The 288,358-nt window shown below is 43.8% G+C and overlaps 1 protein-coding gene across 27 annotated transcripts; it reads right to left on the reverse strand.

Annotated features, from left to right (window-relative positions):
* Positions 1-4,687: 4,687 nt before the first annotated feature.
* Positions 4,688-175,460, reverse strand: LOC138431382 (zinc finger protein 665-like). 27 transcript variants are annotated; one of them, XR_011253658.2, is made up of 12 exons: positions 175,311-175,460; positions 172,699-172,757; positions 166,116-166,198; positions 162,245-162,371; positions 131,142-131,188; positions 89,164-89,223; positions 85,933-86,008; positions 79,305-79,454; positions 72,497-72,560; positions 45,773-45,841; positions 45,040-45,154; positions 39,083-39,579 (listed from the first exon to the last, which is right to left on the reverse strand). XR_011253658.2 is itself a non-coding variant. In XM_069573493.2 (5 exons), the coding sequence occupies exons 3-5, from the start codon at positions 166,128-166,130 to the stop codon at positions 153,647-153,649; spliced, it is 1,551 nt and encodes a 516-aa protein (XP_069429594.2). In that variant the 5' UTR covers positions 166,131-166,198; positions 172,699-172,757; positions 175,311-175,460; the 3' UTR covers positions 153,010-153,646. The 27 variants fall into 27 exon arrangements, 1 of the variants encoding a protein (XP_069429594.2); XR_011253649.2 differs by lacking the exons at positions 39,083-39,579; positions 131,142-131,188 and adding an exon at positions 47,372-48,150 and having other exon boundaries at positions 44,845-45,154; positions 85,935-86,008; XR_011253651.2 differs by lacking the exons at positions 79,305-79,454; positions 85,933-86,008; positions 89,164-89,223 and adding an exon at positions 47,372-48,150.
* Between the last annotated feature and the right edge of the window lie 112,898 nt (positions 175,461-288,358).

Consider the following 288,358-nt stretch of genomic DNA (forward strand, 5'->3'; position numbering starts at 1 on the left):
GGGCACGACTGAGCGACTTCACTTTTCACTTTCATGCACTGGAGAAGGAAATGGCAACCCACTCCAGTGTTCTTGCCTGGAGAATCCCATGGAGGGCAGAGCCTGGTGGGCTGCCGTCTATGGGGTCACGCAGAGTCAGACACGACTAAAGAGACTTAGCAGCAGCAGCAGCAACATATATATACACATATACACACAATATATACAGTGCTGGCTGTATAATATATACAATATTGAATATATTATATATATTATATATATAATATCGACTATATAGTATATAGAAAACAATATACCTTTGTAAGTTATTTTTTAATCTACTAGTCTGTACCTCTTAATGCTCTAAATTCTTATATTTTTTGAGAAGCTCCGCTTTACCTGTTCTGAACATAATCGCCTATTCACGCTGTGTGAATATACTGAGAAAGCACAAATGCTCTGAACGATAAATAACGTGGTTTTATATAATATGTGGTAATGTGAGCAGTGGCTTCATTCAGCCATTATGGCAGAAATACTTTGAATCTCTATAGTTTATGTTCAATTGGTAAAGAATCTGCCTGCAATGCAGACACACACGGGTTCGATCCCTGGTCGGGAAGATCCCCTGGAGAAGGAAACGGCAACCCACTCCAGGATTCTTGCCTGGAGAGCCTCATGGACAGAGGAACCTGGTGGGCTACAGCCTGTGGGGTTGCAGAGAGTCAGAACACGACTCAGTGACTAACACCTCCCTTTATATATATATATATATATATATATATATATATATATATATATATATATATATATAAAATATATATATTTTTTAATCTAAATTTACAGGCATATACCCCAGAATGGAATTACAGGGTCATATGGTAGCTATATTTTCAGTTTTTTAAGGAACCTGCATTGCTCTCGTTGAGTCGCCAAGTCATGTCCGACCCTCTTTGACCCCTGTGGACTGCAGCACGCCAGGCCTCCCTGTCCTTCACCTGTTCCTGGAGTCTGCTCAAACTCGTGTCCGTTGAGGAACTGCCAAAACTGTTCTCCATAGTGGCAGCGCCAGTTTCTATCCCCATCAACAGTTTAGGAGGGTCCCTTTTCCCCCCACACTGTTTGGCATTTGTGTGTGGGCTGGTTGATGGTGGGTATGAGGTGGGACCTCAGGGTAGTTTTGCTCTGAATTTCTCTAATAATGAGTGACGTTGAGCATCTCTTCACGTGCCTGTTGGCCATCTGTACGTCTTGTTTGGAGAGTGTATATTTATTGGTTCTGCTCATTTTAAAAAATTATTTTTTTGAAGGATAATTTCAATAAAACATCTGAAAATTTGAACATTTCATTTGAAAAGACCCTGATTCTGGGAAAGACTGAAGGTGGGAGGAGGGGACGACAGAGGATGAGATGGTTGGAGGGCATCACTGACTCAATGGATATGAGTTTGGGTGAACTCCAGGAGTTGGTGATGGACAGGGAGGCCTGGCGTGCTGTGATTCATGGGGTTGCAAAGAGTCACACAAACTGAACTGAAGAATAATTGCTTTATAGAATTTTGCTGTTTTCTGTCAAACCTCAACATGAATTAGCCATAGGTATACACATGTCCCCTCCCTTTTGAACCTCCCTCCCACCTCCCTCCCCATCCCAGCCCTCTAGGTTGACACAGAGCCCCTGTTTGGGTTTCCTGAGCCAAACAACAAATTCCCCTTGGCTCTCTATTTAACATATGGTGATGGAAGTTTCCATGTTACCCTCTCCATACACCTCGGCCTCTCCTCTCCTCTCTCCATGCCCATAAATCTGTTCTCTATGTCTGTTTCTCCATTTGCTGCCCTGCAAAAAAATTCTTTGGTGCTATCTTTCTAGATTCTGTATGTATGTGCTCAGTTCAGTTCCGTTCAGTTGCTCAGTCCTTTGCGACCTCATGAATTGCAGCATGCCAGGCCTCCCTGTCCATCACCAACTCCCGGAGTTCACTCAGACTCACATCCATCACGTCAGGGATGCCATCCAGCCATCCCATCCTCTGTCGTCCCCTTCTCCTCCTGCCCCCAATCCCTCCCAGCATCAGAGTAGAATACGGTATTTTTCTTTCTCTTTCTGACTCACTTCACTCCATATTATAGGCTCGAGGTTCATTCACCTCATTAGAACGGACCCAAATGTGTTCCTTTTTTATGGCTGAGTAATATTCCATTGCGTATATGGGACCACAAGTTCTTTATCCGTTCATCTGTTGATGGACATCATCCTAAAATTGGGTTCTTTCTTTTAATGTAGAGTTGTAGGAACTGGGTACATACATTGGATATTAACCCCTTACTGGTTACAACATCAGTAAATACACAACCTTGATGTAGGTCGTCTTTTCATTCAGTGGACGGTTTCCTGTGCTGTGCAAAAGCTTTTAAAACACAAATTTGAAAAGATATCTAAACTCTAACGTGGCACTAGTGGTGAAGAACCCGCCTGCCAATGCAGGAGATGTGGGTGGTTCCATCCCTGTGTCGGGAAGATCCCCTGTGAAGGAAATGGCAACCCATTCCAGTATCCTTGCCTGGAGAATCCCATGGACAGAGGAGCCTGGCGGGCTACAGTCCATGGGGTCACAGAGAGTCAGATGTTACTGAGCAACTAAGCACAAAATACTATAAATGAACACTCTCTGGCACCAGCGTGGAAAATTCCACTGACAGAATTTTCCTACGGCAAAAAGATTATAAACTGCTTCTGCAATTGTAATAAAATTTTGGAGTAAGTTTTGACCAGAATTAATGGTCATGTGAAAATGTACAATCAATTCATTATGTTACAATTTAGCTTAAAAAAAAAAAACCCAAATAAAATGCCAAGTTTCACCCAAGGTTTTAGGTTTCATGCTCAAAGTAAAGGTCTTTGTATAGTATTTGTGATACTCTTTCGAGCCACAGGTATAAATCACAGGCTTGTCAAGAAGGAGCCGAATGTATGATTAAGGTAGGAAGAAAAAAATGCCATTAAAAGTTCAAGACCGTCTCAAATGAGATTCCTGACAGAGGATTTTCTAGAAGTCAGTTAAATTTTATTGGCTCTATTATCATCTTTATAGGAGCTGGGAAACCTCTCGAGAAGTGAATTTAAAGTTGATTCTTTTGCTTGTAATAAAAAATAAAGAACATCCTATTTCACCTAAGGGGATGTCTTCAAAATGACTTTTAAAGTAAGAATCATAAAAGTAAGGAAAAAGAAAACCCAGGGAGGTTGTCCACATCATTTTTCTTTTTCAGAAGGAATTCTATCATTAATGCTCTTTAATAAACTTGGGACCTGTCCGTTGCCCTGGAGAGATGGGTAGGTTTGTTACCTAATGAGGAAATGTTAGTCTCTCCGTCGTGTCCGACTCTTTGCGACCCCAGGGACTGTAAACACCCTGTGTGTGGGATTCTCCAGGCAAGAATACTGGAGTGGGTTGCCATTACCTTCTCCAGGGGACCTTCCCGGCCCAGGCATCAAACCTGGGTTTCACTGCAGGCAGATTCTTTATCATCAGAGCCACCAGGGGAGCCCAATGTCTCTGGGGAGAAAACGCCCGCATTCAAATCTACAGAGAGTGAGCGGCAACTCTGCCTTCTGATTTGTGGAAACACCCTTCTCCACTGTTCCTGCCTGCACACGCTGCTGCTGCAAACCCCATAACCTCTTTCTGCCTGTAGGGAGCTCACGGGTGGCCATTCACACAGGCCTGATCGGAGCCCAAAGCCCCGTGATTCATGGCCTCCGCCGTGTCAGGGCTGACGTGGAAATGCGGATGGTGACTTGTCATTTTCAGCTTCAGAGCTGGAGCTGTCTGGCTAGATGGATTTCTGACTGTTCGTGGCCTCGTCTCTGGCTGACAGGGAAGGCTGTGTTTTGTGGGGTTCCCCACTCCCCGTCTCTCCTTGTACCCCAAGAAATGGATGAGTGTGTTTGTCTCTTAAATGCTTTAGAACAATGGGCTGCTTCAAGTCTCCTTGCATGCATTTTCCCTGAATATGATATTTTTCCCCCTCCCCTCTGCGAGTTTATGGTGACATTTTCTTTTTAACAGTTAGGCAATAGGTAGTCGTTTCTCTGAATTCACTGATACATATAGACATATATAGATGAGAGAATAAAAACTTATTTGGGGTTATCAATCAGTAGCGGATATGACTTGATGGCTTTTTTTCCCTCTTCTAGGGATCTGTGACGGAGAAGGCAATGGCACCCCACTCCAGTACTCTTGCTTGGAATATCCCATGGACGGAGGAGCCTGGTAGGCTGCAGTCCATGGGGTCGCACAGAGTCGGACATGACTGAAGCGACTTAGCAGCAGCAGCAGGGATTTGTGGAATTTGCATTCCTGGCTCAGATGTTGAAGGCTGAAGACAGATGCCAAAGGTCCTTGAACTTGCCCGGGGTCTACACCATTAGCTGTCGTGGGGTGAGAGTGGGTTGGTTCACCACGGACTCTGCACAGAACACGTTCTGTCCAAGTGTGTCTCCCTCTTTGTCCTTTTCATTCACTGCACAGGGCTGACCTTGAGCTTACACAGTCTCATTTCTGGTTTTCCTCTCCTTTATTCTTGTGTGTATGAACACAGCGGATCCAGAGACCTTGGGTATTTGCCTATTCAAGTATGGAAACTCGCTAAGTAGTGCATACGCAAGAAATGCATCTTGTTTGGATAAAAGAAAAACATATATATACCATTCTCCATATTTATTTTACTAAAAAATGATATATTTCATACATACTGTACTATATAATACAGAGTAAACAACTGGGTTAGGTAGGTAGATAATAAATAATACATGTTATTTATTACTTTATTTTAAATTGTCATATACACATGTGAGGCAAAAAATAAGACAACGTAGGGACTTCCCTGGTGCCCTGGTGGTTAAGACTTCAGCTTCCAATGCAGAGGGTGCAGGTTCGATGTCTGGGTCAGGGAGGTAAGATTCCCCCATGCTCTGTGGCCAAAAAGAAAAAAACCCCAGAAACAATATTGAGCAATATTGTAACAAGTTCAATGAAGATTTTGATTAACAGAAAAAAACAGTTAAAAAAAATGAGTGTGTTAAGAGCACAAGGGGCGTCAATGAATGAGAAATACACACAGGAGTAGTTTCAAAACGAGTTATGTTAGGAATATTCTTAACCTCATACTATGTCTTGGAGCAGGAAATGGTACCCACTCCAGCATTCTTGCCTGGAGCATCCCATGGACAGAGGAGCCTGGTGGGCTTCAGTCCATGGGGTCGCAAGAGTTGGACACGACTTAGTGACTAAACCACCAATACTGGGTCTATTTATTGATCCATCTGTATATATATAGAGAAAGACAGGATGCTTTTGTCTCTTCCCCTAATGTAATGTTATCAGGAAGTGAGGCGGTGATGAGGGTGTAGCCTCCACGAAGGGGACTGCTTTCCTCCAAGTGAGGACCAGCCTGAAGACACTATCTACAAACCAGCAAGATGTTCACAGTGAATCTGTCTTTGCCAGGATCTTGGACATCCAACCTCCAGAACTGTGAGACAGTAACACCTGTTTTTTATGTGTGTTTACTCGCTCGGTCTTGGACTGCAAGGAGATCTAACCAGTTCATCCTAAAGGAAGTCAGTCCTGAATATTCAGTGGAAGGACTGATGCTGAAGCTGAAACTCCAATCCTTTAGCCACCTGATACGAAGAGCTGACTCACTGGAAAGACCCTGATGCTAGGAAAGATTGAGGGCAGGAGGAGAAGGGGATGACAGAGGATGGGATGGTTGGATGGCATCACCGACTCAGCAGACATGAGTCTGAGTAAACTCTGGGAGTTGGTGATGGACAGGGAGGCCTGGTGTGCTGCAAAGACAGACGCATTAATCTACACTTGCCTCAATGACAAAAATAATGTAATTTTGACTTGTTTTCATGATACAGGATTATTATGAAGGATACAAAGTGTACAGTTATTTGGAAGGCCTGATTTTTTCAAACTGTGGTAATCCCGTGTTTCCATTTTCCAACACCACTATTAAACTAACATCATAACTTCATCTTGGTTCTTGACCTCATTTTTTTTTAATTGGAGGATAATAGCTTTATGATGCTGTGTTGGTTTCTGCTGCATAACACTGTAAATCGGCTACACGTATACATATGTCCCCTCCCTTGTGAGCCTCCCACCTGCCACCCACCCCTCTAGGTCATCACAGAGTTCCCTGTGCTATACAGCAGCTTCCCACTGAGTATCTATTTTACACACGGTAGAGTATATATGTTAGGGCTGCTCTGTCAATTCACCCCCCTCCCTCCTTCCCCCATAGTGCCCATTCTAAATTGCTCAGAAACTTTAGGGAAGTCATCTCTCCCCCCTCAGATCCTGTTTTAATTCTTCATTTCAAAGAGTTGCAGAGGAATTAAAAATAATGGAAGTGAGACTTTAACCTCGCCGCAAAAGAGCTGAGGCAGCAGGTGAAAAGAGCTTGATTTTCATTCTCTAGGTAAGAAGCAAAAAGAAAAAAAAAAAAAAGTTCAGGTTTTGGGGAAGGGGAAGGACATGGTTACAATCCATCTTTCTTAGTGAATGCAGGCTCCCTAAGCAGACATCGGCAAATGAAAAAGGAACTGCCAGCCCAAAGCGTCAGAATATCAAAAGACCACATTTACACAGAGTGAACTGAAGACATCTGTTGAGATCCTCTAAACCGAAAAGCAAGGATTCAATTTTTCATTTGCAACCTGACATGGGAATTTCAAACTCATCAGAGAAGCAGTAGAAACGATTAAAAAAAAAAAAAAAAGATAAAGACGCAGATGATGCTTCTGCAGAGTCTGACTTATGCAGCTACTGCTATTATCTTGAAGACAAAAACTGACCTTGAAAATGACAACCCATCCCATGGCGAATTTTACTAAGCCTGGTAGAGAAGTTCGACTTACCTGGGTAAGACATGATACAGTTCGTTTTCTCTTTTACTCAGTTAACAGATACTGAATAAGACTCTCCAATGTGCCAGAGGCCATGAGAAATAGCAAAATTCATACACTGGGTCCCCCAAGAGAATAAAAATTCAGTGGAAACACAAAATATTCAGTAAAGGATAAGCCAGATGTGGCGAACTGTGGTGTTGGAGAAGACTCTTGAGAGTCACCTGGACGGTAAGGAGATCCAACCAGTCCATCCTAAAGGAAATGAGTCCTGGGTATTCACTGGAAGGACTGATGTTGAAGCTGAAACTCCAATACTGTGGCCACCTGATGCAAAGCGATGCTAGGAAAGAGTGAAGGCAGGAGGAGAAGGGAACGACAGAGGATGACATGGCTGGACGGCATCACTGACGCGATGGACATGAGTTTGAGCAAACTCTGGGAGTTGGTGATGGACAGGGAGGCCTGCATGCTGCAGTCCATGGGGTCACAAAGAGTCGGACACGACAGAGTGACTGAATTGAACTGGAGAAAATCACGAACAGTAATAGCCAGGGAAATGCAACAATCCGAGGGAAGAAATGGATGCAGCTTTGGTGAGGAAATTGTTCTCTGGCTGAAGACGCAAGGAAAGCAGTGTGCGAGACAGGCTTGCCACCGTCAGCCCAAAGGATTTCAACCCTGAGGGTAAACGTGATGGAGCTGTCAGAAGAAGGGGGACTTAGGGAGGAGGGGCTGGAATTGGGGACTGCGCTGGTTCCTCTATTCTGCGACCTGCAGGAATGGAGAGGCTGCAGGCGCAAGCTGGTCGGAAACCACCTGAGAGACTTCGGGAAATGCGAATCTTGGGGAAGCTGGGGAATTAGGGAAGAACCTGCCTCTAGGTGTTAGTTACAGCTAGGGAGACAGTGGGGGTTCAGAGCAGGAAGACAATGAGAACATCAAGGCTTCGAAAGAGGTCTGTTGTATCGCCTGAGCTGGCTGCTAAGTCTGTGGGGGAGAATGTGGACTCGGGTAAGGCTGAAAGCATGGATCAGTCACCAACCTGATGCGGGTCCTGTTCTCATGTCTCTGCCTGTCTTCGCTGCTTCCCTCTGTCTCTCCGTCATCTGCTTCTCCATTGCCTCCTCCTTCTCCCTGGGGAGAAAAACAACCGAAGCTTTGTGTCTGGAGCTTGGTGCATCCGAGCTCTTCTCAGAAGACCAGACGATCGGGCGGGTGATAGTGCGAGGGGTTGTGAAGGGTCAGACGCAACTGAGCACGCACCGAATGGGGAGACCACAGAGTCAACTGATTTTTAGGAAATTAGAGGGGCTTCGGAGAGAGGCCACTGCACGTGATAAATGAGAAACGAACTGATATAGAGACGGGACTTAGAGCATAGAGTAGACACAACCGTCAGGACGTGGGTGTAACCCAAGTGTCCGTGGGAGAAGAACGGAGAAGGAAGATGTGATACACATATGCCGTGGATTATTACTCATCCATGAAAAAGGATGAAATAACGCCACGTGCAGCAACGTGGATGGATACAGAGAAGTCATACCGAGTGAAGCGAGTCAGACAAAGACAAACATTATATGCAACCAGTTTTACGTGGAATGTAAAATATGATACAAATGGTCTATTTCAGGTCTGCAGCGCCCAGCCTTCTTTACGGTCCAGCTCTCACATCCATACAGCTGACTTCATGTTCCCCCCAATACAGCTGACTTTGTGTTCTCCCCATTTGGTCAGAAATAGACCCATAGACATAGAAGACGATTTTACAGTTACCGAGAATCACAAACTTATGGGTTACTTCCAAGGTAACTTCCAAGGTTACAAAGTTATGATTGGCATTTCCTTGGAGGAGGAAATGGCAGCCCACTGCACAGTTCGCTTGCCTGGGAAATCCCACGGACAGAGGAGCTTGGCGGGGCTATAGTCCATGGGGTTGCAAAGAGTCAGACATGACTTAGCAACTGAGCACTGAGCAAGTAAATAACCACCACAGATGCTTACCAAAGGGGTAAGGGGAAGAACAAGGGATTCGGGAATAACACACATGCACACACACACACACACACACACACACTACTATATATAAAAAAAGCAAGAAGGATCTACTGTTAGAACACAGAAATTATATCAATATCTTATAATAACCTATACTGGGAAAGAATCTGAGAAAATGTATACATGTATAATTGAATCAGTTTGCTGTAAATGGAAATTTACAAAAACTTGTAAATCAACTGTACTTCAATTTTTCAAAATGCATGAGAATGGACGTCTTGACCTAGAGACAGGGTGGAGGGACCGGAGTTCCAGAACAAGTCAACTGAACACGCTCTGAGCGCGCACGCACAAGATGACCAAATGCGGAGAACACAAAGTCAGCTGTATGGATGTGAGCGTTGGACCACAAAGAAGGCTGGGCACCGAAGAACTGACGCCTCCCAACTGTGGTCCTGCAGAAGACTCTTGGAGTCCCTCTGAACTGCAAGGAGATCCCACCAGTCAATCCTAAAGGAAATCAACCCTGAATATCTACCAGAGGGACTGACACTGAAGCCGCAATACTGTCGCCACCTGATGGGAAGAGCTGACTCTTTGGAAAAGACCCTGATGCTGGGAAAGATTCAAGGCAGGAGGAGAAGGGGATGACAGAGGATGAGATGGTTGGATGGCATCACCGACTCAATGGACATGAGTTTGAGCAAGCTCCGGGAGATGGTGATGGACAGGGAAGCCTGGTTTGCTGCAGTCCATGGGGTCACAGAGAGTTGGACACGACTGAGCGACTGAACTGAACTGAATAATAAAGAAAGAAACAATGCCATTTACAGCAACATGGGTGAATGTAGGGATTATCATAGTTCAGTTCAGTTCAGTCTCTCAGTCGTGTCCGACTCTCTGCGACCCCATGAATCGCAGCACGCCAGGCCTCCCTGTCCATCACCAACTCCCAGAGTTCACTCAAACTCATGTCCATCGAGTCGGTGATGCCATCCAGCCATCTCATCCTCTGTCATCCCCTTCTCCTCCTGCCCCCAATCCCTCCCAGCATCAGAGTCTTTTCCAATGAGTCAACTCTTCGCATGAGGTGGCCAAAGTACTAGAGTTTCAGCTTCAGCATCATTCGCTCCAAAGAAATCCCAGGACTGATCCTGGTTGGATCTCCTTGCAGTCCAAGGGACTCTCAAGAGTCTTCTCCAACACCACAGTTCAAATGCATCAATTCTTCGGTGCTCAGCCTTCTTCACAGTCCAACTCTCACATCCATACATGACCACTGGAAAAACCATAGCCTTGACTAGACGGACCTTTGTTGGCAAAGTAATGTCTCTGCTTTTCAATATGCTATCTAGGTTGGTCATAATTTACCAGGGGAAAATGTCCTGGAGAGGCATAAATCAGGAGTTTCAGATGAACACACACATGGCTATATATAAAACAGACAACCAACAAGGGCCTACTGTACACAGCACAGGGAACTCTGCTCAACATTCTGTAATAACCTGAGAGAAGAGTCTTAACGAGGATGAATATATGCATATGTACAATGGAATCACTTTGCCCCAGGCCTGAAAGTAACACAAGTCAACTTGCCGTAAGTCAACTGTACTCCAATAAGGAGTATGAGATGATAAATGACATTACGATAGTCCAATCAGGCAACATTTCAAATGAAATTGTCCGTAGAATTGTTTTTAATCCCTATGCAGACACGTACTGCTGTCAACTTAAAACAAAAAGGAACAAAGCACAGCCTAAAGGGTGAGAATCATGTTTCACTTGGCAGTCTTTCTGCGGACTTAAGCGCAGGAAGCACCATCTCAGGCTGCTGGCATGGACTGCTCCAAAGAGGCCAGGGAGGAGCCAGGAAATATGCGAGTTTTTGCAACAAAGACCAGGTCATTGGAACATCAAAAAATTACTGTTAATTAAGGGGGGGGGGCAGTGGGAAACTCAAGTTAAAGATGTCTGGGAAGATGCAAGAGTCTGGGCTCACTGAAATTATTCCCTACATGTGCACCTCAGCTCTCTGGGGCCAGCACCCTAATTTTCTCCATCATGAATCCCCTCAGGGTACCAGTTAGCTGCTGGCCTGTCAGCTGCGCCATCCTTTGTTTACTGATAAGGCAGAGGACATTCTGTCTCTACATAAATGCTAAGCTCTTTACTTCCTTTTTAATTGAGAAGACACACACACACTTTCCCTGGCAAACAGATGAGGAAAAAGTGGAACCAGTGGCAAATTTTACTTCCTTGGGCTCCAAAACCACTGGGGATGGTAAATGTAGCCACAAAATTAAAAGACGCACGCTCCTTGGAAGAAAAGGTATGACAAATGTTGACAACGTATTGAAAAGGAGAGACATCACTTCGCTGACAAAGGTCCACACAGTCAAAGCTACGGTTTTTCCAGTAATTGCGTACTGGTGAGAGCTCGACCATAAAGAAGGCTGAGTGCCAAAGAATTGATGCTTTTGAACTGTGGTGTTGGAGAAGACTCTTGAGACTCCCTTGGACTGCAAGGAGATCCAACCAGTCCATCCTAAAGGGGATCAGTCCTGAATATTCTTTGGAAAAACTGATGCTGAAGCTGCAATGCTTTGGCCACCTGATTCGAAGAACTGACTCACTGGAAAAGACGCTGATGCTGGGAAAGATTAAACAATTAGAACACACACACACATGTGTATATATTTCAACTTTCTTTCTGCTGCTGCTGCTGCTAAGTCACTTCAGTCATGTGCAACTCTGTGTGACCCCACAGACGGCAGCCCACCAGGCTCCCCCGTCCCCGGGATTCTCCAGGCAAGAACACTGGAGTGGGTTGCCATTGCCTTCTCCAACGCATGAAAGTGAAAAGGGAAAGTGAAGTCGCTCAGCCGTGTCCGACCCTCAGCGACCCCATGGACTGCAACCCACCAGGCTCCTCCATCCATGGGATTTTCCAGGCAAGAGTACTGGAGTGGGGTGCCATTGCCTTCTCCAAACTTCCTCTCTAGACTATCTTTTAGAGAATTTTTGAAGCTTCAGAGAACACTAAACACAGCTACGCCTACAGCTAAATTGCTGAAAGTAACGGGGCTAATTTTTCTAAAGTGCAATGTGACATCTTAATTGCTTTTCTTGGTCCGAGATTACTCACGTCTGCCATCGCCACACTCAACCTTCTTTGATGGAATAAAATCCCACTGCCTGAAATCCTCCATTTTCTTAAGGCAGCCGGTTCCCTTGACATGTCTTTTTAATGAACGGTTATGATCAGAGCCCATGTAATTCAGTCACTGTTTTCAAAGAAGAAAGTTTAATCTAATAACTTCTTATTAAATTTTCAGTTCTCGCCGAAGCACGTTTGAAGGATATTCAAGGTAAACCATCTTGTGTCAGAATTCGATTGCTGGGTACCTTCATCCGTTGTTAATGAAAATTTATTTCAGGCTAATAACACATCCTGCTGTCTATTGTATTGTGGAGGAGGTTTGCACACGAGCTTTTTGGATATGCTAAGTTTATAACCGATAGTTTATCCTTGCCTAATTTCCAATGACAAGTAGGTGCAGCCCTAAAGAAGAAAATTTCATTTAAAATCACTTGGTTGTCTGATTACACATATACAAAAAAAAAAAAAAGAACCAACCAGGTGATGGTTTAGACTTGGAGCTAAACTAGAAATGGGTCAAGTCTACCAAAGCTGGACTTTACACTGCCAGCATTTAACTCGCCATGTCTTAACCTGTCTTGCTTTTTCTGTACCAAGTAAACAGATTTACAAAATTATCAAGTGTCACAGCAGTCTATCCGTGGCAGTGGTTGGGAAATAAAACTCTTTTGGGGACATAGCTAATCATAAGAGAGATGATGGGGATGGTACAATATTGATGATGTATGTTGGGCTTAAAGTACCCACCGGTTCAATATTGTAAAAAAATCCAATTTGCAGCCTGATGAAATATACTTGTGAACAAAGACAAATGGTGTGTCACTCGCCTTGAATCTCCGATGGGCATTTCAACCCATCCATTTTTTAAAAGATTTTTTTTTTTTGGGTGGGGGTGGACCATTTTCAAAGTCTTTCTTGAATTTGTTACAATATTGCTTCTGTCTAGGTTCTAGTTTCTGGACTGTGAGCCATGTGGGATCTTAGCCCTCTGACCGGGGAACAAACTTGCAGCCCCAGCATTGGAAGGTGAAGTCTTCCTCATTGGAGCAGCAGGGAAGTCCCATTCCATCCATTCTTGTCTGCACCGTCTTGCATTGACATTCCTAATATCCTACGGCTTTGTGTTTTTTTAATGCCCCCCCTGTCCCAATGCTCACAAAGATGGCTTCCTATTTTCATCTTTCTGTGCTAATGTCTATAAGTCTCGGGAGGGTAGGGGGACTGAACGAAGACTACACGGTTGTAAGCTAGCGGAACAGTCGTTGCAAGAGCAAAAGCCGGACTTACATGAGCCATATTGCTATTTTGGGAGAAACCCGTTATGCCGCTGGACACACTGCAGATTGTTGATTCCTTGCACAAACTGGCAGAGTAGGAATATGCAGTCATTTGCCTCCATCTGGGAGAGGGGCAAAGACACTTCCCTACGGCCTAGTTAGTGTGTGTGTGTGCATGAGTCCTCAGTTGTGTCCGACTCTTTGCAACCCCATGGACTGCAGGCCACCAGGCTCCTCCATCCATGGGATTTCCCAGGCAAGAATACGGGAGTGGGTCGCCATTTCCTCCTCCAGGGGATCTTCTTTAGGCTTGGGTAGCAGTTCACCTTATTTCTAAACAATATTTGCCTGTGACACCATAAACTACAGCTTCTGACACATTCTTCGGGCAGAATCTTGAATCTGCGGGCACTGAAAAATGGAATTCTGTCACGGGTGCTGATCTGCTTTGGGCCTCAGTGAGTTATTTCCCCTTGGAGGCTTTAAAACGTTGTCCTAAGATGTGATCTCAGAAAGAGGAGAGCTTGCCGGTAAGAAGTTTTATGAAATTCATAGATGCATACCAGCACCCAGCAAATACTGACCTTAAAGGTGGTGTAACCTCACTCTATCATTTTAGAAGTACGGAAAGAACAGGCTGCAAGGAATGGTTGGTGGTTCTTAATATCTGGGGATCACGGAGCCTCTGAGCGTCGGAGTAAAACTATGAACCTGTCCCTGAACTGCTGCATTTGTGCACCAAACAATGTACACTCTCTTCGGGGCTCAGGGCGGGGTCGGGGGGACTTGTTAGAGAATTTTATCACTGACTCGGGAACCCTGAGGTTGGATGATTCGTCAAGGGTCACTCAGGCAGGTCTCATGAGATATCCTTGGAAGAAGAGTCTTTGGTTGGAACTGAAGCTACGTGATCTCAGGAATATGCTTCCCGGGTTCGGCAGTGAAGAATTCACCGCAGATGCAGGAGACGTGGGTTCCATCCTTGCGTCGGGAAGATGCCCTGGAGGAGGGCATGGCAACCCACTCCAGTGTTCCTGCCTGGAGAATCCCATGGACAGAGGAGCCTGGCGGGCTACAGTCCAGGGGGTCTCAAAGAGTTGGACATGACTGAGCGTGTACACATGTGTATATATATATACATATATAATATACACACATATATATACACATATAGCTCAGGGATAGACAGCCATAATGTACGGCTTCATTACTATTGGTCCCCATAGCGTGGATGGAACCTTCAAACTCTGTCCCAGATATTGACACACTTACCTCAAACACGCTCATTTCCAAATGACTGTTTAAAATTTATAATTGGTTTGGGATTTTATATAAAATTTATAAGCAAATTGGGATTTTCAGAAAGTCCTAACCGCTTGCTTTGGGTGCTTATTTTTGCTTTCTTCTTTATTTTCTGTAGGCGATTACATTCCTAGAGTGTGTCATTAAGAATAAAAAAATAAATTCTATTTTAACGAAGAAGAGGTCACCACCTCCTGGGGAGAGCAGGATATAATATCTAAATTAAAGGCCTTTCCCCAAAGACCCTGAGGGACATTCTATTCCTCAAATCTGAATGTGCTTTAATATTTTTAATATTGATATTAATATTAAATGTCAATGTTAACAATCAATAAGAGTTAATAATAATCAATAATAAATAAACATTAATATTCATGTAATATATACTATAAATAACATTAATGTTTATAATTATAAGATATTAATAAATATAAATATGTCATAAATATTATATAAACATTAATAATCAATAATACACACACTACTTTAAAATAACCAATACTTAAAATCAATATTTTATAAGTTTGATAATAATTAATATTAATATCCTAATATTGATATTAATATTAAATATCAATGTTAACAATCAATATTTAATAATAATCAATAACAAATAAACATTAATATTTATGCAATATATACTATGTAGCATTAATGTTTATAATTATATAGATATTAATAAATATATTTCATAAATATTATTATATAAACATTAATAATCAATAATATAAATACTATTTTAAATAACCAATAATTAAAATCAATATTTTATAACAATTTGATGGTAATAATATCAGATATTACATTGACTGATGTTCTCATGTTATTCAAAGAGGTGAAAATGAAAACTCTGCTAGTCAATATCAATCTGTCTCACGCCAAGGGCTTTTCCGGTGTCTCAGACGGTAAAGAATCTGCCTGCAAATGCAAGAGATGTGTGTTGGATCCCTGGGTCAGGAAGATCCCCTGGAGGAGGGAGGGCAACCTACTCCAGTATTCTTGCTTGGAGAATCCCATGGATAGAGGAACCTGGTGGGCTACAGTCCATGGGGTCACAAAGAGTCAAACATGACTTAGCGACTTAAAAGCAACAGCAACAACATCATGTCAAAACCTGTATACATCTTTCTGAGAATGGGACATTTCATATTACTTCAACCAAAGGTACCCATAATTGTCACTATTCAAAAGGGACGTCAACCAAGGAATTGCCCTGAGACTCTCAGGGACAATCTATTATTATTATTCTGCATCATTTCTGCCAAGGTCTAGAGTCTACCCTTTAGAAACAAATGCACAATATGGGACAAAAGTCACTGGCTGCCTGTGACCTCACCTCTCACTCTGGACAGGTCTTCAAGTCTCTCATTCTTACAGATTACTTGCATGGTATATAAATATACCACTTATATTCAGTCGGTTCAGTCGCTCAGTCGTGTCTGACTCTTTGCGACCCCATGGACTGCAGCACGCCAGGCCTCCCTGTCCATCACCAACTCCCAGAGCCTGCTCAAACTCATGTCCATCAAGTCGGTGATAACATTTACATTAGTAAATATTTGTATCTATAGATATAAAATCCTTATATTTTAAAAATGAAATTGAATATTTGACCAATGAAATGAGTCACTCCACTTTTGCCAAGAACTTACTACATCTTCAGTAGTAGCAGTAATGTTAACCGTTCAGTGGTGTCTGACTCTTTGTGACCCCATGGACTGCGGCCAGCCAGGCTCCTCTGTCCATAGAATCCTCCAGGCAAGAATACTGGAGTGGGTTGCCAGTCCCATCTCCAGGGGACCTTCTCAACCCAGGGATTGAATCAGGGTCTCCTGCATTGCAGGCAGACTCCTTACCACTTGAGCTACAGGGAAGAACTTAATACTTCCTGAGAGTAAGTAAAAAAAAAAAAAAAAAAACAAACCACCACCAACAACAACAACTCAAAATGGCTCAAAGACTTAAATAAAGACCTGACATCATAAAACTCTTAGAAGAGAATATACATAAAAAAGTGCTGACATAAACAGTTCCAATGTTTTCTTAGGTCATCTCCTACGGGAATAGAAATAAAAGCAAAAATAAACCAACGGAACTTAATCATACTTTGAAGCTTTTGCCCAGCAAAGGAAACCATAAATAAAAGCAAGACAGCCTACGGACTGGGAGAAGATATTTGCAAAGGATGTAACTGACAGGGACTTAATTTCCAAAATATACAGGCAGTTCATACAACTCAACAACAATAAAACCCAATCCACAAATGGGGCAGAATACTTAAATAGACATTTCTCCAAAGAACACGTGCAGATGGCCAAGAGGCACCTGAAAAGATGCTCAGCATCACTCATTTATCAGAGAAATGCAAATCAAAACCACAGTGAGGTACCAGCTCACACCAGTCAGAACGGCCATCATGAAAAAGTCTGCAAACACTCAACGCGGGAGAGGGCGTGGGGAGAAGGAAACCGTACCACAATATGGGTGGGGATGAAAATTGACGCAGCCGCTGCGGAGGCTCCTTAAAAAACTAAAAATAAAACCACTGATACCGTCGTATGATCCAGAAGTCCCATTCCTGGGCACATAACTGGAGAAAACCATCATTTGAAAAGATACGTGTACCGCAGTGTTTATAGCAGCACTGTTCACAACAGCCAAGACATGGAAGCGACCTGAGTGTCCATCAACAGAGGAATGGATGAAGATGTGGGCCGATAGACGACGGACTCTTAGGCGGCTGCAAAAAAGCAAAATAATGCCACCTGCAGCAACATGGGTGGACCCAGAGATGATCATACTTAAGCGACCCACATTGAGAAAGACAAATATCCCCTGACATGACGTACACACAAACTCCAAAAACGATACAGACTTACAGAGATAAAAGTGATGCAAATGAGCTTATTTATAAAACAGACTCAGAGTTCGGAAACAAACTCTGGTTACCGTAGGGGCAAAGCAAGCAGGGATAAGTTAGGAGTCTGGGACTAGCAGATACGCAAGACTGTAGACAGAACAGATAAATACCAAGGACCTACTGTACAGCATATGGAAGTATATTCAATAGCCTCTGATAAACCATCATGGCAAAGAGTATCAAAAATAATATACACGTATAACTGAATCCCTTTGCTACACACCAGAGACTAACATAACATCGTAAATCAACTATGAAGTGAAGTGAAGTGAAGTCGCTCAGTGGTGTCCGACTTTCTGCGACCCCATGGACTGTAGCCCACCAGGCTCTCCATCCATGGGATTCTCCACTCCACTGGAGTGGGGTGCCATTGCCTTCTCCAGGGGACCTTCCCAGCCCAGGGATTGAACCCGGGTCTCCCGCATTGCAGGCAGACACTTTAACCTCTGAGCCACCAGGGAAGACCTCAATTTTAAAAGAGTATGTGGTTATTTCTAATGAATATGATATAATATTTGAAAAACTCGAATGTTCCAAGCACTATCTTAATACTCACGATTTCTTTAAAATTAAATAGAACATAACAGAGTCTTCATTTTAACGAAATCTGTTTTTAACTTTTAGCAGAATGGGTAATTCCTGATGTATAATGATTTAAAAAATGTAGAATTGGGTGTCAAAGCAATTTCACTGACATTGTGCAAATCACACTGTAGAAAAAAATTAAGCCCATTGAAGCTTAAACCAATAAAAACTTCACTTTCTTATGATCGTCACAAAAATAAAGGCCTTGGAAAGAACTGAGGAGACTTTTATAGCTGTGCAAACACAGAAATCTAATAATCAGATTGCAGCTTGACTAAAGACTTAAAGTTTGTATTAGGAATTATGAAACGACCCTAGTCATCATATTAGGAATTGTATGCTATACTCACAAAGGTTTTCAATATGTCCTTAATGATCATCAATCATTATCAACAAGTATACGGTGGTTTAAAAAAAAAATTATGTTGATATATGCCACAAACCAATACAATGGTGTAAAGCAATTATCCTATTAAAATTACGGCTGAAGAATTCAGTTCAACAATTTTTGGAAGAAAGAAGTCACACAATATGCCCAATTCTTCCAAATCCCAATTTTTTAAAACCTCTGAAGGAAACTGTGTAAGTTCAAAACCTGGCTTTATTCTACATTGCCCCCTGCTAACATTATGCGGCAGCGTGGATGGGAGGGGAGTTTTGGGGGAGAATGGATACTCGTGTATGTATTGCTGAGTCCCTTCACTGTCCACCTGTCACAGCACTGTTGATCAGCTATACCACAATACAAAATGTTTTTGGTGTTAAAAAAGATCAAAAAAATTTTTTTTAAAAAGGACAAAAAAATCCTGGCTTTATTCAACTCACTCATTTTCAAGTATGTTAAGTCACAGACCACAAGGGGGAATAGAAGACATTAATATTTAACAATCTACTGAAATTTCTATGAAATCCACTTTTTAGCATGTCTTATATGGGAAAACAAGACACGCACGGGAGAATAATTTAATCTCACAGGTTTTCACTTCCACTGGGAAAGAAAGACACAGAAATAACAGTTTCTTTTTAAATGCAAATGTTGCATTTCAAGTTTAATAAGATCACGGCTCGTTGGATGGTGTTGGCTTTAAATTCCTTCAGCATATACACAAATTGTTTGCAGATCTAGGAAAATACTCTGGTCATTGCGAAAAATAGATTCTCTGTTTGGAAATATGTAATTCGGGTAAACAGATGAACAAATCAGGACAAATGGAACCCAACGTTTAAGGGCTGTAATTTTGAAACTAAGCCTGGAATCTCAAATGGCAAGGATAGTGACTGACCTTAACTTACTGACCTTGAGTAAACTCTGCCCACTGGTTTTGTTTTAAGAACGTTCTCCAAAGCTCTGTCAGGGTCTGTCTTAAAATTCTTATGCCTGTAAGTATTTTCTGCATTATTATCTGTCAGTTAAACAAGGATGACTCCTCAAGCCTTGATCTGGTCCTTTCTTGGTTTAAAAGTCGTGGGCACCTTATTCTTTGTTCCTCAAGGCCTGTTTGCTGATCAACCTGCAATTCTTTAAAGCCTTCTTAAGAAACTGAATGCAACCGATCCTTCAAAAGTTCCCGCAAATGTCTGCAAAATTTCCAGAAAGTGCTACACCTGCCCGTTGTCCACGCTCAACATACACACGACGGAATATTACCGAGCCCTAAAAAGGGGAACGAAACTGAGTCAGCTGCGGTGACGACGTGCATGGACCTAGAGCCTGTCGTACAAAGTCAGAAAGAGAAAAACGAGTATCGCGTATTCTCTCTAGGAGGAATCTACAAAAAGATGGTACAGATGATCTTCTTTGCAGGGCAGAAAGAGAGATGCAGACAGAGAGAACGGAAATGCGGCAACAGCGGGGGAAAGGGGGCGGTGGGGTGAACTGAGAGAGTAGACCTGCCATATACACAGCACCAGGCGCAAAACGGCCAGCCAGCGGGAAGCTGCTCTGTAGCACAGGGCGCTCCGCTCGGGGCTCTGTGATGACCCAGAGGGGTGGGTGGGGCTGGGAGGGAGGCTCAAGACGGAGGAGATATGTGTGTACTTAAAGCTGAGAGTCCCTGGGACTGCAAGGAGATCCAACCAGTCCATTCTGAAGGAGAGCAGCCCAGGGTGTTCTTTGGAAGGAATGATGCTAAGGCTGAAACTCCAGTACTTTGGCCACGTCATGCGAAGAGCTGACTCACTGGAAAAGACTCTGATGCTGGGAGGGATTGGGGGCAGGAGGAGAAGGGGACAACAGAGGATGAGAAGGCTGGATGGCATCACTGACTCGATGGACGTGAGTCTAAGTGAACTCTGGGAGTTGGTGATGGACAGGGAGGCCTGGCGTGCTGCGATTCATGGGGTCGCAAAGAGTCGGACACGACTGAGTGACTGAACTGAACTGAACTGAACTGAAAGCTGATTCACTTTATTGTACAGCAGAAACGAAACATTGTAAAGCAATTTTACTCCAATTAAAAAAATTATAAAATTGATTCCTTTTACGTGCCAACATGTAGCAGGATTTTTAACATGTTATTTGAAAAAAAAAAAAACAAAACAAAACCCAAAATGCTAACCTATTGTGTTTAGCCATGGCCATCAGGATCATATATCTGCTTCTTGTAAATGCAACGTGTTCAGGATTTTATATTTGCTCTGATAGGCTAGATGAGTCTTTGCTGAGCTTGTTTGGGAAACTTGCCATTCTTAACACCATGGTTTTGGAGAAACAGGTACTTTTATTTTCTCCCAAAGTCCTCTTTGCAGGCAGGACGCAAACACACTTAAAAACTTTGAAGCCTCTATGGTTTGTAATTGGTGGGGCAATGAAAAAGAGCCAAATTGTGGGCTGTTTTAGGGTATACATGACACCATCCCAGCTATTCCCTGTCTTAGATAATATTTCTCCATTAAACTATGCAGTGTTTTTTTTTTAAAGACTTAAAATTTTTCTTAAATTTATTTATTTTTAATTGAAGGATGATTGCTTTACAATGTTGTGCTGCTTTCTGCCGTATGACAATGTCAGTCAGGCACAGGTATACACGTGTCCCCTCCCTCTTGAACCTTCCCCACCCCGCCCCCCCAACCCCATCCCATCCCTCTAGGTTGCCCCAGAGCATAGGTATCAGTTCCCTGAGTCATACAGCAAATTCCACCTGCCATCTGTTTCACATATGGTAATCTATATGTTTCAAAGCTACTCTTGCAGTGAAGAGATGGGAATACCAGGCCACCTGACCTGCCTCTTGAGAAATCTGTATGCAGGTCAGGAAGCAACAGTTAGAACTGGACATGGAACAACAGACTGGTTCCAAATCAGGAAAGGAGTACGTCAAGGCTGGATATTGTCACCCTGCTTATTTAACCTCTATGCAGAGTACATCATGAGAAACACTGGACTGGAAGAAGCACAAGCTGGAATCAAGATTGCCGGGAGAAATATCAATAACCTCAGATATGCAGAGGAGAGTAAAAAAAGTTGGCTTAAAGCTCAACATTCAGAAAACGGAGATCATGGCATCTGGTCCCGTCACTTCATGGGAAATAGATGGGCAAACAGTGGAAACAGTGTCAGATTTTATTTTCTTGGGCTCCAACATCACTGCAGATGGTGACTGCAGCCATGAAATTAAAAGACGCTTACTCCTTGGAAGAAAGGCTATGACCAACCTAGATAGCATATTCAAAAGCAGAGACATTACTTCGCCAACAAAGGTCCGTCTGGTCAAGGCTATGGTTTCTCCAGTGGTCATGTATGGTGTGAGAGTTGGACTATAAAGAAAGCTGAACGCTGAAGAATAGATGCTTTTGAACTGTGGTGTTGGAGAAGACTCTTGAGAGTCCCTTGGACTGCAAGGAGATCCACACAGTCCCTCCTAAAGGAGATCAGTCCTGGGTGTTCTTTGGAAGGACTGATGCTGAAGCTGAAGCTCCAATACTTTGGCCACCTCATGTGAAGAACCGACTCATTTGAAAAGACCCTGATGTTGGGAAAGATTGAGGGCGGGAGGAGAAGGGGATGACAGACGATGAGATGGTCCTATAGCATCACTGAATCAATGGACATGACTTTGAGCAAGCTCCAGGAGGTGGTGATGGACAGGGAAGCCTGGCGTGCTTGGACAGAACTGAACTGAGCTGGACTGATTTTTACACTCTTTACTGAATTTGTTACAATATCGCTTCTGTTTTGTGTTTTGGCTTTTTAGCTGCAAGGCATGTGAGATCTTACTTCCCTGACCAGTGATCAGTTCCACACCCTTCTTTGGAAGCCCAAAGGGTGTATTAATTCAAGCTTCAGTTCAACCTACAAAGAAAACATTTAAAAAACTATTTGATCACCAGCAACAGTCATTTTCCTTTCAAAACTGATGAACATTCTGGGAGAGGTTGATTATAATAGGCTTAAAATTTTATAACAGTCTTTGATGATAACCCCAGGCACAGTTTTTGAAAAGAAATTGTTGTTTTACGAATTAGTCCTTTGGTTGTTCAGAAATCCAACAAGGCCATTTGGGTACGTGCAAAATTAGAGAATGATGACTCTTCCATAAATAATTACATGCTGAGAAGCTCTGACTACATTAAAGATGGTGACTTATTTGTAAATTAATGAATTTTTAAATGACATGTTCTTTTTTCAAGAGGTGTCATTATCTAATTCTCATTAATTTTCCACACAAATAGCTTGTTTCTTACACCAAAATGATTTGCGTGGTTTTTCTTGTGCATTTCTATAATATCTCAGATCCTTGAAAACCTAACCAAAATACATAAGCGAGTGATGCTTGGGTTTAAGAAACCCATGATTCTTTGCTTCCCATTATTATTATTATTTTTTAACCATTTATTTTGTATTTGAGTATAGCCTATTAACACTGTTGTGATAATTTCAGGCAGACAGCAAAGGGACTCAGCCACAGACACACATGTATCCATTCCCCCCCAAACTCCCCTCCCATCCAGGCTGCCACGTGACACTGAGCAGAGGTCCCTGTGCTGTCCAGCAGGTCCTTGCTGGTTCTCCATGTTAAATATCGTCAGAGTGGACAGGTCCATCCCAAACTCCCTAACTATCCCTTCCCCCATCTCTCCCCACTAGTGACCATAGGTTATTACAGAGGATTGAGCAGAGTTCCCTGTGCTGGACAGCAGGTCCTTGCTGGTTCTCCATGTTAAACACAGCAGTGTGTCCATGCCCATCCCAAACTCCCCAACTATCCCTCCCCTCATCGCTCCCTGCTGGTGACCATAAGGTTATTACAGAGGATTGAGCAGAGTTCCCTGTGCTGGACAGCAGGTCCTTGCTGGTTGTCCATGTGAAATACAGCAGTGTGTCCATGTCCATCCCAAACTCCCCGACTATCCCTCCCCTCATCCCTCCCTGCTGGTGACCATAAGGTTATTACAGACTATTGAGCAGAGTTCCCTGTGCTGGACAGCAGGTCCTTGCTGGTTCTCCATGTTAAACACAGCAGTGTGTCCATGTCCATCCCAGACTCCCTGACTATCCCTTCCCCATCCTTCCCCCTGGGAACCATAAGGTTATTACAGAGGATTGAGCAGAGTTCCCTGTGCTGGACAGCAGGTCCTTGCTGGTTCTCCATGTGAAACACAGCAGTGTGTCCGTGTCCATCCCAGCCTCCCTGACCATCCCTTCCCCGTGGCAAGCGTAAGTTCATCCTCTGTGTCTGGGAGTTCCTTTCTGTCTCGTCAGTAACTTCTTTTCTGTCACTTCTTTTTAGGTTCACATATAAGGGATGTCCTGTGATATTTCTCCTTCTTTGACTAACTGACTTCACTTAGTATAATAATCTCTGGTCAAATCCATGTTGCTCGACTTCCCAGGTGGTTCAGATGGTAAAGAACCCTCCTGCAGTGCAGGAGAGATGGGTTCAGTCCGTGGGTGGGAACTTCCCCTGGAGAAGAGAATGGCAACCCACTCCCATACCCTTGCCTGGAAAATCCCCAGGACAGAGGAGCCTGGCGGGCTTCGAGCCATAGGCTTGCGCAGAGTCGGACACGACTGAAGCGACTTAGTGCTACGTTTGTGGGAGCTGGGTCGTCTCTGCTTTTGCAGCACCTCGCGTTCTAGGTTTGACACCTTGCATTCTTCCTCATTTCCTTAATTTCAACAGAAGAGTGGCTAACGGCAGGGCAAGGTGCACACAGCGGGCTTTGTGTAGACCCAGTCTCTGTGTGTCTCTGATGCCTGAAGGATGGTCCTGATTACTGAGGGTAAAGAAGTGATTTAAAAAAAGAAAGAAGAACCCAATCAAAGAAGCTGCGATAGATCTAAGTAGACATGTGTCCAGACGACACACCAGCGGCCACAAAGCACAAGAAAAGATGCTCAAAATCCCCGATGATCAGCGAAATGAAATCAAAATGACAATGAGGTATCAATTCGCACCGGTCACAGTGGTCACCGTTAAAAAGTCTACACACAGTAAATGGTGGAGAGGCCGTGGAAAGGAGGAAACACTCCCACACTGTTGGTGGGACTGCAAATTTTTGCAGCCACTATGGAGAACAGTATGGAGGTTCCTAAATATCCTGTGCAACAGAAGGTAGGTACCATATGATCCAGAAATCCCATTCCTAAGCACGTATCTGCAGAAAACTGTCATTTAAAAAGATAACATGCACTCCAATGTTCACAGTAGCACTATTTACAAGAGCGAAGACAAGGAAGCAACCTAAATGTCCATCAAAGGAACGATGGACAAAGATGACGTGGCAAAGACACCGTGGAATCGTACTCAGTCACGAAAAATGTAATCACGCCCTCTGCAGCAACAGAGATGGACCTAGAGACTACCCTAACAGTGAAGCAGCAAAGAGACGTATCATATATCACTTATCTAAGGAATCTAAAAGAAAAAACCGATACAAATGAACTTATTCATAAAACAGAAAGTGAGTCACAGAGAAAAGAAACTTATCATAACCAAAGCAGGCACTGGGAAGGGATACGTTAAGAACCTGGGAATCAAGAGACACACACTACTATATATAAAATACAAAATCAACAAGAACCTGCTCGATAGAACAGTGAAGTCTACCCGATACTCTGTGATAAGCTATATGAGAAAAGAATATATTAAAAAAATAGTGTACAAATGTCTATGTATGATTCACGCCAGTCTATGTCCGACGCAGGATACAGCATGCTTGGGGCTGGTGAACGGTGATGACCCAGAGAGATGTTATGGGGAGGGAGGTGGGAGGGGGGTTCATGTTTGGGAACGCATGTACACCCGTGGTGGATCCATGTCAATGTATGGCAAAACCAATACGGTATCGTAAAGTAAAATAAAGTAAAAAAAAAAGTCTATTATGATTCAGTTTGTTTGTACAGCTGAAACTAACACAACATTCCAAATCAGTGCTATTCTAATAACACTTAAATATTAAATAAGAAAGGTATTTACAACGTGATACCTGTGAACAGCCACGCACCCCACTTTGGTTTTGCTCCATCACGCTGAACACATCCCTTTGAGCCTTAGTTTACTCCCCAAAGCTGAGTTAGCAACACAGGTTTCAAAAAGTAGATACATTCCAAAGGAAGAGCGTTATAAAAGTAAGAAAAGCCACAAGAAGCATTGCACAACTTATGGGTCAAGTCACGGGTGATGAATGAACGCTGTTAGGACCTTCCACTCAGGCCATATAATCGCCCAAAGTCTCTGTACAGCTTTATCACAGCCTCCCAAGTGTGCGCCTGTGATTTTCCTGAAAATGTTAGCAATCAGACAGGCTTGCATGCCTGGAAAGGCACGCAGTCACACCTTTGCAAGGACTTATGTCTGATCACGATCAAGGTAAAACTGTGCGACCCTCTGCCTCTGTTAAAGCTCAGTGATACCCCATCCTAAACCAAGGGCCGTGATCTCCTCTGGACGATCTTTCTCAGATGAGAGAAACAGGTGTAAGGAGAGTCTGTTCAATGAGTCTGAGGCGTGATTTCATGAGTAGATGAATGGAAGATACTCAGCACGGGGTCCAAAGCACCAGAGGCACCCAGTGACTGGTAAAGATTTTAACTGGAGGGCACTTGCTTTACAGTGGTGTGTTGGTTGGTTTCTGCTGTACAAGAACACGGGAAAATTGCTCAGTCGTGTCCGACTCTCTGCGACCCCATGGACTGTAGCCTGCCCGGCTCCTCTGTCCGTGGAGGTTCTCCAGGCGAGAATACTGGAGTGGACTGGCTATTCCCTTCTTCAGGGGATCTTCCCAAACCCAGGGATCGAACCCAGGTCTGCCACACTGCAGGCAGATTCTTTACCGCCCGAGCCAGCAGGGAAGCCCCAGAATCCTGGACTGGGTAGCCTGTCCCTTCTCCAGGGGTTCTTCCCGACCCAGGAACCGAACGAGGGTCTCCTGCACTGCAGGCGGATTCTTTATCAACTGAGCCTCTGGGGATCAGTCAGAATTATACGAGAGGCTCCCTCTGAGGCCTGCCTCCAGGCCACCCAGGTCATCACAGGGGACTGAGCTGAGCTTCCTGTATACAAACAGCAGCTTTCCAAAAGCTATCTATTCTATACGTGCATATGTGTGAGAACCACCGTCTCCAATCGTCTCCCTCTCCTTCCCCTGCACAAGTCTGTCCTCTGCGTCTGTCTCTGGGTCTGTGTCCCTGCAAGGAGGTTCATCGGGACCATCTTTCTAGATTCCTCACACGAGTTAATATATGATACTTGTTTTCCTCTTTCCGACGTCTTCACTCTGTACAGCAGACTCATGCAGAGTTGTGGGTGGACCTAACTTCATTTCTTTTTTATGACTGAGTAACTATATTTTTAAGGGATATAAGTGCCACGAATTCAAGCCATTAGGTCTTGTCTCTCTATGACTTGCTATTTATAGTGAATGAAATAAATCTCAAGTGCCTTGTAGACGGTATATGCCTCTGGAAGAGAAATAGAAGCAAGGCTTGGTGGCTGCCCTCAACAGCTAAAATTCGAATGTGAAATAATCAGACTAGATTTAATCAGCAAATATTCATTTTCTAGTTAGGTCCAACAGGCTTATAATTGAATGAACAGTAAAGGTTATTATGGGAATTGCCATATTCCATCTATTGCATGTCATTCTAATGAACAGTAAAGGTTATTATGGGAATTGCCATACTCCATCTATTGCATGTCATTCTATGTATTGCATGTCACGTTGTGTGTGTATTACACACACACACACACACACACACACACACAACTGTAGAATCAAAGGATGGTCTCCGTACTATTTTACCCTGACTTGCAAAATCAGTGAAAATTCTCCGTTTGTAAGAATGGTCATGTTTCGTATTTTTTTACCTTTCTCACCTTACACTTTGTTGAAGCATATAGAAATGATTTCCTTTGTGCTGTAATTTATCTGTCTGTAAGCTGTCCAATTAAAAGCAGAACTGCTTTAAATTTTTATCCTCAGATGCCTCTGTTGTACCTTTCGACTGGCTGTGATTGAAACACAGAGCAGGTGTTAAGTTTTTCATTTGGGATTTATGATACTTCAATTGGAAAAGCAGCAGGCACCCCACTGCACAAACTGTCATCGTTTACAATGGCCGAGATCTGGAAGCAAATATTGCAAATATATTCTCATGTCAAAGCCATCACAGGAATCTTGGGGAAACGTGAAAGGCGATTTCTCTCTGCACGCGTGTGGTGAATGTCGGGGACCACAATTAATGCCGGTACAAATATTTTCAGCGTCCCTGCTGTGAGGCTCCGGGTTCTATTTTGAGCCATCTGATGGACAAGCCCGTAATTGCATTGGACACGGGCTTTCAATCAACGCGCCGGCAAGCTGTGCATCAATGATTCGCAGAGACCGCGATAATTAATCATCGACTTTCCTAGAAGATAATGTTCCCAACAGCCTGCAGGAGACACCTAACTATACCTCCACCTCTTCCGGGGGAGGGTTAGTTGCTCCCAGGGCAAAAACCTGTAACTGCATCCTGCTGAACGTTACAAGTGTGCCCTGTCAAAGTCTTCCCCTCAAGGTAACTTTTCTTTGGGCCTTGGAGGAGAGTCTGATTAATTATTGTCATCACCTTCCTTGTAGACTCCATCCTCACCGTGCAGGGAGCATCCATCCTCACCATGCAGGGAGAATCCATCCTCACCATGCAGGGAGCATCCATCCTCACCATGCAGGGAGCATCCATCCTCACCATGCACGGAGAATCCATCTGAGGAATCATAGTCACACTTAAAAAAAAAAAAAATCACATTCCATTTGCCCAGGATTGTTTTTAGCATCCACCTTATCACAAATTCTTCAGAGTAGATGAAAGATATTGGTTAAGGCTTCCCTGATAGCTCAGTTGGCAAAAAAAGCTGCCTGCAATGCAGGAGACCCTGGTTTGATCCCTGGCCTGGGAAGATCCCCTGGAGAAGGGAAAGGCTAACCACTCCTGTATTCCTGGGCTTCCCTGGTGGCTCAGCTGGTAAAGAATCTGCCTGCAATGTGGGAGATCTGGTTCGATCCCTGGCTTGGGAAGATCCCCTGGAGAAGGGAAAGGCTACCCACTTCAGTATTCCTGGGCTTCCCTGGTGGCTCAGCTGGTAAAGAATCCACCTGTAATGTGGGAGACCTGGGTTAGAAAGATCCCCTGGAGAAGGGAAAGGCCACCCAGGGCGGTACTCTGGCCTGGAGAATCCCATGGACAAAGAGTCGGACACGACTGAGCGACTTTCACTGAGGTGGCAGTGATGTTTGGCAAAGATGTAGCAGTGATATCTGTTTTGGATTCTGGGTATTGTGGGGAGGGGAGAGCTGGGTCAGGGTAAGGTCAGAAGGTGAATGAAAACCAGGACAAGAACTGACACCAGAATGAACAGGATTTCCCAGTAAAACAAGACTATCCATGGAGACAGAGGGGAAAGCAGGACGCGAATTTCACCAGGAAACACACACTCGTGGAAAAAAAAATACAAACCGTAAGGTGGAGAAGGGCATTTGTAGACGGATGTCAAGCACGTGATGTGGGTTAAATAGATTCTTCTTTGTGAGCATTCACCTGTGAGTGTATCCAACTGGCTCTCACTGAGGAGAGGGCTTTTGAGTTGATGTGGGTGAACCGCTCTCTCTGCCTGCGGGCTCTGATGTCGCCTGTGGCTGTCGGCTTCAGGGAAGGATGGTGCTCCTTGCTCAGGTGTTTGCCAGCTGTCAGGGTGCGTGGTGAGCGTTGTGTGCTTGCCAACCATTGGGGGAAGTCATTCAGGGCACCCTGTACGCTTGACGTCCACAGAGTGCTTGCTTGGGGCGCCTTCAGAGGGCTGTACCTCCGGGGAGAAGTCAAGCAGACTGGGGTGGAAATGTAATCGTTAAATACACCTCAAAAGGAAGGCAGACAGCCCAGTGAAGGCTTAGTTGCTTGGTCGTGTCCAACTCTCTGGGACCCCATGGGCTGTATAGCCCACCAGGCTCCTCTGTCCATGGGATTCCCCAGGCAAGAACACTGGAGTGGGTAGTCTTTCCCTTTTCCTGGGGATCTTCCCCACCCAGGGATCAAAATCTGCATTGCAGGCAGATTCTTTACCATCTGAGCCACCAGGGAAGCCTGCAAATATTTCTATATTGAAATTCTAACTCATAGTACCTGTGGATGTGACCTTTGGAATGAGGACTTATTTAAACTCAGAGGTCATTGAGTTTAAACAAACAACCTTTGTGCATCAGGCTGGGTCCTGACCTCATAGGACTCGGGTCCTCATAAGAAGAGGTGATCAGGATACAGACACACGGAGGGAGGACCATGTGAGGACTCAGGGAGGGGACGTCCGTCCACACGCCCAGGAGAGAGTCCAGCCCTGCCCACACCTGGGTCTCAGACGTCAGCCTCCAGGAGACACATAAATCTCTACTGTTCAAGACCCCAGCCCTAGGAAACTAAGATACCTGCTGATTTCCTCTATAGGGTGACCCCTCCACTGTGAAGGGGAAAGATGACTCCCACAGACACACAACCTCATACATACATATGAACCCACCCACACACACTGTTCTGGACTGTGGTGTCTTGCTCTTTAATAAGCCTCATTCACCGTTAGGGGAAAACTGCCTTTTTGCTAGCAAAGAAATAAAGAGAGAAATATTTTTCCCCTGGAAATTCTTGCTTTAAAAAAAAAAAAAAAGAACTGTGTTTCTGGGGTTGAACATAGAAAAAGATAGAGACATTATTTTAGAATGTAGTATCACTGAAGGGAAAAAGTGAGGTGAAGGTGTTAGCCGCTGAGTCCTGTCTGACTCTGCAAACCCCTGGACTGTGTAGCCTTCCAGGCTCCTCTGTCCAGGGGATTCTCCAGGCAGGAATACTGGAGTGGGTTGCCATTTCCTTTCAGGGTGGGGAGGGGGGCGGTCCTTCCAGACCCAGGAATGGAACCCGAGTCTCTTCTGCATTGTAGGCGGATTCTTTACAGTCGCAGTCACCAAGGAAGGCCACATTTTCAGGGTTAAATGTTATAATCCCCGGAGAGAGAGAGAGAGACACTTTGTTTCAGAAGGCAGGATCAATAAAGTGCCATAAATAGGAAGAAACCCCCTATCCATTTCAGCCTGCGGTTTCCACATCCTTTGACAGAATTTCAGCATCCTTTCAGGATTCGGTAACAAGGGTGTGATTCACAAAGCACGGGCAGGAACAGCCTCTTGCTAATTCTCTGGACACAATGACTCAATGAGTCAAATACAAATCAGCAGATGGAAGAGCTTATCTTGAAAACTGTTTTATTTTAGCCACAACCTTCCTGCAGGGGTCACTCCTGCTCCCCAGAATCGTCCGCAAGTTTCAGGAACACAATGTGAAATAGAACATGCCCTGCATTTAAGTTCAAAACAAATTCTTCTCTACTTAAATATTCCACGAACACGATGATTTTACATCACTGAATCCACCTTCTGCACGCTTAATCTGTTCACATTTTTCACTTCAATTATCTAGAATTTATTTGCTTGGGGAGGAGAGATTTTCTTAAATCTCTGTGAGTGTTACAGACTGAGGGTTGCCATTTCTTTCTCCAAAGGTTCCAGGGATGGAACCCAGGTCTCTTACACTGCAGACAGATTCTTTACTGTCTGAGCCATCAGGCAAGCCCCTAATAGCTGACGGTATAGCATAAACCTAACTTTTAGGTCCAGTGATAGAGTAGTCTGTTATCTGCCTTATTACAGTGATCTTGAATTGGATCCCAAATACCTTTGAGGTCCATACGCCTTTATGCGTCTTAGAGGTAAACTCAACCACGTAGAACACAACAAGATTCAAGGCCCAGCAGGGTTAATTTTTCCATGTCTGCCATCCAAACAAAAATTTCCAGCCAGGAGAAGCAGTCGGAAAGCACAACCGATCAAGCAAAGAGTGAAATAAAGACATCAACAGTGTTCTTGCCTGGAGAATCCCAGGGACGGGGGAGCCTGGTGGGCTTCTGTCTGTGGGGTCGCACAGAGTCAGACACGACTGAAGCCACTTAAAAGACATCAACACGGACCCACAAATGACCCCCAGATAGAACAATACACACAGAGTGACTTTAAGGAGTTACTATAACTGCATTTAATAATGCCCACAAAGTTAGGGACATGTAAGTCATAAAAAGATCCAAATTAAACATCCGGACATGAGAACTATACTGTGTGGAACGACAAATTCGTTGAATGGAGTTACCAGTTGCTTAGACTCGACAGGACAAACGACCCGTGAACATGATCCCTAAGTCCTGTCTGACTCTTTGCAACCCCATGGACTGTAGCCCGCCAGGCTCCTCTGTCCATGGGATTCTCCAGGCAAGAATACTGGTGTGGGTTGCCATTTCCTCCTCCAGGGGCCTCTTCCCAACCTAGGGATCAAACCCACGTCTCCTGTATCTCCTGCATTGCAGACAGATTCTTTACCACTGACCCAGCTGGGAAGCCCGTGAGCTAAAGACATGACAGAGAAACTACAAATTAAAACCCAAACAAAAGAGGTTTTTAAAAATGCATAGAATTTCTTGGAGAAAATGTTTAGCACCTGAACATGCATGTAACTGAATTTTCTGTTAAAGGAGATCACACACACACACAAAGAAATAAACAAATAAAGAGAAATCACTTTCTATACTGGATGTAAGTTTACAGCAGTAAGTTCCAAGAAGCTCAGTCAATGCTTAGCACGAAAGTTATGGATTACGCTATGATGTATCAAAATTATAAGATGAAGCTAAAGCAGTATTTGGGGAAAATTTCATAGCAATCCATAATGGAGTTGCTGAAAAGTAATGATGAAGAGAAAGCCTGAGAGTATGAACAGATGAAAGTTACCTTAACTACCATAAGGGAAAGGGAAAGATTAATTCAGGTTTCTTGTGAGAAGCTTTGCAAGGAGGAAGACAGTGACGTATCATCTTTAAGGTACTAAAGGGAGGAAAGTCAATAAAGATTCTAAAAGATACACGCACCCCAATCTTCAGAGCAGCATTATTTACAACAGCTAGATCACGGAAGCAGGCTAAGTGTCCATCGACACATGAATGGATAAAGAAGTGGAGGCCCATAGGTACAGTGGAATATTACTCGGCCATGAAAAAGAATGAACCCATGCCATCTGCAGCCACATGGATGGATGTAGAGATGATGGTACTGAGGAAGTCAGAGAGGCACAAAGTGATATCACGTGACCTCACTTATATGTGGAGTCTAAAATGCGAAACAGCAAACTCATAAAACAGGAAAAGACTCACACACATAGAAACCGATAGTTACCAGAGGGGTAACGTGCAGAGGGATAAATCAGGAGTTTGGATTAGCAGATACAAACGCCAATATATAAAATAAATAGCCAACGTGGTCCAACTCTATAGCGCAGAGAACAAAATATTTTTCAGTAACCTTTAAGGGAAAAGACTCTGAAAAAAGAATATGTATACACATTTGCATGAATAACTGAATGGCTTTGCTTTACCCCTAAAACTAACGCAGCATCGTAAATCAACTGCTGCTGCTGCTAAGTCGCTTCAGTCGTGTCCGACTCTGTGCGACCCCATAGACGGCAGCCCACCAGGCTCCCCCGTCCCTGGGATTCTCCAGGCAATGACACTGGAGTGGGTTGCCATTTCCTTCTCCAATGCATGAAAGTGAAAAGTGAAAGGGAAATCGCTCAGTCGTGTCTGACTCTTAGCGACCCCATGGACTGCAGCCTACCAGGCTCCTCCGTCCGTGGGATTCTCCCGGCCAGAGTGCTGGAGTGGGGTGCCACTGCCTTCTCCAGTAAATTAACTATACATCAATAAAAATTAAAAAAAATAAAAGCTCAAAATATCATACAACAAAAATGTATTTAAAGATTAAACATAATCTTGGAATTGTCAAACATAAAACTGCAGAAAGAATTCATCAGGATGGACTACACTGCAGTTAATGTTAAGAGTACCTTTCAAGGGAAAGAAAATAATATCAGGTGTGACGTTGGATATATGGATTTATACAATGGAATGAAGGAAATCAGTAGTTGGAACTATACTGAAAACACGTGAGATTTCTTTATTTACATCTCTTTTAAAGATAATAGACTGCTTAAGCAAATATTACAAAAATGTGACAGTTTACATACATGGTAAATATTTCTCTTATTATTTCTCCTATAATTGATTCTTTAAGCAAATAAGATCTAGTAAATGGAATTTAACATAAAATGCAAAAATCAGTGGGACAGTAGCAAAAATTCAAGAGGAGAGAAGGCTAGGACACTGTGGAAATATTCTTAATCTGTGTGTGAAATACATTGTCACTTAAACGTAGCCTGTCATAAGTGAATCATATTTATTATGAATTCGAAAGCAACCAGAAAAAAGACAGAATAAAGTATTACAACTAACGAACTTGCAAAGGAAATGAAATGGAATCATAAACAAAATTAATGCAAAAGAAGACAAAAAACCAATGAGACAAAAATTAAGAGACAAACAGTTTATCTTTCAAACCTTGTTGTATCAATAATAGCAGTGAGAGCTTTATTAGCTCAGTCGTGTCTGACTCTTTGTGACCCCCGTGGACTTTAAGCCCGCCAGGCCCCTCTGTCCACGGGATTCTCCAGGCAAGAGTACTGGAGTGGGGTGCCATTGCCTTCTCCATATACCATGCTACCTCAATTAAATGAAATTTGATGCGGTTCTATAGTTCAGCTGGTAAAGAATCCACCTGCAATGTGGGAGACCTGGGTTCGATCCCTGGGTTGGGAAGATCCCCCGGAGAAGGGAAAGGCTACCCACTCCAGTTTTCTGGTCTGGAGAATTCCATGGGCTATATAGTCCACGGGGTTGCAAGGGCTGAGCACGACTGAGCGAGTTTTCATTTTGACTATACCCAACACACAGTGTTTCATAGCAAAGACTACTACCAAAGGGAAAGAGTTACTTCTTGACAGTAAAAATGTCCGTTCACTAGGAGGATATAAAATACTCAACGCTTATGCACCTACTGCGTGCGTGCGTGCGTGCGTGCGTGCTCCGTCGCTTCAATCATGCCAGATTCTTTGCAATCCCACAGCCTATAGCCCACCAGGCTCCTGTGTCCATGGGGTTTTCCAGGCAAGAATACTGGAGGGGGTTGCCATACCCTCCTCCAGGGGATCTTCCCGACCCAATGCAAACAAAGTCTCTTACATTTCCTGCATTAGCACGTGGGTTCTTGACCACTACCTGGGAAGCCTGTTACCAGAGTAACAGGCTCCTTGAAAAAGGAATAGACAAATTTGAGGTTTGTCAATTGGAGAGGTGTATGGAGAGAGTAACATGGAAACTTATATCACCATATGTAAGAGAGAGCCAACGGGAATTTGCTGTGTGACTCAGGAAGCTCAAACTGGCGCTCTGTGTCAACCTAGAGGGCTGGGATGGGGAGGGAAATGGGAGGGAGTGTCAAAAGGGAGAGGGCATTATGTATACCTATGGCTGATTCATGCTGAGGTTTGACAGAAAACGGCAAAATTCTATAAAGCAATTATGCTTCAGTTAAAAAATAAATTAAAAAATTAAAACCTGATAGATAATGCACGGAAAACCAGAGAAATTCACAATTTAAGTTTAATTAATATAATCATGTTAACACGTAAGTAGTCCCGCATAATTGATAGAAAAAGGAAACAGAAGCATTAGTAAAAATACAAGAGATTTGTTCAAGACGGTCAAACAACTTGTCCTAATTATTGCAATAGTAGCCAAACTGTAAATCAGCTATACAATTAAAAAAAAAGTCAACATTCTTAAAAAAAAAAAACCAGAGAAAATTACAAAACCACTGCTTTCAAATTGTACCCACTGCATGGAATCTTAAAATGCTAACTTGAAATTTTATTACCATTAAAAAAAAAAAAACCCAGCCAAATAGGCATCATTTTTAAGAGAATACATTTAGCATGTTAGATTATATTCCACATGATAGTACTTTCCTTAGTAAATTTAAAATGATCCTGCTCATACCTAGACCTTTTTTTATTTTGATTTTGAAGTTCACACAGTAAGAAACAGAATTATAGTTGATTTACTATTTTATTTTTAAAGAGAGATTTCTAAAACCCATTCAAAGAGTAAAGGGAAATATTAGTTCCTTTTAAAATCAGTTTATACTGGCTTCTCTCTCCCTGTTTCCCTAATTTTTAAATTAATATTTATTGGAGTATAGCCGTTTTCTAGTGGTGTGCTGGTTTCAACTATACAGTGAAATGAATCAGTCATACATTCTATTTGAGGCTGTCAGTCACTCAATCATGACCGACTCTTTGCGACCCCATGGACTGCAGCACGCCAGGCTTCCCTGTCCATCACCAACTACCGGAGTTTGCTCAAACTCACGTCCGTTGAGTCGCTGAGGCTACACCTAATTTTGTAGTTAGAATACTTACCTTTTTAAAACTTACACTGAGTTAAATAGTAAACAATTCTGAAGCTGTATTTCCTTTTATGTTATAACTATCACCTGGTACCACCAGACAAAAATCTAGTGAAATGCATACAGAGTTAATGATTGCCAAATTTTTGCAGCCTAGAATTCCCATCCTTAAGCAATCCGACAACTGTTTATTTTCCTTCTTCAGAGGTAACATCCTGAGGAATTTTGTGTAAAATTTCAAGCATGACAAAAATGCTATCGGGAGCATTGAAAATGATCAGACTTCAAAAGACCCTGAAAAGCAGCTTTGCTCCAGTTTAAAGGGACCGAGTTTGACCGTAGGGCACAGAGAATTGTGTATTAACAGAGCAGAGAAATTCGATACAAATACTGACATGGAAACACAGCGAGACAGAGGAAAAAGAAAAGACTGGAGCAGCTGCATAAAGGATGGCCAAATATTTCTATATATAACACACATATATGTTGTTAGTTTGCCGACAAAGGTCCGGACAGTCAAAGCTGTGCTTTTTCCAGGAGTCATGTATGGATGTGAGAGTTGGACTATAAAGAAAGCTGAGCACTGAAGAACTGATGCTTTTGAACCGTGGTGTTGGAGAAGACTCTTGAGAGTCCCTTGGACTGCAAGGAGATCCAACCAGTCCATTCTAAAGGGAATCAGTCCTGAATATTCACTGGAGGGACTGATGCTAAAGCTGAAACTGCAATACTTTGGCCACCTGATGCAAAGAGCTGACTCATTTGAAAAGACCCTGATGCTGGGCAAGATTGAGGGCAGGAAGAGAAGGGGACGACAGAGGATGGGATGGCTGGATGGCATTGCTGACGCTAATGGACACGAGTTTGAGCAAGCTTCGGGAGTCAGTGATGGACAGGGAGGCCTGGTGTGCTGCAGTCCACGTGGTCGCAAAGAATCAGACATGACTGAGTGACTTAACAAGAACAGCGTCACTAGTCAATACGCTGAGATGTGGACACTTCTCATATACAGAGCCCTTAAAAGGAAAGGCTCAGAGATGATCCTCAAAGAGAAGGTTATCGGCCTGTGGGTCTAGCATCAGTCTCACACTCTGGGGATTCGGTAGCCAATACAACCTGCACATCTTAGAGCCTGACGTCCTCTGGACTGTGAGAAGTAAAGGTGTCGGGAGAAATTAATGGTGGCATCTGGGCTTGAGAGCAGAAAGAATACATCTTCCCTGCTGGTACCTGGCTTGAAGACTTTAAACTGAGAATGAAATAATGCCAAGTGCTGCCACCTGGGTGGACCTAGACGTGATCACCCTGAGTGAGCCTGGTGGACTAAGGTCCATGGGGTTGCAAAGACTTGGACATGACTGAGTGAGCAACCACACACAAACTATTATACATATGATGGATAAACAAGAAGGTCCTACTATACAGCACATGGAAGTATATTCAGTGCTCTTGGATAAACCACAGTGGAGAATCATATAAGCAATAATGGATATCTGTATCTGTCTATAACTGAATTGCTTTCCTCTATAGCAGTAACTAACAGCATTGAAAAGCAACTTGCTGCTGCTGCTAAGTCTCTTCAGTAGTGTCCGATTCTGTGCGACCCCATAGACGGCAGCCCACCAGGCTCCCCTGTCCCTGGGATTCTCCAGGCAAGAACACTGGAGTGGGTTGCCATGTCCTTCTCCAATGCATGAGAGTGAAAATGGAAAGTGAAGTCCCTCAGTCGTGTCCAACTCCTAGCGACCCCATGGACTACAGCCCACCAGGCTCCTCCATCCATGGGATTTTCCAGGCAAGAGCACTGGAGTGGGGTGCCATTGCCTTCTCTGGAAAAGCAACTTATATATCAATAATTTTTTAAAGACATGTAAAAGGAATTAAAGGCAGAACACACTTTTATTTCTAGACGATATTAACTCAATCATTCTCAAGGCATGCCACAACAGCAAAACCATGGCTTTGCTATCCGAGACCATCACATGTTTTCCTAAAACACATGGCAAATTATTTTTGTCAGCTCAATGCAGACAAGAGTGTAGGTGTGAGCATTCTCTTAACCTGGGTGGCTTAAGGTGGATCCATTGCGGGTGCTGAACAAGTAGACACAAGCCCAAGGAAGAACTCTAGCTCCTACAGCTAGAAAAGTACGTCTACATACTTTTCCCGTTTGTTTTTCCTTTCAGAACAGGAGTGTGTGTGAAAGGTTTACAAGACAATAAACATTTCAAAAAGCATGTATTTATTTGCACACATTTCCCAACTGCTGGGTATTGGAAAGAAATTGTGGTGCTGGAGAAGACTCTTGGACAGCAAGGAGACCAAACCAATCAATCCTAAAAACAGCCAGCCCTGAATATTCATTGGAAGGGCCGATGCTGAAACGCCAGTACTCTGGTCACCTGACGCAAAGAGCCGACTCATGGGAAAAGACCCTGAAGCTGGGAAAGGCTGAAGGCAGGAGGAGAAGGGGATGAGAGAGGAGGAGATGGTTCGATGGTATCACTGACTCGCTGGACATGAGTTTAAGCAAGCTCCGGGAGACAGTGAAGGACAGGGAAGCCTGGTGTGCTGCAGTCCATGGGGTTGCAAAGAGTCGGAGATGACTTAGCAACGGAACAACAGGAGCAACAAGATGGTTCAACACTCCCTTTTTAATTATTTGTTTTTTTTTTTTAACACTTCAGATTGACGTGGCTTCTATTAAGCTTTGCTGGAGCCCCCATCACTTTGCCTGTCAAGACGTCAGCCACCTGTTAGAAGTGATTTAGATGACGGTGGCCGGCTGACCTGAAGTCAGGCAATTAATCAGAAACATTCTTACTAACACAGGCAAGTAATTGAAACATCCCTGAAAAGCTGTAATCAATCTCCTCCTTTCTCAGAAAAGATCTGGGTATTGAATAAGTAAGTCACCACCTCCAAAAGCGGAAAACCTTTGGGTGAGGCTTATCTGCATATTTTACTTTGTGTTATCAGGCTTTTATTCCCAGCTCTCAAAGTTCCCTCCCATTCACCCTTTCCTCTCTCCCAAAGACAGGTAGAAATAAAAAAAACAAGCATCGAAATGGGAAGAGACAGTTTTATTCTTTTTAGAACAAACTAACCTAGCATTAATTTCTGAGGATCCATAGTTTGCAATGCAATTTTCCCCGAGGAAGAGGTAGAAATCCTAGGCTGCATTTAAAATAAAGCAAAAGAAGACTCAAACAGACATTTCTATAAAGACGACAGATGGCCGAGAGGCATCTGAAAAGAGGCTTATCAAAAAGATGCTTATCATCCCAACTATTGCTCAGTTGCTAAGTTGTGTCCGACTCTGTGTGACCCCATAGACGGCAGCCCGCCAGGCTCCTCTGTCCCTGGGATTCTCCAGGCAAGAATACTGGACGGGGTTGCCATTTCCTTCTCCAATGGACGCACGCATGTTAAGTTGCTTCAGTCATGTCCGACTCTGCGACTGCACAGACAGCAGCCCACCAGGCTCCTCCATCCACGGAATTCTCCAGTCAAGAAGACTGGAGCGGGCTGCCGTTTTCTTCTCCTTGAGACCCCATGGGTCTAACTGTAAGAGGAATGCAAATGAAAACCACAATGAGGGATGTCAGAGTTGGACCATAAAGAAGGCTGCTGCAGCTGCTAAGTCGCTTCAGTCGTGTCTGACTCTGTGCGACCCCATAGACGGCAGCCCAGCAGGCTCCCCTGTCCCTGGGATTCTCCAGGCAAGAACACTGGAGTGGGTTGCCATTTCCTTCTCCAGTGCATGGAAGGGAAAAGTGAAAGTGAAGTCGCTCAGTCGTGTCTGACTCAGGGGCCCCATGGACGGCAGCCCCCACCAAGCTCCTCCATCCAGGGGATTTTCCAGGCAAGAGTACTGGAGTGGGGTGCCATTGCCTAGTGCCCAAGAATGGATACTTTCCAGCTGTGGTGTTGGAGAAGACTCTTGAGAGTCCCTTGACTGCAAGGAGATCAAACCTGTCAAACCTAAAGGAAATTAGCCCTGAATATTCATCGGAAGGACGGATGCTGAAGCTGAAGCTCCAATACTCTGGCCACTGAAGAACTGACTCATTGGAAAAGACCCATGATCCTAGGAAAGACTGAAGGCGGGAGGAGAAGGGGACGACAGAGGATGAGATGGCTGGATGGCATCACCGACTCGATGGACATGAGTTTGAGTAAACTCTGGGAGTCGGTGATGGACAGGGAAGCCTGGAGCTGCCGTCCATGGGGTTGCAAAGTGTCAGACACGACTGAGCGAGTGAGCCACACACAGACTTCTATATATAAAATAGTCCACAAGGACCTACTGTATAGTACCGGGAACTCTGCTCAGTATTATTTAACAACCTAAACAGGAAAGCAATTGAAGAAGAGATACAGGTTTAAGTATAAGTGAAACATTGTGCTGTACACCAGAAACGCAACATTGTAAATCAATTTAATCTAGTGTCAAATAAGAACTACAAAAGGACAGGAATTATTATTTATGCACAGGAAAAAGGAAAATCAATGGATTAGTTCTTCAGTAAAAGTGGCAACAGAGATGGTACATTTGGAGGGTTCAAGTCTGAAACCACAGGACCGATTTCATAAGTAGGCAGTGCAAGGCACAGTCCAAGAAGAAGATGGACAAGTTTGGAATCAAAGAAGCCTGATTTCCATACGGTATCAGGTCTCTGAGTCATTTCTCTCCTTCACCTTGTTTCTTTACAGCTCAAACAGTAATGATCTCTGAGAGGATTCCCTGTAGGGCTTCCCTGGTAGATGAGTCGGTAAAGAATCTGCCTGCAGCGCAGGAGACCTGGGTTCGATCCCTGGGTCAGGAAGATCCCCAGGAGAAGGCAATGGGTACCCACTTCATTGTTCTTCTCTGGGAAATCCCATGGCCAGAGGAGCCTGGTGGGCTACAGTCCATGGGGGTAGCAAGAGTCGGACGCAACTTAGCGACAAGACCATCAAACTACTACCTATAGGCTAGAAAATACCCACAATAATTGCACAGTAATTATTTGGCATGGATGTACAGTCACTTAATGTGGGCTTTCTTAATGATCAAAAGATTAAAATAAATTTACTCACTTTTTTTTTTTTCTGGATAATCAGATTACATGCTTCTATACTGTTCAGATTCTAACACACTTCCCTAGAGGAGGTGGCGGGGTTTTTTGCCTTTTGATTTTAAAAAAAGAAAAAGCCATGTTTCAAAGTCAGGAAAGGGTGAAAAAAAGGAAAGGTTAAAACAATGTTTAAGTTCCCTCATGACGTCGTCCGATAATTATACTCGCGGTCCCTGAAAGATGGAAAGGGCACGTCATCCAGGGGGAGAGTTTGTTTCCTCAAGTCTGGGAAGTAATCACTTTTATTTTCAGGGTGACGGACTGTCCGTGACAAACCTGCTAACTCCAGAGCACACTCTGCTGTGGTTCACGTGGGCATTTTCTCCCTAACCAGTGTCAGGGAGTGGACAGTGGGGAACACTTGACTATCTTCTTTTTTTTCTTCTGCTGAGTTTTGTTGTTTCCACCTTCTGGAGATGTTTCTCATGGTCATTTCAACATAGATCTCAAAGCTGCTGAATACATTTTCGGACAGCAGGGTTTAAATGCCATTATATCCTGTTGGGAAGATTCCCCTGGAGGAGGTAATGGCAACCCACTCCAGTATTCTTGCCTGGAGAATCCCACGGATGGAGAAGCCTGGTGGGCTACACTCCGTGGAGTCGCGAAGGGTCGGACACGACTGAGCGACTGAACAAGTTAGGAAACTGTGACGCCCCAAAGCTGACCATCCACAGAGTGTCCGGAAACCTTCAACTGCACTCCTGGGTTCAATGGCACCACCAGGAAAGCACCGTGAGGACAGCATTTTAATTTTAAAATCTCGAGTCCAGCAAGATTATAGATGTCATGGGACCCTTTCTTTGTAAAAGGCAGTGAAAATGTAAAATGCATATCCACTTAAGAATGCCTATCTGCGCAACACAACTTCTTTGAGATAAAGAAGACCCTAAATGGGATTTCCAAAGATGTTTGAACTCGAGATGGGCAATGGGTTGGTAAGCAGGTCACTGAATATATCCAGGTCGTTCAATATTTTGTGACATTGTTTTGGGCATGTGCCGAGACATGAGGGATATTAATCATGAACCCAGGATTGAACCTGTGCCCCTCTGTAGTAGAAGCTCAGACTCTTAACCACTGGACCATCAGGAAAGCCCCAGATTACGTGTTCTTTGTCCTTATCCTGGCTTTTGTTTGGGACAGTGGGCTGGGGATGGTAACTGACTGGTGTACCGTGCTGTGACTGAATGAAATCACTACGTAGTTACAACCACACGTAGCACACCATTCAGGAGCCAGTGAATGAGAAGCTTGAATGAGCCAGCTCTGACGAGGGACCAAGTTCTGTATCCATGGGTACCGAGATAAACACGACAGAAAAGGTTGCCGGGGGGAATCCGGGAAGAAGCTCATCCCCGGAGGACAAGCGTCACAGAGGAAAGGCTTAGGTCCCCACAGTTACGCATGGTTTGTAAGCTTGTGGTGTTTGCGTGTGTGAGTGAGTGTGTGTGTGTGTGTGTGAGTGTGTGTGTTCAGACGGTTACTGCCGCCATCTGTGGATACCTACAAAGCATTGAAGACGACCATTCAAGAACCAGAGATGGCTTTCCTAAAAACGATTTTCTGGGAGACACACTACAAATATTTTCCGTGCAAATGCAACGTTTTGTTGAGTGTCCTGACAGCTGAAATGATGAATGATTGGACTTTCGGAATTGAGAAATTTCCCTGGTCAACCAAAGAAATGGAGAGTTGGCCCTACCTTATGCCCACAGCGTGGACACAACACGTGTTTATGTGAGTTGAATATTAAATGGTCACTTTGCTATATCTTATCATTTTCCCTCATCTGTGTATCTGTGGGGAGCCTGGTTTCAGAAAATTAGAAAAAGATTCCTAGTCGCTGCTCAATGTATTGACACGGCTCTAAGAGAGTGCCCCAAACTAGATGTCTGGAAATTTTTTTTTTTTAAAGGCTTTTTCTTACAAAACCTTTTCCTATCTTTTTGAAAGCACATTCTGTTAACATGACATTTAGCTTGGGTGTTGGAGAATATTTTCTGATGTTGGTAGTTTCAAAATAATAAGCACCTCAGGCTGATCAATTGAGAGCTAGCAAAGAGAGTCGCTCAGAGTTGTAGATTCAAAGTTTTTAAAATATTATAAAGTAGTTAGCCTCCAATTAAAATAAATAAAATAAATTTTTTTTAAAAAAGGGACGACGTAGAGGTTTCCCTGGTGGTCTAGCGGTTGAGGATGCGCCTGCCAGTGGAGGGGACATGAAGTGAATCCACGGTACATGAAGACCCCACCTGCTACAGCTCCTGAGTCTGTGTGCTCCAGCTTCTGAAGCCTGCTGGCCCAGAGCACGTGCTCCGCAATGGAAGCCCCCACAGTGAGACGCCTGAGCACCACAGCCGAAAACAAATAAATCTTAAAAAAAGAAGGATGGCTTCCTTAACAGTCTAACTAGCAATTAGGAACCCCACTGATCAATATAGACTTTGGAAAGTCAGTGCCTCGATGGGACTATCTCCATAAATTTTCTGCAAACGAATGAAACAGTGCAATCTTTCAAACTCCTGTGCTGACTAACCTGAACCAAGAATCTATTATAAAGACAAAGTTAAGTTGGGAAGGGAAAAGCAAATTTCGTACTTTAATACACACATTTATATGTTTATCAGCTCAGCCTTGTCTGACTCTTAGCAACCCCGTGGACTGCAGCACGCCAGGCTTCCCTGTCCATCACCAGCTCTAGGAGCTTGCTCAAACTCATGTCCATTGAGGCGGTGACGCCATCCAACCATCTCCTCCTCTGTCATCCCCTTCTCCCGCCTTCAGTCTTTCCCAGCATCTGGGTCTTTCCCAGTGAGTCCGTCATTTGCACCAGGCGGCCAGAGTGTTGTGGCTTTACCTTCAGAAGCAGTCCTTCCAGTGAACATTCAGGACTGACTTTCTTTAGGATGGACTGATTGGAGCTCCCTGCAGTCCAAGGGACTCTCCAGAGTCTCCTCCAACACCACAGTGCAAAAGCATCAATTCTGCAGCGCTCAGCTTTCTTTATGGTCCAACTCTCACATCCATACGTGACTACTGGAAAAACTATAGCCTTGATTATATACAGAATTCCTTATATATATATATATGTGTGTGTATATATATATAATTCCACCTATGAAAGTGGTACTGATGAACCTATTTTCAGGACAGGAACAGAGAGAGAGATGTAGAGAGCAGACTTGTGGACACAACAGGGGAAAGAGAGGATGGGATGAGCTGAGAAAGTAGAACTGATATATACAGATATATATACACACACGTGTGTGTGTTAGTCGCTCAGTCGTGTCCAATTCTTTGCAGCCCCATGGACTGTAGCCCATCAGGCTCCTCTGTCCACAGAATTCTCCAGGCCAGAATACTGGAGTGGGTTGTCATTCCCTTCTCCAGGGGATCTTCCCAACCCAGGGATCGCACCCAGGTCTCCCCCACTGCAGGCAGATTCTTTACCATCTGAGCCACCGGGGAAGCCGATACACATGACCACGTGTAACACAGACAGCTAGTGGGAAGCTGCGGTATAGAACAGAGAGCTCAGCTTGGGGCTCTGTGATGACCTAGAGGGGTGGGGCGAGGTGTGACTCAGGAGGGAGGGGATATGTGTGTTCTGTGTGTATATATGTACATATGCACGCAACACCCACATATATAGTTATGACAGATTCATGATGTTGCACACCGGAAACTAAGGCAACATTGTAAAGCAATTATCCTCCAATTAAATTTATTTTTAAAGTAAAACAAAGAATCAACATGAACAGATACTAAAAATCCAGCTTCTCCTTATCCTGAGCAATCGTCACCAGGGAAGAGGGATGCCTGCTGAGTGGGAAGACTTGAGCCTCTGCTAGAGTTGAGCTCAAAGCCTTTTATCCCCCCCCGCCGCAAGTTGGTCTCCTTGCCTTGCTGAATCTCTCCTCCTGGCAGCGCACAGAATGTATTGATTATATTCCATGTGCAGAAGCCTCCTGTGTCCACACCAAATACGCTCTTCAAACTATGCGCTTCCTCTTCATTCTTCCCAAAAAAGATGAATAAATAACATTTCTTATTGTTGTTATTTAAGAGGTATCTAACAGCGGTACGTTCACCTAGGAAAACTTTTTGTTTCAAACATAAGTAAAACATTTGGAGTTTACTTTGATGCAATGCCAATATACTTATGTTTGAAAACTTATGTTTTCAAAGTTATGTCCAGAACTTTGAAAACATAATTTGCTGCAGCTGAAAAAAAAAATGTGATCTCTATTTTTGAGACGCATGATTGCTTTTTTCCCTCTGATATCTCAACTAATACTCAGTATTATCAGTGGCCCTCTGTTTTCACAATTTAATGATAATGTAGGTGGAAAGGGCCCTGATGCTGGGAAAGATTGAGGGCAGGAGGAGAAGCGGGCAGCAGAGGATGAGATGGTTGGATGGCATCACTGCCTCAATGGACATGAGCTTGAGTAAGCTCTGGGAGATGGTGATGGACAGGGAAGCCTGGCGTGCTGCAGCCCATGGGGTCACAAAGGGTCAGGCACGACGGAGTGAGTGAACAATGACAAATATCAGTTAAGGGTCTTGGGAATGGGAGAAGCTACTGCACTTATAAATGGTAACCGTTCCCCTCAATGATCTTAGATAACTTACCTGAGTGCTGGACTTTTTGGAACACTTTCAGAGGGAAGAGAAAGGGTTTAGATGCCTTCTGCTTTGCACCTGTTAAGATAAGCAACATTAAATTCTGCAGACTACAGACTTTTCATGCAATATCCCAGAGCCTTTAATAAGGCAGCCTCGTCTAGCTGCTTTGGGGATCGTGAGAAATGGCATTGCTTTAAACTGTTTAAGTGAAACTGAAAAAACGCCTGTTAAGTGTCTAAAATCGCCAATTACAAGTCTGAAGGCATATCTTACTGTATACTCGTTTCTACTTGTGATCAAACAGACATCAGAAATAGAGCAAAATAAATTAGTAACTCGGAGCAGAAAATGAGGTTTGATTTATGACATGAAATCTGGGCCCCGTCTGCGACGCTGAGTGTTTCTTTCGATTGAAATTGATTCTCTTTCCGCAAAGAGTGTAATTTGAAACACCTTTCAACCAATTATCCTGAAATGAAATTATTTAAAATGTCCACTGGACAAGGTGCATTTTAAAATCTGTACCTGGTGCATTTGTTAATGAAGACCATAACAATTTTGGAAAGTATCTATAGAATGGATGTGACATTACTTTGCCAACAAAGGTCCGTCTAGTCAAGGCTATGGTTTTTCCAGTGGTCATGTATGGATGTGAGAGTTGGACTATAAACAAAGTTGAGCGCCGAAGAATTGATGCTTCTGAACTGTGGTGTTGGAAAAGACTCTTGAGAGTCCCTTGGACTGCAAGGAGATCCAACCAGTCCATTCTAAAGGAGATCACTCCTGAATATTCATTGGAAGGACTGATGTTGAAGCTGAAGCTCCAATACTTTGGCCACCCTGATGCAAAGAGCTGACTCACTGGAAAAGACCCTGATGCTGGGAAAGAGTGAAGGCAGGAGGAGAAGGGGATGACAGAGGATGAGATGGATGGATGGCATCACTGACTCGGTGGATACAATTTTGAGCAAGTTTCAGGAGATGGTGAAGGACAGGAAAGCCTGGTGTGCTGTGTTCCATGGGATTGCAGAGTTAGACACAAATTAGTGACTAAACAACAATACCTCATCATATAAGAAGGCAAAGAAACACAAACAGGAGCAGCAGTGGCAATCAGGTACCAGAAAACAGGATGAGGAAAACGCATTCCACTCACTGGGATGATATAAACGAGAACAGTTCGGCTTCAGTCTTGGAGCAAGTATTTGGAAGAAAAGATTTCATTGCAATCCCTGTGGACAGAACCTCCCAGTGTAAATCTCTGAGGGTATCTGCTTGGATCAGACTATTTTCCCCCTCATATAATCTGCCAATGTTTGTGTTTTTGTCAGTGACCTGCCCTCCCACTGGAGTAGCGAGTTCACATCAATTCGACAACAGTAGTTGTGGTCCCATAAATAAATAAATGCACACAGATGAGTCAGGCAGAAAACTCCACACACCCCATTAACTTGGACGAGCTGAGAACTGCATAACACTCGTAGGATTTAACCTTCATAGGGCACCTGCAAACTTCACAGGGGGAGAAAGGGACCTGCCATTCGGTAGTACTTTGGCTGACAGGACTGCAGAGATTCCTTTAAGCTATTTTGATGCAATACTTACCATTATTGAGTTAACCATGTAAAGCAGCGGTCCCCAAACGCTAGGATCTAATGCCTGGTGATCTGAGGTGGAACTGATGTGATAATAATAGCAGTATAGCACATGATCAATGTAGTACACAGGTCCTCCTGAAACCATAACTCCTGAAACCCACCCTGATCCAGAAACGTCATCTCCCACGAAACCAGTCCCTACTGACAGAAAGGATGAGGACTGCTGATGTAAAGCAACCCATGGTCCAAAGCATTTTCCATCTAGAGGAATACAAGGATTATAGGCAAGCTTGGTTCATTTCAGTCACTCAGTCATGTCTGACTCTTTGCGACCCCAAGGACTGCAGCACGCCAGGCTTCCCTGTCCATCACCATCTCCTGGAAATGACTCAGACTCATGTCCATCCAGTCGGTGATGCCACCCAACCATCTTATTCTCTGTCATCCCCTTCTCCTCCTGCCATCAATCTTTCCCAGCATCAGGGTCTTTCCCAGTGAGTCAGCTCCTCACATCAGGTGGCCAAAAGATTGGGGCTTCAGCTTCAGCATCAGTCCTTCCAATGAATATTCAGGACTGATCTCCTTTAGGACGGACTGGTTTGGTCTCCTTGCAGTCCGAGGGGCTCTCTAGAGTCTTCTCCAACGCCGCAGTTCAAAAGCATCAATTCTTCGGGGCTCAGCCTTCTTTAGGGTCCAACTCTCACATCCAGAATGTGGATTCCTGACAAAACATGGTCCAGCGGAGAAGGAATGGTGAGCCACTTCAGCATTCTTGCCTTGAGAACCCTGTGAACCATATGAAAAAGCAAAAAGCTATGATACTGAATGCTATGAAGCTGAATACTGAATACTGAAGCTATGATACTCCCCAGGTCGGTAGAGGCCCAAAATGCTCCTGGAGATCAGTGGAGAAGTAACTCCAGAGAGAGTTGAGAGGCAAGAGATGGGGAGGCAAACGTGGTAACTATATTTAAATACTGATGACTCTGTCCTAGCAGGAATGCATTTGTTCTTAATCTCAAGAAGAAGACCAAGAATAAATATGGGACATCCCAGGAGGCTCAGTGGTACAGAATCCACCTGCCAGTGCTGGAGACATGGGTTCAGTCCCGGGTCTGGGAAGATCCAACATGCCTTGCAGCAAGAAATCCTGTGTGCCACAACTACTAAGCCTGTGCTCTAGACCCAACTAGAGACTTGCCCCCACTCTCTGAAGCTAGAGCAGAGTCCATGTGGAGCAAGGAAGACCCAGCCCAGCCAAAAATTAAAAAAAAAACAAAACACAATACATAAAGAATAACTGTTCCACCCCCATGTCCTAATGGGAAAGTCAACACGTTGTACTTTCTAATATCACCTTTCAGTAAACATGTAGAAATGGTTTAAAATATACACATGAAGCTATGGATCGAGAAAGACCTCTGGTCAGCGTGGGCATTTCTCGGGAGACGTGAGGACAAATTCTAATAGGAGACAGGAAGCAGCTTAAGATGGATATCAGAGGAGAAACCAAGTGAAGGGTGCTACAGGAGCTTCTAAGCAGATAAGTTGCTAGGTACTGGGCAGGAAGCAGCCTTTAATTTTGGGGGCTCCAAAATCACTGCAGATGGTGATTTCAGCCATGAAATTAGAAGACGCTTATTCCTTGGAAGGAAAGTTATGACCAATCTCAGTTCAGTTCAATTCAGTTCAGTTCAGTTCAGTTGCTCAGTCGTGTCTGACTCTTTGTGACCCCATGAATCGCAGCACGCCGGGCCTCCCTGTCCATCACCATCTCCCAGGAGTTCACGCAAACTCACGTCCATTGAGTCGGTGATGCCACCCAGCCATCTCATCCTCTGTCGTCCCCTTCTTCTCCTGCCCCCAATCCCTCCCAGCATCAGAGTCTTTTCCAATGAGTCAACTCTTCACATGAGGTGGCCAAAGTTCTGGAGTTTCAGCTTTAGCATCATTCCTTCCAAAGAACAACCTAGACAGCATATTAAAAAGCAGAGATATTGCTTTGTCAACAAAGGTCTGTCTAGTCAAGGCTATGGTTTTTCCAGTAGTCATGTATGGATGGGAGAGTTGGACTACGAAGAAAGCTGAGTGCCAAAGAATTGACGCTTTTGAACTGTGGTGTTGGAGAAGACTCTTGAGAGTACCTTGGACAGCAAGGAGATCCTTCACAGGCATGCTGCTGCTGCTGCTGCTAAGTCGCATCAGTCGTGTCTGACTCTGTGCGACCCCAGAGATGGCCGCCCACCAGGCCCCGGCATCCCTGGGATTCTCCAGGCAAGAACACTGGAGTGGGGTGCCATTTCCTTCTCCAATGCACGAAAGTGAAAAGTGAAAGTGAAGTCACTGAGTCGTGTCCAACTCTCAGCAACCCCGTGGACTGCAGCCTACCAGGCTCCTCCGTCCATGGGATTTTCCAGGCAAGAGTACTGGAGTGGGGTGCCATTGCCTTCTCCGTTCACAGGCATAGGTCTGATCAATTACCTTTTCTGGGAAAGATTGAGGGCAGGTGGAGAAGGGGACAACAGAGGATGAGATGGTTGGATGGCATCACCAACTCAGTGGTCATCAGTTTGAGCAAGCTCTGGGAGTTGCTGATGGACAGGGAAGCCTGGTGTGCTGCAGTCCATGGGGTCGCAGAGAGTCGGACACGACTGAGTGACTGAACTGACCTGAACTGATGGATAAATGGATGTAGATGATTCATATAGAGACAGAGATATAGATATATGATGGAGATGCAGATGGTCCAGAAATAGATATACAGATGCAGATGGAGATGGAGATGGTACACACAGAGGCATACAGACATATGATGGAGAATGCAGATGTAGGTGGTATAGGCATAGCCACAGATATATGGGTGTAGATGATACATGTAGAGACAGAGATTAGATACATGATGGAGGTGGAGATGCTATAGAGACAGGTATGAATATACGGATTGAGAGGTGGACGACACAGAGATACAGATCTGAGACGCAGATGTAGATGTGGATGGGATACGCAGATACATACTCACGGATGGAGGAGATGTAAGTGCAGAGGATGACAGAGCCGCAAACGGAGACCCAGGTGGATATGCATACTTAGACTTACACACGGTGCCTGCAAGCTCAGTCGCTCAGTCCTGGCTGACTCTTTGTAACCCTATGACCTGCAGCCCACCAGACTCCTCAGTCCGTGGGATTCTCCAGGCAAGAATACTGGAATGGGTTGCCATGCCCTCCTCCAGGGGAATCTTCCTGGCCCAGGGATTGAACCCATGTCTCTTACGTCTCTTGCACTGGCAGGTGAATACTTTACTGCTAACGCCACCTGGTAGACTCGCATGCCTAATTCTATAAATCCAAGTCTCTATCTATGTCTGTTTCTAATCAGTGTCTATACTTCTCTAGGTCAGACTGGAAGTGAAAGTTAAAGTGGCTCAGTTGTGTCCAACTCTTTGTGACCCCGTGGACTGCAGCACACCAGGCCTCCCTGTCCATCACCATCTCCTAGAGCTTGCTCAAACCCATGTCCATCAAGTCGGTGATGCCATCAAACCATCTCATCCTCGCCATCCCCTTCTCCTCCCGCCTTCAATCTTTCCCAGCATCAGGGTCTTTTCCAATGAGTCAGCTCTTCGCATCAGGTGGCCAAAGGATTAGAGCTTCAGTTTCAGCATCAGTCCTTCCAGTGAATATTCAGGCCTGATTTCCTTTAGGACACACAGGCAGGATCTCCTTGCAGTCCAAGGGACTCTCAAGAGTCTTCTCCAGCACCACAGTTTGAATGCATCAATTAACATGACATAATTCCTTCATACTAAACACCAATCGTTAAGTTTCAGGTTAAAATGAAGAATGGGTGCTTGAACGATTTTGAGGAATGACCTAGAGGTCTCTTAGAATGTACAATAAGCCCTACCCTTAATTAAGAGAATCAATTCAAGTTTTGATCAACTTTAGATTAAATCTGCTTGCTCATTTAACTCTATTTGTGGGAAGAAACAGATCAATGAGGAATAATTACACAGTGATTACTTTTATTAAAATACATCTAATGTATCCTTATAAAATCATATCTCAGCTTTCTGTTCTACCTGTAGAGTTTAAATCAGACCCCTTGAACAGAATTTGGATGGAGATAAAAATTTTGAGAAAATGGATACTATCCTTAATTTTCTATAGAAATACTTTTATACCAACAAGCTTTCAGAAGCAGTTAGCAAAACGTTTGCATTACAGAAAAAAAAAAAATGAAACCCAACACACCCACATAGTCATGGTAAGACCAGCAGTCCTTGAGTGTGGAATAACATTTCACTGTGAGATAGCATCAATTTTTAATAGCATTTTCCCCTAATCTAGATGGAAGTACAATGCATTTTTCATGCAGAGATGCTGCAAATAAATATCAGTCATGGTCTGTGACAGGACAAAATGCTAGCAAGCAGTCGGCAGAAAAGGGTGTGAAATGGACACCTTCTGTGCATTTTGCTGCATCTGTGGTTTATGGCACCCATGCCATCTTATGTCCCAAATTATGTATAGGGGAAGACACAGCAGGTGAATTTAGTAAGCGTGCCGACTATCGCTGGCTAAGTGACATTAGGCATGTATCGTGGTTCCATGAGCATCTTTCTTCATGCATAAAAGAGAAATAAGGTAAGCTGGATAAACACGTGCATCACAGAGCTCAGTGGCAAGGCTCATATCTGGTCAAAGAAGATGGAGGTGGAGGAGATAGGTCCTCTCTGAGAAATGGCTCATTACAGACATTCCAAAATTTTATGTCCTGTGTGTGCGTGCCACATAGCTTCAGTTGTGTCTGAATCTTTTCGAACCCTGTGGACTACAGCCCACCAGGCTCCTCTGTGCATGGGATTCTCCAGTGGGTCGCCATGCCCTCCTCCAGGGGAGCTTCCCCACCGAGGCGGCGAACTCACATCTCTCACGTCTCTTGCCCTGGAAGGTGGATTCTTTTCCACTGGTACCACCCGGTCACGAGGACTCTCAATCCTTCCCTAAGGTCTATTACACAGAGGATTGAGAGGACACTCAGGTAACGGATGGGACGAGCCAAGGAGGTGATTGAGTGTATTTGTCTTGGGAAGTTTTCAGTAGATAAAGGTGGGGGTCAAGACTGCCCAAGGCTCTGGCCTGCTAAGTGCTTGAACCACCTTGGTGTCAGGGCATGAGGCTGAATCCTTCAATATATCTTGACATTCACCTCAGCAGGGACAGACAGATGACTCAGTTCAGTTCAGTTGCTCAGTCGTGTCCGACTCTGCGACCCCAAGAACTGCAGCATGCCAGGCCTCCCTGTTCATCACCAACTCCTGGAGTCCACCCAAACCCATGTCCATCGAGTTGGTGATGCCATCCAACCATCTCATCCTCTGTCGTCCCCTTCTCCGCCTGCCTTCAATCTTTCCCAGCATCAGGGTCTTTTCAAATAATCAGCTCTTCGCATCAGGTGGCCAAAGTATTGAAATTTCAGGTTCAGCATCAGTCCTTCCAATAAACACCCAGGACTGATCTCCTTTAGAATGGACTGGTTGGATCTCCTTGCAGTCCAAGGGACTCTCAAGAGTCTTCTCCAACACCACAGTTCAAAAGCATCAATTTTTCAGCACTCAGCTTTCTTCATAGTCCAACTCTCACATCCATACGTGACCACTGGAAAAACCATAGCCTTGACTAGTGGGACCTTTGTTGGCAAAGTAATGTCTCTACTTTTGAATATGCTAGGTTGGTCATAATTTTCCTTCCAAAGAGTAAGCGTCTTTAAATTTCATGGCTGCAATCACCACCTGCAGTGATTTTGGAGCCCCCAAAAATAAAGTCAGGCACTGTTTCCACTGTTTCCCCATCTATTGCCCATGAAGTGATGGGACCAGATGCCATGATCTTCGTTTTCTGAATGTTGAGCTTTAAGCCAACTTTTTCACTCTCCTCTTTCACTTTCATCAAGAGGCTTTTGAGTTCCTCTTCACTTTCTGCCATAAGGGTGGTGTCATCTGCAGACCTGAGGTTATTGATATTTTTCCCAGCAATCTTGATTCCAGTTTGTGCTTCTTCCAGCCCAGCGTTTCTCATGATGTACTCTGCATAGAAGTTAAATAAGCAGGGTGAAAATATACAGCCTTGATGTACTCCTTTTCCTATTTGGAACCAGTCTGTTGTTCCATGTCAGGTTCTAACTGTTGCTTCCTGACCTGCATAGAGGTTTCTCAAGAGGCAGGTCAGGTGGTCTGGTATTCCCATCTCTTTCAGAATTTTCCACAGTTTATTGTGATTCACACAGTCAAAGGCTTTGGCATAGTCAATAAAGCAGAAATAGATGTGTTTTCTGGAACTCTCTTGCTTTTTGGATGATCCAGCAGATGTTGGCAATTTGATCTCTGGTTCCTCTGCCGTTTCTAAAACCAGCTTGAACATCTGGAAGTTCACGGTTCATGTATTGCTGAAGCCTGGCTTGCAGAATTTTAAGCATTACTTTACTAGCGTGTGAGATGAGTGCAATTGTGCTGTAGTTTGAGTATTCTAGACAAACAGATAGATGTGTACACACCCAGACAAATAGGTGTGTACATAGGTGACAGATAGATTAAAGTAAATACATAGACAAATAGACGCTAGATAGATGGCTGGATATGTAGCCACACAGAGCTAATGATACAAAGACAGATGACGGATGGAAAGACAAGAGAGATGTAGACACAGACAGATTGACACTAGGTATTAGACACACTTTGGGCGCCTGATGTGAAGAGCCAACTCACTGGAAAAGACCCTGATGCTGGGAAAGATTGAGGGCGGGAGGAGAAGGGGACGGCAGAGGATGCGATGGTTGGATGGCATCACCGACTCAATGGACATGGGTTTAAGCAAGCTCTGGGAGATAGTATAGGACAGGCAAGTGTGGTGAGCTGCAGTCCACGGTGGTCGCAAAGAGTCGGACAGGACTAATCAACTGAACAGAGAGCTATAAAGACAGACAGCTACAAAGATGCACAGAGAGATAAACGGTAGACAGATGGATAGATGCTGGACAGAAATGAAGCGATGACTGTGAGCTCGCCAGATAGCTCGCTGGATACTACTGATAGACAGAGAGAGCTCGATGATAGACAGAGGATAGATACATGATGGACGGATGATTAGACAGATAAGAGAGAAAGAAGGGAAAACCCAAAATCTACTGAGAAAATTTAGTGTACAGAGTACTATATTTTCCAGCGCTATTGATATACAATTTTTAGACAGTCACCCGCCTTCTTGAAGTATAAAGCTTGTGAGTTTCACTGACTGTATTATTTGGGTGTCATCGCTGCTGAGATCAAAACATAAAAGCCTATAAACATCCTCCCAAGTTTCTCTAGCCCCCTGGCAGCCTGGCCGTTTCTTCCTCTCAGCCCTGGGGCCAGCATGCATCCATGCGCTGTGTTTTTCTAGAATTTCATGTAAATGACTCTTGACGTTTTGATTCTTTCCCTTGGCGTAGAGTTTATTGAAATTCATGTCTAATGTTGCATTTATTAATGCTTTGTTCTTCTTGACTGATGAATACTATTCATGGTATGACTGGATAAAGAATATAAGCTGATCTGTTCTTGATGAATATTTGGTGAATATTTGGTGAATATACTTGATGGATATTTGGTGCTTCCAATTTTTCTTTTCTGTTTTAAATAAAGACACAATGAATTCCTATCCAAGTCTTCATGTGGACACATGGTTTAATGTCTCTCAAAATTGTGAGTGGAACTGCAGGATCATGCAATAAGAATACGTCTAAATTTGACACGGTCCCACTGTTTTCGACACGGGCAAAACATATCATGAAGTGAAGTGAAAGTCGCTCAGTTGTGTCTGACTCTTTGCAACCCCATGGACTATACAATCCCTGGAAATGAAGGCGGGAGGGGAAGGGAACGACAGAGGATGAGATGGTTGGATGGCATCACCGACTCGATGGACATGGGTTTGGGTGGACTCTGGGAGTTGGTGATGGACAGGGAGGCCTGGCGTGCTGCAGTCCATGGGGTCACAAAGAGTCGGACACAACTGAGCAACTGAACGGAACTATAAGAATTCAATGTGAGGTTTTATATCACTACTCCCCCCCAAAAAAAAAACACCTTAAAAACTCTCTTCCTTTTGAAGGTAAATTACACTCTGTTTATCATGCTGATTGAACAAATGAAATCGAATTGAGTCTTCTTTAGTCAAAAGGCAAATTATTTTGTGCTATCCAGTCAAGCATCTTTTTTCTTGGAAAAGCAAAGTCAATATAAACCGTTAAAAGAATCAGGGGTTGTTCTGTTTGACTGTGTAATTGCAGCTACAGTTCATAGAATTCTCAATTTAAAGCATCCTCAGTGGTTAAGAGCTGAAGAATATACACAAAACACCAGCTACCAAGGACAGAAACTTTCACGTTTCTGCATGAAAGTAGGGCAGGAGAGAAATAACACTTTAGAAAGTAATTACCCAATAAAATACCTTTAAATGCATAACGCCTTTATTTTTTAATCTTCTTTGTAATTAATTTATGTGAACCTTCCATTTAAAATTAGTTTTTTGCTGTGTATCTGATGAATGGATGCTTAGTTACACAGTATGTTCACATGACCCATTTCCTTGCCAAATAATTGGCTTTAAAGTCAGAAGTCAGCATACCATGGCAAGGGTACGTCCCACTAAAGAAAATAACCTTGTGGAATGAGTTTGCTGACATGTATGCTGAAGAGTCTGAAGTGTATTTCATTATACTTTTGTCTTTAATCCATCGTTGAAGACGTTGCAAAGAATCCCCAGATATATTTACAAGCCTTGCTAACTGCTACCACAATAGAGATATGACTTATTTGGAGGGGATAAATCAATCATGGCACAGCAAATATTACAAACAGAGCTGATATTTTAAGAAGGATATTGATTTATGGATGTGAAGATGTCATGTGATATATACGGACAACCAGTAGGTAACGAATGGCTTGCTTTGTGGTTCAGATGGTGAACAATCTGCCTGCAATGCAGGAGACTCGGGTCACATCCCTGCGTCAGGAAGGTCCCCTAGAGAAGGAAATGGCAACCCACTCCAGTATTCTTGCCTGGAGAATCCCATGGACAGAGGATACAATGCATGGGGTTGCAAAGAGTCAGAGGCGACTGAGTGTCTAACGCAGCAAATATTACCCCTTACATGATTAACATACAGTGGTTACCGTGAGTGTAGAATGGGTATTTTAACTAGTAATATGTTTATTGTACGTATGCTTTAAGTAGTAACATTTTTTTCCTGTATTCCTATGCTTCTTGTCCTATATTCCAAAATTTTAACTGGTTAAAAAAAAAAAAAAAAAAGGTTTCTCCCTAAAATGGCTCCTTCTTGCCAGCCCAACCTCCCTGATGGGAGTCACAAACCTCTACTTTTTAAAAATGTAGTCTCTTTTGTACTTTTGACAAATCCTTGATCTTTTCAAATAGCTAAAGATCTCTTCATTGATTTTTTTTCACCCCTGAATGGAATGAATCTTCTTATTTTAAGTTAAACAGAGGTAGGATTTTGACAGGGATTTTTCCCCCTGGAAAAAGTCTGGTTTGCTTCATCATGTCCATCTTATTAATAAAAGAAACATACTCGCCTGTAATCTCCATCACCGTTATTTGACAACACCCCTGTGAGAATCATTATACATCTTCACAAACATTTTTGATGCTCTTTACCTGGATTACATATATATCCCATATACAAAAGTTGAAAGAAATATGCATTATTACTGTTGTTCAGTTGCTAAGTCGTGTCTGACTTTGTAGGCCTAAGGACGGCTGCACGCCAGGCTTCCCTGTCCGTCACCATCTCCTGGAGCTTGCCCACACTCGCGTCCATCGAGTCGGTGATGCCATCCAACCATCTCGTCCTCTGTCGCCCCCTTCTCCTTTTGCCCCCAACCTAATAGTGAAATATGCAATATTATTAACATCTAAGGGATTCTTAGTGACATTAGCTTTGGTGTTTTATTCCGCTTCTACTGATGTAGATTCGAATTTGCCTGTCTGTGGGGATAGTTTAATGAAGTATCTTTCAATACTACTTAGCACCTAGCCTGTGTACTAAGAGGAGACCTTGAGTTGGGGGTTCTGGGTAGAGCTAAGTTATGCCAGACAGGTGGACTACAGGGAAATTGAAAGCTGAACTTCAGGTGAAGTTTTGGTACCCCAGGGGGTGAACGTGACATATATGAGAACAGATGCTGATGAATAATTTTCTAGGCATATGAATTATTGGGACGAGGTACAGCCATTTGTGGAGAAGGCAGTGGCACCCCACGCCAGTACTCTTGCCTGGAAAACCCCATGGATGGAGGAGCCTGGTAGGCTGCAGTCCATGGGGTCACGAAGAGTCAGACATGACTGAGCGACTTCCCTTTCACTTTTCACTTTCATGCATTGGAGAAGGAAATGGCAACCCACTCCAGTGTTCTTTCCTGGAGAATCCCAGGGATGGTGGAGCCTGGTGGGCTGCCGTCTACGGGGTGGCACAGAGTCAGAGACGACTGAAGCGACTTAGCAGTATGCAATATTATTAACATCTAAGGTATTCTTAGTGACATTAGCTTTGGTATTTTATTCCGCTTCTGCTGACGTAGATGAGAATTTGCCTGTCTGTAGGGATAGTTTAATGAAGTATCTTTCAATACTACTTCAGTCCTGAGAAACTTATCTGTGTATTAGGAGACCTTGAGGTGGGGGTTCTGGGGCTAACTTATGCCAGACAGGTGGACTACAGGGAAATTGAAAGCTGGACTTCAGGTGAAATTTTGGTACCCCAGGGGGCGAACGTGCCATATATGAGAACAGATGCTGATGAACAGTTTTCTAGGTATATGAATTATTGGGACGAGGTGCAGCCATTTGTGGTTTATGCTTTTCTGTGGGGACGGTTGATGATTATGTCTCCTGTGTGGTTCACTTGGAGTTCTGAAATATCTCCATCCGTACCCAACTAGTGCAGCTGATATGAAGAACGGCACGTAGGTTCATTAAAAAACGCAACCTAGAACTATCATGTGATGCTGGAAGAATCCCACTCCTGGGCATATATGCAGAAAAGGTGGAAACTCTAATCAGCAAAGAGACACACACTTCAATTTTCATAGCGTAGCAGTGCTGTTGACAACAGCCAACACCCGGAAACCACCCAAGTATCCGTCCACAGATGAAGGGAGAAAGATGTGGTATAGAGTGGAATAGTACTCGGCCGTAAAAAGGAATGCAATAACCCCAACAGCAGCACATGGGTGACCTTGGAGGCCATCACACTATGGGAAGTAAGTGAAGACAAGTATCATATGCTACCACTTATGAAACGGAAAGTCGCTCAGTCGTGTCGACTCTTTGTGACCCACCCCCTCCTTCCCCACCCAAGGACTATACAGTCCATGGAATTCTCCAGGCCAGAATACAGGAGTGGGTAGCCTTTCCCTTCTCCAGGGGATCTTCCCAACTCAGGGATCGAACCCAGGTCTCCCGCATTGCAGGTGGATTCTTTTACCAGCTGAGCCACAAGGGAAGCCCTAGAATACTGGAGTGGGTAGCCTATCCCTTCTCCAGAGGATCTTCCTGACCCAGGAATCAAACGGGGTCTCCTGAATTGCAGGCGGCTTCTTTACCAGCTCAACAATGAGGGAAGGCCCAGATATCACTCATGCGTGGAGTCAAAAACAACAAGTGAGTAAATATAACAGAAACGCCGTGGACTCATAGATATGAAGAACAAGCTAGTGGTTCCTCCCAGTGGAGAAAGGGAAGGGGTAGGGGATAAACCTGCTGCTATTTCAACTACTCAGTCTTGCCCGACTCTTTGCAACCCCGAGAACTATGGCCAATCAGGCCCCTCTGTCCATGGGGTTCTCCAGGCAAGAATACTGGGCTGGGTTGCCATTTCCTTCTGCAGAGGATCTTCTCCACCCAGGATCCAACCTGCATCAGGAGGCGGATTCTTCACCCGTGAGCCACCAGAGAAGCGCACGCCAACTGTACATCCATCGGGAAAACAGCGAAACCAGACAGTGAGCCCCTGGAAGGCAAAACTTCCAAAGTCAACTCGCCAGGAAGAAGGGGCCTTCTGTTTGGCAGGGCTCCCCCTCCTACTTTCCGAGGATGTTAAAGCAGTTGGTTATACAGCTGAAATCAGGGCTTCCCTGGTGATCCAGGGCTAACGCATTCGCCTGCCAATGCAGGGGACTCGGGTCCGATCCCTGGTCTGGGAAGACCCCCACGTGCTGTGGAGCAAACTACGTCTGCACACAGTGAGTACTGAGCGTGTGCTCCACAACTAGAGAAACCATCTCCGTGAGAAGCGTTTGCCCTGCACCTTGGGAGTAGCCCCCACCTCATGAAATCAGAGAAAGCCTAGAGGCAGCTATATAGACCAAACACAGGCCCCTCCGCAAAGACAAACTCATTATGTAACTAGGTGTTTCCTTTGTCTGCTCGCAAGACCTGTGCGTGGCTTATGGTTTGTGCCGTCTGGGTTTTTGGTGAACAAGAGGCCAGATTCAGTTCATTTCAGTCACTCAGTTGTGTCTGACTCTTCGTGACCCCATGGACCACAGCATTCCAGGCCTCCCTGTCCATCACCAACTCCCAGAGTCCACCCAAACTCACGTCCATCGAGTTGGTGATGCCATCCAACCATCTCATCCTCTGGCGTCCCCTTCTCCTCCAGCCCTCAGTCTTTCCCAGCATCAGGGTCTTTTCAAGTGAGTCAGCTCTTCGCATCAGGTGGCCAAAGGATTGGAGTTTCGGCTTCAACATCAGTCCTTCCAATGAACACCCAGGACTGATCTCCTTTAGGATGGACTGGTTTGATCTCCTTGCAGTCCAAGGGACTCTCAAGAGTCTTCCCCAACACCACAGTTTGAAAGCATCAATTCTTAAGCACTCACCTTTCTTCACAGTCCAACTCTCACATCCATACATGAGTACTGGAAAAACCATAGCCTTGATGAAATAGACCAGATTAGGCTATAGTTACAATGATGCCCACTGATATTCTTTACCTTGTCCCAGAAACTACCAAAATTAATTCTAATGACTGTGAGCTACCCCACTGTAACTGACTGAGCTGAGTTTAAAAATTCACCTGTGGGGGGCCTCTTTGGTGTTCCAGTGGGTAAGACATCACCTTATAAGATTCCACATGCCTTGAGGCAAAAAAGAAAAACCAACAAAAAACCCAGAACATAAAACAGAAGCAAAAATGTAATAAAGTCAATAAAGATTTTAGAATTGACTCACATCAAAGAAAATTTTTTCATTAAAAAAAATAATTCAACTGTGAGTCACGGAAAATACAAAATTTGAGCTTTCTATTTTTTCCAATATCACTTCAGGTGAGAATCATACATTTCAGGTTGTTGCAGAAAAAAAAGAAATGATACCCGTAAGGGGTAATTGATCAGACCTATGCCTGTGAAGGAAATTCCATTGGATTTTTTTTTTTTCTTTTGCTACCCATTGAAATAGGCTATCACGTTTATTGCAAACCCTTTGTGAAAAAGCAAGATCTTTATATTCAAGGCTAAGTAGCACAAGAAAAGCTTTTTAAAAATGTTTTTGAATTCCTCTTGCTCAGGATGGATCAAATTCCTCCTTTTCTCCAACAGGGCAGCTCTGAAGACAGTAGGGATGAAGGCAATGAACAGTTGTTACATGTCTGGGCGGGAAAGCAAAGAGGTTTTCAACAGACTCGCTTCTGTTTTATTTCTCAGATGTTTTCCTCTGCCTTGCTGTGTGACCCAGGAAGCTCATCCCAGGGCTCTGTGACAGCGTAGAGGGGTGGGGTGGGGAGGGAGGTGGGAGGGAGGCTCGGGAGGGACGGGACACATGTATACCTGTGGCTGATTCATGCTGATGTATGGCAGAAACCAACACAATATTCTAAAGCAGTAATCCTTCCATGAAAAATAAAATGTACTGAAGACCTGTTAAGTAGAAAGCCTTGGAGCCAGCAAGAGACTAGAGGCAAAAAGCCAGACATCAAGACCACAGTGAGGTACCACTTCACACCAGTCAGAATGGCCGCGATCCAAAAGTCTGCAAGCAATAAATGCTGGAGAGGGTGTAGAGAAAAGGGAACCCTCTTACACTGTTGGTGGGAATGCAAACTAGTACAGCCACTATGGAGAACAGTGTGGAGATTCCTTTAAAAATTGCAAATAGAACTGCCTTATGACTCAGCAATCCCACTGCTGGGCATACACACCGAGGAAACCAGAATTGAAAGAGACACATGTACCCCAATGTTCATCGCAGCACTGTTTATAATAGCCAGGACATGGAAACAACCTAGATGTCCATCAGCAGATGAATGGATAAGAAAGCTGTGGCACATATACACAATGGAGTATTACTCAGCCGTTAAAAAGAATACATTTGAATCAGTTCTAATGAGGCGGATGAAACTGGAGCCGATTATACAGAGTGAAGTAAGCCAGAAAGAAAAACACCAATACGGTATACTGACACATATATATGGAATTTAGAAAGATGGTAATCATAACCCTGTATGCAAGAAAGCAAAAGAGACCCAGTTGTATAGAACAGTCTTTTGGACTCTGTGGGAGAGGGGGAGGGTGGGATGATTTGGGAGAATGGCATTGAAACATGTATACTATCATGTAAGAAGCGAATCACCAGTCTATGTCCAATGCAGGATACAGGATGCTTGGGGCTGGTGCACTGAGATGACCCAGAGAGATGATATGGGGTGGGAGGTTCATGTTTGGGAACTCATGTACACCCGTGGTGGATTCATGTCAATGTATGGCAAAACCAATACAGTATTGTAAAGTAAAATAGAATTAAAATTTTAAAAAAGTAAAAAATAAAAATTAATAAATAAAGAGGGGGAAACAGAGAGAAAGAGAGAGATCCTGATAATAGCAGATAAATGACATGATGTGACGATTTCCATCACAGTCAATACTGACTGGAAAAAAAAAAAAAAAAAAAAGACCTCTGAAAATGTCCCCAGCACAGCCAGTTTGAAACTTGGATGGCGAGGTTTTGCAGACCTTGGAGAAAACCTACACACGTGAATTGTTAATTGCACAACTCGGACCCCACACGAATACAAATGGGAAAGAGCGTCCCTTTTTATCCTGCCAGGTTGCTAAGAACTGGAATGTTCTCATTCTTCCTTTCTCTTCCTCCATTATCTGGTGATAGGTAGAGACATCTAAAATTTATTATGCTGTTGAACTGTGGTGCTGGAGAAGACTCCTGAGAGTCCCTTGGACTGCAAGGAGATCCAACTAGTCCATTCTAAAGGAAATCAGTCCTGGGTGTTCATTGGAAGGACTGATGTTGAAGCTGAAACTCCAATCCTTTGGCCACCCGATATGAAGAGCTGACTCACTTGAAAAGACCCTAATGTTGGGAAAGATTGAAGGCAGGAGGCGAAGGGGATGACAGAGGATGAGATGGCTGGATGGCACCACCGACTCGATGGACATGAGTCTGAGCAAGCTTCTGGAGTTGGTGATGGACAGGGCGGCCTGGTGTGCTGCAGTCCACGGGGTTGCAAAGAGTCGGACACGACTGCGCAGCTAAACTGAAAATGTATCATGCTGCTGAAACTAAAGGTGAGCTCTTCAGTTTGGAAACCTGCTTTGGCTGTGATTTGCGCAGCTTGCAAGAATATGGTGAGACTCTGGAAAAAGTCTGAGCGCGCGCGCGCGCACACACACACACACACACACACACACACTGATTCACTAAGTATTGCATTCAGAGAGTGAGAACACCCATTTGCCTCAGAGGAAAAAAAAAGACTGATAACCTTATCATTTTAGTGCTGGTTTAGTGGCGGTTTAGCCGCTAAGCTGACTGCGACCGCATGGGCTGGAACAGGATCACTCTAGCTGATTGTTTTCTGCCTCTGGCCATATTAATCAGGATGTCCAGCCTCCCTGGATAAGGTCTCTGGGCTGCTTGCGTGCATGTCTGCTAAGTCACTTCAGTCGTGTCCAACTCTTTGCCGCCCCATGGACTGTAGCCCACAAGATTCCTCTATCCATGGGATTCTCCAGGCAAGAATACTGGAGGGGGTTGCCATTTCCTTTTCTACAGGATCTTTCCGACCCAGGGATCAAACCCGGGTCTCCAGCATTGCAGGGAAGCCTCAAACTTAACAGGGTTATTATGAAATCTTGGAGGCAGACACATACCAAATTTCAACTTTTTTTTTGAAGACTTTTTTTTTTTTTTTTTAATGTGGACTGTTTCCAAAAAAAAAAAAAAAAAAAAAAAGAAGACTACTGAATTTGCTACAATACTGCTTCTGTTTGATGTTTGGGTTTTGGGGCCCGAAGGACACGGTAGCTTAGCTCGCCAGTCAAGGATGGAACCCTTACTCCCTGCATCAGAAGGCGAATTCTTGGCCACTGTTGGCCAGGGAAGTGCTTCAGATTTCAACTTTTACAGTTAAGGTTTAATTGAACACTGATGCCCTGTCTGTCTGAGGTTTTCCTGTACCTACAGGATGGTGCTGGGTAAGTCAGACGGATACCAGTCTTTCTTCTGAAGGAGGTATGGGTGTAATCCCGATAACAAGCTTGTGAACGGACTAAACCCACTTCCTGTTCATGCGGGACCATCCAGGTTTGTTGGCTGGATATGGTGATTGGTAAGTATTCACTGGAGAAGGTGTAAATCCTGACCCCCAATGTGCCCTGTGTTATAATACTATGAGTCAACAGTCCATTATAGCCTAGGACAGACTTAAAAGACACTTTCACCATTTCTTAATTCATTTAATCTGCTCTCAAAGTCAGTTGCATTGCTCTGTCTTTATATTCAGAAGAGCGGGGAAATCGTCCATGATCTCTGTTGTTGAGTCGTGTCCGACTCTTTGAGACCCCGTGGACTGCAGCACACCAGGCGTCCCTGTCCATCACCAACTCCCAGAGCTTTTTCTAACTCATGTCCATCGAGTCGGTGATGCCATCCAACCATCTCATCCTCAAACTCATGTCCATCGAGTCGGTGATGCCATCCAACCACCTCATCCTCAAACTCATGTCCATCACGTTGGTGATGCCATCCAACCATCTCATCCTCAAACTCATGTCCATCGAGTCAGTGATGCCATCCAACCATCTCATCCTCAAACTCACGTCCATCATGTTGGTGATGCCATCCAACCATCTCATCCTCAAACTCACGTCCATCATGTTGGTGATGCCATCCAACCATCTCATTCTCAAACTCACGTCCATCGAGTCAGTGATGCCATCCAACCATCTCATCCTCAAACTCACGTCCATCGAGTCGGTGATGCCATCCAACCATCTCATCCTCAAACTCACGTCCATCGAGTCGGTGATGCCATCCAACCATCTCATCCTCAAACTCACGTCCATCGAGTCGGTGATGCCATCCAACCATCTCATCCTCTTCCTTCCCCTTTTCCTCCTGCCCTCCGTCTTTCCCAGCGTCAGGCTAGAAACACTCTCATTTTGTATCCTTTTTTTTTTTTTAACCCACATAAGGCAGTCTGAACGCTGACTTTTCTACATTCCTGCACCCATATATAGCGCTGGGACATTTCCTTTAATTTTTTTCTGTCTCCTCTGCGGTCTTATCTGTATGCTGTGAGAACTGGGTCGGGTAATCTTATGTTCATTTTAGAAGTCACAGCTCAGACGAACATAAAATTACCTGACCCGGTGAACTCTATGCTCTGCTATTTGGAAGCGTGCTTAGGCAGCAAGAAATTTCTGGGAGCTTTTGATGTTCAGTGAACTATCGGTAATTATTTTCCTAATGCAGTTAAGTTGATCCAATTGGCCTGATTAACTTAAAGAGTTCTCTATAATATGGAAATTCATTAACGGCTGACCCTTGGTGTCATACAGTACGATTACTGCTGATGAACTGGGAGCTCTGACCTACACGTACTAAGGTCCAAGGCCCAGCCTGGCTTGCCTTTCTGCTCTCATCTGGCCTGCCATTATTATTCTCCAGTGGAGAGAGATGAACAGGATGTTTAGTCAACAAATCCTTTAGAGAAGGCAGAGCCCATAATCCCTTAAACAAGGGAAATAGGAGCTAGCTAAGTGTGGCCTGACCCATGCCAAGCAGCTGTCATTCACAGAAGCGAAACTAGAAATGTTGTTGCTGAGATTCTAATGTAAGGAGGCTTCCAAAGCTTCTTTCGATGGCAACAGCTATGGCAACTGAGTAATTGCTGCTGTTGTTTACCTGTTCAGTCACCTTGGACTGTTTGCGACCCCATGGACTGTAGCCTCGCCAGGCTCCTCTGTCCAAGAGATTTCCCAGGCAAGAATACTGGAATGGGTTAACATTCCCTTCTGCAGGGGATCTTCCCAACCCAGGGATCGCACATGGGGCTCCCACACTGAAGGCGGATTCTTTACCATCTGATCCACCAGGGAAGCTGTAACAAGGTCTCCAAAGCTTCTTTCAATGGCAACAGCGCTGTGGCAACTAAGTAACTGATGTTGCTGTTTAGTTGCTCAAACAATTCAGACACTTTGTGACCCCCATGGACTGTAGTCCGCCAGGTTCCTCTATTCATGGGATTCTCCAGGCAGGAATACTGGAGTGGGTTGCCATTTCCTTCTCCAGGGGATCTTCCTGACCCAGGGATTGAACCTGCGCCAATAGCATCCCCTGCTCTGGTGGCCAGGTTCTTTACCATATCTGAGCCATCATAGTTCCAAATGGACATCCTTCTTAGCTGAGCCTGCAAGAACTGAGATGCAGCCTGTGAGCATAGCTGCCCCAGATTCCCAGGAAAGCTTTTAAGCTTTTAAATCTACAAAATGCTAACTGCCACCCTCAGAGACTTCTTGAACTGATCTGAGATGCACCCCTGGAAAGGGAATACTTGAAAAGTGCCTTGGACAGAGGAGCCTGGGGCGGGGGGTGGTGGTGGTGGGGGCTACAGTCCATGGGGTTGCAGAGAGTCGGACACCAGTTAGTGACTAAATAGCAAGAGCACTAGGGGAAGTCTTATACACAGAAATGTCCAGGAAGGTGCCTCTCTTCCCCAGCTAAGAAGGGTGCATTCACCGTCACCCAGGAAGTCTTCTGCAGGGACAATGTCTAATGTATGTAAGATGCAGGAGCCTTCATCTAAGGGAAATGATGCACGTTAACACTCTCGGCGACAGAAGTAGCTTTGCTGATACTCAAGGAATCGGTGCAAAATATCACCCTCAACATCTCTGTTGCCTTTTTACTGGAAAAGATCCCGATGCTGGGAAAGATTGAGGGCGGGAGGAGAAGGGGGCGACAGAGGATGAGATGGTTGGATGGCATTACTGACTCAATGGTCCTGAGTTTGAGCAAAGTCTGGGAGATGGTGAAGGACAGGGAAGCCTGGCGTGCTGCAGTCCATGGGGTTGCAAAGAGTTGGACACAAATGAGCAACAGAAAAAGAACAACGTTAAATTTGTAGCCTATGTTTGATAATGGTGATCCCAAATACCGAGGGGACGCAGTGATTATGCTGTCAGAGAAGGCTTGGCAACCTTCAGTTCTGCAGGGCAGCCAGCAAGGGGAGATGCTGATTTGGGTGCTGAGAAGTGACCTAGGTTGTTTTGCTCTCAGGGATATAGGTTTATCCTTAAAATCTCCCCTCTCCCTGGGACCAGGCTTCCCTGATAGCTCAGTTGGTAAAGAATCCCCCTGCACTACAGGAGACCCTGGTTCGATCCCTGGGTCAGGAAGATCCACTGGAGAAGGGAATAGGCTACCCACTCCAGGATTCTTGGGCTTCACTGGTGCCTAAGCTGGTAAAGAATCCGCCTGCAATGTGGGAGACTTGGGTTCCAACCCTGGGCTGGGAAGACCCCCTGGGGAAGGGAAAGGCTACCCACTCCAGTAGGCTACCCACTCCAGTATTCTGGCCTAGAGAATTCCATGGACTGTATATAGTCCACGGGGTCTCCAAGAGTCAGACAAGACTGAGCAGCTTTCACAATGTAAGCCCTGAGACCAACCTGCAAGGACTTCACTTCAAAGGCTTTGCTCTGTTTTGACTACACCTGTGGCTACAGACACCAGGAGAGACTCTGCCAAGACATTATTCCTGATAGTGTTCCTACCAGGGGTGCGGAAACCACATTTTGTTAACTGTTTTTTGTCCAAACCATACGAATGTGTATTACCATAGGTATTTGATCTCTGTGCCATGCGTCATAAACAGATATCTGACGATGCCCCTGGATATCAGAAAAGGCACATCCTGCAACTGGAGGCTGAAAGGAGAGACAGCGGGTGAAGTTTTGATGGGAAATGCTCCCTTCTGTGCAAGGAAGAGAAGAAAAGCAAAAAGCAGACAAACAAAAAACTCATGATCTGAAAAGAAAAAGGAAGCTGAATGTTCACCGCAGCACTATTTAAACTACCCAGGACATGGAAGCAACTTAGATGCCCATCAATAGAAGAATGGATAAAGAAAATGTGGTACATACATGCAATGGAATATTACTCAGCCATAAAAAAAAAAAGAAACAGAAACACAGATTTCAAGAAAAAGCTTATGGTCACAAGGGGCGAAGGATGGAGGAAGGGAGAGTCAGGGAGCCTGGGATGGACATGGACACAATGCTGTATTTAACATGGAGAACCAGCTGCTGGACAGCACAGGGAACTCTGCTCAATACTCTGTAATAACCCAATGGTCACCAGGGGGAAGGGTGGGGGAAGGGATAGTCAGGGAGTCTAGGATGGACATGGACACACTGCTGTATTTAACATGGAGAACCAACAAGGACCTGCTGGACAGCACAGGGAACTCTGCTCAATACTCTGTAATAACCCAATGGTCACCAGGGGGAAGGGTGGGGGAAGGGATAGTCAGGGAGTCTGGGATGGAAATGGACACACTGCTGTATTTAACATGGAGAACCAACAAGGACCTGCTGGACAGCACAGGGAACTCTGCTCAATGTCAGGTGGCAGCCTGGATGGGAGGGGAGTTTGGGGGAGAATGGATATGTGTATATGTGTGGCTAAGTTCCTTCACTGTTCACCTGAAAGTACCACCATATTTTTAATTGGCTATACTCTAATACAAAATAAAACTTAAAAGACATAAAAACAAACAAAAACAAAGTCCACATCAGGCTGGAATTTGAATCCAGATGAAAAAAGATGCATTTATCCCCTTGGAGTCAAAAGACCCTTCGGAGAGATGAACAGAACTTTTAGTTACTGTCCATTAAAACCTGGAACACCACCAAGAAATGCTAATGGAAGAGAAGCTGAGTTTCACCTCCTACCAGACGTCAATTCATACTGCAAATAAAATCAGGTCAATGCAGGTACAAAATAACACTCCCAACAATGGTGCATTACTTTAATTTTCAGATATAGTGATTACAGATAGAGCTGTACATATTACCTGTATTTTTCTTGCACATAGAGTATTACACACATTAAGTGTTATCACCCACTCACGTCCTAAGTCTTTTGCAACGCCATGGACTGTAGTCCGCCAGGCTCCTCTGTCCATGGTGATTATCCAGGCAAAAATACTGGAGTGGGTTGCCATTCCCTTCTTCAAGGGATCTTCCCCACCCAGGCATCAAACCTGGGTCTCCTGCATTGCAGGAAGATTCTATGCTGGCTGAAACTCCTGGAAGGCGCTATTACTATTATTATTACAGGCACTAGTATTACAAGCATTGGGTGTGGTATACCGCATCCTCACTACACACTAAATGGATATCAAAGGAAACAACTTTTCGTCTCTGCTAAGAGTTCTCCTTCTATCTTCAAGGCTGGATCTATGATAAATTACATCTAAGGCGGCCTCCGTCTGTTATCTCCCCGTTGATAACAAACATTTGATGCCTCAGCTGTCCTCTAGGTGCTCATGATTATGGAAGAGTAAGTGAGGGTTGAGACATGGTCACAGGTGAGATGAAACGTTGGGGACGTGACATTCAGCGCCACGTGACAGACTTTCTCGGTGGTCCAGTGGCTGAGAATCCGCCTGCCAATGCCGGGGACATGGGTTCCATCCCTGGTCCGGGAAGATCCCGCCTGCCTTAGGGCAACTGAGCCCGAGCGTTACAGCTACTGACTCCATGTGTGGCAACGACCGAAGCCCCATTTTCCTCAATGAGGAAAATCACCACAGGAGAAGTGCACGTCTTGCAACGCAGAGTGGCCCCAACTGGTTGCAACTAGAGAAAATCCCTTACACAGCAACAAAGACCCAGGGCAGATAAAAATGTAAAAAAAAAAAAAAAAAAAAGCCACATGACGCTGAATGTGGGATTCTTGAATGGGGTGGGGTGGGGGGAAGCATTCCTTCATTCACGCGGAGGTGAGTTCCATTCACAGTGATGGAATTGGACACACTGGAATTTAGTCACAAGGTACTCATGTCATTGCTTAAGCTGACCCTCCAATACCTTGGCCAGCTGATGGGAAGAGTCAACTCATTGGAAAAGACCCCGAAACACTGAAGGCAAGAGGAGAAGGGGGCGACAGAAGGTGAGATGGTTGGATGGCATCACGAACTCAATGCACATGAGTTTGAGCTCACCTGCTGTGCTGCAGCCCACGGGATCCCAAAGAGTCGGACACGACTGAGCGACGGAACTACAACCTCAGCAGAGACTCAGGTAGCTTCTAGGTTTATATAGAGTTTTACTTTTCTAAAACCAACTCTCCCCGCCTTTTTGCTTCTGCTCCCAAACAGCTAATCTTCTAGTATCAAACTTAAAACTCCCTCACATATTGAAACAGATTTAGAATATGCTTGTATTTTTCTCCGCGGTGGAAATAAAATTGCCAGAGGGAAATCTTCACTGACAGTCTCATTCCAGTGCTATTTTCCCCCTGGTTTTTCATTTATATTACATTCTAATTTCTAACCTGCTTCAAAGTGTGTGGTTCAAGAAAATTCAAAAGCAAATGCGATTCTCTCTGTAATAAGCATTATGGGATTTGGTTTCCCATAAAGAAGCTAGTATTATGTAAAGGTGGCTTAAGAGGAGTTGAATAATATATATATATATATTTTAACATCACTGAAGGAAGCTGTTTAAAGCCCCACTAGGATTTCAGTTCAGGATTAAGTAAGAGCTGAAACAGTCACACATTCTATTGTTCTGAAATTCGGTTCACTCAAATATGAACCGGAAAGTCCAATTTCCAGAAGTAATGTCCCAAATTAACTATCCATCTGTGCGGGGAGTAAATATGATTACTTCTGCTGTCCATATTTCTACTCCTCACTGATTATTATTTATATACGTCAATAAAAGAGGAAAGAAATGAAGATGACTTTCTAAAACTATCTCATTTTCCCTAATAAGACAGTTTTAAATGCCAGCTGGACTTTTGAAGTATTACAGTCATTTAAACATTACCCGACAGGTTATGGATTTCAACTAGTCTCTTACTTGGATTTACTGGTGGCTCAGTGGTAAACAACCCACCTGGCAATGCAGTAGACGTGGGTTTGATCCCTGGGCCAGGGAAGACCCCCTGGAGGAGGAGACGGCAACCTACTCCTATATTCTTGCCTGGAGAATCCCATGGACAGGGAAGGCTGGCGAGCTACAGTCCATGGGGTTGCAAAGAGTCAGACGCCACTGAACGATGATACCATTACCCATGCTCTTTTGTATTACACTTAAATTCAGCCTGTGATATTCCACCCCCCCCCCCCATGTTTACTAGGCTTTTGTATCCAATCCACATTCGTATAATGAATTGGGATTTGTTTCTCGTTTCTGTTTCCTTAGCCTCTCAATACCACAGTAAGCTCTGTTGGCTTTATCCCTTTCATGAAAAGCCTGCCAACATGATGAGTTAGAAACTCCATTTTGCAAATGGGATCTAATCAAACTTAAAAGCTTTTGCACAGCAAAAAAAAAGAGACTATAAACAGAGCGAAAAGACAATCTATGGGACGGAAGAAAAATTTGCAAACAATGCAAATGACAGGAGCTTAATCTCCCAAAAAACACAAGACAGCTCATACAGCTCAATAACACACAAAACAACTCACTCAAAAAAATGGGCAGAGACCTGAACATACATTTCTCCACAGAAGAATTATAGATGACCAAAGGACACACGAAAAGGTGCTCACCATCGCTGATTATCTCAGAGAAACGCAAATCAAAACTACAATGAGCTATCACCTCACACGGATCAGAACGACCATTATTTACAGTTTACAGACAATAAATGCTGGCAAGGGGAAGGAGAGAAGGGAACCCTCCTACAGTGTTAGTGGGAATGCAAAGTGCTGCCTCCACTAGGGAAAACAGTATGGAGGTTCCTTAAAAAAAAAAAAAATAGAGCTACCATATGATTCAGAAATCCCACTCCTGGGCACGTATCTGCAGAAATGCATAATTCAGAAGGATATACGCACCCTAATGTTCATAGCAGCACTTTTTACGATAGTGAGACGTGGATACAGCTGAGTCACAGTCTCCTGTACATATTTACCGCAACTTCTTTATCCATTCCTATGTGGGTGGACACTTAGGTGGCTCCCTGCTGCTACTGCTGAGTCGCTTCAGTCGTGTCCGACTCTGTGCGACCCCATAGACGCCAGCCCACTAGGCTCCTCCGTCCCTGGGATTCTCCAGGCAAGAACACTGGAGTGGGTTGCCATTTCCTTCTCCAGTGCATGAAAGTGGAAAGTGAAAAGGGAAATTGAAGTCGCTCAGTCATGTCCGACCCTCAGCAACCCCATGCACTGCAGCCCACCAGGCTCCTCCATCCATGGGATTTTCCAGGCAAGAGTACTGGAGTGGGTTGCCATTTCCTTCTCCAATGCATGAAAGTGGAAAGTGAAAGTGAAGTCGCTCAGTCGTGTCTGACTCTTTGCGACCCCATGGACTGCAGCCCATCAGGCTCCTCCATCCATGCGATTTTCCAGGCAAGAGTACTGGAGTGGGGTGCCATTGCCTTCTACATTGCTCCCACGTGCTGGCTATTGTGAATGGTGCTATGAGTATGTCCTTTCAAGTTATGGTTTTCTCTGGAAATATGCCCAGACTCTAGCACATTTTTTTTTTCCCCCAAAGAACCTCTAGTTTCCAGAAATAATTCATACATTAAAGACTTACAGGTATGCTTCCATCTGTTTCTTTCTCAGGACTCAGGAAGTCTTGCTAACGACCATCAGCCCACCTGGAAGGGAAACAGAGTTTGGCTCAATTGTAGTCTTCCTCCAAAATACTTCCGCTGCGCTGGTTGGGATCCCGTTTTGAATATTTGCCGCAAAGACGCTTTATTATTCAAACACTCGAGGTTTCAAAACATCACATGCTTGTAGGTGCTATTTATAATCCACTGAGATACGTTCTAAGCTTACAGAAGATGAACTTTTCACGTTGAAACATGTTTACGACAGGAAAGAAAGAAGGAAGATGGTGGAAGTCCAGCAACCATAATCCAGCGTACATAGGTTTAAAGTTGAGACTTTCCACTCAAATGTTTACTTTAAAAAAAAAAAGGTAAGAGGAAGTATGCATTATTCTCATAGCATATTTGTCCTCCTCTCAGCCTAGACAACCCTTTTCATGAAACTGTCTTGTATCACTCACGTGAAGACAGGGTTATTATTCATTGACTCATGAATAATACATAGGATTTTTGTACGCAATTTTTTACATTCTGATGAATGTATCATTCTGCATTGCCTCATTTGCACACAACACTGGCTCATACATAACTAGTTTGTTCGATGAATCCATTCTCCATGTTTCACCATTTCTTCATGTAGTGTTAATTCTGTCCCTGTTCCTAGGTAAGTAACGTGAAGGTTCTGTTTTCCTTTCCTATTCCTCTCTGTCTCACGGCCCCCACTGGACTGATCCAATTTTGATCAGCCCTCTTATCCTCCATGGGTTTGTAATTTGATGTTTGTTTCCTATTCTTCAGTGGTTAATCCTCACATTTTAATACATGCATACAAAATATATGTAACTACTTGACATATCTAACTTTCTCCTCAAAGACTGAAGAATCTGAAAGTATTTTAAACCTTATCGTCACCTGCCGTCTTCCATGCATTGTTTTCTAGGATTGTAAATCCAACATTTTCGCACATTATAAACGAAAGTAAACAATTATTTGGACCACTGTAGATATAAGATCATGGCTCAAAAGGGCTCCATACACAATCACATATTTTGCTCCTAGGTTTAACTGTCATGGACTTCCCTGGCGGCCCAGACGGTAAAGAGTTTGCCTGCAATGAGGGAGACCCAGGTTTCCTCCTTGGGTCGGGAAGATGCCCTGGAGGAGGGAATGGAAACCCACTCCGCTACTCTTGCCTGGAATTCTGTGGACAAAAGAGTAGCTGTCATGTTCTACAAACATACAGGCATATTTCTGCATTGTGTGTTGTAAAGATTTATGCCACATTTTCATGTTTTGCGAATAATTCCCCCCCCTTTTTTTTATAAATTGAAATTTTGTGGCATCCTGCAGTGCCAAGATATTCACTATCTTTTAGCAATAAAGTATTTTTAAATTATGGTATGTAATTTGTTAGCTATAACACTCCTGCACACTTAATAGATTGTACTATATTAGAAACACAACTTTTGTATACGCTAGGAAATTAAACTTGCGTGACTCGCTTTACTGTGGTATTCTAGACTCAAGCCCGCAATATGTGGGCATGCCTATATTCTCTGGAAATTTTATTTACCAGAGTCCCAGGGAACTCCAGTAGCTTGAGTGTGTACATGCCTGAAAATATTTTATGGGCTCTTCCATCCTGAGTGACACTGTAATTTGCTAATCAATTACTTTTTGGTGTTTATTTCCATGCAACTCTTTGAAGCTACCTGTGGTACGGGCTTCCCCGGTGGTCTAGTGGTTAAGAATCCACCTGCAAATCCAGGGGATGAGTTCGATCCCTGGTCTAGGAAGATCCCACACACCACGGGGCAGCTCAGCCTGGTCGCCACAACTACTGGGCCTATGGGCTCTAGAGCACATGCTCTGCCACAAGAGAAACCACAGCAACAAGAAGCCCCCGTGCCACGAAAGAGTAGCCCCCACTCGCGACAGCTAGAGACAGCCTGAGGATGGCAGCAAAGATTCAGCTCAGCCAAACATACGTTAAGTGGAAAAAGATATCTGCGGTATCTTGTAACCTACCACTGAATGAAATAATGTGTTTTTTTATTTCTTTATATGTAATTTTTTAAAATAACAACATTTCAGCTCACAATAGTTTTACTCTTTTATTGCATTTTATGCTTCTGTGTTGGCATTTGGAATTTCCTTTTCCTGTTTTTCAGGCAAGTAATGGTTTAGAATATTTTCAATCCAGTTTCTATGTGTCTGCAGTTCAACAGGGCAGGGTTCCCCAACCTCTGGGCCACAGACTGGTATGTCCTCTCAGAATAAGCTTAGAAATAAAGTGCACAGTAAATGCAATGTGCTTGAATCATCCTAAAACCATCCTCCTTCCCCGGTCCATGTAAAGATGTCTTCCACAAAACTGGTCCCTGGTGCCAAAGATGCTGGGGACCACCGACGCTATCTGGGTTCTCCCTCATCCTTCTCAAAGGATGCGATACAGCTTTCACTAAACTGAGGCAATGATTTCTGTTTTCACTTTCGACTTTATGAACGTGTATCCATGCCTGGATGCAAAGCTTCTGTTCATGTATCAAGCACTTTATCAGAAACAGGTTTATCAAGTCAGCAGAATCTAGGTCATTTCACTCAAGGAAGTTACACTATCAGTTCAGTTCAGTTCAGTCGCTCAGTCGTGTCCGACTCTATGCGACCCCATGAATCGCAGCACGCCAGGCCTCCCTGTCCATCACCAGCTCCCAGAGTTCACTCGGACTCACGTCCATCGAGTCCGTGATGCCATCCAGCCATCTCATCCTCGGTCGTCCCCTTCTCCTCCTGCCCTCAATCCCTCCCAGCAGCCGAGTCTTTTCCAAGGAGTCAACTCTTCTCATGAGGTGGCCAAAGTACTGGAGTTTCAGCTTTAGCATCATTCCCTCCAGAGAACACCCAGGGCTGATCTCCTTCAGGATGGACTGGTATATGCATCAACGAATCTGTGGTTTTGATTTGATGCAATCATTGCTAGGAGGCTGCAGGAATGCTTTCTAGAGAGGAGAAGAGTGTTTACCTAACACTGGCCACCTACCAAGTGCTTACTGCGTAAGTCTGTGAGTGGGTGCACTCAGTCAAGTCTGACTCTTTGCAGCCCCATGGACTGTAGCCCCACCTGGCTCCTCTGTCCATGGGGTTCTGCAGGCAAGAATACTGGAGTGGGTTGCCATGCCCTCCTCCAGGGGATCTTCCCGAACCAGGGATCGAACCCACGTCTCTTGCATCTCCTGCACTGGCAGCTGTGTTTTTCACCACGGAGCCACCTGAATTTCAAAACGAGTGGTATCTGAGCAGGAGAGAAAGACAGCTGGGAAGAGAAGCAGGCTCAGGTAGGTTTATGGAGAAGGGTGAGTATACAAGGGTGTTTGGCCCAGTGGGTGAGGGGTAGTTAACTGCGGTTTCTCATTTCTTTAGCAGTTGGGAGGCAGGGTGGGTCCCCACATTGACAACCTTTTCCTGAAGCCTGGGATAGGCAGGGTAATGACCATTATACTCACTGAAATGATCCTCTGAGTATTGCAAATCATATCCTTATAACACTCATAATGATGCTGTGATTTATCTGTATTTTTCACGTATTCTGGGGAAGGACAAGCCCCCACACCACAACCAGAGAGATGTCCCTGCTTGCTGCAAGCAGAGAAAGCCCGTGTGCAGTAACAAAGACTCAGCACTGCCAAACATAAATAAACAAGTAAGTAAAATAAAATACACAGCAGAGAAAAGTGACTTGTACCACGACTGGTTCATACAAGTCCCGGGAGAGGTGAATGTCTTTGGAGTTATGATGTGTGTCTAAAGGAGGGCTTAGGAGATCCAACCAGTCCATCCTAAAGGAAATCAACCCTGAATATTCATTGGAAGGACCGAGGCTGAGGCTGAAGCCCCAATCCTTAGGCCACCTGATGTGAAAAGCTGACTCATTGGAAAAGAGCCTGATGCTGGGAAAGATTGAAGGCAGGAGGAGAAGGGGACGACAGAGGATGAGATGGTTGGATGGCATCACTGACTCGATGGACATGAGTTTGAGCACGCTCCGGGAGATTGTGAAGGACAGGGAGGCCTGGCGTGCAGCAGCCCACGGGGTTGCAAGGAGTCAGACACGACTGAGCGACTGAACGATAGCAACGAAGCAGGGCTTTCTCATGACATTTCGTCACAGACGGGGATCATCTGGCGTGCATGCCCGTCTGAGCTCAAACTTCATCCACATGGAACTGCTGGGTCTTTCCCACAGGAGCAAGCAGTTCTGGTTCCTCTTTGGTCCCTGTTGTGTTTGCATAACAGAGGAATAACACCTCTCTGAGAGTCCCTGCCTCAGTCAGCTGTACGAGTGGAGAGGCCAGCGGCGTGGGGTATCCGAGTGAGATTAAGGTTTCCAATCAGAGTCTCACCTAGGTGCTGGAATGGAGGTATTCAGTAGATGTGATCAAGCCCATGAAGAGATGAATGAATAAGGAAGATGGAGTCCATATATACGGGACGTCCCGTACACAACTAGTGGTAACGAATGTGCCTGCCGATGCAGGAGACGTAAGACACACGGCTTCGATTCCTGGATTGGGAAGATTCCCTGGAGGATGAAATGGCAACCCACTCTGGTATTCTTGCCTGGAGAATCCCATGGACAGAGGAGCCTGGTGGGCTACAGTCCATGGGGTTGCAAGGAGCTGGACATGACTGCTGTGACTTAGCACACACAGTCCATATATACAAATGAATATTACTCAGCCAAGAAAGAAGGAAACTTTCCCATTTGCAGCCACATGGATGGGCTTGGAGGGCATTATACTAAGTGAAATAAGTCAGTCAGTCAGTTCAGTCTCTCAGTCATGTCCGACTCTTTGTCACCTCATGGACTGCAGCACGCCAGGCCTCCCTGTCCATCACCAACTCCCAGAACTTGCTCAAACTCATGTCCATTGAGTCGGTGATGCCATCCAACCATCTCATCCTCTGTCGCCCCCTTCTCCTCCTGCCTTCCATCTTTTCCAGCATCAGGGTCTTTTCCGATGAGTCACCTTTTTGCATCAGGTGGTCAAAGGATCGAAGCTTTGGCTTCAGCTTCAGTCCTTCCAATGAATATTCAGAACTGATTTCCTTTAGGATGGACTGGTTGGATCTCCCTGCAGTCCAAGGGACTCTCAAGAAATAAGTCAGAGAAAGACAAATACTGGATAACATCACTGAATGAAATAACGCCATTTGAAGCCACACGGATGGACCTGGAGATGGTCATAGTAAGTGAAGTAAGTCAGACGGACAAAGACAAATACCATTTGACATCACTTATGTGCGGCATCTTAAAAAATGGTTCACATGAACTCATTTACAAAAGAAACAGAGGCACAGATATAAAAAACAAACTTGTGGCTGAGCGCCGAAGAATTGACGCTTCTGAACTGTGGTGTTGGAGAAGACTCTTGAGAGTTCCTTGGACTGCAAGGAGATCCAACCAGTCCTTTCTGAAGGAGATCAGCTCTGGGATGTCTTTGGAGGGAATGATGCTGAAGCTGAAACTCCAGTACTTTGGCCACTTCATGAGAAGAGTTGACTCATTGGAAAAGACTCATGCTGGGAGGGACTGGGGGCAGGAGGAGAAGGGGATGACAGAGGATGAGATGGCTGGATGGCATCACTGACTCAATGGGCGTGAGTCTGAGTGAACTCCGGGAGTTGGTGATGGACAGGGAGGCCTGGCGTGCTGCGATTCATGGGGTTGCAAAGAGTCGGACATGACTGAGCTGAACTGATGGTGACCAGGGGCTAAGGAGGGAGAGGGACAGATCTGGAGATGCGGATTGACATATACACACCACTATATATACAACTGATGAGTAATATGTCCTTAGAGTAAAGCACAGGGAACTCTACGCAATACTCTGTAACGATCTATAAGGGAACAGAATCTAAAACAGAGTTGATATACGTGTAACTCGGTCACTTTGGTACAGAGGAAACTAACACAACATTGTAAATCAACTAAACGCCAATAACAATGTAAAAATAAAAGTAAATAACACAAATGAATGAACCAAACCAGAAGCGGACTCACTGACGCAGAGAACGACCTTAGGGTTAGCAAACAGGAAAGGGAGGGAGGGATAAGTCAGGAGTTCGGGATTAACATACACACACTCAAGCTGAAAGTCGGTTAGTTGTGTCTGACTCTTTGCAACTCCATGGACTACAGTCCATGGGATTCTCCAGGCCAGAATACTGGAGTCGGGTAGCCTTTCCCTTCTCCAGGGGATCTTCCCAACCCAGGGATCGAACCCAGGTCTCCCACATTGCAGGCGGATTCTTTACCAGTTGAGCCACCGGGGAAGCCCAAGAATACTGGGGTGGGCAGCCTGTCCCTTCTCTTCCTGAACCAGGGGATCTTCCTGACCCAGGAATTGAACTGGGGTCTCCTGCACTGCAGGCGGATTCTTTACCAGCTAAGCTATCAGGGAAGTGTACACATACCACTCTGTTCAAGACAGATAAACAACAAGGATGTACTATGGAGCACAGGGAACTAGAGTCAGTATCCAGTGAGAAATATTCAATATCCTGCTTTTTTTCCATAGTGGAAAAGAATATGGGAAAGTCTATCTATCGCTCAATCACTTTGCCAAACATCTGAAATGAAGACAGCATTGTACATCAAGTATCAGTCCAGTTCAGTTCAGTCCAGTCGCTCAGTCGTGTCCGACTCTTTGCCACCCCATGAATCGCAGCATGCTAGGCCTCCCTGTCCATCACAAGCTCACGTAAACTATGGGGAAAAAAAAAGGCTACCATCTTTGTTGCATCATATTGGTGACGCTGCCGTGACGCTCCGTGGTTCTGAGAGTCCGGTCCTCCAGGCCTAAAATGATTGTTTACCATTTTCCAGGTAGCGCAGTTACGTTTCTCCTCTCTGAAGGGCATTTGCTTGGTTCCCATTGCCTACAAACGAGAACGCGAGCGTCACTTACCCTGGCCACCAGCCTGAGCTATGCTGTCTATTTGCACATCCTTCCATGGAGGTTCCCGAAAAGCCTATTTACACCTTCCCAAGGAGCAGGCTGTTCAGCCTATGTGGGCCTCTCAGTCTGGATTTTCCAACCCTCTGTCATCATTTTTCATCATGTTTTCCTTTTCATTTTTAAACTTCTACTTCTTTTTTATTATGAAAAAGATGATTAACGCATGTAGAAGAGACTTGGAAAATACAGAACAAGGCTACATATACTTCCAATGTATACTGCAATTATTTTTAAGTAGGTAAATTAAGGCTTTTAATTAGAATTTTAATAGCAAACTCTTTAAAAGTAACCGTGAATATAAAGAGAAGTAGAAGAATACAGTAGACCCGGATAAGCAGTATGAAGCCATTCAACATAAAGAAGGTTTACACAATTTTCACACAACAATGGGATACAAATTCTATTCAAGTTCCCACACAACAAACCTGGAGCCACTGGAACATATCCAGGGACATAAAACCCGGGGCAAAAATTTCATGGCCTCAAGGTGTTGAAATCATACAGAATCCATGTTGTTATCACTGTAGAAATGTGTTATGAATGGATATCAAAAGATGCTGGATGATAACCCACACATTTTCAAGTGCAATGGGACATTTACCGTAAGAGATCTTTGACATAGCCATCAAAAACCTCAAGAGTTAAAAGACAGAAGGAAAACCAGAGGGTGACTGCAGAGAAGAAAGCATTGAAATAAGAAGTTAATATCAAAACAAGAAATTAATTTCAAAGCATGCTTTTGGTTCAGTTGACACTCTTTCTTCTCTTGGCTGCTACTTGAGTAATGATCAGGTCTCTACCTTTCAAAAACTTTGCATCTGAGGAAGGAAGCTGAGATGGACCTGGTGTGAACAGGGTCCCACACAGGCCTATTGGGATAACAAGAACAGCAAAAAACCAGGCTTTGTTTTCACGAGCAGACGGATCCATTCAGAGGGGGCAAAGCTCTGCTTTCCAAATGTAGAAAATCTGGAGCTCAAGGCAAGACTGGAGACCGTATAGAACTGGACATGTAGCCAAGTGCTTCCTCAGATACTTAGGGTCTGGTTCTCTCTCCTGTAGGGAATGGCCCCACTCCAGCATGTTTAAAGGAAGTGGCTTTGTTTCTATTACACTTTCCAAGTGGGCATAAAGTTTACCGAAAGGAATTCACACGTGCGACCCTGTGGATTATATTCCACCAGGCTCCTCTGTCCCTGGGATTCTCTGGGCAAGAATACTGGTGTGGGTTGCCATGCCCTTCTCCAGAGGATCGTCCCAGACCCAGGGATCAAATCTGTGTGTCCTGTTACTGCTGCAGTGACAGCTTGATTCTTTACCACTGAGCCCAATAAAAGGAATCCGTTGTTCAGTCGCTCAGTTGTGTCCAAATCTTTGCGACCCCATGGACTGCAGCACACCACAATTCCCTGTCCATCACCATCTCCCAGAGTTTGCTCAAATTCCATGGAGTCGGTGATGCCATCCAACCATCTCATCCTGTGTCGTCCCCTCCTCCTCCCCCCTTCAACCTTTCCCAGCATCAGAGTCTTTTCCAATGAGTTCTCTCTTCACATCAGGTGGTCAAAGTGTTGGAGCTTCAGCCTTTCTTAGAACCCAGGCTCCTACAACTCCTGACCTCCTCCAGGCTCCTGTTGAAAGACTTCTCTTTATGGGATCAGTCCTGCCAGTGGCATCGCACCAGCTCCCAAACGCTTTGGTATGAAACCTCACTTTTCGTTTTGCTTACATTGTTAAAAGACAAGCTGATGAATTCCTGGTGAACTGAACTGAATACTTACAGAGGAATTTTTATTAGAAGGTTTTACAACAAGATCTACAAATCACTGTTATGATGGGTCATTTGCTGGGGTGCAGAAATAGCTCCGTAATACGGAAATGGATGTTATAATGGTAACTATTCATATGATGCTGAGTGTCGTATTTTATTTCTATATAATCTCTCTCATTGGGATACATTTTCCTTGCTTTACAAATACAAAATGAGAAAGCGTGAGTACCAAAGACTGTGAACTTTTCATGTCCGTGACCAAGTTCAACGCTGACTCTCTTTTCCATGGACGATAAACTGGCTAATACCGATTCTTTGAGCTTTAATTCCTCCATCTCTATGACAGTTGAGAAAGCTACTTATCTCATAGAGGTTGAGCTTCCCAGGTGGTTCAGGAGAAAAAGAATCTGCCTGCCAATGTGGAAGTCCTCGGTTTGATCCCTTGCGTTGGGAAGACCCCCTTGGAGAATGAAATGGTAACCCGCTCCAATATTCCTGCCTGGGAAATCCCACGGACAAAGGAGCCTGGCAGGCTACCATCCATGGGGTCGCAAAGAGGCAAACATGACTGAGTGACTTGGCACGCACCCACAAGCAATGTGGTAATATTTCTTCTGAGTCCCCTCTGGACTCTAACAGCTCTTGTAATGGTTTCCATTTCTTAGGAATCTATTTTCATCAGTTTTCTAATTTTAACTCCATAAACAAACTGTTTAATCACCCTTGCATATTTTGAAATTTAAATCATAAGCAATTTCCATCAAACCGCTGCCTCCTACTCTTAAGAAATAGGTATGACCATCCAGGTGGTTACATGGTGGCTCAGATGGTAAAGACCTTGCCTGCAATGCAGGAGACCCAGGTTGGACCCCTGTGTCAAGAAGATCCAGTCCATGGATTTGCAAAGAGCTGGACACAGCTGAGTGACCACACTTTCATCCTATACCTGCAGACAATATAGACGACTTGATCACTGATATTTTTGGACACCTATTATTTGTGTTGTTGATGTTTCTCTGTGGGTTTCCTTTTTTTTTTTTAATTTATTGATCTCTAATTTATATAACTGATTTTTTAAAATTTGCTTTAAATCTAAATTCACTTTCTATGCTTCCCTAAGACACTTAGGTTATCCTTTTTATATCTCTCTTTTCTAATATGTGCATTTGATATTGTAAAAGTCCCATGAAACCCAGCTTTCATTGCACCGTACATGTTTCAATAAGCTGTATTTTTTTTCCCACGAGTCATTCAGAACTGTGTCATTTAATCTCCAGTGAGTTGAGAATTCTTGATCTATCTTTCAGTCCTTGCTTTCTAATTTAGATCCATGTACACTAGGAAGCTATTTTCTATTTTTGTTCTTTCACTTAGGGTATGTCATGGTTTATCACCCAGAATGTGTTCCCAGTGAACTTGAGAAGAATGTGCTTGCTGCTATGGTTGGATGGAATATTCTATAAACACCAATGAGATCAACTTGAATGATACAGCTGTTACACTGAGCAACGCCCTTACTGATTTTCAGCCTGAGGGATCTATCAGTTATTGATGAAGGTAAGTGGAATTCTACAGCTAGAAAGAGGGAATTTTTCTCTTTCTTCTCTCACTTCTGTAAGGTTTTACCTCCTATATTTTTATACTCCTGGTGAGTACACATTTCAGACTGATAAACCTCCAAGGAGAACTGTCCACTTTAACATATATTCACCCTCAACGCTTTTCCTTGTCCTGAAATCTAGTCTCTCAAAAATTAATGCATCTTTTGATTTCTCTTTCATTGATTAGCGCAGGCCTGCTTAAATCTTCACTTTCTATCTCTGAGTTTACATTTCAAATGGGTTTCCTTTACACAATATGTATGTGTCCCTTAAAAGAAAATTAAACATGCTCTTACAACCTCTTTCTCTTAATCACTATATTTAAAACCTTAACATTTAAAGCAGTTTTTGATATAGCTGAATTAATAGCTAAGATATTTGTGGTGGTTTAGTTGCTGAGTCATGTCCGACTCTTGAGACCCCCTGGACTGTAGCCCGCCAGGCTCGTCTGTCCATGGGATTCTCCAGGCAAGAATATTGGAGTGGGTTGCCGTTTCCTTCACTTCATTTATTCTATTTGGGTTTTAAAATATTTCCCTCATTTGCAGCCTTCTGTTTTCATTTGCGGGTTTAAAATCATTTCACTGTCTCTTCTCTCAACATTAAGTTAGATCCTAATATCTCCCCAGGCATTATCAATATGCATTTTTATCTAATATAGATCCATCTTCAAACACCATGCTATACAGACCCCAAAGACAGCCACAGCATGGAAGAATTTTATCATATTTATCCTGATGGTTTGCCTACATTAGAAGCCTCTCAATTCAATTCTTTCATTAATTCAATACCATTTAAAGAACACTGTCTCTACTCTAGACATTTCCTAAGGTGTTAGGGATACATTAGAGGAGAAAAGAAGATTGACAAAGACCTCTGCACTTGTGGAAATTGTTTTTGAGTTACAAGACACAGAGAGTATAACAAACGCGCTATATAATATCTTAAGAAGTTATGAGAGTTGCAGAAATGCATACGCGGAGTATGAGCGACCAGAAGCGGATGGGGGTGTCAGATTTCAAACAGCATGATCAGGAGAGGACTCTGAAAATAGGGTGTCTGAGAGTTCCCTGGTGGTCCAGTGGCTAAGACTCTGAGCTCGCAATTTAGGGGGCCCAAGTTCGATTCCCGCTCAGGGAGCTAGAGTCTAAATGCTGTAACTAAGGCTTCACGTGTGGCAACCAAGACCCAGAGAAGTCAGATTTTAAATATGATAAAATAATTAAATGCATTTTTTAAAATGGAAAATGTGATGTTTGATGTGAGACTTGAAGAGGAAAGGAAGCTGAGTGTGACTCTGGTTAGAGGGAGACGTTTCAGGGAAAATAAATAGTAAGGCTAACGTCCAGAGGCACAGACCTGGCAGGCTTATTTGAAGCACAGCTGGGAGGTACGTGTGGCCGGGAAGTGGAGGCTAGTAACAACAGCAATGGCTGACGTCAGCCCTGCGGTCATCTAGATGGCTTCGGCCGTGACCCTACAGAAAGAGTGAGCCACTGCAACGCTTTGAAGAAAAGAGGGGCACACACTGCTTTCGCTTTCTGAAGAGGAACCCCAGGCACAGTACCGACGAGAGGGACGGGAAACAGTGGAGATGGAGAGGCCAGTTAGTTGTTCAGTTGATCAAGCTGGAGCTGTGGGATGGATCCATTCAAGGGAAGCAAGACACAGTCTGTCTTGGTTATGCCTCTGGAGTGTGGCTAATGGATGCAGCGGGCAAGAGAGACAGAGAGATCGACAAGGACCTAAAGGATACTTTGGCTGAGACACTGAAATGATATATGGGATTGCCAGGTGGCTCCGTGGATAAAGACTGTGCCTGCCAATGCAGGAGACCCAGGAGACGTGGGTTCAATCCCTGGGTCAGGAAGATCCCTAGGGGGAGGGAATGGCACCACTCCAATATTCTTGCCTGGAGAGTCTCATGGACAGAGGAGCCTGCCCGGCTACAGTCCATAGGGTTGCAAAGAGTAGGGCACGGCTTAGTGACTGAACACACACACATACACACACACATGTAAGAAAGCACAGAGGTATTTGCATCTATGTTCATCAGTGATACTGGCCTGTAATTTTTCTTAATTTCTTTTTTTTGGTAATATGCTTGTCTGCTTTTGGCATCACCAGGGGGAAGGATGGGGGAAGGGCTAGTTAGGGAGTTTGGGATGGACATGGGCACACTGCTGTATTTAACATGGAGAACCAGCAAGGACCTGCTGGACAGCACAGGGACCTCTGCTTAATACTCTGTAATAACCTTATGGTCACCAGGGGGAAGGATGGCGGAAGGGATAGTTAGGGAGTCTGGGATGGACATGGACACACTGCTGCATTTAACATGGAGAACCAGCAAGGCCCTGCTGGACAGCACAGGGAACTCTGCTCAATGTCAGGTGGCAGCCTGGGATCAAACCCAGGTCTCCTGCATTGTAGGTAGATTCTTTACCATCTGGGCCACCAGGGAAGCCCATTGGAATGGGTGGGCAGCCCATAAATCCTTGTTAAATCAATGTGAAAAAGACTAATTTGGCACAGGCCATTAAGAAGGGTTTAATGATGCAGGCAGTCTGACTCTTTGGGATTCAGTCACCCGGAACAAGAAGGCATTCCAAACACTTGGTTGGTAGCTGTGAAATCAGTGCCAAGAAGCAAATGTGTAAGTTAGAAGGTACTGGGAATTTGAACGCACGCACGTGTGCTAAATTGCCTCAGTCACGTCAGACTCTCTGTGACCCCATGGACTGTAGCCCACCAGGCGCCTCTGTCCATGGGATTCTCCAGGCAAGAACACTGGAGTGGGTAGCCATGCCCTCCTCCAGGGGACCCCCTAGCAATCTGACCCGCGTTTCTTACGTCTCTTGCATTGGAAGGCAGGGTCTCTATCACTAGGACCACCCGAGAAAGAGAAGCCTAATCGAGAATGCGAATGTTATATCTCTGAGCAATGCAAAAACGAGCTCTTGTGTGTTGTGGGTTAAAGGACAGAGGTTCAGACTTCCCTGGTGTCCCAGGAGTTAACACTTCACACCTTCCAATGGAGGGGGCACAGGTTTCATCCAAGGTCAGGGAGCAAAGATTCCACGGGCCTCTCGGCAATAAAACCTACAATGTATAACAGAAGCAATATTGTAACGGATGCAAAACAGACTTTAAAATTGAGGCACATTAAAAAAAAAAAAAAAACAACAGAGTGGCTTTTTCTTTCACACATGCTAGGATGCTTCATGAGACTGGACCATGCCTGAGGGTCCTGGACCTTACGGATGAGTGGAAGGGAAGTTGCCATGGCAACCAAGGCCAGCACACCAGTGGCTGCGCTGGGTGATACAGAACGCTTCAGAGAAAAGCTGCCTGCAGCTGTAAAAAAAAAAGTCTGAGACGGAAGTAACACAGCAATGCGGTCTTTTTTCCAACTGGGCATCCATGAACTGTTCTATTCAAGTAGCCACTGATGAACCCCAATCTTGTGTTGCGAGTTAAAAGTTAAAGAGACTGTAAAGTCCGACTCTCTGCGGCCCCATGGACTGTAGCCCATCAGGCTCCTCTGTTCATGGGGTTCTCCAGGCAAGAATACTGGAGTGAGTTGTCATTTCCTTCTCCGGGGGATCTTCCTGACCCTGGGATTGCACCTGGGTCTCCTGAATTGCAGGCAGATTCTTCACCACTGGGCCACCTGGGAAGCCTCAATTGAGAGGACGGGCCTCCTCTGTTCAACCGTCTATCCATCCACCCATCCGTCGATGGATATTTGGTTTGTTTCCGCCTTCTACCTCTCATGAATAATAATGCGATGCATGTTCCTATGTGAGTTTACTCTGCACTGTCATTTATCTTAGATACACATCAAGGGGTTAAATTGTTGGGTTGTGTGGTAACTGTGTGCTCAACTGTTGAGAAAGTCCCAGACTGCCTTCCAACGTTGCTGAGACAAGAGTCCAGAGATAAAGGGGGTGATTCTGCTGGAAACATGATCAAAACGAGCATCAAGAATTATTAAACCCGTCCAACACTTGAATTATTACCATATGCTTCCTTTTGATTTCTGATTGATATTCTATAAATCACAAGCAGCTATTGACCCAGATCATCTGGGTGATGTCCTAATTGATCTCCCAGGGATCTGATTTATCTACGAAGCTTAACGTAGCTCCTTCAGTGGGACACGGTGGATGTGTTAATGAGAGTGAGAATACCGTTTTTCTTCTACAATCAAAAAAGGCACACCTCATTACACAGATATAAAGAAAAGATGGTGATGGTTAATCTAATGTGGATAGAAATGAGCTCCAGGAATCATTTCTTATTAAATACATTCAAGTTGAAAGGAGCAATGTCAATTTAGGTGGAGATAGCATGATATCCAATGAAAGAAATGACTGTATTTATTAAACCGCCTTACTTTCCTGAGGACTGAATGATGAGACAACAGAAAAGGTGCATACGTATATTTATGAAAGTGAAAGTCGCTCAGTCGTGTCTGACTCTTTGCGACCGCGTGGGCTATACAGACCATGGGATTCTCCAGGCCAGAATACGGGAGTGGGTAGCTGCTCCCTTCTCCAGGGGATCTTCCCAACCCAGGGATGGAACCCAGGTCTCCCACATTGCAGGCGGATTCTTTCCCAGCTGCACCACCAGGGAAGCCGATTTATATGTACGGACGCTTCACACTGATGTATGGCAGAAACCAACCCAATGCTGTAAGGCAATTATCCTCCGATTACAGCTCTAAAAAAAGACAAATCCTGCGGATGTGGCGTACGGACTGGTGTCTGTAACTAACAACACTGTATTGTGTATTTGATAGTTGCCAGAGTGGACCTTACAAGCGCTCATTATAAAAAAAGATTGCAACTAGGTGAGGTGATGGCTGTTAACTAGATTTCCTGTGGTCATCATTCTCAATATATACACATATCAAGTCAGTATGCTGTACACCTAAAATTAATACAATACTATATGTCAGTTCTGTTCAGTTCAGTTCAGTTGCTCAGACGTGTCCGACTCTTTGCAACCCCATGAACCATAGCACACCAGGCCTCCCTGTCCAACACCAACTCCTGGAGCTTGCTCAAACTCATGTCCATGACATCAGTGATGTCATCCAACCATCTCATCCTCTGTTGTCCCCTTCTCCTCCCGCCTTCAATCTTTCCCAGCAACAGGGTCTTTTCCAGTGAGTCAGTTCTTGGCATCAGGTGGCCAAAGTAATGGAGATTCAGCTTCAGCATCAGTCCTTCCAATGAATATTCAGGACCGATTTCCTTTAGGATGGACTGGTGGGATCTCCTCACAGTCCAAGGGACTCTCCAGAGTCTTCTCCAACATCACAGTTCAAAAGCATCAATTATACGTCATACATTATGCATCTGTTTTATCTTAATAAAACTAGATAAAAAATGTCGTATATGTCGTATATTATACATCAGTTGGTTCGGACGGTATAAGCATCTGTCTACAATGTGGGAGACCTGGGTTCAAGCCCTGCGTTGGGAAGACCTCCTGGAGAAGGTAATGGCAACCCACTCCAGTGTTCTTGCCTGGAAAATCCCACAGACGGAGGAGCCTGGTAGGCTGCAGTCCATGGGGTCACAAAAGAGTAGGACACACAAACAGTCGGACACGACTGAGCGACTTCACTTGTATCTTAATAAAGGTAGATGAAAACAAAAAAAGAGGTAACTTGGTATATTTGAAACAGAGAGAAAAGATGTCTGCTACCATGAAAAGATGGAAGAGAAACTTGCTACATATTTTTTCTTAACAATGTGAAGACTTGCAAATAAATAACCAGGAAGAAATGAGCAGGAAAGGGTGGGTGCCCTTTTATAGGGTGGGGCCAAGTTCTCCTGACCCCAGCATGAGTGTTTTTAATTGCGGTACCCAATTCATCACACTTAATTATGTCCATAACTGAAGGTGTTCAGAGGGGTCACTCCTGGGTGTAAGAGTTCTGAGTTTAATTACTCATCTGCCCTTTTTGTAATGAAACAAATTAGCCATTATCTAATCAAGATATTCAACCAATTTTCACATATAAATATATGTAGAAATGGCTATGTGCATAGCTGATGGGCCTTCACAGAATTTCGTGAAGGACAAAGAACACATCCTTAGCACATGCCACATGATTCTCTCAGGGTTGTGTCTGTATTTCTGGGAATTTATTGGTTGCGTACTGAGTACTGATGAAGCTAATAACTGAGTTCATTAATTCAAGAAATCTGGGATAGCAGTAATGACTATGTCATACTTGCCTCCGATTGACACATATCCTTACGACACCGGGCGCTTTGAACGATCAAAAGTGGCTGTTCCTAGAAAATACAAAAGGACTTGGGAAAAAATACATTTTAATTGAATATGAATTATAATGAGGGACTAGGAACTTTTGGGCAACTAGGCCCACACGTCTTACAGCCCACACTCTGAAAGGAGAGACGGTAATACAATGAGAAGCCTGCACATTGTAACAAGGAGTAGCCCCCACTCGCCACTAGAGAAAGCTCTTGCAAATGCAAAGCCCAGCACAGCCATAAATAAATACACAAATAGAATTCAAATAAAACATTTACGAGGCATGGTACAGACGAACAGGAGCATAGCATAGGCATAAAGAGACGAAACAACCCAACAAACAAGACACTGTGTTTGGCTTCAGTGTCAACAGAGCCATTAAATTACACTGGATATTTATGGTCTAAATATTCCAAATTCTATTAAACGAACATATGCCCAGATTACATTAAAGAAACTAGTTGCAATTATATGCTGTCTACTCTGTCGATATTGAAGGTATATGAGAGTAGCTACATTCTAAGTAGAAGAATAGAAAAAAAAAATGTGTCATGCAAATATTCACTACAGTCTAAGCAGAAGAATAGAAAAAAAAATGTGTCCCGTAAACATTAACCAAGGGGTAATTAGTCTCATGTTAGACTAGGAAGGCTTGAGGGTAATAAGGAGATTTTATAAAGGATACTGACCCATTCAGTAGAGACAGTACTATCTCAGACTGGGTGATTCCAACAAAATGGTCACAGAACCTGATAGTAATTAATAGGGGTGGGGTGGGGCAAATAGGATAAAGAGAATGTAATTGATAGGTTAACAATATCTGAACCAAAAATACAGAGTATGCACTCTTTTAAGGTATACTTGGAAAAATCACTTGATGTGAGAAATATACTAGAACATAATTCACGTCAACACGCTGACAGCTCATAGTCTACAGTCTTGGTAAAATTAGGTTAAACATCAATGACAAAATGATGATACATTTCCAATTATTTGAAAATGAAGCAATGCACTTCCAAATAGCGTGCTGAACAAAGAAGAAACCTCCATGTAAATGAAAATTGTAACATGTAATAATAGTAAAACATACCATAATAAAAACACAATGTAAGAAAGCAAATGTTACGCACTTCCAATTGAATGTGTTCAAAATACTCTGACACTAGTACATACGCCAGAAAAAGAGAGTCTGAAAAATTATTTTGGATTTAGCCTTGTATGTATGCTGCAAAAACAAACAGCGCCCCCCCAAATATAATATATAACATAGAAAATATTAAAAAATATATAGAAAATGTAATCCAAAAGAAAGTGAAAGTGAAGTTGCTTAGCCGTGTCTGACTCTGCAACCCCACGGACTGTAGCCTACCGGGCTCCTCTGTCCATGAAATTTTCCAGGCAAGGGTACGGGAGCGGGTTGCTGTTTTCCTTTCCAAGGGAACTTCCTGACCCGGGGATCGAACCTGGGTCTACCAAATTGCAGGCAGATGCCTTACCATCTGAGCCACCAGGGAAGCAAATAACCCAAAGACTACATATATAAATCCAAGTTGCGGTTGCTTCGTTGCTAAGTCATTCCTGACTCTCTGCGACCCCATGGACTGTAGCCTGCCAGGCTCCTCTGTCCATGGGATTCTGCAGTCAAGGATACTGGCGTGGGTTGCCATGTCCTTCTCCAGGGAAGCTGGGTGTCCCACACGGCAGGCAGCTTCTTTAGCGTCTGAGCCACCAGGGGAGCCCACTTTTCGGGAAACAATCATGCACTTTATAAATCTCTCATGAGGTCACAGCAGAATAAAAGAAAGATGACAGCATAACTAAAGTAAAATCTACCAAAGACAATCTCTTGTTTACACGCTGCTGGCATGAGTGATATATTAAAAGGACACCACGTGCAGATTGATGCTAATTTAACTGACAATTTAGATGACATAGACAAGTGCTTTTTATAAGTTATCAAAATGATAACTGAAGAACAGAAACTCACTGACTCCCATTCACTTTGCAATGATTTTTTTTTTTAATATTATCTTTAAAACTTCCACAGAAGGAATTCCCAACCCAATGGATAGAGTGGTAAATTCTCCTGGCATTGAATGATGAAACAAATTTGCAGACAACAGAAAGAGAGGAAAAAAATACCTCCCCATTATTTTCTGAGGACGTTAACAAATTTGCAGATAACAGAGAGAGGGAGAAAAACCTTTCTACTTATTTTATAACTATACATGATTCTAAAATCAAATCTAAAAACGGCATTAAATAAAATGTCCCTGAAGTATGGAGAGACACATATTGTAGATAAGATATGAGCAAATTAAATCCAGGGGTATTTACAAGCAGAAACGTATCTTATTTAAGTAGGTTTTGTTTGAGGAATGCAAGGCTGATTTATCACTTAAAAACCTTCAATACAATTCTCCACACAACAGAAGCAAAAATACATATAAATAATCATCTAAAGAGATGGAGATAAAGCATTTGATAATATCCATCACTGATTTCTAATAAAACTCTTAACTATCATGGTAAGAAAAAAACTCTCATCTGACAAAGGGTATTTCCAACATCTGCATATTTAGAATTATTCCTAATAATTTATTAAAGCTTCTGCATAAAAATTTGAAATGGGACAAGGATATCTGCTAGTGTAATTTTATTACTTCTATCTATACTGAGGTTGTTTTCAATTTGAAGTTTTTAAAGCAAAATTTGAATGCAGACATGCATGTAACCGACTTAATGGACATGAGTTTGAGCAGACTCTGGGAGCTGGCAACGGACAGGGAAGCCTGGAGCGGTGCCGTCCATGGGGTTGCAAAGAGTCGGACACGAATGAGCCACCGAACAACAGGAATAACTAGGACTGAATATACTATTTTAAAACAAAAATATCATTCATAGAGGCCGTGAAGAGCTACTCAGAACGTATAAAAGAATCTGTAGAGAGACCACTAGAAATAATGAGCTCATCTAGTAAGGTGTCTCAGCAGAAAGCAGTATAAAGACATCAATTTCCATATGACAGAAAAGCAAATAAAAATAAATAATAAAACAATTTGTTAAAATATCAAATATTTGAAAGTAAGTCTGAGATCTACTAGCCGTTTAGGCTCTAAACTGCAAAACACATTGTAAGGGAAAGAAAAAAAAAAATCTAAATTAAGGGAGGAAATTACCCTGTTCATGAATTGGGGTATCTCGCCCCAAAATTTATAGAGTGAGCCTAAACTATTAAAAATGTCAGTTTATTAAATACATATTGGTAAGTTTATAGCAAAACTCACATGGAAATATAAAGAAAGGTGCATACACAAGATATCTTTGAAACTTCAGGACTGTATGAAAAGCTTTGCACAAGCAGCTATGTCTAAGCTATTACAATTCCATGGTGTTTTGTGGCCAGAAATGTAAATTAATTGAGTGATGAAACAGAGCAGAGAGAAACAGATATGATCTGAGATGGAAGACCTATGAAGACTTTTGCAAAGAGGAATATGGCCCGGAAAATAAACGGTGCTACTTCAGCACGACAGTCTTGTGGGCGAACACGCATCTTTACTAGAATTTTACATCTTTTCCATCGATTCACTCTAGTTGTATTGTCATCCAAAGGCACAATATAAAATAGGGACGGTTTCAGGAGAAAACAGGAAACAGATTTATGACACTGATCAGGCAAAATTCCTGAAACAGAGCGGCCTCGTGATAACCATGATGGGAAGTGCTGATAAACTGCGTTGAAATAAAATCAAGCTCTTCCATTTATCACACACACACACCTCTGCAAGAGTGGAAATGCAGCCCTCTAGGTGGGGAGAATACAAGCTGGAACAGACGCGTGCTGTTCTCTCTCTACTTGTGTTCCGATCCCTCTACCATCTGCTTATCATCTTTTTATCTATTATCTACGGGCGCCCCTGGTGGCTCAGCTGGTAAAGAATCTGCCTGCGATGCAGGAGACCCCGGTTCAATCCCTGGGGTGGGAAGATTCCCTGGAGAAGGGACAGGCAACCCAGTCCAGTATTCTTGGGCTTCCCTGGTGGCTCAGCTGGTAAAGAATCAGCCCGCAGTGTGGGAGACCTGGGTTCAATCCCTGGGTTTGGGAAGAACCGCTGGAGAAGGGAAAAGCTACCCACTCCAGTCTTCTGGCCTGGAGAGTCCCATGGACTGTACAATCCACCGATTTACAGAGTCGGACACGACCGAGTGAGTTCACTTTTCTATGTAACACCACCTAGCATCCATCAGTCTATCTATCCATCCCATCCCTCCTATGAAAACCTCATGAGAAGACAAAGATGCCACTGTAAGTAGAAACTGACATGCCAACAGACACCTATGAACGGGCTGTCCACATGACCTGTCACCGAGGTAACGGGATTTAGGGGCTTCCCTGGTGAAATTAAAAGATGCTTACTCCTTGGAAGAAAAGTTATGACCAACCTAGACAGCATGTTGGAAAGCAGAGACATTACTTTGCCAGCAAAGGTCCGTCTAGTCAAGGCTATGGTTTTTCCTGTGGTCATGTATGGATGTGAGAGTTGGACTGTGAAGAAAGCTGAGTGCCGAAGAATTGATGCTTTTGAACTGTGGTGTTGGAGAAGACTCTTGAGAGTCCCTTGGACTGCAAGGAGATCCAACCAGTCCATTCTAAAGGAGATCAGCCCTGGGATTTCTTTGGAAGGACTGATGCTAAAGCTGACACTCCAATACTTTGGCCACCTCATGCAAAGAGGTGACTCATTGGAAAAGACTCTCATGCTGGGAGGGATTGGGGACAGGAGGAGAAGGGGACGACAGAGGATGAGATGGCTGGATGGCATCACCGACTCGATGGACATGAGTTTGGGTAGAGTCTGGGACTTGGTGATGGACAGGGAGGCTGGCGTGCTGCAGTTCATGGGGTCGCCAAGAGTCGGACACGACTGAGCGACTGAACTGAACACTACTATACTGTTACCTAGAGCGTGGGGATAAAGTGGTAGCCAGGACCAAGTTTCAGGGAGGTTGAAGTTGGACTGGAACTATCTCACAAATGTTAATCAAAGGGTAACATGGTGCTTGGTGCAGTCACATTATACTGACAGTCCTTTTCTTATGCATTGTCATCTAGCAAGGGCAGTTCAGTTCTGTTCAGTTCAGTCGCTCAGTCGTGTCCGACTCTCTGCAACCCCATGGACCTCAGCACGCCAGGCCTCCCTGTCCATCACCCACTTCCGGAGCTTGCTCAAACTCATGTCCATCGAGTTGGTGATGCCATCCAACCATCACATCCTCTGTCTAGCAACCCCATCCTTTAGTATATAGCTCCTAGAAATATATCCATTTGCCAGGAAGCTTCCCTAAGAAGCTTTCCTGGTGGCTCGGTGGTAAAGAATTTGCCTGCCAATGCAGGAGACGCAGGTCTGATCCCGGGGTGGGAAGGTCCCCTGGAGGAGGGCGTGGCAACCCACTCCTGTATTCTTGCCCGGAGAAACTGGACAGAGGAGCCTGGCGGGCTACCATCCATGGGGTCGCAAGGAGCCGGACATGACTAAAGGGACAGAATGGAAACTGCAAGCTGCCCTCTCCAGTGCTCCCCGGGGCTTGCTGTGGAGGAGGAAATTTTTGAAGCTGTATTGACTGGATGAGGCCCCCGGGGGACCGCATGGGATGCCAGTGCACTCGTTTGCCACAAAATACCTTAATGGCCTGAAAAAGGTAATGCCTCTCTCAAATTACCTGCAGGAGAAGAAGAGAATCATAGCCTGAAAGAATTGGTTTCAACACATGACTCCCCTGGCGTCTCCCACACAAGCAGCAGAAACCTCATTGCCACCAGCTCTTTAGGAAATGCCGACGTTCCCAGCCCTCAAGGTTGGTTCAACACGCTCAGGTCCACCTCAGGGACCCTTGAGCGGAAATTTGAAAACCTAGCCGAGAGAGAAACTTGGCAACAGTTTCTCTGAAACAAGGAAAACAGAGGTCGACCCTATTTTCTCACTCCCCTAAATGGATATCAGGCTTCAGATCTATTTCATTCTGAAGACAAAATGAAATACATATTTAAAAGAGCGGGGTTTGGTGGAGAATGGATATGTGTTCTATGTAACGGCTCAGTCCCTTTGCTGTTTACCTGAAACTATCACAGCACTGTTAATCGGCCATACCTCAAGGCAAACTGTTTTTGGTGGTAAGTAAATAAAAATAAAATTTAAAAAATTAAAGTGCATACAGAGAACTCTGGTCAATATCCTATGAGAAACGATCATGAAAAAATAATTTTAAAATGAATGTATATGTATGTATAAATGACGCACTTTGCTCTAGAGAAGAAATTACTACATTATAAATCAACTGCACTTCAGTAGAATATAGGAAAGTCGTGTTCAACTCTTTGCAACTCAATGCCTGTGCTCCATACAATTCTCCAGGCCAGAATACTGGAGCGTGTAGCCTTTCTCTTCTCCAGGGGATCTTCCCAACCCAGGGATCAAACCCAGATCTCCCACATTGCAGGCTGATTCTTTACCAGCTGAGCCACAAGGGAAGCTGAAGAATACAGGAGTGGGCGGCCTATCCCTTCTCCAGCGGATCTTCTTGACCCAGGAGCCGAACTGGGGTCTCCTGCCTTGCAGGCGGATTCTTTACCAGCCGAGTTAGCAGGGAAGTCCAACACTGTAAATCAACTACACTTCAATAAAATAAAGATTGATTAAAAAAAAAAAAAACTGCTTAGCGACTTCCCCGGTGGCTCAGCGATTAAAACTTTGTCTTCTGATGCAGGAGGTTAGGGTTCGCTCTCCTGAGGAGCTAAGATCTCACGTGACTTGTGGCCAAGAAACATAACATAGAAAGAATATTATTTAAAAAAAAAACTCAACAAAGGCTTAAAGTAAAAAAAAAAAAACAAACATTTAAAAGGTATAAAGAAGACTGTTTAGCATATAGTTGGGAGGTTCATGAATAGCTGGAAACTCTTATGAGTTCAGAAAGTACTTCTGAGAACTTATTTATGGGCTGCTGCCCATCTTGGAAGACATAGATAGGGCATGTGGTATCTGTTATAGTGCTTCTGAATCAAACAAGATTTTTTACACAATTCATAGTAGAATTTTAGTTTTTAAAAATTTTAATGGAAGGACAGTTGATTTACAATGTTGTGTTAGTTTCAGGTCTAAAGAAAAGTGAGTCGGTTATATATACACATATATTCATCCCTTTTAGATTCTTTCCTCATATATAGGTTATCACAGAATAGTCAGTAGACTTCCCTGCGCTATACAATAGGTCTTTGTTGCTTATCTATTTGATATTTAATAGTGGGAATATGTTAATCCCAATCCCCTTATTTACCCCCCAGCCCTTTCCCCTGTGGTCACCGTAAGCTTCTTTTCTATGTCTGTGACGGCTTCTCTTTTATAAATAACTTTATCTGTATCACTGTTTTTAGATTCTGGGTATAAGTGTATACTACGATATGTGTCTTCCTCTGCCTGGCTTACTTCACTTACTCTGATCATCTCTAGGTCCATCCATGTTGCTGAAAATGGCATTATTTCATTCTCTCTCTTTATGGCAGAGTGATATTCCACTGCATACATTTGGAATGCATTTCTTTTATCTGTTTATCGACATCTTCCTCATCTGTTGATTAACATATAGGGATTTGACCACTTCTCGAGGTCACAGCTCGGGGTCAGGTAGTACTGGCATCTGGTGAGAAGCATCAAGGATGCTATCAACACTGTACAGTGCAGAGGACATACCCTGCAAACAAATGATTATTCTGCCCAAATACTATTGATAGGGCCACAGCTGAGAAGTCTGATCTTGCAGGTGGTATTACGCTCAGTGGTGGTAGAAGCTGCTGAAACAGAGCTGGTACACAGACGAAAAGAAGAGAGTTATCAAGTAGGTGAAAAAAATCCTTCTTCACAAAGTGATGCCTTTTGCTGCTGCTGCTGCTAAGTCGCTTCAGTCATGTCCGACTCTGTGCAACCCCATAAATGGCAGCCCACCAGGCTCCCCCGTCCCTGGGATTCTCAAGGCAAGAACACTGGAGTAGGCTGCCATTGCCTTCTCCAATGCGTGAAAGTGAAAAGTGAAAGTGAAGTCGCTCAGTCGTGTCTGACTCTTTGGGACCCCATGGACTGCAGTCTACCAGGCTCCTCCATCCATGGGAAGACTAACCAAATAACAGATTTATCGTCTCTCCTGAAATGATATTTGCACAGGAAATGCTAAAAAACCAAGCTGATCCTGGGCAATCGCATTAGTGGTTTGAAATCTCATGAGTTAGTGCAAAGAATATGCAAAGTAAGTCAGAAATCCAGCATTTCTCTGGAGGTCAACCTGCTCACAGAAGTGTGAACAGGAGAAAACATTTGCATGCTCCTGCAATTATTGGTCTTCTTAGAGTCTGATTAAATCACTGGCCAACTATTTTAGCTACAGTACATTTCACAGAAAGACAAGCTTATCAGGATTGTTCATGAGTAAAGTCATCCAGTGGCAAGATGTTAGCTTAGGATTCAATATTAACCTGGCATGTGACCAAAGTCAGCTTCTTAATGTTATGGGCTAAAGTGAGTCTTCCATAAAGATATGCCGAGTTCCTAACCACCAGCTCTGTGAACCTGACCTTACTTTGAAAACTGAATTTCGCTGAAGCGACCGTGTTAAAATACAGATATCTGGGTGGGCTTTAAAAACTGATATATGTGGGGTCTTTAGCAAAAGGAGAAACTGGGAACAGATTTGCAGACAGAGACAAAGTTATGTGAATGGAGCGATGCCAAAGAATGCCAAGGATTTCCTACATTTTCCAGCAGAGAGAAAAGTTGAGGAAAGATTCGCCCCAAAGTCTCAGAGGGTTAGGGTTACTTGGAGCACGTTTTGAGTTCAGATGGCTGGCTTTCACAACTGTGCTGTTGTGGGCAAGCCAGTTTGTCATCGATTGTTACAGAAGCCCCAAGAAAAATGATGCACTTGAAAAATACATGCACGCGTGCTAAGTCGCTTCAGTCGTGTCTGACTCTTTAAAACTCCATGGACTGTAGCCCACCAGGCTCCTCTCTGTCCATGGGATTCCCCAGGTAAGAATCCTGGAGTGGACTGCCATTTTCTTCTCCAAGGGATCTTCCTGACCCAAATATCAAGCCCATGTTTCTTATGTTTCCGGCACTGGGAGGTGGGTTCTTTCCCACTAGCACCACCTGGGAATCAAAAATATACACACGTGTGTGTGTATATATATATATATATATATAAATACATATTATATATTAAAATATGTATATTTTAATAATATTTCAACATTTTAAAAAGCCAGTGCTGTTTCTTAACTTTAATTTTATTAACACACAGATATACCTGACTTCATTAAGCATATTCAAATTTATATAGAAATTCTGGCAAATACTTGGCTTTAAAATTCTACTTTATGCTTCACTTACAGCCACAGTAAATTTTTAAATAAATAAATTTATATTAAAAATAAATAAAATGAAACAAACGCTCTGATTTTAAAACAACTTAGGTATATTTTGAAATGGTAATAATTTTATCTGTAACTTGAAGTGGGAGATTGAACACAGAAGCGAAACAGGAAGAGAGGCATTATCAGATCATGCAACTTGTGGATTTCTGCAAGTAAACAGAATCTTGACAGAACGGTCAATTTTGGATCACGAAACTGTTGGCAGCAGTGTTCCAACCTCAAATACAAAGTGAAAAGTAAAGAATGTCAGGAAATCTAATGTAGGATTAGAATGCAGACACTTCTTAAAACTGGAGATTTATTTCTGTCCAAGTGCAAATAAGGATAATCCCTGACCAATTCAGGGCTTCCCTGGTGGCTCAGAGGTTAAAGCATCTGCCTGCAATGCGGGAGACCTGGTTCGATCTGTGGGTCAGGAAGGAAATGGCAACCCACTCCAGTATTCTTGCCTGGAGAATCCCATGGACGGAGAAGCCTGGTGGGCCACAGTCCACCGGGTCGCAAAGAGTTGGACATGACTGAGCGACTTCACTTTGACAAATACTTGTTTGCGTTCTGGATTCCTGAGAAAGATTTAAAGAACTGAGAATCAGAACACAAAATAATAGAAGTTTTCTGACTTCTGGAATCCTTCTGGAAAGTGTGGGCTTCCCTGGTGGCTCAGATAGTAAAGAACTTGCCCGCCAGTGGAGACCTGGGTTTGATCCCTGGGTCGGGAAGATCCCCTGGAGAAGGAAATGGCAACCTGTTCCAGCATTCTTCCCCGGGAAATGCCATGGTCAGAGAAGCCTGGCATCCTGCAGTCCATGGGGTCACAAAGAGTCGGACACGACTGAGCGACCGAACCACAACAACCTGGAAGGCGTAAGCCCAGGAACACTGCTTGCAAGACTCAGCTCCGGTTTAGAAGCAAAAGTGTCCACAGAGCTAAAACAAAAAAAATGTTCCTAAAACAATACCACTGAAAGCTATGCTGCGCCATGCTCAGAAACACAAACTGTTCACTATTCAACGTGTGTTAAATCAACGTGCCTGTCTTGCAGTTACTTGAAAGCAGAAGAATAAGTGATTTGATTAATTTGAATTTATTTGGTCTATGTTTACAGTGGTGATGCCTGTGTGGGAAAAAAAAAATGCAACAAATCAGTATTCATGTAACTGGGAAGCCTGATACAACGGTAGACAGTAGTTGAATGAATATTTGCTTTGAACGTCTGATACACAAATAACAAAATTGACATGAAACCCATTCCACTGTACCTTCTTTGTGGTTCTGCAGTTGCTAAGTCACGTCCGACTCTTTGCAACTGCGTGGACTGCAGCCCGCCAGGCTTCTCTCTCCATGGAGTTGTCCAGGCAAGAATACTGGAGTGGGTTGCCATTTCCTCCTCCAGGGGAATCTTCCCAACCCAGGGATAGAACCTGCATGGTCTATGCTGTGGGTGTATTCTTTCCCAAGCAGTCACTAGGGAAGCCCCCTTGGTAACTTTACCTTCTCTCTTTCATACGCTTCAACTCTTGTGTAAATATTGTGACACTGTTGATATTAGATGACATAATGTCTATAAAGTGGTCTAAACAATGGATCCAGATCAAACAGTAACAAAACAAGTAGATTTCCATCCACATGGATTTCCATCCACATGCTCCCATATTCTCATGGTTCTAGTCTCAGATTTTCTCACGCTCAACAACTGAAAGACCCTTTTGCCAGAGTAGGAAATATTAACAGGTCAGTCGAACAATGGTAAGTAATAATAGACTCTCTTATCTTACCAAACGTTAGACACGTTAGATGCCCAGTCACAACATATTTGTTGCAAGTACCTCTGATTATTCATAAATTAATTTCCACAAATGTACAGCAAGGAAAGTATTTGTGATGGTTTAACTCTATGTGCCCTCAAGGTACTCAGATATTTGGCCAAATACTAGTTTAGAGGTTACTTTAGAGTTTAGAGCTTACTTTAGAGTTTAGAGGTTACTTTAGAGTTTAGAGGTTACTTTAGAATTTAGAGGTTCCTTAATAGAGTTTAGAGGTTTAGAAGGTATACGCTGAAAGTGAAAAGTCAAAGTGTAGGGGCTCAGTCATGTCTGACTCTTTGTGACCCCATGGACTGTAGCCTACCAGGCTCCTCTGTCCATAGGATTTTCCAGGCAAGAATACTGGAGTGGATTGCCATTTCCTTCTCTAGAGGATCTTCCCGACCCAGGGATCAAATCCGGGTCTCCCATATTGTAGGCAGACACTTTACCATCTGAGCCACCAGGGAAATCCTCATGATGAGTCCTTAAAGATGAGACTGAGATTTCAATTAGAAGGCTGGGAGTAAAGCAAATTGCCCTCCATAGTATGCTGGTGGGTCACGTCTTCTCAGGTGAAGTCGTTAAAACAGGGGGAAAAAAAAAACAAACCAACAACCAAGGCCCCCTGTGGAAAACAGAATTCTGCCACCAGACAGACTTTAGACTTGAACTGAAATATTAACTGTTGGGTTTCTGGACTGCTCTTTGTCCAGCAGATTTCAATGCATCAATCTCCACAATCACGTAAGCAAACTCCTTAAAATAAATGTCTCTCTCCATATAAAGGAAAGCTACAACGAAACCAACAGCCTATTGAAAAGCAGAGACATCAGTTTGCTGAGAAAGGTCCATATACCCAAAGCCATATGCTTTTTCCAGTAGTCATGTACGGATGTGAGAGTTGGACCATCAAGAAGACTGAGCAATGAAGAATTGATGCTTTTGAACTGTGGTGTTGGAGAAGACTCTTGAGAGTCCCTTGGGCTGCACGGAGATCCCACCAGTCCATCCTAAAGGAAATCAACCCTGAGTATTCACTGGAAGGACTGGTGCTGAAGCTGAAGCTCCAATACTCTGGCCACCTGATGCAAAGAACTGACTCATTGGAGAAAAGCTGGGAAAGATTGAAGGTGGGAGGAGAAGGGGACGACAGAGAATGAGATGGCTGGATGGCATCACCGACTCGATGGACCTGAGTCTGAGTGAACTCCGGGAGTTGCTGATGGACAGGGAGGCCTGGCGTGCTGCGATCCATGGGGTCGCAAAGAGTCGGACACGACTGAGCGACTGAACAAGAAGAACATACGTGCGCAGATAATTCCGCTTCTTTGGGGAACCCTGACCAATACAGTAGCTAAAAGTCAGATTGTTGGTATGCGACCTGATATATTCACGAGATTTCAGCGACATTTCTGATACAGACAGTGCTATTCTGCATAATTGGCCCTGAAATCAACAGAGGCATCCACTGAAGGAAACTCATTTTCCTGAAGTCTCAGATGACTTTGCACTAGTTCATGACATTTTCTTCTCCACATACAGCTTTCATTACAGTTCTTTAGAAATACAACTAAGCGAACAACGCTCTTTAAATAACCCGAGCGGTGCTTGGAAGTGATGGGAATTTCAAGGTACTGCATTTATTTCTCCCATATGCTGAGGCTGGCCTGAGGCACGTTCTACTGTGCACTCAACAAGCTCTTTATTTTTTCCCTTTCTTTTTCAATCAGAGGGTATAAATCCCACAATGTCTTGACATTTTGGAAGAAAGGGAAAAAGTGGAGGATGGTGGGGCAGGGAGGAGGGGGTGTTAGAGGAAATCAAAACACAGCCTGTTATATTCTTGAGAAGACGTCCTTGAAGTTCTGAGCTGGAAAGTGTGAATTTCAAATTCAAAGAGGAGACGCACTTTAGGAAGCTTACGGAACTGTTTACATTAAAACGGATGCTGAAGAATTGTGAACATATATACTCAGTCGTGTCTGACTCTTTGTGACCCCATGGACTGTGGCCCACCAGGCTCCACTGACCACTTGATTCTCCAGGCAAGAATACTGGAGTGGGTTGCCATTTCCTTCTCCTGGGGATCTTACTGACTTACGGATTGAACCCATGTCTCTTGTGTCTCTTGCAGTGGCAGGCAGATTCTTTACTAACACATCACCTGGGAAGCTCCCAAGAATCATGAGTAGTACTAGGAAAATTTAGTCTGAAGCACTCCACTCAAAAATTCAATGCTACATATAGATAACTAACTATACATTGCTCTACACTGGTTTTCCTGTTGGCTCAGCTTGGTAAAGACTCCACCAGCAACGCGGGAGACCTGGGTTTGATCTCTGGGTGGGAAGATCCCCTGGAGAAGGGAAAGGCTACCCACTCCAGTATTCTGGCCTGGAAAATTCCAGGGACCGTATAGCTCATGGGGTCGCAGAGAGTTTGGACCCCACTGAGTGAGTGTCAGTTCACTTCACTTCCTCCAACTATGCCAGCTGGAAGAGCAGTCACGGGATAGTAATTGCACACCAAGGGTCAGGTGGCTTATCTTAATCCCTACGTAAGAGACTGGGATACTTTGTAACCTCAGACCCTGCAATGGCGGAGACACTGATGGTGGTGTCTTTACTATGATGGTGGTATCTTTACTACGACCAACAAGGAGTGTCGGGGACTTCCCTGGTGGTCTAGTGATTAAGAAGCCACTGTGCTATGCAGGGGACATGAGTTCAATCCCTGGTTGGGGAAGTGAGATCCCACATGCCAGGGAGTGAGTACGTCCACACTCTGCAACTAATGATGCTGTGTGCAACTCAGGCGTGTCTGACTCTCGATCCCATGGACTATTCAGTCCGTGAAATTCTCCAGGCCAGAATACTGGAGTGGGTAGCCTTTCCCTTCTCCAGGGGATCTTCCCAACCCAGGGATCGAACCCAGGTCTCAGCTTCTTTATCAGCTGAACCACAGGAGAAGTCCGTGTAAACCAAAGCACTTCAAAATAAGGCCAACCTGTAGTAAGTGCTGACATGATAACCTGAGTCGTCAAATCTCTTTTTATTGTCCTTTACCAGAAATTGGAGTTAAATCAGAATGTCACGCTTTTAGACGCTGGTCAGAACTTTCGGCTGGCGGTAGAGACATGGCCAAGGGTCTGTCTTTTCTTCTGACTTCATGTATTATTCACTTTATTACAGCAGTAAAGAAGCAGCGGCAGACAGAAAGTAGCGGCAATTCTGACAAGATACTGGGGGTCTTAAAAACTGCCAGGCGTGCTATGGAGAACCATTTTATTTCCCACTCACAAGTGCATCTTAGAAAGGCACTTAAAACCGTGAGGTACTCCACCCATGGCATAAAACCATACAAGTGTATCTAAACTCACAAACATAAAAACTAGATGCTATTTCCGCTTCTGTGTTCAATGTGTAGAGGAAAAAAAAAAACAAAACACGTTCTGGTAGCTGTTATCTGCCTGCCACTTCCTATCAATATTCTGGGCTCTTTGATTTTTTAATTATATTTTCTGGCTATACTGAATGACTTATGGGATCGCAGGTCCCTGAGCAGGGATCAAACCCAGGCCCTCAGCTGTGGAAGCTCAGAGTCCTAAGGACTGGACCGCTGGCAATTCCCGTTACTCTGTATTCCTTTACACACATGGCACATTCCTTGGTTACTTTTTCTTCAAAGTGGTTGAGAGAGGGCAACTATGATTACCACCACAAGAGTCCGTCCTACCCCATGAAACTTAAGCAAAATGCAATAATCTAATCAAATAATCTGATGAAGAGATAGCATAATGTGTTTAGCAGAGTGTTTTCAAAATAATGATCCCTTTGAATATATTCCCAAGACCCATTTCTATATTTATATATGTATTTCGACACATTTTAATTAACTTATTCATTAAAAGTTGTTAGAAATTTCCCATTTCAGTTATATAAAAACTTCAGGCAAAATTTACTGGAAAAGAAAAGCTTTAATTACTCTTAACATTCAACACAGCTTTGAATTAAAATAAATAAATACCTCTTTAGTTATTTAAATTTGCCTGCCTTAAAAATACACTGCATATCTACAAGTTTCTTCCTATATGAAGTCTGTGAATATGGTAACACGTGTTTACCTTTTTATAAAACCTTCTCACCAAAAATCAATACCGTTCATTTCTTTTTTAACCTGTCACTGCATTGTAATAGGACTTCAACTCTGCTGGAACTTTTATATAAGTAGGCAACTGTAATAAAACCAATGAAAATTATTTTCCTGAAAATACAACTTAGTGAGATTTCACTGCAAAGCGCAGTCCCTTATAAAAGTACAAGGTGGGAGATTGTAGTAAACTCACTCAGAACCACTTAACTATTAATACTGGTTTCAACACACACGGATGGAGGAGCCTGGTAGGCTACAGTCTATGGGGCCACAAAGAGTCAGACACGACTGAGCGACTTCACTTTCTTTTCTTTGAACACACATAGTCAAACCAGCCGAAGTTTTCACTTTGTAGGACAAGCATGGAAACATTCCATGAATACAATTATATCAGAAGATGAGACGGTTGGATGGCCTCACCGACTCGACGGATTTGAGTTTGAGCAAGCTCTGGGAGTCGGTGATGGAAAGGGAAGCCTGGTGTGCTGCGGTTCATGGGGTCGCAAAGAGTCGGACATGACTGAGCGATTGAACTGAACTGAAAATACTAATGTTTCCAGTATCTAGCATACTGGCCAAGGGATCTTCCAGATCCAGGATGGAACTCGGGTCTCTTGCATTGCAGGCAGATTCTTTATGTTCTGAACCACGAACAGTAATATTTCTGACATTTAGCATGTCGGCCAAGGGGACATTCCCCACCCAGGGATGGAACTCGGGTCTCCTGCATAGGAGGCAGATTCTTTACCATCCGAACCACAAATAGCAATGTTTCTTGTATCTAGCATACTGGCATATACACTATATCCACGTAAACATAATTACAATGAGGGTTTTAATTTTTGGTAGAGATTTAGAATCAGTGAACAGGATTTTTATCACGGAAGCATATTAAGACAGAAGTGATGCTATATGTGTGTGTTTATATGTGTGTGCTAAATCGCATCATTTTTGTGCCCCCTTGGATGGTATCTCACTAAGTCGTATTTTCAGGAAAATAATTTTCACTGGTTTTATTACAGTTGCCTACTTCTATAAAACTTCCACGCAGAGCTGAAGTCCTGTTACAATGCAGTGACAGGTTAAAAAATAAATGAACGGTATGAATTTTTGGTGAGAAGGTTTTATAAAAAGGTAAACACGTGTTGCCATATTCACCGACTTAATATAGGAAGAAACTTGTAGATATGCAGGCTCCTCAGTTCATGGGATTCTCCAGGCAGAAATACTGGAGTGAGTTGCCATTCCCTTCTCCAGTGGGTATTCTCAACCCAAGACTCGAACCTACGTCTCCTGCAGCTCCTGCACTAGCAGCTGCATTCTGAAGCATTTAATCATAAAGCAGAACATTATAATTTTATTTTATTGTGTGCTTAGCTTATATGCACATCCTTTTAGGTTCTTCTAGAAAAATGTATAGAAAAACAGACGCTACTTTCTTTCCAGTAAACATTGCATTTCCATTTGCAATCCGCTAGGGCACAGGGCGGCCAGCCTTTTCCTTAAGGGGTCAGCATAAACAAAGAAGGAACACAGTAGTCATCCCAGGACGGTTTCCGGTTACAGCCCAAGAGTGGAAGTCCAAAGACTTCAGCTCAGGGCAAGGAAGATGCTACGCAGTTTCCATTGTGAGCGCCACAAGGAATTGTTCCTAATGGAAACACAAAAACCCTGACTCAGAAATCATGATTGGATCTTTTCTACTCTGTCCTCACTTGCGAATTTTACATGTGCTTGAGAACACATTTCTTCGTCAGAGTTCCTTGAACAGCAAGGAGACCAAACCAGTCCACCCTAAAGGAAATCAACCCTGACTAGTCACTGGAAGGACTGAAGCTGAAGCTCCAATCCTTTGGCCACCTGATGGGAAGAGGTGACTCCTTGGAAAAGACCCTGATGCCGGGAAAGATTGAAGGCGGGAGGAGAAGGGGACGACAGAGGATGAGATGGTTGGCTGGCATCACTGACTCGATGGACATGAGTTTGTGCAAGCTCTGGGAGATAGTGAAGGACAGGGAAGCCTAGCGGGCTACAGTCCAAGGGATCGCAAAGACTTGGACGCGACTGAGCAACTGAACAACAACATTTCTTCTAATGGACACTTTAATAAATCTTACCACTTTCTCTGCAAAGTGGAAAAGTTGCTTTCAGTAGCTGGCATTTAAGGATGGATGGTGATGTAATATTCTTCTTTTTTTTCTAAATTGGGGGAGGGGGCTCAGATTTCCTTTCCTCTCCTACAGCAGGCATGTATCAAAGAGCCTTTTATTCCCACAGCCAACTTTTGTTGGCATTATATCCTTCTTGCCTACCCTTATTTTTTCTTTGCAAACTTTAACTACCAAAATGCAACGCGTTTTCCTTTTTCAATCCTCATGTTCACTGCTACCGACTTTAAGTTATCATTTAAGCTTTCTTTCTTTGGATGAGAGTTGAGCTTTTGAAAGAAAGAAGAAAATAGCCCTATCTTACTTCTTTTCCTGTGATCTAACTGGGCGACTCTGATATATCTTGGCATCTGTGACCTTTCAAACCATTTCACCCAGTCTCATTTACAGTCAACAATCGGTTCTAGAAATAAGTATGATTCTATCCATGAAAGCTCATACACTGATGCCACAGCTTACAATCAAGTTTAACGTAATGATCATAGGGCTTGTCAAATGAGTTCTGTTAATGTCAATCTCAACTTCCTTTTTTCAGGCAAGAATACAGGTGTGGGTTGCTACTTTCTCCTGGATCTTCCCAAGCCAGGGATCGAACCCACGTCTCCTGCATTGGCAGGTGGGTTGTTTACCACTGAGCCACCAGGGAAGCCCTCAGTGTTGTTTGTTAACTCCATAATGAATGAAAATCTAAATGACATATCTCAGCTTTCATTCCCAAATGGCCCTGAACTATTGCCATGACCATTATCACTCTTCTAATTATTGTTATTCTTACTTACCAAATTCAGTGTTCTGACTTGCACTGTTCAATGACCAAAATGAAAATGAAGGCTAGACCTGGAATTTGAATGTAGTTAACTTAAAGCTCAACATTCAGAAAACTAACATCATGGCATCCGGTCCCATCACTTCATGGGAAATAGACGGGGAAACAGTGGAAACAGTGTCAGACCTTATTTGGGGGGGGCTCCAAAATCACTACAGATGGTGACTGCAGTCACAAAATTAAAAGACCCTTACCCCTTGCAAGGAAAGTTATGACCAACCTAGATAGCATATTCAAAAGCAGAGACATTACTTTGCCAACAAAGGTCCGTCTAGTTAAGGCTATGGTTATTCCAGTGGTCATGTATGGATGTGAGAGTTGGACTGTGAAGAAAGCTGAGAGCTGAAGAATTGATGCTTTTGAACTGTGGTGTTGGAGAAGACTCTTGAAAGTCCCATGGACTGCAAGGAGATCCAACCGGTCCATCCTAAAGGAAATCAATCCTGAATATTCATTCGAAGTACTCATGCTGAAGCTCAAACTCTGGTACTTTGCCCACCTCATGCGAAGAGTTGACTCATTGGAAAAGACTCTGATGCTGGGAGGGATTGGGGGCAGGAGGAGAAGGGGACGACAGAGGATGAGATGGCTGGATGGCATCACCGACTCAATGGACGTGGGTTTGGGTGAACTCCGGGAGATGGTGATGGACAGGGAGGCCTGGCGTGCTGCAATTCATGGGGTCACAAAGAGTCAGACACGACTGAGCCACTGAACTGAACAGTCCCTCTGTATTTCACAAGCAGGCTTCTCAATGTTTAGAGTTCTTTATCCAACACTTGTGTAATTGAAAAGAATTGTAAATACTGTGATAGTCTTGTGTTTCTGTTTTCATTGTGTTAACCCCAGTGGAAGCATCTTGTGAAGTTTTCTTCTAATTTTTTTTTTTTTACTATTACTGGCGAATCAGGTTTAACTGGTAAGAGTCGTTTAGTTAACTGTGAAGAGACCTCTTTTCTATACGTGGTGTTTAGAGCTTACTCACTCAGTCGTGCCCGACTCTTAGCAACCCCACGGACTGTAGCCCACCAGGCTTCTCTGTCCATGGGACGCTCTAGGCAAGAACACTGGAGTGGGTTGCCACTTCCTCCTCTAGGGGGTCTTCCCAGCCCAGAGATTGAACCCACGTCTCTTGCAGCTCCTGCATGCCAGGTGAGTTCTTTTATAGCTGAATCACCCCCAGGGAAGCCCCTATTTCAGTTTCTCTTAGCTAATTATTCTTGTTTGGATTTAGCTGGATTTTCATTTCTGTTCTACAAGTCTATCGTCTCATTCTGATGAGTTACTCCGTGTTAAACCAACCGTCCCTATTCCTATCTTTAAACCCAACGTAGACACTAATTTTTATACATTGCTGCATTCTCCTTAAAATATTTAGCTAAGGATTTTTACATGAAGATTTACTAGGGGCATTCATCTACAGCTGCCTTTTATTGTAATGAATTTTTCATGCTGTGTTGGTATAATACAGCCTCCTCAAAGGAGTTGGAGAGCATTTTCTCATCTTCTATTTTCTAGGTGACTTTGCATGCATTTTGCATTTTTATTTCATAAATTTTCATTTTATGTTTCACCTGATAAGCCATTTCTTCTTCAAGTCTTCTTTGGAACCTTTTTTTTTTTTTAAACTGCAAATTATATTTGTTAAATATACACAGGCTTATATGCTTAATGCTTTCTTCTTGCATGAATTTTACTAATTTGCATCATTAATACTTCTTCAATGATTCTCCAAGTTGTCAGATGTATTGGTATTAACTTGTTCACAATATTCACTAATTATTACATCAATATTTATGAAGCCCTTAACAGTGACCCTTTTTCATCTATCTGTGTCTTATCTTTTATTTTCCTGACCAGATGGCTAGAAACGACATAATTTTGTTGAACTTTCCCAAGGACCAGCTTTTGATTTAATTGGTTTCATCCACTGTTTAACCGTTCTTTCTCTCACTGATCTTTTTTTCCTGGTCTTTATAATTCATTTCCTTCCATATACTTGGGATTTAATTCGCTCTTGTTTTTATGGCTTTAAAATCGGAAGTTTAGCTATTTTTTCTGAGACTCTTCAATCACAGTGTGTTTTGTTTTCATTTTCATTCAGCTCAAAACAGATTTCATATTATAAATCCCATCCCAAATACAGTCATTTTTATGAGAAAAAGAAAAGTGCAGCTCCCTCATATAATAACGGAATAATAAAATTTACAAAGGGAAAGAATGCCACGTGGTTATTTTTCTACAGACCATCAGCTCCAATTCTTTCAAAATTTTTAAAAAAGAGTATTTGTTTGGGGGCTTCCCTGATGGCTCAGGTGGTAAAGAATCTGCCTGCAATACAGGAGACCCCGGTTCGATTCCTGGGTCAGGAAAATTCACTGGAGAAGGGATAGGCTACCCACTCCAGTATTCCTGGGCTTCCCTGGTGGCTCAGCTGGTAAAGAATCTGCCTGCAATACAGGAGACCCTGGTTCGATTCCTGGGTCAGGAAGATTTGCTGGAGAAGGGATAGGCTACCCACTCCAGTATTCCTGGGCTTCCCTGGTGGCTCAGCTGGTAAAGAATCCGCCTGCAATCCAGGAGACCTGGGTTCAATCCCTGGGTTGGGAAGATCCCCTGGAGAAGGGCAAGGTACACGGGCTCAGTAGTTATGGCCCCCCGGCTCTAAAGCACTGGCTAAGTAGCTGTGGTTCATGGGCTTAGTTTTACCAGGGCATGCGGGATCGTCCCAGACCAGGGATCGAACCCGTGTCCCCATCAGCAGGTGGATTCTTAACCACTGGGCGGCCCGTGAAGTCCCCAGCTCCAAAGCTTGTGAAAGAGAGGGGCAACCGATGACTAGCTTCCAGTCTCCTCATCAGCAGACAGGCTGAAACGTTTAACACCCAGGAGCCAACTCCCGCCAACTGTTCAGAACTCCCTTTGAACGGAATGGTTTTACCTGGTTAACTTAATTGTGGATCACACCACAGTGAGATAAATTACAGGCTGGTGTTTCGAGGTGTAAACCAGGTTTGAGTTTTGCTACACGCAGAGAAGAGATATTTCTCCCCTGGGCTCTTTTCTGCTTCCTCGACTCCCCGCAGGTGAGCGCAGAGTAACCCGTTCCAAGAAGGATGGTGGTGATTATACTGTCCGACTGGCTTCCCTGTGCTGTGGAAACAAATGCAAGCAGTGGGGAAATAGAGAACAATGGCCAGTCAGCGTCTCCTTAAACTCTGCTCTCCCCTAATTTACGGTGTCCTGGGTGGAAGACGGATCTGTTGAGTCTACCGGGAGGGCGCTTTCTGCAGGGGCTTCGAGCCATGCTCTTCATCTTCATTTATCCCCTCAGGAATTTCTTTCTTTTTTTTTTTTTTTTAAATCAGAACCTGTGATTTTCAACTACAGGTCAGTGGACATTCTTTCCTAGATCTTTGTATCAAGTTAATGCATGATTTTTTTTATTATTACTAAAACTTTTATTGGAGTATAGTTGATTTACAGTGTAGTGTAGTTTCAGGTGTACGGCAAAGTGAATCAGTTATACATATATCCACTCTTTTTTAGATTCTTTTCTCGTATAGGCCATGACAGAGTTCTGAGTGAAGTTTCCCATGCTGTACAGCACGTCCGTATTAATTATCTATTTTATATAGTAGTGTGAACATGTCAGTGTCAATCTTGCAATTTACCTCTCATCTCCACTTATCTCCAGGTAAGCATAAGTTTGTTTTCTACATCAGTAACTCTATCTCTGTTTTGTAGATAAGTTCATCTGTACCCTATTTTTTTTTAAGATTCCACATATAAAGTTAGTGCATTTTAATAGAGCAACAAAAAAGATACATTCAACTTGTAGACATTTAACTAAATGTGGCTGTTCAGTCACTAAGCAGTGTCTGGTTCTTTGAGACCCTGTGGACTGCAGCACGCCAGGCTCCCCTAGCCTCTACTATCTCCTGGAGTTTGCTCAAACTCACGTCCGTCGAGTCGGTGATGCCATCCAAATATCTCATCCTCTGTCATCCCCTTCTCCTCCTGCCCTCAATTGTTCCCAGCATCAGGGTCTTTAAAAATGAGTCAGCTCTTCGCATCAGGTGGCCAAAGGACTGGAGCTTCAGCTTCAATGTCAGTCCTTCCAATGAATATTCAGGACTGATTTCCTTTAGGATGGACTGGTTGGATCTTCTCGCTGTCCAAGAGACTGTCAAGAGTCTTCTCCAGCACCACCATTCAAAATCATTACTTCTTTGACACTCAGCCTTCTTTCTGGTTCAGCTCTCACATCTGTACATGACTACAGGAAAAACATCACAGCTTTGACCATATGGATCTTTGTCAGTTAACTGATGTCTTTGATTTTTAATATAGTGTCTAGGTTTGTCATAGCTTTTCTTCCAAAGAGTAAGCATCTTTTAACTGATTTTGCATTTACTTAAATAAGTGTATTTATTCAATTGGATTTATTTCAGTCCAAACATTTGGATATATCTCAATCCAAATATTTGGATTTTTTCAATTCAAAATTTAAATAAATGTATTAATCCATAAATAATTCAATGTTGCCATACTTTCAGCATTAAGAAATAACACACCACATGCAGATGTCTGAAGACTTGTAATACTTGTCAGATAATAAAGTGATAATTGCCATGAGTATCGCTTGTGTGCCACAGACATCATTTTCAAAATGGCTTAAAATTCCTAATTCTTTTTTAATGTGTTGTTCTTCATACCTTTAAGGGAATTTTACTATTTATTTCTGCTTCATTTAGGAATAAATGAGAAATAAAATCCTGCTTATATATATAAACTTCACAACATGATCAAATGGTATGTGTACACATTCTGACATGATTACCACAATTAAGCTAATTAACACATTCAGCACCTCACTTTGTTACTACTCTTTTCAGTTAAGGGAAATCTTAACGTGATCTTGATCTGATGTCCATTTGTGATTAGGAACAGCTGATGATGACAAATAGTATGTCCACATAAAAAGACACGTTGCTCATATTTTCAGAAACCCTATTTCTCTCTACTGAGTGCAGTATAAAATGATGATTTTAAAGGAGTGGTCATTTGATAACGAGAAAGAATAAAGCTCAAAAGTAAGTTCATCTGCGCTTGGGGAAACCGGGTTACGTTTGTTGGAGCATGACCATAAATTGCAAAAGTTAGTAGAAAGCCACATAGCAATTCTGGGTTAGGAATACAGACCCCCAGAGAAGGCGGCTCAAATGGCAAAGAATCTGCCTGCAGTGCAGGAGAGGGTTGATCCCTGGCTCAGGAAGATCCCCTGGAGAAGGGCATGGCAACCCACTCCAGTATTCCTGCCTGGAGAATCCCATGGACAGTGGAGCCTGGCGGGCTACAGTCCATGGGGTGGCAAAGAGTCAGACACAACTGAGCGTCTAAAACACAGACACACATTTAAACAAATACACGTCCACGGAAGATCACAGAATTAGGATGCGTAATAGTGAAAGCTGGAAGCAGTTCGGATGATCATCAGATGAAGAATATTCCAAATGTGGTCTGCACCTTCAACAGAATGCAGGTCACACACAGAAAAATGGGTCCCTACAAATGTTTTGAAAACACGAGCTGAGTTACATGAGCCAGACACACAAGAGCAAGGCCAGACACACAAGACACAAAGAATAATTGCATTCCTATGGAAAGTCCTCAAGAAGGGAACCTACAGAGACAACACACACTGCTGACTGCCAGGGGTTGCAGAGGTTTTGTTTTTTTTTTTTTTTGCAGTCAGACATGGTCCCGGAAGATCCCACATACCGTGCAGCAACTAAGCCTGCACACTGCAACGACTGAGTCCGCTTGCTACAGCTACTGAAGCCTGTGTGGCTCCAGTCTGTGCTCTGCAACGAGAAAAACCACCGCAGTGAGAAGCCCAAAGCCTGCACAGCGAGAGAGACCCAGCACAACCAAAAACGGACGGGTGACGAAAAGAAAAGAAAGCCGTTCCGTTTTCTCTTCGCCAGCTCCAGGCAGACCCTGGTCTGCCGTCCCATGTCCTTGCGTTCGGCGGTCCTGCAGCTGAAACAGCAAGGTCTGCACACGCTCACCGACAATGACGAAGTCAGAACAGAATGGGGAAGACCTCGTGGCTTTATGACTGCAAGCCGGTAACATGAGGAAGGGAGGAATGTCCTACACGAAATGTTACTCTACTCCCAAGAAAGGCACAGCCCGCCATGTGGAAAGCTTCCCGCTATATTCTGACCTGCTCTGGACTATATAACAGCGTTCTGAGAGTCATGTTTGCGTCTAAAAGCAGAAGGGGGAATCTCCTTTTTCATTTCCAACGGCATGATAACATGCATAGACATGTGATCGTGAAGCCAGCTCCCATGCCATCCAAAGTTAAACAGACTTTGTCTCCTACCCTGTTGGTGAGGATGCAAATTAGCGCAGCCACTATGGACAAGAGTTGGGAGGGTCCCTGAAAACCTAAAAGTAGAACCATCATACGACTGGGCATATATCGGACAAAACCATCATTCAAACAGATACAAGCAAGCCCATGTTCACGGCAGCGCTGTCTATAACAGCCAAGACGTGCAAACAACCTAAGTGTCCATCAGGAGATGAATGGATAAAAAAGATGTGATACAGATATGCAAGGGGATATTGGTTTAGTCACTCAGCCGTGTCCAACTCTTGAGACCCTGTGCACTGTAGCCCACCAGGCTCCTCTATCCATGGGCTTCTCCAGGCAAGAATACGGGAGGGGGTTGCCATTTCCTTCTCCAACAATGGAACATCACTCAGGCATTAAAAAAAAAAAAAAAAAAAAAAAGGAATGAAATAATGCCCCTTGCAGGCACCATGGATGGACCTAGAGACTGTCATTTGACGCGAAGTAAACCAGAAAGATAAGATCAATATGATATGATATCACTTATACATGGAATCTGAAAAGAGCAGATTCTCAGACTTACAGAATGAATTCATGGTTGCTGAAGGGGAAAGGATGGCGGAAGGGATAGTCAGGGAGTCTGGAATGGACATGGACACACTGCTGTGTTTAACATGGAGAACCAGCAAGGACCTGCTGGACAGCACAGGGAACTCTGCTCAATGTCTTGTGGCAGCCTGGATGGGAGGGGAGTTTGGGGAACAATGGTTACATGTATATGTATATATGCCTGAGTCCCTTTGCTGTCCACCTGAAACTATCACGACATTGTTAACTGACTATACCACAATACAAAATAAAAATTTAAAAAATTTAACAAAAAGGAGTTTGTGTTATAACATTATGGTGTGATGTTCTCTGAATTGGATTTTATCAAAATATGCTGTAGATTCTCAGACATTTCAAGACCAAAGTGTCTGCAAAAGCATACTGATTTAATGCAATCAAAAGCACTAGTGAAATGAAGCCCAGTGGAGTTACGCACAAATCATGAATCACCTCATCAGAAAGATTCTCAAGTGTCTTTCTGTTACATGACTTAATAAGAATTCCTCCTTTATCTTAGGGTTCACTCTCATAAACAGGAAAAAAATCTAACATTAAAAACTATGCAAAAAATAGTGCAATTTCAAATATTCCTAAACTCCATTTTAATTTAAAAAGTCTCGATTTTCAAATTTTATTTACGATGAAACCATTTGAATCATTTCTTATGATGACCCTCTCCAAATGTCTCTTCGTTAAGCGCGTTTGCACTGATTTTCAAATTTTAAAGTGCTCATTTTACTGAGGCTCTGAACATTTTGTACTCTGAAAACATTTAATGGTTCTTCAGGCTGCTCCTACAGCTACTGAAAAACTGGGGAGGAACATGCACTCTGGCAGGACCCTAGGAGATCGTAAAGCCTACGTTTAATGCTAGGAGATGAAGTCCCATCGTAACATTTGCTCTAATCTACTTTTCTAATTTATGATAAATAATTTCTCCCAGTTAACTGGCACCGCACTCTCCAAACAAGCTATAAAGCAAATCTGCCGCAGGTCCAGAAGGCTCAGAAACACCATACATGCAAACTGCTATGCATAAAATAAATAAGATACAAAGTTGAACACAGCCAATCATTTGTAATAACTTTAAATGGATTATAAGCTACCGAATACTGAATCACTATGTTGTCCACCTGAAAGGGACATCATATCATAAATCAACTCCAGCGTTTAAAAAGTCCATAAAGTCACAACTGAAGACGCTGTCGGACGTCCATATGAAACAGGGCGATGCTTAACCTTCCGGAAAAGAATGCAGATACTGAGGAAGGTCTGGGTTGGAGACCAGAGTCTGGGAGCAGATTTTGGAAGGAGTTGAATGCACAGCGTTAGCAAAGGTATTATCAGGATGGATGCATGAGATTAAGGGAAATGTTACGATTCAGAAGGACTCGGAGCTATTCCAACATTTTGGTGGCCCTAGTGGTAAAGAACCCAGAGGCCAATATAGGAGATATGGGAGACGCAGGTTCAATCCCTGGGTCGGGAAGATGCCCTGGAGAAGGGCATGGCAACCCACTCCAGTATTCTTGCTGGAGAACCCCATGGACGGAGGAGCCTGGCGGGGCTACAGTCCATGGGGTCCCGAAGAGGCAGACACGACTGAGCGCCTAACACAAGACTAACTTTGGTAAAGAATCTTTCTGCAATGCACGAGATGTGAGTTCGACCCCTGAGTCTGGAAGATCCCCTGGAGGAGGGCAGGGCAACCCATTCCAGTATTCTTGCCTGGAGAATCCCATGGATGGAGGAGCCTGGCGGGCTACAGTCCATGAAGGTTGCAAAGAGTCGGACATGACTGAGCATGCACACACACACACACACACATACACAGACAACATCTTGAGAAGGATAAAGGGAAAGCAGAAGCAGATTTGACTACAAAGAAATCAGGTAAATACACATTGAGACGGGCTTCTGCATGTGTTCATTATAATCTATCGAGAGGATGAAATCCAGGACGAAATGGAAATGACACAAAAACAGAGCACAGATGTCGCTCCCCGATTATCACGAGCCTCATGAAGAGCGATTCCTTCAAAGCAGGTGAGCATAACACAGGGGTGCAACAAGGAAGAAGGGCAGACGGTGGAGAAAAAGGTGAGGGCCGCTGTGCTTGACATTTCTGTAGAATTGAGAAGCCTGGGGTTGGCATGGTTTAGACTTGCTATGAAAGGCAATCTTGTGTGACTGGTGATCTTGTGTGTAAAATGGAAGCTATGACCTGGGGATGTTCATAAACGGGGCGCAAGGACAGAAAGAAACCAAGGGGCAAGGACTGAAACGGCAAGTGTGCAAGGAACAGAAAAATGATACCGAGAAGGCAGTTCTCTTGTATTGTACGTAGAAATATAAGTTGGTATGGCAGCGATGTAGGGCACCATGGAGGTTCCTGAAAAAACTAAAGTATAGCTTCCATATGACTGACCCAGAGGGGCTGCCCAGGTGGTCCTAGTGGTAAAGAACCCATCTGCCAATGCAGGAGACCCACAAGATGTGGGTTCATTCCCTGGGTCGGGAAGATCTCCCGGAGGCAGGCATGGCACCTCACTCCAGTATGCTTGCCTGGAGAATCCCATGGAGAGAGGAGCCGAGTGGGCTACAGTTCGTGGGGTTTGTAAAGAGTTGAGCATGACCTAGCAATTCAACTCTTGGGCATATATGTGGAGAAAACTATAATTCAAAAAGATACATGCACCCAGTGTTTACTGAGGAACTATTTACAAAAAGCCAAGACATGGAAGCAACTTAAATGTCATTCAAGAGATGGATGCATAAAGAAGACGTGGCCCATGCAGACAATGGAATATTACTCAGCCATGAAAAAGAAAGAAAAACGCCATCTGCAGCCGCACGGATGGACCCAGCGATTATCAGCCCAAGTAAGTCAGAGAAAGACAAAATGTATGACATCACTTACAGGCAGCATCTCAACTATGACACAAAGGAAGTTATTTACAAAACCAGAAAGAGGCTCTCAGACATCAGAAATAGAGCTGCCGTTGCCAGGAGGCAAAAGGGAAGAGGGAAGGATGAAGTTGGGGCCTGCAGTTAGCAGAGGGCTATATTACATGTAGAATGGACCAACAGTAAGGTCCTGCTGTACAGCACGGGGAACTACATGCAATATCCTGTGATAAACCAACGTGGAGAAGAATATTGAAACAAGAATATGCATGTCTGTGTATAGCAGGGTCCCTTTGCTGTATGGCCGTGACACTGTAAATCAACTACGATGCAGGAAATTAACTTAAAAAAAAAAAAGAAAAAAAAAAGAAAAAAAAATCCCAGTGCCGGGAGCCAGCGTGAGGAATTCCACCCGTGACAAGGTCATGCGGCAGAGCTCTGATGGCAAGGCTAATCAGACCTCAGGTTTTCCCCCTGGAATTGCCTGAGCATCCACCCCCTCAAAAAATAAGAATCTGCCTGCTTTTCCACTCTTCTGACATTCTCTGGAAAAAGTCAATTCAGGGCTTTAGTCTTCTGCATTTGAAAGGGTGTTTCAATCCAAAAACCCCTCTGATGGCTTTCTAGCCTGCCTGCAGGACTCGTACAGCCGCGCGTGTGATTGTTTGAGGCCTCCTGACTGCAGGAGGCACAGGAAACTTAAAACATCCTAGGAATGTAGGGGCTTCCGAGGAGTCAAAATCTTTAGAATAGGACTGATTAAGGGTTTCATTTGTTGACCCAATACTTGCTGCCAAATTGTCATATCCTTTATTTTTAGATATAGTTGGTACATAGGAAAACAAGTAGTAGACCTGGTATTAGCAACATTAGATCTTTGAGTTAAGTACCTTCTTTGTTATAACCCACTGCACCTTTGTTCTATAGAGATGTAACTTTAATGCTTTAAGGAGATGCAGATTAAAGAAAAACACTTCAGGGGAAACGAAATTAACATTCATTAAGAAAGAGAGCCAAAGAAGTGTTAACAAGCCTCCTGGCCAGAAGATAATGTAAATCACCTGAGACCTTTTGTATACAAAAAATATACAGAAAGAGTCTGGGCTGCGAACACTACATAATTTTGTACTACCCATTGATCTCTATGTATAATCAAAAGTATAAAAGGCCTTGAAGGACAATAGAAGGGGAACCAGTCGCTGGACTGGTTTCCCCCGTGTCTCCTCTTTACTCCAATTTCAGGCTGAATTTCCATCTGGGACGTGGAGGCTCACTATGTCTACTTACTTGTCCCGGCTTTTAAGATCCGTACGAGAGAGAGCCCAAGGCGGGGCACTCTCCGATATTCAAAGGGGCGCCGGTGGCCTAACGTAGATGGTGCAAGCTCCTTGTCTGGAACTTTATTGGTTTTCCACGTAACCCAAGTTAATCAGCCTCTTCTCTCCACTTAATCTTCCTACTACGCTATTTCTTCCTAATCTAATCTTATATTAATAAATAAATAAGTTTTCCTCGCCGACTCCGTCCACCCTTCGAATTCCCTGGATCCACCCGGGCTGGACCCCGGCACCCCACCAAGGAAAGAGTGAGGCTCATTTGACCCAGTGGCTTTTGTTGAATCCTCTGTAGTACAGCTTATTATTTTTTTTTCTCTCAAGTCTGATTTCCAATGAAAATCCTTAAACGCAGTGAAAGCAGCGTGGTCGTCTCACTCCTCGTCAACCTAAGTCCTTGATTCTGAACAATTAACTCAGGAGGCCTTCATTAATTTAACTTATGAGTGTTTGACACTGCAGTCTCTAAGTCAACGTGAAAATGCGGATTACATCCTAGAAAATTATCTGGCAATTATGCCGAATCATATAACGCACATTAGTATCATTTAACCCGTATTTTATGAGCGGAGAATTCGCAGTAGGGAAAAATAGATGCGTTATGGACCCAGTCTCTCGTGTTCAGGCAAGAATCTCCTGCAGTTGATTCTGCACTGGGTCAGAGAAAACAGCGTTCACTGCAGGACTGAAACCCTCTGTCAGTTTAATGCCTCGGAGACCTTGTCTTCAAAAGCAAAATTTTGGGGAGACTATTTAAGCTTAAACTGTACTTTGTGTGTGTGGAAATCTCTTAGTGGCTCAGTTCTGTCTCATTCTCTGTGACCCCATGGACTGGAGCCCACCAGGCTCCTCTGTCCAGGGGATTCTACAGGCAAGAATACTGGAGCGGGTGGCCATGCCCTCCTCCAGGGGATCTTCCCGACCCAGGGATGGAACCCAGGTCTTCTGCATTGCAGGCAGATTCTTTACCGTCTGAGTCACCAGGGAAGCCGCAAATGATAATATAAGAGGTTAGTAACAAAGCTTCTTTTATGGACAAATAATTCAGTCAGTTGGGCTTCCCAGGCGTCCAAGGGATGAAAATCCACCTGCCAAGGCGAGAGACACAAGAGACGTGGGTTTGATCCCTTTCCAGTCCACCTGAAACTACAACATTGAGTCAGTGATTCTCTCCAGCCATCTCATCCTCCACTGCCTCCTCCTTTTGCCTTGAATCCTTCGCCACATCAGGGTCTTTTCCAGTGAGTCGACTCTTCACATCAGGCGGCCAAAGCATTGGAGCTCTAGCATCAGTCCTTCCAATAAACACCCAGGACTGATTTCCTTTACGATTGACTGGTTTGATCTCCTCAGAGGCCAGGGGCCTCTCAAGAGTCTTCTCCAACACCACAGCTCAAAAGCATCAGCCTTCCTCCGGTGCTCAGCCGTCCTTATGGTCCAACTCTCACATCCGTACATGACTGCTGGAAAAACCAAAGCTTTGACTAGACGGACTTTTGTCGGTTAAGTAATGTCTCTGCTTTGTAATATGCTGTCTAGGTTGGTCATAGCATTTCTTCCACGGGGCAAACTATCTCTTATTAATTTCATGGCTGCAGTCATCGTCTGCAGTGATTTTGTAGGCCAAGAAGATAAAGTCAATCACTGTTTCCCTATCTATTTGCCATGAAGTGATGGGACCAGATGCCATGATCTTAATATTATGAATGTTGAGTTTTAAGCCAGCTTTCTTGTTGTATGTGTATGTGTGAGTTGCTAAGCCATGTCTGACTCTTTGCGACCCCATGGACTGTAGCCTGCCAGGCTCCTCTGTCCATGGGATTCTCCAGGCAAAAATACTGGAGTGGGTTGCCATGCCCTCCTCCAGGGCATTTTCCCAGCTAAGGGATTGAACTCAGGTCTCCTGCATTGTGGCCAGATTCTTTACAATCTGAGCCACCAAAGATAATAATGCCCTAATATGAATCTACATATTTTATGTAATTCTGATGCCTCAGCTGCTGCTACTGCTGCCAAGTCGCTTCAGTCGTGTCCGACTCTGTGCGACCCCATGGACTGCAGCCTACCAGGTTCCTCCGTCCACGGGATTTTCCAGGCAAGAGTACTGGAGTGGGTTGCCAATACCTCAGAGAAAATGGTAAATTTACGCTTTCTAGGGGGGTGACAAGCCTCTCTGAGGTCAGAGAATTCAAGATCAGGCGTCTCCTCTACAGAGTAAACACAAAGCTTCAATATCTGGGTTTCCAGCAGGTCACCTGCCTTCCTCCTTCTGACTCCACTTTATTCTGTACAAACGCTGCCAGCGGTGGCAGAGTGTCTGAAGATATAAAACCTTCAGGAAGAAAACATATTTCAGTCCTTTATTAATGTTCCAAGGTCTGTGTATTTTTCATGCCTGACGCGTTCTGAATGGTATGAAATGCAGGCATGAAAGATGGTAGACAAATATATCTCAGGCGATACATCACATTTGGTGGTTCCTGGTGGGAAAAACTAGCAGTGTTTCTAGGAAGGTGATGATGTCAGTTTGCAGACATCTTTATGAAAGTGAGAGTGTTAGTCGCTCAGTCGTGTCTGACTCTCTGTGACCCCATGGACTGTAGCCTGCCAGGCTCCTCTGTCCATGGGATTCTCCAGGCCAGAATACTGGGGTGGGTTGCCATGCCCTCCTCCAGGGGATCTTCCCCACCCAGTGGCTGAACCCAGGTCTCCTCCATGGCAGGCAGAATCTTTACCATCTGAGCCACCAGGGAAGCCCAGACATTTTTAAACCTACTTCTAATTATACTATTCTTTGGGTTGGCATTGATCCATGTATGCAGACTTTGCCCAAAGGACATCTGACCCAGAGTTTACTTAGTGAAGCTGTATTTTTTTTTTCTTACATTTGCTTTGCTGGGAATTCTAGAGAAGGAAACCTGTAGATGATTTCTGCTAACAGAAACACAGAGAAGGTAATGGCACCCCCACTCCAGTACTCTTGCATGGAGAATCCCATGGATGGAGGAGCCTGGTAGGGCTGCAGTCCATGGGGTCCTTGCGAAGAGTCGGACACGACTGAGCAACTTCACTTTCACTTTTCACTTTCATGCATTGGAGAAGGAAATGGCAACCCGCTCCAGTACTCTTGCCTGGAGAATCCCAGGGATGGCGGAGCCTGTTGGGCTGCCGTCTATGGGGTCGCACAGAGTCAGACACGACTGAAGCGACTTAGCAGCAGCAGCAGCAGCAACAGATACACAGATGGCTTTGAGGTGGTTCTTAGCCGTGTTTGTTGGGTTTCAAAGGGGTAGCGTCTTACTGAGAAACAGAAATCATGGCCATGCTGCGGTACATATGCGTTTATTCAGCATAAAAGTCATCTCCTTTATAAATCCATAGGAAAGAATTTCCCTGGTGGTCCAGTGGTTGAGAATCTGCCTGGCCACACAGGGGACGGGGGTTTGATTCCCGGTCAGGGAACTAAAATCCTGCATGATCTGGGAAAACTAAGCCAGCATCACAACAAAAGATTAGGCATGACTCATGAAGACGCCAACTGCCGCCACTAAGACTTCTTTACAAAGCCAAACAAACAAACGTTTTCAGGAAACAAGCTATATAAAAACGAGAAACACACATGTACACAGACACGTCCCTCTGACAACGTTCTCCTACCCCCAGTAGACTGGAACTTTCAAAGGGGCCAGGTTGGGTGTTCCACGAAATATCTGCTCAAAAACTATTTAAAACAGTGAACAGTCACTCTATGACATTTTTAGATACAATACAAAAGTTTACAAAATGTTTAATCATCTACGATTAGAAAAAAGTTTTATAGGATGAGCTTCAGTGTCAAAGTGGTTAAGCAAGCAAAGCCAGAGCAAATGCGAAAAAGAAAAATGCAAACATGGTTACAAATGCAGGAGATGACCTTGTATCAAGAAAACAAGAAGGCTGATCCTGCAACTTACGGAAATAGAGAGTCATTAACTGGTTTACAGGAAATAGGAAGAACGTTTTAAAATATTCAGAATGAATAAATTGTCTCTATGATCACAACCTGAAATCAATTAGCATCCACATCACATCTATTTTTAGGATGTGATGGATATTGTGTTGTATTTTGATGCATTATAGAACATTTATTTTTTCTTTTTAATGCTCAATAAAGTTGAAATTACCAGCCAATTTGTATAAAGTATATACATCATTGATCAACAACTCTTCCTAACAGTTTCCATGACTGCAATGTGCTGGATTTATAGCAAGGATGAAAATTCAAATGGGGAGTATGAAAAATTTAAACTGTACCACAACTGTGATCAGAAATAGTTATTCAAAATGCAAGTCTAAAGTACCCATGCTCAAGATAGTGCATATTGGGAGTAACATGGTTCTGTCAAAAGTCACATGGTTAAGAAGGAAAAGACACCCTGCAAATAGTAACCCATATCTGTTTTACTTAAAATGAAAAATTCACCATAAATATTTGCATCTTTTTCATGCTGAAAAATAGCTATTTCCTAGTTTATGGTAAAAGTTGTAGCCAAGATAAACACAAAGAGTCAGACACGGCTGAAGTGACTTAGCAGCAGCAGCAGCAGCTTTCCAACACAGCTTTCTATTTCTCCCTTGCTGCTGCTGCTACTGCTGCTAAGTTGCTTCAGTCGTGTCTGACTTTGTGCGACCCCATAGACGGCAGCCCATCTAGCTCCCCCGTCCCTGGGATTCTCCAGGCAACAGCACTGGAGTGGGTTGCCATTTCCTTCACCAATGCATGAAAGGGAAAAGTGAAAGTGAAGTTAGTTGCTCAGTCGTGTCTGACTCTTAGTGACCCCATGGACTGCAGCCCACCAGGCTCCTCCATCCATGGGATTTTCCAGGCAAGAGTACTGGAGTGGGTTGCCATTGCCTTCTCCAATTTCTCCCTTACTCCCACTTAAAAATGAAGCAGTTGAAAATGCTGGAGAAGGCATGGAAAAATGGGAACCCTCGTACACCGTTGGTGGCAATGTAAATGGGTGCAGCCAGTATGGATTAACAGTATGGAAGTCTCTCAGAAAGCTAAAAGCAGAATTACCATATAATCCAGCAATCCCATTCTAGGGTATATATATTCAAGGCAAAAGCTTAACTAGAAAATACACGCACCCCAGTGTTCATCGTAGCACTATTTAAAATAGTCAAGACATGGAAGGAACCGTCCAGTGACAAAAGAATGGATCAAGATGTGCATACATGCAATGGAATATGACTCAGCCGTGAAAAAGGAAGAAACAGCGCCATTTGCAGCAATGCGGATGGGCCTAGAGATGATAATACTAACTGAAGGAAGTCAGAATCAGAAGGACAAATACTGTCTGATAGCACTTATACATGGAACCGAAACTATGTCCACAGTGAACGCATGTACGAAACAGAAATAAAGTCGCAATCGGAGAAGAGTTTTGTGGTTGCTAAGGAAGCAGGGGGAAGATGCAGCTGGCAGTTTGGGGTTAGCAGATACAAACGATTATAAACAGGGTGGATAAACAAGTTCCTACGGTAGAGGACAGGCAGCTATATTAAACATCCTGGGATCAACCATCAGGGAAAATAATATGGAACAGACTATTTCTAAAACGGATTCACTGTGCCGTAACACAGAAAATGCATGCTGAGTTGCTCAGTCACGTCCAACAGTTTCTGGACCCATGGCTCTTCTTTCCATAGGATTCTCCAGGCAAGAATACTGGAGTGGGTTGCCATTTCCTCCTCCAGGGGATCTTCCAGACCCAGGGGTCGAACCCTCATCTCGTGCATTGCAGAAAGATTGAGGGCAGGAGGAGAAGGGGATGACAGAGGATGAGATGGTTGGATGGCATCACCGACTCAATGGACATGAGTCTGAGGAAGCTCTGGGAGTTGGTGATGGACAGGGAGGCCTTGCATGCTGCGGTTCGTGGGGTTGCAAAGAGCTGAACATGACTCAGTGCCTGCACAAAAACAACAAATACAAAAGGCTTCACTTACGCACCACTGTGCTGGTTTCCTTGGTCATATCGGTAACAGTGTGAAAACTCCTTCACCAAGTTGCAAATAATGCAACCTGTTTCTGTTTAAATATTTTTAAATGTTATCACTCTGAAGTATTCTGCCAAGTACTCTGAAGTGGTAGAAACCAACCATACCACGTTTTGTAAAAATGAGTGATTCAACTCATTTCTGGTTTTTATTTTCTCAAAGCCTTCTTTAAAAACAGTATATGATCTTGAGGGGGTAAGCAAAAATAAACTGAGGTCCCCTGATCACTGAGGCAAGCTTTCCTTCTTTATAAATAGGATTATGTTTCACTGTTGGTGGCTTATAACAAAACTCACTTCTTCAAAGCTGCATCTATTTATATCAAAACGACTGTTTTCACAGAAGACAGACTGTGAACATCTGAATAAATGCCAAGAGTTCAGATCAGACTCCTTTAAAGGCAAGATGGATTTTCTGCCCCGGTTTTATCTCAGCATCTCACACAACACAATCTTTGAAGATCCATCTCTTTTACAATTAAATTGCGCCCTTAAAACTTCCTAGTCTTAGTCTTCATCTTTATCTAATTTCAGAGCAGTTCTGGCAAAAGCACACAGCTGATCATAAAGAACACTTCAACACAGACTTATTGACTGAGAGAGCAACTTATGGTTCCGAGGGGGAAGGATGGGGAAGGGATAGTTAGGGAGTCTGGGATGGACATGGACACATTGCTGTGTTTAACATGGAGAACCAACAGGGACCTGCTGGACAGCACAGGGAACTCTGCTCAATACTCTGTAATAACCTTATGGTCACCAGGGGGAAGGGATAGTTAGGGAGTCTGGGATGGACATGGACACACGGCTGTGTTTAACATGGAGAACCAGCAAGGACCTGCTGTCCAGCACAGGGAACTCTGCTCCATGTCACGTGGCAGCCTGGATGGAGGGGAGTTTGGGGGAGAATGGGTACATGTGTATGTATGGCTGAGTCCCTTTGCTGTCCATCTGAAACCATCACAACACTGTTAATTGGCTACACTCCAAGACCAAACAAAAGTTAAATAAAATAAATGTGAAAACCCATAAATGATCATAGGAAACAGAACACTTTGAATGGCATGGCAAACGTGAAGATTTCTTGACGAGTTACAGCTTGAGTTCGGCACTGCTGCTGCTGCTGCTGCTAAGTCGCTTCAGTCGTGTCCAACTCTGTGCGACCCCATAGACAGGAGCCCACCAGGCTCCGCTGTCCCTGGGATTCTCCAGGCAAGAACACTGGAGTGGGTTGCCATTTCCTTCTCCAATGCAGGAAAGTGAAATGTGAAAGGGAAGTTGCTCAGTCATGTCCAGCTCCCCGTGACCCTATGGACTGTAGCCCACCAGGCTCCCCCGTCCATGGGGTTTTCCAGGCAGGAGTTACTTGAGTAGGGTGCCATTGCCTTCTCCGGAGTTTGGCACTAATTAATAATACATTAATACTATATTAATTATGTTTTCAACTACTATGCTTTCTCGGGGAAGCATTTCTGTCTTGGGTGGTTATCAGCTAAACACTTTACAGGTGACGAACCATTCTTGAGAATATTCCCAGGTGAGTTTGCACTGGGGGCCCAGATTCTTATGTTAGTGTCTCGTGGAAGCTCTCACGAATTCTTTATCCACAGTGAATGTCTATCCTTGCATATGGAAACAGATGGGTAGAGTCCAGTCCACGGAGGGCATCCTTCTATGTCATTTCAGGACATTCTCTCCTGCACTTTTCTCTCTGTATCTGCTTGAGAGTGGGCTTCCCCGGTGGCTCAGCTGGTAAAGAGCCCACCTGTCTTGCGGGAGACCTGGGTTCGATCCCTGGGTTGTGAAGATCCCCTGGAGGAGGTACACGCTGCTTCTGCTGCTAAGTCGCCTCAGTCGTGTCTGACCCTGTCCAACCCCATAGACAGCAGCCCACCAGGCTCCCCCATCCCTGGGATTCTCTAGGCAAGAACACTGGAGTGGGTTGCCATTTCCTTCTCCAATGCATGAAAGTGATAAGTGAAAGTGAAGTTGCTCAGTCGTGTCCGACTCTTCACGATCCCATGGACTGCAGCCCACCAGGCTTCTCTGTTCATGAAATTCTCCAGGCAAGGATATTGGAGTGGGGAGCCAGTTCCTGCTCCAGACTGTCTCTTGTAAAAGGCTCTAAATATAAAACTGAAATTGACTTTATAGGTAGATAATAAATAGAGGACACATAGATACCTAGCGGGATAATGGAGAATGTCCTTCCCCAGATGGAGAACAGGCAGAAGATAGACAGGGATGTTTAGATCATGTAGCGTTTACTTTTGTGCATGACCTGAAGGTCCAAGCACCTATTTCTTCAGAAGAAACCAGTCTGTTCCTCTGAACATTGTTATTTCATAAATATTTGAAGCCCTACACTTCTTCCACATCCAGCTGCCTTGAAACCTCTTCTTAAGAACCTCTCTGGTGCTTCTCAAGCGCTCCACTTAATATCACACACACACGTGCACACACACACACACGTATCACTCATTCTCCCCACGGAAGCCGTAGCAGCAACAGACGCGGGTGCACGGACAGACGCTTAGCAGGATGTGTTTCTCCACACCCCGGACCCCAGAGGGGGCAGCAACACACAATCCCAGTTTGCTTTCCAGCTCAGCAGACAAAGAGGAAAACGAGCATGTGCCCAAAGCTAAAGGTAGGAGGCATCCCCTTCCCCGGGTGCAGAAACGCTGCACCATGTCCTGGGAAAGCAGCCTCTGTGGGAGAAGAACAGTTAGAGAGCGAGCACATCCATCATGTGAGAAAGAAGTGCTTCACACACACAGAGGACTATTACTCAGCCAGCAAAAAGAATGAACTGATGCCAACTGCAGCAACATGGACGGACTTAGAGACGATCACACTAACTGAAGTGAGTCAGATAGAGCAATGCAAATACGATACGAGGCCGCAGATAGGTGGAATCTAACACGTGGCACAAAGGGACTGATCTACGAGACAGAAAACAGACTCGCAAACCCGGGGGATGGACTCGTGATTTCCGTGCGGGAGGGACGGGATGGGAGGCTGGGATCAGCAGAGACAGACTGGACAAATGACAACGCTCCACTGTAGGGCACAGGGAACTATACTCAATATCCCGGGATAAGCCATCAGGGAAGACAATGCGAAAAAGATCTACAAATATAAAACTGAATCACTTTGCTGTACAGCAGGAAGTCACGCAACTTTGTAAACTGACTGTACGTCAACTAAGCAACGCGTAAACCGACTGTACGTTAACTAAGCAACACGTAAACCGCCTGGACGTCAACTAAGCAACGCGTAAACCGCCTGCACGTCAACTAAGCAACGAGTAAACCGCCTGCACGTCAACTAAGCAACGCGTAAACCGCCTGCACGTCAATTAAGCAACTCGTGGGCTGCTGTCTCTGGGGTCGCAGAGTCGGACACGACTGAAACGACTTAGCAGCAGCAAACCGACTATACGTCAATTAAGCAATGCGTAAACCGACTATACGTCAATTGCTAAGCTGCTTCAGTCGTGTCCGACTCTGTGGGACCCCATAGACAGCAGCCCACCAGGCTCCTCCGTCCCTGGGATTCTCCAGGCGAGAACACTGGAGTGGGTTGCCATTTCCTTCTCCAATGCATGAAAGTGAAAAGTGAGTGAAGTCGCTCAGTCGTGTCCGATTCTTAGCGACCCCACGGACTGCAGCCCACCAGGCTCCTCCTTCCATGGGATTTTCCAGGCAAGAGTACTGGAGTGGGGTTCCATTGCCTTCTCCCTACGTCAATTAAACAACGCGTAAACCGACTATACATCAATTAAGCAACGCTAAAACATGAAATACGGCCTCAGCGACTCGAAGGGACGTGAGTTTGAGCGAGCTCCGGCAGATGGTGAAGGACAGGGAAGCCTGGCGTGCCGCAGTCCACGGGGTCACAAAGAATCAGACATGATGGAGCGACTGAACTGGACTGCAAACGTGAAAAGAGAGCAAGTACATCCATCCTGGCTACCCTGTGATGGTGGAGGTGCCATGCCAGAGAAACCATGCACCCATTAGGTTTGAAGAGTTCAATGTAAAGCGATCTTGAAATAGTTAGATGGCTTCCCCCTTGATTCCAAGTTTTCAAAGAAAGCACAGAGGAGACCAGAGCTCCTAGGAGAAGCCCTGATTTACAGCTTTCAGAGTAAAGGTCATACTGGTGGAGGGCTGACAACGGTGAAGAACAGACCCTGCAGTCTGCAGTCTCTAGCTAGAGAGTCCTGTCCCTTGTGGACAGAGGAAAGAAATATGCCAAGAAATATGGCAACAAGGCAGTGAGCAACTTTTGTGGCCCGTTTCTATCAGAATGTAGGTATTTTTCAGTCTTCTTTTGAATGCGTTTCTCTTTCACCACCAGTCTCTTTCTATCCCTTCAATTTTCTGCAGTCTCTCTGTTGCTGCTACACATTTGTATACATTTACATAATTGAGACTACTTGAAATGCTCTGTAGCAGACTTTTTCACTTAAAAATCACATCACGAAACGCTCCTTTAATTGATTTCTTGTTGTTCAGCCGCTCAGTCGTGTCCAACTCTTTGAGACCCCGTGGACTGCAGCACGCCAGGCATCCCTATCCTTCACCATCTCTCCGACTTTGTTCAAATTCGTGTCTGTTGAGATTTATAATTGGACACTGAGATTATGTGTAGCAGGTTTGCGTTCAAAATGCTGTGAACCTTCTATAGTAAAGAACACTTGGCTCTTGGGCACATTTCTAACGATAAATTCCTAGGCGTGGAATAAGAGAATTTTACGAAAATAACCATTTCTGAATGCCTTCATTATCATGAATTTCTCTCAAAAATATTGGTGATAGCAATACATATTACATTCACACTGATACACTCTTTGGATTCACTGGTTTGCAAATATAGCAACTGACATTATCAACAGTTAAACTTAAAAATGTATTTCTTTTAAAGCATCAGTGATGGATTCTCAGGTTAATCAGACAGAAGGAGACAGCATTTGATACATATATGAGCACCATGAAACACCACTATATTTCTGAACCAGTAGCTGTAGAAAACAAAATTATTTTCACCATGTTGACAAGCTTAAAACTAACAAGCACCTGAAGCTGCTGACATTATTAATTAATGTCAAGTTTGACCTTAAGTCCTTAGTCTCAGGGTGATCAACATGAAATTCGGGGACTTTGACAACCTCCCCACCTTGGGTGTGAATTACTATGCAACAGTTCTTCAGGTTTAAAACTGTGTCTCCAACTTAATTTCTTATAAAGGGTCAAACTGGTGTTTGTTCCATATCTTTTGGGCTGTGTAAAAATTTCATGTTTTATTTACAATGAGGACATACCATTTATATATATTTTTTCTCCTTGTACCAGTGACCAATCTCCAGTGAAACACGCTTAGCCACAGTCATTTTGCTAAACATCACCCCCGCTCCACCCAATCCAATTTAATCCCAGAGATAAATCCCTGCACCAGCGAAAAAGCTGGCCACGTATCATTGCACACATTTCTTTCACATACAGACATAAAACATACAGAATACTGAATATTCATTGGACGGACTGATGCTAAACTTATAATACTCGCTACCTGATGCTACCTGATGTAAAGAACTGACATATAGGAAAAGACCCTGAGGAGGGGAAAGATTGAAGGCAGGAGGAGAGGGGGGCAACAGAGGATGAGATGGTTGGATGGCATCACAGACTCAATGGACATGAGTTTGAGTAAGCTCTGGGAGTTGGTGAAGGACAGGGAGGCCTGACATGCTGCAGTCCCTGGGGTCGCAAAGAGTCTGACAGGGCTCAACAACAACGATATCATCAGCACACGTCTGATCTAGTGGAGAGATGAGTGGTGTACCATTAATTGTCTGGAGCAGAGATTCTTAACAGGTGCAACTTTGGTCCCAGAGCCTGCAGTAATTTAGCAATGTGGGGGTGCAGTTTAGGTTGTCCCAACTGAGGATGCTACTGGCATCAGGGGGGAAAGAGATCAGAGATGCTGCTAAATATACCCAATCGTGTGCATCTCCCCAACACAGCATAGAATTATCCAGCATCAAACACCACCACTGTTAAAGCCCAGAAACCCTGCTTTAGCACTAAAGCAAAACAAGACATGTGCAAAACACGCTTATAAACACCATATGTCTGTGAGCGTCTATAAAGAGGAGCAAAGGTCTGGGAGATTTCAAAAGACACAGAGGGTGAATATATAGACAGGAAATCAAACTGTAGCTGGATCTTCTTACCTTTGGGTCCTCAAATGAGCAGTCTGAGATTCATGAAAAGATGAGCACTGAAGGTAAAGAAAACCGGATTCAGGGGGCTTGGGGTTCAATGGACTGGGCTTACCTTTGCGGGAGTGCGCGCCCAGAGGTGCGCGGTTGCAAATGGACACTTACTTCCTGGCAGAGTCGCTAAGTGGGCAGAACCTTGTGATCAATGTGAAGCTACGGATGTTAAGAGGGCATTGCATGAGCCCCCGGAAAACGGACACCCAGCGGCAGGCAGACAATGAACCTCAGTCATATTCCAGCGTTTCCCTAGGCAAAGTCCTATTTGTAAGGACAGGAGTGGAGTCAGCATGCTGTCTAACCAACAGGGGTTCCGTAAGAACCTAGGGGGAAGGTTGGGGAGGGAGATGGGAGGGAGGCTCAAGACGGAGGGGACGTCTATGGCTGATTCATGTTGATATTTGGCAGAAAACCACAGAATTCTGTAAAGCAATTATCCTTCAATTAAAAAAAATTCGTAAAATCAGATTGAAAAAAAAAAAAAGTTTTAGACTGAATTAAATCTTAACTAGAGGCAGCAAGGGCTTCCCTGGTAGTTCAGCTGTTAAAGAATCACAGAGGCAGTGAAATCTTTCAAATGGTGCCCCTTATCCAAGGCGGGGCACAGACTCCACCCCAGTGGTCTAATGGCTAAGAGACTCTGTGCTCTCAGCGGCAAGGGGCCTGGGGTTCGATCCTGGGTCAGAAAACCATGACCCCATATGCCCCAAATAAGACTCAGCACAGCCAAATAAATAAATATTTTCTTGAAAGAGCAAGAGTGAAGTCCAGTGGTTAGACGGAAAAGAAGCAGGTTTTCACGTTTCACTTTTCCCTAACGACATGGGTAGAATATCTTTTTTTGCACAGGCATGGTTGAATCTAATGTAGACTTCCTTCCTTCACCTTGCCTACACATTTCAAATTCTTGGTATGTATGATTGCTATGGGCTCAGTGGTAAAGAATCTGCCTGCAACGTAGGGAATACAGATTTGATCCCTGGGCTCGGAAGATCCCCTGGAGAAGGGAATGGCAAACCACTGCAGTAATCATGCTGGGAATATCCCATAGACAGAGGAGCCTGGCGGGCTACAGTCCACAAAGAATTGGACACGACTAAGCGACTAATACTGTCAGTTGTTTTTTCTTTGAGTATAAAACTGAGCTGCAGAGTGTGTACCTGCGCGCGCGCGCGCACACACACACACACACACACACACACACGAAAGTTATACCAAAGCAACGCTCTTCCCATCAACTAGGTAAATGTGAAAGAGGGACCATTGTCATATGATATCATTTATACGTGGAAACTGAAAAAAATGATACCGATCAACTTTTATTTACAAAACAGAAGCAGACTTGGAGACATAGAAAATAAACTTATGGTTACCAAAGAGGGGTGCTTAGGACAAATTAGGAGTTTCGGATTGAGACATACAGACAGCTACAAGATAACCAACAAGGACCCTCCATAAGCACTGGAATTACATTCAATAACCTATAATGGTATAGGATATAAAACAAAGAATTATGTATATTTTGCTTTTCTTTAGCCACTTCAGTTATGTCCAACTCTGTGACCCCATGGACTCTAGCCCGCGGGGCTCCTCTGTCCATGAGACTCTCCAGGCAGGAATCCTGGAGTGGGTTGTCATTTCCTTCTCCAGGGCATCTTCACAACCCCCCAGGGATCAGTCCTGAGTCTCCTGCATTGCAGGCAGATTCTTGACCATCAAGGAAGCCCCAAGGACTGCTATTACCATCTATGAGATTGTCTCATTTTCTGCCCCAAATGGGCTGCAAGGATACATTCCTTTCAAAGCCAACACTTCAAAGACAATAAACCCTATAAGTCTTTGTCATGGACACAGCTTACACTCAGCAGACATAGATGCTCAGCTGCTTGGAAAAGGTCGGATCCAAAAAAATTAACCCAAACCCTACCTGTCTCCTTCTCAAATCTCAGGCTGTAGGCACAAAAGACACTCTCTCCTAGTTTCATATGTAGATTTATATGCAAAACCTGGAATATACTTTGCGTAATGCGCTGATACGCTTGAGTGATTCTGAGCCTAACGTTTTCAATACTGCGGTGAAGAGCTTCATCAAGTTACATGTAAACGTGGTCTCCTACACATGCCTGCTTATTAAGCCCTGTTCCTTAGCCTCCAACGGGTCCAAAAGTGACTGTTTACCCCGAGAAAACAGAGGTCCTTGCTTAGGCACTAAACACAGGACCTGCTCCTCCTTGTGACTTTCCATTCTCTACCACTGATGCTAAGTAATAAGACATACTATATATAGAACACCTGACAGGCCTTTCTGTTGCTGGATTTGCAAGAAAGAATTTGCTTTGTTGCTCACTGGCTAAGTCGTCTCCGACTCCTGGCGACCCTGTGGGCTGCAGCACGCCAGGCTTTCCCGTCTTTCACTACCTCCCAGAGTTTGCTCAAATCAAGCCCAGTGAGTCTCTCGATTTTCATGACTTTACAGGATGCTGTGTGATGGTTACAACTCCGTGGGTGCAATCCAAGCATTTGGCTGTGTGTCTTACGCATCCAAGAGGAGGGATGGAAGAGCCATCAGGCCCGATTTAAACAGGCGTCTGCTACGTTCATACCAGCTTCCGGAATTGAGCTTTTAAGGTTTATTGACACAGTAGATCTGCTTTGAGAAAAAAAAAAAAAATTGAAGTAGAGCTGTTTACAATATTTCAGGTGAACAGCACAGTGTTTCCATTATATATATATGTGTGTGTTTTTTCTGATTATTTTCCATTATAGTTTATTACAGTATGTTGAGTACAGTTCTCTTTGCTATGCAGGAGGTCCTTATTTTTTATACAGTAGGATCTATCTGCTCATCCCAGACTCATGCCCCACTGGTAAGCAAAAACTCTGTTCTCGACGTCTGTGTCTCTCTTTCTGTCTTGATATAGTCACTAGTTTTTTTGCAAGTGATTCAATTGTGTGTATAGATATGTGTATATATATATATATATATAGATAATTCAGTCACTTAAAAAATTTAAACTACATACATACATTTAAAAATACTTCAAAATACACACATTTATTCATATAAAATATACTTTAAAATACATACATACATACACTTATAAAAATACATGTATACATATAGGTATCATATAAATACATATATACCAAGTGAAGTCGCTCAGTCGTATCCGACTCTCTGCGACCCAATGGACTGTAGCCTACCAGGCTCCTCTGTCCGTGGGATTTTCCAGGCAATAGTCCTGGAGTGGATTGCCATTTCCTTCTCCAGGGGATCTTCCCAACCCAGAGATAGAACCCAGGTCTCCCGCATTGTAGACAGACGCTTTACCATCTGAGCCACCAGGGAAGTCCATACCTATAGGTATATACCTATAATCACTGGAAGGCCTAATACTAAAACTCGAATACACTGGCCACCTCTTGGGAAGAACTGACTCATTGGAAAAGACCCTAATGCTGGGAAAGGTTGAGGGCAGGAGGAGAAGGGGATGACAGGGGATGAGATGGTTGGATGGCATCTCTGACTTGATGGACATGAATTTCAGCAAGTTTCAGGAGTTGGGGATGGACAGGGAAGCCTGCAGTGCTGGAGTTCACTGGGTCACAAAGAGTCGGACACAATGGAGCGACTGAAATGAACTGATATACTTATATAATCACACACACACACACACACACACACACACACACACACACATCTTTCCACAAACTCCAGCCCAGATGAATTTGACCAAATATTTTCAAATACAGGAAATTCATAAACTCTTCCAAAAAGGAGAAAAGGAAGAAACTCTCCCCAAATTCATTCCATGAGGACCACACTGCCCTGATACCAGGGCCAGGAGACACCACAAGAAGACTAGCGAAATACCTGATGAACATACACGTAGAAGTCCTCTGTAAAGTCTTACTCATCAAAGGCATGTGTGGTCAGTCGCGTCCGACTCTTTGCGACCCCGTGACTGCAGCCCACCAGGCTCCTCTGTCCATGGGATTCTCCAGGCAGGAATACTGGAGCGGGTTGCCATGGCCTCGTCCAGGGGATCTTCCTGACCCAGGGATCAAATCTGGGTCTCCTGCATTGGCTGGTAAGATTCTCCACCTCTGAGCCACCAGGGAAGCCCCAAATCCCAAATGGCATGGTTCTCTGTGTGTAAAGTAGGCACGTCCTCCGCTGTACTTTAAACCACTCCTAGATTACTTATGGAGAAGGCGATGGCATCCCAGTCCAGTACTCTTGCCTGGAAAATCCCATAGATGGAGGAGCCTGGTGGGCTGCAGTCCATGGGGTTGCTAAGAGTTGGACACGACTGAGTGACTTCACTTTCACTTTTCACTTTCATGCATTGGAGAAAGAAATGGCAACCCACTGCAGTGTTCTTGCCTGGAGAATCCCAGGGACGGGGGAGCCTGCTGAGCTGCCGTCTATGGGGTCGCACAGAGTCAGACACGACCGAAGTGACTTAGCAGCAGCAGATTACTTATAACACATCATATAACATAAATAGCATGTATATAGCTCTAAAGACAATGCAAATGATGGTTAAAGAGTTGCCACTATGTGGTGCTTTTTAGAGCGTTCAGTTTTTTTTTTTCCCCCAAATATTTTCAAGCCGTGGTTGACGGCTCATTGCAGTCTAAACCTAAGGGCACACCCTGCTGCTTTATATGAATACTTCGATGCTTTCTAGAACACACGCTTGCTTCCTTCTACCCTTTATGTATTTCCTCATGTTTCGCATACCTTGACACCCTCATCCACAGTTTATTCTTTGGGAAGTAAAATTCCAAATTGGAAATAACTCACTAAATCATTGAGAGTACTGTTTATTATCACCTGCGACGCCGGAAACAGACCCTCTGGTTTCTGAGTTTCTCTGCATCTCCTTCTCTGTCTGCGCCTGCTTCCTGCTCCCCACCCCCGACACCCGCACGGCTTTCTCTTGTCTCTCACCAACCAGCTTCTAAGCTTCTCTTTGCTTTCCTCTGCTTTAACTTACTGTAAGTTAGTTTAAGGAAGTTTCAGTTCAGTTCAGTTCAGTTCAGGCTCTCAGTCGTGTCCCACTCTTTGCAACCCCATGAATCGCAGCACGCCAGGCCTCCCTGTCCATCACCAACTCCCAGAGTTCACTCAGACTCATGTCCATCGAGCCAGTGATGCCATCCAGCCATCTCATCCTCTGTCTCCCCTTCTCCTCCTGCCCCCAATCCCTCCCAGCATCAGAGTCTTTTCCAATGAGTCAACTCTTCGCATGAGCTGGCCAGAGTACTGGAGTTTCAGCTTTAGCATCATTCCTTCCAAAGAAATCCCAGGGCTGATCTCCTTCAGAATGGACTGGTTGGATCTCCTTGCAGTCCAGGGGACTCTCAAGAGTCTTCTCCAACACCACAGTTCAAAAGCATCAATTCTTCGGCGCTCAGCCTTCTTCACAGAACAACTCTCGCATCCATACATGACCACTGGAAAAACCATTAAGTTACTCTTAAGTTACTCTAAGCTACTCCAAGTAACTCTTAAGTTATTCCAAGTTACCTTAAGTTACTCTAAGTAAGTTTACTCCAAGTTATTCTAAGTAAGTTTAAATTACTCTAAGTTACTCTTAAGCTACTTTAGCAACTCTGTTACTTTAAGTTACTCTAAGTAACTGTAAGTAACTGTTACCCTAATTTTCTTCAAGAGTTACTCTAAATTACTCTAAGTAAGTCTAAGTTACTCAAAGTAACTCTAACAGTGACTCCAAGAGTTACTCTAAAAGTTTCTCTAAGAGTTGCTCTAAGAGTTACTCTAAGTTACTATGAAAGTTACTCTCACCAGGTCCAATGCAGGATACAGGATGCTTGGGGCTGGTGCACTGGGATGATCCAGAGGGATGGTACAGGGAGGGAGGTGGGAGGGGGGTTCAACGTGGGGAACACGTGTACACCCATGACAGATTCATGTTAACGTATGGCAAAACCAATACAATATTGTAAAGTAAAAAAAAAAAATTTATCCAGTGAACACAACAAAAAATGTACAACAGATGTGAACACAAGGTCCACTCATCACAGTGTTAACTGCAATAACAAAATTGTGGAATAATCTTTTTGTTCAACAAAAGGATATAGATTAAAAAAAAAAAAGTTAGTTCAGTTCAGTCACTCAGTTGTGTGTGACTCTTTGCAACCCCATGAATCGCAGCACGCCAGGCCTCCCTGTCCATCACCCGTTCATTTAAACTCACGTCCATTGAGTTAGTAATGCCATCTAGCCATCTCATCCTTTGTTGTCCCCTTCTCCTCCTGCCCCCAATCCCTCCCAGCATCAGAGTCTTTTCCAATGAATCAACTCTTCACATGAGGTGGCCAAAGTATTGGAGTTTCAGCTTTAGCATCAGTCCTTCCAAAGAACACCCAGGACTGATCTCCTTTACAATGGACTGGTTGGATCTCCTTGCAGTCCAGGGGACTCTCAAGAGTCTTCTCCAACACCACACTTCAAAAGTATCAATTCTTCGGCGCTCAGCTTTCTTCACAGTCCAACTCTCACAACCATATGTGACCACTGGAAAAAACCATAACATTGACTAGACCGACATTTGTTGGCAAAGTAATGTCTCTGCTTTTGAATATGCTATCTAGGTTGGTCATAATTTTCCTTCCAAGGAGTAAGCATCTTTTAATTTCATGGCTGCAGTCACCATCTGCAGTGATTTTGGAGCCCAGAAAAATAAAGTCTGACACTGTTTCCCCATCTGTTTGCCATGAAGTGATGGGACCAGATGCCATGATCTTCTCAACAATGCTTAAAAGCTTCTAAATTAATTATTGCCCCTGAAAAGATTCAAACATCTACACGTTACTAATTAAGATTTGTTAATAGATAACATATTACTCCCCAACTAACACAGATTCATGTTAATAAATTAGCAACCTTGAATGATTTTCAAAAACTTTTAGGCAATATAAATTGGATTAGACCCTCTTTAGACATTACAAATTATCTACTGACTAATTTATTTAACACTTTGAAAAGAGATCCTGATTTAAATAGCCCTCATTCACTTTCACAAGAGGCACGAGAAAAACTCTGTTTAATAGAAACTAAATTGCAAAACCAATTTCTCACTCATATGAGACTTGATTTACCTCTAGAATTATTTATACCTCCCTCTCCCCATTCTCCCACAGGACTTCTTACCCAACAAGAATACCCAACAGAATGGATCTATACCCATTTCAGAGGGACAAGGTCACTTACACTCTATCTTGATTTGATCACTCTAATCATTATCAGCGGAAGAAATAGAGCTAAGGCTCTAATTGGCTCCGGTGCTCATAAAATTATAGTACCTATTAATAAATATCAAATCGAGAATGCATTACAAACTTCTACCGATTTTCAAACAACCTTTCTGGAATATTTTGGAGAAATTTCATTTCATTATCCTTCTAACAAACTCTAGAATTTCTTCAAAAATACTGAATTTATTCTCTGTCACATCACAACCTATTTCTCAAACTGATATTTTCTATATAGATGGGACTAAAAACACCAAAGCCTCATTCTGATCTCTCAAAGAATATAAAGTCTTTTATGCTAAATTTCACTCTGCTCAACAAATTGAATTATATGCTCTCAATCACGTTATTCACCTACATTCTTATCCTATTAATATAGTTTCTGACTCCTTATATTCAGTTTTTGTATTAAGAAATATAGAAACTTCTACCATAAATTCTATCATTCTATTATCCAACAACTTTTTCTTGAACTACAATCTGTTGTGAAGAACCGCACTTCCCCTATTTATATTACCTGTATTCAAACACATTCTTGTCTTCCTGGCCCTACGCCTCATGGTAATGAACAAGCTGATAAACTTGTCTCTCTTGCTACTCCTGCAGAGCATCATGCTCTATTACACAATAATGCTGCCTCATTACATCAAATTTGAAAAATTCCATACCGACTTGCTAAAGAAATGATTAATAACTGCTCTACTTGTAGGCCCCTACATCTTCCACCCATCGCACAAAGTATCAATCCTCGAGGATTACAACCCAATGAACTATGGCAAATGGACGTAACTCATTGCCCTGAAGTTTCTCCGTCTTCCTTCTTACATATCTCAATCAGTACAAGTTCTTCTCTTATATGGGCCACAGCTCCCTGAGGTGAAACTACACAACATGTTATTACCCACCTATTAACTGGCTTTACAATAATGGGAACACCTAGTTCTGTAAAAACAGACAATGGCCCTACCTATATTTCTATGCAATTTTAACAATTTTTACAATAATTTTCTGTTAAATATATTACAGGTATTCCTTACAATCCACAAGCACAGGGCATAGGTGAACGAGCACATCACACACTGGAACTACAAATAATAAAAAAAAAATTTTAAGAGGGGAATACACAGGAACGTGTCTATCTTCCTTATCTGTTATGGTCTTTACAGACCAGGACCTGGGGACTGGAGTCAATGCAAAGAAGGGGAAGAAAAGAAGCACGCAGGGCACCCAAGTCCCCAGTGAAACAAGGGTACTTTATTTGCAGAAATGCATGCTTATAGATCTTCAATAAAATGATTACTCAGCCATTAAGAATGAAATTCCATCAGTTGCAACAAAATGGATAGTCCTGGAAGTAAAATATCACTGAAGAGAGTGCCTGAAGGGAGTCACTGAAGGGAATCCAAGCAGGTGCTCTTTCCCAGGATCTCAGTCCTGAGAACCACGTGCAGCTCTGCTCATTCCTGTTTTCCAGAACTGATAAGGAACAGAGAGTCCTTGAGAAATAGCACTCAAAGGAAGGAAATGCAACATACTGGATCCCTTAAAGTTGAACATCCTCTGACAATTTCCCTTTTTCTATTTTTTCATAATTGGTGATGACTGCAGATACTTTTGTGAAAAAGGCCTTGACCAATTGAGTTTGCTTAGTTTGAACAATTTTAGTTGAAAGGCATTGGTATACTACAAATATAATCACCAGGATAATTATCAGCGTTATAGCTCCAGATCCAATACTAAGTGTAATGCTTTGAAACCATGCTCGAGGGTCTGCTGCTGCCGCTAAGTTGCTTCAGTCGTGTCCAACTCTGTGCGACCCCATAGACGGCAGCCCAACAGGCTCCCCTGTCCCTGGGATTCTCCAGGCAAGAACACTAGAGTGGGGTGCCATTTCCTTCTCCAATGCATGAAAGTGAAAAGTCAAAGTGAAGTCGCTCAGTCGTGTCCGACTCTTAGCGACCCCATGGACTGCTGCCCACCAGGCTCCTCCATCCATGGGATTTTCCAGGCAAGAGTACTGGAGTGGGGTGCCATTGCCTCGAGGGTCTAGCCCAGATAATTGATCAGCTAGCTGTTCCACTAAGGTTTCCAAACTGTTCCAAGAGAGTAGACTCTTAGAGAAGGTTTCAAAGGTTTCCTTTTGTAATAATTGTACATTTAACGAAGCATTATCATGTATGTCTTACAAATTAAATTTGATTTGTTCCCAATAGTAGGCACTATAGTTGAACCGAATAGGAGTAGTACAAAATTGAGGAGCATTCCAGTCACATTTTAGTATAATTTGTTTTTGTAAATCTATTAGTTGATCTCTGACCCATTGGATGGCTGTTTTTATTTCCTGTATTTCATCTTGAACTTCCTCATTTATCTGAGCCTGAGTGGTCCACACAGTATGAGCATCTTTGGTCCACTTTTGAATAAAGTTGTGTGTTTGAACTGAGGTTTGTAAAGCAGTGTCTGCGACAGCGGCAGTCGTGCAAATGGCTATTAATCCCCAAATGCCAAGAATTAACCATCCAATGAATCGTTTAGATCACTGAAGTAATTTAGTAAGTAGCAGGGAGGCAAGTCCTGCCATGGGATCCTCTTTGCAGGGTCGCTGGAGCTCTACTGGCAACCATAGATTACGTCGAGATTGAAGAATCCAAAGGGATTCGTTTTGCAAAGAAACAGAGGAATTAAGACAAGTATACAATTTACACAAGTCATAGAATGTAAAGTCTTATTAAACTGCAAGTTCCCCATAGCTATAACAAACGGAAGGGGAACACAAGCTTGTATGAAATATGAATGATTCTAACAAAAGGAAGCGTTACTATGACTGCGGCTGGTCCCCACGAAATATCCAGTCCAAGTTCCAAGTTCTTCGGTGCTCATGGCAAGTTTCCGGATTTCCATTGTTCAGGCCCAATCCATTTATTGAGGACGATTTGAGGGCGATGGGGTGCCATTCCACTGTCAAGCCAGCAAGAAGTGCTTTGTCATGTAATGTTCCATCTTAGTATAACCTTCTATGCTACTTGAGTAGCATAATCACACACAGCGCTGTTAATATCATCTGAGCAGTTAGACAACCACATACCATGGGGTCCCCAACCAAAAATGGTGTAATTGGCCACAAACATTAATTTTCCTGATTTAGCTTGACATCTGGAGTATATTTAAAGTTCTTATATGTAAACCCTTTGCATAATGATTTTTGTCCTTTTCCCGGAGTTTCAGTAGTGATGACATGGTTCTCATAGAAAGAAAGGGCAGTAAACAGTCCAAGCAATGTCTGAAAGTTCTTCTTTGGAGGCGGAATGAAAGCCCATGTTTGTCAGCTAATGCATAATTCTCCTGGACTCATGCATAGAGGAAGGACTTCATACCCGAGAGAAATATTAATTAGCCTCCCTTCTACCTCAGGATGAAAGGGCCCCTCCAACCTCTGAGGAGGAGGCATACGTACTGAGTCATTGGTGGATACAATTCGTTATCTGTCCATTCTACAACCTGCAGTAAAGGGGGGTTGGATATATAGGCCCAGTAAGTATGATTAGTTAATTCAGCTTGAGCAGGGGAGGCAAAGGCAAGCAAAGCAAGCATAGCCACAAAAATATTTTCTGGATTCCGAGGCATTCCCTATTGAGAAACAAGATTTTCAGCTTGATTAGTAAGGGTTTTTATTTGTCCCCAAGTAGGGAGATCTTGAGGTCGATGACGTCGAGGGTGGTGCTTCTTGGAAATTTTTAGAGCCGCCATGGCCTGTGTTGGAATTTTTTCATCACGGGGGTTTTGACTTTTCACCTTTATTTTGAACACCGGAGGCTCCCCTGGGGCAGATCTTCCAAAGAAGCCAACTGAGTTCGTTGGATACATCTGGAGAAATACAAACATACCCCTTTCCCTGTAAGATTAATTTCCCAGATTTCCATCACTTACTTGATACCAAATAAGGCAGAGGAAGACAGTTCAGTTCAGTTCAGTCGCTCAGTCGTGTCCACCTCTTTGCGACACCATGAGTCGCAGCATGCCAGGCCTCCCTGTCCATCACCAACTCCCAGAGTTCACTCAAACTCATGTCCATGGAGTCGGTGATGCCATCCAGCCATCTCATCCTCTGTCGTCCCCTTCTCCTCCTGCCCCCAATCCCTCCCAGCATCAGAGTGAACTGAGTCAACTCTTCGCATGTCCATGGAGTTGGTGATGCCATCCAGCCATCTCATCCTCTGTTGTCCCCTTCTCCTCCTGCCCCCAATCCCTCCCAGCATCAGAGTCAACTGAGTCAACTCTTCGCATGAGGTGGCCAAAGGACTGGAGTTTCAGCCTCAGCATCAGTCCTTCCAATAAATACCCAGGACTGAGCTCCTTTAGGATGGACTGGTTGGATCTCCTTTCAGTCCAAGGGACTCTCAAGAATCTTCTCCAACACCACACTTCAAAAGCATCAATTCTTCGATGCTCAGCTTTCTTCACAGTCCAACTCTCACATCCATACATGACCACAGGAAAAACCATAGCCTTGATGAGATGACCTTTGTTGGCAAAGTAATGTCTCTGCTTTTTAATATGCTCTCTAGGTGGCTCATAATTTTCCTTCCAAGGAGTGAGCATCGTTTAATTTCATGGCTGCAATCACCATCTACAGTGATTTTGGAGCCCCCCCCCCCAAAAAAAAATTTAGTATAAAAGTCTTTATATTCTTTGAGAGACCAGAATGAGGCTTTGATGTTTTTAGTCCCATCTGTATAGCAAACATCAGTTTGAGGTATAGGTTGTGATGTGACAATGTGAGGGATAATTCAGTATTTTTGAAGAAATTCCAGAGTTTGTTAGAAGGATAATGAAATGAAATTTGTCTAAAATATTCCAGAAGGGCTATTTGGAAATCGGCAGAAGTTTGTAGTGCATTCTCAAATTGAGATTTATTAATAGGTATTACAATTTTATGAGGATCGGAGCCAATTAGTCTTAGTTCTAATTATCCCATTGATAATTATTAGAGTGATCAAATCCAGATGGGGTGTAAGTGACCTTGTCCCTCTAAAATATGTATAGATCCATTCTATCGAGTGTTCTTGGGCAAGAAGTCCGGCTGTGGAATGGAGAGAAGGGAGTATAAAAAACTCTAGAGGTAAGTCAAGTCTAATACAAGTAAGAAACTGTTTTGCAATTTACTTTGTATTAAAGGAGGAGCACTTGGGGTAGGGTTGGTGGGGAAATTTTGAAATATTTTATGTTGTTCTAATTGAGCCTTTTGTAAAGTTTCATCATCGAATTCATATTCATGTAACAAGCGTTCCGCCTCTTGTCAAATATCGGGGGGAGACTAGAATTACCTTGAAATGGCAGAATCCCAGCTTTAATAAGAGCCCATAAGGACCAGAAATCTATTGGAATAGTTCTTCCCTGTCTTGAGGCTCGTTTAACATTCTCTTTAATCTGGTTCCAAATTTCTAAATTGAAACTGCCTTCACTGGGGAACCAGGGATTATGTTCAACCACTGTTTGGAGATAAAGCCTCTATTCGCTGATGTGAAACCAAAAGTCCTTGAACTTTAAATAAATGATGAAGTACAAAAGTGGTGGGGCTTTCCAGCCGTTTGTCCCATATCCCCACACTTAGCAACCTCCGTAGGTGCAGTCACTCCGTCCGCTTGCCAAGGGCATTCTCCAGGTCCCTGTTCGGGCACCATTTTTTACGGACTTTACAGACAGGTACATGGGGACTGGATTCGATGAAAAGAAGGCAAAGGAAAGAAAGACATGGGCACCCAAGTCTCCAGTGAAACAAGGGTACCTTATTTGCAGAAATGCATGCTTCTATACCTTCAATAAAATGATTACTCCGCCATTAAGAATGAAATTCCATCAGCTGCAACAAAATGGATAGTCCTGTAAGTAAAAGGTCACTGAAGAGAGTCACTGAAGGGAATCCAAGCAGGTGCTCTTTCCCATGATCTCAGTCCTGAGAACTGCGTGCAGCTCTGCTTGTTCCTGTATTCCAGGAACTGGTAAGGAACAGAGAGTCCTTGAGAGACGGCACACAAAGAAAGAAAATGCAACGTATTGGATCCCTTCAAGTTGAACGTCCCCTGACACTTATCAGACTTTACTAGATTCCAACGCAATATAGTCTTTAATCCTATAACTATTGTTAATACAGGCTTATTTGTTTTAAATTTTTTAAACTTACCACAAGGAGATATTTTGACAAAAGCAGAAAATCATTTCGAAGCATTGAAGGATACCTCCCTTCCTCTGCCCATTTGGTATCAAGACGGGTTGATTAAACAATGGAAATCTGGAAAATTAATATTACAGGGAAAGGGGTACGCTTGTGTTTCTCCAGATGTGGTCAACGAAATCAGCTGGCTGCCTCTTCGGAAGATCCGCCCCAGGGGAGCCGCCAGCATTCAAGACAGGGAAGAAATGGCGAAATCCCCAGGAGGAGGAGTTTCCAGTACAAGCCATGGCAACTTTAAAAATTTCTAAGAAATGCTGCACTCAAGGTCATCGACCTTATGATCTCCCCACTTGGGGACAGATAAAAACCCTGACTAATCAAGCTGAAAATCCGGCTTCTCAACAGGGAATGCCTCGGAATCCAGAAAATACTTTTGTCGCTATGCTTGCTTTGCTTGCTTTTCCTTCCCCCGCTCAGGCTGACCTGATTAATCACACTTATCGGCGTTATATATCTAACCCCGCTTTATTGCAGGTTGTAGAATGCACAGCTATAGGACTGGTCGTATCCAGTAATGACTTACTACATATGCCTCCTCCTTGGAGCTTGGAGGGGCCCTCTCATCCTGAGGAAGAAAGAAGACTAATTAACATTTCTCTAGGCTGTGAAATCCTTCCTTTATGCATGGGCCCAGCAAAATTATGTATTACTGTTGGTCAACAAACGTGGGCTTTCATCTTGCCTCCAAAAATGAACTTCTGCACATTTTTCAGACTGTTTACTGCCCTGTCCTTTTATTAGAACCATGTCAATACTACCAAAACTCCAGGAAAAGGACAAAAGTTGGAATGTTAGGTGTTTATTATAAGGATTTAAAATATACTCCTGTTTATTGAGAGAGATGTCAAGCTAAATCACGGAAATTAATGTTTGTGGCCAATTACACCATTGTTGATTGGGGACCCTATGGTATGTAGCTATCTAACTGCTCAGATGATATTAACACTATTATGTGTGATTATGTTACTCAAGTAACATGGAAGATTACCAACAGTTCAATGGACAAAGGACTCCTTGTCTGGCTTGATGGCAGAATGGCACCTCCTCGCCCTCAAATTGTCCTCAATAAATGAATTGGGCCTGAACAATGGGACATCTGGAAACTTGCTACAAATACTGAAAAACCTGGAACTTGGACTGGATATTTCACAGGGACCAGTCATAGTCATAGTAACTATTCCTTCCATTATAATCATGCATATTTTATACAAGCTTGTGTTCCCTTTCCTTTTTTTATACCCATAGAAAACTTACAATTTAATAAGACTTAACATTCTGTGACTTGTATAGATTGCAAATTGTATCCATGTCTTAATTCCTCTAAAAAAATGAACCCCTTTTGAGTCTTCGATCTCGACGTAGTCTGTGGTTGCCAGTAGATCTCCAACGACCCTGGAAAGAGGGTCCCATCGCAAGACTTACCTCCCAGTTACTCACTAAATTACTCCGACGATCTAAGCAATTCATCAGATGATTGATTCTTGGCGTTTGGGGGTTAACAGCCATTTACACCATTGCTGCTGTCACAGACATTGCTTTACAAACTTCAATTCAAACACAGAACTATTCAAAACTGGACTAAAGATGCTCATTCTATATGGGACATAGGTTCAGATAGATGAAAAAGTTCAACATAAAATTCAGGATTTAAAAAGAGCCATCCAATGGATTGGAGATCAATTAATAGATTTACAAACACAAGTATTATTAAATTGTGATTGGAATTGTACTCAATTTTGTATCCCTCCTCTTTGGTTCAACCATAGTGCCTACAACTGGGAGCAAATCAAATTGTATTTGCAAGATACACATAATAACACTTCCTTACATGTACAGCCTGTGGCCACCATCTTGAATTGAGTGTCGTGTGCAGCACGTGTGCACACCGCCCTCTGAACTGAGGTATCTGTGCAGTCATTTTGCACCAAGAACTCTGGCTTAAGGTCTGAAACGTTTGAAATCTCAGCATGTGACTATGAGTGAGTGAAACTAAGCACAGAGAAAAAAGGAAAAAAAAAAAAAAAACAATGGGGTGGGGGTATGGATTTGATTCTCGGTTGGGGAACTAACTGCTCTGTCGTCAAGCTGCGACAGCACAGGAGAGGCCTAGAGGAGCTACTGCACGTCCAAGGTCAGGGGCGGCAGCCAAGAGGAGCTATCCCACATCTGAGGTCAGGGGCGGCGGCCGAGAGGAGCTACCCCATGCCCGAGGTCAGGGCGGCCAAAATGAGCAACCCTACGTCCAAGGAGGGGTGGCTGCATGAGTGCAGGAGGGCCGAGAGGAGCTACTCCATGTTCAAGGTCAGGACGGCCGGCCGTGAGGAGATACCCCTCGTCCAAGGTAAGGAGCACCGGCTGCATTTTGCTGGAGCAGCTGTGAAGAGATACCCACATCCAAGGTAAGAGAAACCCAAGTAAGACAGTAGGCACTGAGAGACGGCATCAGAGGGCAGACAGACTGAAACCACGATCACAGACAACTATCCAGTCTGCTCACACGGACCACAGCCTTATCTAACTCAATGAAACTAAGCCATGCCGTGTGCGGCCACCCAAGATGGGCGGGTCGTGGTGGAGAGGTCTGACAGAATGCGGTCCACTGGAGAAGGGAATGGCAAACCACTTTAGTATTCTTGCCTTGAGAACCCCATGAACAGTATGAAAAGGCAAAATGATAGGATACTGAAAGAGGAACTCCCCAGGTCAGTAGGTGCTCAATATGCTACTGGAGATCAGTGGAGAAATAACTCCAGAAAGAATGAAGGGATGGAGACAAAGCAAAAACAATACCCAGCTGTGGATGTGACTGGTGATAGAAGCAAGGTCCGATGCTGTAAAGAGCAATATTGCATAGGAACCTGGAATGTCAGGTCCATGAATCAAGGCAAATCGGAAGTGGTCAAATAGGAGATGGCAAGGGTGAACGCTGACATTCTAGGAATCGGCGAACTTCTGGAATGGGTGAATTTAACTCAGCTGACCATTACATCTGCTACTGCAGGCAGGAATCCCTTAGAAATGGAGTGGCCATCACGGTCAACAAAAGAGTCCGAAACGCAGTACTTTGATGCAATCTCAAAAACGACAGAATGATCTCTGTTCGTCTCCATGGCAAACCATTCAATATCATGGTAATCCAAACCTATGCCCCAACCAGTAACGCTGAAGAAGCTGAAGCTGAATGGTTCTATGAAGACCCACAAGACCTTTTAGAACTAACACCCAAAAAAGATGTCCTTTTCGTTATAGGGGACTGGAATGCAAAAGTAGGAAGTCAAGAAACACCTGGAGTAACAGGCAAATTTGGCCTTGGAGTACGGAATGAAGCAGGGCAAAGGCTAATAGAGTTTTGCCAAGAAAATGCCCTGGTCATAGCAAACACCCTCTTCCAACAACACAGGAGAAGACTCTACACATGGACATCACCAGATGGTCAACACCAAAATCAGACTGATTATATTCTTTGCAGCCAAAGATGGAGAAACTCTATACAGTCAGCAAAAACAAGACTGGGAGATGACTGTGGTTCAGATCATGAACTCCTTATTGCCAAATTCAGGCTTAAATTGAAGAAAGTAGGGAAACCCACTACACCATTCAGGTATGACCTAAATCAAATCCCTTATGATTATACAGTGGACGTGAGAAATAGATTTAAGGGACTAGATCTGATAGAGAGAGTGCCTGATGAACTATGGATGGAGGTTCATGACATTGCACAGGAGACAGACATCAAGACCATCCCCACGGAAAAGAAATGCAAAGAAGCAAAATGGCTGTCTGAGGAGGCCTTACATATAGCTGTGAAAAGAAGAGAAGTGAAAAGCAAAGGAGAAAAGGAAAGACATAAGCATCTGAATGCAGAGTTCCAAAGAACAGCAAGGAGAGATAAGAAAGCCTTCCTCAGCGATCAACGCAAAGAAATAGAGGAAAACAACTGAACAGGAAAAACTAGATATCTCTTCAAGAAAATCAGAGATACCGAGGGAAGATTTCGTGCAAAGATGGGCTCAATAAAGGACAGAAATGGTATGGACTGCTGGGAGCCAGCATGGGGAATCCCGCCCATGGCAAAGGTCATGAGGAAGGGGCCTGACATGCAAAGGCGGGATCAGGCCTCGCGGGGGCCCCCTGGAACTTCTCGAGCATCTACTCCAAAACCAGAATGTCTGTCTTATTATTTTATGACTTTCACCAACTCCTATGACATTAACAGGGGGCTATCCTTGACCACCTTCCTCTGGAAAAACTTAACTTAGAGCTCCAGTTAACAGTCTCCTGCATATGAAAGGAGTGTCTCAGCTCAAACCCCTCTGATGGCTCTCTAACATGCCTGACAGGTTTACCCGGACTTTTACAGCTAAGCATGTGATTGTTTATAGCCCCCCAACCTCGAGAGGCACGGGAAGCTTAAAACATCTTAAAGATATTAAAGTCTTTTTAAAGAGCTAAGAATTACATTGGTGAAGGGTTTCATTGTTGAGTTAATGATTGCCACCAGGCCTCCATATCCTTTATCTTTTAGGCACCTGGAGGATATTAATCAATGTAATTGGGATGTAGAAAAAGGAATATAGTTGTTTTGATATTAGCAATACTAGACTTTAGAGTTAATGAATTTTCTCTTTGTTATAAATTACTATACTCCTCTTTCTTTGTTATAAATTGTTGTGTCCTTGCTATGTAAGAATGTAACCTTAATTAGTGCTTTCTGAGAGTGGCACCAGACTTTAGTAAGAACTTTTAAGGCAAATAAGTTTTCTGGTTGACAGACCCTTATCAGAAAAGGGCCATAAAATGCTAATAGGCCTCCTGGCCAGAAGATGATGCAAATCACCTCTAAGACCTGTGTATACAGCTAGGTATGCAGAGAGAAAGCCTGGTCTCGTTAAGGGTCAGGGCTGCTGACCCTGCATGACTTTGTATTATCCATTGATCTCTATGTACAACTTGAAGTATAAAAGCTTTCCTGGAAAACAAAGAGACGGACCAGTTTCTCGGAAATCTGGCTCCCCCTGTGTCTTCTTTTCTTACTCTATTTTCTGGTTGATTCCCTTCTGGAGCATAGAGGCTCGCTGTGTCTACTTATTACCTGGGCTTCTAAGACCCACGCGAGAGGGAGCCCAAGGTGGGGTACCTCCGCTATTCAAGTGGGCGCCTGCGGCCCTACGTAGATGGTGCAAGTCCCTTGTCTCGGGGCTTTGTTGGCTTTCTATGTAAACCAAGGAATACAGCCTCTTTTTCTCCTCTATTTTCTCTCCTCTCTCTCACTACACTATTCTTCCCTAATCTCTCTTTATATCTCTAATTAAATAATTCTTTCCTAACCGCCGACTCCGTCCCTGTTTCGAATTACCCTGGATCCACCAGGGCTGGACCCCGGCAATGGACCTAACAGAAGCAGAAGATATTAAGAAGAGGTGGCAAGAATACACAGGAGAACTGTACAGAAAAGAGCTTCACGACCCAGATAATCACGATGGTGATCATTCACCTAGAGCCAGACATCCTGGAATGTGAAGTCAAGTGGGCCTTAAAAAGCATCACTATGAACAAAGCTAGTGGAGGTGATGGAATTCCAGTTGAGCTGTTTCAAATCCTGAAAGATGATGCTGTGAAAGTGCTGCACTCAATATGCCAGCAAATTTGGAAAATTCAGCAGTGGCCACAGGACTGGAAAAGGTCAGTTTTCATTCCAATCCCAAAGAAAAGCAACGCCAAAGAATGCTCAAACTACCACACAATTGCACTCATCTCACACGCTAGTAAAGTGATGCTCAACATTCTCCAAGCCAGGCTTCAGCAATACGTGAACTGTGAACTTCCAGATTTTCAAGCTGGTTTTAGAAAAGGCAGAGGAACCAGAGATCCAATTGCCAACATCTGCTGGATCATGGAAAAAGCAAGAGAGTTGCAGAAAAACATCTATTTCTGCTTTATTGACTATGCCAAAGCCTTTGACTATGTGGATCACAATAAACTGTGGAAAATTCTGAAAGAGATGGCCATACCAGACCACCTGACCTGCCTCTTGAGAAAGCTGTATGCAGGTCAGGAAGCAACAGTTAGAACTGACATGAACAATAGACTGGTTCCAAATAGGAAAAGGAGTACGTCAAGGCTGTATATTATCACCCTGCTTATTTAACTTAGATGCAGAGTACATCATGAGAAACGCTGGGCTGAAAGAAGCAAAAGCTGGAATCAAGACTGCTGGGAGAAATATCAATAACCTCAGATATGCAGATGACACCACCCTTATGGCAGAAAGTGAAGAGGAGCTAAAAAGCCTCTTAATGAAAGTGAAAGAGGAGAGTGAAAAAGTTGGCCTAAAGCTCAACATTCAGAAAACGAAGATCATGGCATCTGGTCCCATCACTTCATGGGAAATAAGATGGGGAAACAGTGGAAACAGTGTCAAACTTTATTTTGGGGGGCTCCAAAATCACTGCAGATGGTGACTGCAGCCATGAAATTAAAAGACGCTTACTCCTTGGAAGGAAAGTTATGACCAACCTAGATAGCATATTAAAAGGCAGAGACGTTACTTTGCCAATAAAGGACCATCTAATCAAGGCTATGGTTTTTCCTGTGGTCATGTATGGATTTGAGAGGTGGACTGTGAAGAAAGCTGAGTGCCAAAGATTTGATGCTTTTGAACTGTGGTGTTGGAGAAGACTCTTGAGAGTCCCTTGGAGACTCAAGGAGATCCAACCAGTCCATCCTGAAGGACGTCAGTCCTGGGTGTTTATTGGAAGGACTGATGCTGATGCTGACACTCCAATACTTTGGCCACCTCGTGCGAAGAGTTGACTCATTGGAAAAGACCCTGATGCTGGGAGGGATTGGGGGCAGGAGGAGAAGGGGATGACAAAGGATGAGATGGCTGGATGACATCACCGACTCTATGGACATGAGTCTGAGTGAACTCCAGGAGTTGGTGATGGACAGGGAGGCCTGGTGTGCTGTGATTAATCGGGTCACAAAGAGTGTGAGCGACTGATCTGAACTGAAATGTGTACAATTGTTGCAAAAGGAAATCCTTCAAACCTTCTCTAAGAGTCTACCCTCTTCCAAAGGTTTGGAAACCTTAGCTGAACAGCTAGCTGGTCAATTATCTGGGCGAGACCCTCGAAGATGGCTTCAAAGCATTACACATAGTATTGGATCTGGAACTATAATGCTGATAATTATCCTGGTGATTATATTTGTAATATACTGATGGCTTTCAACTAAAATTGTTCAAACTAAACAAACTCACTTGGTCAGGGCCTTTTTCACAAAAGTATCTACAGCCATCTCCAATTATGAAAAAATAGAGGGAACTGTCAGGGGACGTTCAACTTTAAAGGATCCAATATGTTAGTTTCTTCTTTTGTGTTTCTCAAGGACTCTATTCCTTATCAGTTCCTGGAAAGCAGCAATGAGCAGAGCTACACGTAGCTCTCAGGACTGAGGTCATGAGAAAGGGCATCTGCTTGGACTCCTTTCAGTGACTCCCTTCAGTGACCTTTCACTTGAAGGTAATCTATTCAGTTATGCCCCTCTTACTCAGCATATGGAATGCTTTCTTGGCCCTTTCAAGATTGTTATTTGCTTGGCTTTCTTTTTCCTCATTTATTTTTTTTACTGCCTACAGCTGCCTTGTATGAAGATATAGAAACATGCATTATTGCAAATAAAGCACCCTTGTTTCACTCGACACTTGGGTCCCCTGCTTCCTTCTTCTCGTCGACTCCCGTCCCCAGGTCCCGGTCTACTAAGACTGTGACAGCTCTGTCTTCAATTTCCACAAATAAGAGTAACTCTTCTTTAATCATACATCCAACAGCTATTTCTATCCAATGGAGAACATGACCCTTTTCCTATGCATTGTTCCTAGCACACCATCAGTCCCTGGAAACTGTCCCTCTCCTCCAAGCCCAGGCCTTTTAAAATCTTGCCTGCTCTGTTCAAGGTCAGTTGGTAGAACATTATGTTTTATAACAGGCTGGACTACATAGAGAAGGGCTTCCTGATCCTACTGACCATGACGAGTCATGTACTAGTTTAACATTATTTCCCACCCTCCCTGTTGCTAATTCACACACGCTAATTGAATTTCGTAATTTAGGCTGTGTATTTTTCCACGAAACATGGATGTAATGATTCGTATCTCATGAAGTCAGCCCCTTCATCTCACTGATTCCTTCCCAGAGACCATCGTGAAACGCATGTAGCAAATGCGTCTGATCAATGTTTTACTAAAGTCAAGCTCTTGGAGCTCACCACACAGCACGCCAATAAACTGAGCGACTGACTACTTGCTGGGCAAGGAATAGTGACTTTATTCAGAAAGCCAGGAGACCAAAAAGATGGTGGGATACTGTCCCAAAGAATCCTCTTTGCCAAGTTAGAATTCGGGTTTCTTTTACGTGAAAAGATCTCTATAGCTTCTCTTCAAATATGGACTTAACTGCAGTTGCTGAGTGTCTGAACTAAAATCATCAGAGAATACATATAGTGAAAAGGGTAAAGGATTTGCCACAACCACTGAGTCTGGGAAGTATGGCTCCACTATATTCCTGTCTTGTGACTTCTGGGTAAGATCCTTGCCACACACATTACATTGCTGTGTGTTTTCTCCAGGATAAATACTGATACTACTGGTAAGATGTTAGCTGTGAGGATGGTGTTTTTTTTTTTTTTTTCTTTTTCCACATCTGTGAAATTGATGAGGAATCTTTCTAGAATGAATTCATGTCCTAAAGACCTGACTAATAAACACATATATATCTGGCTTCTATCCAGTATGAATTTTCTCATGAAGCCCAAGATGTTGCCACACTCGTGATATTTGTATGGTTTCTCAGCAGTGTGAATTCTCTGACCAACAGTAGGGTGTGAATTTTGAACTGTGAATTTTGAAGACTTCTACCATATACCACATTCACAAGAGTTTCTCTCATGTATGGATTTTCTGATGTTTAGTGAGTGCTGAGACCTGAGTAAAGGATTTTCCACACTCGAAACACTTGAAAGGTTTCTCTATATGTATTCTCCGATGACTTGTAAGGTGTGAATTTCGACTGAAGAACTTGCCACACTCATTACATTTGAAAGGTCTCTCTCCAGTATGAATTCTCCAGTGAAGTCGAAGATGTGGTTTTTGACCGAAGACTTTTCCACACTCATCGCATTTGTAAGGTTTCTCTCCAGTATGAACTGTCTGATGACTTAAAAGGATTGACTTTACACGAAAGGCCTTGCCACACTCATCACATTTGTAAGGTCTCTCTCCAGTATGAAATCTCTTATGACTTATGAACTGTGAAGGCTGACTGAAGTGCTTGCCACATTCATTACATTTGTAAGGTTTCTCTCCAGTATGAACCCTCTGATGGCCAGCAAGGTGTGCATTTCGGATGAAGACCTTGTCACATATATCGCATTTAAATAATTTCTTTCCTGTATGAATTTTCTGATGTCTCCTGAGGTTTGAGCTGTCAGTAAAGGTTTTGCCACACTCATTACACTGGTAACTTCTCTTTCTTGCATGGATATTCTGATGACTTACAAGCAATGAATTCTGACCAAAGATTTTACCACATATATCACATTTATGTAAGTTTGCTCCTGAGTGGATTATCTGATGTTTAGCAAGGGTGGAGCTATCATTAAAGTTTTTGCCACACTCATTACATTTGTAACATTTCACTTCAGAATGAATTTTCAAATGACGTGCAAGCTGTGAACTTTGATCAAACAATCTGTCACATACTTCACATTTATGTGATTTCTCTCTTATATGGATGGCCTGATGTTTAATGAGGTATGAGCCCTTACGATAGGCTTTCCCACACTCATTACATTTGTAAGGTTTTTCCCTCTGTGCTTTGAGGTCTTGTGTTATTCCTGAAGGATCCACAACATCACTCCCATATATATTAGAAACACTGGTTTGGGCACAAGGAGGAATTCTCTGAAGTGGTGAAAATGAGGAACTGTTGTTGACAGATCTCTTAACTTCATTATATTCAGAAATTATCCCTCCAGTTTGAAATATCTGCACTTTATCCTGGAAGTTAAATCCAAGCCTGTTTCCAAAGGGCTTGATTCCTGCATCCTTTCTATCATGCAAATCTCTTCCATCAGGCACATTTCCATTAAGGCTTACAGGTGCGCCTTTGTAATTTCTTTTGTCATCTCTCTGCAGACACTCAAAGTCACACATATTTTCCTGACTTTCCCAAAGATTAAAGCATTCGATTTCACAGCTTTCAGGGTTTCCCAGCATCAATGTTTGGAATGTTTCTCGTTTATCACTGGTCGCTTTGGGTTGTAAATGCTTGGTCACATGTGTAGGAGAGATATCTACAAGATAAAAAGAACCACAGGTATCCTGCTCACAATATTTCAAAAATAAATCTTTCATGTTGAATATATATTACACCAAAAGTAACACTTACACCAAGTTATGAAACACCACAATGTTGACCTGAAGTTTCAAGGAACAGAATTTTTAACTTAAGAAAGCATGATAACATAAATTCACTGTTAAGGTAGCCTAGTTTTAAAAACCATATGCCAAACACACTCACATTGGACAATCTTAGGCCAACTCTCAAAAACAGGGTATTTTTCTACCAGAACCCCTAGGAACGTTTCAAACCACAGTTGTCTCAAATTGAAAAGAAAAATATTATACTATCATTGTATTCTGCATATTTACTGTACATAAATAAATTATAAACAACATATTATATAACAGTAAATAATCCAAAACCAAGCTTACCCAATTAATAATTAACTATTCATAATTGGTTGTTTACCATTGAAAACAAATGAGAAAATGAAGACTATGACTAAAACAAGTTTTTGGAAACAACACAGTTTTCTAAATCTGCTATAGAACCATGCACCCAAAAAGAAAAGGCACTTTACAATGTGAACAAGTAGTATGTGTCAGCTGTATTGCAGAATACATGCGAAAAGACCACCATCTATAAATGACATAAATTAAGATGTAAAATAGTCACCAGTTTTCTAACAGCAAATAAACAAAGCAATCCCCACCTATGTTGCTGTTGTTCAGTCGCTCAGTCGTGTTTGCCTCTCTGTGACACTGTGGACTGTAGCCCACTGGACTCCTCTGTCCATGGGATTACCCAAGCAAGAATAGTGGAGGGGGTTGCCATTTCCTTCTCCAATGCATGAAAGCGAAAAGTAAAAGTGAAGTTGCTCAGTCTCTTAGCGACCCCATGGACTGCAGCCTAGCAGGCTCTTCCATCCATGGGATTTTCCAGGCGGGATTTTCCAGGCAAGAATAGTAGAGTGGGTTGCCATTTCCTTCTCCACAGGATCTTCCCGACTCAGGGATCAAACCTGCATCTTGCTGCATCAGCAGGTGAATTCTTTACCACTGAGCCACCAAGGAAGGCTTCTCTCTAGCCATGCACTATTCTTAATTATCTGGTTTAATGGCACCAAAATATAATAAAAAGTGAGTGCTTTGTGTATTTATTGACTTGGGTCTGACACAATATTGCTGAAAAATGTTGCCAGTGAAAAGCATACAAGATATAATGTAGCTGAAGTCTGACAGAAAACAAAATTCTGTAAAGCAATTACCCTTCAATTAAAAAATTAATAAAATTTTAAAAAGATATAATGTAGATAGAGTCATATCATAAAGAACATGACAGAATATAGATATTACCTTTTTTAAACAAAAGTAAATTTTGAGTATTTACTATAAAACATGCATTACTATAAGCCAACTGACCGCACTCATTTGCTTTGAAAGACTTGAGGTAAAATACCATGTTTTTCTCTAATCAGAGCAGGAGACACACCCAATTGGTACACAAAGTGGCAAGAGAAGCGGGAAATGAATCTGAACCTACAGACGGAGCAAACTTATTTGTCAACATGACCACCCACCGAAAGAATAGATTAGAAACTATTTTTTAAAAATACAAGGAACTCGGAAAATCTCAAGGAAGATACAAGACAGAAGTAGTCTGTTTAACTATTATTCAGTGATCCCATCTCAAAATGGGTTGTGAGTCATCACGGATGCACAGAGTGATCTAGGTCATGTCCTGAGAAACTTGTTCCATAAATGACCAGAGATGGTCTTTACAGTGAGAGTATGTAGAAGGTGGAGGGATGTCGTAGGTAAGAACGATGTTTCCGTCCATATCAAGGTACTATGTAAGGAATGGTCAGGACTAAGAAAGGGACTGCGTGGAGCATAGGGCACACAGGTTTATGTCAGATATCAGCTTGTGACTGCATGTCTTTGTGAAAATAACTGAGAGCACAAACTAATATACTGACCTTAAAAGAAAAGAACTGGTTCAGCAAGTTTATGGGCATTATACTATGGGTAGGGGACAGAAGCAAGAGAGATTTTAAAAGTGACTGTGATATATGGAAAAGCAGGATAATACCTGTTATACATACTATTTACAATGTAATGTATCCAACTGTGACTTTTGTAAGTTACAATGGAATGCTTATATTCAAGAAAAACATATACAATATTCCCAGATATTGTGTAAGAATCTTATTAGCCGAAATTAGAAGGAAAATCCAGGAAAAGGCTATCTAAATCTGGGTTCCTCTGCCAAGTATGATTAACCTCTCTACTGGACATTTATTTCGTTTCTTCTTCCACACATGTTCATCTCAAGATTGAGGAGTATCAAAGAAAAGGAGGGATTGAAACTGACTCTGGAGGACCTTCCCAGTTACAAAAGCCTTTCTGAGGGATCCAACTCCTTTTTGTAGAAAAAGGCTTCATTCTCCTGGATCTTCCCTGAGTTCAAAAGAGCAGTTTCAAACAGTTACTAAAGCATAAAAGGACCACATCATGATCAAGCGGGATTTATTGCAGGGATGCAAGACCTCTCAATATCCACAAGTTAACCAGTAGGATGCACCCCAGTAAGAGCTGAAGACTAAAAACCTATGATGATCATTAGATGCAGAAAAGCTTCTGACAAAATTCAAGTGCCATTTATGATTAAAAAAAAAAAAACCCTTCAGAAAGTCAGCACAGATGGAGCCTACCTCAACATAATTAAAGACTGTATATGTCAAACACACAGCTAACATCATACTCAACAGGGAAAAACCAAAAGCATTACCCTTAACAACCTGAATAAGACAAGAATGTTCACTATTGCCACTTTTATTGAACACATTTTTGGAAGTCCTAGCCACAACAATCAGAAAAGGAAAAGAAATAAAAGGAATTCAAGGTAAATAAAAATAAAAAAGAAGCTAAACTGTGACTATGGTGCTACACACAGAAAATCCCAAAGATGCCACCAGATGACTACTAGACCTCATCAATGAACAGAGGAACCTTGCTGGATACAAAATATCCAGAAAACTGCTGCATGTCTATACACTAATAATGATACATCAGAAAGTGAAATTAATGAAACAATCCCATTCACCAGCTCATACAAAAGAATACAATTCTAAGGAATACACCTACCTAAAAAGTCAAAAGAACTGTACTCATAAAACTATAAGATGCTGATGACTGATACCAAAGATGACACAAACAGATGGAAACATACACCATGTTCTTGGATTGAAAGAAGTAACACTGTCAAAATGACCATACTGTCCAAGGCAATCTACATATTCAATGCAACCCTTATCAAATTAACAATGACATATTTCATAAAACAAAGAAAAACTTAATTTGTAACAAATACAAAAGACTCTGATATCTAAAATGATCTTGAGAAGGAAGAGCTGGAGGAATCATGTTCCCTCAGTTTAGACTATACTACAAACTTACAGTCATCAAAGTGGAAGTGAAGTCGCTCAGTCGTGTCCGATTCTTTGCGACCCCATGGACTGCAGCCTACCGGGTTCCTCTGTCCATGGGATTTTCCAGGCAAGAATACTGAAGTGGGTTGCCATTTCCTTCTCCAGGAGAGCTTCCTGAGCCAGGGACTGAACCTGGGTCTCCTGCACTGCAGGCAGGCGCTTTACCACCTGAGCCACCAGGGAAGTAGTATGATAATGGCACAAAACGGAAACAGAGATCAGTAGAGCAGGAGAGAAAACCCAGAAACAAAGCAATTTACTTATGGTCAATTATTCTATAACAAAGGGGGAAAGAATATAGAATGAAGAAGTCTCTTTAATAAGTGATGCTGGGATAAATGGACAGTTACATGAAAAAGAATGAAATTATAACATCCTCTAACACCACATACAAAAATAAACCCAAAATGTATTAAACATCTAAATGCAAGACCAGATAGTATAAAATTCATAGTGGAAAACAAATGCAAAACACTGATAATATGTTGCTGGATCTATGTCTTAACAGTCACAGTGATAAAAGCAAAACCAAACAAATGAGACCTAATTCAACTTAAAACCTTTTTGCAAAGTGAAGGAAACCAAATAAAGAACAAAATGACAACTTCTGGACTAGGAGACTATATGCAAACGATGCTACCTATAAGGGATTTATTTCCAACATATACAAATAGCTCATACAGCTTAATATCAAAACAAACAAACAACCCGATCAAAAAATGAGCAGAAGATCAAAACAGATATTTCTCCAAAGGAGACAAATAGATGGCCAACAGTCACCTGAAAAGATGTTCCACGTCTCTACTTATGAGAGAAATGCAAATCAAAACCACAAAAATGTATCACCTCCCACTGGTCAGAATGACCACCATCAAACAGTCTACAAACAACAAATGCTTGAGAGGGTGTGGAGAAAAGAGAACCCTCCTACACTGCTGGAAGGAACATAAATTGGTACTGCCACTTTGGAAAATAGCGTGGAGGTTCCATAAAGAACTAAAAATAGAGCTATCAGAGGAACCAGCAATTCCAATCCTGGGCATATATCCAGAAAGGATGAAAACTAATTCAAAATGATACATGCACACCAATGTATTTAGCAGCACTATTTACACCAGCCAAAACACGGCAGCAACCTAAATGTTCACTGACAGACAAAGGGAGAAAGAATATCTGGTACATATAGACAAGGGAATATTGGGAAGTAACAGTAGCTCGGCCGTGTCCAGCTCTTTAAGACCCCGTGGCCTGCAGCCTGCCAGACTCCCCTGTCCATGAAATTCTCCAGGCAAGAACACTGGAGTGGGTTGCCACCTTCACAGCATAAAACACAATGAAGTAATGCCTTTTGCAGCAATACAGACAGACTTAGGGATTATTCTAAGTGAAATCAGAGAAAGACAAATATCAGAGGATATTATATGTTGAACTGAAATGAATGATACAAATGAACTTATTCACAAAATAAACTCACCAGAATAAAAAACAAACTTATGGTTACCAAAGGGGATAGTACAGGATGGTGATGGGGGCTGGAAAGGGAGAGATAAATTAGCAGTCTGAATATATACAAACTAATGTATATACAAAATAGATAAATAACAAGAACCTACGATATAGCTCCGGGAACTACACTGAGTATCTTGTAAACTGCTGTGTACCTGAAACACAACATTGTAAATTAACTATACCTAAAAAGTGGAGAAGGAAATGGCAACCCATTCCAGTGTTCTTGCCTGGAGAATCCCAGGGACAGAGGAGCCTGGTGGGCTGCCGTCTGTGGGGCTGCACAGCGTCGGACACAGCTGAAGCGACTTAGCGTGCACACGTGGGTGCATGCACTGGAGAAGGAAATGGCAACCCACTCCAGTGTTCTTGCCTGGAGAATCCTGGTGGGCTGCCGTCTGTGGGGCCGCAGAGTCAGACACAACCGACGTGACTTAGCAGCCAGCAGCAGCAGCAGACCTAAAAAGAATGGTTAAAACAAAACCAAAAACACCTCTTGCGGAGATGTTCAAAAGATGTTTCACAAGGGCATAAAAACTACTAAATGGGGGGAGCAGTCTATGAAACGAGACGTGTTGACAAAAGTGAATACCCACCAGCAAAAGAATTTACTTGGAACATTATCTTACACGGCAGACAAAAACGAACTCAAAATGGTTCAAAGACCTAAACCTACGTCCCAAATGTATAAAAGTCCTAGAAGTATACGTGCAGGAAATGTTTCTGGAAATTGGACCCACAAATGATTTACCAGATATAACACCAAAAGCACAGGCCACAAAATAAAACCAGATATTAATAAACTGGACTATATCAAAATTATAAACTACTGTGCATTAAAGTGCAGTGAGTTTGAAAAGACAATCAACAGTAAAAGAGAAAATATGTGGAAATCATACATCTGATAATAAATGAGTACAAAGAATATATATATAAAAATTTTAAGAGGGACTGATCACCAGTTCCAACATACGGACCATTCCCCAATCAACTATCCAACGCGTTGCAGATACAAAACAGAAACATGAAGAGTAACACAGAAATTTGAACTCAATGGTAAAATTTAAAAAAAAAATACCTACAATGCACAGAACATCAGTGCAGCCAATAGCCCCATAGATATGAGAATGTGAACTTGGACAAAGTTGTCCTGGGATAAACTCCCATACCATTTACAGAGGCTAAAATATACGGTCCTTGATGCACATGAACAACACTGTCATGGTGCCCTTGACAGAGTCTCCAAAGCCTGAAAATAACCTGGAAAGATGTATCAGGCTCTCGTGATACTTTCTCTCTCATCATCCTAGAACATACTGACCACTCTGCTAGATAGCTTCAAGTGGTGACTTTGTGCAGAGCAAGAAAATAACATTAGGAACAGTGTCTCCATCACAGTTTTCTATTGTCTAGTAAATCCACTCCACAGAGACTCAGCAGAGGCTGCCAATTAAACATAGGTGGATTATCACAGCAAGGAAACCAGATAAAACTTCAGACCCTCAGGAATATATTTCAAAGAAATTCAAGACGTAAAATGATACAAAGTAAGGAGAATGGAACATCGGGAACAGCCGACATTCCCAGACTGGGTAGAGCAGCACAAGCGTAAAGATAATAAACACGAAGGTCAGACATTACAGGATCTGGAGCTGGGACCATGCACTCGACCTACAGACGGCAAGCTCAGAGCCCACGAGATTCACATACGCTCCCCTCGTAGATCTAGGATCAAAAAGATGATCTCTCTACCTACTCTCTTTACATTTTTCTAAGTAACAACCACAGAGGATCCAATCCACCAGCTTGCCCCACTCCTAAACAGAAAAAACCAGCCCTTTTGAGATACTCATTTTTCTTTATGCATTCTATTTTTAGCTATTCTTACATCACTCCCCACTGTCCAGAGATTTTCTCGTGCTCCAATGTGGAGATGATATTCAGATCCGAAACAGAAATTCTGGGACTCCCCTGGTGATCCAGTGGTTAAGCCTCTGCATTTCCAATGCAGGGGGTGCAGGTGTGATCCTTACTCAGGGACATGAAACAGACACAGCGTCTGAAGACGGTCAGTTTAACCTCGTGAGGCTGTGTCATGCCCGAGTCACCAGAACTCTCAGATGAAAGACATCAGGGCCTCCCAAGGGGCACACAGGGAAAATGCAGATACCCAAGGGCAGCTCTGGGAGGAAGTCATCCTCACCCACGGACAGCAGGTTCCTGTAGGTCTCCAGCATCACGTCCCTGTACAAGGCCCTCTGAGCAGCGTCCAGGAATTCCCACTCCTCCTGAGAGAATTCGATGGCCACATCCTCAGAGGTCAGTTGTTCCTGAAATGAAACAACACGTCACCAAAAGGGCCATGAACAGTTCTCATTTTCATGCAAAAGAGAAAGGGTGGTAAGGGGTAAGGATTGACTTGGTTGAAGTATGTGTTCTAACAGATCCCTGCAGGGGTATCTGGAGAAATTATGCATCTCTAATCTTAATTTCTAATGGTTTTTCCTAAGGCCTTATGAGATCCTCCAATTAATATGGATTTTTAATCATTGTTCAAAATTTTTGAAAATTTGAAATTAGAAGAGTCATTAGATTATGACAAAAAAAAATAATCACAATAGTAAAGTAAAAAAACTTCTTGGAGAATTAAAAATCATGGCAAAAAAGAATATGGAAAAAAATATATAGTTATTAAGCAAGACTATCTCAAGAAACATCATGATGGGAAGGAAACATTCAATATATTCCTTCCGAAATTTCAGTGTCCAGGGTGCCTGTCTTTCACCACCCTACGATGCACATGAGCAGGGGCCACTAGAAGTAACAGGAGGAAAAACCCAGGGCAAGAGACACAGAGTTTGTCAGAGAATTGAAACAGGTAGTACTCATACACCTAAGGACGCGGAAAGGCGAAAAGGGAAAGGACGGAAACAGACAGTCCATCCTAAAGAGAGCAGGGGAGACTGTCACATCAGACAGAACAAACTGAAGAAAAACAAACGTGCAATGAGATACATCGGTATAACGGTAAAACCGTCACCTTACCAAAACGCTGTAACAAGTAAAAATATATACACGTCTAACATTAGATATCTCAGAAAAAAGAAGCAGACATTAAGGGAAAGGAAGACAGAAATCGTGGCACAGGAACAGTATGAGATTTCAACGCCCAAGTTGAACAGGCATGTATGGATCACACAGCCCAACAAAAGCATAAAACACGTGCATCTCAAGGACACATAAAACATTCTCTATGAGAGGCCACGTGTTAGGCCAAAATTAACAACTTTAAGAGATTGATACCATAAAAGTATCTTCCCTAACAACAATGAAATAAACTCAAGAAAAAAAGAAAATTCCCCAAATGTGGACAAACAACTCACTCTTACACCACAAATGGGTCTAAGAAAAAAAATCACATGGAAAATTTTAAAGACATGGATGAAAACAAAAAGACAACATTACAAAATTTATAACACAGAGAGAAGACTGTGCTAAAAGCAAAGTCTGAACTGTTAAATGCTTACAGTAAAGAAGAGAAAAGATCTTAAATCTGAACTCTATTTTTAGACCTCTAGGAAACAGAAAATGGAAAACAAACTAAACTCAAGTTTAGCAGAAGGAAACAGGTAAATAAGAAAGATTAAACCACAGATAAAATAGAAAGCAGAAAAATATAAAAATCAACAAACCAAGAGTTGAGGTTTTGAAAAAACTGTATAGGAAAACCCACACCTAGACTTAGGAAAAGAGAAAAAAAGATTCAAATAACTAAAAACAGATATGAAACAGGAGTGATTACAACTGAGGTCAAAGAAAGTTTCTAAAGATAAGGAAGTACTATGACCAATAATGCCTATAAATGACAGAATATAGGAGGTACTGGCAAATTCTCAGAAACATACAAACCCTTTTACTTATTAAGAAATAAAAAAATTGAGAAGTGTTGAAAGTGAAAGTGTTAGCCAGTCAGTCATGTCCGACTCTTTGTGACCTCCTCTGTCCATGGAATTTCTCCAGACAAGAATACTGGACTAGACAGCCATTCCTTTCTCCAGGGAACCTTCCGACCCAGGGACAGAACCTGGGTCTCCCGCACTGCAGGCAGATTCTTTATGATTTGAGTCACCAGGGAAGCCCATTATAACTAGAGAGATTTAAAAAGCAGTCAGAAACCTCTAAGAAAAATACAGGACCAAATTCCACCAAACATTTACAAAAGAATTACCACTAATCCTGGTAACTGTATGGAGCAAGCACGGTTCTAATAGTTTGATGATTTCCCAAAGACACAAGAAAGGAAAACTAGAAACCAATACTCCTGACAAATACTGATGCAAAATTAAAATACTTGCAAACCAACTTCAACACATATTAAAAAGATTTGGAGAAACAGACAGAGAGAACAGATGGAGGGGGGAGGGGAGGAAGGAGAGGGTGAGATGTATGGAGAGAGTAACATGGAAACTTACATTACCAGATGTAAAGTAGAGAGCCAATGTGAATTTGCTGAATGACTCAGGGAACTCAAACAGGGGCTGCTAACAACCTACAGGGGTGGGATAGGGAGGAAGTTGGGAGGGAGGGGACACATGTATACCTATGGCTGATTCATGTTGGTATTGGGCAGAAAGCAACTTTTGTAAAGCAATTGTCCTTCAATTAAAACAAATAAATAAAAAGATCTGACCCCATGACCAAGTGGATTTTATTCCTATAAGGCAAGGAGAAGTCAACATACAAAACCAATTAATATGACACGCTACATTAACAGATTAAAGGGGGGAAAAAAACAGGATCATCTCGATACAGAAAAAAACATTCGACAAAAATTTGACAACCTTTCAAGATGGAACACTCAACAAACTACCGACAATAAATTATACCAACATCAACATAAGATATGCCATTATGAAAAGAGCACAGCAATGGGGACAGAATGAAAGCTTTTCCTCCGAAGTCAAGAAGAAGGCAAGGACGCACACTCTGCACCGCACTTCAACAAAGCACTGACACCCTTAGAGCAATTAGATGAGAAAAGGAAATCAAAGGTCCCCAGATTGAGAAAGAAGGAAACGTATCTTCTTTCCCACATGACAACGTTTCATAGGTAAGAATCATAAAGATTACAAAAGAGACAGGCTATATCAAAAAAGATTCTTTAATAACCCCACAAAGGATCAATCAACCAATTAACTCATTATCAAAACTGCTGTGACAAGCTTTGTAGAAGCAGAATAAAACATGGTGAAAGTCACAGAACTATTCAAACAGCAAACAGCGAAACTCTGGAAGAAGGAAGATGGAGGTCTTTCTATTTCAACACCTATTACAAGGCAATCGAGGTGATGTGGTGCTGCTATAAAACCAGACAAAGAAACCAGCTGGACAGAACACAGTACTCAGAAATAATTCTGTGTGCATATGTAGGTATATTCACAAGCATGTCAAGGCACACAAAAGGGCAAGGGCAGGCTCAATAACCATGATGCTGAGAAAACAGATATCCACCAGCAAAAGAATGAAGGTGGAATCTTGCTTGCATTAAAGGTTAAACAGCTCTGTGTCAAAGGATTCAAACCACAGAGCGAAAGGACAACCTCTGAAGAATGGAGGTGATGAAAATTTCCACCTGCCAGAGACTTAGATTCATTTCATAGTTTAAATCTGATGATAAACTAGAAAACACTGTATCACTAATGTCTATTTCTCAACTTTCCACTCTATTAGCAATAAGGATTTAGAGACAGACTCACGTTTTAGTTTGAACTGCCTTAAAAGAGTCAGAACAAACTGCCCCTAGTTGATCTGATTCCCAGATTTTACCAGCTATTGTACACATTAATACCTGACTTCCACATGCAGTTTCCTTACCCTGGTTGACAGAGCTCCTCACAAGGGCCAGGTCACCGGGTCACGGGGAGACAGGATCTAAGTGGAGACGACAGGCCCCGGGGGAAGGCCCCGGGTGAGTGTGCGTGTACAGGAGTCAGACAGGACACTCCAGAGTCAGACAGGATTCGCGAGTCCAGAGAAGGGCATTTCAGGAAAGGACAGGCTAAATGTGACCTTACCTGAGAAAGAGCCATGCCTCACTCCTTTTCTTTCCTCTTCCGTAACTTCAGAGCTTCCTCAGGCAACATACGTCTTCAGAGGTCTATCGTGAAAGTCGAAAACATGCTGTTTGATGCTTAGAGTTAACACACCCCCTTGCGGAGCCCCAACCCCACACACAGGGAAGCCCTCACCATGAGGAACAGACAGGCCCCTGTGGCCACTGTCTCAGGAGGGACTCAGGACAGTCCACTTCCACAGAGAGACCAACACGGGACGTTCCCACACGTTCCCTCGGATCACACTCCCCTTCTGGTGAGGCCTCATGTCCCCAGCAGCAGGGGCCACCTCAGCTGACCAGGCAATCTCCTGCAGGTCACACAGCAGGCCCTGATCCATCCCCAGTCAGAACAGAGCATGCCCTTCTCAGCCCCGATCTCAGCCCTCAGGACTGGGAGGACTCAGAGTCCTGATGCTCAGTGAGGGATCCAGATTGGAATCAACTGGGGCATCTTAAACATTCTCGAGCTGTGGACCAACACAAACTACCTGAAGGGGAAATCTCTGGTCAGAGGGTACAAAACATGGGTGTGCAAAATGCCTCCTGAATGAAACGTGAAGCCTGGACTGGGCACCATTCGGAGAAGAGCACCCCCCAACTCTCTCTTTCTTTCCCAGCCTTACTAAGGTATAACTAACAAAAATGGTATAAACGTACTGTGTAAAAAGTGATCATGTGATAGATTCATACACTGAATAATTGTTATAGTCGAGTAAGTTACACTTCCTCCTATGAGTACACTACATTATTTCTCTCTGGGCGAATTTCAAGTATACAGAAACACTACTGGCAGCGTGCAGTACCTCACAACCCCAGAACTTACTTATTTTACAACAGAAAACCTCTACCCTTTGCCTACCAGTGCCCCACTCCCCCCTCCACCCAGCTCCTGGTAACAGCCTTATAACTCGATGGCTCTATGAGTTTGACTAGTTTCCACACAGTGTCTGTCCTCCTTGGTGAGGCTTATTTAACTCGGCATGATGTTCTCTAGGTTCATTCATTTTGGCATAAATGCAAGATTCTTGATTTTTATATTTATATAGAGAGACAAATAGTTCATGAATATACAGTATATAATAAATATTTCTATACCACACTTTGTTACCAATTCTTTCGTTCAGAGACATCTGGGCTGTGTCTATGCCTCGGCTACTGCAGAGCCAGTCACACTCATGGGACTCCGGACATATCTCTGAAAAACGGATTGCTCTCCCTTTGGATATCTGTCAGAAATGGGTTTGACAGACTGTAGAACTGTTCTATATTAATTTGCTAAGGAGCTTCCATTTTATTTTCCAACACAGCAGTACCATTAACATTACCACCAACAGTGCAGTTAAGATTCCGTGTTTTCTGTACTGTGCCTGTGTGTGTGCTTATTTTGGGAGGGACAGGAGCAGGTAACACAGAACCCAGCTTGGCAGCAAGAGAGTTGCAGCTGCATCTTCTAGAGGACGAGCCTCCAGGCTGCAGATCGCTGTAGAATCGCAGCCCTCTGATTTTTCGGAGCCATCTTCCCCTACGTCACAGGACTTTATGACTCTTCTCAGGTTGGGGCCAGAGATCCCTACCGAGCAGGACCACCTTATAACAAGCATTCTGCAATCTTAACCTTAGTACTCCTAATTTCCCAGCGGGCTTCAAACAAACTTACAAACTTTCATGATGTCCAACAGAGTGTCCACAGGGCCCATAATGAGCCCTGAACCCTCTTATACAAACACAAAGCATTCCAAGATGTCATAACTCATGCATGAGGCAAAATACAAAAGAGGACACCCAAGGGTCCGCTAGACACAAAACATCATATTTTCATTTACAGGGAGTGACCCAGGTCAGACACCGAAATCTCCAAAGACTATGAAAAAGAGGGATAATTCCAATGATGCACATGGCCCAGTGAGACCTCAGCATCTTCCAAGGAAACACTCCAGATTCTCTTGGTATCTTCCCAAAGGCACATGAACCTTTCTGCACCGGCAACCCCAAGTACACAATGATACCAAAGTTGATGCAAAAAATGACCTGAGATTTTCCCTGTTACTCTACGGTGCCTGCCTGCTAAAAGAGCCATCAGAAGCCAGGGAGTGCCGGCAGCCACCACGGGAGGTCCCACCCGTGACAAAGGTCATGCGGAGAAGACCTGACAGGCAAAGGCGGATCAGGACTCGAGGGGCTCCCTGGACCCGCTCGAGCATCTCCCCCCAAACCAGAATCTGTCTGTCTTACTGTTTTGTGCCTTTCACCAACTCTCCTGACATTAACAGGGGGCTATCCCCGACCACCTTTCTCTGGAGAAAATCAGCTTAGGGCTCTAGCTAATAAGTCTTCTGGACATGAGAGGAATATATCAAATTAAACCCCTTCTGTTAACATTCTAGCTTGCCTGGCACGTTTATCCAGACTCTTGCAGCTGCACATATGATTGTTCACAGCCTCCCAACTGTGAGAGGCACGGGAAGCCTAAAACATAGAGCCTTTCAAAGAGTTAAAAACTATTGAGTAGTGCTGCTGTAAGATTTCATTATTGGGCTAATGCTTGTTGCTAAGTTCCCATATCTCTTATCCACTGTGCACCTGGGAGTGCAGTAGTTAACATAGTTGGAATGTAAGAAAAACAAGTGTAGCCTTGAATTTAACCACATCAGACCTTTGAGCTAATTGGTTCTTTCTTGTAACTCACTGCACCTTTGCTCCGTGAGAAATGTAACTCTGTTTAACATTTTCTGAGGCTGACATAGATTAGAAATATTAAAAAAAAAAAAAAAAAACACTTTGAGGGAAAATAAGTTTCCTGGTTGAGCAGCCTTTATCAAAAGAGGGTCATAAAATGTCCACAGGCCTCCAAGGCCAGAAGATAATGTACACAACATTGCTTATGAGAAAGGTTTACAGAAAAAATCCTGGTTTCGATAAGGACAAAACTGCTGGAATGTCTGGGCTGACTGTATGAGCTTACATCTTTCGTTTCCCTCTATGTACAAGACAAGGTATAAAAGTCCTTTTTAAAAACAAAGCTACAGGGCGTCACTCACCAAAGAAGCTTGGTCTCCCCGTGTTTTTCTTTTTTTTCTCTCTTTCTCTCTCTCTCTCTCTCTCTTACTCTTTTTTTCAGGCTGATCCCCGGCAAGGGAGTGGAGCAGATGCTGGGGGCACCTGCTAGAACCAGCCCCTCAAGCCCAAGGCTCCCATCCTCCTGCACCCACAGGTCCCTGTGGGCTCAGCCCAGGCCCCAGTTCTAACAGTGGAAAAGACTTCTCTTGGCTGAGTTCCACGTGCTTCATTGCTGCTCACGTGTGGTCACGAGGTGTCAAATCAAACCTGTGCAGGCACACGTCAGCCTCAGCACTGCTGTCCCGGGAAACACGGGCTCGGGCAGCAGAACCTCAAACCACTCCATGCGGGCTCTCCGACAAACCCGCTTCCAGGTGCTCCAGCCTGAATGGAGACATTCTCTTCCAACAGACCCACACACCTCTTGTCCCTGCAACTACACTTGGGATGGGCGCACGCTCCACTCACTGGGCTCACCTTGATGCCCCCAAGTACTGCCACAACCCTCCTGCAGACCCCACCAGGCTCCCTCTGCTTTCCCCATTTGTCTACCTCTCCGCCCTGCATGACTGGACTAAGCAAGACTAAAGCGCACAGGGGATCACAAAAGGAGTGCCCACGAGCTACCACCCAAAGGACACTGCACACGCAGAATGAAAATCAAGAGACCAGCCCTCCTGCGAAAGTCTGCCGCCACCTGGGGACATTATGGAGTCCGTGTACAAAGGCGCTGGAGATGAGGAAGTCTCAAAGCAAGGGTCTCCAGGTCCCACCATCTCCTGTTTTCTCCACCCACACCTACTTGGAAGCTATTCTAGCTCTTGGGGTTGGGGGGGCGGGCAGCGTCTCCTTCCTGCTCCATTAGGTTTGGGATTTCTGCTCATCCTCAGTGCACTGAAATCACAACGCTGACACTGAGCACATGAACTCCTAGATGGCAAAGCTGCTGTCCACGATGGCGACTGGTCCCTGGATGGGCAGAGCTTAGATCTGGGGGCTGCAGTGGACTAAACGAGGGGACACCTTAGCCCACTGCTTGAGGACACCAGTTCTGTAGGGCTTTTCAGGACTTCCTATATTTCTTGGCTCTTCTTTTGAGTAATTAAGTAGTCACATGGGGTAAAGATCAATTACAGCTGAAATGTCCAGAACATGGGAAACATCATCACCTGCCCTGTTCTCTTGGTCTCCCCTGAGGATTATTCAGCCCAACCCACAGTCCTGTCATCTACAGACATTTCCAGTAACAGGTACTGCAGCCACGCTGGAAAGAAGAGGAACACTATGAACCCTAAGAAGAGGGGAACCAGGAAGGACTCAAAATAACCCATGAAGAAGGGCACTAATTTCTGCTGATGGCAACTGATACACAGGCAATAAACCTGGGTAACAGGAGAGAGACTGTTAGGAGGGGGTGGGGAGGCCTCTCTGAGCCTAGACTTGAAGGGTGACAAACGGCCTGAGGCACAGTGACCTGATGGTGAGAAAAGGAACTACAACGTCAGACAGAAATGGTTTTGGTATTTGGAAACAGAGACAAGGTAAATGAGACCAGGACAGGCTGAACCACGAGCAAAAGGTCAGCTCCCAGGATGAGGCTGGACACACTGACAGGGCCCTGAGCTTGACAGAGGGCTGTGGAGCCACAGCGAGGAGTCAAACTTTTGTCCCAAGAACAAAGGAAAGCCAGTGCAAGTCTGAACGTCAGGATGTAAAAAAAACTCCCTTCAGATTTAGCCTTATTCACTGAAGTCATCTGATTCTGAGCCTGTGATCCTGCCTCCATGCTACAGTTTTCCTTTTCATTTTTCATTCAGGGAGGACTGGGATCTACTTACAATTCTAATTACCACCAGACACTCCCTCCAAACCAGAACTGCCACACACAGACACACAGCCAATTTGGCTAATCATTTCAGGGGTCAGTGTTGCTCACGCTCAGAATTTCCGGTCTAGTCTCTCATCTCCATGTTACAAGTGGACTCCCTCAGGCCGAGAGAGAAGCCGTTTATGAGAAGGTCTGAGCTGAGTGAAAAGAACCGGGTATAACTGAATAATGAAGTGAGAGGCTGAAGGGCAAGGGGGCCGAGTTTGTCCTTAATGCCCAGAGAAGCCGTTTATGAGAAGGTCTGAGCTGAGTGAAAAGAACCGGGTATAACTGAATAATGAAGTGAGAGGCTGAAGGGCAAGGGGGCCGAGTTTGTCCTTAATGCCCATCCCATTTAATACCAGGAACATCTGTCATGTACCTGAGCAAAAGAAACTTTTCTTTCAAGATTGGGTCAAACTGATACCAAGCAGGTAATTCTTTATTATAAGACTGCAGTAAAATATTTTAAAAATACAGAATTGCAAATATATATCCACCGGTACAAAAAACATTTTAAGCAGTCAGCTTAGAAATAGGATCTGAGCAATCTTTTTTATCATGAATAGAGAGGCTCTGTTGGAAGGTTGCAGGTCAATCCAGCCCATCTTTACTCATTTTCGCAGAAAAGTCAAAAAGGGACCTGAGGGAAACATCTTCCTATCACCTCACAGCTCATTTTTCACTGATCATAGAAAATGGAGAAAACAGACCATTAGACTAACCAGTTAAACTAGGTGTGTTTTTTTTTTCTTTTTTTGAAAGGAAAGAATGAAGCATTTTATGTTGTTGGTTTTATCGTGTTAAATGTTCTTTTATTTTCCCATTTCTCAAAGAAATGCCTTTAATTTCACAAGATCTAATGTCATACCTCCGTTATTCTCTGGGAAAGAGCTGAGACCAGAAATATCCATTTGTGTGTGCACATGTAAACACACACACACAACTCATGTCTTTGGTAAAACCACAGTTGAAAATATGTCTATTTTATTACACGATGTCCCATACATAAAACCCTCCAAAATGTATGTCTCTTTGAATTCAGAGAAAGGGAGGGGACGTGATCTTTGCTTATTGACTTGTCTTTTTTCCGTTTCCTCATTTTTAATTTTTAATTAATTTAATTGGAGGATAATTACTTTATAATATTGTGATGGTTTTTGCCATACATCAACATGAATTGGACATGTGTCCCCCTCATCCTGAACCCCCTCCCACCTCCCTCCTCACGCGATCTCTCTGGATTGTCCCAGAGCACGGGCTTTGGGTGCCCTGCTTTGCGCATTGAACTTGCATTGATCATTGTATTTTACACATGATAATATACATGTTTCAATGCTATTCTCTCAAATCATCCCACCCTCGCCTTCTCCCACTGAGTCCAAAAGTCTGTTCTTTACATCTGTGTCTCCCTTTCTTGCCCTGCACATAGGATCATTGGTACCATCTTTCTAAATTCCATATGTATGCATTAATATACAGTATTTGTCTTTCTCTTTCTGACTTATTTCACTCTGTGTAACAGGCTCTAGGTTCACCTACCTCATTAGAATGGATAAACGAGGTGACATTTTTGCTATGTATGGCACAAAATAGTCTAAGATGATTTACTACTTACCAAAGAAAATTTCAAATGTACGAGACGAAGGGAAGAAAGCACTCAGGCAAGGAATAAATCTGAAAAAAATTTGAAAAAAAAATTGTGAATTATTTTTAATCTAAAAATCTGGTGCCAAAGTTTAAAAAAAACACTGAGAATAATCATATTTAGAAAAGGATGATAAGAGTAGAATACTGGAAACTAAAAAAGCTTATTTCTGAAGTTAAAAATGATTACAGAAACTGAACGAATTAAGACCTACTCCAAGCCACAAAAAGCACCATACATAAAGAAAGGAGAAAATGTGAATCCATTAAAAAAAAAAAAAAGCATTCCTTTAAAAATGCTACCCAATAGTGATACAGGGGATAAGAATCTGCCTGACAACGCAGGGGACATGGGTTCTATGCCTGGTTCAGGGAGATCCCACAAGTACAAGCAACTAAGTCTGTGCACAACTACCGAGCCTGTGCTTTAGAACCTGGGAGGCACAACTCCTGAGCCCACGGCACAGCACAGCCCAAAAAATTCATTAAAAAAAAAAAAGCTACCACAGAGTGACAGCCAGTCATTTCTTGCCCCAGGTCTCTTCTTCCCTGACCTCTGTCTCATGATAGGACAAGGGAAGGGGGTCACTCACAACTCAGTGAAATCAAGCCACTGCCCCAGGCTCAACAGGGTTTGCAAATGAAAGTCATCTTCTGCCACAAGTAATAAAAAAAAAGACACAAGCCTTACAGACAGGAGTTTTGAAATTCTCAGCCTCCTCTGTATAACTAACAAAATCATCTGTATTCAAACAACTGGCCACACCTGGATCGAGCTTACCCCTCTGTTCACCTATCTCCCTATTTCATCTGGGTCTCGGTGCCTCTTTCTCCCCCTCTGCTCTCCTGCTGCTCCTGCCCTATTTCCTCCCTCACATGTGTCCTGTCCCAGGCTGCTGCAATTGGTTCCCCCTCGAAATGCTCTCTCCCCAACCTTCCTGAGTCTTTCAAAAATCCATACCTATGTCTGCCTCTTTCTTCCCCCATTTCGGCTCCCTCTCTGCGCTCCAGATTATTCCTCTTCTCTCGCTGTGACTTTTCCTTCCTCCCCACTCTCTGGCAGGCCATGTGGCTATGCTTCCTTCCAGCCCTTTCTTCCTCTGCTCCTTACCCTTTGGCCTCTCTCTCTGCCAGCACCATGATAAAACCGGCCACCTCAGATTGAGACTTGAACCGTTGTAGCGGAAAATCCCATGGACGGAGGAGCCTGGCAGGCTGCAGTCCATGGGGTCGCTAAGAGTCGGACACAACTGAGTGACTTCACTCTCACTTTTCACTTTCCTGCATTGGAGAAGGAAATGGCAACGCACTCCAGTACTCTTGCCTGGAAAATCCCATAGACGGAGGAGCCTGGTATGCTGCAGTCCATGGGGTCGCTAAGAGTTGGACACAACTGAGTTGGACACAACTGAGTGACTTCACTTTCACATTTCACTTTCATGCATTGGAGAAGGAAATGGCAACCCACTGCAGTGTTCTTGCCTGGAGAATCCCATGGACGGGGGAGCCTGGTGGGCTGCCGTCTGTGGGGTCGCACAGAGTCGGACACGACTGAAGCGACTTAGCAGCAGCAGCAGCAGCAGCAGCAGCAGCGGCGGAACTCCATCCGGGTGAAAACACAACTCGGGACTCTAACCCAAGAGGCCTGGAGTTAAACCCGGCCAAAACCCAGTTAGGGACTCTCCACCTCTGAGGTCCCTCATTGCCCTTCGCCTCCGCGCTCCCATCACTGAGACAGGGCAGTTCTCCCAATGCTGTGTTCCAGTCCCTGGAGATCTGGCTTTCTAACTGATTAATACTTCTCTATTTCACTCACTTGGCTATTTGCAAGGCTTAACCTCTTTGACTTGACTATCCCTTTGCAAATCCGTCAGCCATTCTCAGGGTTCCCATTGGTTCTCCCTGATGCTTTTCTCCTCAGCTTGAGTTATTTCCCTCAGTCCTTCTGACTCTGCTTCTCCTGATCCTCCTGCCTCCTGAAGTTAGAGTGGGCGACACAACGAGACGCCCCCGGACCGGAAGAGCACCTTTTCCCACCGAGCTGAACTGGGCATGGGACAGCACTGGCTGCCGCACGGCGGGCCCAGGTCACCTACCCTAAGCGGGGTGAGGGGACGGGCTGACAGGAAAGGGGGCTGCTGCGGGGCACAAGGAGCGGCCTCAGGAGGCGCGAGGGCGGAGCGGCTGGGAGGCCGGGGGCTCAGCAGCGGGGAACCCCGGGATCGAGAGCAGGCCGCGGCCTATCTGGGCTCTGCCTCCAGCGGTCGAGAAGGCGACGCGGCGGGGCGCGACTGCAACTCGCGAGAGAGGGCTCTACTTGGCGAGGCCAGACGTAAAACAAGGGTTTTAAGCAGGAAAAGGTCGCCAGAGGCGCTGTCTAGGCGCACCGAGGGCCGAAACCGCCCCTGCAACACTTGAAACCCAAACGAAAAGGCAACTGGGCCGCAGCGGCGGCGGCAGCGACTCTTCGGGGCCGAGCACCGGGTGCCAGGGTTCTCAGGTCGCTGGCAATCCCCGCACCGTGCGGACGAGTGAGCGCGGCGGAGGTGGGGACTGCAGGGGCGGCGCGCTCTGCAAACTTACTCTAGAGGGACGCCCAGGCGCCGCTGGGGGACCTCGGCTCCGCGCTCTCCGACTTCCGGCTCTGAGCGAAGGGGCTTTTGGTGTTAGAGCCGCGGCTTCCGGTCAGGGGCGGGGCGAGCACCCGCTGTGCGCAGAGCCCGCGGGGGGGGCGGGGCGCGGGGGGGCGGGGCGCGGGGGGGGCGGGGCGCGGAGGGGCGGGGCGCGGAGGGGGCGGGGCGCGGAGGGGGCGGGGCGCGGGGGGGGCGGGGCGCGGAGGGGGCGGGGCGCGGAGGGGGCGGGGCGCGGAGGGGGCGGGGCGCGGAGGGGGCGGGGCGCGGAGGGGGCGGGGCGCGGAGGGGGCGGGGCGCGGAGGGGGCGGGGCCTGTTACCTTGACAGCACCAAGTTACCTCCTGTAACACTGCTCAGGTAAAAGCTTCAAGTTATGTCGGAAGCCAAGATACTTCCCCTTAAGAGTAAAAGGGCTTATTCTCAATAAAAAAGCTGTTTTTCACAGCATGTTGTGCTCAGCTCCTGGTAGTGACCATAAGCAAGTCAGGGATCTGGGAACTTGGACAGTTTTAAGAAAAAAGAATGGGACTAGTCTCTATGTTACAAATACAAAACTCTGCCTGGGTAGAAACGGGTTAGGGTTACACCAAACAGCAAACTCAGCATAGTGCTGAGTTCAGCAAACTCAGGGTCACCACCTGGGTGTCTGAGATGGAGGACTTAAGGGATGTGAACATTTGGGTCACTAACCACAGCCTTTAAAAGAGCAACACACTTTAAATGACTATAAACTGCGTTATTATTTCTTTTATCCGATGTGTTTTAATTATTTCCCTTTCTAAACCCACTCTTTAAACAGTGACATAAAGGGGGTTATATAAGCAACTCTTACAATGACAAATATCATTGTGTGCGTTTAAGCTACAGAGAAACGTTAACTGATACGTATACTATGAAACGATTATCATAATAACTTTACCTAGCATGCATAATTTCATATAGATAACCTAAAAAGAGAAAGCAAAATGGGAGAAAAAAAAACATTTTTTTCTTTTGATGAGAAATCTATTATTCTTTAAAATACTCTATTATGTACTTTGGAGGAAGCGCTTAGTCGCTCAGCTGTGTTGGATTCTTTGCGACCCCACGGAGCATAGCCTGCCAGGCTCCTCTGTCCGTGGGACTCTCCAGGCAAGAATACTTGAGTGGGTTGTCATGCCATCCTCCAGGGGATCTTCCCAACCCAGGGATCGAACCCATGTCTTGTTCACTGCAGGCGAATTCTTGCCTGTCTGAGCCACCAGGGAAGCCCGACTGTTAAGTATCTTTCCCCAAAACTTGTTTAGGAAATTACACTAAATGATATCCATAATGTAATTTCAAGTTGATTATATGTTCAGTGTGAACACACTTAGAATTTTTCACTTTCTCTTTGCAAGTTCTAATATATTTTAGGTCTTTATTTTCTAAAGCTAGGACAAATCTCAACAGCATATTAAAAAAGAGAGACATTACTTTGCCCACAAAGGTCTGTGTACTAAAGTTATGGTTTTTCCAGTAGTCATGTATGGATATGAGAGCTGGACCATAAAGAAGGCCGAGTGGTAAAGAATTGATGCTTTTAAACCGTGGTGTTGGAGAAGACTCTTGAGAGTCCCTTGGACTGCAAGGAGATCCAAACAGTCCATCCTAAAGGAGATCAATCCTGAATATTGACTGGAAGGGTTGATGTTGAAGCTGAAGCTCAAATACTTTGGTCACCTGATGTGAAGAGCCGACTCTTAGAAAAGACCCTGATGCTGGGAAAGATTGAAAGCGGGAGAAAAAGGGGATGACAGAGGATGAGATAGTTAAATGGCATCAACAACTCAATGGACATGAGTCTGAGCAAGCTCTGCGAGATGGTGAAGGACAGGGCAGCCTGGCAGCCCATGGGGTTGCAAAGCGTTGGACACGACTGTGCAACTGAACAACAACAACATTCTCTCAAATGTGGGTAACAAAGTCTGAAACTACAGTCTTCTCAAGATTTGGGATTTACGGACGAACTGCATACCCCCATCAAATCATGGGATCTAATCAACATTTTCAAAATATTCAAAAATGGCAGATTACATGTTACTTTCAAAAACACGTGTCAAAATTTATCAGTCTTAGCAAATATCTTCTTAGATGTGCTTCTAGTAGCCAACTCCCACATTTAGGTTTGTTTCAGAGCAGGCTGTTTGATTCAAAATCTCATAGGCATTCATTATTCACTTCAGTTCAGTCGCTCAGTCGTGTCCAACTCTTTGTGACCCCATGAATTGCAAAATGCCAGGACTCCCTGTCCATCACCAACTCTCAGAGCTTGCTCAAACTCATATCCATTGAGTAGGTGATGCCATCCAACCATCTCATCCTCTGTCATCCCCATCTGCTCCTGCCCTCAGTCACTCCCAGCATCAGGATCTTTTCCAATGAGTCAACTCTTCACATGAGTTGGCCAAAGGATTGGAGTTTCAGCTTGAGCGTCAGTCTTTCCAATGAACACCCAGGACTGATCTCCTTTAGAATGGACTGGTTGCATCTCTTGCAGTCCAAAGGACTCTCAAGAGCCATCTCCAATACCACAGTTCAAAAGCATCAATTCTTCAGCACTCAGCTTTCTTCACAGTAAAACTCTCACATCCATACGTGACCACTGGAAAAACCATAACACTGACTAGATGGACATTTGTTGGCAAAGTAACGTCTCTGCTTTTTAGTATGCTATCTAAATTGGTCATAATTTTCCTTCCAAGGAGTAAGCGTCTTTTAATTTCATGGCTGCAGTCACCATCTGCAGTGATTTTGGAGCCCAAAAAGAGTCTGCCACTGTTTCCGCATCTATTTGCCATGAAGTGATGGGACCGGATGCCATGATCTTCGTTTTTTGAATGTTGAGCTTTAAGCCAACTTTTTCACTCTCCACTTTCACTTTCATCAAGAGGCTTTGTAGTTCCTCTTCATTTTCTGCTATAAGGGTGGTGTCATCTGCATATCTGAGGTTATTGATATTCTCCTGGAAATCTTGATTCCAGCTTGTGTGTCTTCCAGCCCAGCATTTCTCATGATGTACTCTGCATAGAAGTTCAATAAGCAGGGTGACAATATACAGCCTTGATGTACTCCTTTTCCTATTTGGAACCAGTCTGTTGTTCCACATCTGATGCTTCCTGACCTGCACACAGGTTTCTCAAGAGGCTGGTCAGGTGGACAGGTATTCCCATCTCTTTCAGAATTTTCCAGTTTATTGGGATCCACACAGTCAAAGTCTTTGGCATAGTAGATGTTTTTCGGGAACTCTCTTCCTTTTTCGATGATCCAGCAGATGTTGGCAATTGGATCTTTGGTTCCTCTGCCTTTTCTAAAACCAGCTTGCACATCTGGAAGTTCACGGTTCATGTATTGCTAAAGCCTGGCTTGGAGAATTTTGAGCATCACTTTACTAGCCTGTGAGATGAGTACAACTATGCAATAGTTTGAGCATTCTTTGGCAGTGCCTTTCTTTGGGATTCGAATGAAAACTGACCTTTTCCAGTCCTGTGGCCACTGCTGAGTTTTCCAAATTTGCTGGCATAGCATGATTAGAAGCTCCCATCACTATGACTTGGCACATGGGATCCATATCCAGTCCATCCCGAAGACTCATAAACGGAGCTTTCATCACGGCTAGGCTTCATGGTTAGAAACTGAACATTCTCATGATCAGATGGCTCAAGTCCTAATGCCTGAACTCAACATAAAGGTTTTCCCACACTCATTCCATTTGGGAAGTGTTGCCCCAATATGTTCCGAGCTTGTGATCTTTGGGTAAAAGCCTTGCCACACACTTTACATCTGTGTATTTTCTCTTCAAGATAAATATTCTGCCATCAAGTGATAAGTGAACAATAACATGAAGTTTCACCATATTAACTTCAGTTCAGTTCAGTCGCTCAGTCGTGTCCGACTCTTTGCAACCCTATGAATCACAGCACACCAGGCCTCCCTGTCCATCACCAACCCCCAGGGTTCACTCAGACTCATGTCCACCGAGTCAGTGATGCCATCCAGCCATCTCATCCTCTGTTGTCCCCTCCTCCTCCTGCCTTCAGTCCCTCCCAGCATCAGAGTCTTTTCCAATGAGTCAATGCCGGGGTCCAGCCTCAGCAGAGTCCAGGGATACCCTCAGGATGGATGACATTGGCGAATGAATGAATAACAGGGGGTGACCAAGCTTCAGTGAGCAAGGCCTGTCACTTTATTTTCAGAGAGGGCTTTTATACCCTGAGCTGTACATTGAGCAAAGTGAAAAATGCAGAGTCAACTCAACATTCCATCAGTATTAACTTTTATCGATACCAGGTTCTTTCCTGCAAGTCTTATTTTTTGTACATTATCTTCTGGCCCGGAGGCCTGTTAACATTTTATGACCCCTTTTTGATAAAGGTTGGTCAGCTAAAACACTTATTTTCCTTTGAAATGTTTTTTCTTAAATTCTTTAGCGTGCGTCGCCCTTAAAGTACAGAGTTACATTTTTATGGAGCAAACATTCAACAGGTTACAGCAAAGAAAGAACTTATTAACTCAAAGTCTAATGTTGCTAATGCTAAAGCTGGAGCTTGTTTTTTCTACATCCTGACTATATGCACTCCCAAGAATGCAATGGATAAGGGATGTGAGAAATTGGCAGCAAGCATTGGCTCAACAATGTTGCAAGAGTCTGGATAAACCTGCCAAGTAAGCTAGAATGCTAACAGGGGGTTTGAAACACTCCTTTCATGCCCAGGAGATTTATCACCTAGACCCTTAAGTTAACTCTTTCAAAAGAAAGGGGGTCAGGGACAGCCCCCTGTTATGTCAGAAGAATGGAGAAAGGCATAAAATAATAAGACAGACAGATTCTGGTTTTGATGGAGATGCTCGAGCAGGTCCATGGGGTCCATCATGTCCTGAAGCCTTGCTTATCAGGCCTCTTCTGCATGACCTTGTCATGGGTGGGATCTCCCATGCTGGCTCCCGGCAAGTCAACTCTTCGCATCAGGTGGCCAAAGTACTGGAGTTTCAGCCTTAGCATCATTCCTTCAAAAGAAATCCCAGGGCTGATCTCCTTCAGAATGGACTGGTTGGATCTGCTTGCAGTCCAAGGGACTCTCAAGAGTCTTCTCCAACACCACAGTTCAAAAGCATCAATTCTTCAACACTCAGTTTTCTTCACAGTCCAACCCTCACATCCATACATGACCACTGGAAAAATCATAATATTGACTAGACAGACATTTGTTGGCAAAGTAATGTCTCTGCCTTTTAATATGCTATCTAGATTGGTCATAGCTTTCCTTCCAAGGAGTAAGCGTCTTTTAATTTCATGGCTGCAGTCACCATCTGCAGTGATTTTGGAGCCCCCAAAAATAAAGTCTGACACTGTTTCTCCATCTATTTGCCATGAAGTGATGGGACCGGATGCCATGATCTTCGTTTTCTGAATGTTGAGCTTTAAGCCAACTTTTTCACTCTCCTCTTTCACTTTCATCAAGAGGCTTTACAGTTCTGCTTCACTTTCTGCCATAAGGGTGGTGTCATCTGCATATCTGAAGTTATTGATAGTTCTCCTGGCAATCTTGATTCCAGCTTGTGTGTCTTCCAGCCCAGCGTTTCTCATGATGTACTGTGCATATAAGTTAAATAAGCAGGGTAAAAATATACAGCCTTGATGTACTCCTTTTCCTATTCGGAACCAGTCTGTTCCATATCCAGTTCTAACTGTTGCTTCCTGACCTGCATACAGGTTTCTCAAGAGGCAGGTCAGGTGATCTGGTATTCCCATCTCTTTCAGAATTTTCCACAGTTTATTGTGATCCACGCAGTCAAAGGCTTTGGCATAGTCAATAAAGCAGAAATAGATGTTTTTCGGGAACTCTTTTCCTTTTTTGATAATCCAGCGGATGTTGGCAATTTGATCTCTGGTTCCTCTGCCTTTTCTAAAACCAGCTTGAACATCAGGGAGTTCATGGTTCACGTATTGCTGTAGCCTGGCTTGGAGAATTTTGAGCATTACTTTACTAGCCTATGAGATGAGTGCAATTGTGTGGTAGTTTGAGTATCCTTTGGCCTTGCCTTTCTTTGGGATTGGAATGAATATGGACCTTTTCCAGTCCTGTGGCCCACTGCTGAGTTTTCCAAATTTGCTGGCATATTGAGTGCAGCATTTTCACAGCATCATCTTTCAGGATTTGAAATAGCTCAACTGGAATTCCATCACCTCCACTAGCTTTGTTCATAGTGAAGCCTGCTAAGGCCCACTTGACTTCACATTCCAGGATGTCTGGCTCTAGGTGAGTGATCATACCATCATGATTATCTTGGTCGTGAATATCTTTTTTGTACAGTTCTTCTGTGTATTCTTGCCACCTCTTCTTAATATCTTCTGCTTCTCTTAGGTCCATACAATTTCTGTCCTTTATTGAGCCCATGTTTGCATGAAATGTTCCCTTGGTATCTCTAATTTTCTTGCAGAGATCTCTAGTCTTTCCCATTCTGTTGTTTTCCTGTATTTCTTTGCATTAATCGTTGAGGAAGGCTTATCTCTCCTTGCTATTCTTTGGAACTCTGCATTCAGATGCTTATATCTTTCCTTTTCTCTGAGTAACTGTAAATTACTCTAAGTTACTGTAAGTAACTCTTAAGTTACTCTAAGTTACTGTAAGTTACTCTTTTTGTTCTTCCTTTTCAAACTGGGTTTCATTCTTTTTTTTTTTTTCCATACCTTTTCCTTTTTCCTGCCCTAAGTGGTGAAGACGGAGCAGAGGACTGTGTTTACTCCAATTATTGTTTTCCCTGGTTTAACATCTCAGTATGATCCAGCAGTTCAGACAAGAAAAGAGGGGTGAACTTAAAAAAAAACACACACACACACACAGTCAACAGTGGTTTTTACAGGTTCTGGACAGCAATAGAAAATACAAAGAAACAGATTCCCTCATGGAGGTAGCTTTTTGAGGTTCCAGTTTTGTATCATCCAAAAGTGGCATAAATACTGTAGGAAACACTGCCTGCCTGAGTTTGTAGTTAATGTTTTTAGAAGAGACTGTTAGATACACTTCTCTAAAATGTTCTAATTAGTGGATAATGGGAGGGGGAAAAAAAAAGCCTTCAAACCAAAAACAGAAATACTTGCATCTTTATTGCTGATTAACTACATTTAGCAATTGTACAGGAGAATAAAATTCAATTTAGACCACTAATAAGTCTAGGTAGAATTTAATTGGGAGACAAACTAAATTTCAGATTATTGTTGCTGTCTACAGTATGGGCTGTTTCTGTCCTTTATTGTGCCCATATTTGCATGAAATGTTCCCTTGGCATCTCCAAACAGTATGTGAGCTCAAAAACGGTCCTTTTGTTTCAGTTTAAATGCAGTATGGCTTCTTTTTTTTATTTTTATTTTTTAAGAGCAGAAAAATAAGCATAGATTTTTATATGCACAGAACAAAAGACTCACATATTGGCAAATGTTACTTCTCTAAATGAAAATATATGCCTAGAAATTCAACATTTATTCAAATAATTACTTATAATTGTATTCAGTACAGTAGCTCAGGCATGTCTGACTCTTTGCGACCCCATGAATCGCAGCACGCCAGACCTCCCTGTCCATCACCAACTGCCAGAGTTCACTCAGACTCACGTCTATAGAGTCGGTGATGCCATCCAGCCATCTCATCCTCGGTCGTCTCCTTCTCCTCCTGCCCCCAATCCCTCCCAGCATCAGGGTCTTTTCCAATGAGTCAACTCTTCTCATGAGGTGGCCAAAGTACTGGAGTTTCAGCTTTAGCATCAGTCCTTCCAAAGAAATCCCAGGGCTGCTCTCCTTCTGAATGGACTGGTTGGATCTCCTTGCAGTCCAAGGGACTCTCAAGAGTCTTCTCCAACACCACACTTCAAAAGCATCAATTCTTCGGCGCTCAGCCTTCTTCACAGTCCAACTCTCACATCCATACATGACCACTGGAAAAACCATAGCCTTGACTAGATGGACCTTAGTTGGCAAAATAATATCTCTGCTTTTGAATATGCTATCTAGATTGGTCATAACTTTTCTTCCAAGGAGTAAGCGTCTTTTAATTTCATGGCTGCAGTCACCATCTGCAGTGATTGTGGAGCCCCAAAAAAAAAAAGTCTGACACCGTTTCCACTGTTTCCCCATCTATTTCTTATGAAGTGATGTGACCAGATGCCATGATCTTCGTTTTCTGAATGTTGAGCTTTAAGCCAACTTTTTCACTCTCCTCTTTCACTTTCATTAAGAGGCTTTTTAGTTCCTCTTCACTTTCTGCCATAAGGGTGGTGTCATCTGCATATCTGAGGTTATTGATATTTCTCCCAGCAGTCTTGATTCCAGCTTATGTGTCTTCCAGCCCAGTTTTTCTTATGATGTACTCTGCATAGAAGTTAAATAAGCAGGGTGACAATATACAGCCTTGACGTACTCCTTTTCCTATTTGGAATCAATGTGTTGTTCCATGTCCAGTTCTAACTGTTGCTTCCTGCATGCAGATTTCTCAAGAGGCAGGTCAGGTGGTCTGGTATTCCCATCTCTTTCATAATTTTCCACAGTTTATTGTGATCCACACAGTCAAAGGCTTTGGCATAGTCAATAAAGCAGAAATAGATGTTTTTCGGGAACTCTCTTGCTTTTCCCACGATCCAGCGGATGTTGGCAATTTGATTTCTGGTTCCTCTGCCGTTTCTAAAACCAGCTTGAACGTCAGAAAGTTCACGGTTCACGTATTGCTGAAACCTGGCTTGGAGAATTTTGAGCATTACTTTACTAGCCTGTGAGCATTCTTTGGCCTTGCCTTTCTTTGGGATTGGAATGAATATGGACCTTTTCCAGTCCTGTGGCCACTGCTTAGTTTTCCAAATTTGCTGGCATATTGAGTGCAGCATTTTCACAGCATCATCTTTCAGGATTTGAAATAGCTCAGCTGGAGTTCCATCACCTCCACTAGCTCTGTTCATAGTGATGCTTTCTAAGGCCCACTTGACTTCACATTCCAGGATGTCTGGCTCTAGGTGAGTGATCACACCATCGTGATTATCTTGGTTGTGAAGATCTTTTTTGTACAGTTCTTCTGTGTATTCTTGCCACCTCTTCTTAATATCTTCTGCTTCTGTTAGGTCCCTACCATTTCTGTCCTTTATCGAGCCCATGTTTGCATGAAATGTTCTCTTGGTATCTCTAATTTTCTCGAAGAGATCTCGAGTCTTTCCCATTCTGTTGCTTTCCCATATTTCTTTGCATTGATTGCTGAGGAAGGCTTTCTTATCTCTTCTTGCTATTCTTTGGAACTATGCATTCAGATACTTGTATCTTTCCTTTTCTCCTTTACTTTTCGCTTCTCTTCTTTTCACAGCTATTTGTAAGGCCTCCTCAGACAGCCATTTTGCTTTTCTGCATTTCTTTTCCATGGGGATGGTCTTGATCCCTGTCTCCTGCACAATGTTGTGAACCTCCATCCATAGTTCATCAGGCGCTCTATCTATCAGATCTAGTCCCTTAAATCTATTTCTCACTTCCACTGTATAATCATAATTGTATTATGGTAAGCACTTTTAATGAAGGAAGTATAATACAGGAAAATAAATTACACTGTGCAGTTAAAATTGTAGCTTTCTTATCTGTCTTATAAAAATGTTTTCCAGGGTACTTTCCTGGAGGTCTAGAGGTTAAGACTAAGTGCTTTTACATAGAGGGCGTGGGGTCAATTCCTGGCCAGGGAACTAAGATTCCACATGTTACGTGCCTTTGTGGTCAAAAAGTCCCATGTGATCATATGACATTTTTTTTTTTGGGGGGGGTGTCTATTTTTGACCCAGTTTCTGTATTAAATTATTGAAGGCTTTCAGAAGTGTGTAGAACCAAATGATATCAATGTGTGTGTTACATTTATTTGTTGGAAGTAACATTCTTCTCCAGTAAAGAGTATCAATTTGCTCTGCTCCTAAATAGATACTAGGCCATCAGACATGAAGACTCAGAGACATTTTTTTCTGTTCCGAAGTGTGTTCACACTTTTCCAAGCTTAGCACAAGAAAGACTCTTCTTTTCAAAATCGGGAGAGCCCTGGCATTCAGGTGTTTTGATTGTTGGTTTTTAGTCACTAAGTCATGTCCAGCTGTTTGCAACGGCACGGACTGCAGTTCACCAGGCTTCCCTGTTCTTTACCATCTCCCAGAGTGTGCTCAAAGACAGTTCCTTGCAGCTCTGAATTCACAGTCTCCTGTCCCTGATGCTTAAGAAGCTAAGAGGTGGAAGAGGGACACATGGGTGGATTCTTCCTTAGCACGTGGGTGGTGCTAAGCCTGGAAAAGTGTGAGGACACTTAGGAACGGAACATTGCTATCCTGACACACTTGGAGAATATCACTGTCTTTAAAATCTGTTACCACATTCAAAAATGATAGCTTTTCTTGAAAAAAACAAAACAAAACAAAACAGAAAAGGATGCCTGTGCTCCAAACTTCATAGCAGCACTATTTACAATAGCCAGGACATGGAAGCAACCTCAATGTCCATCAGAGGAGGAATGGATGAACAGGAGATATGTACACACAACGGAATATTACTCGGCCATGAAACGAATGAAATATTGCCCTTTGAAGCAACAGGCATGGACTGAAAGATACTAGGATACCACTTAGATATTTAGATTGGCCACTTAGATGAGATACTTAGATTATCCACTTAGATATTTAGATTGTCATTGCTTCCCTGGTGGCTCAGACGGAAGAGTGTCTGCCGACAATGTGGGAGACCCAGGTTCGATCCCTGGGTCGGGAAGATCCTCTGGAAAAGGAAATGGCACCCCACTCCAGTACTCTTGCCTGGAAAATCCCATGGACAGAGGAGTCTGGTGGGCTATAGTCCATGGGGTCACAAAGAGTCAGACACGACTGAGGGACTTCACTTTCATTTTCATGTATCATACTAAGATTCTATTCATATGTGGACTCTAATTGTTCCTTCAAAAAAAAAAAAAAAGAAAACATTTTTACTTTTAAAAAAGAAATAAGTGCACCTATTTACAAAGCAGAAACAGACTTCCAGATACTGAAAACAAACTTACACTTACCAAAGGGGAAATAGATACATTTGAAGTTTGGGATTAACAAAAACACAGTACTATGAACAAAACAGATAAACAGCAAGGGCTTACTGTATGACGCAGGTAACTCTTCTCAATATTCTGTGATAAGTTCTGATGAAAGAAATCTAAAAAGGCATGAATATATGTATAACTGAATCTCACTGTTGTACATCTGAAACTAACACAACCTTGTAACTCAGCTATACACCCATAAAATAAAAAATGAAAAATACATTATAACAAGTGATAACCTTTCCCTACACGGGGTTACTGGGTTGAATGATGAGGCCTTTCTGTGTTTGAAAATCTATCAATATCAATATAATCTATTCATTCAACCAATGCAAGCAGAAAGCCACGGGATTCTATCCAGACACATGGAAAATATACTTGAAACTCGTTAGGCAGCTCAAAGCCAAAAGGTAACAGGAAGATAATACAAAGCAAACAAACAAAAAATAAACTCACATTCAAAAAAGCATCTTCTAAAATCAATGCCTGGATCCGATTTAAAAACCAGACAGATGTACTTTCTCTTTCCATTATGCCAAACGATTTTTGAAAAAGATTTCTTGAAAATGCAACGAGGGGAGTAAATGAAAATGTGTTATCAGTATTGGAAAAGAACAAGCAAAATGTGACTCTTTAGCTCATAGCATGAATGTGTACCTAAGAGGGTGTATTAAAATCCTATTAAGAGGAAAAAGGCAATTTGCTTACAATGCAGAACAGGGAATAAATTTAAAAAAAATTTTTTAGTTGTTGCCCTATACTAGCAATAAAAGCCCAGAAAGAAATATGGACAGATTCTATTCAAAATCCAATAAGTATATAAAATATTTGCAGTGCGTTTAATAAACAAAGGCGCTGTGAAGAAACAGATCAAATCTCATTAAAGGAAACAAAACAAAATTTGGGCCAATGACAGCACATGCTATCTTTTCATATGCTTAAATTTCGTCTTATGTAAACACCAATACGGATTAAAAAGCTTAAAAAGTAAACCATCTAATGGGAGATGGGAGTTCAATCCTTGTGTCAGGAAGATCCTGTGGAGAAGAGAATGGCAACCCCACTCCAGTATTCTTGCCTGAAAAATCCATGGACACAGGAGCCTGGTGGGCTACAGTCCAGGGGGTTGCAAAGAGTCAGACACAACTGGGCAACTAAGCAAGGGCCCAAATTAATACAGAAATCAGCTGCAATTCAAGTCAGATTCCTAACAAGGTGTTTTGTGTTTTTCATTGTCGAGAGTGGTCTTTAAAATCCTCATAAGGAAGATGTCTTTCCAACGACAGTTGAGAAATGAAATTTAAGCATCGATACCTAGGGTATATGTTCCTGTGTATCACACACAACGTAAACCCACTGTAGTCCAAAGCATCCCTTTGCTGACAAAGGTCCCTCTGGTTAAGGCTGTGATTTTTCCAGTAGTCATGTATGGATGTCAGAACTGGACCATAAAGAAAGCTGAATGCAGAATTGATGCTTTGGAACTGTGCTGTTGGAGAAGACTCTTGAGAGTCCCTTGGACTGCAAGGAGATCCAACCAGTCCATCCTAAAGGAGATCAGCCTGAGTGTTCATTGGAAGGACAGATGTTAAAGCTGAAATTCCAATACTTTGGCTACCTGATGTGAAGACCTGACTCATTGGAAAAGACCCTGATGCTGGGAAAGACTGAGGGCAGGAGGAGAAGGGGATGACAGAGGATGAGACGGTTGGATGGCATCACCGACTCGATGGACAAGAGTTTGAGCAAGCTCCGAGAGATGGTGATGGACAGGGAAGCCTGGCATGCCTCAGTCCATGGGGTCGCAAAGAGTTAAATGTGATTTAGCAACAACGCGATGCTTAGGTTACAGTTCTTGGGAGGAGGTGGCAATGGAGTGACCCCGGCTACCACACTGCAGAAACCTACCTCGGGTCTGGGGACTGCTTTGCATTATAATTCCTGATAATGACTCCCCTCCCCACAATGTGCATTAACTGGATTTTTTTTTCTGGGTGGCATCTCATGGTTTATCTGATCTTAGTTCTCCAACCAGGGGTCAAACCTGCATTGGGGGCTGTGGAAGCACATTCTGTTCAGCAGTGGTCCGCCAGGGAAGCCCTACACTAACTTGCTAGCATGCTCTCTACCATCGTTTTTTCTTGGGTTAGACTCGAACAGAGTATTTTCTCCTAATAATACACCTATAACTAATCACTAGATAAAGGTCCATTTTAACTCATTAAATTATGGCATATGGTAGGTAAGGCATTGTCAATCAGAAGTGTGGAATCTGAGGTTTGTCCCGATGTGTTTGGTAGTCAACTCTGTGGTTTGGACTTCCCTGGTGGCTCAGATGGAAAAGTGTCTGCCTATAATGGTGGAAATCCAGGTTCAATCCCTGGGTCTAGAAGATCTCCTGGAGAAGGAACTTGCAACCCACTCCAGTATTCTTGCCTGGAGAATCCCATGGGCAGAGGAGCCTGGGGGGTTATAGTCCATGGGGTTGCAAAGAGTCAGACACCAGTGAGCGACTTCATTTTCACTTTTCTGTGGTTTGGGTAGGGAGTGAGTGGGCAGAGATAGACAGAGAGACAAAGAGGAGAGGGAGACAAAGAGGTGGAGAGAAACGAGAGAGATGGAGAGAGACGAAAGAGAGACAGAGAGAGACGAGAGAGAGAGACGGAGAGAGAGGGGGAATGAGAGAGAGCCTCCTGGGGCTTCCTGTAAGGACGCAAGTTCTGTGGGATCAACCCCCGCCTCTCTGACCCTCTCACTTCCCAGATGAACACCCTAGGGTCTCCCCTGGGGGACTCTGCCCTCCCAGGCGGTGGGCCTGGGTTCAGGGCCTGATCAGGCAACCAGATCCCATGCGCCACCACGAGGACTGTGCGGTCAACAGCTAAAGACTTCGCATGCCTCGACTGCAAGGTCAAGTTTCCCGTGAGCAGCAAGAACAACTGGCACAGCCAGCTAAAATAAACGTTATGGAAGAAAACATCAATACTGGGGCTCAGGGCTTCCACCTAAGAATCCGGGGCGGGGGGCACATGTATTCCACCCGTGGCAGCAAACCACGTTCAAGACAAGATGACCAACTTTCCTTACGTAGAGACACCACTAAGCCTTTCCCATGGATGTACGTGCAAAGGGTACCCACCAGAGTCAGCACAAATGTCCAAGATGGACAGCTAACAGCCCATATGATGAAAATACAGATTTATGCTGTTGGTGTAAATTGGGTTATTATTTTTTGCTTTACTTTTATCAGTCCTCTAAAATCAGATGTGATTATAGTCAGAAGTAGGGCTTAATATTTCAAAAAAAAAAATGTCAGTATAAAGAGGGAGGGCTTCCCTGGTGGTTGAGCAGCAAAGAATCCACTTTTCAATGCACAAGACGTGAGTTCGATCCTTGGGACGGGAAGATCCCCTGGAGGAGGGCATGGCAACCCACTCCGGTGTTCTGGCCTGGAGCATCCCATGGACAGAGGAGCCCGGCGGGCAACGGTCCATGGGGTTGCAAAGAGTCAGACGTGACTTAGTGACTTAGCAGCAAGGACAACATCCTGTCTAATCAGGAAACTAAGCGTCTCCTCATCTCGAGGTGTCAGGTTTGAGAGGTTCCTTTAGACGTCACTTACTGCATCAGCAATATATCACTAACTACCTATGAGTTAAATGAAAAAAAGAGAGCTTGATTAAAAATGCAATTACTGGGATGGACGAAAGGCTATTTGCCTCTGAATGAGCACTTCGAGATGAAAAAAAGAATCTACTTCTTTTTAAAAGCAGAGCCTTTCATCCCAAGCAGTGACGAAGCGGGCTGTTCAAGAGAAAAATAAAAGACCTCCAGATTAAGAGCAAGACTGGCCTGATCTGGTTTCTTGAGAAACTCCAGCCTCAAATCGAACAGAGCCAATGCCATTTGCCGATAAAAGCTTGTTTTTCTTTCCTCAGACGTCTGCTATTTGACATCAAGAGGATCTGTCTCCCAGATCTAAGTGTTCACCAGCGAAATCTCTTTGAACATGGCAAGACAAATCCCCATCTATTTAATGCCTTTTCATCAAGTTGTTTTTTTCTTCTTTGTGTGTGCCCTAAATTCTAACTGCCGGAGGGGCAAAGACGAATTCCAGCACTGGTTTCTTACATGTGATTTTTTTCCGGGGTGTGGTTAACTGGAACTGTGGCTGATCAGGTTTATGGAGCAGTGAATAATATCCGATTGCTGATGCAACCTGCTCATTAGAGGGGAAAGGACAGCAAGTTTTTCCTGCATTTGTGTGGTTGTTTGATATCACCACTTTTGACGAACAGTGGTTGACATTCAAAGACAGCACTGCTGTGTCTCCAGGATCCACTTCTCTGCACGTTTCTGCATGGACACCGTAGAGCTTCTGGAGTTCTAATCCAGCTGACGATGCAGGAGACGGGAGTTCAATCCCTGGAGAGGGGAAGATCCCCCAGAGGAGGAAACGGCAACCCACCCCAGTCTTCTTGCCTGGAGAATCCCATGAACAGAGGGAGCCTGGCGGGCTGCAGACCATGGGGTCACAGAGAGTTAGACACGACTAAAGCAACTGACCACACACACGTGTACAACTTGCCTGTGAGGCTTCCTCTGGCACCCCAAGGGTTAAGTATCTGCCCGCCACCACAGGGGACAAGGTTCAATCGCTGGTCGGGGAAGATTCCACCTGGAACTAGAGGAAATTTCTTGCAAAACAACCAAGACCCAGCGTAGCCACAAGTTAATTAAAAACATGAAAACGTGCCAGCATTCTCAGAATCCACACCCACCTCATTTCCTCAACCATGACAGCTACTTAGGGCGTGGTCTGCCTCCTCAATCTCCCTGGTACCCCGACGCTGGGAAAGATTGAGGGCAGGAGGAGAAGGGGACAGCCGAGGATGAGATGGCTGGGTGGCATCACCGACGCGATGGACATGAGGAAGAGCGAGCTGTGGGAGACGGTGACGGACAGGGAGGCCTGGTGTGTTGCAGTCCATGCTAAGAATTGGACACGACTGGGCGATTAAACAAGCACCTCTTCTTCAAGGAGATAACCGCCGTTGGGTCCTGACCATCATCTCTGGACTGAGAGAGGCTCTTTTCCTTCTAACACTTCCGGAATTGAGGGGGACAGTGCTAACAGATCCAGCTCTGTCTCCAGCCTTCCTGTCTCTTAAAGGCAGGGTTCTTAACATCATTTTAAAATCGGCTGAGGGGGTGACTTCTCTGGTGTTCCCATGGTTAACACTCTGTGCTTCCAACTGCCAAGGCTGGGGGTTCCATCCCTGGTTGCGAAGCTAAGATTCTGCAGGCTGGTAGGGCGCAGCCCCCCAAAACAATTAAAAATAAAACAATGAAGTGAGAGTGTTCCTTCTTCAAAGACCAGTACGCCAAACAGATAACATGGACTCTGAGCAAGGTGTGCTGGGCAGACCTCTGTTCTCACTCACATTCTCATCATCTGGGTCACCCACCACCCATGATAATTTGTTGCCATCTATGGTATGACCTGGGCCTCCCTTGTGGCTCAGCTGGTAAAGAATCTGCCTGCAATGCAGGAGACCTGGGTTCGATCCCTGGGTGGGAAGATCCCCTGGAGAAGGCAAAGGTTACCCACTCCAGGATTCTGGCCTGGAGAATTCCATGGACTGTGGAGAATCTCCCACAGTCTGTGGGGAGACTGTGGGAGATTCTGCGGAGAATCTCCATAGTCCATAGGGTCGCAAAGAGTCAGACACGACTGAGCGACTTTCACTCACTCACTCATGGTGTGATAGGGTTTGTCATAGACCAGCACTGAGGCTTAGAAATAAAAGGTCATTACATTTTCTAGCGGCCGTGTTAAAACAGTAAAAATGAACATGTGAGACTAACTTTAAAGTATGTTATTTAACTGACCGTGCAGCGTTCAAGGGCTTCCCAAACACCACTGAAACAAGTTCACATAAAAGTGTTAATGAAATACTCTCTCTTTCATAGTATCTCAGAATAGGATTCTCTGAAATAACATCAGAACTCTTGTAAAACGTTATTTCTCCATCACTGGTAAAAATATGCTTATCATTGCATACATGCGCATTAAGTAGCTCCATCCTGTGTTGACTCTCTGTGACCCCGTGGACTGTAGCCCTGCAGGCTCCTCTGTCCATGGGATTTTCCAGGTAGGAATACTGGAGTGGGTTGCCATGCCCTTCTTTAGTGGGTCTTCCCGACCCAGGGATTGACCCTATGACTCTTGCGTTGCAGGCAGATTCTTCACCATTAGCCACTGGGGAAGTAATGATAATGTTTATCATTACAGAGTTTTAAATATTAGATTATAAAACTAATTCTTTTTTTTTCCAATTTGTATTTTTCTTTTAAAAAAAATTTTATTTTTTTACTTTACAATACTGTATTGGTTTTGCCATACATTGACATGAATCCGCCACAGGTGTACATGAGTTCCCAACCCTGAACCCCCCTCCCACCACCCTCCCCATATCATCTCTCTGGGTCATCCCAGTGCACCAGCCCCAAGCGTCCTGTATCCTGTATTGAACCTAGACTAGTGATTTGTTTCTTACACGATGGTATACATGTTTCAATGCCATTCTCCCACATTATCCCACCCTCTCCCTCTCCCACGAGTCCAAAAGTCTGTTGTTTACATCTGTGTCTCTTTTGCTGTCTCGAAAGCACCTTTGCTTCTCAGGTGATCAATCAAATATTCAGGAGAGACTAAAAACGTAGGAGCAGGAAGCAACATTTTTATCACACGGACGGATCTTTCTTTAAAAACAGAATATACAATTTTTCATTTAACAACTAAGTTGTGATGTAGTTTTCCCACAAGGATTTGAAGAAATAAGGCGTACAGAATCTTGTGAATTTTGATTTCTGAGAATCAGAGGAGAGTTCATTGTGGAGCTTCCTACAAATGCAGATAAATACAATGAAAATCAAAGCATCTATGAATACATCACTGAACAAGAAACTGGTGTTAAGTCATTTGTGTTTTTTGTAGGCTTCTTGCAGTGGATATACGAATTTTTAAAGTATATATTAAAAAACAAACAAACAACAAATACAGGGCTTCCCTGTTGGCTCAGTGGATAAGAACGTACCTGTTAATGCAGGAGACACGGGTTCAGTCCCTGGTCCAGGAAGATTCCACATGCAGGGGAGTGACTAAGCTCATGGGCCACAACTTCTGAAGTCCACGTGGCATTAAAGCCTGTGCTTCACAACAAGAGCAGCATTGAGTCCCAAGTGATGGCAGCACTTTCTATTCATTGACTCGGCTTGGAAAACAAATCAAGCTAAGTCCACGATAACAATGCATTTAATGCATTTCATGTAAACTTTTTCTGCAATCCTTTTTTCAGATGATTAATGCCTGGCTTAGTGAGTACAGTGGAGGAGGAGATGGCAACCGACTCCAGTATTCTTGTCTGGAGAATTCCATGGACAGAGGAGCCTGGTGGGCTAGAGCCCATGGAGTCGCAAAGAATCAAGACTGAAGAATCAAGGCATTAGTCAACACCTAGTGAGTGCAGGAATTGTCAGTCGAGCAATGTATTTGCTAACTAACCAATTTTAGCAAATTAAAAGTCAATCCTACAGGAAATCAACCTGAATATTCATTGGAAGGACTGCTGTTGAAAGCTCCAATATTTTGGCCACCTGATGCAAAGAGTCAAGTCATTGGAAAAGAGCCTGATGCTGGGAAAGATTGACAGCAGGAGGAAAAGGGGGGGACAGACGATAAGATGGTTGGATGGCATCACCTACTCAATGGACATGAGTTTGAGTAAACTCCGGGAGTTGGTGATGGACAGGGAGGCCTGGCGTGCTGCAGTCCATGGGGTCGCAAAGAGTCGGACATGACTGAGCAACTGAACTGCACTGATATATTTATGTATTTATATACACACATACACAACTAAGTCATTTTGCTATACAGAAAAATCCTGGTATGACCTCAAAAATGTATGTGAAATCAAATACACACACAGGGTGAGACATTCTCAACGTACTGTTGACCAAAGATTCTTAACACATTAGCACATCTTTTGTTACCCAAACATTTTTGACTGAACGCAGATCAATACATTTTTGGAGAGTGAGACAATTGACGTCCCTGTGAGAAGGTGTTAGAGTTTAAAACTGATCGAGTTCAAAATTGATACCGTATGTAATGTTGTTAACATCCACATTTTGCTCCACTTGAGTTTTGTACCAACCTTGTGCATACTATACACATGAAATTACCAAAAAATGAGGCATTGTGAAACTTTGAAGAATTATTTTTTGTGAACGTTCTCATGCTTTCTCTGCCTGTCTGAGCAACAAATAGAGTGGTGTCTCAGAAGACGACAGCTCTTCGGAACATAGCTCTGATTCAGATGATGCAAATGTTACTCCAACAAAAAGGCAAAAACCGTTGGCGATGGATTCTGATATGGAAAGGGAACAAGAAACAGAGGTTGATGGAGAGTGTGCCAGCTATAATTACTGAATGTGATAACAAGTGTTACTGAAATAACAATTAATTTACGGCCAGCCAAAATAAAAAAATTGCCCGCCACAGGCTTTAGTTTCTGCCTAAACACCCTAGTCGATAATGAGTTGACAGACATAAATGCTGTGTAAAAAGTAGCAAATGTGACTGGATTCGTTTGAGGAAATATGCATTTAAATAATGTGATTTTATGATATCAGAAAAGTGAGCTTCATTTTCAAGAAGTGTGATAATAAAACTGCTGCCAGGGAGGAAAGTGAAGTGAAAATCACTCAGTCATGTCCGACTCTTTGCAACCCCATGGACTATACAATCCATGGAATTCTCCAGGCCAGGATACTAGAGTGGGTAGCCTTTCCCTTCTCCAGGGAATCTTCCCAACCCAGGGATGGAACCCAGGTCTCCCACATCGCAGGTGGATTCTTTACCAGCTGAGCCACCAGGGAAGCTCTCAAGAATCCTGGAATGGGTAGTTTATCCCTTCTCCAGCAGATCTTCCTGACCCAGGAATTGAATCGGGGTCTCCTGCACGGCTGGTGGATTCTTTACCAACTGAGCTACCAGGGCAGCCCCCAGGCAGGAAGGAGTCTTTTCCTTTTGGGAGATGGAGTACTAATGTATGTCGGGAATGAGATGCTATGACGTATTTACTTGACTTGGTTACGATGATGTTTCTGTAATACACCATACCACACATCCATGTGTTTATACATGAATACTCTGTTTCTAGCCCAGAAGTGGATCTCCCTCCAGTGGGCATTTTTTATTCTCTTCAGACATTTTTCTATGGGGCAGGGGCCCCATTCTACAGGTTTCCAGTTGCCAGAAGCCACCAGGCATGCTGACCCCTCTGCAATGCCCAGAACAGCCCGACAGAACAGATTCACCTGCCTTTATCTACCCATCCATCCAGCTATCCATCAATCACCTGTCATCTAATATCACCTGTCATCTTATATTACCTCTCTCTATGGCAGTAGTTTGCAACCAGGCAAAATATTCCTTCCGTAGACACGCTAGGTGATGCCTACAGACATTTTTATAGTCACAAACAGGAAGACCTATCGGCACCTGGCGGACAGATACCAGGGACACCGATCCATACCCCTCAGCGCACATGACGCCCGTGTATCCCCACATATGACAGCAAAGACTTTAGCACTCTACTCATCTCTCTGTCTGGCCATCTATGTATATGTCTACATAGCTATGGCTCTGTCTCCAGTATCTGTTATAAGTCTAGTATCATTTATCTCTTATCTATCACTTGGTAGCTCAGATGGTAACGAGTCTGCCTGCATTTCAGGAGACACATGTTCGATCTCCGGGCCAGGAAGATCCCCTGGAGAAGGGAATTGCTAACCACCCCCCCTCCACAGTATTCTTCCTGGAGAATTCCATGGACTGAGGAGCCTGGCCGGCTACAGTCCATGGGGCTGCAGAAACTCGGAGGCGACTTGGTGACTAACGCTTTTACTATCATCTATGTATCTGTTTATCTGTCTATGATCTTATCAAATAATCAATTCACATACATATGTATGTATCTAGTAGCAATTATGGGGGAATGTTAACTTACTCTAGAAACTATCTGATGCCTGTTCAATGCAGTATTCCTTTGAGGTTTATTCAACTTTTAAAATTTAAGCAATTATCAAGGCAATTCTTGGCTCCAGAAAAATAAAAATAAAAAAACACTCATAAAGCAGCTTAGGTGGCCACTGAGAGAGGAATGGAATAAGATGTAATCACAGACACAAGTAAAGAGTGGAATATTGCTCAACCATAAAAAAGGGTGAAATAATACCATTTGCAGCAACATGGACGGACCGAGAGAGGGTCACACTAAGTGAAGTCACAAAGGGAAAGCAAATATCGTAGGACATCTCTTAGATGTGGGATCTAAATGTGGGACATAAATGAACTTATACACAAAACAGAAGCAGACTCATAGACGGGGACGACAGACTCGTGCTCGCCAAGGGTGGGGGCGGGGGTGTTGTGGACGTATGGAGTGGAAGTTTGCGATTAGCAGACTGCAAGTTATGACATACAGGATGTGCAAAACATCAAGGTCCCACAGCACAGCACAGGGAACTATATTCCATACCCTGTGATTCAGCCATTGAAGAAAAGAATATGAGAAAACAATGTGTCTATGTGTAGAGCTGAATCACTTTGCGGTATAGCAGAAATTAACACAACGTTCAAAAAATCAACCCTAACTTTTTAAAGAAGAAGCCCTTATAAAAAACATATGCCATGAAGACAGAGTGTAAATGCAGACAGCAGTAATAAGTGTCTGCTATGTCAGGAAAATCAGATTATTTGGGACAGCTGGCATGCTGAGCAAATAGGAAGCACCCCAGAAGCTCCGGATCTGGGGCAAACACCATTAAATAACCACAAAATAAAATAGCTGCCACTTTGGTTTCCAGAAGTCAGAACATAGAACAAAGGTCCTGTAAGAACACCATACATATTTCAATCAAAGTGTGCCAGAAATAGGACCAAAGGAACGCTACCAGGCTTCACCTTGAACAGACCTGCAGCAACACGGAGCAGGAAAAGAAATAACTGGTATTGACTGGACCTTGGAAAAGCAATCTCTGCCTTTCTTTTTCTTTCTTTTTTTTTTTTTTTTTGAGCACAGCTGAACCCAATTGAAGATATCCAATAGTTTCAGGGGACAGAATAAGGAAAGATTTTTTTCTTACAAAAATAAAAAAAAAATTACAAAAGATCTAAACGTATTCAGAAGCATAATGTAAAGCATAGATGAAAGCCTGTTTCTACTAGTACAGAAAAGAAATCCTAAATTAGAACAATTCTGTACGTTATATTGCTAAGCTGATAATTGGATGCCCTTAAGAGAAGGGTCCTGAAGCAACTGAGACAAGTGCCTCAAGTTGCCAAGATTAGGGACCTTCCCTGGTGGTCCAGTGGCTAAGAATCTGCCTTCCTGTGCAGAGGGTGTAGGTTCAATCCCTGGGTAGGCAACAAAGACCCCACATGACGCAGAGCATGTAAGACCCCCACACCAGGACTACTGAGCCTGTGATTTGGGCCCCCGTGCCACAACCAGAGAGGAATGCATGCACCCCAAGGAAGACCCAGTGCACTGGGTAAATAAAATAAATTAAAATAAATTAAAAATTGGAGAAGGAAATGGCAACCCACTCCAGTATTCTTGCCTAGAGAATCCTGCGGACACAGGAGCCTGGTGGGCTGCTGTCCAAAGGGTCGCACAGAGTCGGACATGACTGAAGCCACTTAGCATAGCATAGCAAGTGAAACTGGAGATATTTCCAACATATGACTCTAAACTAGCGATTGAACTTCCATACATTCTGTATATGTGGGTTTTCGAGGACTCTGGGTAAACGCTGATTGGGCAGCAATGTTTCCTGGCTTATCCAGCTAATGTGCGTATTCATGTGCTTATGCCATTTGGGAGTGAAAAACGGAACTACGTGACTTTTTATTAAAAAGTGGACATAAGCGAAAAATCATGATTTGAATAAGGAGTCTACCCCGGTGGCTCAGCAGTAAAGAGCCTACAGTGCAGGAGACCCAGGTTCAGTCCCTGGGTTGGGAAGATCCCTGGAGGAGGGCATGGCAACCCACTCCAGTATTCTTGCCTGGAGAATCCCATGGACAGAGGAGGCTGGCGGTCTACAGTCCATGGGGTCGCAAAGAGTCAGACACTGAAGCGACGTAGCACACACACAATGAGGAATCTCAAATGTCTGCTCATACATGTATAGCTGTCATACCAAGAAAAGGACATTGCCACCACTCAAAAAAAAAAATCACCTTCTTCTCAATGTCCTTATTCTCAGAAGTAACCACAGGCATTCAACACTCTGGGTTAGCTCTGCCCTGTCTTTTTTGTTTTAAGGCTCAAAGGGGACCTTTATTAGTCAAAATAAAAACCATTACAATCAACACATTTTTCACTAATGAGAAATAAGTTGGTTTATTCCTACAGCAGACATGAGTCTGAGTGAACTCCAGGAGTTGGTGATGGACAGGGAGGCCTGGTGTGCTGCAATTCGTGGGGTCGCAAAGAGTCGGACACGACTGAGTGACTGAACTGAACTGATTCCTATAGCATAAAAAAATTGATTGTTTGGGGATTCTATGTACTTTTAGAAAGAATTTTCTGCATCCTGCAGGTTGTGGAATCTCCCCTATCTTGAAACGTGTACGAACACATACAGTAGACATTATGTTTTGCTCATCACTGGAGAATGTGCTGGAATTCATCCACTTTGCATCTACAAACCAGTTTTCCCCTTGAAGTAGCAATGTATTTGACCATGTGAAAACTATTACAACCTGGTTGTCCATTTTCCCATTGAAGTACATCTGGGTGCTTTTATTTTGAGGCCATTGAGAAAAAAATATTGAATTCATGAACAATCAACTTCTTTAAATTTTCTTAGTTTGATCTGAAAATTTTTTATATGGACTTTTTTTTTTTTTAAGTTTTCAATGAATTCTGTGACAGTATTGCTATTGTTTTATGTTTTGGGATGTTGGCCACGAGGCATGCGGGATCATAGCTCCCTGACCAGGGATTGAACTAGAAGGTGAACGCTTAAGCACTGGGCCAACAGTGGAGTCCCGAAACTTTCTAATTTTGAGACGGAGACACACGACAAGCTGTGAAATGGATACAGAGTCGCTTGTATCTTACCCAGCTTATCAAAGGATAATATCTCATTACTATAGTACAGTATCAATACCAGGACCTTGAAATTGATACAATACTCTGTTAACTAGACTACAGATTGTATTCAAATGTTAAAGCACTGAGTGTATGGGCGGGGAGTGGCTTCCCAGTGGGCTCAGTGCTAAAGGATCTGCCTGCCTCACAAGCCAGGAAGATCCCCTGGAGGGGGGCAGGGCACACCACTGCAGTACTCCTGCCTGGAGAATCCCATGGACAGAGGATGGGGTCTACAGTCCATGGGGTCATTAAGAGTCGGACACGACTGAGTGACTTCACTTTGCATTGGAGAAGGAAATGGCAGCCCACTCCAGTGTTCTTGCCTGGAGAAGCCCAGGGACGGGAGAGCCTGGTGGGCTGCAGTCCATGGGGTTGCTAAGAGTCAGACATGACTGAGCAACTTCATTTTCATTTTTCACTGTCATGCATTGGAGAAGGAAATGGCAACCCACTCCAGTGTTCTTGCCTGGAGAAGCCCAGGGACGGGGGAGCCTGGTGGGCTGCCGTCTATGGGGTCGCACAGAGTCAGACACGACTGACGCGACTCAGCAGCAGCAGCAGCAGGAACAGCAGGTGAAAAATTAGTGGATTTTACATATTTTTATATTTCTCTGAAAACATTTAAAGAAACATTTTCCTCCAGGTCTCGCTTTGCTTACAAGCAATAGATTTTAACCCATTTTAATTTCAATTTGTTCCAGTTCAAAATACCTTTAAAATTTCCCTAAGGACATTCTCTTTTGATCAAAATGAACTCAGAAGTGTGTTAACTCCTAAATATGTGGAGAGTTTCTACAAATGCAATGTTCGTCAACTTCTCATTTAATCCCACTGTGATTTATAATTAGGATGAAATCCAAGAAAATGTTTGATTCAAGCAAACAAACAGAAAACCCCAGCAAAAGCAAAGAATGCTATTTAAAAGTTGAAGAGAGATTAGGAGAGAAATATAGAGAACATATATTCCAATTTTTGAAAAATGCCTGGCAAACTTTCAGGTGACTGTCTTATCAAGACTATGAAAAACCTTGAGCTTGATAATAGCGTAAATAAATTACAATGCAGCAGTTTGTGGATGATCTCCAGAAAGTGATGAGACGCGTATTTTACAGTTTGTTATCAAACTGCTGGAAAATCCTTAGGGTTGCAAAGAAAAGGTATTTTCCCCTGCTTTTCCCCCATTTCACATGACTATCCACGGCTTGCATCAATCCAAAAAAGGCATGATCACGCCATAAAGTTTTAGCTTGCTTGGAGCAATATTTTACCTTCTTGAGAAAGCCGAAATGACCAGCCAAATTACAATGAAAATCAAACCAACAAAGGGTAAAAACCTGCCTCTCATTTCTCAAAGGCAGGAGGGTAAAGTGCTCGTTTCACCGCTCGTTAAATCCGGTCCATAGATGCGTGACATGAAGGAAAAAGGAGTTTAGTAGCATCTGGCGAGAACAGAGCATGGCCGAGGTATTGCATGTCATTCCACTTACACATTTCAAGATGACCACGGAGAAACCGTCTAATCAAAGCGATGATTCTTCCAGGAGTCGTGTGTGGATGTGAGTTGGATCAAAAAGAAGACTGAGCATTGAAGAATTGATGCTTTTGAACTGTGGTGTTGGAGAAGACTCTTGAGAGTCCCTTGGACTGCAAGGAGATCCAACCAGTCCATCCTAAAGGAGACCAGTCCTGGGTGTTCATTGGAGGGACTGATGCTAAAGCTCCGATCCTTTGGCCACCTGATACGAAGAACTGACTCACTGGAAAAGACCCTGATGTTGGCAAAGACTGAAGGCAGGAGAAGGGGATGACAGAGGATGGGATGGTTGGATGGCATCAGCGACTCGATGGACATGGGTCTGAGCAAACTCTAGGAGTTGGTGACGGACAGGGAAGCTTGGAGTGCTGCAGTTTATGCAAAGAGTCAAACATCACTTAGTGCCTGAACAACAACAAGGAATAACCATAGTGAGTCCATCCAAAAGCCACCAAACCTGTTAAAACGACTGGTCGCTGTGCTTACAGAGAAACTGAGAGATGCTCCATCTAAGGACAGACTGTGTGGTTGTGAAAACTGTCCTTGAGGAGAGGGAAAAGTCTGGGGAGGCTGACTCCTGGAGTCCATTTCTAAGGCAGACCTCCGTAGCATCCATTTCCCTCCAGCTGTGACCCTGAGAAATAACTCCAGAATACAGACTGAAGCCAGCCAGAAAGAGTGAAACAAATATCGTCTATGAACACAGGTATCTGGAATCTAGAAAAACGGTACAGATGAACCGATTTGCAGGGCAGAAGTAGACACGAAGGCACAGAGAACCGAGTTGTGGACCCAGGGGGAGAAGCAGAGTGTAGGATGGATGAAGAGTGTAGCCCTGACCTATATATACCACTGGGTGTAAAAGGTGGCTTTGTCCTGCTATTTCCTTCTGCGGCTGCACGGTTCTGCTGTGACCGTGATTCAGTTCCTTTTTTAGCCTTTGGCGTGAAAACCTTGTACAAGATGCAAACCTATCGTGACAACTTCAGCGCCACATGCTCTGAGTCTGTGGAAAGTTTTTGCATCCTCGCCCCACGCCTGCTCGGTTCTGAAGGCAGCAACAGGGCAGTTGAAATTAAACCCAGGGTTGGAGACAGTGTCTGTCTGCAACAGTCCCTGAAAGGCAGCGAGATTATCCATTTTGGGTCCAAGGCGTTGTAAATATCAGCAGTCTCTTAGAGTGATTGTGTTGTGCTTGGTCACTTGTTTTTGTCCAACTCTTTGCAACTCCATGGACTGTAGCCCGCCAGGCTCCTCTGTCCATGGGATTCTCCAGGCAACAATACTGGAGTGGGTTGTGATGCCCTCCTCCAGCGGATCTTCCCAGGGATCGAACCCAGGTCTTCCACACTATAGGTGGATTCTTTAACGTCTGAGACACCAGGGAAGACCCTTAGAGACTGGGACCCTCAAATGAAGCTGTGCTGAGGAGTCAATTGTGATGTCAGCTTCAATGAGCCCTTTTATCTCTTCCTGTACGTAATAATGTGTGTATCACTAAATCTATGAGGTTCGAGGTGAAACTGGCCAAATACCTCATTTACTTTGACTCGGACACTTATTGCTTTACCCTACATGTACCTTGGAGCAGGAAACGGCAACCCACTCCAGCACGTTTTCCCTGGAAAATATCGTGGACAGAGGAGCCTGGTGGGCTACAGTCCAAAGGGTTGCAAAGAGGTAGACACAACTGAGTGTCTCAGGAGCAAACGTGAACCAATATTCAAAGCATTAGGACAGTTTGTCAATTATGAAAAAATTGGGGTCATTAGTTATAATGAATGGAAAACTGTTCCCGGGTGAAAACAGCCAGAAGTCTGGGTTGGGACTCATGGCATATGGAATATTATGGCATGGATCAGTATGATATAGGCTGTGTTGGAAGTGTTAGTCACTTATTCATGTCTGACTGTGTGACCCCGTGGACTGCAGCCCGCCAGGCTCCTCTGTCCACGGGATTCTCCAGGCAAGAATACTGGAGGGGGTTGCCACTTCCTTCTCCAGGGGATCTTCCTGACCCAGGGAGAGAACCTCAGTCTCCTGCACTGCTGGCAGATTCTTTACCATCTGAGCCACCAGGGCTCAGATACAATGTTATGATACATGCTATGATACAATGTGTATCAGAAATAAATGTACTACTATGGGAAAGTAAATGGCAACCCACTCCAGTATTCTTGCCTTGGAAAACTTCCATGGACAGAGGAAGCTGGCGAGCTACAGTCCACAGAGTTGCCAAGAGGGGGACACCACTGAGCAACGAAATCACCACCACCACTTGGATTACTGTGGTACAACATAGACCTAAACAGGTTCAAGTCATCCTCTTTGTCTAAATCTGGATCAAGAATACTAGCGTAATTCCCGGCAACAATTGATTCTGTTTCTTTTCATATGAAACAGAACTGATCAGCCGCTCAGTCGTGTCCAGCTCTTTGCCACCTGTTGGACGTTAGCCCACCAGGCTCCTCTGTCCATAAATATTTTTCAGGTGAAAATAGAGGAGGGGGTTGCCGTTTCCTCCTTTGTGGCACACATGTAGTGAAGCAGTATGTGTCCACAGTGAAAGGAAATGAGCCATCTGGCAGTCCAGTTTCACCTTGATAAATTTAACACATCAACTCTTTCCTGTTTATATACAAGACTGACTCATTATCACGGGCTTACTCAGTGGCTCAGTGATAATCTGCTTGCAAGGCAGAAAACACAGAAGGCAGGGGTTCCATTCCTGGGTTGGGAAGATCCCCTGGAGAAGGGAATGGCGACCCACTCCAGAATTTTTGCCTGGAGAACCCCAGGGACACAGGAGGCTGATGGGGTGCGGTCCAAAGGGTCACAAAGAGTTGGTCACAACAGAAGTGACTTAGCACACACACACACAAACACACACATTCATGTTACTAGTAGTATTCCAATTTGTAGATGAGGAACTTGAATCTCACAGTGTAACATTTTCATCTAGCTAGTAAGTGACATCTCAGTGCGGGAGTTCTTACCAAGAATTCTGTGCTCTGACGAGAATTACCTACTGAATTACATATTAAATGACAGAGTTAATGATACATTTCTAAAATTCGTTATGCTGACAAAAAAATGATGCTTTTGAACTGTGGTGTTGGAGAAGACTCTTGAAGAGTCCCTTGAACGACAAGGAGATCCAACCAGTCCATCCTATGGGAATTCGGTCCTGAATATTCACTGGAAGGACTGCTGTTGAAGCTGAAACTCTAATCCTTTGGCCTCCTGATGCGAAGAGCTGATTCATTTGAAAAGACCCTGATGCTGGGCAAGATTGAAGGCAGGAGGAGAAGGGGATGACAGAGGATGAGATGGATGGATGGCATCACCAGTCCAATGGACACGAATGTGAGTAAACTCAGAGTTGGTGATGGACAGGTAGGCCTGACGTGCTGCAGTCCATGGGGTCACAAAGAGTCGGACACGACTGAGACTGAACTGAACTGACTCAATGCTGACTATGGATCTTGTGGCCATTAGAACTCCATAGGAACTATACTTTTAATAAACTGGTACTCTTAGACAACGTGATTTAAGAAGCTAATGCAGGCCTGGTGGCTCAGGGGTAAAGAATCTTCCTGCAAATCCTGCAACTAGAGAGTAGCTCCCATGTAGCAACAGAGACCCAGTGTTAAGAAAAGCTAATCCAATCAATCCTAACAATTTAAAAAAAGAAAAAAAAAGATGCAATCCTCTTTCTACTGTCATGGAAGGTAATTCCACTGTCTTCCCAAGTTAAGACACCAACAACTCAAAAACTGTAGCAAAGGAAAAGATTGGAATTGACTCCATGACTATTTGCCCTCCAGTGGACATGGCTGGCCGTGGGCAGTGCGGAAGTCTTAGGTTCTACCTGAGCCATTTCCAGCCACAAAGCAATTCTTGGCCAATGTTCCAGAGTCCAGTTTTCTGATAAAGTTCAGAAATAACCAGTCATTTCCCCCTTTGTATTCAATGTATCTGCAGTGCCATTTTACCACGTAGGGTTCACTGGTAGCTCTGAGGGTGAAGAATCTGCCGGCAATGCTGGAGACGGCGATTTGATCCCTGGGGGTCAGGAAGATCCCCTAGAGAAGGGAACAGCACCCACTCCTGTATTCTTGGTGCTGCCCTGGTAGCTCAGTGAGTAAAAATCCGCCTGCGATGCAGGAGACTCGGCTTCGATCCTTGGGTGGGAAGATCCCCTGGAGAAGGAAGTGGCAACCCACTCCAGTGCTCTTGCCTGGGAAATCCCAAGGACACAGGAGCCTGTTGGGCTATGGTCCATGCGGTCGTGAGAGTCGGACACGACTTTGAGACTAAAGCACTGCCACCAGCACCAGAATTCTTGCCTGAGAAATCTCATGGACAGAGGCGCCTGGTGGGGTGCAGTCCATAGGGTCCCGAGAGTCCAACACAGCTGAGCAACTTTCACTTCAAGCACTGTCTTAGACAGTGGGTGGGAAATGCAATCTTTACAGGGAGCCTAAAATCGACCTCTTATAAAAGCAGAGGGAACAAACGGGAACGTCGCACGGCCATGATCTTTACTACTGCGTCTTAAAGGGCATGGCCATCTAGTCCCAAGCACCGAGCAAGGCAGGGTTTAAGGAAAGCGTCGTGTAGAAGTATGCCAAAGGGGAATGATATTCCAAAACACAAGCTGAGTCTTCCAAAAATCACGTCAACACTCCAGGATCACATTTCTTCTGACAACCGTGTTTTTCTTTTCTCCCTGTCTCACTTGCTTTCCCTGCCTGCTTCCTTGCATCTCTCGAAGACTCTCTTTCTCTCTCGATCTTTCCTAAATAGAGCACGTAGCGATCTTTCCTAAATAGAGCACTTAGCGACATTCTCTGTGATTGTTGGCCTCATCCTTTACAGATTCTGCTCAAAACACCTACCCATCAGTCACAACAAGAGGGCTTGGCACTTACCTGGTGGTTCAGTGGCTAAGATTGTACATTCCCAGTACAGGGGGCCCAGGTTCACTCCCTTGTCAGAGAACTAGATCTTACACTCTGCAACTAAAGCTTCTACGTGCTGCAACGAAGACCCAGCTCAGCCGAGTAAATATTTAAAAAGAAAAGAAAATGGCGGTGCTGGGCAAGCCAGTTCTTTCCTCCATGGATATAATTCAAGCTGCATGAGACAGAGTCAACACAGTCTGCCCTGAGACATCTCTAACATAGCTATCCCTTCATCCTCCAGTGCAGTAGCCTTGGGGTGTTCTCATAAACTGATTAGGGTTTCTGGGTCAGGAAGAGCCCCTGGAGGAGAAAATGGCAAATTGCTCCAGTAATCTTGCCTGGAGAATCCCACAGACAGAGGAGCCTGGCAGGATACACTCCCTGGGCTCCCAAAGAGTTGGACACAACTGAAATGACTTAGCACGCACGCATGCAAACACAGCTTCACAATTCAGACTCTGGCATTTAGCGGGCTCCTGCTGGACCACCATGCAGGTTCCTTTAACACCCAAGTGTGTTCCCTTTCACGTTGTATTGGAGGAAGCGAAGCCCACACACTCTCCGTATGTCCTTCTTATTTACCTACTGTCCCCTTTGTGACCCAGGATCCACGTTACCTTTAGTCACCGTTGCTCCTGAGGCTCCTCTTGGCTGTAACAACCTCTCAGAGCTTCCTTTGTTTTTGGAGATCCTGAGACTGAAGAAGGACCTGGCAAGTATTTTGTAGAATGTCTGTTCCTACTGGGATGTGTTTGAGGTTATTCTCACGACTAGATTGGGTTATAGCTTTTATTTTGGAAGGAAGACTTCAAAGGCATCACATTCTATCAAGGGAATACATGACCTACAGGTCTTCCAGTGGGGCTAGTGACAGACTCTGTGGCTGAGGTCTTAGCTCTTGGGTTTCCTAGCTCTTAAGTTACTTGCTAACTGCTTTCCTTGTTTCAACCACTGGAAGAGACTCACTCGCCACAGCCTGTCAGTAAGGAGTTAGAAATTCTATACCACATCCTCAAGTGGGGAGTCATTCCATAAACTACTGGGAGTTCTTTTGTGCCTCTGTGTTTGAGCTTCACTAATCATATGATGAGATGAGATGGTTGGATGGCATCACCTACTCAATGGACATGAGTTTGAGTGGACTCCGGGAGTTGGTGATGGACAGGGCAGCCTGGCCTGCTGCAGTCCATGGGGTCGTAAAGAGTCGGATGCAACTGAGCAATTGAACAACAATCATATATTTATATGTCTTAAACGTGGGTAACGCCGACTGCCATATGTCAACTCAGAAAAAATTATTCAGTACACGCCTGCATTCCTTATTCCACTCACATGGTCTGATCTCTGCGGAAGAGATAAGACATTTAAAACCAGAGTTCTGGAGACTTTCCTGGATATTCGAGGGTTAGGACTTTGCCTTTCAGTAGACGGGGGTTTGGGGAACCTAAGATCCCACATGGCTGGAGGCCAGAAAACCAGAACATAACAGCAGCAATGTTGTAACAGATTCAATAAAGACTTTAAAAATGGTGCACATCAAAAGAAACAAAAATCTTTAAAAAACGTGTGTGTGCTCACTTGCTCAGTCATGTCAAACTCTTTGCAATTCCATGGACCGTAGCCCGCCAGGCTCCTCTGTCCATGGGATTTTCCAGGCAAGAATACTGGAGTGGGTTGCCACGCCCTCCTCCAGGGGATCTTCCAGACCCAGGGATGGAACATATGTCTCCTGTGTCTCCTGCATTGACAGGCAGGTTCTTTATCACTAGCACCACCAGGGAAGCCCAGATACACACTAGAAATTCTGAAGACACCGTAACAACGGCACCAAGCATCCTGAGACCATACAAGATTAGAGGGGAGGGGAGATGTGATTCTTGGCTAGATGGTAAAGATATGTGAGATTCACAGTAACTAGAGGGACCATCCCATCAGTGTCCCAAACGATCCTGTCTTTTACAAAGTCTCAGTTATCTTTCCGCCCTTCTGGTGCTGTGGCTTTCTGTAGGCAGCATGTTTAGGGTCACCAGATCTCACACACACACACACACACACACACACACACACACACATCATAAAAATCAGTAAACTTTGAGACTGTACACAATAGGGGCCTGACCCACAAGGTCAGAAATGCTACCTGTCAATAATCAGAGAGAATCTTACTAAGAAAGTAGGAAATCTAGACTGAGTGGCAATCTTTCACTTTTTTTTTTTTTTGCTAATCATATACACATCTTTGATTCAGGAAATCAACCCTGAATATTCATGGGAAGGACTGATGCAGAAGCTCCAATCCTTTGGCCACCTGATGCAAAGAGCCGACTCATCAGAAAAGACCCTGATGCTGGGAAAGATTGAGGGTGAGAGGAGAAGGGGATGACAAAGGATGAGACGGTTGGATGGCATCACCGACTCAATGGAAATGAATTTGAGCAAACTCCAGTAGTTGGTGAAGGACAGGGAGGCCTGGCGTGCTGCAGTCCGTGGGGTCACAGAGTCGGTCATGACTGAGTGACTGAACTGATACCCATCTTGTATTGCCATTAGTAACATTACTGGACATCCCCTGGTGGGTCCAGTGATTGGGAATTCGCCTGCCAGTGCAGGGGACACAGGGTCAGTCCCTGGTCTGGGAAGATCACACAGGCTGAGAAGCAACTAAGCCTTGTACCACAATTATGAAAGCTTTGCTCTATATCCGGGGAACCACTACAAGAGGAGCCTCTGAAATGAGAGGCCTACACATCCCAACTAGAGAATAGCCCCTGCTCGCCGCAACTAGGGAAAGTCCACACGCAGCAATGAAAACCCACAGCAGCCAAAAAAAAAATTCTTTTAATAAATCAATTTTAAAAGTAACCTTGCTATACAGAAAAGGATCAGTGCTTTTCTAAACAAACGAGGAATCTGCTTTCTCCTATGAAACACTACTGCCTGAAAGAACAATGATAATAATTAAACATTTTTGAAATAGTTTCATGGCAGTCATTTCTATAATAAATGACTTCCCCGGCTGTCGGAAAAATTACATTAAGCAGTTCATTAAGCTAAAATGTCAAGGAATTTTGCAAATATTTAGTTTGTGCATTGTATCTGCCAAACACTGGGTTAACACCTCAGAGACACAACACACACACACACACATGAAAGCAATAATCTATCCTAGGAGAGTTCCCTGGAGACAGTGGCTAAAACTCCATGCTCCCAATGCAGGCCGCTGGGGTTTGATCCGTGATCAAGGAACTAGATCCCACATGCTGCAAGTGAGGCCCGGCACAGTCAAATAAATAAATAAAAATAGATATGAATTTAAAACAAAATAATCTATCCTCTTTTACTGTAAGATGGCTTCTGACGTTCTCCGAGTTTTTGTCATGAATGAGAATTAACGCTCAAGTTTTGCCCAACAGAGCTTATTAAGTCAATCCTCAAATTGAGTTTACCACGTCATTTGGAGGGAGCTGAAATTCAAGGGAAGTTTAATTGCCTGTTTTCCAAAGAATACATTGCTCTTGGGGCAGGATCACTCACTTAGGTGGGAAGGAAAACACAGTGGAATGTAATCTCTGAAGGACTTCCCTGGGGGCTCAGAGGGTAAAGAATCTGCCTGCAATGAAGGAGACCTGGGTTTGATCCCTAGGTCAGGAGGAGGGCATGGCAACCCACTCCAGTACTCTTGCCTGCAGAATCCCACGGACAGAGGAGCCTGGCGTGCTGCAGTCCATGGGGGTCGCAAAGAGTTGGACATGACTGAGCAACTGAACTGAGCTGAATTGATGGCTGATTGATAATGTTGGACAGCATAAACCAACACCACATTGTAAAGCAATTATCCTCCCATTAAAAAAAATTTTTTTAATCTAACTTTAAAGACACTGGCATGGACTTTCCCTGCTGGTCCACTGGCTAAGAATCTGCCTGCTAGTGCAGGCAACAATCATTTCGATCCCTCGTTTGGGAAGATTCCACGTGCCATGGCACAACTAAGCCTATGTGTCATGAGCACTGAGTGTGTGCTCTAGAGCCCGTAGTCTGCGACAAGCGAGGCTACCGCAGCGAGAAGCCAGGCCGCCACAATTAGAGAATAGTCCCCGTTTGCTGGAACTAGAAAACCAGAAATAAAATCACCTGCACAGCAATGAAGACCCAACACAGCCAAAATTAACACAAATTACTTAAAAAAGAAGCAATGGCATGTACATTAGCACCCAAACTATGAAAATACTTAAGGATGGATCTAGAAAAATAAGTGCAACAAGATGGGTATGAGGAAAGTTACAAAATCAGACAGGAAGAAAACCAAAGAGCCAAATACATGGACATATGTCCCATGTGTGCGGGTAGACCATCTCAATACTGCCAAGATGTCAGTTCTTTCCACTTTGCTCTTCAGATCTAAAGCAATCCCAGGGAAAATTTCAACAAGGCCTGTTTTGCGGACATCAATTTTGTCGTTGTTCAGTCACTAAGTCGTGTCCAAGTCCTTGTGATCCCAGACTACAGCCCACCAGGCTTCCCTGTCCTTCACTATCTCTTGGAGTTTTCTCAAACTCATGCCCATCGAGCCGGTGATGCCATCCAGCCATCTCATCCTCTGTCGTCTCCTTCTCCTCCTGCCCTCAACCTTTCCCAGCATCAGGGTCTTTTCCAACGAGTCAGCTCTTCACATCAGGTGGCCAAAGGATTGGAGCTTCAGCTTTAGCGTCAGTCTTTCCAATGAACACCCAGGACTGATCTCCTTTAGGATGGACTGGTTGGATCTCCTTGCAATCCAAGGGACTCTCAAGAGTCTTCTCGAGTACCACCGTTCAAAAGCATTGTTGATGATGCTAAAGTTTATATCACTGAGAAATAAAATTTATCCACATCTCACCAGACTTTCTCCCAGATAATTCCAAATCCAGAATCAGATTTTACTTTTTTCTTTCCTTCTTTTCCTTCCTTCCCCTGCCCTCTTTTCCCCCTCTAAAGAAGCAACATTTTGTTTCTTTTTTGAGGGGCACAAAACCCTCTTCCCCTAAATATATCCATGGATTTCTCTGATACTTAATTCCAGAGTCTGCCTCCCAGAACTCACATATTCACAGAGAACTCCTGTCTGTCTTGTAATAACACTTAAGCATCAACAAATCTCTACACCAGGGGTTAGCAAACTATTTCTATAAAGGATCAGGTATTGACAGTACCTCTTTTAAGCTTCACAGGTAAGGCTGTCTGTCAATGTTTTGAAAGGTTTTAGCACTTTTTTGAGGTCAAAGTTACATACCATATGATTCACCCATTCTCAGGTATGGTTCAGTGTTTTTTTAAAGTTAATCTATATCACCATCTAGTCTTCACTATTTAAATCCAGCTGACTTCCCTGGTGGCTCAGACGGTAAAGCCTACAATGAGGGAGACCAGGGTTCAATCCCTGGGTCGGGAAGATCTGCTGGAGAAGGAAATGGTAACCCACTCCAGTACTCTTGCCTGGAAAATCCCATGGACTGAGAAGCCTGGTAGGCTACAGGCCATGGGGTCGCAAAGAGTTGGACACGGCTGAGTGACTTTACTTTCACTTTTCACTTAGAACATTTACATTCCTATGAAAAGTCCTCTCGTGCCCATATTCAGGCGATTGCCCTTCCAACTCAGGCAACTGCTATTCTCTAGGGGGGGGAAAATGCCTTTGCCTACATGTCAAATGAATGGAATCATATGCTTTTTTTTTTTTTTTTTTTTTTTGCCCAGCATACTGTTCTTATGGTTCATCCAGCTGTAACATGTCCCTGTGAGGTGCTCCTTTCTTTGCGGAATAGGATTCATTCAGATGGACATACCACAGTGTATTCATGCAGCGATGAACATTTGGGATTTTTTCCAGCTTCCAGCTATCAGGAAGAATGCTTTGAACTTTGGTCAAAAAGTATAAATGGGCAGTTAGGAGATGAATAAGTTCCGGGGAACTGATGCCCAGTGCTGGGGTTAGAGTAACAGACACTGTGTTGTTTTACTTGAAAGCTACTACAAAGTTGCTGTTGTTCAACTGCCAGGATTCCCTCTCCTTCACCATCTCCCGAGGCTATCTTTAAAAAAAAAAGAAATAAAGGGAGGTGGTGGAGGGCTTAGGGAGTGCTATGATGCAAATCCTCTTGCCAGGTATAAATGTATCAAATCATTAAACTGTGCCACTTAACCTCACACAATGAGGCATGTCTGACAAATCACAAAAGTTAACTCCCATGTGTCAATGCAGGCATCCATGGCCGATGCACGCATGAATGAGTATGGCTCTGTTCCAATAAAACTTTGTTTGCAAAAGCGAGACAGGGGCCATATTTGCCCAAAGGGCTGTTTAACTGTCTTGCCTCTAGCTGTTAGCCACATTCTTGAGTGCCTGGAAATAGGAAGCCGTACAGCCACGCCATATGCATCTATCTGTTAATGCCTCTCTCTTCACATAACCTTGAACCCTGTTAGGGCAAGACAGCGTTTTGTTGGATAATTTTCCAATGCCTTGCTAGCTCCTAACACAACAGGCACAGAATAAATAGCTGTTAAATGTATGCTTGAGTTCGCTCAGCTGTGTCCAACTCCTTGCAGCCCCGTGAACTGTAGCCCACCAGGCTCCTCTGTCCATGGGGATCCTTCAGGCAAGAATGGAGTGGGTTGCCATTCCCTTCTCCAGGGGATCTTCCCAACCCAGGGATCGAACCCAGGTCTCCCTCTTTACAGGGAGCTTCTTTACTGCCCAAGCCATCAGGGAAGCCGCAGTAACTAATAAGTCATACTCATTAAGCCCAAGAAAGAGAACTAGGCCTAATTGTCAGAATTTGATTCAACACTCACGACGGCAGTACTCTGACGATAAAACAATCAACAACGCAATAGGATTCTTCTTTTTGAGCTATATTTCTTTCACAAGGATTTAGAGTCATTCAATACGATTCAGTTGGTGAATTATATCTCTCTCTCCAATGTAAAGGTTTTCTTCTTTTTGTTCAGTGGCTAAGTCATGTCAGACTCTTTGCAACCCCATGGATTGTGGCAGGCAAACTCTTAAATTTTCCAGTTACTCTTAAGGCATTCTAGAAAATCATTTGCATGTTCAGAACATCATCAGAAAAGAAATACTGTTAAAACTGCCTTGATGTTTACAAGGAATAGATAACAGGAATGCCACTGGGTTTAAATGACATTTTCCCAGGAACTTATAAGATGATGAAGGCAATGAATTTAAGCATTAACTGTCATTATTAACATTCCCTTCATCTCTAATATGGTTAATTTAGGGATGTTCTACAGCGACGTATTCCCAAGCCAAAACAATTTCTTTTTAAGAATATATTCCAAATGCCAGATGCATAATTCTTTTTCGGAAATATACTCCTGACAAAGCAATGGAATGCTCTTGCCATTCCGAATAGCTTTTGAAACCCCAGCTCAGACCTTAAAAGGACTGACTCATGGCTCAGATAAACGCAATAAAATTGAATTGAATTAACAAAATGATACCCAGAAGGGAAAATAAGGCTGCCTGTGAATAAGTATATGTTACACAGTGGGTAATTCTTGGTCAAGAAGTGTAATTTATACTCTGTATCAACTTGCTTTTATGGCGTTTTTGAAAGTTCAAGGTTACAGGCAGATTCCTACATAAGCAGCCCAAATTCTCCACCCTTTCTCATCCATGCTATCGTGCTAATAATTCATGGCAATATTTGGAATGAAGGTCTTTATTTTGAGGTATAAATGGGTTGGTGACATAATTTAGCAGTCATTCGGGGACAGGTCTGTGGGTGCAAGGAATGAGCAATAATTGTATGGAGCACTTATCATGATTTAGGGTCTGCAAGAATGAAGGTTTACTGTTAAGTAAAACCAACCTGTCCTCATGTTAGAAAGCTATGAATATGATAATAAATTGGTATTACATAAAATAACACGTGCATGCTCAGCTGTGTCTCTTTATCAACTCACGCACTGTAGCTCACCAAGCTCCTGTGTCCATGGGAGTTTTCAGGCAAGTGTGCTGGAGTGGGCTGCCATTTCCTTCTCCAGGGGAATCTTCCCAACCCAGGGATCAGGCCCAGGTTGTGTGAATTGCATCGCAGGCAAATTATTTACCCACTGAGCCACTGGAGAAGCCCACGTAAAATAATGCCTCCAGAACAGCGCCGAGTTTAAGGAAAAGAAACAAAACAAAAAGGGCGTTTGGGGAAGAGTGGATATGTGTCTAGGTATGGCTGAGTCCCTTCAGTGACCAGCTGAAACCATCCCAATGTTGCTAATCAGCTGTTGTTCAGTCGCTCAGTGGTGTCTGACTCTTCGCGACCCCATGGACTGTAGCCCACCAGGCCACTCTGCCCATGGGATTCTCCAGGCTAGGATACTGCAGTGGTCTGCCATTTCCTCCTCCAGGGATTAAACCTGCATTTCCAGCATCGCACCACTGAGATAGCTGGGCTTCTCACTACTCGGCTATACCCCAACATAAAATAAAAACGTAAAAAGAAAATAAGACATCTGTGAAGGGTTGTCTATCAACTGTTCAGAGATAATGAAACAACGTGTTTACAAATTGAGTCAACAAACCAAAAAAATAGGAAAATCGCTGATCAGCTTCAAAGTGCCAGGAGAACTGCCAATCTCACTCCTGGGCATACATCCAGAGAAAAACATGACCTTAAAGAATGCAGGCACCCCGGTGTTCACTGCAGGCCTGTTTACAATACCCTAGATATGGAAGCAACCTCAACGTCCATCACTGGAGGAATGGATAAAGATGTGGTTCAGATCAGTTCAGTCGCTTAGTCGAGTCCGAATCTTTGCAACCCCACGGACTGTAGCACGCCAGGCCTCCCTGTCCATCACCAGCTCCCGGAGATTACTCAGACTCATGTCCATCGAGTTGGTGATGCCATCCAACCATCTCATCCTCTGTCATCCACTTCTCCTCCCACCTTCAGTCTTTCCCAGCATCAGGGTCTTTTCCAATGAGTCAGCTCTTCGAATCAGTTGACCAAAGTATTGGAGTTTCAGCTTCAGCATCAGGCCTTCCAGTGAATATTGAGGAGTGATCTCCTTTAGGATGGACTGGTTGGAACTCGTTGCGGTCCAAGGAACTCTCAAGAGTCTTCTCCAACACCACACAGTTCACAAGCATCAATGCCATGTGTATACAATGGAATATCACTCAGCCACAAAAATGAAATAATGTCATTTGGAGCTGCACAGATGGACTTAGAGATGGTCACACCAAGTGACATCAGACAGAAAGACAAATGTCTCGTGAGACCAATTATATGTGGAATCTAAGTGATACACATGGACTCATTTACCAGACAGAAACAGAGTCACAGACGTAGAAAACAAATGTCTGGTTACCAGGGGGATAGGGGTGGGGAGCAGAGGGGTAAATTGGGAGACTGGGGTTAGCGTACACATACTGCTTCGGTCGTGCCCGACTCTTTGTGACCCCATGGACTGCAGCACCCCAGGCTTCCCTGTCCATCACCAAATGCCGGAGCTTGCTCAAACTCATGTCCATCACATCGGTGATGCCTTCCAACCATCTCATCCTGCGTCACCCCCTTCTCCTCCTGCCCTCAATCTTCCCAACATCAGGGTCTTTTCCAATAACTTCAAATCTACACATTTCCTTCTTAATTTACAAGCACTATTTGGGACTAGTATATATGGGCAACTAACTTGATGTCAGATATGGGGTTGGAAGTTAATATCCAACACAATGCAGGCAAATAAGAACCTGGACCATTGAGCTGACATTTTTCTTCCAGGCTGGCAGTTCTTATCAGAGCTACTTAATTGGAATTGCTAACCTAATTATTGGAGAAGGCAATGGCACCCCACTCCAGTACTCTTGCCTGGGAAATCCCATGGACGGAGGAGCCTGGTGGGCTGCAGTCCATGGGATTGCAAAGAGTCGGACACAACTGAGCGACCTCACTTTCCCTTTTCACTTTCATGCATTGGAGAAGGAAATGGAAACCCACTCCAGTGTTCTTGCCTGGAGATTCCCAGGGACGGGGGAGCCTGGTGGGCTGCCATCTATGGGGTCGCACAGAGTCGGACACGACTGAAGCAGCTTAGCAGCAGCAGCAGCAGCAGCAGGCATAAGGTAAATTTTAGTAGCTCAGCATCTCTGACTCTTTGTGACCCCATGGACTGTAGCCCACCAGGCTCCCCTGTGCATAGGATTTCCCAGGCAAGGATACTGGAGCGGGTTGCCGCTCCCTTCTCTATTGCCACTACTGTAATATATAAGACAGATAACTAGTAAGGACCTCCCGTACAGTGCAGGGAGCTCTACTGTACACACTGTAATGAGCTAAATGGGAAATGAGTCTGGAAAAGAGGGAATAAACATATACAGATATACAAGACTGATTCACTGTGCTGTATACCTGAAACTTACCCGATGTTGTAAATCAACTATGCTCCAATAAATATTAAAAAAATAAAAATAAAGAAGAGACATGCCTTTTGGAAGGTTAAAAATGACAGCATCAGACCTACCAGAGGAACGCTGTCTCGTGCTATGAGGACACCGTTTATTAGAATGACACGCAGAGAAAGCGCCCTGTGCAAACGTGGGTTCCAAGCGCATTGGTGAGCTGAAGTGTGCTCCAGGCAAGAATAATGGTGACAATCTTTGAACAGTGACGATGGCTCTTTGAGACCGACACAATCCGCCCCCTGCCATCTGTTCCTCTCGAATGGCGGATTCATCGTTTCCCGAAGAAAAAGCCACAGAGAAGATATTTCTTCAATGAATCCTCAGTTCAAAAATTAAAAAAAAAAAAATCACAAAGAAAACTGTTGATAAATTTTAAGTGACGCAGGGCTTCCTTTGACAAGCGTGGAATTTTCTTTCTTTGGGTGTCAGATGAATCCTTTGGCGAGGCCCCGTGATTCAGCCTGTGTGAGGTATAGAAGTGGATATGCATTTCTACATAATACTCTCCTTTCAGAATGGGGAATGCTGTCCAATTTCACAGGATTTCTAGTTTCCGCTAAGGTTCTGGAAAGAGCTCACGGGCAATGACCTCAATCAATATGATTTCAACAGGTGGCCTGGCCATCAGTCACCTACGTCTGATAAGAGCAGTTGGCCAGAGGATGATGATCAGACAGAAGGCAGCTAGAAAGAAATGAAACGCCCGAGTCACTCTAGAGGGGAGGATTAATTGCCCAAGACAATGTCACCTCATAGCTGATCTAGACTTCATTTCCGTTACTCAGTCGGACTTGATGTTCCTATAGAAGAAGAGAAGATAAAATACCCTTGCATTTTTTTTTATTGTCTCATATCTTTCTATTATTATGCTACCTGAGTAAATCTTCTTACCAAGTGGCAGGCTTCATATTACTTCTACCACGTACAGTATTTTAGGCTTCTGTTCATGCTATCATCACTTCACAATGTCTTGTGTGATAGTGCAATGTGTTATCTCAATTTAAAAGGCAGTAATATGTGCAGCCCAGATGATTCAATATCAAAAAACAACTCTTAAACATTGGGGCTTCCCTCAGAGCTCAGTTGGTAAAGAATCTGCCTGCAATGTAGGAGACCCCGGCTTGATTCCTGGGTTGGGAAGATCTGCTGGAGAAGGGATAGGTTACCCGCTCCAGGATTCCTGGGCTTCCATGGTGGTGGGCACAAGACCTCAATAGACGTTTCTCCAAAGAATACATACAGATGGACAACAGGTCCGTGAAAAGATGCTTCGGGTCATTAGTCATTAGAGAAACGCAAATTAAAACAACAACGAGGTTATCAACTCCCACAGGTCAGAATGGCCATCAGCAAAAAATCTACAAACAATAAATGCTGGAGAGGGTGTGAAGAAAAGGGAACCCTCCTACACTGTTGGTGGGAAAGTGAACTGAGGCAGCCCCTATAGAGCACAGCACGGAGGTTCCTTTAAAAACCGAGCCAGCATATGATTCAACAATCCACTCCTGGACGTATATCCAGACAATAGTATAAACCAAAATGATACAGGCACCCCAGTGTTCATAGCAGCACTATTCACAATAGCCAGGACATGCAAACAACCTGTCTACTGAGCGATGAAGGCCCGAAGAAGAGGTGCTACCCATCCACAGTGGAATAGGACTCGGCCATAAACAAAACTGAAATGATGCTGTCCACAGCATGGACTTCGAGACCGTCACACTGAGTGAAGTCAGTCACACAGAGACAGACAAGTATATAATATCACCTATACATGAATGGCACCCCACTCCATTACTCTGGCCTGGAAAACCCCACGGCGGAGGAGCCTGGTAGGCTGCAGTCCATGGGGTCGCTAAGAGTCGGACGTGACTGAGCGCCTGAATGGAACTGATTATAATACTCAAATCTGGAACTTCCCTCATGGTTCGAGGGCTGAGACCCTGAGCACCCAATACATGGGACCTGGGTTCTATCCCTGCTCAGGGAAATAGATCCCAGATGACGCAATTAAGCGTGTGCATTTCACAACAGAATCAAAGAAATCAATGCCAAAATAGTAGCATCTGAATTGTGTCTACAGTTATCACTGGATCCAAGTTAACACCTTAGATTTTATAAATGGCACCAAGGTTAAATAAAGGGTATAGTTCAAGAAAGCTGAATGAAAGCAAACTCCCATTACCCCATTTCCTGTCAAAAATCCACACAATCAAAAAAAAAAAAAAGAAAAAACAATTTAAACGTCTCTTTAGAAAACAGAGTGACCTATGCTTGGTGCAATTTCTGAGATCTGTTTATCTTTGCAAAGTTCTGTGTTTTCTATCTTGGCAGCAATACCAGGCTGATAATTTAAGTTAAACTGTGGCTGAGGACTGGGAATTCAAGTCTATTTAAAGACTTTGTCTTCTGGATACCACAAACATCCTGACACTTGCTGGTAACTGGTTTTCTTGCCAGCTTGAACAGCACACACATTACTAACATTTTGACCTAACCAAAACGGCAAAACAAATGAAAGTTAAAAAAAAAATAACCAAAGACCACAACAGAAGATTTTAAATTAAAGGGGGAAAAAAACAATCAAGACACCTTAAACTCCCATTCCATCAAGGAAAGCCTAATCATTTCACCATGCAAAGTGGATCTAAACAGGGAATATGAACCATTTGTTTTCATGAAGAGTAATGAAGCTCTTTAAATTCAGATTTATGGCATAGTGTGGAAAATGGGTCCTTACCTTCACCTCATGTGATGGCAATCACCATTTGTCATGGTTGAAAGAAAAAAATGGTTGTGATCTGTCTTAATTCAACACAGAGATGGCAGGAAGGTATTCAGTCTCTGGATACTTCCAAAAATGTGAGTGGCCACTTCCTGTTACTCACGTGTTATGGAAATCAGTAGAGCTTGGATAAGACGAGAAAAGGAGATGGGCTAAAATTGCACCAGACACACTTCTGACCTTGGGATGCCGAGGGTACTCAACATTTCCAGCGTTCGTCTGTTATAAACACTAGTCACCATTCCATATTTCATCCAAAGATAAAAAGTCAGCATTTTTCCCTTTCACACTGAATGCATTACTAGATGGGGTTTTTTTTTTTTCCCCTGTGCTCTTAGAATTTCACTCCTGTGCATGCCTCTGATTTTTATTTCTCAGGAGACAAAGAATGAGTTGATTGCATACTCAGCTTTTTTTTTCCTCTACATCTGAGATTCAGTCAAGGAATATGTATATTAAAGTATCCAATAAGGTAAATAAAGTATCCGATAATGTCAAAAACCCTGGAAGAGCTTTGGCAACAATTTCTGCTCCTTAGGAACACTGGAGAGGTAAGCAGTCTGCTGTTTGAGAACTTGATCCTGACCAGGAGAAAGAGAACCTCAGAAGGTAAGTATGGTTTTCCCAGTAGTCATGTAAGGATGTGAGAGTTGGACCGTAAAGAAAACTGAGCACCAAAGAATTGATGCTTTTGAACTGTAGTGTTGGAGAGGACTCTTGAGAGTCCCTTGGACTGCAAGGAGATCCAACCAGTCCATCCTAAAGGAGATCAGTCCTGAAGAATTGGAAGGACTGATGCTGCAGCTGAAACTCCAATCCTTTGGCCACCTGATGCAAAGAACTGACTCACTGGAACAGACTGTGCTGCTGGGAAAGATTGAAGGCAGGAGAAGAAGGGGGCAGCAGAAGATGAGATGGTGGGATGGCATCACCGACTCGGACGTGAGTTTGAGCAAGCTCTGGAAGTTGGTGATGGACAGAGACGCCTGGTGTGCTGCAGTCCATGGGGTCGCAAAGAGTCGGACACAAAACCAACGGAACAACAGTCAGGTAGAATTTAAGGCATATTCACAAAAAGTAGCAACCCCAATAAATTGAACATCAATAACAGAATTTATCAAGCCTCCAACATTGTACAGGTATGATTGAAAGGAATGTGTTCATTATAATGGGAGGTATTATGCCTTAGTGAATTTAATGCTATAAAGTATAAGGAGAAATTGAAGACTCTAAGCTCTCACACAATGATGAGAGAATCTGAGAGGTGGTGAATTCACCTTTCTCCTGCTTGCTTATCTATCTAGAATTCTGACTTTGCTATTTTCTACTCCTGTTTATTAGACGACACTGTGGGTCTTATGGAGAAGGCAATGGCACCCTTATCCAGTACTCTTGCCTGGAAAATCCCAGGGACAGAGGAGCCTGGTGGGCTGCAGTCCATGGGGTCGCTAAGGGTCAGACACGACTGAGCAACTCACTTTCACTTTTCACTTTCATGCACTGGAGAAGGAAATGGCAACCCACTTCAGTGTTCTTGCCTGGAGAACCCAGGGACGGTGGAGCCTGGTGGGCTGCCATCTGTGGGGTCGCACAGAGTCGGACACGACTGAAGCGACTTAGCAGCAGTAGCAGCAGCAGTGGGGCTTAGCTCAGACATGAGATATTTGAAGGCCATACAAAACTGAGGGCTTCCTTGGTGGCTCAGTGATAAAGAATCCGCCTGCCAACGCAGGAGACACAGGTTTGATCCCTGGGTTGGGAAGATGCCCTGGAGGAGGAAATAGCAACCCACTCCAGTATTCTTGCCTGGAGAATCGCATGGACAGAGGAGCCTGGAGGGCTATGGTACATGGGTTCACAAAAGAATCAGACACAACTGAGCGACTTTCATTTTTCATTGTAAGAACCTGGAGAGTCACAAATTAATGATAGAATTGCCCTTTTTCTGATGTAGCCAAATTCCTGAAAGGAACATGTTAATCTCTCAGTCGTGTCTGACTGTTTGGGACCCCATGGACTGCAGCCCACCAAGCTCCTTTGTCCATAGAATTCTCCAGACAAGAATACTGGAGTGGGTTTCCTTCCCTTCTCCAGGAAGCCAAATTCTTAGGCATTTCCGATTGTCCCCTCTTTGTCAGATGGTTTCGTTCAAGCTCTTTTTTCTTGTCCCGGGAGATAAGGTTATGCTACAAGCAGTACTAGTCACTGTTATCTCAAGGCCACTAAAATTTCCTGTGGAATTAAAGGGGACACAATTTCCGTGGAAGATAACAGTTTGCTGTGCAATTTAGGAGACAACGTTCTCTGCTGCTACACACTGGGGATATTTTTTTTTTAATCAAATGGATTCTTTCTTTCTACAAATTTAGATTTTTCTTTGAGCAAAACTTCATAAAATAAAGTCTGTTTTATGCAAAAAACGGACTTTTGACTGTGAAAACTCTCAATCTCTAAAGCTAAATTTTTTAAAGATACTTTTATTTTTTTTTGGCTGCGCCACATGGCATGTGAGCATCTTAAGTTCACTAACAGAGATGGAACCCGAGCCCTTCAGGAAGTGCAAGTGTTAGGCGCTCAGTCATGTCCAACTCTCTGCGACCCCATGGACTATAGCCCACCAGGCTCCTCTGTCCGTGGGATTCTCCAGGCAAGAATACTGGAGTGGGCTGCCGTTCCCTTCTCCAGGGGATCTTCCTGACCCAGGGATGGAACTCAAGTCTCCTGCACTGCAGGCAGATTCTTTACTGTCTGAGCCACGATGGAAGCCCGAGCCCCTTGGAATCACTGTTGCTCCATCTGTGTGTGATGGGCATATCTGTGTGTGATGGGCGTATCCTAGGAAACTGGAAACACGGAGCCTTAACCACTGGACCACCTGCAAAACCCCTAACATGCTTCTAAGATGCTTTCTTTACCTTGAGTTCATGACTACCACACTTGCTGTCCCCGCTAAATTCCAGCAAAGAAATCTTTAGCTCCTTATAAACCTGAGTAGTTTTTGCTGGAGGCAGCTGCAAGAATTCACGGAGAATCAAACACAACAGGACGGCTACTTAAAAGGAAGACACAATGAATTACCGAAGCACAGCAACCACTGATTCCTTGAACTGAACCGTCATCACCGAATCTTCTCCCCTTTCTAATTGACAGGAAGTTTCATTATCTGACAACACTCTGGAAGGTGGGCTGTACTGTATTATCATCTAAAGAGACTGATGGAAAGCTGAACCAGCCTATAATCCGCAGATGGCTAAAAGTTTGTTTTTCATATAAAACTGTTGTGTGCAAACTAAATTTAATTTCCCTGCATCAACACAGAATGGATTTTTGTCTTCTCAGGGGCACAGACATCCTGATGACCCCTGCCGTCTTTTGAGACGGAGCTTCAGCCATTTATTTCTCCATCATCTCCTTTCTCAGCAGCCAGATTTCACAGGAAAAGAGAGTTAATGTTCCCCGAATTAAAAAATGAGACTCTGAAAGCATCCATCACAGTGGGGGCTGGGGTGAGCGATCGCATGAATGAGCTAAACCGCCAGTCATTCCCGACAACGCTCCGTGGGTCAGAATGTTACTGTTGCTTAGTCATTCACTCTTGTCCGACTCTTTGCGACCCCATGGACTGTAGCCCACCAGGCCCCTCTGTCCACTGGAATTCTCCAGGCAAGAATACTGGAGTGGGTTGCCATGCCCTCCTCTAGGGGATCCTCCAGACCCAGGGATCAAACCCTGGTCTCCCGCAATGGCTTGAGTGGGTTCTTTATGACTAAGGCACCAGGGAAGCCCTGAGTTATTAACACAAATTAAATGCAGAAAGAAAGGTTAAGGTCGCCCTCTCCTTTAAACTGAGAGCCGAAGAATTGATGCTTTTGAACTGTGGTGTTGGAGAAGACTCTTGAGAGCCCCTTGGACTGCAAGGAGACCCAACCAGTCCATCCTAAAGGAGGCCAGTCCTGAATATTCCTTGGAAGGACTGATGCTGATGCTGAAACTCCAATCCTTTGGCCACCCCATGCGAAGAGTTGACCTATTGGAAAAGACCCTGATGCTGGGAAAGATTGAAGGCGGGAGAAGGGGACGACAGAGGATGAGATGGTTGGATGGCAGCACTGATTCAAGGGACACGAGTCTGAGTGAACTCCAGAGTTGGTGATGGACAAGGAAGCCTGGCGTGCTGCAGTCCATAGGGTCACAGAGTTGGACAGGACTTAGTGATCAAGCAATGCAACTTCTTTCAATAACGGATTTCTGTCATCAGTGGGAGGTACACATTCATTCCCATCTTTCCAAGATCCTTTCTTTATTCTGCTTTGTTAAATGCTTGCACATTTGAGACCTTCCCCCAAGACACTTTGCAGGATTTCCTGTCCCTCCCAAAACAATAAAGTTGCTTTGAAACATTCTTTTTACGAGATCTGGCTGAATGCTTTTGTTTTATTTATTTATTTATTTATTTTTGGTGATTCAGCTTCTCTGCAGTAGCCCTGAAACAAAGGCTCAGCTTCTGGTTCACTTGTCAAATTTTCTTCCCACCCCAGGATGAGAAGCAAGACATTAATGGGAAAAATATATGTATAAATAACACCAAAGACGCAGTCATGGTTTCCAGAGTACCAAGCAACTACGGTATCTAAAGTTATGAGAAGTCCAGAGAATGTCCTGACCAAGGGCTCTTGGGTTTATCAGGGGACAGTGTTACAGGGGAAGGCCAGGGTTCCCTGTAAATGCAGAAAGAGAGATGTTCCCAGCATCACTCTTCTTTTTTTTCAAATTTATTATTTTTTTTTAATTGAAGGATAATGGGTTTACAGAATTTTGCTGTTTTCTGTCAAACCTCAACAACAATCAGCCATAGGTATACATATTTCCCCTCCCTTATGGACCTCCCTCCCCATCCCACTCCTCTAGGTTGATAGAGCCCCTGTTTGAGTTCCCTGAGACACAGAGCAAATTCCTGTTGGCTCTCTATGTTACATATGGTGATTTAAGTTTCCAGGTTGCTCTTTCCATACATGTCACCTTCTCGTCCCCTCTCCCCAGGTCCATAAGCCTATTCTCCTACCAAGCATAGCTTTAAAAAAAAAAAATTAATGTTTTTTGTAATGGGGTGAGGGAGAGAAAAAAGAGAAAGACAAACACGATATCATTCATGTGCAGAATCTAAAATATGACACAAATTAATTTATTTACAAAATACAATGACTGAGATATAGAAAACAGGCTTAATGGTCACCAGAGGATAAAGGGCAGGGCAGGGGTAAACTAGGAGCTTGGAATTCATAAATATAAAACTACTATTATAATAGTAATTTATATAATAATGTGATACTATAGAGTAATAATGTGATATCAAATATAATAATATATAATCAACAAGGAGTTACTCTGTAGCACAGGAAACTCACTCAGCATCTTGTAATAACCTATAAAGGATGACAATTTTAAAAAAATTTATATTTGTGTATATCCACATACGTGTGTATATAACAGAATCACTTTGCTGTACACCAGAAACACAACATTGTAAACCAACTGTAATTTTTTTTTTAAAAAAAGATACATGTACCTCAGTGTTCATAGCAGCACCGTTTACAGTAGGCAAGGCAGGGGATATATGCATTAACATACCTATGGTCATTCATGTGGATATCAAAAGAAAGGAGACATATATAATAGTATACTTATGGCTGACTCCTGTTGGTATACGGCAAAAACACAAGATTGTAAAGCAATTATACTCCAATTAAAAATGTTTTAAAAATGTAAGTTTTCTTTTTGAGGTGGACCATTTTTACATTAAATCTTTTATAACACTGCTTCTGTTTTCTCTCTTGGTTTATGGGGGCACGTTATGTGGCGTCTTAGCTCCCCAACCAGGGATTGAACCTGCAACGTCTGAATTGGAAACCGACAATCACTCAGCAGTATCCAACTTGCTGCAACCCCATGGACTGTACAGTGCATGGAATTCTCGAGCCCCTCTTCAATCAGGGATCAAACCCAGGTCTCCCATATTGCAGGCGTATTCTTCTTTACCAGCTGAGCTAGGAGGGAAGCCCTCTGAATTGGGAGGTGAACTCGTAACCACTGGACCACCACCGGAGATCCCTGAGCATGGCTTTTAAAATCTTCTCTGCATGTTACTCTGTATAATAACCATTGTCCTGCATGGAGCCCTAGGCACACCAAAACGTCTAGGATGGAATCTTCTAGAATGGGAGGAAACCACTTCCTGTTTGTCCAGCTGTCTTCCTAAACTTCCTGTCCAAGCTGGCCACTCTGCTGCAGAAAGAACCTCAGGAGAGTTGCCTCTTTAAAGTGTGGTCATTTGGTGACTGGTCAGGTGAAATCTAAGGGGAAGACGCCGCTGTTGAACTGACAGCCGATGAAAAGGGTCAACTGGTCTACAGGATGCTCTTCTACCATCTGGCAATTGACCTGGTAGGTCACAGTAGGGTTTGACCTTCAGTTACTCCTCATGTTACAGGAGGGTTGGGACTAACAGGAGCCTGAAACTGGGAGAAGAAACCAAGAGGTGTCTTTCTTCCTCTTTACTGCCCCAGCGTGGATGTCGGTTCTGGTGGGTCCAGCTTCCTCGGTCACGTTTATCATGCAACTCAGATACACCAGAAGAGCCAGCTAAGAGTTTCCTTGAGCCCCTCCTTTGGGTCTGTCCTTGTCCTGGGAATGGCAGCATTTTCCTGTGGATGTTGGCCCACACCTTCATGATCTCAAATCAGTGCTTTCAGCCATGAAGCATCTCTCTGACCCATCCTTTTTTTAAAAAAATATCAAATCCCTCTACTGAAATCCCCGATGGCTCAGCAGGTAAACCAGCAGCTTACCAATGCAGAAGACGCCGGTGTGATCCCAGGGTTAGGAAGATCCCCTGGAGAAGGGAATGGCAACCCACGCCAGTATTCTTTCCTGGAGAATCCCATGGACAGAGGAGCCTGGCGGGATACAGTCCACGGGGTTGCAAAGACTTGGACACAGCTCAGTGCTCAGGCAGCTACTGAAATGCATAGTGGGGATTTTCGAATCCTGAATGGACCTGGACTTTTACTGATGCCTTGAAAGGTAAGTTACCAATAGAATTGGTGCAAGTGCTTCAAGAACTATTATATTTGCTGATAAGTCTGTCTGTAAGATTTTATATATACACACATATAGCCTGTATAAATTGCATATATATATATCTGTCTACATATATGCAAATTGCAACTCAAATTTCTTTTTTAAAGACTATTCAGACATTTTTTTCCAAAGAATACATATAGCCTGTATAAATTGCATATATATATATATCTATATATATCTATGTATCTGTCTGCTGCTGCTGCTGCAGCTGCTGCTAAGTTGCTTCAGTCATGTCTGACTCTGTCCGACCCCATAGACAGCAGCCCACCAGGCTGCCCCGTCCCTACATATATGCAAATTGCAACTCAAATTTCTATTTTAAAGACTATTCACAGACATTTTTTCCAAAGAATACAGTCTTTTTTAAAGACTATTCATGAACATTTTTTCCAAAGAATACATACAGCCTGTATAAATTGCATATATATATCTATATATATCTATATATATATCTGTCTGCTGCTGCTGCTGCTGCTAAGTCACTTCAGTCGTGTCCAACTCTGTGCGACCCCATAGACGGCAGCCCACCAGGCTGCCCATCCCTACATATATGCAAATTGCAACTCAAATTTCTTTTTTAAAGACTCTTCACGGATATTTTTTCCAAAGAAAACAGATAGTGACCATGTATCTTCAAGAACTATTACACAAGCATGTCACTAGGATTTTATACATACTACACACACATGCATATATATGCAATTTATACAGGCTGTATCTGTCTACATATATGTAAATTGCAACTCAAAAATTTCTTTTTAAAAAACTATTCATGGACTTTTTTTTTTTTTTCTAAAGAAGACATACAGATAGCTAACATGTACATGAAAGGACACTCACCATCACTAGTCATCAGGGAAATAAAAATCAGAACCACACCTGTCAGAACGGCCATCAGCAAAAAAGAGCACAAATAAGTGTCAGAAAGTACGTGGCGCTAGGGAACCCTTGCATACTATGGAGGTTCCTCAAAAAACGAAAAATGGAGCTACCACATGATCCAATAATTTGACTCCTGGGTATTTATTCAAAGAAAGACAAAAACTTACTCAAAAAGATACGTGTACCCCAATGTGCAAAGCAATACCGTTCACAATAGGCAAGATTTGGAAGTGACCCAAATGTGCACCGACAGGTGCTGGATGAGGAAGATGAGGTTCACATACACGATGGAATATCACTCAGCCTTGAGAAGCACTGCCGTTTGCAGCAGCATGATGGACGTAGAGGCTGTCATACCAAGTGAGGTTAGTCGGACAGAGCGACAAACACCATGTGATGTCATTCACATGCAATCTAAAATAGGACACAAATGAACTTATCTACAAAGCAGAGACTCAGAGACCCAGAAAATAAAACTTATTGAAACCAAGGGAGAAAAGAACAGGGAGGGGTAAATTGGGAGTTTGGGATGGACGTATACTTGCTGCTGCTGCTGCTAAGTTGCTTCAGTCGTGTCCGACTCTGTGCAACCCCATAGACAGCAGCCCACCAGGCTCCCCCAGTCCCTGGGATTCTCCAGGCGAGAACACTGGAGTGGGTTGCCATTTCCTTCTCCAATGCATGAAAGGGAAAGGTGAAAGTGAAGTCGCTCAGTCGTGTGAATTCTCAGCTTTGTAATCTGACCCTTAACTTTCTTTCATTACTTTTTTTGTTAAAAAAAAAATTGTAAACTGATTTACAATATTATCAATATGTTTCACATGGACAACATAGGGATTCACTGTGAATATGTTTTTTTTTACAAAAAAAAGTATTGAAAGAAAGTCAAGGGTCAGATTACAAAGCTGAGAATTCACAGTATGGATATTGTTTGCAGATTTCAAGTTTGCATGGACTTACATCTAGAGGAGTAGAAAAAGGAACAGATTAAATACGGACAAATATTTGAAAAAAAATCTTAATGAGTACAGGGCAATAGAAACATGAGAATCAAGAGTAGCAAATTTGTGTAGAGCAATACAGAAAGCCGATAAAACTGAGCTGAGTCAACATAACTAAGTCAAGACTATTTATGCTTATCCCAGTTTGGGCAGTAACCAAACTGAAGAGAGCAAAGTTGAAGGTTTTCAGTTAATTTTAAGACTTACTTCGGGGACTTCTCTGGTGGTGCAGGGGCTAAGAATCCACCTGCTAATGCAGGGGACGCAGGTTTGATCCTCAGTCCAGGAAGATTCCACATGTCTTGGAACAAGGAAGGCCACGTCACACAGCTCCTGGTGCCTGCACTCTGCTGCGAGAGAAGTCAGCGCAATGAGAAGGCTGCACTCCGCAACGACGGAGTTGTCTGCGTGCTTGCAATCTGTTCTCTACAGCTCCCCACTGCCCGCCACTGGAGAAAGACCACATGCCGAAATAAAGACCTGGCACCGCCAAAAACAAATCTGTACAGAGACTCAGAGTCATCAAGGTGTCTGCACAGAGAGCTCAGGGATGGAGCCACCCCGTTCATGGGCTCACTTCTCTTCCACAAAGGCGCTGAGCCAGGTTCACGGAGAAACATCCTTTATGAAAATACAAGTAGATAAAACATTTTATACGTATGTAAAGGCACCTAATGCATATTTGTATCTTCACTAAGAAGTACATACTAATGTGAATGAATGAGGTTTTCACCCGTTCCGTTTCATCGATGGAAATATCCTGTTGCTGGACCAGGGATGGAAAAACGCTGAAGGATGCGTGCTCTCTCTTATCGAAGACCTGTTGTTCCAGAAAGGGACTCGAACACCCAACCCAGGAGTCTCTGTTGGGGACCCAGGTGCAAGACCAGGGCCCCTGGGTTGGGGGGAGAGCCGCTTTGAGAAGACTGGTAGGGGAGGGTTAATGCAGAAGGGTTAATGCTGAACTTGGTGTTGGTGCTGAACTTGGCATCCTGAAATAGTAACCAGATTCAGTGTTCAACACACTTCCTGTGGAGACTTGCCTGGTGGCTCAGGGGTAAAGAGTCTGCCTGCAATGCATGAGGCCCAGGTTCGATTCCTGAGCTCGGAAGATCCCCAGGAGGAAGGCACGACAACCCACTCCAGTATTCTTGCCTGGAGAATCCCATGGACGGAGGAGCCTGGCGGGCGACAGTTCGTGGGGTTGCAAAGAGTCAGACACGACTTAGGGACTAAATACCAACACTTTTTGTGGCAAAGCAATAGTTGCTCAAAGCTGAAATCAAAATCTGCTTTCTATTTGTAGTGTACAAGAAGAGGGGACGGTCAGTTTCCATTTCTTCTTTGTGGAACAGTTTTAGGTTCACAGCAACACTGAGAGCAAAGCACAAAGAATTCACATATAATCCCATCTGCCCCCACATAAGCACAGTCTCCTGCCCTCCATTATCAACATCCCCCTTTCAGATGAAATGTTTATTCCAATGGATGAGCCTACCTTAACATGCTATCATCACCTCGAGTCCACAGTTTACATGAGGCTTTGCTCTTAATGTTGTCCATTCTGTAAGTTTAGACAAATTTATAACAGCATGTATTTGCACCCGTAGTATTGGGCAGACCTTGTTGTGAGAAGCCATGAAGAGCTGTTACAGAGGAGATATAAGTGGGAAGGATAAAACGTCCTGCTGGGAGGTCTAAGGGCTTCCCTGGTGGTTCAGCTGGTAAAGAATCCCCTACAATGTGGGAGGCTTGGGTTCGATCTCTGGGTCAGAAAGATCCACTGCAGAAGGGAAAGGCTACCCACTCCAGTAGTCTGGTCTGGAGGATTCCATGGACTACGGGTTGCAAAGAGTCACACACGACTGACGGACTTTCACTAAAATCACTAACAAGTCTTCACCTGAACTATCATGAGAGAGTCACAGAGAAGCCGAGACAGAGAGGCAGAAGGCGAGAGCCAGCGATAGAGAGAAAACAGAAGAGAAAGGAAAAATGAGAGCTCTAGGACGAACTGTGGTGTTGGAAAAGACTCTTGAGAGCCCCTTGGACTGCAAGGAGATCCAACCAGTCCATTTTAAAGATCAGTCCTGGGTGTTCTTTGGAAGGAATGATGCTAAAGCTGAAACTCGAGTACTTTGGCCACCTCATGCCAAGAGCTGACTCATTGGAAAAGACCCTGATGCTGGGAGGGATTGGGGGCAGGAGGAGAAGGGGACGACCAAGGATGAGATGGCTGGATGGCATCAAAAGAGTTTGGGTGAACTCTGGGAGTTGGTGATGGACAGGGAGGCCTGGTGTGCTGCGATTCATGGGGTCGCAAAGAGTCGGACACGACTGAGCGACTGAACTGAACTGATTATGTATATGGACTCTAGAAAGACGTTACTGATGAACCTATTTGCAGGGCAGACTTAGAGATCAGACTTGTGGACACAGCAGGAGGTGGAGATGCTTGGACGCGTGGAGAAAGTTGGTGTATACGTAAACATATACACCAACATTTGTAAAATAGACACCCAGGGGGGAATTTGCTGTGTGACAGAGGAAACTCAACCCTGGGCTCTGTGACCACCTAGAGGGCTGGCCTGGGGTGGGAGTGGGGAGGGGGGTTCAAGAGAGAGGGGAACATGTATATAGCTATGGCTGATTTATGCAGATGGATGGCAGACACCAACACATTAATGTCAAGCCATTATCCTCCAATCACAACAGAAGTGAATTAATTAAAAAGATGGTGAAACAAGGCAGGCATGTGAAAGAGGTCACTACAAAAAAAAAAAAATTTTTATTTGCTCCAATATTTTGAAAATTTAAAATAATCTTCATTACATTTACCCAAACACACACCTCTCTAATTTCATCACTTCTGTTTATAATGGTACCACCCCCATCTTCTGGAGAAGGAAACGGCAACCCACTCCAGGATTCTTGCCTGGAAAATTCCACACGTAGAGGAGCCTGGTGGAGGCTACAGTCCACAGGGTTGCAAATAGTTGGCCAGGACAGGGCACCCCATGTGGGTCAAAGCTTTCAAAATTATGTAATGGTCTTTTCTATGTCTGCATTTTTCTAGCATCCATATTATAATTAACCGCTTACCCAAATGTAACACATGCTTCTTATCATCTTTTATATTCTTATGATCTCGCCTAGTTTTTTTTCTAACAGTAAATGCGTATTTAGACTCCTGTCTTATAATCACTGCTGCTCCTTGAAATTAAAATACAGGGAGGGCGGCACTGCGTTTGCCCAAAGTGCCAAGAGAATCTCACCTATTCAAGAATTTTTCCACCCAGAGCACGAGGTTCAGACTTAAACTAGCCTGTGGCCTTTGCACGGCCCAGCTCCAAAATGCTACCTCGAAGCAATTTCTTCCTCTCCAGTTATGTTTTAAACATCCAACCAGAGGGAAAAATTATTAGGAGAGGGAAAAAAAGATAACAGAGATTTGTAAGACGCTGTGACTTCATAACCACATCCTCTTGTGTTCTAAGAATCTCGCTGGCTGAAAAATATGGAAAAAGATCATGGGGACTGAGAACCTAAGAAAACACAGCACACCACAGCGGCATAGAAGGGGCAGCTCAGATAACCCTAAAAGGAAAATTTCCCCACGGATTTTCAGTAAAAAGGTCAAAATTGGGTTCTCTGTCTTCTGTACTGTTGTATGCTTCTTTCTGGAGTAAACATGCCTTTTTTTTTTTTTAACCTTATATCTGGTTCCCTGGGTTGGGGAGATCCCCTGGAGGAGGACATGGTAACCCACTCCAGTATTCTCACTGGTTTCTCTGGTGGCTCAGATGGTAAAGAATCTGCCTCCAGTGCAGAAGACCCGAGTTCGATCTGTGTGCCAGGAAGATGCCCTGGAGAAGGGAAGGGCAACCAACCCACTCCAGTCTTCTTGCCTGGGGAATCCCGTGGACAGGGGAGCCTGGCTGTCTACAGTCCACGGGGTTGCAAAGAGTCGGACACGACTGAGTGACTGAGCAGACAGATATATCACCATATATATATAAATAGAGTAAGTATAATAGCATATATAAATACAAATCCAATCAGATTCTAAGATGAAATAAAGGAAAAACGGGGTTGCGTGTTTTTCTCATTCCACACCTTATTGCATTTAAACACTTGCTTCTCCAGAATGAGTTATTGAATCTCAAATAAACTGTCTCAAGTCTCAACGACTGAGCCCCAGGTGAGAGGTACCCTTCCTCCACCAGCGTTTATTCGTTTTCCATTTTCAGTCTAGGAGTTCTTGTTTCAGCTTTTATTAACTTGGAGATGGCTGCAGCAAATGAAATGTAATTTGGCCACAAGTTAGTATGAAACGAGCCGATCCTTTTAACACCGAGAACCAGCTGCTAATCCAAGGGGTTGATGAACTCCTGCTGATGCTTATGGCTGCCTTCTCAGGAGCATCAGAAGCAAGATTTTACTTTAAATCCAATTCCCCCACCGTCAGAGAGGTAAACTTGGGGAGAAACCAACTCAGCTTGTAAAAGAAATTTAAAATAATAATAACATCTGAGCACTCCAGCCAGAAGGGAGAAAAAGAGGTGAGAGAAGAGAATTAGCAAGCAGCAACCCCCAGGAGATAGAAAGAGAGGTGTGTGCGTGGTCAGGCATGTCCGACTCTCTGCGACCCCACGGACTGTAGCCCACCAGGCTCCTCTGTCCATGGGATTCCCCAGGCAAGAAGAATGGAGTGGGTTGCCATGCCATTCTCCAAGGGGTCTTCCCGGACCCAGGGCTCTTCCCGGACCCAGGGCTCCAACCTGTGTCTCCTGCATTGCCAGGCAGGTTCTCTACCAGCTGAGCCATCTACTTGTATTTATAAAGAGGGGTCTGATGGCCCACTCCAAACCTGTGTGCGGAATTGGGGGTGAGGGGTGGGGTCATCACCGGCAACCAGTTCAAGTTGGTTCTGAGACTTTCTATCTGAAACACCAGCAGGCCCCAAGGGTTAAGGTCTCAGCCCTTCCAGCGTCTCCCTGGCCCCCACCACCATTCAGACGCCAACCCAATGTTCAAGCTGTTACCTGGGCTTTTTCAAGCACCTGCCCCAAGCCCGCCCCAGCGGAGCTCACAGAACTCACCAAAACCTTTCACTCGGTAGTGGACCCATTTGCGCCACAAGGAAGGAGAAAACTCACCGGGTTAGGAGAAAGAATGTTCAGGGAAGGTCTAAGAGCGTCTATGTGGCCCTTCCAAGCTGCCCTGGGACCTGAGACCCGGAAGCTCCCCGCTTCCCTTGCCTTTCCGGCTTTAAGGAGGCTTTTCTGCCCTGCTGTGATCAATGCAGTCATTAACCAATGGGGGTGGATGTGGCCTCTCCCCTCCCCGTAGGCCCAAGGGGTGGGGTTGCAAGTCCCTAGTCTCCGGCCACCCGGGTGGTTGCCCTGGCAACCAACCCCCATCCCCCAGGTGATGGATGAATCCTGAAGGCACCTCATTAAGGTAACCAAAGACCCCTTAAGAGTCAAGTGCAGAAAATTCTAAGGGACTTTGTTAGGAAGCAGAAGCTAGGATGAAGACCAAATATGTACTCCTTGTTCTAAACCACAGAATCACAGTATTTTGGCTCTGGATCCTCCTCTTCCAAAGCTCATAAGGTTGCATTCAGACAAAAGGTATTTATTAAAACTAAAAAACAAAAAGCCTGGGGCTTCCCTGGAGGCTCAGTGGTCAAGAATCTGCCTGTGAACCTGCCCTTATGGCAGACAGCAAAGAGGAACTAAAGAGCCTCTTGATGAGGGGAAAAGAGGAGAGTGGAAAAGGTCGGTTTAAAACTCAGCATTCAAACAGTAAAGATCATGGCATTGGGCCCCATCCCTTCATGGCAAATAGATGGGGAAACAATGGAAACAGTGGCAGACTTTATTTTGGGGGACTCCAAAATCACTGCAGACGGTGACTGCAGCCATGAAATTAAAAGACGCTTGCTCCTTGGGAGAAAAAGTTATGACCAACCTAGACAGCGTATTGAAAAGCAGAGACATTACGTTGCTGACACTTTGACTAGTCTGTCTAGTCAAAGCTACGGTTTTTCCAGTAGTCATGTATGGATGTGAGAGGTGGACCATAATGAAAGCTGAGCACCAAAGAATTGATGCTTTTGAACTGTAAAAGGGTTTCCCAGTAAAAGCCTCCTTAGCTTTCCTATATCTAGTTTCTGCAATCAATGTGTGAGCATCATTTAACTGTGTTTGCATGGGGTCCTGTCTGAAAGAGGGCATGGCAACCCACTCCAGTGTTCTTGCCTGGAGAATCCCAGGGACAGAGGAGCCTGGGGGGCTACAGTGCATGGGGTCTCACAGAGTTGGACATGATTGCAGCTGCTAAGCACACATGCACACAGGGGTCCTGTAAGTATCTTCTCTTACCGAGTTTAGTTTTTCATCAGATATTGTGTTTAAAAACTGCTGCCTGCCATTTCAGTAAACAAAGAATGGCTCAAGCCTTGTGCATAAACCCAGGATATTCTGGCCATCAAGCCATCAGCCTCTGCAGACACCCCTGACTGTGCACCCCAGGAGATTCAGGAAAGGACAACAGGATTTTGCTTGCTTGCGCTCAGTCTGTGATTCCAGGGACTGCAGCCCCCCAGGCGCCTCTGTCCATGGAATTTTCCAGGCAACAATACTAGAGTGAGTTGCCATTTCCTCCTCCAGGGGATCTTCCCAACCCAGGGATTTAATCTGCATCTCTTCTGTCTCCTGAACATTGGCAGGCAGAGAGGTTATCATATAAAGCCAAAAACCATTCTGAAAGCTGCTGCTCCTGCTAAGTCCCTTCAGTCGTGTCCGACTCTGTGCGACCCCATAGATGGCAGCCCACCAGGCTCCATCCTGGGACTCTCCAGGCAAGAACACTGGAGTGGGTTGCCATGTCCTTCTCCAATGCATGAAAGTGAAAAGTGAAAGGGAAGTCGTATCCGACTCCTAGCGACCCCATGGACTGCAGCCTACCAGGCTCCTCTGTCCATGGGATTTTCCAGGCGAGAGTACTGGAGTGGGTTGCCATTGCCTTCTCCAATTTTGAAAGCACATTAAGAATTAATTGTAAGTGATATTCGACATAGTGTTACAATATGTGGATACACGTCAGGTTAAATGTTTCATTAGCCAAGGTGCTAAAATAGATGAAAAGTTTAGGGCAAGGGATAATCACAGGACCACAGGAAGATTTGCGCCAGACTGTGAACCCCTGTTTGCTCCAGGCATTAGTTGAAAATTGCCAAGTACGGAATGAACCTTCTGTGTTACCCATCACAGCACAGTCCGTGGGATCGTAAAGAGGTACACACACCTGAGCGACTTTCACTTTCCTTTTCACTATCAGAACACAGAGACTTGTAATATCACGAAAACTGACCTCTTTGTGTCCCTGGTGGCTCAGCCCATAGGGAATTCACCTGCAGTGCCGGAGACCTGGGCTCGATCCATGGTTTGGGAAGATCTCCTCGAGACGGGAATGCCTACCCGCTCCAGTACTCTTGCCTGGAGAATCCCATGGACAGAGGAGCCTGGCGGGCTGCAGTCCACGGGGTCGCAAAGAGTCAGACTCGACTGAGCGACTCAGCACACGAGCGCACCCTGTCTGATCCAAGTCAACATTATTTTAGTTTTTTTTTCTTTATCTGAGGACTCTCTCTTTCGCCCTCTCTTGCTACCTTTTTCATTAATCAAATGACAATGTATGTCCGCATCTTTTTCTCAATGCACCATTATTTTCCACCGAACTCTGTATTTCTTTTTGCAACCATATCACATTGCTGAATTATGGCAATAATTCCCAGCGGTATAACTTCTCCACACTTTTTTTAAATTCTCGAGATTGTCTTATCAATTTTTCATCCTTCCATTATATACTATATCATCCACATTGATTTCTACAGAAACCCCGCTGTAACGTTCATTTTTTTTTTTTCTGTTGCATCTAGAGATAAATTTAAGGCAATTTGACATCTTGATACAACAGACATTTTAATATGTAGAGTAAAACTCAGGGAGACCTATATCTTTAATACACTTAACAAATCATTCCATGCCTTAACATTTTTGATTGTTTTTATAACTTGAGGAATGACAGATGTATTACTTTAGATTTCATGTGTTAAAATCACGCATGCATGGTTTTTACAATTAACTGTGAAATTTTAGGCGTGTGGACTAGCATAGAAGACCTATTCATCTCTGCAAAAGTTTTTATTCTCAAATCATAGTATACCATTTGTCATATCTGTCTCTTTCCTTGAGTTTTAGTGAAACATTCATTTTGAACTTGCAGTGGTTGATAAAATTCACTTTTGAAAAAAAACTTAAGGATGGAAGGAATACATCCACTTTGATGCCCGCATTTGAGCTACATATTTCCCTGTTGTGTAGCTGAGCCTTCAAAGTAAGACTGGCAAAATAGATAATAGGTTAGTGGAATCTACCAATGGCACAAGATTGTAAATGGAAAAAAAATTGTTCTTGACGAAGAGGCAGAATACAGATGCAAGAATCTACCAGGGCGATGAACGCAGAGTCTGCTGCACAGAGGGAAGTACGTGAGGAGAAAAACAAATATTGTGTAGCAATGCATATACGTGGAATCTAGAAAAATGATCCTGATGAACCCAGTGTCAGGGCAGGAACAGAGACAGAGACGTGTGGGCACAGTGGCGAAGGGAGAGGGTGGGATGAATTTCGAGAGCAGCTCTCACATATACACACATCCATGGGTAAAACAGACAGTGAGCAGGAAGCTGCTGTATAACCCAGGGGGCCAGCTCGGGGCTCTGTGATGACCTAGAGGGGTGGGATGCAGGGAGGGAGGCTCAAGAGGGAGGGGACATGTGTGTACAGCCTGCAACGCGGGAGACCTGGGCTCCATCCCTAGGTCGGGAAGATCCCCTGGAGAAGGGAAAGGCTACCCACTCCTGTATTCTGACCTGGAGAATTCCATGCACTGTATATAGTCCATGGGGTCGCAAAGAGTCGGACACCACGGAGCGACTTTCACTTTATGGCTTATTCCAGTAGTCACGGGTGGATGCGAGCGTTGGACTAAAAAGAAAGCTGAGTGTGAAAGAATTGATGCTTTTGAACTGTAGTGTTGGAGAGGACTCTTGAGAGTTCCTTGAACTGCAAGGAGATCCAACCAGTCCATCCTAAAGGAGATCAGTCCTGAATATTCGTTGGAAGGACTGATGCTGAAGCTGAGACTCCAATCCTTTGGCCACCTGATGCAAAGAGCTGACTCATTGGGAAAGACCCTGATGCTGGGAAAGATTGAAGGTGGGAGGAGAAGGGGACGACAGAGGATGAGATGGTTGGATGGCATCACCGACTCGATGGACATGAGTTTGAGTAAACTCCGGGAGTTGGTGATGGATAGGAAAGCGTGGCATGCTGCAGTCCCTGGGGTCACAAAGAGTCGGACACGACTGAGCGACTGAACTGAACTGAACTGAGAGGTCTGGAATAAATGGCACTGGGTGTTGTTGTTTTTAAAGTTAAGGGCTTCTTACCCGGTGGTTCAGATGGTGAAGAATCTGCCTGCAAATGCTCAGTTTTATGTTGGAATTATATAGCAACAAAACCTGATGGAGTCTTACAAACCCAAAGCAGAATCGGAAGGTATCATGAGAAGCCTAGTGGACACGGGAACCTAATTTTATGCCGGACTTCCGTGGAGGAAAAGTACGGCTTTCTGAAAATTAGCTCCTTCTGATGTGTTTCTCGGAGTTGCCTCAGGTTAATTTGGAATGAGAAATGTATTCATTTTTATGAACTTCTCACCAGAGACTGGCCCTTCACGGACATGTTCACTGAATTATTAATCCATGTTTCTTCCCTTCAAATAATTGAAGGCATTACAGCAAGATTTTCTAACAGATGGGGAGAATTTCGGGGTTAAAGAAAAATGTCTTGCCTCTATCAAAAGACTCCCAGTGTTACTTTCTTCTGCATGTTGATTTAAAAGATCCACCTTTCAGGTAGTAACATCAATGCTGCCACTGCTGCTCCTAAGTCGCTTCAGTCGTGTCCGACTCTGTGCGACCCCATAGACGGCAGCCCACCAGCCTCCCCCGTCCCTGGGATTCTCCAGGCACGAACACTGGAGTGGGTTGCCATTTCCTTCTCCAATGCATGAAAGTGAAAAGTGAAAGTGAAGTTGCTCAGTCCTGTCCGACTCTTAGCGACCCCATGGACTGCAGCCCACCAGGCTCCTTCGTCCATGGGATTTTCCAGGCAAGAGTACTGGAGTGGGGTGCCATTGCCTTCTCTGACTAACATCAATAACATGGAGAAAACGTATGAGCGATGCATTTTTGTGAAGTTTTTTGAGCACAAGAGACCCTCCAATTTGGCGTGTAAGTATACGTCATCGTACTCCATTTCATTTTGTATACTTTTTCCCTCCTGACTAATTTATCATCACTGCAAAATTATTTAGCTAATTTGTTTGGAATCCACGTACATTCATGTAAATGTGAGCTGTTTTGTAATTAAGCAAATAATTTTAACTTAAAATACTAAGGCCTGAAGCTTCTTATTAACTTTATAAATGTTGGACTAACGGTTGATTACCATGAAACTTTTATGGTTATTTTTCAGGAAATACAGCATCTGGCACTTTATACCACGTGGTAAGTTTTCTTCTCTTTTATGCTTTTTTTCGGTAATGTTTCCAACAAAATATTACGTCCTCTGTGCTTTGCTTTTTACTCTCAAAACAGCTATACTATGTACTTTTTCTTTTTTTCTCTCTCCTCACTCCCCTGGGCTGGGAACGTTAGTCTCTGATAAATCTGGCATTTAATTTTCCTCCTATAAACTTTATTACCCCAGGCTCGATTAGGTAAGTTCATAGAGAAGTCTAAGTGCCAGCTTGTAAATAAGTTTAGAGCCCCTTAAAGTAAGTTGATGTCGAAGTGTTCTTGTTCCCAGGCTGGAATTTCACTGTGGAAAATAGTTTGGATTTCTATAATGTGTTTATTTTCCCTAATTTGATCTTTATCATGTTTTTACATTACGGGAGCAATATACATTCACCGCAGAAAAATAAAATGTTTATTTTTGTTCTCGTATTTTCACGTGCATAATCTAAGTGAAATATAATTAAGGTGATATAGGGTAAACATGTAATCGGACTTGGCACACTTTATACTCCTGAGCTATCCATGTCTGTCAGTAAATATGCAGACTATTATTCGTTAATATAATCTTATGTAAATATACCTCAGTTCATTAAACTGAGGCTTCATTTCAGGAGATCTTATGTTACTCCTGTCTTGAATACTAAAGTTACACTGAGATAATGTACTTGCTGTCCAAAGTGGTGGACACGCTTACTATTTTCGTGAAAGAATTTTTTTAACTTGTTTTATATGGAGAATAGGTGATTAACAATGCTGAGAGAGTTTCAGGCGGACAGCAGAGACTCAGCCAGACATACAGATGTATCCATTCTCCCCCAAACTCCCCTCCCACCCAGGCTGCCATGTGACACTGAGCAGAGTTCCCTATCCTTCCAAGAATTCTTGAAAAGTGCACTAAAAAAATTAAAACAAGTCACCAAGGGAAACATCGACACATTTAACTATACTAAAATTAACAACATTCTTAAACAAAAGATATCATGAAAAAAAGGAAAATACAGCCTTACAGACGAGGTGATATTTGAAAACAGGCTTAAAATGACAAAATAAATACTTGACATCTGTAATACAGAAATATGGTAAAGGTTAAATTAGAAAGAAAACACTACAGAAATATACAAAATATTTTCCAGCATCTTATTCTGGAATGATTACTAGAACACTTTGATATCAGCTTAACTGCTGTACATACAAAGGTTTAGAAGATTAAAATATTTCAGAAAGGTATAATAGTATTTATAGTACTACTTTTAATTTTTCTCATGCTGGCTTTTATAACTTTCAGCAATAAATTTAAAATATTATGGTCAACTCAATTATTTTACCTGTTACCCAACCTTCAAGTTTCTTAACCACTGCTTTGAACAAACAATTTTAGATGCCTATCATTTCCATCCTAAACGAAATCAGTCCTGAATATTTATTGGAAGGACTGATGTTGAAGCTGAAGCTCCAATGCTTTGGCCACCTAATGCAAAGAGCTGACTCATTTGAAAAGACCCTGGTGCTGGGAAAGATTGAAGGCGGGAGGAGGAGGGGGAGACAGAGGATGAGATGGTTGGATGGCATCACCGACTCGATGGACATGAGTTTGAGTCAACTCTGGGAGTTGGTGATGGACAGGGAGGCCTGGCGTGCTGCAGTCCAGAGGGTCGCAAAGAGTTAGACACGACTGAGTGACTGAACTGAACTGATCATTTCACTGTATTCTATAAATATATGTCAGTGCCCCCCTCTCTCTCTCTTTTTTTTGGGATGTGTCTTGTAGCAAGGGGGATCTTATTTCCTCAACTAGCAGTTGAACCCAGGCACTTACTTGGCAGTGAAATCTGAGTCCTCGTAACAGAACCTCCAGGGAATTTCTTGTTTCTTTTCCTTTTTTTTTTTTTTTTTGAGGATTTTATGGAAGGGGGCTCTTGATTTAAGATTGAATCACTGCTTGAAATTCTCTTAACACAGAATAAAATTTAAACGTCTTGCTTATCAGTGGAAATATGTTATCGTTTGAAAGTTATTTTGTTTTCCTTCCATTTAGCCTCCTCCGCCCTGTTCTTTTTTGGTTGTAAATGACTGGCAAGCAACCCTTGGCTTGCCGCTTTCATCTCTGCATGCCAGCATGCCAAGTCACTTCAGTCCTGTCTGATTCTTTGCGATGCTATGGACCAGAGCCCACCAGGCTCCTCCGTCCATGGGGATTCTCCAGGCAAGAACACTGGAGTGGGTTGCCATGCCCTGCTCCAGGGCGTCTGCCTGAGCCACGCATCGAACCCGCGTCTCCTGTGTCTCCTCCGTTGCTGGTGGGATTCTTTACTGCTGAGCCATATAACGGTTATACCTTGAATGCAGCAATTGCTTCCTAAGTGCTTTCTAACCTTGGATTCTGTGCTCTGTGATTTGCAAACGATCGCATTTCTCACAAGGGCTTATACTCGCGTTAACGCCTCTGTCTCACTCACGAGTCACTCTCTCCTTTCTGTTATAAAATTATACTTGTTAACATGGATGGACCTAGAGCCGGTCATAGTGCGTGAAATAAGTCGCACAGAGAAGGATAAACATTACAAGACATCACTTACAGGTGGAATCTCAAATATGACACAGATCAACCTATCTGTGAAACACAGACAGACTCGCGGACACAGCGGAACGAACCTGTGGTTACCAGAGGTGAAAGGGGGGAGAATGGATAGAATAGGAGTTTGGGGCTGGCAGATATAAATCGCTGTATATCAAATAGATGGACAACAAAGCCCTGGGAACTCTGCTTAATATTTTTAATAACCTATATGGGGAAAGAATCTGAAACAGAATATATAAAATTTATATAATTAAATATATATATATATATGGTGGTGGTGGTTTGATCACTCGGTCATGTCCCGCCAGGCTCATCTGTCCATGGGATTCTTCAGGCAAGAAGACTGGAGTGGGTTTGATCACTCGGTCACGTCCCGCCAGGCTTCTCTGTCCATGGGATTCTTCAGGCAAGAAGACTGGAGTGGGTTGCTATTTCCTTCTCCAGGGGATCTTCCCAACCCAGGGAGCAAACCCGGGACTCTTACGTCTCCTGCCCAGCTATACTTCAATTTAAAAATTAATTTATTAAGAAAATCATAATCTGTATTCAGAATTTTATCCTGCTAGCTGCCACACGTGGCATATTTGGAAATCTGCTCAGGGAAGCTTAAGAAAGAGAAAATGTTAGTTGCTCAGTCATGTCCGATTTATTGCAACCTCATCGACTGTATAGCCCACCAGGCTCCTCCGTCCATGGGATTCTCCAGGCAAGAATACGGGAGTGGGTTGCATTTCCTTCTTCAGGGCATCTTCCCGACCCAGGGATCGAACCCAGGTGGTCCACATTGCAGGCAAATTTCCCACCATCTGAGCCACCAGGAAAACTTATTTCTACCAGTTCCCAGATATGATATCTATATTTGCATGCATTCGCCCATACTCACCACACGTCTTGAATAAATCGGACAGTCACTGCAGTCAGTTAGGTAATCAGTGAAGTCAGAGAAATACTGCAAAAGTCATTTTTATTCATTTCTGGGCATGAGAAAACCAGAAGGATGGAACCAGCGCGTTACAAATTCATCCGGAAAACACCAAAGCTGAAGAAACTGTTAGATTTCCCTCTTGCTCAATTTTCCGTTTTCTGCTGGTTGGAAATAGATCCAACGCTTTATTAAAAGGTTATGTACAGTTCAAGTGGTCTGTTTGTTATTATGATTGCCTTACCACAGACATAGAATTACTAATATTGTGAATTCCCTATACGCAATGGATGCTTATAAATGAAGGGTGTGTGTTTTTGTTAAGTATGTTGACTCTTTTTTTCAGGCCTGATTAGCTTCCCGCTTCACTCACAATCTTCTTAAATGCTTCTTAAGTTTTTGCAACAGCTACGCATCTCAACTGAATACATGGGGAATACCTATGTATGTTACAAATTGCCATCATCCATAAATGTGTTCAACGCCAATGAATTTCGAGAAATGTTCTCTGACTTGAATGAAGAAATGCTTTCACAGTTTTGCTCTAGCATTCCGATGCTTGTCCCTCTTTCCTAGCTTTCTTGTTTTATTCCTTTTTTTTTTTGGTTCTCATAAACTGTCTGTTGTTCACTTGCTAGGTTGTGTCCGACTCTGTGACCCCATGGACTGCAGCACACCAGGCCCCCCTGGTCTCCACCATCTCCTGGAGTTTACTCGAACTCAAGTCCGTCGAGTCAGTGATGCCAGGCAAGCGTCTCATCCTCTGCCGTCCCCTTCTCTTCCTTTACAGAATCCAGTACTTACACTGCCAGCCTGGTCTATGGTGGCCCTGTGCGATGCGGATAATTCAGGCTGCTATGCCATATGTCATAGGGCACAATGTCATCAAGCTACACTTTTCTCGTTGGCTAAGGACATCCTGTGGCCAGGCTCACAGCCTTTCCAGAGACAGAGAGAGATGGACAGTAAATCAGAGAGACAGACAGAGACAGAGACAGAGAGAGTCAGAGAGAGAGACAGAGAGAGACAGAGAGACACAAAGAGAGACAGAGAGATACAGACACAGAGAGGGACAGAGATAGACAGAGACAGAGAGAGACAGAGAGACAGAGAGACACAGAGAGAGACACGAAGAGAGACAGAGAGACAGAGACAGAGAGAGAGACAGAGAGACACAGAGAGAGACACGAAGAGAGACAGAGAGACAGAGAGACACAGACAGAGACAGAGAGAGAGACAGAGAGACACAGAGAGAGACACGAAGAGAGACAGAGAGACAGAGAGACACAGATAGACAGAGACAGAGAGAGAGACAGAGAGACACAGAGAGAGACACAAAGAGAGACAGAGAGACAGAGAGACACAGACAGAGACAGAGAGAGAGACAGAGAGACACAGAGAGAGACACGAAGAGAGACAGAGAGACAGAGAGACACAGATAGACAGAGACAGAGAGAGAGACAGAGAGACACAGAGAGAGACACAAAGAGAGACAGAGAGACAGAGAGACACAGACAGAGACAGAGAGAGAGACAGAGAGACACAGAGAGAGACACGAAGAGAGACAGAGAGACAGAGAGACACAGATAGACAGAGACAGAGAGAGACAGAGAGACACAGAGAGAGACACGAAGAGAGACAGAGAGACAAGAGAGACATACAGAGAGACAGAGAGACACAAAGAGAGACAGAGAGACACACACAGAGACAGAGAGACAAGAGAGACATACAGAGAGAGACACACACACACACAGAGGGAGAGAGAGACACATCTAGACAGGAGGGGGGAATCGGGGCGATTCAGGTGGTGCACGTCATCATCAGCTGATCTCCTCTTCCACCTGAGGATTAAGGACCAGTAAGTACAGTGGAGACTCATTGCCGTCTGTAGGGACGTTTCGGCATCGTCCATAACTGAACGCGTGTCTCTGGGTATTCGTCTCACTAGGTAATCCCCCTGAACAAATCTCTGTAGGAAAACAGTAAGGGCTATAAAAAAGGGGGGAGGGCAGGAATCACAGCTATCCAAGCTTTGTAAGACTTTAAGGCAAATACAGCAGCGAGATGGTCTATGTTTAAATCTCTGCGATTTCAGAGGTCTGAATATACATACATGGACAATGGACAGGATTTAGCACAGAGTTTAGCGATTAGCTTTCCTGGCACTGGAATTAGAATGCTGCGTTTCTGCTCAGATTCTCTGCAGCCGTATGAATGCATACTGTCACTATCTCCACTGCCTAAAGAATTCTTGGATGGCCCTGGGCACTCAGTGGTAAAGAACCTCCCTACCAGTGCAGGAGATGAGGGTTTGATCCCTGGGTTGGGACGATCCCCTGGAGGAGGGCGCGGCAACCCACTGCGGTATGCCTCCTCCAAAAAAGTAGATTTTAACAAGGGAAAAAATATCCCTTTCACTTTATTTGAAGTCATCCTTTATTTTTACCTATTTTTCGTACAGAAATGCTAGTTTAAACCATATTGTGTTTGCAAATGCTTTCTCATTTCCCTACATGACATCATGTTTGAATATACAATGGGTATCCCATTAAGAAGCCGTCCAAAAACAAACAAACAAAAAACAAGAAAAGAAGCAGTCCAGATAAAACAAATACAGTGAGAAAGTTATATATAAGACAGACGAAAAGTAAATAACAGAGTCACAATCACTTTAGTTAAGCTTCGCCTCCATTAAACTCTTTAGTGCATCAAAAACAGAAGGTTACTTGATAATCAACTTTCTGTAAAAGAGATGAAAAGATCTCTTGGAGATCGAAGGGCAGGCAGTGGTGCCCGCTAAAACTTCATTGGTTTAAACATACTTGGAATTATTTTGAGGATGCGTGGGTGCTAAGTGTGTGCTAAGTTGCTTCAGTCGTGTCTGACTCTGTGAGACCCCATGGACGGTAGCCCGCCAGGCTCCTCCGTCCATGGGATTCTCCGGGCAAGAGCCCCATGGAAAACAGCACTGAGTGTGCTTCCTCTCAGCTTACAAGGCTCTGGATAATTATGCTAAGAAACATGAGAGCTAAACCATTAGCCGATTCCAAATAAGATGGTTAAATTATGCTGACAAAATAGACTGGAAGAGATCCCAATTGGTACTACTTCTGGGTCCGTTTTATTTTGATATGATTTCTCAGAACAGTGTATTGTCAAACTCGAGTTACACTGTAAATAAATAACAAATTTTCTGGTGAGCCCAGAAAACGGATTCCTCAGGGACCATCAGCTAGGCTGTGTTCCATGCACTGGGCTGCGCTTAGTTGCTCAGTCGTGTCTGACTCTGTGCAACCCCATGGACTGTAGCCCGCCAGGCTCCTCTGTCAACCGGGATTCTCCAGGCAAGAATACTGGAGTGGGTTGCCATGCCCTCCTCCTAGGTTTCATACATATATAAATATATATATATATATGTTTTCCCCCTAAGGATAATGGTTTTCTTCTGCTCAGAGATTCTTTAGTTATTATTCACTTTTTACAGCTAACAGTGTGTAACAAATTGGTTTCTTTTCCTCAGAAAGCCTAATTTCATTTTGAAAACAGCAAGACAAATACTATTATTCATAAAGGAGGGAAAAATGAAATCGTCTCAGTGATATCTATCCTTTTTATAGCCCTTTTTCTTTCTTAATTTTTTAAATTTATTTTTGCTGGTTTAGTTGCTAAGTCGTGTCCAACTCCTGCGACTTCACGGACTGTAGCCCGCCAGGCTCCTCTGTCCACAGGATTCTCCCGGCAAGAATACAGGAGTGCGTGGCCACTTTCTTCTCCAGGGGATCTTCCCACCCAGGGCTGGAACCTAGGTCTCCTGCATTGCAGGCAGAGTCTCTACCGACTGAGTTGGAGGATAATTGCTTTCCGGTGTTGAGTTGGTTTGAGCCAAAGTGGATTATCCATAAATATACATATGATACCCTGTTTTTAAAATAAACAGTACTTAACGGGGTATCTCTGTAAAGTCTTTCTTCAATTTGTTACAATACTGCTTCTGTTTTTGGCTTTGGTTTTAAGAGAGTCAATTCCTAGGCAGGTTGATAAGAAGTCTGGGGTCCCTAAGGAAGAGAGTGAGTGAGTGAAAGTTGCTCGGTCGTGTCCGACTCTTTGTGACCCCATGGACTATATAGTTCATGGAATTCTCCAGGCCAGAATACTGGAGTGGGTAGCCTTTCCCATCTCCAGGAGATCTTCCCAATCCAGGGATCGAACCCAGGTCTCGTGCATTGCAGGCAGATTCTTTACCAGCTGAGCCACAAGGGAAGCCCAAGGAGGAGAGAGGGGTCTGGAATTCTCAAAGAGGAGGAAAGGACTGATGTCTTTTTTTTTTCCCTCTACATTCCTTAGTCTGTAGTCACATAAAATGTTTTTTCTTTAAGCCTGATGGTTATGCAACAAACAACTCAGTTTAAACTCTGTACTAAGGATTATATAACCACAATGTATCCTGTTTGAGGACAGTTTCTCCTTCCTGAAAACCTTCTGACTCATCCTGATATCTCAGAATGTATATTATGGGAGTGGGTCTGGTTGAGATCTTTCTATTGCTAAGTTCTAATCCCGTCATCTTAAAATGTAAACCGTAGCAGTGGGTCTGGTAAAATCTTTACAAACTTGAGACATTCTTTTGATTTATTGTAGTAACTAATTCAAAAAGTATATAACGCCCTTGCTAACACTAGCAAGGGGGGGGGGCAACTCTCCATCCCCCTTCTGATTTCCATGTCAGAAGGTTCCTGTCCCTTTTTATACTTTAAGAAAACTCTACTACACAGAAGCTCTTGAGTGATCAAGCCAGGTCACTGGTCCCGAAGCTGAATCTTCTCCTTCAGAGATCACGGATCCGACGTCGTTCACCGTAAGCTATCAGTTTCTTGGCTGAAAGGCAAGTGCTATCTTAGCTCCCCGACCAGGGATTGAACTCGCGCCCCCTGCATTGGAAGGTGAAGTCTTAACCACTTGACCACCAGGGCAGTCCTCCGTGACATCTGTCCTTGATACCTTACGTACTCCAGGATACCACATTTGAATGGTAGCTTGAGGAATTCCTCTACGGTATGCATCCCCAGGATTAACCCTAGGATGCAGGGAAGTCTTAGCAGCTACATAGCGTCCTTTTCAAACTCAGTCTGGACTATGGCAAGAAGCAACTGTGTACCTTTTTGGAAAGACCAGATTCTTCCTCATTTTGGAATGGATGACATTTCTGGACACTGTGCCATACGAGGACCTCTAGTCTGCGTGTGTGTTCCACTGCTCAGGCGTGTCCGACTCTCTGCGACCCCATGTCCTGTAGCCCGCCAGGCTCCTCTGTCCACAGGATTCTCCAGGCAGGAACAATGGAGTGGGTTGCCATTCCCTTCTCCAGGGGATCTTCCTGGAGTCAGGGATCGAACCCTCATCTCTTGCATCTTCTCCACTGTAGGCAGATTCTTTGCCTGGGAAGGCTGGAAGGACTTCTGGTATACATGATTTATGTAGGTATATATACATTTATGCATCAGAACTCTCGACTACACACAAGACTGGGAACGGAAATGGTCCTTTTTTTTTTTTTTTCCAAAATAGACCTGCAGGAACATCATGTGAACATTTGTGAATACAAAGTGAGTTTCTTGCTTCTGGAGAAATTTCAGAAATCAACTCCATCAAGCCTCTGTATTTACTAGGAAGCAAGAGTGACACCGGACGTTTTCAAGGAAAGACATGCATGTTTTCCAAAGGAGAAAGGGCATGGCAACCCACTCCAGTATTCCTGCCTGGAGAATCCCACGGACAGAGGAGCCTGATGGGCTACAGCCCATGGGGTCGCAAAGAGTCGGACACGACTGAGGGACTGAACTGACTGTGTAATCCCGCAGCTGACTTACAGGTCTCTGCTTGGGCTTTGCCACCAGACAAATTTCATGGTGACACTTTTCACTAAATATGGATGAATGGCAGAAAATCAGTTGTGCTGGGCATTGGGGCGTCATCATGTCAACCTGAGAAAGCTGTCGTAACGAATTGTGTTGACTCCTTGGAAAAGACTCTGATGCTGGGAGGGATTGGGGACAGGAGGGGAAGGGGACGACAGAGGATGAGATGGCTGGATGGCATCACGGACTCGATGGACGTGAGTCTGAGTGAACTCCGGGAGATGGTGATGGACAGGGAGCCCTGGCGTGCTGTGATTCATGGAGTCGCAAAGGGTCGGACACGACTGAGCGACTGAACTGAACTGAACTGAACTAATACTGTAACAGGGTATAGTCGCGATTTCAATTATAGTAAATGGTAACTGACCAAGCAAGGCAAAAGTGCTTTCCTCATAAGTCAGTGTGTTTTTCAGAAAATACATCCAATAATTTTGTGCCAAGACTATTTTAAGTTAGTTATACATATACACACACATGTATAACATAAGCAAGTAAACTTGTTCAGTTGTTGATTAGATAGATAGACGGATAGATAGATAGATATGGTAGATAGATGAAAGATAAATGGATAGATATATATACAGACTGAATAGATAGGTGGATAGGTAAATAGACGACATAGATAGCTAGATGATAAATAGATTATAGAGGCAGGTAGATAGATGACAAATAATATATAGATGACGGATGGGTAAACGGACGGACAGATCCATGCTTAGATGCAGGCATGATAGAATGATGGACGGATTGACAGATAAGGATAGATGGAAAATTTACAAATTTGATACTTGCCACACAGATATAATAGATCAATGATACGTGATAGAAAACCATAAAATGGGCAACACTAGAAACCTCAAGACCGTTAGTGACACTCAGGGAACATTTCATGCAAAGATGGGTTCGATAAAGGACAGAAATGGTCTGGACCTAAGAGAAGCAGGAGATATTAAGAAGAGGTGGCAAGAATACACAGAACAACCGCACAGAAAAGACTTTCATGGAGGTTAATTGTGGAAGCTTACATGGAGCTTCCATTAATATTTTCTCAAAGGATGTAAAAACAACAGCACAGAGAATATAGCCAACATTTTGATGATACTTTAAATGGAGTATAATCTCTCGAAACAGTGAATTACTCTGTTGTACAATGGAAACTAATCTCATATTTCATATTTCAACTCTTTTTCAGTGTTAACAGGTAAATATATAAATAAAAACAAGTGAAAGGGAAAGAAAAATGCAGATAATAATAGTCTGGGTGAAGAACATGATATATATAGATTTTTTTTTCTTTAATAATTGAATATTGATATCCCAGAGTTACGTAATAGGATGTTCTGAGGCCAGACTGTATATCATCTCTTGTTACCTATCTGTCTATCCATCCATCCTTCTATTTATCTAGCTATCCACCCTTTGGCATTGCCTTTCTTTGCGATTGGAATGAAACCTGACCTTTTCCAGGCCGGTGGCCGCTGCTGAGTTTCCCACATTTGCTGACATATTGAGTGCAGCACTTTCACAGCATCATCCAGTGAATCCTGGTGGTTTCCGTCTCTGAGAAGTCGTTTCTGAGTGCCACGATTTCATCTGACACCAGGGGAAAGAAGTCCGTTCGAGAAATCACGTGTGAGAGAGAGAAACGTTGGCGAAGGCATCTTGGCGATGTGCTGCAGGGGCAGTCTGACCTGATCTCTACTTGTAAACTCAGAGTCCTCACAGTGCGTCTCCATGAAGGTCCTTCAGGCAGCTGCAAAGCTGGGTGATTTTATCTGATTCTGGCTTCCCACCCTCAATCATTTCCCAAGCCTGCAGCATTATGTCACCCAATGGGAAGAGCCAACCCATTTAAAAGGACCCTGAAGCTGGGAAAGATTGAGGGCAGGAGGAGAAGGGGGCCACAGAGGATGAGATGGCTGGATGGCATCACCGCCTCAATGGACATGAGTTTGAGCGAGCTCCGGGAGTTGGTGATGGACAGGGAGACCTGGCATGCTGCAGCCCATGGGGTCGTGTCCATGGGACACGACTGAACGCCTGAACAACACAATACATTTAGTCTGCAAAAGGGCCATATTATGAGCCATCTCAAAACAGAGTGGCTTTCCAAAGAGGTCATCTATTCCCGCTCAGTGTCTGTGGATCAGCTGCCCTCGACACCAAGGTGCAGGTGGTTTCCCACATGCCTCCATGCATCTCCGATGCTGCTTGAAACAGCGAAATATCCATGGAATGTTCTTTTCCTAACGGTGCCAGAATGAAAGGAGAGAGAGGATTCCTTTCCATAAATGCCTTTCTAGGAAACAGACCCAAGTCACATTGACTAACATTCCAACCCTGGCCAGAGCAAGTTGCAGGGACAACTTCAACATCGGAAAATGTGTATCGACATCACAAAAAGTCTAAGCAGGGACTTCCCTGGTGGTCCAGAGGCTAAAACCCTGCACTCCCAACACAGGGATCCCCGGTTCAATCCCTGGTCAGGGAACTAGAACCCAGATGCCACAGCTAACCGTTTGCATGCCAAAACTGAAAGAACGCGTATGCTCCTACTGAGACCAGTCGAAGACAAATAAATACTTGTTTAAAAAATAAAAAGAGTAAACATTGCCTGCATCAGTTCAGTTCAGTTCAGTCGCTCAGTCGTGTCTCTCTGTGACCCCAGGGACTGTAGCCCACGAGGCTCCTCTGTCCTTGGGATTCTCCAGGCAAGAAGACTGGAGTGGGTTGCCATGCCCTCCTCCAGGCGATCTTCCCAACCCAGGGATCAAACCCATGTCCTTGCATTTGCTGGTGGATTCTTTACCACTGAGCCACCTGGGAAGCACGTATAAGTGGTAGTCGCCCAGTTGTGTCCAACTCTTTGTGACCCCAGGGACTGCAGCCCAGCAGGCTCCTCTGTCCATGAGATTTTCCAGGCAAGGATACTGGAGTGGGCTGCCATTTCCTTCTCCAGGGGTAAGCATGTATATGTATATATAAAGGGCATATATATTTATACAGAAAAAAATATATAACCATATGCATATACATATATATGTGTACATCCATATATTTATATATAATACACATTTTATATTCAGTTTACAAAATAAACATTGCTATCTATATTTCAGCAATTCTCTCATAAAAATATGAGACTCCAGATAACTCCTCATTGGAGGAGGTAGCTTAACAGGTGGCGCTAGTGGTAAAGAATCTGCCTACGAATGCAGGAGACGTAAGAGATACAGGTTTCATGCCTGGGTCAGGAAGATCCCCTGGGGAAGGAACTGGCAACCTTCTCCTATATTCTTGCCTGCAGAATCCCATGGACAGACGAGCTTAGTGGTCTGCAGTCCATGGTGTTGCAAAGAGTTGGACATGCTGGAGGTGACTTAACACATGCACGCACAGACACACACACACACACACAATATCATTTAAGAGACACTCTTCCAGAACATTTCATAAAGAAGAAGTTGGTTTTAAAATGACATGCAGGAGCACTGCAAAAAGTTGGACATGCCTGAAGCAACTTCACACACACACACACACACACACACACACACACACACACTACCATTTAAGAGCGGCTTCTCCAGAACATTTGCTAAATAAGAGGTTGGTTTTAAAGTGACATACAGGAGCATTAAACCATACAGCCCTGTTTTAAAAGCTAAGCCTCTGGTTGCTTTAGAGCTTAACAGTGTTTACTCTTACAGAACAGGGCATGACAAAAGCAAAACCTTTTTTAAAGGTTATGAAATAGTTTCATTTAAAACAGCAGGCGGCGATGCCAGCCTTGAGGAGACAGCCTCCTTACACAGAAATAGTGCTTAACAAGCTTGCCTTTGGCTGCTCGGCCGGGGCAGGGGTGAGCACAGAAGACATTGACCCAGCTAGCAATCCTAAACTGTGTCCCTATTTGCCTTATATGGATATTGCCCCAAATCCATTCTATGTGATCCTGCAAATCACCAACACTGGATGGAAGGCGCTCGTGAATGTATGAGCTCTCTCACGAGTGTAGCAACTCTCTGCAAAAGCCAGTGGGAAAATGTGAGGTGCTTTTTAATTCTGCATGCAGGATCTGCGTCTTAAACACGTTCCATTATCAAAACCATTTAAAAAGAGTCTTAACAATGGAGGCATTGGAAGGACTGATGCTGAAGCTGAAGCTCCAATCCTTTGGCCACCTGATGCGAAGAACTGACTCATTGGAAAAGACCCTGATGCTGGGAAAGATTGAAGGCAGGAGGAGAAGGGGATGACAGAGGATGAGATGGTTGGATGGCATCACCGACTCGATGCCCGTGAGTTTGAGCAAGCTCTGGGAGCTGGTGATGGACAGGGTGCCCTGGTGTGCTGCGGTCCATGGGGTCGCAAAGAGTCAGACGCAACTGAGCAACTGAGGAACAGCAATAGGGGCAGTTTGTGGGGCTAGTGGGAATTGAGAGGTGGGGAGCTGGGAATATCAGAGATTATTCAGAATATCACACTCAGTGGAGTCTTTTCTGAATCGTTCAGTTGAGTTCAGAAGCTCAGTTGTGTCCAGGTCTTCTGAATTGTAAAGGAAATGAATATATGCATATTTGAGACTCCCCAGGAACCATTATACATCCCTCAACGATCAGCATTTCAACGATTAAAGTCCCCGTCAGTCAGTCAGTTCAGTCGCTCAGTCGAGTCCGACTCTTTGCGACCCCATGACTCGCAGCACGCCAGGCCTCCCTGTCCATCACCAACTCCCAGAGTTCACTCAGACTCACGTCCATCGAGTCAGTGATGCCATCCAGCCATCTCATCCTCTGTCGTCCCCTTCTCCTCCTGACCCCAATCCCTCCCAGCATCAGAGTCTTTTCCAGTGAGTCAACTCTTTGCATGAGGTGGCCAGAGTACTGGAGTTTTAGCTTCAGCATCAATCCTTCCAATGAATAGTCAGGACTGATTTCCTTTAGGATGAACTGGTTGGATCTCCTTGCAGTCCAAGGGGCTCTCAAGAGTCTTCTCCAGCACCACAGTTCAAAAGCATCAATTCTTCGGGGCTCAGCCTTCTTCACAGTCCAACTCTCACATCCATACATGACTATTGGAAAAATCACAGCCTTGACTAGATGGATCTTTGTTGGCAAAGTAATGTCTCTGCTTTTGAATATGCTATCTAGGTTGGTCATAACTTTTCTTCCAAGGAGTAAACGTCTTTTAATTTCATGGTTACTTCACTGCAATTAGACACCCTGGAATGACAGGAAGAGTCACAGGTTTTCAGTCGTTAAGATGTGTCAGACTCTTAGTAACCCCATGAATTGCAGCACGCCAGGCCTCCCTGTCCATCACCATCTCCCGGAGTTCACTCAAACTCACATCCATCAAGTCAGTAATGCCATCCAGCCATCTCATCCTCTGTTGTCCCCTTCTCCTCCTGCCCCCAATCCCTCCCAGCATCAGAGTCTTTCCCAATGAGTCAACTCTTTGCATGAGGTAGCCAACGTACTGGAGTTTCAGCTTCAGCATCAGTCCTTCCAATGAACACCCAGGACTGATCTCCCTTAGGATGGACTGGTTGGATCTCCTTGCAGTCCAAGGGGCTCTCAAGAGTCTTCTCCAACACCACGAGGAAAAGTGGCCCCGTTGACCTAATCTACAGAAATGCTTAGGTAGCAATGAAGATTCACAGCAGTCAAAAGTCTATTAACTAATTTTTTAAATTTCTAAGAAAATAGAGAAATCCTTTCCTTCCACATTCTTTCCCCTTTAACAGAAACGTCTCCCCTCGCCTCATTCATCCCCAAAATATATTCAAAGCGCTGATGTTATAAATGGGCTTCCCAGGGGGCACAGTGGTAAAGAATCTGCCCGCCAATGCAGGAGATACAGGAGACCCAGGTTTGATGTCTGTTATCATTCTGAATGCCCTAATGTTATAATCCTAAAAATTTTAGACATCAAAGGGAGAAGTGCAGAGAATCTTTCAGAAACGCTTTCCTTACCACGCGCTCTCCATGTTGAATGAAAGAACTCCAATGCAAGCATAAAAACTATCTTTCTGAACGAAATTTTGAGCAGAGTTGATCTTACCGTGTGCTTTTCGTGAGCTCTCATCCGATTTAAAGTTGAAGAGAAAAACAGCATCCTGCAGCTCAAGACAGAGACCTCCTAGGTCTTTTCTGTGCTCTGATTTCTGAACATCATTCCCATGAATATCAAATGAAAAGCAGTGTGAAGAGTGTTATGCAAACTTGTATTTTTTTAATTATTATTTGCTGTGTGTTTGTATATTGCGAGCAAGAGTCATCACATACCTCTGAACCCCTTTCAAATGTCTCGAAAAGATACACATTTTTCATGTGCGTGGCATCCTGATTATTTTTTTCCTAATGCGTTGCAGGAAAAAAATACATGTAATGTTCTGTTTGGGCAAGACCTTTTTTTTTTTTTTGCCAAATGTATTTTTTTAGGGTGATGGGCGGGGGTGGTCAGAGTCCAAGTCATTTATTTATAGATGAAAATAGATACATTTTATGAAAAGAAGCCATTTTCACAGAACATACAAAATCGACTTTGGAAAATGGGACCTAATTTTTTTTTTGGCAGGGGGGGGAATGTTGTATTTGATTTATTATTTTAAAAGTGTATTTCTTTTACACTGGAGGACCATTGATTCGCAATTGTTGGGTTAGCTTCTGGCCTACATCAGTGCGAGTCAGCCATAGGTAAGCATATGTCCCCTCTCTCTCCAGCCTCCCTCCCAGCCCCAGCCCATTCCTCCAGGTCATCACAGAGCACCAAGCTGAGCTCCCTGTATTATACAGAAGCTTCCCACTGCCATCTACTCTACAGACGGCAGCGTACACGTCAATGCTACTCTATTTGTGGGACCTATTGTTTTCAAATAAGAGACTGCAAAACCATACGATAAGATTCTAGCTAACAAGTCTCAGTTCAGAAGGTAATTGTTTTATTTTTTAAAGATTTTTTTTTTTGATGTGGACCATTTTTTAAAGTCTTTATTGAATTTGCTACACTATCAGTTTGGTTTTATGTTCTTGCTTTTTTGACCCCCAGGAACGCGGGATATCAACTCCCTGACCAGGGATCGAACCCATGCCCTTGGCATTGGAAGGCAAAGTCTGAACCACTGGACTGCCAGGGAAGTCCTTTATTTTATTTTATGTATTATCCATGATTAATTTAAAAATAAAATATCCAGCAGATGAACAGAGGAACAAACAGAGATGGAAAATTATTTTAAAAGAAAAAATAGTTATATCTGGTTAAAAATGGCAGCAGAGCTGAATTAAATGTATTCAAGGTTGAGCTTCCCTGATAGCTCAGTGGGTAAAGAGTTCGCCTGCAATGCAGAAGACCCCTGTTCGATTCCTGGGTCAGGAAGATCCCCTGGAGAAGAAGGGACAGGCTACCCACTCCAATATTCTTGGGCTTCCCTGGTGGCTCAGCGGGTAAAGAATCTGCCTGCAATGCGGGAGACCTGGGTTCAGTCCCTGGGTTGGCAAGATCCCCTGGAGAAGGGAAAGGAAACCCACTCCAGTATTCTGGCCTGGAAAATTCCATGGACTCTGTAGTCCATGGGGTCTCAAAGAGTTGGACACGACTGAGCGACTTTCACTTTCACTTAATCTTTCGATTTGTGCTTCAAACACTTGTTTTCTGTCCCTTCTGTATTCCCCTCTTATCTTTTTGTGCTTAGTTGCTCAATTGTGTCTGACTCTTTGTGACCCCATAGACTACAAAGTCCATGGAATTCTCCAGGCCAGAACACTGAAGTGGGTAGCCTTTCCCTTCTCCAGGGGATCTTCTCAACCCAGGGATTGAACCCAGGTCTCCTGAACTGCAGGCAGATTCTTCACTGGCTGAGCCACCAGGGAAGCCCCTTCTCTTCCTAATTAACTTTTCATTTTTGTTTTGACTGAGCCATGGCTTGCAGGATCTTAGTTTCCTCACCAGGGACTGAATCTATGCCCCGTGCGATGGAAGTTCCGAGTCCTGACCACGGTCCTAACCACTGGACCACCAAGGAATTTCCTATTTTCCTTCTTTTCGTTAGAATAAAAGTTAGGAGGTCCAGTTAGTCAAAGGTGTCTGTTCAGGACTCCTAACCAAACAGGAAATTAGAAGGAGTCTGTATATCCCATTCTTTTTGCTGCCTCTAGAATGTCATTTCCAGAAACTTCTGTGAAACCACCTACTATAATACTTGTATATATATTTTTTTCCTCACCATCTTCTAGCTTGCGAGGTCTCTGAGTGCAAAGTATGGGTTTCCTTATTCTCAGTACCCCCTAAATGGCATGGAAAACATGGAGATAAACCGCAGGGTCCACCCTAACCTTCGTCTCTCTTGCTACGCGCTCATTTACCGCCAGCAAAGTGGATGATACAAACGAACGCAGGTGCTAATGGATTTTTCTCACGTGCTCAGTATATAGGCCGATGATTATTCCGGGTGTAGAGTTGGAGCAAGCTCTCGGAGATGGTGTTGGACAGGGAAGCCTGGTGTGCTGCGGTGCATGGAGTCACAGAGAGTCGGACACGACCGAGTGACCGAAAAACATACAAGCCAGCTAGGAGAGAGCTCTCCAGCAGCAGAGCAAAACTCTTCAGTGTATCACACGGTTCTTGGAAAAGCATCCTGCCACCTGTCACTAGTTCTCTGAGGCCAAAGGAGATGCAGACATGAGGAAGTAAGGTGCCGAAGGACACAGAACCATCATGGAGATAAGCAGTGCATGAGAGAGAGGCTGCCCTTTGTGAGAGAGCTCTCCTAGCTGGCTTGCGTGTCCTCTCTGTACTTTTATGAGCTTCCCTGGTGGCTCAGATGGTAAAGAATCTGCCTGCCATGCAGGAGACAGGGGTTCCATCCCTGGGTGGGGAAGATCCCCTGGAGAAGGGCATGGCAACCCACTCCAGGATTCTTGCCTGGAGAATCCCATGGACAGAGGAGCCTGGTGGGCTACAGTCCGTGGGGTCGCAGAGAGTCAGATACAACTGAATCACTAACGCTTTTACATTTTCTGTACTTTTATAAATAATAAACAAGCATGAACACCTTTTATAGCAATTGTGCATCATTTTGTTACAGTTGGGTGAAACAGATGAAGCGAAAGAAAAAGCCAAAAAGCTCTCTTTTGTATATTTTTTGTCATTATCGAATGTTAGCTTACTTTGAATGTTTTTAAAATTAATAAATTTCTATTCATCTATCCATCCATCCACCCATCATCAATCATCCATAATTTCTACCTACCCCACCTATCGGGTATCTATCTGTTCATTCGTGAGTCATCTTTGCAGTAATCTATCTGTCTATATATCCATCAGTTATGTACCTATCAGCTCTTGGTCAGCTCTCGATCCATCCATTCATTCATCAATCATCATCTCTCTATTCATCTATCAAACTATGCATCAATTACCTGTCATTTACCTATTCATCCATCACCATCTAACTTTCCATCAAATATCTGTCTACTTGCATACCTAGACCTGCTCTTGTTCAGTCATGAAGTCGTGTCTGATTCTTTATGACCCCATGAACTACAGCATGCTAGTCTTCCTTGTCCTCCAACTGTCTCCTGGACTTTGCTCAGGTTCGTGTTCATTAAGTCGGTGATGCTGTCTAACCGTCCTATCTGTACCTGCCTGCTGCCGATCTATCCACCCACCCGTCTGTCTTCCTACCATCTTGTAAACGAACATTAAACATGTTCCCAGAGAAAAAAATATCTTCTTGTAGAACAAAACATTAAATTCAATAAATGTTTAACTTTAAATGGAATGTATTTATTTTCTATAAACAAAATGTTCCATAAGTGTTTATTTTTGTGTAGCAAGTGAAAGCGAAGTGTCTCTTCACTGACTCTTTGCGACCCCATGACTCAAATCCGACTCTTTGTGACCCCATGGACTGTAGCCTACCAGGCTCCTCCATCCATGAAATTTTCCGGACAAGAGTACTGGATTGGGTTACCATTTCCTTCTCCAGGGGATCTTCCTGACTGGGGGATCGAACCTGGGTCTCCTGCATTGCAGGCAGACGCTTTACCATCTAAGCCACCAGGGAAGCCCACTGTTACTATTTTGACATAATTTACTAGGATTACAAACAAAATATCAATACATTTGAACCTCTAGTAAGCATTTGTTTTTATTCCTCCCTAACTAGAATTGCCTTTCAACGTGTAAAGTGAAGTGAAAGTGAAAGTTGCTCAGTCATGTCTGACTCTTTGCGACCCCATTGACTATACAGTCCGTGGAATTCTCCAGGCCAGAAAACTGGAGTGGGTAGTTTTTCCCTTCTCCAGGGGATCTTCCCGACCCAGGAATCGAACCCAGGTCTCCTGCATTGCAGGCGGCTTCTTTACCAGCTGAGCAATCAGGGAAGCCGCAACGTGTTACATGAATATTTAATGTGTAAACTGAAAGAGTGTTTTGACCCTACCACACTGAATGCACTGTGGACCCCAGGTTTGAAACCGTATTCTTATTTGACAAAGTATCTTGCAGAATATGACCCAGCACAGCCAGAAATCAATAAATAAAACTGTTGGATTATACATAGCCATTGTTTTTTTTTTTTAGGTTTTTATTCCCTTATTTTTCCTGTGCTGGGTCCCCATTGCTGTTCAAGCTTTTTTCTAGTCGAGATGAGCCAGGGCTCTTCTCTAGTTGTGGGGCAGGGTCTTCCCGCTCTGGTGGTTTCCCTTGTTGCCGAGCACAGGCTCTAGGGTGGGAGGGCTTCAGCAGTTGCGGTCCCTGGGCTCTGGAGCACAGACTCAGTAGCTGTGGTGCTCGGGCTTAGTTGCTCTGTGATATGCGGAATCTTCCCAGATCAGGGATCAAGTTCGTGCCTCTTTCACTGACATGTAGAATCTTTACCACCGACTCAGTAGGGAAGCCCTATCCCTTGAACTCTTGTCTGTCTGAAGATTCCTTTCAGCATTTTCAACCTATATGTACACTTAGTAAAAACCTAGAGAGAGCAGGACTTCTGTGGTGGTCCAGTGGCTAAGACTCTGAGCTCCCAGGACAGGGGACCCTGGTTCGATCCCTGGTCAGGGAACTATTATTGGATCCCTCAAGCTACAACCGAGAGCTTGCATGCCACAACTGACCCCCCCCCTCCAAAAAAAAAAAATCCTGAGTGCCACAAGACTTAGTGTAGCCAAATCAATAATAAGATATATATAATTTTTAAAAAGGAGTGCACAACAGCTTTTGAGACTTCTGACTACATTTTCCTGGCGGTGTTTCATGTCCAGAATCACGCTGCCTCTGTTGAACAGTAAATCAGATTGCAAACCCTAGGGATGATCTGAAGTGACCGCCAAGGGTGAGTGAACATCAACCAGTGAGGCTGAGGGTACAAAGTGAGAGATGAGGAACTCAGGAACTGGTGTGTCTGTTGAGGGGCAGGGGGCTGCAGGGGCAAGCCTACACACCCTGGCTGTTCAGTTCTGTCGGTGTTCTGTGAAAAGCCTAACAGTAACTGAGATGAATTTCCAGGTGAGTGAAGAGTGGACCTTTATAGTACACAAAGTATTTTCATGCTATTTAAAATGATGCCAGATGATAGAGTAAGGTAAAGCCTTCTTTTCTCCTCCCTCCCTGCCTCCCTCCCTCCCTTGCTTCCTTCCATCCATTCATCCATCATCCATCCACCCATCCATCAATCATTTATCAATCAACCATTCATCATCCATCCACCCTTACAGCCACCATCTTTCTATCCATTCATCCATCATCCATCATCCATCCACCCATCCATCATCCATCCACCCATCCATCATCCATCCACCCATCCATCATTCATCTATCATTCATCCATTCATCATCCAGCCTTCCTTCCATCCATCACCCATCATCCATCATCCATCCATCCTTCCATCATCCATCCATCCATCCATCATCCCTCCACCTATCCATCCATCATCCATCATCCATCATCTTTCTATCCATTCATCCACCATCCATCCTTCCTTCCATCCATCCATCATCCATCCACCCATCCATCATTCATCTATCATTCATCCATTCATCATCCATCCACCCTTCCATCCATCATCCATCATCCTTCCGTCCATTCATCCATCATCCATCATCCATCCATCCTTCCATCATCCATCCATCCATCCATCAGTCATCCATCCTTCCATCATCCCTCCACCTATCCATCCATCATCCATCCATCCATCTCTCCATCCACCCATCATCCACCTATCCATCCATCATCCATCCATCCATCATCCCTCCACCATCCATCTTTCCTTCCATCCATCCATCCATCATCCATCCATCCATCCTTCCATCCATCATCCATCATCCTTCTATCCATCATCCATTCATTAATCATCCATCCATCATCCATCCATCCGTCCTTCCATCCATCATCCATCCATTCACCCATCATCCATCTACCCATCCATCATCCATCCACCAACCATCCATCCTTCCATCCATCACCCATCATCCATCCATCTATGCATTCATCCACCATCCATCTTTCCTTCCATCCATCCATCATCCATCATCCATCCATCCATCGTTCCATCCATCATCCATCCATCCATCCATCCATCATCCATCATCCATCATCCTTCTATCCATCATCCATTCATTAATCATCCATCCATCATCCATCCATCCGTCCTTCCATCCATCATCCATCCATTCACCCATCATCCATCTACCCATCCATCATCCATCATCCATCCATCCATCCTTCCATCCATCATCCATCCATCCATCATCCATCATCCTTCTATCCATTCATCCATCATCCATCCATCATCCATCCATCATCCATCCATTCACCCATCCTCCATCTACCCATCCATCATCCAACCACCCATCCGCCCATCCATCCATTCATCATCCAACCATCCATCATCCGTACATCCTTCCTTCCTTCCATGCACCCATCCTTCCATCCATTTATCTATCAGCCTTCCATTCATCCATCCATCATCCTTTCATCCCTCCATCATCCTTCCATCCATTCCATCCTTCCTTCTCTCCATCCATCCATCCAACCATCCGTCTGTCCGTCCTTTTGTCTTACATTGTTCCTTCTTCTCTTCCTCTTCAACAACTGGCTCTTCAGTAACTGAACATGAATAAACGGACAACAAGACCCACAAAGAATGCTTTTTATTCTGAAATATTTCTCTGTAATCACTGCTGCAGTTTCCCCCTAGTTACCCCATTTTCCCCCCCTGACAAATCTTCTTGTTTGTCTATGAAACAACAGTAATTACTTGATCTATGGAGACCTCCTTGTGAATAACATATTGTAAATGTGGATTCCCAGGGAGAGAAGACAAGAAGCTTGGCTGACAAGCATATATGTACCATCCTACACCTCCAAATTATGGTGAAATATGGCAACTTTTTACTTGTCTTGAGGGATACATTTGTTTGGCTAAGGTAATTAAGCTAGCCTCTCCGAGCATCTGGCATCACGAAAGAAATGAGATATAACTCATTTGAATCATCCAAGTATCTGAAAAAACAAATTCTTTTTTTTCTGAGTGCCCAAATTTTGTGACGATCATTATTATGGTTTTGCACAGTGTAGTGGAAGCTAAATTCTGAGCAAAACTGGCTCAACTGTGGGACATTTGTTAATAGAAAGCATTGATTAGTTAGGCTTTTATTCATATTCCTTGGCATGCTAAATTAAAATAATATTTATTTGTTCTTTTATCTATGGTCGGGCTTCCCTGGTGGCTCAGATGGTAAAGAATCCGCCTGCAATGTCAGAGACCTGGGTTTCATCCTTGGGTTGGGAAGATGCCCTGGAGGAGGGCATGGCAACCAACTCCAGTATTCTTGCCTGGAGAATCCCACGGACAGAGGAGCCTGGTGGGCTACAGTCTGTGGTGTCGCAAAGAGTCAGACATGACTGAGCAACTAAACACATATATGGTTACGTCAGAGTCTTAGTTGAGGTATGCAGGCTTCTTTCTAGTCCCCATATCAGGAAGCCTTCGGTCTTCCCTCTGGGCTGTTTTAATAATGAGCATTGACCATCCATCATCTCTCAATGTGAGTGTGTATACACACACATAGAGTTTCGATTAAATACCGTTAGTATAATGGACACGTTCACTGTCCTTGGAATTTTCCCCTGAATAAAGGGGGTGAGGATTTGCCCACTATCTTACATAAACAGGGATGGATGTCACTTACTTCCAGGATAAGACAGATCTGTAACTTTCAACCACCTTGTTCTCTCCCCGCTGCCCCCCACCCCACCCCTCCTGCCCCTCGCTGCCTAAAGCCATTTGAAATATGAAGCTGAGACACAGTGTGAAAAAAAAGAGACTGATGGAGAGGGTTCCCCAAGCTCTCTGCCACCCTGGAGAACGGCAAGAAGGCAGAAAGGACGTGATTTGGGGTCCAGACATATTTCTCAGGACGCCCACAGCTCGAAGATCTAATCAGGAGATGGATACACGGGCCGGGTTCTTGAATGGGCCCTGTATTTCCTCAACCGCATAAACGAGGGTGTCTCCAGTCCCCATTTCCCCTGCCGCTATGCTTTAGGCTCCGGTCTTATACGATGGCCCCCTCCCCGAGGAACTGTTTCTTCCTGGAAAACAGTCAAGAGGCGAGGCCTTTCAGTGAACGTTGTCATCACTCCCATTGAGTCGCCGAGCAATCTCTCTGAATTCGGAGCATCCCCTGTGTTGGCTGGAAACACCTGGTGTGTTTTCCAGGCTTAAAAAAAAAAGAAAAAGAGACGGGGCTGACACGGAGAAGGAGCTAGCGTGATGCCTGTGGTCGAAGGCGTCTTGATGGCCACGAGCTCCATCAGCAGTGCTGCCTGGGATGGCGAACGACCCGGAGTATTACTAGTCCGCAGCCCTGTACGCTGCCTCAGGCAGGAGTGCTCGCCTCCGAGAGCAGCGGGGGTCGGGGGGTGGGGAGCGGAAAAACAAAGAGGCGGAAGACCGCATCGCCAGCCTCAGCAAGGCCTCGGGAAGAAAAGGATGTTTTCGTTCACAATTTACGTTTCTATTGTTGTCAACTGCAAATCTCACCAAACTGCTAAGATTTTTATTTTTTAGTTTTTCCAATCTGCCACGGTCATGAAGGGGATTTAAACTATTTTTATTTTTTAATTATCAAAAAATTCTTTCTAAAAAAGAATGAATATATACCTGAATCATTTCACTATATACCTGAAAGTAATAGAACATTGCAAATCAACTATATTTCAATAAAAAATTAAAAAAAATTCTTAGTGAAGTGCAATGCAGTTACAATGTGATAGTTTCAAGTGTGCAGCAAAGTGGTTCAATTATATGTGCACACACACACACACACACACACATATACACACATATAGTGTTAGTTGGTCAGCCGTGAACAACTTTCTGACCCCAAGGACTGCAGCCCCCCAGACTCCTCTGTCCATGGGATGCTCCAGACAAGAAGACTGGAGTGGGTTGCCATTTCCTTCTCCAAATGGAGGAAATAGCCTTGTTTTTTCTTTCCAAAAGCCAGGTGTGTGCCTTTTTTTTTTTTTTTAAATAGTGGAAAGTTGAATGAGGTTTTTCCCTAACAGCGCTTTCACACTGATGGCAATAACATTGGTTTAATGTGAACACTGGAGAAGGGAAGGGCAACCCACTCCAGTATCCTTGCCTGAAGCATCACATGAACAGAGAAGTCTGGGGGGCTACAGTCCATGAGGTCGCAAAGAGCTGGACATGACTGAGCGACTGACCACATATATACCATATATATATATACCATATATATATATATATATATATATATATATATATATATATATAGAGAGAGAGAGAGAGAGAGAGAGAGAGAGAGAGAGAGCTGGCAAAAAGTTCCGTAAGATATTATGGAAAAACTCAAATGAACTTTTGGGCCTATGTATATCATATATATATATATATTCGATTCTTTTCCATTACAGATCATTATAGATATTATTGACGTTGAGCAGAGTTCCCTGTGCTAAAGAGTAGGACCTTGTTGTTTATCTGTTTGATATATAGTATTGTGTATCTGCTAACCCCAAACTGCTCATTTATCCGTCCCTCCTTTTCTCCCCTGGTAGCCATTAAGCTGTCCGTGTCTGTAAGTCTATCTCTGTTTTGTAAATAAGTTCAGTCGTATGATCTTTTCAGAGTCCACGTATAAGGGACATGATGCGATTTCGCCTTTCTGTGTCCGACGGCTTCACTCAGTATGACAGTCCCTAGTTGGATGCACGTTGCTGCAAATGGCATTCTTTCCTTCTTTTTCGGGGCCGAGTAGTATTCCACAGTGTATACGAACCATGTCTTCTTTATCCATCCCTCTGCCGATGGACCCTTAGGTCGCTTCCACGTCTTGGCTGTTGTAAACACTGCTGCTAGGAACATTGAGGTGCGTGTGCATTTTTGAATTTAAAGTTTTGTGTGGCTCTGTGCCCAGGAGGAAAGAACAGTTTTCAAAGACCATTTTCTTCTGGCATTTTCTCAGGAAAAAAAAAAAATCTCTAATTCATTATTTCAGAGAAAAAGTTGAATATTCTATTTAACGGTTCTTTATGCCTCCCCCTTTTTCTGTATTCAATTCCCTCTTGTATTAATTCTCATTCGACTGCTATTATTCCTTTTTTGCATTAGAAAAATGAAGGCTTTGGTCAGGCACTATCACTTCCTTCTGATGCAGCTCAGTCATCACTTTGGGCAGAAAATGTTTTTCAGTTCCACTGACCTTGGCCTGAAATCAGTTTCTTATAGCCCCCTGATGTGTGTTTTCTAAGTCACTTCGGTCATGTCTGACTCTTTGTGACCCCACGGACCATATAGCCCACCAGACTCCTCTGTCCATGGGATGTCCCAGGCCAGAAAACGGGAGTGGGTTGCCACTTCCTTTTCCAGAGGGATTTCCCCAACCTAGGGATCAAACTTGGGTCTCCGCATTGGCAGGTGGATTCTTCACCCCTGAGCCACCTGGGAAGGCTGATAGCAACTAATAGGATGAAAAGCCCCTGATGCTGGGAAAGATTGAGGGCAGGAGGAGAAGGGGATGACAGAGGATGAGATGGTCGGATGGCATCAGCGAGTCAACCAACGTGCCTCTGAGCAAGCTCCGGGAGTTGGTGATGGACAGGCAAGCGTGGCATGCTGCAGTCTGTGGGGTCACAAAGAGTCGGACGCGACTGAGAGGCTAAACAACAACAGGAGCAGAGAGTGACTTGGGTGGATAACGTGAAAAGTACACCTCATTCATTAAATACAGAATGAGGCCAGGAAGGAAGGCCTGATGGAGGGGAGGATGGATGTAACCATGGAAAAGAGGGAAGGGGGGAGAATAAGGGAAAAAAGAGAAAGAAAAAGAAAGAAGACAAAGAAAGAAAACAAGAAAGTAAATAAGCCAACTCGTAGGAAGCAAAAGAAGAGGAAAACGCGGGGAACATCATTTTGGCAGAATGTGAAACAACACTTCGCACATTATTTTGGAGCATGCAAGTAAATTAAGTCAGTTATGGCCCCTTTGAAATAAAATCCCATGGATGCCATGGGACCTGAGAAACAATGAAAATAAGCTGCAGTGGATGATGAAAAAAAAAATTGAAGTATACCACACAGAGACGGCAAAATTGGAGAGAAAAGCAATAGCGTTATAAAGATGAAATGAAGGTAGAGAGTAACAGATCGCAGAGCAGAAAGACCTGAAGGAGTTAGACGGGGAGGTTAGACTTCTATAATCTAAGCTACACGAAATAAACTACTCAGATTCAACATGTGTTTTGACCAAAAAATGATAGTGGCATCCGGACAGAAAACAAGCTGAGTTTATGCCTTGCTCGTAATCCTTTGATAAGGGATTTCGGAGGCAGACTTTTTATCAGGGATGGAGTGACCTAAAAGGCAACAATTACTTGAGAGACCCCCCGGGGGTCAAGTCACAGAGATGGAAACATTTCCTACCCAATACCTACCCAATACCGGAGATCTGCGGAAACATAAAAGAGCCCTTCTCAAAAGGAAAAGGGAATCGGAACGCAGCCGGTCACGTGGATGAATGTTAAAGCTCAATGCAACATTCTGAGGATGGTAAAAAGCACCGAGGCCGGTGTTTGCCACGCATAATTTATCTATTATACAAATGCAAAAAAATAACATCATCACACTGATCCAAAGTAGGGATGGATGGGGAGACAGTGTTGGGACTAAGCTGAAATATGTCTCTCTATCGTGCTTCACAAAACAAGCGGACCTTTCAAAGATGATAGATGGTGATAGAGGGTTATGGATATTATTCAAGAGTTTGTAGGACCCACTAGAACAACGAGACACAATGAAATAGTGAAAGTGAGGCAGAAAAGAATAAGCCAGGATGATAAGTATGTTTTGAACATCAATATCTTCGTGAATAGGAATCAGTGCCAGGTTTATGAGGATAAGACAGGGACTTACCTAAGGGGCGTCAGTGGTTAGGAATCCACCTACTAATACAGGGATAACAGGTTTGACCCCTGGTCCCGGAAGATCCCACATGCCCTGGGGCAACTCAGCCCTGTGCTACAACTGTGGAGTCTGTGCCCTAGAGACCTTCCTCTGCGGCAGGGGAAGCCGCCCCGCAATGAGAAGCCCCGCAGGGCAGCTAGAGAGTAGACCCCGCTGGCCTCAACTAGGGAAAGCCCACGCTCAGCCGCAAAGACACAGCCAAAGCAAATAGATAGAGATGAGGATAAAACAAGGAAGGATTTTGAATATATTTACAGTCGGTATTGATCAACTTGAAAGTCGGACCATAGATGATGCAATGTCCATATTTGGGAAGGAAAGTAAAAACATATACACATAGACACTGAAGGGAGAAGACCTCCTCTAATCAGAGAAACCCGAAATCAGATATTCAAACTCATGTCCGTCTAGGCGGTGATGCCATCCAACCATCTCATCCTCTGCCGCCCCCTTTTCCTCCTGCCCTCAGTCTTTCCCAGCATCAGGGTCTTTTCCAATGAGTTGGCTCTTCACATCAGGTGAACAGAGTATCGGAGCTTCAGCATCAGTTTTTCTTATAAATATTCGGGACTGATCTCCTTTAGGATGGACTGGTTGGATCTCTCAAGGGACTCTCAAGAGTCTTCTCCAATACCACAGTTCAAAAGCATCAATTCTTCACCGCTCACCAGATGAAAGAAGCCAGTCCCAAAAGACCGCATAGGCTGTGCGCTTTTTCACTGAAAACACGCAGAATAAGAAAACCTACAGACAGAAGGGAGATTCATGGTTTCCAAGGGCAGCGAGGTGACTGGGAATGAGAAGTGACTTAGTGGGTATAAGGTTTCTTTTTGGAGGAAAGAAGTGTCCTGACCTGGACTGTGGTGGTGGTAAGTCCGTGAATACATTAAAAAGCGTTAGCTTGTCTATTTTAAATGTACATTTTAACTTGCTACCTTGTATATATTTAAATATCGTGCATTCTATGTTATTGCAATTTAATGCTGACTTATTAAATTAAAATAAGTAAATTTTAAAAGGCAGACTTTGTTTTCTTGGGGCTCCAAAATCACTGCAGATGGTGACTGCAGCCATGAAATTAAAAGACGCTTGCTTCTTGGAAGTAAAGTTATGATCAACCTAGACAGCATATTCAAAAGCAGAGACGTTACTTTGCCAACAAAGGTCCATACAGTCAAGGCTATGGTTTTTCCTGTGGTCATGTACAGATGTGAGAGTTGGACTGTGAAGAAGGCTGAGCGCCGAAGAATTGATGCTTTTGAAGTGTGATGTTGGAGAAGACTCTTGAGAGTCCCTTGGCCTGCAAGGAGATCCAACCAGTCCAACCTAAAGGAGATCAGTCCTGGGTGTTCATTGGAAGGACTGATGCTAAAGCTGAAACTCCAGTACTTTGGCCACCTCATGCAAAGAGTTGACTCATTGGAAAAGACCCTGATGCTTGGAAAGATTGAAGGCAGAAGGAAAAGGGGACGACAGAGGATGAGATGGCTGGATGGCATCACGGACTCGATGGATGTGCGTCTGAGTGAACTCCGGGAGTTGGTGATGGACGGGGAGGCCTGGCGTGCTGCGATTCCTGGGGTCGCAAAGAGTCGGACACGACTGAGCGACTGAGCTGAACTGAACTGAACGTTTTCAAGGTTCACCCATCGTGAAGCCTGTATCCCTACTTCATTCTTTATTATTGTTGGTCAGTCGCTGGGTCGTGTCTGACTCTTTGCGACGCCATGGACTGCAGCACGCCAGGCCTCCCTGTCCTTCACCATCTCCTGGAGTTTGCTCAGACTCATGTCCACTGAGTCAGTGAAGCTGTCTAGCCATCCCATCTCCTTCTTTTCTATGACCCGGTAATATTTGTGATTATATGGACAGAACACACTTTGTTCCTCTATTCATCCACCCGTGGACATTTGCAAGGTTTCCACTAGTTTGGCTCTTCTTAGAAACATCACTGAACGCCCAGGCACATGTTCTATGATGGAGATATGCTTTCCTGCACAACTGGGATGATTGCTACATCACAGTAAACATGCATCATGAAAGAGGGGCATTCAACTTTATTTCAAAGAAAATGCAAGCCTGTATGTGTGTGTTTGCGAACGACTCTGTACCCCAGAGCCCAGCCCACGTGGTACGTGATACACTGTGTGACCTGACTTATATCAGCCCCACGCGTCAAGTACCCGAGACACTGGAGCGTGTCTTTCAGCTTCCAGATACAACTTGTGTTTCTAAACCTCCTCTCTTTCTTGGTTCTTTTCTGTATACAGAACGCCTTCTGTGAAAAGAATAGGTAAGGACTTTTCCTCAGCTCCTGGCCTAAGTGATTTCCTTATTATACACACTCCCATCAACTCATCTTAAATTCACTTTGAATTGCTCATGAGTATATTAGAAATGTGCTAATATTTGTGATTAGCACAGAATCAGAGTTGTAGAGCCGGGAGCCTCAAAATCCCTGCTTACAAAGATCTTAAATTTCCTTATAGGACTTCTTGATGGTCCGGTGGTTAGGAAATCTGCCTTGCAGTTCAGGGGACATAGATTCAATCCCTGGTCCAGAAACTAAGATCACACACAGAGCAGCTAAACCCTTGAGTGTAAATAAATATATAAATGTGTAAATAAATACATAAAAATATATAAATACATACATAAATAAATGTACATATATTAAGATAATTTTTTTTTCTTACTCCCTTCCTCATCATGTCAGAAACCAGCAGATTCTGAAACGCATGAGAGAATTCTAAATGTTCTTGGTTCAGTCCAGGAACTCTGGCAGTTAGTAAAAATCTTACAAGGGAAAAAAGGTAAAAGAGAATTAACTTTTACAGTCTTCCGTTGCTCACTGAAATTTAGAGTTGGTGGTAGGAGAAAAAAAGAAAAAACAAGAAAAAACAAGATTGAAATGTATGGAGAAGGAAATGGCAACCCACTCCAGTATTCCTGCCTGGAGAATCTATGGACAGAGGAGCCTAGCTGGTCCATGGGGTCACAAGAGTCGGACACGACTTAGTGACTCAACCAAACCAAAGACCTCATTACTCCCATCTCAAAATTTCAGCCTTGAGTCTTGTACAAAAATGTGAAACTCATCAGTTACAAAAGAGATTGCATTCAAATTGGGCAGATGGAACAAATCAAGGTCACCTAAGGTGACTAAACTCTTTTTATCAATGTTTACTGAAAAGATAAGGGCTTCCCTGGTGGTGCAGAGGTTAAAGCGTCTGCCTGCAATGTGGGAGACCTGGGTTCGAAATATTTTATTAAATAAAAAAAAAATTTTTAAAAAAGATGGAAGTGTAGCCACAAAGAGTAGAAAGATCTGATTATTTAAATCATCCAAGGTTTTCCCTGATAGCTGAGTTGGTAAAGCATCTGCCTGCAATGCAGGAGACCCTGATTAGATTCCTGGGTTGGGCAGATCCCCTGGAGAAGGGAAAGACTACCCACTCCAGTATTCTGGCCTGGAGAATTCCATGGACTGCAGCATGCCAGACTTCCCTGTCCTTCACCAACTCTCAGAACTTGCTGAAACTCAGGTCCATCGAGTCGGCGACACCATCCAACCATCTCATTCTCTGTCGTCCCCTCCTTCAATCTTTCCCAGCATCAGGGTGTTTTCCAAGGAGTCAGTTCTTTGCATCAGGTGGCCAAAGTATTGGAGCTTCAGCTTCAGCATCAGTCCTTCCAGTGAATATTCAGGACTGATTTCCTTTAGGATGGACTACTTTGATATCCCAGCCCAGGATTTTTGTCCTGCTATTTGGAGCCTGTATCTTATCTCTATAATTCTTATCTATGAGTACAATGCAGGTCAGGTTACTGGGTCTGTGGGTTGTTTGGAGGGACATTCTGGCAGTTATTATCTCTTAACTCTATATGATGACAGAGAGTGAGAAGTAAGCTTCTGTCGTTGAAGGCATCCAGTCTACAGTGACTTGGTTATAGTAGAACTGGGGAAAAGAGACAGTAACTTACAGCCTTAAAGATCCCAGCAGCATTAATAAACACAAACTGATTATGGGACGTAATTGCAGATAATTTTCAGGACTGGATATCTGGTACCTGTTGGCATTTGACACCATTAAAGTGCCTGGGAAGTTGGGATTCTTATGTTAGTTAGTAACTTGTGTCTGACTCTTTTGCAACCGCACAGACTGTAGCCCTCCAGGCTGCCCTGTCCATGGGATTCTCCAGGCAAGAATGCTGGAGTGGGCTGCCATTTCCTTCTCCAGGGGATCTACCCGACCCAGGGATCGAACCCATGTCTCCTGCATTGCAGGTGAATTCTTTACCATCTGAGTCAAGATAAAAAACACACTACAATGCTTGGACTTCACTGATGGTCAGTGGCTAAGGCTCCAAGCTCCCAATGCAGGGGGCATGTGTTCAATTCCTGGTCGAAGAACTAGACTCCACATGTCGCAACTAAGACGCAGTGCAGCCTAATAAAAATTAACAAACGGACCCAAAATTACAGAACCAGGTAGCTATGAACACAAGGACCTCACTGGACAGGTCAAACTTCTGTACGACTCAATGTTTAGCCCTGCCATGATGCTTACATTGGCTTCTGATATTCATAATCAATGAAGCCTTTGGCGTGAGAAGAGTGAGCTTACAGGAAGTTGTCTATTTCCATCGTGTTAGATTTCAGATTGCCTGCTCGTGTGCTGAATCGATTCAGTCGTGTCTGACTCTTTGGTGTCTGACTCTGTGACCCCGTGGACTGTAGCCCGCCAGGCTCCTCTGTCCGTGGGATGCCATGCCCTCCTCCAGGGGATCTTCCCCACCCAGGGGTAGAACCCGCATTTCTTGAGTCTCCTGCACTGGCAGGCGGGTTCTTTACCGCTAGCGCCACCTGGGAAGCCCTCAGACTGTGTCCAATGCCTGACTATCCCTGTCTAGGGATGGGGGAGCCTGGTAGGCTGCCGTCTATGGGGTCGCACAGAGTCGGACACGACTGAAGCGACTTAGCAGCAGCAGCAGCTGCAGCATGTTGTTGTCATGAAGCATGGAGTAAGGAGAAGACACCATTTATCACCACCACACAGAAAGCGTTGGACAACGTTGATGAATGCCAGTAGGTACAATGCCTCCTACAATTAGTTACTGATGTTCAGTTGCTAAGTGGTATCCGACTCTTTGCCCCACCATGGACTGCAGCACGCCGGGCTCCCCTGTCCTTCACTATCTCCCAGAGTTTGCTAGTCCTGGCTAAATTACAGAGCAAATGTAGTGTTTGTTTTTGCAGATCAGCTGACCTCAGAACCCTGAGGGCTGTTTCAATAAGCCAGAGAGAAAGTTCAGCTCCGTCTGGTCCACGCTTTCCAGGGATCTGCCGTGGATCTGGTTATTTGCTTCTTTGTGGTTCACTGTGTCATTCATGGACTGCCCTGCTGACTCAGATGGTAAAGCATCTGCTCACAATGCGGGAGACCTGGGTTCAGCCCCTGGGTCGGGAAGATTCCCTGGAGAAGGAAATGGCAAACCACTCCAGTACTCTTGCCTAGAAAATCCCATGGATGGAGGAGCCTGGTGTCCATGGGGTCGTAAAGAGTCGGACACGACTGAGCTGTTCCTCACTTAGTCTACTTCCATGATGAATATAAAGTAGATGGTTTTCCACGAGAGAATCAATCCTAAACCAGCCAGTCCTAAAGGACATCAATCCTGAACGTTCATCGGAAGGACTGATGCTGAAGATAAAGCTCCAATCCTTTGGCCACCTGATGCTCTGGTTTTTCCAATAGTGGTGTATGGATGTGAGAGCTGGACCATAAAGAAAGCTGAGCACCGAAGAATTGATGCTTTTGAACTGCGGTGCTGGAGAAGACTCTTGAGAGTCGCCTGGACTGCAAGGAGATGCAACCAGTCCATTCTAAAGGAGAATGGTGTGTTCATTGCTGAAGCTCCAATCCTTTGGCCACCTGATGCAAAGAACCGACTCGCTGGAAAAGACCCTGATGCTGGGAAAGACTGAAGGCGGGAGGAGAAGGGGATGACAGAGGATGAGATGGTTGGGTGGCGTCACCGACTCGATGGACATGACTCTGAGCAAACTCTGGGAGATAGTGAACGACAGAGGAGCCTGGCCGGCTGCAGTCCATGAGGTCACAAAGAGTCAGACATGACTTAGTGAGTGAACAACCATACCAGGGAAGATCATTCAGCCCCGTGAGGCTCAGCAATGGCAACACAGGTGCCCACCTTGCTTATGCAATCTTCAGACCACGCTTCCGCATTTCTCCTTCAGGCTCTGCAAAACCCTGGTGTGTATCAGAAACCTGCCTCTCTCCCAGGGGATGGGTCCCTTACAACGATCACACTCCCCATGACATATACCATCATTTCTCCCAGTTGTATGCTCATAGAATTGTAGAAACACACAAATTAGAAGGACAATTTATTTATTGACCCGTTGTCTTTCTTCTTGCTCTGCTAGAAAAATTTCCTGAGCCTTGAAGGCTTAGTACCTAAAAACCTCTTTACATGAGAGAAGGGAAACATAAATATTTAATGTCTCACTGCCCCTAAGGAAATAAAAAGGGGATTCGTAGAGAATGGTAGAGAGCTAAAGGGTGTGCAGGAGGAGCCAGAATGGGAAGGTTCGCTGAGGTGAGGGATCATCTGAGATGTAAAAATGATGGATGCATGTTACTCAAAGGTGGAAGAAAAGAGGGCTTCTAGTAAGGGGTAAAGACTGCAACTGCACGGAGAAGGTTTAAAATGCACATGTGAAATTCAACAGAGTGGATGTAACTGGGCAGGTAAACGGAGAAGAAAGGACGGGTTATGGAAATGGAAGGGGGAAGAAAAATAACAAACAAAGAAACAACCTACGTCGGAAGAGAGTGAAACTGGAGAAGCGGGGCTTCCGCTGGTTTAGGATGGTGACAGCAAGTCATGAACTGGGAAGAAAAATTTATCCAGCTAAAGGCTAAAATTTTCTAAGGAGAAGAATACTTTGTTCAGAGTTGATACGTCTACTCTATCTTTCCTTTCCTTTTCTTCCTTTCTTCCTCCCTCTGTCCTTCTATTAATATCTTGTATTATTTGCCTTGTATGACCTATCTATCTACTGGGGCTTCCCGAACGGCTCAAGCGGGTGAACAATCCACCTACAGTATCTGGGTTCCATCCCTGGGTCGGGAAGACCCCCCCTGGAGGAAGAAATGGCAACCCACTCCAGTATTCTTGCCTGGGAAATCCCATGGACGGAGGAGCCTGGTGGGCTACAGTCCAAGGGGTCACAAAAGAGTCAGACACGTCTGAGCGACTAAACGATCTATCTAGTATCTATCTGCTACTTATCCCCTCTCTATGTTTATCAATCCTGTCTTTCTACCCACTCATCCATCCATCCCTCTATGAATCTATCTAGTTGTCAACCGTCTACATCTATCTATGTATCTATAATTTATCTATCTAGACCATTAGATGAGGGAATGAAGGCATGGATAGATGGATCAGTGGATGGAGAGATGGACAGACAGATGAACACAGACATAATCATACCTACTTAATATTAATTATGTACACAGGGTAAGGGGCTAGATAAACACAGGAGGTGCCATGCAATTCTGGGCCCAAGCCACCGACCAAAATGCCGTCTGAATCCAACCCATTTCTCCCTTAAGAAGTGGGGAGTGATAGAACTTTCCAAATGGGGGGGGGGTGGGAGGGAAAGAATGTATTTCCCTAGTGGCCCTAGTGACGGGAAAGGATGATGAAATGACACTTTCTATCCACCTCAAAGTTCTTCCACGTGTCCCCCTGTGTTGCCGAACCCAGAAAGAAAATGTAGGTTCTCTGTTTTCCTTGCAGACCAAGATTTATCTCTGCAATTCATATCTTTTTGTCCCTTCCTATGTAAACTTTTTTGTTTTTAATGACGGGGACGTGCATACGCCATATAAATGGCTTTAAAATAGATGAACGTATTTCTGAAGGAGGCAAAAATAGAGAAGCACCATGGTGTCAAGAAATAGCCGGCTGCCAGCCACCGCAAGCCTTCCCCAGCACTCTCTCCATTTGCCCCGGAGGCAACCTCTAACCTGAATCTCATTAACAATTGCCTCCTTGTTCTTTTCTCAACTTTAATGCCTATGAGTGCAAATCTTGTATTTCATATAAACAGGCCTGTGGGCATATGTGTTGTTTTGCTCTAGACTTCTTTCACCCCACGTTATAGAGCTCCATTCAGATATTCCAAGCATAACAGGGAAGAAGAAACCCCACTCCATGTTAATTTTTTTTTTTTCGTTTAACCTCTGTCTCCTATCGCTTTTGCTACTAAATTGTCTTTCGTCCATTTCTTTCCTTCACGCATTTTATTTTTGATACATCACGATTAAAATTGTCAAATATTAAGATAAGAACGAATGTGGCCACCATTTCCGCTTCCCCGCCCCCGCCCCCTCCCGCCGTCTATTTGCCTTGAAGCAATGGGATCAGATGACATGATCTTACTGTTTTTGTTTGTTTGTTTCAATAGCCTGAAATATACACAATAGTCCATTCTCGAGGTCCTGAACGTTCAGAGTATAACACTGTAGCAGTCATACAGAGATAAAAGGTTGCAGAGCAGACAATAATAGTTTTGTTGGAGGTTCACAGGCACAACTTGACCTGTAACACACAAGGTCGGCTGCAAGAACAAAGGATTCCGGCACCAAGAGGTTTGCAACAGCGGCCAAGAGGTTTGCAACAGCGGCACACATCCCCTTTCCTATCAGGATAAAATGAATCTGAATTCTGACTTGGGGGAGACGGTTCTTTGCGACACAGCCACCATCTTCTAGGTCTTCTGGCTCCCAATAAAGTCACTATTCCCAACACCTTGTCTCTCAATGCTGGGCTCCTGCATTGGGAAAATCCCCCGGAGAAGGGATAGGCTACCCACCCCAGTATTCTGGGGCTTCCCTAGCGGCTCAGACGGTAAATAATCCACCTACAATGCGGGAGACCTGGGTTCGATCCCCGGGTTGGGAAGATCCTGCAAAGGGGGACATGGCAACCTGCTCCGGTATTCTCGCCTGGAGAATCCCCATGGACGGAGGAGCCTGGTGGGTTACAGTCCATGGGGTCGCAGAGAGTCGAACACAACCGAGCAACTCAGTGCAGCACACCATCTGGCCTAATGGATGGGTTCACGCCCATCCTTGGCAGACGAGGTAGATCAGTTCCACCTGAAGCTCTTTTCAAAAATGCAGCTGTGAATATCATGCATTATATTATGTGGTTCACGGAGAATATAATCATGAATAGGATTTCTGGGACTTGATTTAGGCTCAGCTGGTTGAAAGCAGTACTCAAAAGGCAGACTCTACACTGCTTCTGTGATTTCTCACGGGAAGACACAAATAGAGACTGCACTATGCCTTTTTGTGCTGCTGGATTACACAGTATGGATCTCAGCTCCAAGGACTGTGGACAGTGGTGTCAAACATTTGTTTTGCTTGGCTCAGATCTACCTTGGCACAGAAGCAAGGGTGTAAGATTTGCAGTCGTGGGCTGAAGGACTCAATGAACTGAAGGAGTGGAACTCAGATGACCTGAAACTCCCTGAAGTCCCAAACCCAACAGACCTACAACTGATCCTTCAAACCATCTGTCCTTTCTGTGTGGTGACTTACTCCTTCTTAGCTGCCAAGCCTGCAGGACCAAACCAGAGGCTGTTGCTTTGCCAAACAAATCCCATTCTCATCAAGCCGCACCCCTAAAAGACCAGCAGTCACCAGACGCATGATTGAAATCAGACCCCAGGAAGAAAAGTACCATGACCCCGGACAGGAGGAAGCAACATACAGGCCAAGGAAATCGGATGTATTACAAACCATGGCCCTCGATTTCAACAAAATAAACCAGACGTGTCAATACTCTGAAACTGTAAATCCACTGAAGACAGAACCCAGTAATGTTGAGAAAGTAAAAAAATGCAAAGGTCTTCCTAAGGATGAAGTGTTTACGGGGGTGCTAAGTTGTTTCAGCTGTGTGCGACTCTTTGAGACCCCATGGACTGTAGACCGCCAGGCTCCTCTGTCCATGGGACTCTCCAGGCAAGAGTACTGGAGTGGGCTGCCATTCTCTCCTCTAGGGGATCTTCCCGACCCAGGGAGCTAACTCAGGTCTCCACCTCTGGGTATGTATTCAGAGAAAAAGAAAGACGAAGTCTAATTTGAAAAGATACATGCACCCTAATGCTCATGGTAGTGTTATTTGTAATATGCAAGCTTTGAGTGCAGCCTTAGTTCCCATCAACAGAGGGAAGAATAAAGAAAGTGCGGGGAGTGTGCCTATATGCTGCTGCTGCTGCTAAGTCGCTTCTGTTGTGTCCAACTCTGTGCGACCCCATAGATGGCAACCTCCCAGCCCTCTTCTGTCCCTGGGATTCTCCAGGCAAGAATGCTGGAGTGGGTTGCCATTTCCTTCTCCAAATGTAACTTGCTGTTGTGCATTAAAATAACGTCTTAGTTATTTGGAAACTAAAAGCCCCAAGCCGTCTTGCAAAATTTGCAAACCAAGTATGTCTGCAGAGTGTGGGGTATTTACTTTGCGGCTTGCTCTTTGATGACTGAAGTTTGCCCCTGGATGTAAGTGGTTATGCAAAGCACACTTGTGGATGTCTCTGTTTCACCAGTGTGGTTGCATATTCACTGCTGTTAGTTTTCACTCAGTAAATCTTTCCGAATCCATGACCTGGAGCATGCCAGGCTTCCCGATCTTTCCCCATCTCCCAGAGTTTACTCAAATTCATGTCCACTGAGTCGGTGATGCCATCCAACCATCTCATCCTCTGTCGTCCGCTTCTCCTCCTGACTTCAATCTTTCCTCACAGTAGGGTCTTTACCAATGAGTTAGTTCTTCGCATCAAGTGGCAAAATATGGGAGCTTCTGTGTCTCTTTACTAGGGATTCTGGAAGGTATTTTAACACCTTGTGCTTGGGACGTTTAATCAGATTCTGTCGCTAACAGGCTCAACAACAAGCATGATTGGGACATATTTTGACCCAAAGGCAATTTAAATTTATGCTTTGTGGAAAGAAACAAATGATTTTGTCTGCGTCCATGGAAACCAAAACCTGCCTTGCCACTATGCTGTCTTGCAATGCTGTTGGACAGATAGGTACAACATTCCATGTCCATGAATGTGTTGGACATTCAAGGTTCAACTTTCAATATGGTCCTCTCGTCAATCTAGTCTGGTGAGTCTAAACCACAGGCAGAAATAAAGGCAGGGTACGTTCTACTACGTTGTGCATGGGATTCAGGGATGCTAAAACCAGCACTTCAGAGTGCTAAACTGTCAATGATTTATCCCAGGCAAAATATTGCCTTCTTTGCCAGGATAGGCCAGATTTCTCTTCAGAGGAGATAGCGGGAGAGGAAGAAAAATAGCTTTGTCCTTTTGGTTTCAATAGTTATAAATTAAGCAGTGGTCCACAAGACAGATGAACAAGCTTGAGAATTTAGCTTGCCTCAACTTTGGAGTTTTTCCCTTGCTTTATTAAATCAGGGCCCCAAAGGTACAGAGTCTTGTCCATATTTAAACCACAACATTTGCTTGCTTTATCCCTGCTCTTTGAGGACGTGTAGATAACTGTCCTGGACGAGCCCCTGGGGTTTGGGGGGTGGATACTGCTTCCTAAAGCTGAGCCTCCAAGTAATGAGAGAGGTCATTGCTTAAAGCGCCCCTAGAGTGAACTGATGCAGTACTTGTCTTATTTCCTAGGAGCAAACCGGATGCTAATATGAACCACAACCTTCTACGTGTGTTCACATTTGGCACTTGTAATTTTTGCTATGGAAGCTGGCTGTTGGGTTGGGTTATTTTTTTTTTTAATGTTTTGCCTCATTTACCAAAGGTAATTTTTTTTTTTTCCTGCCGCTGGCTTCCTATTTCAGTTCTATTCAGATGTTCCCAACGGTGTAAGACAATGTTACTCTGTAAATGATTTATTTACAGTCATGTTTAAAAACGGACATAAAGGCAATTACAGCTTAATATAGCCTTTTCTAGAAATTGTAGATTCTTATTTGGATTGAAGTCCTGGACTTCTAAAATATATAATATATATGAGAAGATATATATATATATAATATATATTAGAGGATATTAAGAATATATGCATATTGTATATTTGCTATATATGATATATAGCATAAATATGTTGTTGCACATATATATATTTTGCTATATATATCACATATAACATATATAGTCTAGCATAAATATATAGTCCAGTATAAATATATCATATACATGTCTGCTGCTGCTGCTGCTAAGTTGCGTCAGTAGTGTCCGACTCTCTGTGACCCCATTGGCGGAAGCCCACCAGGCTCCTCTGTCCCTGAGATTCTCCAGGCAAGCACACTGGAGTGGGTTGCCATTTCCTTCTCCAATGCATGAAAGTGAAAAGTGAAAGGGAAGTCGCTCAGTCGTGTCCGACTCTAGTTCTTGTATATATATTGTCTAGGATAAATATATCATATATATATATATCCAAGCATATATATTCTAATATATATGTTCTTGGAGAAGGCAATGGCAACCCTCTCCAGTACTCTTGCATGGAAAATCCCATGGACGGAGGAGCCTGTTGGGCTGCAGTCCATGGGGGCGCGAAGAGTTAGACACGACTGAAGCTACTTAGCAGCAGCAGCATATATGTTCTTAGACCTTTGTTGGCAAAGTAATGTCTCTGCTTTTGAATATGCTGTCTAGGTTGGTCATAACTTTCCAAGGAGTAAGCGTCTTTTAATTTCATGGCTGCAATGACTATCTGCAGTGATTTTGGAGCCCAGAAAATAAAGTCTGACACTGTTTCCCCATCTATTTCCCATGAAGTGATGGGACCAGATGCCATGATCTTCATTTTCTGATGTTGAGCTTTAAGCCAACTTTTTCACTCGCCTCTTTCACTTTCATCAAGAGGCTTTTTAGTTCCTCTTCACTTTCTGCCATAAGGGTGGTGTCATCTGCATATCTGAGGTTATTGATGTTTCTCCTGGCAATTTTGATTCCAGCGTGTGCTTCCTCCAGCCCAGCGTTTCTCACGATGTACTCTGCATATAAGCTAAATAAGCAGGGTGACAATATACAGCCTTGATGTACTCCTTTTCCTATTTGGAACCAGTCTGTTGTTCCGTGTCCAGTTCTAACTGTTGCTTCCTGACCTAGACAACATATTAAAAAGCAGAGACATTACTTTGTCAACAAAGGTCTGTCTAGTCAAGGTTATGGTTATTCCAGTGGTCATGTATGTATGTGAGAGTTGGATTGTGATGAAAGCTGAGCACCGAAGAATTGATGCTTTTGAAGTGTGGTGTTGGAGACGACTCTTGAGAGTCCCTTGGACTGCAAGGAGATCAACCAGTCCATACTAAAGGAGATCAGTCCTGAATATTCATTAGAAGGACTGAGGCTGAAGGTGAAGCTCCAATACTTTGGCCACCCGATGCGAAGAACTGACTCATTTGAAAAGACCCTGGTGCTGGGGAAGATTGAAGGCAGGAGGAGAAGCAGATGACAGAGGATGAGATGGATGGATGGCATCACCGATTCGATGGACATGAGTTTGAGCGAGCTCCGGGAGTTGGTGATGGACAGGGAGGCCTGGCGAGCTGCATCCACGGGGTCGCAAAGAGTCGGACACGACTGAGCTACTGAACTGAACGGATATGTTCTTAGTTTGTACATTTTATACGATTTTTGTTGTTCAGTTGCTAAGTCATATCTGACTTTTTTTTAACATTGTATACATACATATACATGTATATACATATACACATACATACATACATCACATACAGGCTTCCCAGGTTGCTTAGTGATAAAGATTCTGCCTGTCAACGAGGGAGACCTGGGTTTGATCCCTGGGTCAGGAAGATCTCCTGGAGAAGCAAATGGCAACCCACTCCAGTCTTCTTGCCTGGAGAACCCCATGGGACAGAGGAGCCTGGTGGGCTATAGTCCATGCGGTCTCAAAGAGTCTGACATGACTGAGTGACATATTAGAATATATATAGGAACAAATATATGAATGCTAGCAATAAGAATGCACAAGTTTATTATATATAATAATATGTGCTATATTATATTATGTAGTCTATATACGAATATATTAATATATATCACATGTATATTATATATTATACTATTATATATTACATTAAAATAATATATAAATATAAATATTAAACATAAATATAAAAATAAAATATATTTTATATAAAATATTTATATAAAAATATATAAAATAATATATAATAATATTTGTATATGCACAAATATTAACATATGTTAATATAACAAAATAAATGTTCTAACATAATTTGTAAATATTTATAAATATAACAAATTAAATATTTAAATAATATATTAAAACATTAACATCGGTTAAATATTAAATGTAATTAAATGTAAATATAAAAGATAATATATTTTATATACATAATATAGAATAATATTTGTGTATGTGCAAATATTAACATATGTTCAGATATGCATACATATTCGTATATACGTGCGTATATGTGTATAAAATTACATTACATACATAAATTATGTACAAACAAATACTTGTTTCAGTACTTGTGTGTGTTTATCTGTCAATAAATGGAACAATATGTAGTGATGATAGAGTGATCCTTTTCGACACCACTGGGGTGTAAATAATAACTCAGTTTTTGTGCAAATGACTCTTTAAAGATCCATAATCTAGACAAAGCTGGTCTGTTACCACAGAGTGTGGTTAATGTCTGTTTTTCTTTTTATTTTTTAATCTCTAAATCTCTGATAGTCAGAAGGCAACAACATTTCTTCAGGGAGGACACATAGCTGCAAAGTAATTTAGATTAATGCTCGCTCGCCAGGGGCAGCTTCAAAATCAATGTGCAATTAAAGGGACACGTCGGAGACGTCTGTGTTTGTTCCAACTCCATAAACCAGTAGGGAGAGTGAAAAGTGAGAGAGTCAGAGAGAAGGATTTCCCGATGGGCAGCAAGCTGTCATCTCAGGCAGAAGTATAAATATTGAATTCGGATGCATATACATGGAACCTAAAGCGATGGTACTGATGAGTTTACCTTCAGGGCAGCAATGGAGAAAGAGACCTGTGGATACGGTGGGAGGAGAGGCGAGAGAAGGGGAGACGTATGGAGAGAGTAACACAGAAATTTACAGCACCATACGTAAAATTCCAGCACAAGCTGGAATCAAGACTGCCGGGACAAATATCGATAACCTCAGATACGCAGACGACACCACCCTTATGGCAGAAAGTGAAGAGGAGCTAAAGAGACTCTTGATGAAAGTGAAAGAGGAGAGTGAAAAAGTTGCCTTAAAGCTCAACATTGAGAAAACGAAGATCGTGGCATCCGGTCCCATCACTGCACGGCAGATAGATGGGGAAACAGTGGAAACAGTGGCTGACTTTCTTTTTCTGGGCCCCCAAATCACTGCAGATGATGACTGCAGCCATGAAATTAAAAGACGCTTGCTCCATGGAAGGAAAGTTATGACCAACCTAGACAGCATATTAAAAAGCAGAGACATTACTTTGCCGGCAGAGGTCCGTCCAGTCAAGGCTATGGTTTTTCCAGGAGTCACGTATGGAGGGGAGAGTTGGACTGTGAAGACGCCAATGGGAATTTGCTGTGTGACTCAGGGGCTCTGCAACAGGCTGAAGTGTTGGGTGGGAGGGAGTTGGGAGGGAGGTCTGGGAGGCGGGGGACATGGGTGTACCAATGGCTGATTCTTGCTGATATAAGGCAGAAAACCACAAAATTCTGTAAAAATCCTTCTATTAAAAAATTTAAAGGCAAAGAAAGACACGTTATCTCATGTAGTGTTACTGCGTCTGCCAGGAGGACAGGCTTTGTCAAATATGATGTCTTTATCAAAAAACTGTTGCTGTTAAGTCGCTCAGCCGTGTCCGACTCTCTGTAATCCCATGGACTATAACTCACCAGGCTCCTCTGCCCATGGGATTCTCCAGGCCCGAATACTGGAGTGGATTGCCATTTCCTTCTCCAGGGGATCTTCCCGACCCAGGAGTTGAACCCACGTCTCCTGCACTGGCAGGCAGACTCTTTACCGATAAGCCACCAGGAAAACCATTTATGAAAAATATTTTCCTTCATTTGTTTATTTATGTAACATCTCGATCTTTTTATAATTAGGCTCAACAGTCATAAAACTACATTTCAGTAGATACAAGTATAATAAACTTCACACAAAAAACTCAAAAACGAGCACAATTATACATATTGTGTTTTGAAATACACACACGTGAGATGAATACACACAATTACTATTATGCTGGTTATAACTAAAGCAATTATAACATCTTTTCTCATTTGCCCATTTGTTATAACTATTTTAATTTTAATTTTTAGATTCACATAATGCATATTTATTATGTTATTTTTTATTTATTCGGTTGCCCCAGTCTTAGCTGTGGCACGTGGGATCCAGTTCCTTGACCAGGGATTGAACCCTGGCCCCCAACATTGGGAGCGTATCATCTTAGTCACCGGACCACCAGCAGAGTCCCGCTTGCCTATTTCTAACTTGTGGAATTCTATCATGCTTAAAGAAGCTCATCAGGTCAGATGATAACGAATTCTTATCTGCAATGTGGGAGACCTGAGTTTGGTCCCTGGGTTGGGAAGATCCGATCCTGGAGAAGGAAATGGCAACCTTGGCGATGGCGATGGCGAAACATCACAGAGAAAATAAAAAAATAATATGCCATGGTTTGAAAGAAGATACTTGCAGAACAAAGATCTGGAAAATAGCCTTGAATGTTGAATGTATAAAAGCCCTCAATATTTTTTAAAAAGAGAGAGAACGCGTTATGAAATTAACAGTGGTTGAAGATTTGAACACATCAGCAAAGCAGATATACCCATGGCAGGCAGGTAAGCACGTGAAAAGATGTTCCAAATCATAGGGGACTGAGAAACGCGAATACAGGACGTTGGTGTATCACCAGCAATGGTTCATTTCCAAAGTTAGGCATTTAGGTTTGTTTCAAAATCTGGATTTTGCTGACATGTTGCTTGTTCTAAGTTGTGCTAAGAATGTGCTAAGGTGCTAAGCTGTGTCCAAGTCTTTGCGACCCCATGGACTGCAGCACGCCAGGCCTCCCTGTCCATCACCATCTCCCAGAGTTTACTCAAACCCATGTCCATCGAGCCGGTGATGCCATCCAACCATCTCATCCTCTGTTGTCCCCTTCTCCTCCTGCCCCCAGTCTTTCCCAGCATCAGACTGACCTAGCAGGATCTTTAGTGTCTGTTCACGCTTTGTGGACCATCGTGCAGGTTTAAAACAGATCTGAGTAGAAAGACTCTGTATATTCTCAGGAAATATGGAACATAAATTTTTACATGCCTGGATTCATCAGCCACAGAGATTGCATCACCAACTTATTACTGAACAACAACAACAAAAAAACACCTCGGGAATCTGCAGATCTTATTTGAACAGCCTACATTTTTCCTTTTGCTTCCGTGCATACAGTATTTCACGTTCTATTTATTTTTTGTTTTTAAGTGATTCTCGAAGAAAGAAAAAGAAAAGAAAGGGAGAGAATGGCAAGACGGAGAAAGAAAACTTCTTGGTGAAAATGGAACAGGTCCCCAAGCCGCAGACGCATCTCTGCAGGGTAAGGTACTGGGGCCAGTCTCGGCTTGCTCAGGTCACTAGTGTTGTGAAGGAAGAGCAGCGTTTCTTTCAGTGTGTGTGTGTGTGTGTGTGTGTGTGTTAGTCACTCACTCATGCCCGATTCTTTGCGACCCCGTGGACTGTAGCCCAACAGGCTCCTCTGTCCATGGGAGTCTGCAGTCAGGAATACTGGTGTGGGTTGCCCTTTCCTGCTCCAGCGGATCTTCCCAACCCACGGGTCGAACCCAAGTCTCTTAGGCCTCCTGGATTAGCAGGCGGGTTCTTTACAACTAGTACCACCCGGGAAGCTTCACAGACATGTATGTGTGTGTGTGTGTATATATATGTGTATATATATATATATATATATATATATATATATATATACATACATACATATATATAAGACATATATATAAAACCATAGGCGTAAGTGTATAGACATTCATATATGCATATATTTCTATACAAATATAAATGTACATATATAAAACGTAGGCGCATGTGTATAGATATTTATATGTAAATATGTGTAAGTGTATAAATATCTATACAGGGATTTCCCTGGTGGTTAGGACGCTGCTCTCAATGCAGAGGGTGAGGATTCAATCCCTGGACAGAGAACTAAGATCCCTTAAGCCACACAGCACAACTCCAAAAAGAAAAAAAAGAAAGAAAGAAAGAAACTATACTTGTATGTCTGTTTCATATACACACATTGCTTATATTTTGATGCTTCTATTTTCCATTGAAGTACAATAATACTGTTTAAAAACATACAGAAAGATTTCTCTAAATAATATGAATATGTGTGTATATATATATATACACACACACCATCTGTACATATTTAAATAAACACATGCAGAAGTGTAGACATTTAGGCTGCTGCTGCTGCTGCTGCTGCTGCTGCTGCTGCTGCTGCGTCGCTTCAGTCGTGTCCGACTCTGTGCGACTCCATAGATAGCAGCCCACCAGGCTCCCCCGTCCCTGGGATTCTCCAGGCAAGAACGCTGGAGTTGCCATTGCCTTCTCTGGTATACATTTATATACGCGAGTGAAGAGTGAAGTCACACAGTTCTATCCGACTCTTTGTGACCCCATGGGCTGTAGCCCACCAGGCTCCTCTGTCCATGGGATTTTCCAGGCAAGAGTACTGGAGTGGATTGCCATTTCCTTCTCAAGCGGATCTTCCCGACCCAGGGATCGAACCCAGGTCTCCCACATTGTAGACAGACGCTTTACCGTCTGAGCCATATGTATGTATATTTATATAAATCTATACACACAAGCGTCTCTTGCTGTATGGACATTTTGGCATGCATTTGTGCATATGGGCAGATAGATATATAAATAAGGCTTCCCAGATGGCTCAGTGGTAAAGACTTGCCTGCCAACGCAGGAGATCTGGGTTCAATCCCTAGGTTGGGAAGATCCTCTTGAGAAGGGGATGGCAACCCACTCCAGTATTCTTGCCTGGAGAATCCCATGGACAGAGGAGCCTGGTGGGCTACAGTCCACAGGGTCGCAAAGAGTCGGACACAACTGAAGTGACTTAGGGTTCAGCTTAGTCTGTAACAGAGATGAAGAAGAGATGGATGGGGATATTTGCATTTTTTTTTTTTTTAAAGAAAATTCCTCTGCAAAGCTAGTGTCATTCCCATGCACAGAGAATGTCACGGAAGCAAAATGTCCCATCCATAAAAGAATACTGTGTAATATGAACAGATTACAAATCCACCAATGTTCCCAGCTGCTGACGCTATGAGCGATGGAGCCATATGTTCACTTAAATAAAGCTGTGAGTTACTCTGATGAAATTAAATAAAAGCGCTGATGGATATTTTCATAAACATGTACTTTTATCTCGCCATGATTCACTGAATAAGTGCTTCCCAGGTGGGTTGGTGGTAAAGAATCCACCTGCCCATGCAGAAGACACAGGTTCGATCCCTGGGTTGGGAAGATCCCCCGGAGGAGGGCATGGCAACCCGCTGCAGTATTCTTGCTGGAGAATCCCATGGACAGAGGAGGCTGGTGGGCTGTGGTCCATGCGGTCCAAAAGAGCCTGACACGACTTAGCACTAAGCATTTCTCCATCTCTTTATCTTCCTCTTTCAACGTGTTTGTTGAGTGAAAAGGGTCTTTTCCCCTCATATAACTCTCTGCCATCTGACTGTATATTCTTGACGCCCTTAGAATCTCCCACGGCCTGTTTTTTCATGAACCCTGGAGTCCAGAGGTTTGATCCCATGAGAGTCTGCTTCAACAAGATGATTTCTACCATGCGGTGCAAATTGCCAGCATGTCTTTCTTGTTTCATAGGAAGCATCTTCGGGGGTCATCATGTGTAAAAAGTGAAACTGTTACTCACTCAGTTGTGTCCGACTCTTTGTGATCCCACGGACTGTAGCCCGCCAGAGTCATTTCTCTGTGGCATTCTCCAGGCAAGAGTACTGGAGGGAGTATTAGAAAATACTGCTTTTCTCTATCGGAGAAGGCAATGGCACCCCATTCCAGTACTGTTGCCTGGAAAATTCCATGGATGGAGGAGCCTGGCAGGCTACAGTCTATGGGGTCGCTAAGAGTCAGACACAACTGAGCGACTTCACTTTCCCTTTTCACTTTCATGCATTGGAGAAGGAAATGGCAGCCCACTCCAGTGTTCTTGCCTGGAGAATCCCAGGGATGGGGGAGCCTGGTGGGCTGCCATCTATGGGGTCACACAGAGTCGGACACGACTGAAGCGACTTAGCAGCAGCCGCAGCCGCAGCTTTTCTCTATATTTGCCTCCTTCTCTTGTGCTGATTAGGCCAGCTGTTTCTATAAAGAGATGATTCCTGTCTTCAATGACTGGGTTAAACCTAGGTAGGTTCTGCTCAGTCGGTAAAGAATCCACCTGCAATGCAAGAGACCCTGATTTGATTCCTGAGTCGGGAAGATCCACTGAAGAAGGGAAAGGCCACCCACTCCATTATTCTTGGGCTTCCCTGGTGGCTCAGCTGGTAAAAAATCTTCCTGCAAGGCGGGAGACCTGGGTTCAATTCCTGGGTAGGGGAGATCTGCTGGAGAAGGGAACAGCTACGCAATCCAGTATTCTGGCCTGGAGAATTCCATGGACTGTATAGTCCACGGGATCGCAAAGAGTTGGACACAGACTGAGCGACTTCACTTCAGGTTGTATTTAAGAATGCTAGGGGAGGCACTTCCCTGGAGGTCCAGTGGTTAAGAATCTGCCTGCCAGGAATGGAGAAGCTGACACAGAGGACAGATCTGTGGACGTGCTTGCGGCAGGGGAGGAAGGAGAGGGTGGGGTGGATTGAGAGAGTATGGTGGAAACATGTAGACTACCATATATAAAATAGGTACCCAGTGGGAACTTGTTTTGTGACTCAGGGAGCTCAAACAGCGGTCTGTGACAACGTAGAGGGGTGGGATGGGGTGGGAGGTGAGAGGGGGGTTCAAGAGGGAGGGGAACAGGTGTACACCTGCGGCTGATTCACGTCGATGTATGGCAGACACCAACACAGCACTGTAAAGCAGTCATCCTCCACCCAAAAATAAAGAAATCAAACGTTCCAAACCAAACAGGAAAAAAAGAAAAAAAAATCCGCCTGCCAATGCAGGGGACTTGGGCTCAGTTTCCAG

The sequence above is a fragment of the Ovis canadensis genome, chromosome X (genome assembly GCF_042477335.2).
Source record: "Ovis canadensis isolate MfBH-ARS-UI-01 breed Bighorn chromosome X, ARS-UI_OviCan_v2, whole genome shotgun sequence".
Lineage (NCBI taxonomy): Eukaryota > Metazoa > Chordata > Mammalia > Artiodactyla > Bovidae > Ovis > Ovis canadensis.

Excerpts from the sequence above, each read along its gene's own strand:
- LOC138431382 (XM_069573493.2), bottom strand. Across the intron at positions 155,056-162,244 it reads CAGGAACCTGCTGTCCGTGG|ATATCTCTCCTACACATGTG; the intron begins GTGAGGATGACT and ends TTTATCTTGTAG.